This window comes from Centruroides vittatus, unplaced genomic scaffold, assembly GCF_030686945.1.
Source record: "Centruroides vittatus isolate TY-2023 unplaced genomic scaffold, ASM3068694v2 contig_1863, whole genome shotgun sequence".
Lineage (NCBI taxonomy): Eukaryota > Metazoa > Arthropoda > Arachnida > Scorpiones > Buthidae > Centruroides > Centruroides vittatus.
In genome coordinates this window covers 141,723-385,515 of record NW_027121147.1, presented here as the reverse complement: position 1 = coordinate 385,515, position 243,793 = coordinate 141,723, and the positions used below count along the sequence as shown (strand labels likewise).

At 26.4% G+C, this 243,793-nt stretch overlaps 3 protein-coding genes and 4 long non-coding RNA genes across 20 annotated transcripts; 4 read left to right on the top strand and 3 right to left on the bottom strand.

Moving 5' to 3' along the window:
* Positions 1–6,217: 6,217 nt before the first annotated feature.
* LOC136969995 (uncharacterized) lies at positions 6,218–8,874 on the bottom strand. The gene is made up of 3 exons (XR_010879904.1): positions 7,598–8,874; positions 6,833–6,885; positions 6,218–6,714 (listed from the first exon to the last, which is right to left on the bottom strand). It is a non-coding gene; the product is annotated as an uncharacterized lncRNA (long non-coding RNA).
* Positions 8,875–9,179: 305 nt separating this feature from the next.
* On the bottom strand, positions 9,180–31,279 carry LOC136969994 (uncharacterized). Of its 3 annotated transcripts, none has more exons than XR_010879902.1 (4): positions 30,944–31,279; positions 13,012–13,183; positions 11,324–11,384; positions 9,180–11,176 (listed from the first exon to the last, which is right to left on the bottom strand). It is a non-coding gene; the product is annotated as an uncharacterized lncRNA (long non-coding RNA). The 3 variants fall into 3 exon arrangements; XR_010879901.1 differs by lacking the exon at positions 30,944–31,279 and adding an exon at positions 14,513–14,721; XR_010879903.1 differs by lacking the exon at positions 30,944–31,279 and adding an exon at positions 13,256–13,348.
* On the top strand, positions 12,959–70,901 carry LOC136969992 (homeotic protein antennapedia-like). Of its 7 annotated transcripts, XM_067264351.1 has the most exons (5): positions 12,959–13,194; positions 13,335–13,517; positions 21,071–21,139; positions 58,257–59,118; positions 68,692–70,901. In XM_067264351.1, the coding sequence occupies exons 4-5, from the start codon at positions 58,392–58,394 to the stop codon at positions 68,955–68,957; spliced, it is 993 nt and encodes a 330-aa protein (XP_067120452.1). In that variant the 5' UTR covers positions 12,959–13,194; positions 13,335–13,517; positions 21,071–21,139; positions 58,257–58,391; the 3' UTR covers positions 68,958–70,901. The 7 variants fall into 7 exon arrangements, with proteins under 7 accessions (XP_067120452.1, XP_067120451.1, XP_067120450.1 ...); XM_067264350.1 differs by lacking the exon at positions 21,071–21,139; XM_067264349.1 differs by lacking the exons at positions 12,959–13,194; positions 13,335–13,517; positions 21,071–21,139 and adding an exon at positions 14,348–15,083.
* Positions 70,902–71,014: 113 nt separating this feature from the next.
* Positions 71,015–175,444, top strand: LOC136969998 (uncharacterized). Of its 6 annotated transcripts, none has more exons than XR_010879906.1 (6): positions 137,630–137,667; positions 152,931–153,076; positions 153,164–153,227; positions 160,744–160,941; positions 163,090–163,283; positions 174,997–175,444. It is a non-coding gene; the product is annotated as an uncharacterized lncRNA (long non-coding RNA). The 6 variants fall into 6 exon arrangements; XR_010879907.1 differs by lacking the exon at positions 174,997–175,444 and adding an exon at positions 170,628–170,699; XR_010879909.1 differs by lacking the exons at positions 137,630–137,667; positions 152,931–153,076 and adding an exon at positions 71,015–71,797.
* On the bottom strand, positions 97,190–105,486 carry LOC136970016 (uncharacterized). The gene is made up of 3 exons (XR_010879927.1): positions 105,360–105,486; positions 102,677–103,829; positions 97,190–97,586 (listed from the first exon to the last, which is right to left on the bottom strand). It is a non-coding gene; the product is annotated as an uncharacterized lncRNA (long non-coding RNA).
* A 25,812-nt stretch (positions 175,445–201,256) lies between the features above and the next one.
* Positions 201,257–204,026, top strand: LOC136970015 (homeobox protein Hox-B7-B-like). Its single transcript, XM_067264382.1, has 2 exons — positions 201,257–201,776; positions 202,706–204,026. The coding sequence occupies exons 1-2, from the start codon at positions 201,257–201,259 to the stop codon at positions 202,975–202,977; spliced, it is 792 nt and encodes a 263-aa protein (XP_067120483.1). The 3' UTR covers positions 202,978–204,026.
* Positions 204,027–213,360: 9,334 nt separating this feature from the next.
* Positions 213,361–236,570, top strand: LOC136969997 (homeobox protein Hox-B4-like). The gene is given in 3 exon segments (XM_067264358.1): positions 213,361–213,473; positions 213,476–214,013; positions 233,004–236,570. Coding segments are annotated over 3 exon segments (888 nt in total). The 5' UTR covers positions 213,361–213,410; the 3' UTR covers positions 233,291–236,570.
* The last annotated feature ends 7,223 nt before the right edge of the window (positions 236,571–243,793 follow it).

Here is a 243,793-nt window from a genome sequence, read left to right as displayed (position 1 = left end):
TAAAGATATTTATTAGAGTATGCTACGATTCTTTTCTCTATATAATTATAAACTAATGGTCTGTTGTAGATGTTAAAAATAATTGTTTAAGTTGTAAACAGTAAATAAAATTAATTTTTTTCGAAGATCATAATAAAAAATATGCATAAGCCGTGAAGATATTCGTGCATACACACCACACGTGTATAACGTTATGTATTATTATGTAATGAATTTATGTGTAAGCATTAGTGATATACGATCTTTTACTATTTATTGTTAAACATTAGTAAAGTCTATAAAGTAATTTCCATAAGCATCATTAATTCAGTTTCATTTGATGAAAATATCTGTTTTAAATCTATACTAAATATACGAATCACGTTTAACTTTGTTAAATTAAAATTTACATCTATTCAGTTAATTTTATTTCCTTTTAAATATGATTATAACAGTATATTTGTAAATAACAATTAGGCCTATATAATAATATGAGTATAAATTATAAAATTTTTTACTTCATCTAATCAAAACATACTTTAAATAATTTTTCCCTAGTTTTAATTTTATTCAAGAATAAGTTTTAATTGCTTTATTAAAACAGAATTTAATTAAGAGAATTAATACCTATATAAACAATAATAATTTTGAATTTAGTTGACTTTCTTAAAATAGTTATTACAATAAAATCTTTTTTTTCATAAAATGAATATTTTTATTTATTATTTAGAATAAAAATAAACTGTTATCATTTTTTTCCGCGGATAGAAAAATCTGAACTATATCCATCAATAATGGAAATGTAACAAAGTAAGCTGATAAGCTCTAATAATGCATAATTTATTATTTTATGAATCGTAAATCATATATAATAAACGTGATATAAATACCAATATTAAGGAAATTTTAAAGAAATGAAACCGAATTAGTAATTTAAAAAATGTGAAATTGAAAAGAAACAAACAAAATAAATAGTGTAAAAATGGGTAAAGTGAATAAAAATAAGGTAGAGCTAGGAATGAAACACTATATGAAATTGAAAGTGAAGTCTTCAATAACTTTACACTAATGCATAATATTAAGGAAACCACATTTGCTGATGGCTTGTGCATTCATCTCATCTTCCTGAACAGCACTTCTCCAAGATGAAAAAAGTAAACCAGTAAGAGTAGAGGTTCCAGAGTAGCAAGAGAGGATAGCGTTTGCAAGCAAGCTAAGGCGTGCGAGAGAGGAAGGTAATTTGACCGTACAAAGCCAGCCATCCGTCACAACTGACGTCCCTCCAGTAACATGTTGCCATCCAAACATGTCCGAATCCTGATAAATTGCCGGTCCCTCTGGAATCCAACACCGTCCACCTCATGAATTAATACGCTAGCGCGATACGTGTAAGCTGGTCGAGACACTTCTATGCACTACTTTGCTCTCTCTAGGTCTCTCGGCAAACACGAAATTGAAGAGCAAGTTTCGGTAACATTTGTTGAATGAGATTCGGCGTTAGGATGTGCATGATGATGTTTGCCTTAGAAAACTTCCAGACATTAATGTATATATAAGAAGAAAATTTTCCGACTACAAATAACCTTAGCCTCATATTGATCAAACCACTACAAACAATGTTATCGATTTACTCGCTCATATTTTGAAATTATTAAATTCTGATGTGAATCTATAAATGTAATCTGACTTTATTAATTTTAATCGGTGTTTTGAATATATTTAAATAATTATTTTATTCAAACCCAGGTTTAAAGGAAAATTTATGCTCATTATTGTCATTAATTACTCCTTACTAAAAAATTCACTTCATATTAACGTTGAATTTTTTTTAACATTACATCATTATTCTAGGATTAAAGTTTGGTACTTTATTTAATTTAAATGGATATATTGAAAGTAGTAATTACTTTATATAAAATTTATAAAAAAAGAATTTTTTTTAATTCTCTCTTGTATATATTTTTAATTTTGTATTTTTAATAAGAAGTTTGTACAATTTAAATAGCATTAATTTATTATACCGACTTTATATTTATTTAAATATTCAATATTGATAATATTAGATATTTATAATAACAAGTGAATATTATATAAATGTTTGCAAAATATTTTAATCTAAAGACGTCAAAATTTAGCAAAAATAATTATTTAGAATCTCATACTTTAACATAATTTACCGTTTTTAAAAATATATTAAAGAATTTCATTAATGATGATCTTTAAAGTCCATTTGAATTTTGCAATGACATAAATTTTAATACTGTTATAAAAAAGAAAATAAACACGTCTATACGCACGATTTAACCCATACTCTCCTACAGATAAACAAACAATTTGCATGTAAGTTTATACTATAAGGGATAAGATTTTATCGTTTACTGTATGTCTTTATTTATAATCTGATATTTTTAGATGTTGACTTGATATAGCTTAATAGTTTTTTCTTGAATATTATATCCCTAAAAGGTAGTTGGTATACAATAGATAGACGTTTGATTGTCGTGATTGTTAAATTCAAATTTTAATAAATTTTATCTTCAATAATACGTCATAATGAATAAAGCTTCTATTCTCTACTCGTTTTCTTTTTTTAACTGCTTTCTAACACGCTCATCTTTTATAAGGAGGAAAGAAAATAAAAGAAAAAACCTTCACATCCGTTACTAAGGCAACAACTTGAATGAACGTGCTATCTGTCACCATAGCAACACTATAGTCAAGTGAAAGTGAAGAAGAGATGAGGTGAACAGAGAAAACGGTCGAACGTGAGCTCAAACGTGTCCATTCAAGTGGTTTGCTATTTGACCACCTCAAGCGAGTTCTTTTCAATTCACTCTCAATGGCGAAGTCCTCTTATTGGCGAAAGGAGCAAAGAATACTTTTAGAGAACCCAAGCTACGTCGACAACAGCTGTGGATCTGACTGACTAAACGCTTATCCAAACATGTTTAAAAAGTCTAAAATACAAAGTCCAAATGGCGACAGAATGTTCTTAAAGACGCAACAAGAAAATCATACACGAATCACTAAATTTAGTTAGTACGCGTATGATCTAAGTTGACCCGATGCATCTCCAAAGACCTTTTATTCTTGCGGGTCATCACGTGACGAGTTGTACTTAATGGGATTGAATTGTCAAGTACTAATACTTACTGTCCTCCCTCGCACAGGAAATGATAGCCAGAGGGTACACCCCTATAATTCTCTTTTGTTTTCTCTTACGTAATGGCAAAAACAGAGAGAAAAATGGCTTTATTTTACTACAGAATTGCATACTGTAACCATTTAAAGATTTTAAGAACTAATCTCAAATTTTTTCTTAGTGTAACATATTCCTTCACCTGATTTATAATTGTAGTTTGCGGTAGGCTTGGTTAATTTGATGTATTTTAAATATAGACCTGAAAGTTTTATTTCGAAATAGAATTTACGTTTTTAAGTTGTAATATTATCTAGAATTAAACTGTGCTAGAAAATCCAATTATAGTATATTTTAATTATTAAAATATCCAATTGTAACACCCAATAACTTTATCTGAATTATAGATTTCCTTAATAGTAATTAGTAAAGTAGAAAAATCTTGTCATAAAATATTCAGACTCCGAATAAACGCAATGGAGACAAATACAACAACTTGAAAAGATAATGCTTCAAAAACTGATATCCAACTGTATTTTTATCATCCATTCCTTACTATTTACCGTATGGCTTATTGTAATAGAACATTATAATTGTTTCAGAATAGGCCTATTACTATAAGAGATAATTATTACATTGTGAATAAGGCCTAATATATTTCTCAGTTTATTCTCTTCTCAGAGATTTAAGCACAAACAATACATTTGCAGACAAAGTAAATATAATCATACTTAAACTTTTAATAAAATTGTTTATATTAAATTAATAATTAAAGAGATGTTTTATTAAAAATAAAAATTTATTAGCTAATATTGATTTCTATGAACAAGGCCTAATGTTAATTTTGGAGCAAGTTTTATGTCTAAACAGGAATAATTTTTTTGTTTGTTTGTTTGTTTTCAAAAACCAAATCCTTCCTTTTAATTGCTGAAAAGTTTTCCACTTAATATATAGGCCTATATGTTATCAAGTATATGATTTAAATTTAAAAAAAATCTTTCTACGCAATTTTAATTATTTATTTACAGTAAACTTTAATTAAATTCTTCCTTAAAAATAATTGTATTATTAATAAATGTATATAAATAATTATAATACTAAAGGCCTAAGCATTTTCTTTAAAATACAATAATTATTTTTCGTATATAAATATAATTAGAATCTTTTTTCGATTAAACGAAAACTATACAACTAACCTATAACATATTTCAAATGATAAACGTATTAAAATACAGTGTAATATAGAAAACTTGTTTTGTTTTAAAGTTATTACTTTATTTATTAACTTACTTACTTAAATTAAATAAATGAAAAGTTCTTTATATTAGAACTATGCTAAATATATGGACAGCGCAAATTATTATGGATTCATTTAAATATCTGTCTGTTTTTATAAAGTAATTTCAGAATCAAAAATTATTTAATGAAATTTCTTGAATTTATTTTATCACTATTTATATCGATTTATCAAAGGACATTGAAGGTGTATTCAAGAAATGCTAAATTTTTCTGGGCTTTACCTAAGCTATCTAACACTTGAATGAAAAAAGAAAAAGAAAAAAAAAGAAGTTCTCGTATCATAAATGGAACGATCGATACTTTATTAATTGTATTTACTTTTACATGTTGTGGAGCGGTAAAATCGCATTTAGTCTTCAGTTAAAATTCAGTTTGGGGAGAAGAATAAATATGGTTGATCTGAAGTCAAAATGTTTATTATTCAAAATGAATGCTAGCGACAGAGTAGAAGAAAACAGCAAGCGAGATGGGTTCGGTCCAATATATTCTCCGTTCTCTAGAAGAGTGAACGAGAGACTGAGAGGCCGAGAGATGGAGAGAAAGAGAGAGAGAGAGAGAGAGAGTTGGGCATTGCCATACTTCACTCTCCGGGAGAAAACTGTGGCGATATTTCACCGGTAGACATAAATCTTATTAGGATGACTGGACTCGGCCGTGTTCTATGGGGAGGGGCAGAAGCTGGGTTGGACTCTAATCCACTTTCCGTCCCCCATTCCTTCCAGCCGAGGGGATTACGGTCCTAGCGGACAAGGGTGGGACGAAACAGATCGATTTTATATCCCCTTCTGGTGCGCCAACGTTATTAGACAGCATGTGAGCGATTCTCTTCGAAGGCAACGTCTCGCTCATAGGCCGGGCACAGGTGTCGGTGAGTGCCGGGCTCTTTGATGGACGTTCCTTCGTCCATCTATTCATCAGGAGAAAGCGAAAAGAGATTGGTTACGGTACCTGATAGTCTAGGTGCTTGCTATCATTTCCTGCCTCTATCTCTAAAATCCCTCCCCGCCCGTGTTTCATTTATGATGAATCCAACACTTCTTGTCATTACGCCAATGTTTCTTGTACGGAACAGCAACGTTGCTTTCAACAACACTAAATGTGACGACTTAAAGTACTTGTCAATCAGGTGAAGGGTCCTTCCCTTCCTACAGCTAATATTGCCCCAATAACTTCATCTCCTTTAGTCAAACTCCTCCCACTAGTCTCTTTTAAACAGTTTTGTTGCCAAGAAAAAAAGTTGTTTTTTTTTTTTAATTATCGATCATTTTAAATAGCCTGAGAACAGAATTTGCAATTAGCATTATTAGTGGAATTCCTTTAAATTTTCACGTAATTTAATAATGAAAGCTTTCCGGATAAACTATTCTAGACGTACGAAAATCAATAGTGACGCCAGTTATTCATATCTGTTTGGAAACTACAAATCTTAAATATTCTGCTTCATGAAATAAATCAGTCTTTCACTTTCACTAGGAAAGATTATTTATTTCGAGCCTTAAAAGTATCTTTTTGGCCTTGTATTAAGAAGATTGCGTTTATAACTTTGAGCTTCAGTTTCGGTGTATTTTTAGAGAATAAAATATGTTAAAATTTTTTGTTGTCTTAAAAGTATTTTTAATATAAATCTGGTAATAAGGCTATAAATTATTCCGAGAAGAAAATGTAATGGTAGACCTTTAGCCTTAAGCTAAAACTTAATAATTATACAAGTTACCAATTCAGTTTGCCTGAATAATTTTGATATATTATGGAATTTTAACAAATTTGGCAATTGCACTATTGTAAGGGATAATTGGATAATAAAATGCTAAGGGAAAGCAAACAATAAATCTAAATTAGAAAAATTTCTAGATGTAATTCTCTTTAATTAGACTTATTAATATTTTATTAAATCAATTAATTAAATTATTTTTCTGATTTCAAACGAAACGGAAAATATCCTGAGATAGCAATCTGTTATTGCTTTTAATAAAGCTTTTACTAAGAGATAAAACACTGTTAATGTATTTTCTTAATTAGCAGTTTGTATAGGCCTAGCTCTATCAATAGACTAAAATTTTCTTAAATTTCATGTATAGTTTGTTACTTATTCCATGGCTTGTAAACATTATAATCATCTCTAACCTAAAAAAAATGAATTTATTGCATTTATAATCAGATCATATTTAATATAAATGTTCATAATTAATACGGAAAGTAAATGTCCTCGAAAGAAAATTCTAAATTACGAAAAAGTTTCGTTGTTAGTCTATGGAAATTCTCTTCTTTTCGGCGCAGAATCTTGTTAAATTCATAATCTGAAATTAGAAATAATTTATGAATTAAAATTATTTTCTTATCCTTATTTCATAAATAAATTTAAATCAAGATTATGTATTATAATTTAAATATCATGCTGATATATAGAAATTGTACTTCACGATGTTAAGATTCTTTGCTTTATCTTTATTTCTGTTTCTTGATGATACCTAAAAAAAAAATTTAGACAAGTTATTTTTATAGGTAGAATATTTATTATATATATTGAATTCCTGAATTAGCTATAAAGAAAAAATTGTTAAATTATTCTTTATTTTATGCATTATATGAACTAAATAGTTATAGAAGTATAGGCCTATTAGTCTAAAATTTAATAGAAATTATTTAGGTTTTCGGCTTTTATCTTTAGTTTGAAAATTTAGTAATTTATTTTACACCATATTGAAAATATATATCTACAAATTTTGTATAACAGATCATTTAAAAATAATGTCAAATCAAGCTTAATTTATTAATAAACCTATATTCAAACTTTTATTAAATTATTGATCAATATAAAGATCTGCTATGACCTTAAGAACAAACTTAAAATGCTGTATTTATTTGGTGGGTTACTATGAAAAATTTTTTAAATCTAAAACCTTTAGACTTGGATGTAGATTTGAACTAAAAATAATTAGTTTCGAGTAATTTTTTTAAAATTATTGTTTACTGTTTTAAATGATAAATACATTTTCTTATTTATCTAAAGCATTAATTTAACTTTAAGCCATAATTTTTCATAGTTTAAATTTCTAACACGATAAAGAAAATAAATTGATATTTTAAAAACTAATTTATATTTAAAAAAAAAATAAATAAATAAATGTCGGAAACATATACAAATTGCCGTTATAAGAGAATTTTAAAAGAAATAAATACTTGTTTTTTTTCTTCCGTTTTTGGCCGGTAACCTATAATTTAGCAATAAAAATCTTTACACAGATAAAAATCACGGCAAAAATAGTTTATAGTAGCTTAAACTAATTGTAATAACGGCGATGTGAGTGTCTTTGGCAAAAATGAAAGAACACACTGTCGGAGAGAAACAGCCACTTTATAGCGGTTGTAACAAGACAGTTACTGCTTCTAACCGTCACTCGATGTATTCATTCACGCTTGTCCCCAAACGTACTGTATGTCTACTGCCGCCATAAACGTCTCCAGCTACTCTGAGACGCTGTAAACTTGTCGTCATCGTTTCTGTCTTATTTTTTTCTATTTTCTTATTCATAACTTACATCTGGCTTCGTCTCCGCGTTTTAGTAAGTTATTTCAACTCTTATTGAAGAAAATAATCTAATTAGGAAGAAATTATTCATTAAAATAAAATTATTTTTAATATTCGATAAATTATATGATTATGTTTGAAAAGTTTCTCTTTGGAAAAGCCTAGTGCAATTCGTGTATCTTTATGGAGATTTTTAAATTAAATTAAATCCCATGACCAAAGAAACTGTCATATTTTATCCTTATTAAGGTTTATTAATCTATTAGCAGTTGATTAAACTACTAATATTTATTTGCAGAAACCTGATTAAAATGTTTATTTCTTCTTTTTATGAAAATTGATAGCTTCTTAGTGTAATTTTCCACAAAGCTATCAATTTTCACTTAATTTGTATTAATACGTTCACTTCCATGTTTCATTTTTTTCCCCTGGATAATTTTTTCTTAAAAATTTAATTGAAATTATTTTACATTTACATTTAATAAGCTTACTATTTTATATTTGTAAATTTATGTTTATAAAATTTAAAGATTTAAACATTATATGTATCTAAATATAGGCCTACGCTAGGCCTATATGAAGAAGGCCCAAAGTTTAACTTACAATATAAAAATATACAAACTATTGTAAACAGTTTCTTTGTATGATATTCTATTTATATATTTAATAACATTATTTATACAAACAAGAGATATATTTACATCACCTTTTGCAGTTTATCATTAATTTGTATAAATAATGTATCTACCTTAGAATAAATACTAGGCATAGTAAAGCTTGATGCACCTAGAAAGTAACATATTTTGTAACATTTTTTATTATAAATCTATACTGTTACACAACTAAATACCTATTTAATACATTTTTGACAGGATATGTTATGGTTTTTATAATTCAGAGTTTAATTTGTTGTATGAATTTACTATGCTAGGATTTTTGTAGGATGTAACTGTTTTTAATTGAATTACTTATATTTACCAATAATGTAAAAGCAAATTTATAAATATATTTAAGGTTTTACAGAATAAAACTAATCTCAGGCCTTAAAAAATTAAAGAAAAATGTGTATTATAGATTAGCTTATGGCTTTTGAAACTATACGATTTAAAAAATTAAATTAAATGTCATCTAAAATATATTTATAATTTAACTTTTGGAGATTTTAATGAATAAGCTTATAACGTGAATTATATTATTAGGCTTTTAAATATTTACATTCTAAATACTTCGCTTAGTGTTTTTAAATGATATTTAAAATTTACAATACGTCAAACAAATTATTATTATAAGAGCAAAGTGATATAATTTATATTTATTAAGAAATATCAAAATGAAGTATTCTGTTGAAAGAGAAAATTAAAAATAAATAAACAAAGCTGTTTAAAAATAAACAATTTCACAGGTTTGTTATGTCTAACTACACATTAAAACTCTCAAAAAATAAATTCAGTATTAATTCATTTCATCCTGTAGAAAATATATAGATCTAGCTTACAATGCGTTTAAAATTACATAGCATTGAATTTATATTACATAAACAATACGTAGTTATCTTAAAAATTCTGAATGGAATAGGGAAAAAAATGTTCCGTGTTCGCTCCAAGATTTAACAGTTTAAGCAGTGAGAGCGTTAATAAATAAAACACCTCATCAGCACTTTCAACGACGTATCTAAAACGATTGAAAGCGGCATCGAATTGTACTTATAAGCCCATTGCATTGCATTTCAACGCATTCAAAACTGGAAAAGACGCACGTGGGTATATCACGTGACCCGGGGCCTGTAAAACTGACCCGTAAATCGTCCACGAGACATTTACGACCATTTTGGTGCTGATCTCCCGGCGTTTTATGACGTATATCACGTGATACGTTACGTCACAAGTTGTGTGCCTTTCAAAATCTAAATTTTCTCAAATAATTCAATCACTACCGATCTAAATAAAACATAATAAATTTGTGATATGAAATTATTTCATCGTTATATATTAAATAAACGAGGTTAGGGTCATTAGATGAATTTAATTGTATGAAAAATATATGAATGCGTGTTACATTTAATGTTCTTAATTTATATGTAACAAATCTATAAATTTATTAAATTACAGATGATTAAATCGCAAAAATTTAGTTCCATTTTATTCTAAATAAAAATTTTTCAACTAAGAATAAATACTTTTTCTGAAAAGTTCTGTGTAGATTTATATATAACTGATTAATTGTAATTATTTTTATTAATAAATTATAACTTTTTAGTTGTAAAACCGGCTAAAATTGGAATTAGCAATACATTCTCTTTCTAGAAAAATAATTAGTTGTCGCCAAGTTGCAGATTATTTTAATTAGTTTTCACAAATTCGTTTTGTGAAAATTAATTAAATTAGTACGAAACTTTACATTGAATTGTTTTAATTATAAATATGTTTTATAATTGTCTTTTTCTATTGTAATGTCACTTTCAAGTACTTCTCTTATATTATCAAAAAACGAAAAAATTTAATTGCCAATTGTTTGTTTTTAGCGTTAACAAGTTGTTTAATTAGGATCTATTTGAATTTATTATGAACATTTAACCAATATTTACTCATTGGTTTATAATGACATTAATGATATGTCTAATTTTAATTAAAGTATGCTCCAACCAAAAAAACAACAGTTAAAGTTACCTATTTAAAGATGTTAACAATTTACGCGCTCTTATTCGTTTTAACATATCCATACTGTAATTTATTTCTTTTTTTTCAACACTATTAATATGATTATTCAATCTGACAATATATTAAAATCATAAATCAGTTTACAACTTATTCAGTTAACATATAACAAATGTATAGGAGGAAATAAATTTAATCATAAAGAAGATAATGGAGAGCTTAAACAAGGACAAAACTCCCGCTTGTTTTTGACATTACCATAAATCCCTCCTTTTACAAAACGGTAATCCGATCATGGTTCAATTGCCTTGACTGAAAGTCAACCTTTGAAGTTCCCTGATTTCTCACATTCTGGATGAAAATTGTATAGTCAAGCAACACGGGGTCACCCGCATCAAATTTCTGTTCTTTATGGAAATGAAATATAAGGATTAGCGATTTCTGACACGATTATCATACCATATCTTACATCTTAACTTTAAACTTTACAATTAAACAATTTATCTATAGTAGCCTACCATAAGCTCCGTGTTGAGTAAACTTAGTATACAGGCGCCATACAATAGAAACTGTTCGCTGGTACAAATTACAACACAAACACACAAGGAAATTATTAAAATTATTTTTATTTTATAGATTTTTTAAAGCAATTTATATAACTTACATAATCTAAATTACAATACTGTTTTACCTCATTATATATTTGATAATTTACAATCTTACCTGGATTAATAAAGAATCATACTAGAACTTTTCTATATTATTTTCTCCGTAATTATATACTCTGTAACGAAAATAAAAAGTTTAATCGAAGATATGATATCACATTTATAAATAAAATTACTTATTTAAAAAAAAATACATTAATATTTTTACAAAAATCAATAAGAAACACAAAACAAAAAAATACAAAACTTTTAACTAAAAAATGCAATACTTTTCAATTTATTAATAATTTTTTTAATGCTCTTACTCTCAACAAATTATCTCTAAAAATATATTTCAGGTCATACGTGTCAATCGATAAAATCTATAAAGTTCAAAAATGAAGAAAATATACATCACTCATATAACAATAACATAAATTATCTTGTATAAAAGTATAAAAATTATCATTAAAACTGGCCTAATTTATAAAATAAACTTATTCGGTTATCCTCAATTTGTATTGTCTAATTTAGCGTAATTTAAATGCCGTACTTTGCATGATGAACTCTACTTTACAACGTAAATAATATACTTTGTATTATGGAAGCACTGGCCATTATGTACATTAATTTAAATTTAGGTAAAGTTAAACAAAATTTTTATGGAGTAAATTAATTCTGAAATTTCGACACCCTATGTTTAAATTTTAATTAGTTTTAAATTCAACTTTGAAAATTTATAACACTATAGACACTATACGAATTTTAATATAATTTATTAAATGTTTGTTGTTATGTAAAAGGAAAGCATCGGCATACAGAAGATTGTTTTTAAAATTAATTTACATTTTTTTTAGTTTTTGTTTTTATTTCAGCTTTCAAATCTAATCTAATACAAATTTAGGCCTATATAATTGATTTTATTTACTATACAAAATCTATTTAAAAATCTATATTAAACACATGAAATATTTTTTAAAAAGTCACTTTTCCCACGCCAAACACTAATATTGTTTTAAAGATAACAACAATAATAAAATTCATTACAAATTTTAATAATTAATTCGAATTTATACCAGAAATTCTTATTTTATTCTTCAATAAAATTGTATTACTAATTCACTTCCACATTGATGCACTTATAGAAAATGTTTTATATATAAATTATGCTTTAAATTATCACATTATTTAGGGGCAATAAACATTTAAATTATTAATAACTCATGCAAGATACAAATATTAGTATAAATAATTACCAAATAAAATTAAAATTATATATAATAATTTACATTTTTTTAAAAAAATTATAAAAAAAATTATGCATTATTACAAAAGTTCAAAATTCATATTTAAAGAATAATAATGTATTGTTATATATTTCTTTACAAAGTTTTTGAGACGACTTTCTATAAATAAATACAAATTTATTTCTGAATTATAAATATTGAGTTTAATTAATTTATTATTTTAAAAGCATAATTAAGTTTTTTTCATATTTAATAAAAAAATATTTACAGCATAATATAAAATTTTTCCTAAAAATTTATTCGTAAAGTTTGTTATATTTATATCAAACGTAAACAAAAAAAAAAAAAGTTAGTAAATATTAAAAGACAAAATATTTGAGTTTGAAATGGCGTTTAAATGAAAAATAAATATATAAATTGAATATTTAATGATCAAAAGTTGAAACATAATAATTGTATTTGATTCATAATATATACATTAATTTAAATATACTATAAATACTATGAAATTACTAACCTTCAAGGACAACATCAAGACACCCGGTTACATCTTTAAACGACTGAGAATTTTGTTTGAGCAGTATAATTTTGGATTTGTTTATAGGCTCATTCGTGGAAGAAGTCAGAGAATGGGTTAAAGACTTGTTTGGGTAAAGGATATCCAACCGCATAACTCGAATAATGAAAGACTGCAATAAAGGTAAATCATTAAAAAATAAATAAATAAAAAGATTTATCTTATTATAAGTATAGATTTCTACAGTTCTATAAATAATAATCACAATTATAAATTAGTAGCCTATATTGTTATAATACTCAAAATATTTTTATTATTAACAGGGTTATACTTGAAGATGTATGGAAATGTGACTTGACTTTGATGATATCAAATATAACTTTACAATTCTTGACGTCATCTAGCCTGTGCGCATGCTCAAGACATTTAGGAATGTGTTTATCTAATAGACTACAATATGGCTTACTACAAACTTATGCGAATTTTTGGCCTACTCACTGCACTAGGTGAGTTATCAAATTTCTTTATATTTGAATTGTATATGCTAATTATACATATAAATAGACATGTATTTCGATCGTTAATCACTTTAATTACTTTCACATGATTATAACACAAACACTGAAAAACAAAAGGTAACAACTAGGCCTAGTTACAGAGATGTTTATCGTTTGGTTACACAATGGACACTTTACAAATTATTGTTTTTAACATTTACAAGGCATTCTTTTATGCTTAGTAAATAATTAATAATATAAAAGTTCATACGATAGATAAATACAGGAATTTATTTTTTCTATTATTTATAAAAATTTAACAAAAATAATAATGTAGAAAAATGTAGGTATTGTGTTATCGTGCTAAAACTAAATTTAAAATTATAGCATAAAATAGCCTAATTACTTAAATAGTTTAATAATTTGGATATACTTTAAACCTTATAATTTATAAAATTCATACAGAATGTATTTATCCTATTTGATTATTATTAGTTAAACAGAGAATAAAATGTACTTGACATAATTTTTTTTTAACTTTATTTAAATAAAAGTAAATATACAATAGACCTCGACATGACTCAGAAATCTGCTTAGAATTTATAAGCTGTGTACTATCCTGAACAAAATTTTAATTTCATTCAATTCTGTATTTTCCTGTAAATTCAGAAAATTTACACATAGATAGTTTAATAAAGAATAGATTTAAGAAATATATACATCTATGTTTGTTTAAATATCATATTTTGTGACATATTATATTAATTCTTATCCACTATCTTGTTTAGATTTTAGTGTTATCGATAATTTTCTTTAGTTTAACTAAAGTTCTTTTATCAACAGTATGCATCTTATAATTAAGATAATACAAACTCGTTTTTAAGCGTTTCGCGATCGAAAACTTTCCTTCACTATCGTTATCTACCAATTAACATTTTTTGCTTACTTTATAACTCATGTTTCTTAATACTATCGAGCCAACATTGACATAGCCGAACCCTTACCCATCGTCTGAACGTGTAAAGAAGCTTTCAGTCTCACTTCTGTTCCCCTCCTACAGATCTCGAAGTCACACCACGTGATGCATTGGGGGACAACCAGACACGAGCCACTCAGAAAGGAGGTAGAGAAGGGGGAGTATACTGGGGGTGACACGTTATGTAGCCGCAAGTCTGTGTGTGTGTGTGTGTGTGTGTGTGTGAAGAGACAAGCACGCGCACCTTCCACATCACTCCACCACGCACCAGTTCTACCAACATGGTTGCCAGAGAACTACAAATACGTGCACGACACACCAGTGTATAGACATACGACCTGATAAAGCAGAGAGTAAACGAGTCTCTACCCTCCCCTCTATACAATCCCATAGATACACAGTGACAAACGGAGCAAAAAAAACTTTAGACACAGGGACCAACACCTAGTCCCATCTTAGTCTAACATTGGAAATCCCGCCCCAAACTGAAGAGGCAACGCCTTCCCAACATCCGAAGCCAAGTTCAGATTGGCAGACTCCTCTTCACACATCGACAGAGAAGCTCTCCAAGAAGAAACTACTTCTGCATCGTTTCCAGGGTGGGTAAAATTTCTAGTTATTTTCATTTTATGAATTATTACTATTCTGAACGAAGTTTTCTATGTTCTCGATACGAAAAATATAAATTTAAATACGCCAACGAGAAAATTTTAATTAAAACATATCGGCTCGTTTACGTTTTTTTAAAGATAATCGAGAATAAAAGTACAGAACAATTGATAACTCTAGGGACAAATTCAGATTTAGTTATATCCCGCCTCTTCGCAACGAATTGCTGCGTTTCTCGACCCCATAAGTGAGATATTGCTGGCAGTGCTATTTTGTAAAGTCGCAGTGAGTTTATGGGTGCGGAGAATACTGATTCACGATTCTTTGCCCCTTGTGGGTCAAGATCCATCTTCCACACACATAAACATCAACTAGAACTGGAAACGCTCAAGAAATTATTTTCACTCCTTCTGTAATAAGAAGTTATTATTTAAATAGGTTCCTATTTATTTATTATACATTAATTCGAATTAATAATTTTATGGCAGCTGATATAACCTATTGCTTTGGGAATAGATTATATTTCTTTGTAGTAAGTGAGTAATTGATTTATTGTATTATTATTTTTTTTTTACTCGAATTTAATTGCTCATATAACAAGTTTGATCAGGTTAATGAATACTTTACAACTTACGGTTTAACGCCTGGAAAAATATTGAATGATTCGTGTTATTTATGTGAAAGAGTTTGCATCAAACTTCGTCTCGGTTCATAACTGTCATACTAATTTTCAATCGAATATTATGCCTAATATTAAAAGAGGAAAGATTCTAACATCGAGATAAATTACAGATCGATCCGATAATATTTTGTACATTATTTTAATTAAAGCTAGCGTAATTAGTTAAGTATTAATTAAATAAAATGGTTAAGAGAACAATAAACCTTGTTCGCTTAACCTTATGCAGCAGAATTATTCTTGAAATGCGATAGTTTCATCCTTTCACCAGCAGTTTTCTATTTCACGTGACCTTAAATTTAACCTTACTAACCAAGAATCTTTAATTAATTTTGGCAGTCAAATTAAAAACGCATACATTTGCGAATTAAATTTGCTCTTCGTAATTCAAATTTCAATAGTCTCATGGGTTTTAAAACACGACCATTAAAAGTTTATTAAGCTTTTTAAATATTTTAAATTTATTTAGTATTAAAATTAATATATTAAATTATAATTATTAAGCGTAAATTTATGTAAATTAATGTTTAAAGTATATCTTGGTCTTCTAAAGAAGAAATTTCAATAATGTAAATTATTATAAAAAAATTTTTTTTTCAAGATTTTAAATACCCTTATTTCTTCTTATCGGGATACTGTTGATAAGAGAACGTTATAGGTGTCATAGTTGTATGAGTAGGAATTATATATACATTTCGACAAGATATAAGAATTTTAAAGGAAATTGTTTAAAATTTTAAGATTTATTCTAGATCGTTTTCTAGTTGGTAATTTACATCATTTTCAAGAAGTATTGGAAAAATCGCGAGTCCTAATTTGACTTTAGCTTTCAATGTTTCTTTTTACTCTTCATGTCACATATAGGGCCTAGACTATATTTGAAAGGTTGAGTATTCCACCAATGATTTTAGAGGGGCGTTTCTTTCAGACTGTCTGTCGTATAATTCATTGCTATGCGACAGCCGGCACTCTGTCTCCAATGATGTCTGTACTGTCAGCTGTGATTTCACGAACACATGATTTAACTTTCTTAAAACTTTTGTTTTTGTTTATTTACGAAAATTCATTTTTTAACATGAAGCCAATACATTCTTATTTGTTCAATAAAAAAAAAACTTTATATAGCCGCATTAAAATGAATATAGGCCTTTATATAATATTACTCTGAGTCGATTGTTGCCTTTTTAGGTTTATCTTGACGATCACAATAGCCGTAGGCACCTTTAAACAATGGTGGTAAGTCACCTTGAATGATGCTTCTGTTCGTGAAATAATTTCTTAATTATGTATTATTGTATAAAAATCAGTATTAACTTTTAATTAATATGCCTTTGTGTCCTTAACTTAATTTAAACTTGTGGATGCAGCAATTAGGTCTTACAGATCAGAAATAACAGGTGATTTAAATAAACAATATTATTTCTGATCTGTAAGAGACGAGATAAGTTTAAATCAGTATTAACCTTATTTAGGAAACAGTTATGTTATAATATTTTACTCAACTTTCCATGAGTTGATAAATGGTTTCGCTATTGTTTTAACTGTAAAATACTCTTTTGGACTTTTTGGGGAAGACAAAACCGATAAAAATAAACACTTACGAGACCCGTGATCCGTCGCTTCTTTTAAATTTTTGTATCTGATCGTTGGAGAATTGAGTTTTCGCTACAAACAATCATTTCCGTTATGTAAAGGAAGTAAGATAAAAATCTGTAGAGAGAATTAAACCAATACATTTTACAGTGCTCCGAATAGATCTGGCAGCGTAACAGATTCAAAATTGACTATCTTTTAAAGACAAGAGGCTAGAAAAGGGTGAAGATAGTCTTGTGCACACGTGACGTTTCAAAAAGTCGTTACAGTTCCATAAACACTTCCGTAACATGCCATAAAACGACCATAAACCGGCCACTTGTTCTGGAGTGGCTGGATACTATTCTCCACGTTAGAATGTTTGATGTCATGAAAGTGGCAGCTCAATCGCTTCTATTTTTACCAAAATTGTTATATAACTCTATCAAATCCTTTAAATATTTATAACGATCCTAATCAAATCATTGTACTTGAAAATAAATTTCGTATTAGTGATATATTGCAAGATTTTTATTATTATTATTATTATTGATAATGAACTAGACATAGAAGGATACTTTATAGAGAATTTTTTAATATCAGAAAGTTGCAGAATAAAAAAAAGCAAGTTATTTACAAAAAAATCCGACATTGCAAACGAAAACAGTCTAGGTAAAGTGACTGATTGGCGTGCAGATAGGAGTTGAGATATCCAGGCAACTCTGTTAGCAGAGCCTTAATGTTATCGCTGCCAGATGAAGCGATAGTGAAGACGGATGGTCGATAACTGCTTACACCTTTCTGAATAACATAATTTTTCACATAATTTTATAAATAATAGAAATTATGCGAATTATTATCGCCACACGACAAACCAATTCATAACATCGAGCGAATTTCCTCTTTATGCAAACGAGTAATTATTTTAAAATGTATTATTTTTAAAATGACCTTTCTTTAATTAACAAAAGCAGACACAAGAATATAAGACTACTGAAAATTTTTGCAGATTCGAATTTTTCTGAGAAACTCCTAGTAAATATAGCATTCTCGATGCAATAGAAGTCTATATAAATTTGATGCAGATAAGTAAACTGTGCTATAGCATAAATTCTTTATAGTATAACAGCCTATACATGGGAAAAAAGAAACAGGCGGTTACTTAAGGGAGATTTACGTATCTAACTTATTCATTGTTCCAAAGAGAGATAGAGACGAGTAGCCTATATTCTTCTTCATACAATCATCAAAAGTGTGTCTGAAGATATATAGGCCAAAACAACATAGCTGATCATAAAACGGGGGAGTCCGATAGTCTTTGCAGTCATGAAGTGTTTGAGTGTGAATTTACTCACTGTCTACAAAGACGTCTGCGGTTTGTTTAGCTGGGTGCTTGGCTGGCAGTGGATCGTCCCAAGACGCGGGGTACATACATCCGTTGTGACATTTTATTGCCGTTTTATGGCGTGTTGGCTTTCTGTCGGTTCTTAAGCCTAATATGTCGTATCTTACACTTCAAAACAGGCAAGGGAGCAAACTGTTAAGATAAGTTGTATTTCGTTCTGTTTTTGGTCATTGTAAACAGTATGCGGAACGCTTCAACATATTTAGCTTCTGAGATCGCTAAGTAAGTAAATCAGAAAAATGAATCTATTCGCTATTCACTAGTTTATGGGGCTACCTAATATTCTAACTGATGTATGAGTACATTTATGTATCCATTTAGATAAAACATTTGACGTTTTTCAAATGGTGGAGAGACCTTTTGAGAACGTTTCTGTAGACCTATTCGTTATGAAATTGCATACGTTCTATTATCAAATTATACTTATAGGCTTTGTTGGTAATTGTAGGTTGTTGTTAAGTTACTTATCTGCAATTAATTTTCTGTCGACATGATTGTTAAATATTGGAAATATTTGATAATAAATACAGTACTATATAATTTAAGTCTAATTTGTAATTTTAACTTTTTAAAATTCACAATAGAGATAAAACTAGATTAAGTATGAATTTTATTTCACTAACTTTTGCTTTTTGTTTTTGTTTCGAGAAAAAACTTTAGCTTATAGGACGTTTCTTCATACGAAATATAGTATTAACGTTAGGCCTATAATCTACAAAGTGTTCTAATGGAAGACTAAAATTATTATATTCATTACACTTAAACAATTATTATATTAATAGCTATTAATAGCTCATAATTATTTTATCAAAAGTATACATCATAGTAAAATTAGAATGACGTAAATCGCAATTCGTTTGTCATAAATGATAGGCGCGTTGCTTGAAAGCATTTGAATATTTTAGTAATTCAACTGAAAAATTGTATATTTTTGTAATCGATTTATGAATCGTTTTAGCTTTTATGCCTTAAATCATAAAATATCTGTAAACAGGCGATGACCCAGAGCAATCAATAAACACATTGAAGTTTTGACAAATATCAATGGCAGCATAATGTCGTTGGAAATTCATCAACAATTTTCTGCTACTTATTATAAAAGTTAACTTACAAAAGCAAAGTTTTCTAGAAAAATCAAATATTTTATATAAAGCCCGATCATTTATGTATTTCCACGATAAAATTATACACCTCGGAGATTAGATTAGATTAAAAATAACAATCGATAAAAGTAGGTTATAAAACTGTTTTGAGACATTTGTTATGAAACGATTATGATCGAAATAACACGATTTGTATGAAATAATTTACAAGGACTTATTTTTCTGTAAGGTTTGTTAATAATAATTGAGTTAAAAAGCCATTTTCAAACCAATAAACAAATATACAGAGTACAAATTACAATTTTCGTACTGTACGTGCCGCTTTTCAAGCGCACAATTTATATTTTAATATAATTTATTTACAGTAAAGATATAAACAATAAATCTATTTTGTATTCGCTTCGCGTGCGTCTAAATGTTTGTATAATAACTTGTCAACTCGATGTAACATTCAATCAAAATTTAAGCGCTTTGATAAAAGCTTTACATCGCGTGGCTAAAGACAATTCTTTTTCTTTACAAGTTGCTCGTCATCGCATGAACATGCATCGAACAATTCAGAAATATCATCGCTTATGTTCCAATTCAGAAGCTCGTCTGAAGTATTGAGCAATGCATTTTGTGTCTAACAACCATACAGGTAAACGAGAACCGGATAGTAGCTTAATTCCAACCCCTAAATTATAGGTCAGCCGTGGTTGATGTCTCAATTCACTGTTTGGATAACAAGATGGCTACGGGCGTAACGAATTTACATTGAGATTATCGGTATGCTTAAACTCGATTTTTTTTTCTTTATAAATTAAATAAATGGGCGTAAACTATATCAACCAATAGCATTACAGCTATTTTTAATTATAAAAATTATATTTTCTTGTCTACAAATGTAAAATATTCCTCTAAATGTACATTAATTAAGGCTATCACGCTGATATTATCCCGTATAACTGACATACTTTCTATTTAATTTTAAATTATTAAACAATAAGAAATAAAATATATAAGAATGCATTAACTGTAAAATAAATTTATAAGATATTTTCGTTTGATTACAATCGTGTAGGCTATATATCTTCCTAGACTGTTGCCAATTTTTAGTTATAATGTCGCTTGAAATTGAACTTAACTGGACTTATAACAATATTCTACATTCAATTGCAGCTTATTTTTAAATTTATATTAAAATATCCAATGCACTTAAGCTCACATTTTTAATAGATACTTAATGCACAGCGTATAGATGCGTGAATAGAATTAAACACTTCTTATGTCTGCATTTAACGAAAGGTAAGTTTATAATATTACGACTAAACAATAATTTCAATATAAATCTATAAAAATGTTTGCTTTTATAATTTTTCTATTCTATTTTATTAGACGTAAACTAGTTTAGGTATTTACAATACGTAAAGGAATAAAAAGCATTTTTCAAGCATAATAAACGATGTTATCTGTCATACTCCCAATTGGAAAATAGGCCTAAGTTGTATTTAAGTCTAGTTTTTAAAGGTAAACGAGTAGAGTTTAGGCCTAAATGCGATAGTTTTTCTTTCGTTAATTTAATACTAAAAAAAATCTTTATTAGTGAATTATCGGTACGAGATAATCAAAAGGTAAAGTTTCTCAGATGAAAGTTTGTTTATAGAAATGAATATGGAAGTGAAATTAAAAATAAAAGTTATTCTTAATTATTTTTGTTAATAGAGAATTTTAAAATAAGAAATCGAACAAGCGCATTGTTATAGATTGGGAGATAAAACTGGATTATGTATTATAGACCTAGCTTAAGCATTTTCAGCAAAATAAACAAAAGCCTATTAATACACTTAACATCCGCAGTTTTTAAAGCTCAGAATACCTTTAGTTAAAATTAAATTTAATAATTTATTTCAGTTAAACGTTATTACTAACATAACCTACAGATGCCTAAATAATAAACGAGATAGAAAACATGACCTAAAAATCTATTTAACCGACGTAAGTATTTTATGCCTAAATTTTGAAAGTGAATAAGTTTGCTATAAAATAAATCTTCCTTCAAAACATCAAAGAAATAATCAAAATATTGTTTAAAGTTTCCTTTTTGTTTGAGAAATTCTCTTCGACTTACACATAAATAATGTTCGTAATCCGCTTAAGTTCCAAATATCGGATGGAAAGAAAATTATTAAGTTTCGTCTCTACGTTTCTCTTATATACGTTAACAATAATGAAAGATTAATCAAGTTTCTTAACAAATTTAAACAAAATATAATATAGATTAGTTTTTAATAAATACATAATTTTTACCTTAATCTTATTATCTATTTTTGTAAACACTGTTTTCTAATTTATATATTCTATACTTTCAAAACGAATATATGGTGTAATTGGAGTTATTGACTGGGTTTTTAACTCAAATAGTCAAAGCTGTAGGCCTTAAATCTCCAATGTTTTAGAAGCCCGTGGTTTTTATTTATAGAACAACAATAATTTATTCTTTAAAATGAACTTAATTTAAAATATTTCAGCATACTAGATAGAAAAGATGCAAATGGTTTAATTAACTAATGGTTAGAAATTTATTTCTAGTAGGCTAGCGGTATGCAGCTCTATTTTTAGGTATTTTATTTTAAATATCAAACGAATATTTAATAAAAGTAACAATATTTTTTCAAAATTTGTAATTTAGTTTAGTTTTATATTTGAATTTATATGTTTTTATTTGCTTTAAAAGATTCAAATAAGCAAACATTAATTTTTATAAATACATTACCCAAAGGAGATACATAAAAAAAAAAAATTCAGAAATTCTCGATTTAGTCTAATCAAATGCTGAAAGTTTTTATAACAATTGAATAAATGGCAAAATGTTACGCCTGAAAATTTACAATTCCCCCCTATTTTTGATAAATAAGAAGAAAAAAAAGAGCAATAATTATTTAGTGAACTTTGGAAATTGAAATGTGTTATCATTTCTGAGGAATATTTTGTAGCTTTTCATCGTAGTTATTCATTAGCAGTACAGAACGGAGTTAATATTGATGACATGGAGTCTGTATAATTAATACATCTCCCGGCCTCTGCGAAATTAATATGCCGAAGACGTACTAAAGGGTACACATCTTCAGTATACGTGTCTTTCTGCAGCTGAAAATTTATAAGCGAAGTTCCTGCCTGTGACTCAAAATTGCGTTTGATGTACAAAAAATTAAATTTGGTTGTTTACTTTATACTTTGTTCTTTTATATTATTGTAAACGTTTCGTTTTCGAAACGCATATTAAATTCTGAGATTGCAGACCTAAACATAATTTCGTCGTGTGTAAAATGAAAATAGAAAGGCGTAAACTATATTTTACTAATGCAGATTAATTATATTAACGTTTCTACGTGACACATAAAAATTAGAAAATAAATTCAATGCGTAATTATCAATGATAATGTTAAAATCCGAGTTTGAAAAGGTGTAGGCTAACCTAAATCGAGCCAACCTACGCTATTGCTATAAATCTTAAGCTTATATATTTAAAACAATTTAAAAATTTCATGCGATCTTTATTATTAACTTGATATTATTTGTTTGGAATTCGTCACAGGGAATTTGCCAATCTTAAAATAATTCTCTTTACGCAACCGATGCTTTTCACCCGCATCTTGAAATACCTAATACTATTTTCATTCGGCAGCGTTTATTTTTGTATAGGGGAGATGAAAACATAAGGTTCTACAATAGTTCGAAGTTATTTATCGTAAAAAATAGTTACAACAAATTCAGTGACGTAACGCAATCTGTATAAATCTAATAAATTCAGGCATAGAACGGACAAGTGCCCTGTTTGATGTACTGATCAAAAATGACCCGCTTGGCTTGTTGGACCAATGATAGCTGGACTATAACCGATCGCATTACTAGAACAAAACTCCTGATTTAGTTGAAACAACGACTCATACTCTCACCTCACGTACAAATGTAACATCATCCATGACCATGTAGCAAAGAATACCTTGAATAGCACGTACCGCTTTACAACATACGCTACACTTTGTAGTTATACCTCCATACTTCGGACTCCGTGTGTCGTCATGGACGATGACGCATAGATTTAAGAATGAGGTAGACAGAATGTTGTAGATAATGTGATTTATACTGTTAGGTGATTAGGAGGGTAAAGGCAAATGTGGAACTTGGATACAATGTAACGTAGAAAGACTTGGCAACCAGAGAGGTCTTTTGTATCAATATGCCTGACAGCACCTTGTTAATTCTACAACATGCCGAAAACTATCGTGCTAATGAATTTATTTAAAATGTTTATTTAGAAAATGGAATAAATATAAGAAATTTTGAGAAATATATTTAAATTTTTTAAAGTAATTTGTTAAATAAACAACAAAGCACTCGATTATAGGCTCTGATTACAAAAGATTCGATAGAGAAATCATTTTCCTCAATGATCAAATTTAAATTGTCTTTCGAGCCCACTTGATCACTATTTATCTCTAGCATATCATTTTATATTTACAAATGGTCATTTTCATCCTGTCTTAGGATATCTTCTAACTTTATAACAAGAAGTACGAGAACTGTAACATTTAAAAAAAAAAAAAAAAAAAAAAAAAATCTTTAAACTCCAATATTTTGACTAAAATGAATGTTTGCCAAACACTGAACGAAAACATGCCTTACGTAGATATAATGGCCGTCAGTGTCAGTTCGGGCGAGTTGCAAAATGAACGACCAACTTCACTATTTTTATCGATGACACTGATGACAAATGAACCCGATTCTTTTTATTCTTTTTGCGAGGAGCGTGCATCCGATAGGATTAAATTTTTGCGATTTTTCGTTCGAAATTTTTAGTAGAATAATATAGCCGCTGTTAAAAGAAAAGAAAGAGCACTCCATCTAAGTTACTGAGTATTAGTTTAGTACTTTCTATTAATAATATATAGGCTACGGTAAAGTTATTAAGTTTTAAAAATAAAACCGTTGCAATGGCGCTTATTTTAATTATGCTTGCTTGAATTAAAAATAGGTTTTTAAATCACTTCATAGCTTTGCATTCAATAAAATTAATTTTTAGAAATTTTTCTTATAAACTGAATTCTAATGTTTCAGATTCAGGCTTAATCACTGTTTACGTCGGGCATTTGAAATCTGATTTTTGATGATCTTACGCCGTTTTTAACATGCAAATATTAGGCCTAATATTAGGATTCGTTATCAGACCGGGAATAATCTAAAATTTATCACTGCCGAAGACATAAAATTTATTGAGATCAAATATCAGACACGAGTTCGCTTCATCTGTTTTATTTAAATTAATGTTAATCATCTCTTGAACGGTATTGGTTCATAGTAGGTTATTGTATCGATAAATGATATGCGTAAACAAATAATGCATGTTAATTTTTTATATAAACCTATAACATAATTTCAGGAGGATATTGCCTACACTACACAGTGTACACCTATTATAAGGTAAAGTAGTTAATAAAATAAAATGCCTATATATACAATAATTATTGCATTGGATATGAATGAATCGTCGGTGATTCTACAGTTTATCAGATGTAAAATATCACATTAAAGAAATTGGGAGAATAGTTTTTAAAATTAGAATCTCTAAGATACTAACATATTCTTCCTTTTGAATAGTTATGTTTTATTACCTATAATTACATTATCGTTGCGATATTAGTTAAACTAACAAGCTAAGTCGTCAGTAGCGCTGATAAGCTACTATGGTCACTATCATCACCTTAGATTTACATAATCTCACCCTTCTCGATTGTCAGGGTTCCCCTATTTTGTATCTACCAATCACAAATATTCCCTTTGCTTTGGGAAAGCCAATGACTCATCAAAGTGTAGAGGGGTGGGAAAAGTTCAGAAAAACGGGCAACCCATAACTTATAACCTCTGACACGTCCAGGCATTTCACCCGCCGGGTAAGAGGGATAGTTTTTATCGTACAGGACCCGTAAAGCTGGGTATTCTTATCATATCCCAGCAGACTCATGGATTCCTGGAGGTCATAGCAGTGGTATCATTTTGAGTACTATTCGCATTCTTTGTTAGCATCCTTAATGATTCGCATAGATGATTAGAAGAATGTTGGAAACAAAACAATTTGTGATACTCACAAAAGTAAGTTGTATGCAACTAATTCATAATGTGTGTGAGTATAATAATAATGTGCTATTAACAATCTGAGAAAATGAACAATTTCGCAATTATAACAAATGAAAATTGGATTTAAATAGAAAAATCTCCATCATTTTTTAACATTGGAATTAAGAATAGTTTATTCTTTACGGTTTCGATACATCACATTTGAAAAGGTTTGCAAATTTGAAACGATGACAAATTAAATTATTTATCACAATAGTCAAATGTAATACTTCCTAAAACTAAATCGACAATTTATATAGTTTGTTAATTAAGTATTAGCAACATGAAAACTCCAATAAACTTATATTGACACAAGTTTAAATGCGTAAAATTTATTTTCACAAATAAAGTGTTCTATTTACACAGCCTATACTAACTTATTTTATACTTGTTATGCCTATTATTTTTTATTATTGATTTAAATTTCAAAAAAACTTTACGTGCTATCTTCAGGTTACTTATTTAAAGATTCAGTTTATACCAACAGTATGTATCAAACTAATGAAAAATTGGTATTAATGCAATATCTACTTTTAGTACTGATTAGGCCTAAATACAAGTTTCTAAAGTAGACATAAAAAGTTATTTATTAAAATAATTCTGAACAAAATTGCTTATTTCTTTAGCTTATAAACAGAGCAAATGTAATGATAAAGCGCTAGTAAATTACTTCACAAACTTTGTAACTTCTGTTTTGACTTTTTTTTTTTTGTTAAAAATCTATCTGAAATTAGCTCGAAGGAAATTTTGTTCACATTCATCATCGAACTGTTGTTTCACTATTTTTCGATTTTTTTTTTTTTTTGTTCCTGCGGGTCTATTATCCAGGAGACTTAATCAGATAGCAGTCAGGCAGAGCGTATCCTAGATAAGAGGAAAATAAAAAAATGAGGTGGCACGTTTTCAGGTATCGCTTTCAGCCTATGGGGAAGCGAAATGTAATGCATCTCACTCGCACAATCGAGTTAGTTGGTTTGAAGATACCTTAATGGCATTTAGAGATGGATGCCATGGTATGTTCTTAATTGCTACTCTATAATTACTTGTCTTGTTTAATCAAAATATATATTTCACAAGATCGAAAATCTTTAAACACCTATCGACATTTGTTTGGTTTAAAAGAACAAAAATAAAATATCCTATCAATAATTATCATCTTGGCATTTTATATATACAAATGATTCTGTAGACTTGTTTACATTATACAATGTGCAGTATCATAGAGTACGTGTTTGAATTTGTATATAGACGTTCTACTTATGTTTACAATCCTTTCCTGTGAATTAAAATAAACAAATTTAATTTTATTGTGGAAAATATTAAGAACGCATATTATTTAATGTATTATATTAAATTATTAAGTTGGCTCTAAATCTTTCTTCAATATAAATCTTAGTTTACAGTAAACTTAACAGTATTAGTGAATATAGTAAAGAGATTTAGTTTCTCTATTTCTGCTGTAAGTCTACTTACAAATTATTTCTCACTATACAATTAAAATATTGCTAGATTTAGAATTGAATAAAAGAAACTATAGGTTTATGGGTCGTAAAATTCTATTTTTTTTTTTCCTTACACAATATCAAATAATTAACACTTAAGCTATTTAAATTTATATTACAAAATGTAAAATTATTTTGTCACAGATAAGTAAATACGGTAGTAATAACAGTAAGTTAGTCTTATTTACGTACTTTAATTCAATATCTTATTATATGACTAAAAATAAATAGAAGAAATTTAGCTTTTTAAAATGATTTATATTTATTTATTTTTTAGTATATGTACTCAAATAATTTATACATTTATGAACGAACTAGATTTGAATTATGATTGTAAATATTGAAAGAATTACAGAAATGAAATATTTCTTTCATTTCTTACAGAAATTCATTTATTAAAAGAGAATTATAATTTTGTTATATTTTCAGAATTAAATTGTAGGCATCTCTAATATGACACTTTAAATAATAGGCATATATTTTTTTAATGAAAAAATTGTACTTTTAATAAACAGTACGTTGAGAATTATTTGTATGAAGAGGCAAACTTTACATCGCATTAGACAATGGAATAGACTATGATGAAACAATATGTCTAGGTATATAAGTTATTATCTAAGTTTGTTTCTTTTTAGTTTGAGACAAAATTTCTGAAATTTTTTGATATTTTTTAACATCCAAAATTGAATATGTTTCGCTTATTATTGCCTTACAAAAACAATAATTCCATATGCCATAGAAGAGAATATTCTGTGGAAGGAACAACAACTATACATATTTCAAAATAATTTGCTAATTCTTAGTAAACTAAAATTAAAATTATTATATCTATTTATGAAAAAGAAACTTTTATTTCAAATAAAATTTAATTTCTATTATTATATTAAGCAGTAATTTGTTGGTGAAATTTGATATAGGCAATGCATGTTGCAGAATTCTGTCATATTAAGAAAAAAGCAAGAGGAAGAGAAAAAGAAATAACTTTTAACGAGAGAAAGCATTAATTATTCAGAAAATATTTGTATAGTTTATAAACAAATCTAACATTGCTAGGAATTAATTTAATTCAACTAAGTACGAATCTAAGATTAGGCGCAACTCCATTCTAATGTAGGCTAAAGCCGATAAAATCCTAAGATTAATAATACCAAAGTCAATATAAATCTAATATTGTGATTTATTTTGATCTAGTTACTAAATTTACAATTTGTTTAATCTAGTATATATGTAGTCTGTCTGTATAGTCTATATTCTTATAGTGTGTGTTCAGGTTTACAGTCGATCTAAATTATAGATTATTCATATATCCTAAAATACGAAACTAGGCATTTTATTCCTTCGTTTTTTTCCTCTATATTCCTTGCAAAATACTTAACAATTGATATTTTACTATTCTTAACGTAAAATATTTAAATTTATCTTTCATCCTTATGAATTTACCGTATGTTTTAGTGTGGTGAATTATTACAATTCAGAACATAGTGAAAGAACGTGTTTATCGTTTCGCTGAACTAAAAGTGTAAGATAGTGCCATAAGGATAGCATTTACACGTTTAAACTTCAGTAATAATCAGATATTATCTATCGCTTTTATTACAGTAAAAGTTAGAAAATAAGTTCGAATTTTACGAACGGTAGAATTATTGCATTAATAAAATGAGTTAAAGTTTAAAACAGATCTTTGCATACCATACAGGAAATAAGCTGATTATTAAGTTCAGTCCAAAGAAAAATTTAAATATTTTATTTTTTTAAATGAACATAAAAAAATTATATGGAATTATAAATAGCAACATCGTATTAGGCTTATTAAAAAATTACATAGATCTACACACAGTTTATCTTTATAGTAATTTAACTGATTTATGGCGTAGGTTAATAATTGTTTCAAGTTATTGAATTGTCTTGAACAATTTAATTTAATATAAAATTATTTAACGTAGTTTATGGGATTACAGTATTTATAAATATCGAACATTTAAAGTTGTTGTAGGCCTATTCGCTTCAACATATAGGTTAGATTAGATTACAAAATAGGCCTAAATTGTTGCCTGCCTACATTTACACCTAAAAAATTTTGAACATTTAATTTAATTTTGAACATTTAAAATTTCGAATGAAGCGTTAATTTAATAACTGTTTATAAGTTTATTATGAGTTTAATTTTAATTCTATTATTTAAAGTTTAAAAAATCAAGTTACTAAGAATCTTATGACTGGCATTAATATGACTGAAATGTTGAAGGTCGATCTATAACTTACAGTGTGAAATAATTAGACTATATTACTGTAGGCTAATATAATTATTTACAGTATGCAGTATGCTTTCATATAAATTACTGTATGTTATCAGTTTTAATATCGCTAGCGTTTATTTCAATTTAATAATTTATTCTCTGGTTCAAAAGTATACTTAGAGCCAATAAGTAAAGAATTAACAAAAGTATTTAATTTAAAACATAAAATTTTTAAATTATTTCTTCTTTACAGATCTATACCATCCCGAAGCTAGGCCTAATTATTTTTTCTATAAACTCATCGTCAACTGGCTAAATCTACAGTTTACAGATTTCAATATTACTACCTCTCTAAATTATAGGCCTATAGACTATATTTCAGTAGATTCTGATTTCTAATATTTATAATCTAAGCTAAAGCCTACATTTAGATCTTTGATTTAAAAAGAAAATTAACAAATTAACTATTCGTTTATATATTTATTATATTTTCAAAAATTGATCTATTTATTATGAAATCGTGAAGTTAAAATGTCTTTTTCCTGACTGTTAGGCTAAATCGCATTTTCATGTAATTTACTTGAATCTACATTAAAGAATTTTATATTTATTCTATTCAACATTAAGGTTTAAGTTATACGATTAAAATTAAAGCCAGGAAGAGTCGAAATAAAGAATCTATTGTGTTCGAGCAAAATTTAATTCTATATTTTATTTTACTATATATTTTCATGGGCATTCCTATATAAAATGTTAAGTTTGTGTTAATTATAAGTTTGAAAGTTTATTCTCTGCACGTCTAAATTCCATACCTGTTTGGAGTTTGTGTTTCCAACTTATACGAATCAGAAAGAAGAATTATATCAACATCATTCTTGTCTGCATGTGGTCTCTTATTTTCAGATAATTTTGAAAAAGCTGGTATTGTACAAATAACAAGTTTGCGTAAGTCCATTTTAGTAGATAGAATAAGTAGTCAAGTCTGTGATTGCATGGAAAAGTAGGCCTCAAGACTCTTATAATTTCAAAACTATTTTCATGACCTAAATGTAAATTTTATGTCACTTAATTCGGATTTTAAACTGTGTAAGATGCTCTTCGCATTAATATAAACGAAGAAATTTTTTTTTTAAATTTATGATACATTAAATTTGAATAAATTTATAAAATATATATATATATATATACATACTTACATTATGTAATTAGATGAAAACAGATTTTGTTTAGAGATAATATAGATAGATCTTTCTTCGTGGAATCAGTAAAGTAGAAATGAGAAAGCTATAGGTAGCTTAGACCTATATGAATGCGACATACAATCTATTGGTAGTTTGAAAGAAGATGACATATATCAAAACTGGGAAAGTGAGGTAAGTTCCGCATTGGTATAATGCGTGGGTTATTCAACAAACTCGATTTTTCGGATATAAAGAAGGCAGAGGATAGGGAGCAAAACTATTAATCAGACAATTGAAAGTGGCATGTATAAACCTACAGTGACCGTACTACAATGCGATCAGTTGCATTCTATGGGATGAGATCTATCATAGATGACTAGGGCTATTGATAAAAGCAAAAGTAAATACTGCTGCATTACAAAATGGCCATTGGAAGGCGTTCCATATCCGATTTTGTTTACTGGGCTATGTCCGTTTTTGTTAGGGTAATTAAACCATTTTTATGCAAGAAATTGTTTTTTCTTTCATTAACTATAATTTTTGCTACTTATATCAGCTGAATAAACTGTATTGGATAATCTATAATTATAATACAGTTTATAATTATATTTGCTTTACATTACATTTTTGAAATTAACTTTAGTTCTTTAAATTTGCTTATTTTTCTTAAATTGCCATTTTTGTTTATCGTATTACTTTAAAAATTTAAAATTCTACGTTCAAATAAGTTGTTATTAACCTACGAAGGGTTATTGTTCCTGCTAAGCTTTTCATTAGTTTGATTTCTTTTTTAAGTCAATTTATTGTTGGAAATATTTTACTGTAAATCAATTTAGAATTTTTATATTGGTCTAATAATAATATTTTGCCTTGTTGTTATATTTAGATTAAAGCCGTTGAAGCCATTAAACGCTATTAGGCTAAAAGTATCTTAAAATAGTGGATGTAGGTATAAAGTTATTCATTTGTTTATAATTGATAAAGTACTTTCAACTAAATTTTAAACTAATATATAGAGTTATATTTTTTCATATGACTAACCTAAGAATTTACAAATAGATATATTTGATACTCCCTCAATATCAATTAAATGTTATATTTTCTAAATGGAAGCAATAATGGATTATGCGTTATTTGATGTGTACACATGCCTAAAAGTTTAATGATTTAATGTATAATCTGTAATAAATCTGATGCAAATATATACCTTAGACTGTATTAGGTGTTTTAACTGTACTTTATGATATTTTTATACTCTTTTACACTCTTAATTCTTGTATTATAATAATTTATAATAAAACTAATTGTTAATTGTATTAAAAATATATTGCTTTTATTCTAGTAAACTATTACTGTTAGCTGATAAGTTAACAGCAATACTAAAATATCTATTCTACCTAGTGCTTAAAATAAATAAGCCTGAGAACGAATCATTACGTTGAAAATTAATTACAAAATGGCTTAGTAAATTAAGAAATTATTTGCTTATAATTTATTTGGCATTTCATGTAGGCCTAAGCAAATTTTGAATATAAACTAAGTATTAATTATTAACTCATTAGGCCAATATTATAACTAGACATTACTAAAATGTCTAAATATGTTTAAAGTAATATGATATATAAAAGTATTTCTCGAATTTTTATTTAATAAACATCTCTAACTAATTTATCCAATTTGTTTAATTATTAGTAAGTTATTTGATCCAATTTATCAAAATCTGAACACAAAATAGCCTAAATTCTTAGTTTTTAATAGGCTTACGTGACAGTTTGTGCGCCGATCTAACAACGATAGTTTGTAAGTCAGCTGTACTAAATCTATTATAAATGCTTCATTATAGCAGTTAAGATTATCCTAATGCTTATTTTGCATAAAGAATACTTAAAAATATAACATGTTCTGTAGATAGGCTAAAAATTTGCAGATAAATATAAACACGTTCGGTTTAAATATAAATATACTGAACATATTTGCCGTATAATTTAGGCTGAAATTTGTTATAGGTTAAATAAATTTACGACGCTTTAAAATTATGAAATATTAAAGATGATCGTACTTTTAAACATTGTCATAAAATTTTAAAAGCTTATAACTTATTATAACAGTAATTTCTAAATAAATGCTTGAATTTTTAAAGCGCTGTATATGCATACAAATGGATTAATTAGGCTATAAGTACTTTTTATACTAGACTTATAAAATATAGATCTCCTAATATAAAATATTTACTATAATGCTTGAATTTTTGTTACAAAATATTTGTTTAAATTCTGTTTGAAAGTTTCTTTCTATTTAGGCTTAGTTTATGTAAACTCAAATTTATTTGCCCTATAGAATATATAAAAGTCTAAAGTCTAAATTTAATAATTTATTTTTATTTACAGATATAGGCCTAATATTTTTTACTATAAAATATTTGCTAAGATATTTACATAAAGCTTTTTTTCACTATACTGTAATTACATTTTTACTTGTAACAGCCTACACTTAATAGCATAAATGTAGTCTATATAGAATTTCAACTAGTTTAACGCCTTACTAAAAGCATAAATTAAATTAAAATGAATGAATTCTACATTTGTATTGAAGTATACATATTCATAGTCTTCAAGTCTATGTATAATTTCATGGAACTTTTAATGATTTACAAGATGTAAATTTATAGTAGCCTAATAGTAGTTGCGGCATAATTTTGGTAATTTTATCTTAGAGTTTAAATTAATTCTTACTGTAATAAGATGCTTTCTTTAGTTAGAATTTCGAATGATTTAAAGAACATAATTAATTAAAACCATATCCTCTGCAACTTAACCTAATTTTATTTCAAGCCGTGAATTCTTATAAACTTCGATGTATATAGATGAAATACAGCCGAACGTACTTTAATTATATTTGTCGTTATAATAATTAATTTTACGACACTTTAATTTCTCATAGACAAATAAACACATGACTTTATTACTTTCGCAACTTGTTAACTTTTATTCGTATTTTAATAAAGATTAGGAATATCTCCTTTTTTGGACAGAAAAAAATTAAAATAAATTGATTAAGTTTGAAAACAGTGCCATATGCTTCAAATTAATCTATAGACTTCAATTAAACTTAGTTCTATAATTTAATTCTTTGTTGTTAAAGAAATTCAATCTAAATTGAAATTTTTAATTCATATTTTAATAGAGTTAATTAAATTTTAACTTTACTTAAAAATCTTTATACATAAGCACATTCTAATAACTGAATGAATTTAATTTTTCTCGAAATGTAAGAATATTTTCCCTTATTTTAAAGTTTACAATAAAGTATTTTGAAAACTCTCGATAAATCTTCATATTTAGCTTTTTATACTCCTTTTAATACAAGCTTTTTAAATTTCTCCAATAATAAATCTATATAAAATGTTTGAAATAAATCGTTTTAAATAGACTTTTTACTCGAAGAAAATCTTCTATTATTATAAATAAGTTAATACATTGTCGTTGACGTCGGCCTATATCCCGAATACAAAACTATTTAGCATAGTTATCATCACGACTGGACTAATCAACTTCAAAGATGATTCGCAATTCGAAGTTAACCAATCACCGCTCGCATTAGATTCAGTATCTTCCTTCGTATACTGCACCAACTATCAGTAATTTATGTCGTGAGGACCTACATACATCATGGAGCGTTTGACAGATCAACAGATAGGACTATATCAATATTTCACAGGTCTCGTAATTTGATTTATAGTAAAATAGTACCCGCTTTGCTGATTCAACATTGAAAGCGGTTCCTGAATTTTGCTTCGTCACAGTTCAAAAAAACATTTGATTCGTTAAAACAGTGCACTTATTAAATATTTAAAATGGCTTATATTAACGATAGTTTCTATGTTCGTTTTTATAACATGCTGTCACATATTTTCTGAATTCTGAAAATTTTCAAGTCAATATTTTTTATACCTAATTCCCAGAGCATGCTATATTTAGGGCTGTTAGGCCTAAAATATTTTATAAATTTAGTTTAAAAACGACACGTTTAATGTTTTATATTTAAAAGATAACTATAAGTTAAAAAGAATAATATAGAGCCTGACACGTTATTACTCATTAACCGATTTAATCGATTAATTATTAAGTCTATATAAATTTATATTTCTACCATTATTGGTTTTTCTTTCAAAAGTAAAATATTTACAATGATATGAGTCATTACTTCTACAACAAAGAAATCGATAGACAGATCTATCTAATCTTGGGTGAAAATTAATCAGATCTTTTGAGATATTTTTAAATAAATATCTACAGAAGCATGTATTTAAATATACAGACATGCAAAATATCTGTTTGTATACAAATTATATAGTTTCATTAAGCTATTCTATCTCAAAACCACATAAATCAATCTATGAGCTACACAACTAACATTCGCTTATAAGCTTAAACTTATAATGATAATGATCTAGATAAAACTGTGTCCAATATAATGCTTTCTAATTCCAAGGCCTATAAATAGATAACGGTGTGTTTATACTGAATCGTGTACAGTTATTTAGTCTTGTAGTTTTACAAATGTACAAACATGTTTATCACATGAAAACTTTTTAAATTACAAGTGGTACAGGGTCAATATATCTTAGTATTACATGATGATCTAGTAAAGCGTTTGTTTAATTTTTAAAAGTATTCTTTAAAATTTTTAAATGTTAAACAGATATACCTTACACGCAGACTATAATATAAACTTAATTATTAATAAATATTGTATGTTATTATGCAACTTAAGAAAACTATTTAGTTTAGTTTAGTTAGGCCTATATTAAAATTTATTAGGATTATAATTATAGCATAAATATGAATTAATATGACTTATAAAATAAGGAAATATTGTCAGTTAATATGCTGTTTATGCTTAAAGTGATTATCTACAATAAAATATAGATAGCTACGGTAATTATTCATTATAATCTAATTAAATATATATAACATTTCAGATAACAAGAGCAAATGGTAAACTGAATAATTCTAAAATTATTTTATTTTTGATCTAATAGAAACTGTTATCAACAGAACGCTTATAGAAGTCAGTAAACTTAATAATAATTTAAATTATCTTTATACTTCAAATTATAGTTTATAAATATAACTTCAAAGTTAGCAATGTTATCCTATAGTAAATAATTTTAGACCGAGTGAAATATTAAATAGAAATAAACTTTCATTTTTGAAGACCTAAGTTTATCTAAGTAACAAACATATCAACACCTAGAAATATCTAAGTTCAAACAGTCTGTCTCAATTTCTTCTGCCGTGTTTATTTTGATATAGCGAATTTGGAATGAAAAGAGATCTCAGAATGCCTCCGGGTTATCTCGACTATTGCTAGATGTTCTCTTAAAAATAACAAACAATAAGAAAAGTCTGTTACAAACTTTTCGGCTAAAGGTCTAAAGTCGAGCATTCACATTCCGACTTGACTATAGCATTGATCTTGAAATGCAAACAAAATATTGAGAAAAAAATTATTATAAACATACAGTAAGCCATCTCACAATTAGTTTTTTTACATTGAAACTTTTTACATTCAAACCGAAGTTTGGTATTCTCTTGTTTATGCAATATTATCACTACAAACTGTAGTTTCGTTTCGTATATCATAAATTTATATTATTATATTTTGCAACTTGCCTTTAGGCTTCTATATTTCTGTTCTCTTAAGCAATATCGCAAGCTTATTTTGGTAGTGTACTGTGTATAAATACGAATTTTTGTCTGGGGATTACATCAGTTAATAGAACCTAGCGCTTCACTTAAAAAAACTAGGCTAAATAATGTATTTCACTGTAGGCCTTATTGTATTTACATCAAGAATTATAAATTTTACATAAGTTTTATAAAAATGATAGATATAATTATTTTCAAAACAATTTTTAAGAATCTTAAGCATATTGTGTTAAGCCTACTAATAAAATTAGAAACATGATGATTAATTTTTCCAAAAATACAGTATATACTTAATATAGGCCTACAGTTTTACGAGAATATTATCACCTAAACAAGATATTTGTGTATGCTGTATGCTTGTGTAACTGTATGATATAGTACATATTAAATAAAAGAAAAATGAAAATCTTGATATGGTATATTTTGTTAATTTAACTGAAATTTAATTTTACTTCAAAATATTTTCTAAATTAATTTCCTAAATTGAAATATAGACAGGAATATAGAATCAAACACATCTAATACAATATTAGATATAGCCACATAAATATGTAAGAAATAGCCTAACAGTTTATTCAGTTCAATTTATTATCATAATAGTAGCCTATATTTAAAGAATAGAAAAAAAGGAATGATGCAACAGATAGAGACTTTTATATATCTTATGACGAGTTAAAAAATAAAGTACTATTCTTTTTCGAAACAGAAGCTAGTCTATGGATAAAAACAATAAAATAATGGCTACAAACCGAAAAAATATACAGTTGGTTTTCACCAGGGAATTGTTCAGTTCATGATCGCCAAAGAGAAACTTGATCAATAGGATACTATTTTACGATCTTCACAAAGTGTCCGTTAACGAATTTTTAGTGCTGTTACGAAAGAATTTATCGTAGACGGTATACAGTTATGGCCTATCTGTGGCTGAACTGAATCTCTCAGGGCTATTCACATTGTCTTGAGCATGTTTGTCGGAAAAATGAAAAATGAATTGCCGATAGTTCACACCTTCCAGAAATTTTGCAGTTGCAATTCTGAAAAATACAAACTCTTAAAATATACTTAAAGATTATTTTATGATACCATAATTATTATAATTCATAATAATTTTTCTATATAATTCTAAGTGAATATTATGAATAGGAAAACAAAATTTATAGTTTATAATAATGTTATTGAAAATTAAGTAGATTATATTTATTAATTTACATTTTAATTTAGTTTCAACTAATACTTCTCGTCAAATTGTAAAGTTTATATAATTCTATGCATAATAAAATATTAAATATATTAATGAAAATTTCTATAATAATTTGCATTTTTATACTACACTGTTTAAAACTACTTACAAATTTTTTCTGTATGATGATTGGATTTAGATCTAAGTAAGAAAAAGAATGACATAAACGAAATTTTCTATTAGCTATTAATATTTATAAAATATATATTTATTTAAATGATCAATCAATATTTATATAAGCTATGATTAACGACATTTTTACAACGATTTTTACACGTTATCTAATACATTTTTTTTTTTTAAATTTTGAATGCAAATATTACACAGCAATTTGTAAGTTATATAATATAATATAAAAATGAATTTTAAAATTTGCAATAAATTTAAATCAAATGCATAGTTTGCCAATATTGACCTTAAACTTTTTATAGTTATAAAAAATATTAAAAAATTAAATTTATTTTGATAAAATGGCTTATGAAAAATCTTCATTGTCTATACTGTCTAATAGCTTTTAAATTATTTTCTATAAACCAACAGTTAAGATCATTTAATTTCATATCATGTAATATATAATACATAAAGAAATACAGTATAATTCAATAAAAATAAATAGTAGCTTATACATACAAATCTTTAATATGAAATATTCTTTATTGAAAAAATTTTTAAAAATATTTTGCATTTTATTATATTTTATATTTTTAATATATTATTAAAATATTTAAATAAATAAATACAAAAAAAAACAAAATATTAATTTTACTTATGACCGACAGATGGCATCCTATATCAGCCAAAGCTGATTATATGTAGAGAACAATGAATTTTGTCCAATTGCCAAGCATTTAAGTTGTTGGCCTCTTTTTTGACTCCGCCTTCAAGGACTTTCTTCTGTTTAGTTATCCAATCCTGTGATATAGTACAAAAATAGCGGGAATAATTAAAATATACATTTCAAATAGTCACATTTTGCTGATTTATAATTTTTTTTAGTTATTTTTAAACTGTAGTTAAAATATAATAAAAAAAAAAAGAAAGAAAGAAAGAAACATTTCTAATTTAGAGAGGTAATACATATAAAATTAGAATTCAAAGATATATTTTTTTAAAAAATTCGTTTGTAATTTTGAAGTAAAAAAAATAAAAAAATAAAAAAATTCTAGTTGAATATAGACGATTATCTTCGAATCGGTTAGAAGCTGGAGAAGTAAGTAATGCCTCGACTAAAGCAACAGAGCACGTACGTTTTGGTAATCTTAATTTCCTTCTGTAGCCAAGGGAGACGACTTGGTTTATTACCGACTTTTAATTTTATGCCTCATTTGCGACGATTTAAGTGGCCCTATTACTCCCGTGCACCCGACACGTTTTAATGCATCAATTCATCGTCTAGAGATCTCCAGAGTGCTGTAAAACTACCGTCACGGAAGTTCGTGACGAGTGCGTCACGTAGTCTATACGGGATGCTGATGCGTGAGGGACACACGCATTCACACACACACATACACATACACACACACATAAACACATACAAGCTCTGAGCAAGTTTTTCGTATCATTTAAAGAAATAGACCTACAAGGTTGAAGTAAATACTATAGTCTAATAGCCTATGAGGCCTAAAAGATCCTACTTTATCCAAACACGTTTTCCAAATCTCTTTAAGAATTTTGAGAAATATTCTTAAAACGTGATCAGTAGCAAGAAAAGAAAAAAAAATTGAATTTTCTTTTTACTAAATAGGATTGAAGAGAGATCATATTTTAAATAAAAATTCAAAAGTAGGTCTATTTAAGCTTCCTATTAAATAAAATATTCATTAATAAAATTGAATATTAATTTAACTTAATTATTATGTAAATTGCTTGAAAAATTATTTTTAAATTGGAATTATTAAGTGAGAAATTATTCTTTCTTATCAACAGGTGTATTTTGAATTGTTTTTTCTCAAGGAAAGGGAAATACAGGATAATTTTAAATTATTCTTATTAAAATTTATGTCCGTAACTTCTCTCTTCGTTTAAATTATAGGCTGAGAGTCAATAACAAGCTAATGATTGTAGCCTATAGGATATTTTAAAATAGATGATCTAATGCTAAACTTGATAATTGATTGCAACCGGTATTCTATTTGATACATAAATAAATTAATTTATTTTTTGAATTACAGAGGCTGGGGGATGAAATGATATGGGGCGGAGATTATTTCTATAATAGATCAATTTAGTCAATTCTTTGTCGCATAAAGACTTTAGGGTGAAAGAGTTTATGTCTTCATTTCCAAAATTGGCTACACCCTTATAATGGGATAACATGGATCCATCAACATTTCATTATTTAGAGCTAGACTAGAGCGAAAATCTTAGTTGTATTTTTTTTTTTTTTTTTTTTGAACTTATAAAATAATGTTGAATTTAATAGGGTATTTTGTACGGTAGAAAGCATAGAAATCAAGGTTTTTTTGGTAATTTTTATATTACAGTATTAAGTTTCTATTTATAGAAAGATAATTTTATTAATCCCATGATTTATTCGTTCCAGGTGGCATACAAAGGCGTTATAATCCTAGTTTTGTTACTACGTATTTTTAACGTTATAAATTTTAAAAGTTTTCATATTTTTAGATTACTTACTTCTTTAATAAATTGTGAATATTTAATTAATTATACGTAGGCAATTTAATTAATTTAAATTAAATTTATAATTTTTATTTAGTAAAATTAATGTTTTCCAGGAAATGTTCGATTATACAATTGATTTTAAGCAAGTTTATTCTTATTTTCACGATACTAGAAAATACTTTAAACGAGTGGGATGAAATATTATTTCGGTTTCGCTGTTTTACCGACAGAGGGCAGCACTATAATCACCGGCAGGGCGAAGATCGATTATTGATGTTCATACAGCCTAAACTTAAATGAGGGAAAGTGGACACGTGGTGCAGGCCGGGGTCCAGGGAAGATAATGGCTGACATCGGAGATATTCTTGGCATAGGCTACTCTGTTGATCGAGTATGTCAATGGCAATTGCAAAAGATAAATGAAAGTGGCATTTAATATATCAAAGAAAAGAGTATGGGCAGCTCATCATTGCTTAATCGAGCTGTAAGTAATTGAAACGAAGTAGTTCCTGCTTCTCACCACACAACCATCTATCACGACGTTATTTTTTTTGCATTGCCTTGATTTCTATATGAAATAAAAACCTTACTTATGTTTTAATGGCATAAACGCTCATTGCATTTACCTTAGTTTATTCTGCAATTAAAAATATAGGCTAATTTTAACTACAAAAAGTAACCCGATAGACTTGTTTTTTATGGAATTAATAATATATTAATTTTCGTTGATAATTTAAGATTCTATAGATTTGTTTTATCTACAGTTTTGTCGTTTTTTTTTTTTTTTTTTTTTTTTTTTTAGTGATTGTAAGGGGAAAGCGTTTAAATAGCCTATGAAAATTTACCATTAGTTAGCAAAAAATTAATTTTATAGTCATTAAGGTTTGAGGAAATATTTGAGAGATAATAATCAGGTTATAAAAACCTACAGATTGTGTGTCAGCAAAAAAATGTCTTTTATCGTAGGCTTAGATGATTTTGAAGTTTTTAAAATGAGATAATGCTTGTTTTACATTTACAAACCTCTGTTAAATTATGTAATTTTATGGCAGAAAGAAAGCATCAATCTCTTAGTGAGACTAAAAGAAATAAGATACATATTGTTGTTAAATTTAAAATAATATGAAATATAGATAGAAAAACTTGTTTAATATCAGTAATTATTTTTTTTTTTTCTAGAAGAAAGATTTTAATATCTTTCTGTATGTATATGTTTAACTGCTGATCAAGGTCATATAGTTGAATAAGATTAAACTCAAGAAGTTGCAAATTGGCCTAATTTTAAAGTAAATAAAGCTAATTCACATTGTTTTTTTTTCTGTTATGATATTTAACACGACAAGTAGAAAACCTACCACTTCTACGGAAAATAGTAGGACCATTTCTTATTCTAAAATATATTTATAATTTCTGCTTCTTCAATTAGAACTGAATATATACTGCAAAACATAAAAGTTTGACTAGCTTGATATAGTATACAAATTAGAATTTGCTTTATTCTTTAATTGTGGATATTTTTATTAGGAAAACATCATTTTCTTAAACATATATTAATGAAGAATGATTTTATCATCTGATTATGTTGTTATAAAAATTATAATCTACAATAATAAGCTTTTATACTGTCATTTGCTCTATCACATTTAATTAGATTGGCTATTACTTTACTTAATTATAAGCGTATGCGTTGAATATAAGAAAATAGTGGAATGGATCTGTAAAACTTTGAACTGAATGTTAAGAAAAAAACCAAGATAGGCCTATCAATAAAAGTCTAAATTATTTGGTACCATTAAAAAGTTTTTCTTAGGTCTAACTATTAATTATTTAGTTATAAAAATTCTTAAAGTTTGTAAATTTAAAATAATATTTTTCATTTATATTTCATGAATAACTTCTATGGTTTAATTATCCAATTATACTTCTATCAAGGAAAGAAAAAAAAAATTCTACGTCCAGTTATAACGTTTTATTCATATGCTGTTTGAATGACAGTAGATAATAAATTGAACTATTGTTCGCGACAACAAATGATAGTAATTATTATAAATGGTATTTTTAAGCCAAATCAGATATGAAGCTACTGGAAACTATTTGATTTTCAAATATTTTAAATTTCTTCAATTTTATATCCGATGCCAACTAAGGTATTCATTTTAAAACTGTTAATTGGAACTTTTTACAGATATAGAGGGAATTGGAAAATATTGAAGGCCTAATATTCTTTGAGATATTTAGTTATTGAAGCGAAAATTTAAAATGTGTCCTAAAAATATATTTACTTCACAAATATACAATTGTATGAGATAGCGAGTAAACATTTAGATAGGTAAGTCTGTTTTAAAGTTCAGATAAACCACTAAAAAAATGTAAACCCTCGTGACACCAGAAACTTTCCTTCGGGCTGTGACATTTTTGAAGGTCGTACATAGCTTCAGCCGCTTCTATGCTCCTCCCAAAAGTTGGAAAGTAGTCGAGCGACAGTTAATAAATGCAAAACTTGGTGTAGTCAAAAAGAAACCGTTTAGAATGCAATTTCTACAGCAGAAATAAGAAACATCGAAAGAAGTTAATGAAAAAAAATAAAAAAAATAAATGAGCTACACGAAGGGGTGGATGGAGAAAGTAAATTAAACTGGAGAATTGTATGCCTCAGTCGTTAGAGATTAACTGAAGAGATTTATAAGCTAATAGAAGTTTTGTTCATTACCGGACTTCAGATATGAACTGAGAAGTGAAAGGATGGTCTTCGTTTATTTGACGCTTGGTGATTGGATGGAAAAGATTCTGACGGTGAGATTATCTTCAAACCAATGAATCCTTGCAAACGTTTTAGGATATACACGGATGTGTTTAGTGTTAGATTCTATTAATATGCAAATTCTTGTATGCTTCTTCAATATTTAAAATTCTGCTCGTATTTTGATAATGAACATCAGTAGATGAATTGAACCCTGCAATATAAACTAGTTTAGTTAATGTAATTTACTTTAAACGAATATTTAGCCAATTTAATTAAGAAAATTGCTATTTCATTAAGAAAATAAGAATTTATGGTCTATATTTATAATAGAGTGGTGAACTAAGAATAGCGCATCTTCAAATCAGATGTTTAAAGTTTATTTTTAACAATTTAGTTTACTCTCCAATACGTTTATTTTCACAAAGAAATGTAAATAGATGTAATTGTTAGCAATTAATTTTGATATAAATATGCTCAATATATTTTGATTTTATTTATATTCTAATCTATATTAAATAAGCGTAGTTCAGATAAGTTTTATTTAGGTCATAAACGTGCCTTTTAATGAAAAAATTTAAGGTCTTTATTCGAATATTTATAATTTATATGTAAATTTTTTGTCCAGCTATTTATAGGCCTGCAGAATCTATTGATTTATTTAACATTTCTTAATTTAACCAAATAAATGTAGTTAATTATGAGTCTTATATATATAATAACTGTCATTATTTCACAAAGAAAAATTTAAAGAAAATCTGAAAGTGCAAAAAAAAATATTTTCAGATAAAAATTACTATATTTGGGTACTGAATTACTATAAAAAATGCATGGCTTCACATTTGCCAATAAGATGATTGAGTATAGAAAAAATATTAAGATTATTCTCTATTTATATGTAAAAGAAATTTTGTTTCCTATGCTCTTAGAATAGATTCAGTACTTTTTTTTTCCTCAAATGAATTACAAATCAAGCATGGAATAAACTTTTTCAATTATGCATTAATTTTAAGTTTTTTTTTTCTTTTTTCTTAGAAAGTAGCAAATTTATCTTAAACCGTTGTAATTAACTTTTAAGATAAACAAATGTGAAACTTTCCTCTTAATTTTCATGTTGTCTAAGGTCATATACAATCCTGTAAACTGAGAGGCCTACTTGAAGGCCTTGTAACTAACCCGTCACCTAGACCTTTCAGCCTAAATTTCTGATAATTAATACTAGGTGTAGAGAAATGAAGGGACATTCAATTTAACATGGGCGTTGTACACAGAAACTAATCTACAGATGCTTTCTTATTGGTTGACAAGTCTGGGTGACGCCTTCTTCTGATCTTTTTTTCTGTCTTTAACCTGACAAGAATGACGGTTAGTAAATTGGAAAAGAAATCGAACGTGTCCTTCTAAACCACAGTTTGATACAACGTGTTTACGTCATTAAACTATTGCCAAGTCAAGATTTCATCTGGTCACCAATGCCCTATTTGCAACACGTTGAACAAAAACTTGGAAAACGAATTCCAATTAGTAAAATTATAAAATTAAATATCTCAGATTACTGTTTTATCTAAATAATTTCTTATGATAACATAAATTTTCTCATGGTTTTAAAATTAATACAATAAACATAAATAATTTAAAGTAATAAAGAAATATAAATCCAAGTTTGAGAAATAGTTTGAAATTTTGAATAATTTAGCAAAAGAAAAAAAAAATTAAATTTTCAGTGTTTATATAAATTATTTTTAATAATTACAAAACTATAACTTAAATATTTAACATAATTAATCTTTAAATCTTTAAATAATTGAAATTTAAGACTGAATAGAATATAGAAATCACATTAAAATAATCATCTCTCATTCATTTTCAATGCTTTTTCTACTTTAATTTAAAGTTTAGATACGAATTTCATTATTCTAGAATATATTTCCTGTCGCAAAACTTTTCATATATTTTAATCCTCTTATTGTAATTAAGTGAAATCTTTAAAAGATTTAAATACAATAACATATAAAAAAATAGATTGTATGATAAGGTATAGCTTAAATAATAAATGTATTGTTCGAAGCTTAATATTAAATTGTTCGAAAGAAATGTAAATAAACAAGCTGCTACCAACCTTAAACATTATTTTTCTGCCATAATTTTGAACTATATTATTTTATTTCCACATCTTGACTAGTTAACCTTCGTTAAACTCAGGTCAGTCAGGTTCTTCCACTTTCAAGGACAAAATTTTTAGTTCATGACAGATCATATTCTTTTTTCTTTATTTTATTTTGAACTTGCATTCATTCTTCTAAAAAACCAAAATTACAGTCAGTTAAACAAATTTAAATTTGCATAATTATGGCTTTTGTAATTTAATGTAAAATGTTTCGTTTTTTATTTAACTTAAATGCATACTTTAATTTTCTTCAAAACGATTCAAGCAATTTGGGAGTATAAAAAGTTGCATATATGTTTTTTTGCAAACGTTTAAAAAAAGTGTTCTAGATTCCACAGGTACTTAAACCTATATTTAGTATAACCTAGTAGCAATGTTGACACATTTTTACTGGTAATATGATAATTAAAAAAAGAAAAAAGAAAAGCTGAAAATTTGGATATGAATAGACTAATGGCTACATTAGTCTATTCATATCCAAATCTTTTCATAACCGCTAGTTTCAACAGAAATATTTAATATTTCCTTATAAATAATAATCGCAACTCATTGCTTGTGATTGCAAGAAAAGATATATTAAGCAAGATTTTAAAAAGATTTAAAATTTGATAAGGTGGCCTTTTCATATGAAATACCGTGGGATTTCATAGGTGAGTGGAAAGGTCAGGTTCATTATGTTTTCAAATATTCTCTTGTGGACTAGAGTTCCGGATGTTATACTTCACTTAACAAATCCTTAGACACAAATAATAAGTTATATGGACTTTTACTTATATAAGTGCAAGCGACGCACTTCTCCATTAAAAATCCAGTGCAGCTATCTATTTTCTATATGCGTCATGAATTTAAATTCAAAATGCGGTTTGTTCCGAATTTTTTTTATTGAAAGAGGCTAAGCAGCCATTTAACCCTTAGGCTTAGTTTTGTTTACAGTCTAGTCTGGGCCCTGTTTTTGAAAAAAATAACAAAAAGAAAAAAAAAGAAAAGCGATAAGATCTATTATCCCGTAAACATCACTAATTCCAATATACTTTAATGAAACTCGTTTATATATATTATAGCTCATCAAGTTTTAAAGTATTTTAATAGGTCGAGCAGATGATATTTAGGAAGTTTCTTATAGATTATAGAAAAAAACATTAATTTCAATTTAGACTAAAATTATTTTCGAGTTTAATTGCAATTTTTGGTCCTTTTTTAAAAGCTTAAACGATGGTTAATATAAAAACTCTTGCATAATTTAATCGTTTAAGTAATTAAAGCATTTCAGAAACTTAAACTTGTAGTATAAGGCATATCTCATATAACAGTATTAATTTAACACATAAAAACACGAGTAAGCCTGCGTATAAATAACTCTTTCTTTCATCAAGTCTTCAAGCTTTAAATTTTATTTTTATCTGTCCCGATAATTCGATTATGATAATTGATGCCTACCTACTTGTGTATTTTATTGAAGTATATATAAGTAGAGCTTCGCGATTATATCTCGAGTCAATCTTTTGTGTGAAAATCTAGATAAATAGCTTATTGTCTAACCTATGTTAAGTCAATAGAAAATAGAGTAGAGTAGAAAAAGTCTGTAGAATCAACAGGTGCAAAGTAATTGGCATTAGGTTTGCATTTTCGAAAAGATTGAAAACGTTATTTTGTATGACGGATTACTCATGCCATTTCATGTGTGGTTCGTGTCTTCAACGTGATGTTCATCATAAACGAATGGGAAATTTTTAACCGTGTACAAAGTGCGACCTTTCAACACTTCATGTATGAAAAGCAGGCATGCGTCATTTTCTTATCAATAGAATTTTTGTCACATCGTAAAACATACATGATGAATACATATCGAATGAATCTCCAGCACGTTTACTTGCACAAGCAATCTGTTATCGGAGTGTGTAATATTTTACTTCTCCCTTGTAGGCTAAATAGATTTCTTTTGATGTATGGTGATGTTCGTCTAACACGTTTAATATTTGATTCGAAGTTAAGAAATAACTCATTGATCTTATACGATTATTCTCGAATATCGTAGGTGTTGTTTCTTGATTCCATCATCTAGATACACGCATGTTTTACACTCTGTTTAGACAAATAAGAATATCGTTTTATCATGTACCTAAAGATTTTAGAATTTCTAAGTTTTCACTGTTCAAGTTTAAGTAGGATAGATTATATCTGAAATGAAATTATATAACTCAACTAAAGAAAGTGTAATTTTTGATTTAGTTTATTGGTAAACTGTACGAAAATTGTTTGAAATTTTAATACATAATTTATTTAAAAATGTTTTGTTCAGAATTTTGAAAACTTTATCATATTATATTTATGCATAGATTAAACGTAGAAGTTGTAACTAAATTCTTGATTTTAGCAGCATACTATATTGACTATTTTAATCTTTTTTAAATTAATAATATACAATATTATAAAAATGTTATTAAATTTGTCATAATTATTTAGGAAATTAAGTTTATATAGCGTCACGTAATATAATAAATGTAGACCATAAAATTGAAAAAAATCTTTAAGTTATTAGAGATTTAACAAGTTAGATTTAGAGATTATGGAAAGATATTTTAAAAATTACAATATAAGAGCCAGTTCCTTCATGACACGATTTTTCTCATTACTTATGAATTTTGAAGTAAAGTTGTCTTCGATTTCATAACTAATTTTAACTTGGAGAATAATAAGGTTATTCAACTTAAGATAATCATAAATGTGATCTAAATATCCAGATATTGGTTCTAAAAATTTGGTTTAAGCAAGTTCATGATTTATTATTGGTTGGGATTTCTTATTTCTTTGGATAACTTTTGTGCAGTCTCTTAGGAAAAGACATTTTCGACCGAGTTTACTTGGACTAACACAGGCAATTTAATCAGTCGATTTAATGTGGCTTATCCTTTTTCCTTTTCGAGTCTTCCCCCACATTTTGACAAACGACCTGATGTCCAAATGACAGTCCTAACGGCAGGCGGTATATCTGCACTTGACAAAAGTGTTAGGTCATGAAGAAGTCTACTTCTTTCGGACCAACCATGCACTTCTACATGGAGACGGACGTGATTTATCTGACTTCAGGTAATTGATGTTGTTGTCATGACATTACTCAGGAGCGAAGTTCGACCACGCGATGCGAAGAAAGTGGTCCGATAAATTCCGATGTGGACCGGTGCATGCCAAAATTAGAGCAGGGATTGTATCCAACGCAATGCATTCCAATCCTTTTGTTCAAAGACATTGTTTCTTTTCCGACTTAAAATAGAGCCTATTAATTTTATTGAATCCCATAGGCCTCTACATTTTTTTCGTGTCCTTCAAAAACTGATCTAGAAGATTAGTGAATGACACTACCGTGGACTTGAAATCAAAACAACAAAAGGAGTTCAAAGAAAAGTAACCTAAATAAATATTCAGTTTTTTAATTCAAAGACAGAATCGTGTTTGTTTACTTTATGTAAAACAGAATTTCAAATCAATTATAAACAATAAAACTTAAATTACTCAGATGGATATTCAGGTCTCACTAACATATCAGTGCATACTTAATGCATAAAACCTGTCCTTTGAATTTAATGAGGTATTAAAATTGTAAATAACATTATTTAATTTATTAAAGCTTAAAACTTAATTAACTTTGTGTAAAGCAAAAAAAAATAAGTTTTTATGAAAGTTTTTAAATTTTTTTAATCATCTTTAGCAAACTTTTCGATTCTCAATTACTTCTAGAATCAAGTTCTAAATAAATGGTCTAAATAAATGGGATTTTGTTTAATTTCCCATTTGAAGAGCGAAATTTCTAATTGGTTAACTTTCTAATCAAAAGTCTATTCAATGAGCGGGCACTAATTGCATTTCCCATCGAATAGGATAAATGTGTTTCATGCACGGAAAGACAAATTATCATATTTTTTTGCCTAGAGATAAGAGGCCTATCTTAAGATTACGGCATCATTTGTTATTTGTTATTCGAAATATTTCGCTCAAAAAGTTTTAACTAAAAACATCAAGTTATAAAGGAAAAAAAAAAGGTCTACTATAATCGAACAAAATTAAGTGTCATCTATCGAAATTGCCTACGTAAATTTAAAATAAATTAAGAATAAATATAATATCTACTAAAAGATCGGCATCTAAAATATAAAATATCATCGTATCATCCATATATGGCCTAGGATAAGTGATGAAGTCTGAGCATAAAAAATGCAATTAGGTCTTTTTGGCGAATCAATTTTTTGCCTGTCAAGATTTCTAAAACTTATTAAGTTTAATCGGAACGGGCTAATCTAGCTTGGAACCACTTATATGTGTGCTAAATGATGTCACATAGTTAATTAATTTATGAGTGTAATCTATTTGAAGATGCGACGTTGTATTCGACGACAAGAAAGACAACGCCCACATATGAGCTCGGATGTGGAATTAATCTATGTAGAACAAGCAGGTGGAACATTTTCAACATACAGATGGTCTCTATGCATGCACTATATGCAATTAAAAACAAATTTTTACTTTAAATACTACAGATTCACAGAATGTTAAACCGCTTCACTTAAACGGAACAGATTCGCTACGTTAATTATTTGCACAATTTACTCATTTATTTTAAAATTTTGAATTGTTCTTAGAAAATACACTAGAGTAATCATTACGAAAGTATAAACTACCGCTAACAGTTTCTTGAGTAAATCCAGGAGGACATGTTGAAAAGCCAACAGATTCCAAAGAGGAATTATCTATCGGTACCTTGTGCGAAACCATGTTCCCCGAAATTCCCCCGAAGAGGCCTAAACAAAATCTCAAGAGATATTTACTACAACCTGTTGATAAGGGACCACCCCGTCCCATCCAGGAGTGGGGCAAGGTGTCAGGCATTGTCGGACGCATGGAACATTTGTATCTGCCAACTCTACTATACTCCATTGGTTGACTAAGTATCACGTGGACCAGAGTCCAGCGTCTACAATCGAAGGAGGAATTTATCAATAAGGTGGAAAAAGAAAAAGCAGTGACCCACGTAATAAAAAAATGAAGATTTTTACAATCTATCGCCAAGTGTCAAAGACAACGTTTGGAGTCTCGAGACAAACAGGTAAGATTCGGTTCCGACACGTGTGACTCGCACCCTTCTACATTGTCTCCGTAGTGTCAACTTCCGACCGTTTGAGTGGCAAGAGAGGGCTGATGGCACAGGTAATTGAACAAATTTATGGGCAATCATAAACGTCCATTTACGATGACCTAACATCACTTAGCTAGACTCTCGACTCCGTGTTGATGTCGGTGTTAAACGGTGGCGATACTAGACGGTCAAAACATGTCGAGACATCGTAAATAAGATTTAAATACCCGATAAGGTTTTATAGCCGGACGACCAGAGAACATGACTGTAAAATCAAGCCGGCTACTACTCGCTTGAATGCCACGTTTACGGACCACTTGAATGCGATTGTTTAGTTTGCTCGAACACGTGGTTGATTCCACGTGATACATACACGTGTTCATTCATAATATGAATTAAAAGAAACATTTATAATAGGTTTCGAGTCAGATTATTATGCCGAAACACATCCATTATTTTACTTGTTCCACTCTGACAATATTTATTTGATAATTAGTTCTTTGTGATAAGGAAATAACATGGATTTAGCGGTCTCGTAAAAATTAATCTATGGTAGTGAAGAAGTGAAGAAAAAATAACCACGAGTATTGATTTGTAAAATGTTTTCATTTTTATTCTTTAATTTCTTTTTAGTAAATGTAACTTTAAAAATTTTTTAACAGTTTATAAATTTTGTTGAATTAGTATAGTTTTTACTAACTTAGAACGTTATATTCTAGTATTTTCAAAGCTTTTTAACTCAAATTTATACTTTATTTGAAGGAATTTTTAAGTTTTTAGTTTTAGTTTAATTATTTATTATCTACTTTCTAAACTAGTTTATTAAGAAATTAGACTTAATTTAGGATCAGTTCTAAATACAAAAGTAGAAAAGTTTTTATAATTATTTATAAAATAAGATATTTATTTATTTATTTATTCTTTTCTATTAATAGAAAAGTAAAGTTACCATATATTTTAGTTAAGAGAGAGAATAAATCGTTTAAATTTTTTATTAAATAGATGTAAAGCTTAGTCGTGTAATCGTGTTAAACCGAGCGTTTAAAACTTTTTTAAAAGATTTAAAGTTGTTCTGATATAATTATGATGTCACCGACAACGTACAAACAATGGTGAAAGCTGGAGGCGGGTTGTAAACTCTCTTTTTGTCCTTTTATGACTGACGCAACTACTTGGAAGCTCCTGCCGTTTTTATGGCCTTTAAGGACAAAATTGGTCCTAAATTGTCTTCAATAATTGAGCTGAGTTGGCTAAGTTCAATTGTCGCCGAAGACAGACGTAAACAACGTTTCAATGAAGATACGAATACTTTTGTTAAACTTTAAAATGACCTAACTTTAAAGTTAGGATTCCGTTTCTTATTCCCAAGGAAAAAAAAATCTTTTCGTCAATACATTTTATTGAATGGTTTTTATTTTTTATAGCCTTTGAACTTATCCTTTCAAATTTTGATAATCTTCTCTGGATGAATAGTCTAAATCGCCTATTTAAAGCTTACTGGAATGGTTATTTATATTTTAAGTTTTTTAAAGTCGTAGCTAAAGTATATTATTTTAAAATATTGCCATATTTAACATTGCCATAATTCGGTGAAGATATAGTATATATTTTACTAAAATTTTTAGCAAAATTTGAGTTATATTTTAAATTATAAACAGCCGAAATTATTCATTCCTATGAATAAATTATCAAGAATAAGTCACAATATTAATATATAATATATTTTACAAGCTAATACCATCTCATAAACAAAAATGAAAGTCTATCATCTATATACGAAGAAAGTTGATGATTAAGTTTAACAACTTAAGTAATTGATGAGGTTTAATTATTGTATAAAAATCTATTTAGATTTATCTGTATTAAGTTTAAAAATAGGCCTAGATGTTATGAAACTCAATTATTTTTAAATTAAAATAAGATAGAAATAAGTTCTATAGTACGGACTTAAACTACTTAATATATCTTAAGTTCAAATAATAATTGGTAGGTAGTTTTATAACAAAATCTATCATTATAAGAAATTGTTTAAGATATATTGGATTATTCTGATAATAGTAAAGAATAAAGCAACTTAAACTCTGTAACAATAACTTGTAGATTAGGGATTATATTTCCTATATGAAGCCGAACTTTATCATTTGTTAAGATAAGATTTTAGATTTAAGTCAACCTATACCTCTAATAGTCTATTCTATCACATCAATATTAAAAACGTTCACGATTTCTCAGATCTAAACAATACGTTATTACGTTTTTGGTTGGAAATTATTAAATAAACGACTTACCTTAAAAATTGTACAGCCTTAAAGAGAATTAGTTTCTCGAGAAAAACCTCTACAAAACACAACTTGTGTAAGAAAAGGCAATACAAGTTTTACAAGGGAAGTTATTTACAGCCGATGTTAGTGGCCTAACTACTAAACAGGCCTCTCATTGCCCTGCAACTTTTGCAACTTTGTGTCGTAAAAAGAGATGATTGCTCTTGCTCTAGCTTTAGCATTTAAATAAAATTCTTCATTTATCATTCTAGATTTGTTAAAACAAATATTTTTAACGTTCAAATTTGTTTAGAATTAAGATGATCTATTTTATACTTACATTTAATAAGAGATTTTTAGACGAATCTCCATATTAACCTTAATTATTTTAACATTTTATTGGTTCTACAGGCAAAAATGTAGTAGTTGTAAAAGTTTTTCTACTTCATTTCGTGAAATTTCTCTCTTTTTTTTTTAAATTCTATAATGCACACAAATGGTAAAGGATACGACTCATTTACTGCTTTAACTCTCTACACGGGGCATTTGTCTTGCTTTATATCTATTATTCTAAAGAAAATATAATCATATATCTCATCATTAACTTATTAAAAAATCATCTAAAATAAAATATTTAATATCCAGAGTAGATTATGTTATTTAGTCAAGTTAAACAAACTCAGTTATACTGATAAAATATATTAAAAATTTACATGTTTAAGCATGCTTTAAAAGACTATAATTTATTTGCTTGTATTTCACATTATCCTAACATAATCTAGTTTTAAATTATTCTGAGAAGTTTGCTGAATTTATTATCTATATAATGAATATTCATTTTATTACCTAGCTAATGATAATTATGTGCACATTAAAAAAGCAATCTATTGCATGTTATATAGGAAACTGTTTAATAAACAAGGGAATATTGAATATTTTGAGATAACTATCCCCTTTTTTTTCTTTTCGGATACATACTCTGCTATTAAGCTTATCTTAAATTAGTTATGTGATTGACAAACAATTAAGTCAGTTATGTTGAATATTCATAATATTCTTTAAGTAGATTGGTTTGGCTTTAGTTGAGAAAGGTATACGGCCTTAACCTTGAGTTCAGGGTTAAAAAAAAAAAAAAAGATTGTAACAATCTGTGTATATTGTAACTCATTACTGAATGCTTCAATGTGATTCATGAGTATTGAGCCACCCAACCATCTTGATAAACTGATGAAGTGAACATTCCTTCACTCTACGAGGACAGATCCTATTAGATAGTCCAACATTTATCATTTTTTTCTACTAAATAGTTTTATGAAACTAAGCTAATCATCTTTACTTATTTTTTTCATAGGCACGTTATGCGCCTGTAATAATCCCAACAAAAAATTGCGTTATTCTTTTAATTTTTTAATGATTTAATAAGTTCTAAACTATCAAATTTTCAAAAGATGAAAGAATTTCTGGAATTCATTGTAAATTTGAAACTATGTTTTATAAATTATTTTATATCTGCGATGTGCTAGAAGCCTAGATAAGTCTACGTATGATTCCTAAATACAGGTTTACATGCATTTTTTGAAATTATTATTTATAATTACATTCTATTTTACTCTTCCTTTTTAAACAATAAAATTTTCATTTTTTTTCTATCGAAGAACAATTCATATTCTATTAAATAACTGTGATATAGATACCAAAACCTTCTTCATCGATAAATAAGCAGTAAGAAATCGTAAAATATATATTTTTTCGTTTAAAGTATGACATATAAAGATTTTGAAGACTAGTTTCATATTATTATAGTATACATTATAATACACCCACTCGGATTTTAAAGGATGTATGTTCAGGACCTCAATCTTTCTAGAATCTTTGTATCTTTTAGGCTGACACCATCATCTTTAGATGATTTGAAGTCAGTAATGATTAAACGAGTTATAAGATTATACATGTTCCCACCCGTATCTGTATGCCATTAGTCTTTGGAATAACGATAACTCTGCCTGATGTTAAAAAACCATTAATGGCTTAAACCTAAGAAAAAACGAGAGGATATAATATTTAACTATTGAAAATTTTTCTACGTAGTATATATAAATATATATATAAAAAAGGCATATCTGAGATTTTTCATAATATAATTTACCTACTTCCTTTAAGCTGATATTCAATTCCGCACATTCTAGTAATTGGAAGAAATTATTGGAATATGTTGAGCCATTTATGAAGTGTAATACCATACATCTCGGCCATCACTGCAAATGACTAGAAGGTATGTCAATTAAACTACTGAATTCCTTTTGAGACCATTTAGGCAAGCCCTGTAGGCCAACCATCATTAGTGATTCCATTTATTAAAATGAGATTACTATAAACTATTATTATGAAAATATTTTAGCATTAGTATCAGCATAAGCCGCGCTTGTACCGAGAATAACAAAATTTGAATAAATCGTTAACATAATTTAAAGATATTTATTCGTAGAATAATCAAAGTTTAAATATAGAATTAAGTTTACAATGAACCATAACATTCTATTCTACATATTTTTAACTTTAAACAATAATCACAAAACACAATAATTTCGTAATTTTAAAGCTTCAGCACCAAAATACGTTGGCATAATAGTTAGAGTAGATTATAATTTGTAAATTTTTTATGTAATTGTTCATTAAATAAGTTAAGTTTACACGCTTAACTTATAACTTTTTATAAGTTACGTATATAATTAGTTAATAGGTTAAGTACAGTACAGTACATATAAATTATTACAAAAAAATGATGTAATTATGACCGAAATTTATCAAATAATCTATCTTGGATTATGAATATGTTTATTTTTTCTTCTAGTAAAACATTTTGGGTTAAATTTTCGGATAATTTTGATAGAAATCTCTAACTTCAAATAGTCTATTTAGTTGACAACTAATTAAATAACACCATTTTACTTGCTTTAGAGTTATTTTAGTTTAAAATATCTTGCTTATTTTTAAAAGTTAAGTCTACATAAAAACAACTTTAATTTGATCAATACATCTATATTAATTACATTGATATAGATCTATTAACAGATTAAGATGGAGTAAAAATATTTTAATGTATTAATATCCAAAAAAAGTAATAGTACAAAACATTTAATGTGCTCCTTAATTTAAATTTTATTCAAATAGTTCTATAGATATAGCCGACACTTTTAAATATAATTAAAAGTTTAGCTTTATATTTTATTGTATGTAGCTACAAAATTTAGTTATGTATAATCATTTTATAAATAATTAAAGTAAAGTTAATTTAATATTTGTTTATTCAGAGTAAACTTTTTCAAATTTTGATATAAATTAGTTAAAAGAATGACACACTAAATGAGTTGATTTCAGTGTAAATTTTAATTGGTAAATAAATGCAAATGAATGCCCTTATCTTTATTCTATCCATGCACATTGGTTGATTTTATTTGTAACTTTTTTCAAAGGGATTCTTAATGTTCTCTCCACCTAATAAATGAAGCAAAACGAAATCCACGTGCCTTCACGTTTTCCATGACGACCTATCCCGACAAAGTTCAAACTTCTAACTAAAGAAAAGCGAGTTGCGGTATAGATGAGGATAACACTTTTTTTTTCTTTCATTTCTTTACTCCGCCCTACTTCATTTCACTAGTGTTACAAAGTTTAATTACTTTTGAAACCAACCGTTAACCGACTTCTCTTGTTCGCTATGTTGTATTTCAACAAGCATAACTAACGTCTAAATTTAACAGAGACTTTGTTACATTTAAGTAATACATTATCCTTAATGACATTCGAAAAGTTTGTAAGCTTAACCATTAAATCTTGTAAAATCAGCGTTAGAATTAATATAAAGCCTAAATTATCTGCAAAATTTAACTGTATATATGAAATTTTATGAAGATTTTCCAAAATAAATTATTTATATTTTTATTAATTTAAAAATTTTAGATTGAATTTATTTACTTTTTAATTTAATTTTGATTCATTTTCTAGAAATTTTACTCCCATTTAAGGTTAGGGAAGTTCACATAAAAGTTAATTGTAGCCCCATTCCAAGACAATAAGTCTGTGATAGAAAAGATGGCAGCAGTTCACTCCTAGGCCTCCTGTTTTTTGGTTGTCCAATAAAGGTGTGGCCCAACTTTTACCTTTGCCACTCCCCACTACCCATGAAAAATATTTACAAGACGAAAATTACAAAATAAAGACAGTTTAATTAATATAAAACTAACTGTTGGAATGAGTACCACAATACACACTTAAACGTAATCATAAATGTAGAAACTTAAGCATTTAACAAAGATATTCATTAAAAAAATAAAAGTAATTAAGAAAGATGTAAATACTGTATATATCTCTCTTTCTTTAATTATTCAATTGCTTTTATTTTAAAAAAACATTTTTAAAAATAGCCTAATTTTTAAATCTATATTCTTATTGTTAGATTATTTTGTAGATTTATTAAATTTCTGAATTAAAAGGTTGTATTATATTATTTTGCTGGTTTTAATATTATTATTTTAGTTTTTAAATTAATAAATAAAATAACTAATATAGAATTAATGCATTAAACAAGAAAAAATACCATTTACTATTCTCAACACAACTAAAATAGTGAATAAGAAATTTAAACTGATCGCATAAAATCGTTTTATAATTCTGTTTACTTAATATATAATTTAAAATTTTTTAAATTATTCAATGCGAATTATAAATCTGGTTCTTATAATTTCAAATCAATTTAATATTCAAAACTGAATAGTCTACATTAATTTAAAATATAATGTTTGCTTATTATCAAAATAAGCATTTTATGTATTAAACTTGCTTAAAATCATAAGGGAATAAGTTATTTTAAGCAAGTTTAATACATTAATACGTCTTAAAATATTCCTATGAATATGCATAGTAGATAATCTTTTATTAGCAACGAATGTTCTCTTTCAATTTTTTTTTTTTTTTTTTTTTTTTAATGGTTGTCATATAGATTGCTTATTAAATGTTTAAAAATATTTAAAAAGTGTCACGTAAAGCGTTTTAAAATTAAACATTATCACACAAATAACGATTTCAGATTTTAAGGAATAGACCAAAATTAATGTTTACACGACGGACTAGTTTCCATTAGATAAATAGGTCTAATTAAAGTCATTAATTCGGTCGCATAGGTAGTTTATATTTCTAATTCTAAGATTTTATAAATAATTCAAGAGATTAACTTAATATGAAGTTGTAAATGCATTCACTATAAATATATAATATAAAGTTTTTGCGGGTTTTTAGATAATACATTTGTATAATAATTATTGACAATACTATATAAAAACTGTTGAAATAATATCTATAATTGTAGTTGTCTCAGACGCTTCAAACACTATAAAGCAATTTACGTATTCCTTACATTTGTCTTAAAACTATTCTTCTTTTCCTTTCTGTTTTCCCTGCAGGCGTGGATGTACAGAGCACTGCCATTGGTTCTCATCGCATATCCTACAAGCCAACACGCCTGCGCAGTCCACTCCTTCAACAACTTCTGATCAACTTTCCCCATATTTAAATAAGATCACAAATCATCGGGGACCATGAGTTCATATTTCCCAAACACATATCTGACGGACCTGAGAAATGCTGGCGGTGGAGATCACTATACACCCCAGAGTGTTCACGCTCAGTCCGGACGGGACACCTGTGACCAGGGACAGAGACAGTATCTTCAACCTCAATATGCAGCATCATCACCAGCCCAAGGTGCCACTTATCCACGCTTTCCACCATATGACCGATTGGAAATTCGTCCCATAACATCTGCACCAAGTTCTCCAAGTCCCCCCGGGCATTATTATGGAAATCACTGCACTCAACAGCCACCAGGTCCCATGCCACCACAACCTCAGCATGCACCACTCACTCACCCGAACGCTTACGTACCTCAGGATGGACAAAATTGTCGTGGTTCTCCTAACGATCCTCAAGGACCTCAACAACACCCTAACATGTCACCACCACAATATCCACCGAGTTGCAAGATGCAACAACAACCTCCACAACAGCCTCAACCAATGCCACAACAACAGATGACCCACGATCCCAACGTCATCGTCCAGCGACCTTTGACCTCTGACTGCCCACCTAACAACATGCACCAGGCCCCTTGCCAGAGTCCTGTACATTCTCCACCCCAACAAATATACACACCCAACCACGTGACTCCCTCCAATCCCAACGGGAACCACGTGCAACAGCAGGTCCAGCCTCCGAGCTCGGGCAACTTGCCAAGTCCACTGTATCCATGGATGAGGAGTCAGTTTGGTAAGTCTTTGTTTCGCTATCGTTTTTTCAGTTTCTTTACTAATTCGTAATATAATTTTTAACGCTATTTTGGACAAACATTTATAAATAAATATTTTAATTTTTTATCGATATAACTAGGCTCAAAATTTAATCATTTCTAATTCAAATCAAAATTCATTTTATAATAATAATCCTTTTGAAAAATTCTATAATAGTCGTCAAAAATGGATATAATTTTATAATTACTTCGATGATATACTTTATGTTTAAGTTTTTGTCGTTTAATTTTCCCGCCAGCATTTGTCCGCCATTTTGTAAATATTTCCCTCTAGTGGAGAATACTTACAACTAAACGGGCTACTTCATTTCTTGATTGTCGCACCCTCTGGAGGTACGGAAACTAAGCATTTTCGAAGTTTTCACCTTATGAAAAAAAAAAAAAAAAAAATCGTAAAATAACAGAAAAATTGATCGATATTAATTCTTAAAAAAACTAATATTTTAAGAAATTATTATAAATTAATAATTTGACTTCTGAATTTACAATTAATACTATAAATAGAAAAGCAGTAAAAAAGAATTAGCAAAAAATTAGTCAATTTTTACATTTGGCTTTATTTCATATAAAGTAAATTATTGTTATAGTATCAAGAAATTGTATAAAATTTTAGAATTAAAAATGTTTTAGAACTAGTTTTAAGACCTATAAGTTAACTAATGAATTAATAATCGCCTAAAAGCGAAAAATGATATTTGTAAAATTCATATTTTAATTCTAATCATTGATTAACATTTTTCATGATCTATTAGTTCTATTAGTTTTAATGATCTATTCGTCCATTTTATCGACATATTAGCTCATATTTCGCGAATTATTCATTGATAAATATTAAAATCGAAGATCATATAAAGTTCAATATTTTGACCAGTTTATTATGTTTTGTTTTTGTTTGTTAGTTATCAGATTCAATCACAAAACAGTATAAATAAAATAAAATTTTGCTGTTTAAATTCAAACATTACTAAAGAAAAATAGTTAATCAATTACAATACTTGGCTCCCTTATCTAATGAATATATACAGACATTAAACATATATAGACTCAGTTTTTATTACCAAAGGGTTTTAATTTATATTGTTTGATTAAACTTATTGATTTTACATTTAAAATTATTCTAATATTCAGTATTATATATTGGAAAAAGTATGTATAATACTGTGCAGTACTGTACTGTATAGTACAACAGGTATATGAGATCTCTTATCGCATATAGATTTATACATTATTTTAAAATTAACAGATATTTTATTTTGTGCATTTTAAAAAATTTAATGGAATTTGTCTATTTCATATATGATTAATTTCTAAAGATATAAATAAGATGATCACTTATTGTGTTAATTTAGCCTATAATCGTTTAAAATAAGTAAATTGAAGGCTTAGATCTGAATTAATATCAATATTTTTGGCTTGTTTATATCTTTTTTCTTAATATTGAAACTTAAATTGCCACAAATAACTTAATTTGAATTATTTATTATAATTTATTGGTTTGTTCATTCGTAAATAGAAAATAAACTTTATAACTTATTTTTAAACCTCGACGTTCTATAATAGACTTTACAATATATAAATATATTTAATAAGTTATTTTATTGGTTTTTATTCACTAAAATTCTCTACAGTGACAAAATATATTGCCTACAGAATTTTAAATATGTTTTAAATTTCTAAAATTCGACAAAAAAATTCGATTTTAAACTAGATACCATAAATGTCGTATTATGTAATCAGAAAAATAATCGTCCAAATACTCGGTTGTCACATAAACAAGAATTATTACTACCGTGTTACATATATTTTCTATGACGTCACACAGCCAAGGAAGACAGCATGGCTCCCGACATAAACATTCGAAATGTGTACTATTATTCATTCTCCATGCAGCTCACGTTCCTCCCACTTACTACGCCCCATCGCTCTCATTGGTTAACTCTCTGCATGCCAATTCTGTACGTTCCGCCTCCGTTGTCATGGCGACTTACCGATCGAGTTATGGCGCTGCCGATATAGTTTATTTTCGATCGAAATTCTTATTTTTATGCTTATAAAACAACTAAAATAGATTTTTGAAGATTATCGATGAAGATTAATAATACATAATTTTTAATTAATTCGATAATTTTTAATATGCTGTCAATGAGAAGTCTTTAACCGGATTAAATAAGAAAAAAAACTTTAAGCTAGATAAAATAAAGATACTACATGAAGATTAGTTTTTATTAATATGTTTATTATTTATCATTATAAAGCTCATTTTAGATTATAATTCTTTTTTGAGCTTGAAACTTAATTATTGGCTTGCATGAAACTAAGTATTTTGTGCCATTAATCGTTAATTAAAATTTTATATTTGCTGGAAACATATACTTAGTTTGTCTTTCTTTATAAAATAAGTATACGGTAATTTTAGTAGAATAGATATTTAAAAACTTAAACAGTTAATATATATATTTTTAAATTTTTGTAATGAAACACACAAAATGGATCTCGACATAGTTCATAGGACAAATCAAATTATACACTCCCTTGTATGTAGCGACAGCTGGTGTCAATTTTCTGAAAGACGTCACCATTGTATTGTATTCATAATTATCTTTAAATTCAGCTACTTTTGATTATTAATTTTTATTTCTTTCCTTTCTTTTTTGGCGTATCTAGAAAATATGATAATGTCTGAATGATTTTTCTTTTCTTTTCTTTTTAATATCTTGTAAAATAGATAACCTTATCTACTTCGATTACCTCTAATTGGCAAGCTTCTGTAGTAACATAATATCAAAACTTACACGATTGTACAGGAGTACTTTCCTTCTTATACTGATAAGCTAATATCACTCGTTCGCCTATTATTTTTGCAATTTTTCAGGTGCATGCATCTCTACGGATTCTGGTTTCTCAAACAGTAATTTGTTACGCTGAGTATGGCCTAAAAACATAATAGGAAAAGCGTGAATATTTATAAAACTGTATAGTCTGAGCTAGAGAAATTGTAACTCCAATTTTAAACTTATTAACTTATATAGTTATATGAAATTTCCATATCTAAGAACATTAAACGAATTAAAGGTGTAAAATTTTAAATAAAAATGATTAGAAGGCATAAACATTTTTATTTAAAAATTTCATGATTAAATTCTATCTAAGGAAATATTTTTGAAAATTTTAAATTTTTCATAAAGAATTATGTTTTCTGCATTTTATTTAAGGCCTATTAAATTTAAACTTTAAAACGTTAAAGAGAATTTTGCCGATAATAATAACTTTTATGAAAATTAAAGGGAAAAATTTTATCATATTTTTTGAACATATTAATTATAGATTTTTTCCTTTAAATATTGGCTAATTTTAAATTAAATGAAACCTAATATTTAAATTCTTATTATATTAAAACGCAATTGAAATTAAATTGCATAATCAATTAAATTCTAGTTTTAATTTTTTTAAGTCTAAGTATATTTTCTTACATACATAATTTTACACTAACATAAATTGTTATTTATTGTATATTTTTGTAGGCCTGTAATAAGTTATATAATTTCCAATATATTACTCTCTATATATATATTTTTAATGCATTGAAAACTATAAAATCACGTCTTATTAATTAAAAATAAACTATTCATTTAAATAGTGTACTATTTTTGTAATTTTTAAAATCTGTTTTATTTAGAAATTTATTGTACTTTATATGATAGATATAGTCATATATTATTCAATTTTAATATTTTAAAATTCTCCAGTAAGTATTTTGTTTGAAAAAGCATTTTTATTCTTAAATTATGTTCGGAACAATAGAAATGATATCCACTATAGAAAATATAAACCCAGGTAAAAGTTTTCTATCAATGTTTAATGCATTTGCAGCAGTACTTTAGAATGCAAGTCCCGATTCTTTTAAGAGAAAAAGTTTTTGTGCTCTTGCGTGACGAAAAAAGATAGCGTTGGTTGGTTCGTGACTTCGTTTTTTTCCCGTTCCCATCTTCTGATCTAATTGGTCCGCTTTCTTCCATTCTCTAGAGAAACTTCTACGGTCTTCTCACCTATCTTCCTTATGAAGGGACTCAGGTGGAAATGGATTCCATTAGTTGGATTGTTCGACTGAGTCTCGATCCGTCCCAAGCCAATAAGGTAATGGATGCAAGTGATAGATGTGGCCAAAGGAAGATTGGTTTACCTGTAGAAGCTCTTGGCCTCCGCTACTAAAATTATTTAGAATGTTGAGAGTTTTTTTATTCACTGGAGGGAAATTTTCGAATGTAATAAAGCGTTAAAGTTTTACTTTTTAAGAAGTTTTCTAAATTTCTTTCATAGGCATATGTTACATCACTCTTCGGTATTGATCGTTTACGAGAAGACATAAATCTATTAATGAAAAAAGTTGCATGTTGTACTTAATATTTTCATATGAGTATTTTAAAATCATAACTTGATCATAAATTAACACACAATTTTTCCTAGACACACTTTACTTTATCATTTATTAAATGAGGAGATACGTTAGTTTTATGAATGAAAGAATAGAATCTAGCTAGAATTTTAAAAACATTTTGCTCAATTATTTTTGATTAATTTTCTTATATGAAATACAAATTTTGTTAAATAAATAATTTTTAATTTAGCTTTATTATAAATTTAAATCGCTTGAATAAATAATATTTTAATTTTACTATTTACTAAAGAATGTAAATAATAATAAATGTACTGTATTTTTTATTTATTCTGATACAACATTTTTTATTTGCACCATGTTATTTTTGATTAGGAAAACAAATATTAAACTATTTTAGCATTGGTTTATTAGATGCTAGATATAAAACGTAGATAAGACAGAAGACTGTATTATTCAGTTCAATGAGATATAGTATACATTACCAGTGACTTTGTATGAGATTCTATTTGGATCTCACACACAACCATTCTCTATCCAATAGTTTTTGAAGCCTTTACTGGTAACAAATAACACTATAGCTATGCATTGCAAATTTTTCTCTATTCCTACCTTTAGAATTATTTAAAATTTTCAAACCATTGAAAAGTTTAAAGGTAAAACGATGCTTATTCGTTTCTTCCTATTCAATCTATTCCACGATTAAGATTGTTAATAATATCAATCATATAATTTATGATTTATTTTATAAAAAAATATTGAACAAGTCAAAGCTTAGATTATTTCAAAAGATATTTAATCCTGTTGTAGAACTAATGAGTGTTTAAAAATAAAACTTTAAAGAGAAGATTTTATGGCACCGAGTTTCTCAAAAACGCTAATTTAAATCCACTTCTATTTTAGAAGTAGTGGAAGGAAAGTTTATATGGGATTTCACTTAAAAACATCGTAAAAATCGAATTTAAAATTATAGGATATAAATTTTATCATTAACTGGACTAAATTATAGAATCAAAACTCAATTTATTCTATTACATTTATAACAGCAAAAATTCATTGTTTTATAGCATTTCTTTCTCTAATCGTGCTAAAAATATATGTACTGTACAGTATATTTAAATAAAGATTAAAGCATCATTGATTAAAAATTTAATTTTGCTGAAATAAGCTACCTTTGTGCATTTTTCTGGGAATAGATTATCATACACGTTTGTTTGAATAGCAAAGCGTGGATACGAAAAAGGAAAGAAAATAATCTTTATTTATTTTTTGTTGATAGTATGTTCACTTTTCAGTATATTTTCAAACTATTCGCGTTTTTTTACAGCAGTAATAATTTCTCTGCTCGACTTATTTCCTTATCAAATTTCGTAAAGTGGAGTGGAGCATGCAGCAACCAAACGCGGATGACTGGATGCTAAGAATGTAACGAATTACAACGGAATCGAGTCATAATGAATTCACGGCACATTGTCTTAATTAGTTCTGAGTTCGGGTAAGTCGTTTAATTGGTATGAGGGTTTCATTAACGCAAAACTTCGAATCTTCGCTTGATGGGTGTTAGTCGTTGTTTTCAGACTTAGAAAGGATCGCCAGCACTACCGAAATCCCCCAGGCTCCTAGTGAAAGATTTGTGAACTAATTAGCTACTGAGCTAATCATTTGGGTCTTGTGATTCACTCGAGAACTATTATGTCTGTCACTTTGCTTCGCTATACTTGGAAAACATTTTTCTCTTAAACGAAAATAAATCTATATACAATAATCGAATTCTTAATTGAAACGATACGAACTATTCGGTATCCTTTGTTATTCAAATTCTGTTTGTATACATAAGAATACTTTAAAAATTTGTCTGCCTAAATTGAAAATACGATCGATTCAACTCGAATTAATTTATAAAATATTGAGAAAAAATTTATTAAATTTCAAATGACATTATCTGTTTTTCTCTTCATCATTGATACTTCTGTAAATTCAAATAATTAAATCTAATACTGATTATTCATAAAATATTATCTTAAACATATTTATAGAGCAATATTTCTAACATAATTCTGATGGAATAACTGGAGCAACGGAAGAAGGAAGAACGGGGAATGCTAATTTAATAGCGATCGATAGGAGCTAGACTATAATAAATGTAAAAAAAGAAAGGCGAGGTTATGCATCGTAATTAATAGCTTATATTTGCGAAGGACAAAACGTAAAATGATAATTTTTCTTTATGATTTCTTTGAATCTATTGTCAATTAATACTTTATAGCAATTTTAATTAAGAATATTCAAGGTAATATATGTAAGAAATGATGATGAAATGTTGTTACTTTGTTCTTTTTGGAATAAATAGGCCTGTATGTTTTTTCCTCATGGCAATTAAAGCAATTTAATTTTGCATAGATTTGTTGCAAAAGGTAGCAAAGTTTTATTTAAAAACTTTCAAAATTATCATCGAAATAGGATACATAAAATGCCTGAAATAATTAAATATCTTTTATAATTAATAAATTACATTTTTAATAAATAAATATAAATATTTCCATTGTAATTTATCAATTAATGTTCTTATAAAATACGAAAAGAGAAAACATTTTAAATATGCAGAATTTTTCGTGTGTTTTGAACATAATTTATTTTTATTTTCGATTAGAGGAAGTGAAAAAAATTTTATTTGCGTCGGATCGATATTTAAAATTGCATATTTACATTTATTTGTAATGTTTCTATATCTAAGAACAGCATTTGATCCGCTTGAAATTCAAAACGTTTCGCATTTATTAATATGAATGGTCCTATCTGGAAAAAAACACGCAATGTTTACTTTAAAAAGAAAATAGCGCCAGTGGTCGAATTTCCCACGCACTAACCCATAATCCTTCAGAACCTTCATCCCATCAGCCATCAGTCAAGGATAAACTATGTTCGGTACTGGAATGTGATGGGAAAGAAAATCAATTACCTGCCCAGCTTTTCTATTTCCCGTTCGCTCCCCACTTTCCTTCTAGCAGAAGGCAATGAAGAGTACGAGCGCAGCTGGCACTCGAATCCCCTCGTTCATCAACCCGGTCTGCCAACGAAAAAGAAACTAGAAAGATGGTAACCACTGCTGGATTTCTACGGAAATTTCCCCGGAGAAGAAATAAAGCGATGCGCGGAAATTAATCGCGCCCGCAGCTATTTCTTATTTCTGTTCCGTGCAGAATTTCTAGTTGGTACGAAGCAAGCGCTAAGATGTGTTACCTCATCTCCCACACGTCCATTCCTTAATCCGGCCCACTGACAGTATAAGGGTAAGCAGTGAGTGAAGCATGGATGGCAACGAATTGCTGCCATCTTTCACTAGAAGGGAAAAGAAGTAGCTAAATTCGTAAAACTTCTCTGCAGACTCGAATGCTGTTTGTTTCAGTGACAGCGGGATTAAGGTTAGGATGAAAAAAGCCACACAAGAAAACTTCCATCTGACAAATGATTTTCAAACTTTAATTTCGGTTTCTTTTCTTCCTTTTTTATTTTCTATTATTAACGTCAACCATAAATGATGTTTCGTTTCTACTCGTTAGTCGAATCAATCTAGAAATTCTCTACGGTATATGAATCCCATTAATAATATTCGTGAACGATTTTTGTTATCTTTAGCAAATATTTAATTAGCATTATTCGCTATGGAAACGGGTTTAGCTTGTGTTATATCGAACAGCAATCTACTCGAATTTGCTTTAAGTGCGTTCGTCAATACCGAGCACACATCAGTTTAATGTCTTTCTAAATCATTTTGCAAATTAGAATTGTCTAACTCTGCTGCTGCATCTAAACAGAATTTAAGAAAATTTCTTTTGAATAAAAAAAATTCATAAAAATCACAAAATAACTTAGGTTATTAAATTATTTAGCAATTTCCATCCACTTCACATTTAATAACATGAACGAAACAAAATTATCAAAATAGTTATCAAAGCTTAAGAAATGAATTCTGTGCTACTTAAATGAATATTTAAAGCTAATTCATTTATTGTAATTTTTAATCTAATTAATTCTTTTCAATTACAGAACAGTTCAAACACGAAAAAGCCATATAATTATAGGGTAATTTCCAGATGGTAGAAAATAAAAACACAAAACTAATTTGATAAGAATAGAAGCATTTCAAACTGGAGAGAAAAATGGGTCATTTTTCAGATTTGTTTCGTTATCATTTGAGATGTAGCAGTCCATCCGACAACTTCCAAAGAACCTTTTGTAATCTCATTTCTTCTGTCGACGCCTAATTGAGGTTGTATGGCCTGGTATATGTCATGTAATTGCTGTGTAATTGCTGTGTAAAACCTGCCCCCCTTGTCACTGGAGTCGCCTTGTTTTCGTGAATACAACAAGTTGTAAAACGATTGTGACAGCCGTGAGTTAGGCGGGCGACCTCTGAAGCTGGCAGTGTTTTTTCATCTCCTTTCCTTCTTTTATGGCACGTGGGCCACTTGGGCGGTCTTCCTGGAATACGTGTTTTGGCTTCGAAATGTGTCAACATGTACCCGTAATTTGCTATTCAGCTATCGAAAATTTAGAACATAAACAAAAGAATTATTTATATTCGATCATACGTAATAGCATAAGCGTGCTGTGCGAAAGTCCATAAATTTATTCCCTCACACCTTAAAAAGTAACTATTTTAGCACGTATTTTTGTTTATTTAATACTTAAAATTTTAAAAATAAATCCAATTTTGAGAAAATTGTACTGTACTGTATAATTCAAAAACGACAAACTGTGAAAATATTTTACTTTCCTATTTTCAATAATCTATAAACCTATTTGTTTATAATAATCTATAAACCTATTTATATATTGATGGGGAAAAGATTGTTACATACTCAATATCACCTTTTGTCCCATTTATAATTGAAACTAAACCATATAACCTAAACTCAGCGCTAAAATTTAAAAAAAAATTGAATAACCATACACATATTATAACTCAATTTAAAAAAATCTTGATATACTTTATTGGCATCTGACAACAATTATTAATGATAGTGTGTAAAGTATTAAATTGAAAATGTGTGTGTATTGTGTATAAACTGGTTGTTTATCAATGATTATAAACAGATAAATGTTATCTAATTTGTTGTGTTTCTTTTATCTTTCCTAGAACGAAAGCGCGGACGCCAGACCTATACACGCTACCAGACATTGGAATTGGAGAAAGAGTTCCACTTCAACCGCTATCTGACGCGGAGAAGAAGGATAGAAATAGCTCATGCTCTATGTCTAACGGAACGTCAGATCAAGATATGGTTTCAGAATCGGAGGATGAAATGGAAAAAAGAAAATAAAGCTAAACTGGAAGCTGGCCTGGCATTAGGGCCAGCTCCACCGGAACTAACACACGTATTAGATCATCGCCCAACCCAATGAAAATGTTAAGTATAACGAGAACTGTACAAAAAACAGTACAAGTTTAAAAAAAAATAACGAAAAATCACTGGAGCTGTGTTGTACAGGATAGAATATTGACGACGACAAAATGTGTCGTATATGTGTCGTGCGAATGGTGCTTCCACATGGAGGGGACTCCAAGTAAAGCTACCATAACATGTTTATTATACTAATTATGATAATCATAACCGTGTCTCACGCGGTAGGTGTTGATTAGGACATGTAAATATACCTTAGTTGTATTGGAAATTTGTCGTCGTCATTGTTCGCGATAACGTCAGGCAGAAAAAGGGATCTTTCTTCTCTGATGTCAATGCATTCTACTAAATTGCTCCGTTTTGTTTCGTGATGTAAAGTGTCTATCTCTGATCTTTTACGTGCGTAGGTTGATCGTTCTGGGAAGTGGGTTATGTGCGTTATATGTCCGAATTTGATCCTCTCTTAAGATATGTCGTTATTTGGTAGGAAACAATCGCGCGCGATTCATGTCAATAGGCCTGTAGGAGATTTTCTTGCTCTTTGTCTCACTCTGACAGCTTTTTCTAAACACGACTAATGAATGTGCTACAAGTAAATTAAACATTTTTATAAGTAATAAAAACAGTATTATTAATTAAATTTATTGCAAGAAAGGTAATAAACTCTAGAAGGGAAAATATAGGCCTCAAAGTAGTTTCGATCAATTAAATCAGAAATTGCTCATACAAATTTCCTAAAACACTTTATTTGATTAAACTACTTTACTAAATTATTTACATAATTTAAATTCACTGTTCATACTGGCCTCAGCCTCTATTCAACTAAGGAATTCTCCATTTATTTACAAGATTTAATATATTCAATTTCTATTTTTATCTCAATATACTGGATAATTCTATTATATAATGAATTGTTTTCCTTTTCGAATTGCTAAAAACCTATCAAATATTTTTCATTTTGAATGAAAAATTTTTAAAACAAGCATAAACAAAAGAGATTTTCATGGAAAACATTAACATATTTGGCAATGTAGATCAATAGGTTATGTTTTATTTCAATAACCTATAAGTTATTAAACTTACTAAACATAGTTATAAGGATATTTAATTTTATTTTTTATTTTGTAAATGAGATTTACATCAGTTTGGTTTGATAACTCGTAGCAAATCTAAATGAATTTTTCGATTAAAAAATTAAAATAAATGGAAAAATTAATATAGGATACTTTATTAGAATTTTCGTATTTGGAAATTAATTATTGGAAAGTTTAGAATATGGTCCAAGTTATCCTTTTAATAAACGAGGTTTTAAAAACATATTACAGCTAATAGGTATATAGACTTTCAGAGAGTCATTCATCTCAAAAGGCAAATCATTTCTTTTCGATATTACTCTAGATATCATCATAGAACAGCTGTTACCAGTTTACTTTTCCCAGTTTCTATTCCTATGAGAACACGTAAAGTAATAAAAGTCTTCGATGGTACTTAATCATTCTGTCTTGCTTTTCTGCGTTATACTTCTTTGGTTTGCGGAAAAAGAATGAGTACAATGTATATGCTTCATTGAGAGTTGACTGGACTCACTCAACCTGATTGAATTTCTTTCTGGAATATGAATTCGCAAAACTGCACTTTTCTATTGCATCGGGTTTTAAATGTCCCGACGCTTTGAACCTGTTACATATTAAATAACTGTGAGATTAATAGGTTTAATTTAAAAAATAAAATTCAAACTAAGAGTCACAAGCCTACTTATACATTAGTTACTTAAAAATTGTAAAGAAGTACAAAATAATTTACTGTTTAACACGATAATTATGCGTGTTCTTAACGTGTATTAGTATTAATTGATGAAAATTTTCAACTCGAGAAAGGTTATTTATATAGGTTATATTTTATATATTTATTATATTAATTTTTATAGGTATAAAAACAATAAAATATGCTAGATATGCTACTTCTTAACGTTTTCTCCTAACTGAAATTGGTAGTAAGTTCTGCTCTATTCGTCACTTATATAAGTTTTATATATATATATATAGTTTTTTCAATTTATATTTTAATACGATCTGCAGTTTTCATAAATTATAATATTTATGACAATAATGGATAAATTTATGATGGAAAAAAAAATAGCCTGTAGACTTATTCTTTTTAATTTTGGCTGATATAGCTAACGTGTAATAAAACTAAACAAGAGAAGCACGTGAAAAATTAATTACAAATACGTACTAAATTATAATTGGCCTATAAATTTCACAACTGATGTTGCTAATAAGGAGTTTTAATAGATATTTTGTTCCTTTGAGCGATTCTATTTAATTCTATTGTAATAAGAAGCTACAAATTACAAGCTTTACGATCTCATTAGTTCGCATTATGACAAGTTAACATCGGATTTTACTTAACAAAGTGCATCGCATCAAAAATTTGTATTAATGTGGTTTCTTCAGAGGAAGGTTGTATCATTTCTATTGTATGTTCTTTGCAATCTTTGTTGTTTGTTACCGAAGAATATCCTTTGATACAAAAGTGGTGCCGTTGGACCCCTGCTAAATCTTTTTCTTCGTCACGGGGGCATCATAAATCAGTCTCAGAAAGTTCTAAACGTCTAAACGAACTCCTCCCCCCCTTGTCTGTTCGGCAATACTTAGGCTACTCTAGACAGAGGGTTTAGTAGCGAGCATAATATTGTCTTGGCAGCTAGGTGATGGTCATGATTTTACTGTTGCTTAACACTATCAAAATGGATTAAACCTCATATACTTTCGACAAGTGGATCGTAAAATTTATTCGGAAAATTAAATGCATGTCTTAGTTCAACTTGGCGAAATAAAGGTTAGTCTTTTTGTTTTATTTTATTAACCAATTTAAATATTTTTTGATTAAAATTATTTTAACAATTCTGTATTTTCTAAACTACAATTGATACGAATTTTATCTAAAATTTATTCTTTTAAATGCCTACTTGAGTACAAGACAAGTATAGATTTCAAATTTCTGATTATTTTCTCTCAAATTCTACAAATTTAAAATTTGTAAACACACAAAACTTTTACTCTTATAAGGCCATTTCTATTATATTCTATTTTGCTTCGAATCTCTCTATTTAAAATTTAGAATAAATTATCATTTCAAATTATAAAAAAAGATAATGTGTTTGTAGTCGAATGTACTATTTTAATCTCCAAAAAAATACTTCACGGTAATGAGAAGGATAAGTTGGATATTTAGACAGCTCGGATTACTGACAAGATTAGTTAGTTGTCAGCAGAAAAGAAAACCAGTAGCTATCGCTATAACCACTTATCTTTATGGAACCTCGGGCATTTGTATCATCTCTTCTTTCCGCAACTCTAGTGGGATAAAGGTACTATCTATTTTCACCAACCTACTGACGTCAAATCCAACTAAATCATGCTATTAGTCTAATGTTATTGTTTAAGTATAGGCCTAAAGCCTATCCCTTCGCTGTTTGTTATTCTACATAAAGCTTATAGCATAAATAAATCTATTTATTTTTTTTTATGTCTCAAATCATATTACTTATGTCAGAAATACAGATATTAACACAAATATTTATATTTTACATCTATGGATATATTATTTGTTAACAGTAAATATTTCCTGTTCAAAAATCAATTCGATTCTTCGAATTTTTTTTCTTTCTGGGTTACGTATGTGATTTAAAACTTTTTAAAAAATAATAAAGGCGAGGTCTATTGTGTATCTTAAATAAAACTATTTTATTATTTTACGTTTATAAGTGCCATAGGCTTAAAAACTTATAGATGTGATAGTGTCTAACACTCTAATTTTTAATATTTTAATACGAATATTTCATTATAATTCATAAAATGATTTAAAATTTGTATATAATAATTAATATTGATATTCTGCTCAGTTAATTTCAATAAATATACGTTGAAAATTATTTATTTTGAAACTTTGATTCGGAGGCAGAGGCCAGTATTGCTCATTAATTTGTGAAAACCGTATTGTTTACAATGTACAGTACATTACCCTTGATACTATGTGAAAATATTAAGAATTATATCCGTGAAGTTAATTTTAATATTTGGAAGAGAAAAATAAAATAGCATCATTAAAATTTATTATGGGAAATATATTATGTAATAGATTTTTGTTGTTAGTTAAATGACTGCAGTTTCGCATGATATTGTTAAGTAGTTCAGGAAAAAAGGAAAATGATTGTATTTGTTTTCTACTGAATATAAAGAAAAGCTTACGAATAGGCCTGTGTGTAGATCTACACTTATGCGCTTCTTATTGGTCGACTATAGGCCTATAGCGTGTTGAAGAGTAACGTTACCTTCTAACTATGTATACGACAACATATACGTATTAAAGTAAAAGAATTGTCTATGATCGATTGTTACAACTTTATTCCCAATAATATACGTATCAAAGAAAAAACCATTCCCAGTATACGAGGCGTGACAAGTATGGAGTTGGGAGGTCTTCCTGGCCGTTCTTCGAACGATCATTTTGCAGCGAATTTACTATGCGACCTTACTATTATGGTCATTTACTCGTTATATTTAAATGATTTTCTGTAGAAATATTAAAATTGTTTAACCTAAAAACAACTGAAATTTCATGAAAATTAGTTTATTTCATTAGCACGTTTTAATATAGAAATGAGTATACGTAACATTAGAGGAGAAAAATAAAATAAATAAACGACTGTAGTTCCTTTTATGATTGATAAATGATTGTATTGAAGTATGGTAACCTTTGAACTCAAATATACGTAAAACTGTTCGCGCCGAAAAAAAACCCTAATTATCTCCCTATTTTCTGACAATGTATACTCAATTCCAAGATCTCTATGTGTATACGTAAATTAGGGATTTTTCTCCTTGTGTCCTGTAGAAAACAATCGAATTTTCTCTCAACTTCGCTAGAAATGTGCGAATTTATTGTTGACTCAAAACTGTTGTTATTGTAAGCTTTTGAAAACTATTTTTTGTTATATTTTTGTTTGTTTTTCTTTTTTTGAAGAAAAGAAAACAATGTTTGTATTTTCTCTCAAATATCTTTGTCTACCATGACTCTCTATTACCTTCATTTACTTTCTGTTGTTAAATAAACTCGTGATTGGAAAAACGAAATGATTTTTGTCTTATATTAATGATATTAAACCACATTAATTATTGCCATTTTTAAAGACTTAATTACTAATTAATATTTCTACAAAGTAATAAAATTAGATTAATTAAACATTATTAATAATATTTCCTTTTTAAAAATCAACATTTTATAATATACGATTGATTTTATTTTATTATTAGTCTGTCATATTTTCAGACAACTAAACACAGTGCTGAATCAATCAATATTTCATAGCATTACTTTTATAATCGTAGAATCAATACGAGACACCTCACTTACCTAGATATATTGTCTGTACTTTCTCAATACAATATTTAAATATCATTTCCAACTTCTCAAGACCTCGATATAAATTCCCTCATTCAACTTTTAAAAGGAGTAAGTTAACATTTTCAAATGGTTTACAATTCTTTCCATTAGTGTAGATCTATAGATTTTAATCTGTATAACACTTACATAGGCCTAGTACAAGCTTAAGTATTTAAAAATTTCTAACAAGTTATTGATGACTTTAAAAACAAACAGCTTTAGTTTATTTTTTTAAAAATAATATTTAATTAAATACATATTTTTAAAAAAATCTTTTAGTTACAACAATGCTAATTATAAAATATTTTTCCAATATGATTTTTATATCATAAATCTATCAAACTTTAATAAATAAAATCTAAGATCTAGTTAGAGATATATAATAGAATTAATTATTATTTTATTTTATCAAAATTTTTATATTAATCACTAAAATCCCAAACAATTTACTTTTAATCGAGGTCGTTTTCTCAATTAATTTTTTTTAATGAAAAACAAACTAGTGTAATGTATAGATATAGGCATGTGTATATTCAGTTATGAATTACATTAATTACAGGATTAGTAATGTAGGATTATTATTATTATCTTTAGGCTAATAATTGTCCTTATAATACCTTGATATGTAGCCGAATTCAAATAAATTATTTGACATAACACAGGATCTAAAAAACTTTAATGTAACAACCACAAAGAGATTTTTATCTGCATAATTGATTTAAAAATTAATTCTGAAAACTGGTATGACACAAATATAAGATATATTGAAATGCTAATCTTAATATTTTGAGAAAAATAATACATTGATAAATATTAATCTACTCAGTATTTTAATATGTAAAATTTTCGTGATTACTAAAGATGACTACACTAAAAATGAGAATTTTAATGAATGTTCACAAAAATAATAGCTATGTTATAATAGTCTATATTTAGGCTAAATTTAGCAATAAAATCAGTCATGATGAATCAACAATTATATATTGTTTTTTAAAAACGTTAAAACATGTCTACTGTACAGTAAAAATACAAATAGGAAAAAAAATTGATAAAACTATTTTACTGGATTTTTCTGCAAAATAAAATAAAACAGAATAAAATATGAATATTTTACAGAATTGACTCAACAATTTATTAAATATGGCGGTGCAGGATAACTTTCAATTCATCAAGTTGAATAGCCTACTTCTAATTAATCTAACGTTATAAGTCAATATAAAATTACTATAATTTCACTTATACTGTATAAATGTTGATATTTGAATGAGTAGATACAAACAATAAAAGCTGACAAAGCCGTGCTTTAAAATACCGTAGCCAATATTCTAAATTTTCTACATGAATTTTTAAACATAAAGTCCAGGCCTAGGCTTATGTTTTTCCATTTTTAACGTAGAGATTTCAATTTAAAAAATATTCTAAAAATGTAGCATTTCATACCTAAATATCAATCTAATATAAGAATATTTTTTCAATAAAGAAAACGACAAATTTTTGCAACATTTAATAAAAACAATTGTAACAGAATGTTACCTATAGAAATATATGGAATTCTTTATACATATTGTCACTAAATTGTCAATAGAAAGATATCAAAATTGAAATTTTGATTTTCTCTATGTTATATAGCTGGCATATCTATCACTGTTATTCAAAATGGCCGAGATGTAGTATGAAAGTAAACAAACAATCAAGCAGATTGCTACATCCAGTGTTACTGCTGACCATCTGTCACAGAGGCAAGTCACAGTAGACTTGGCACTTCTAAACCCGCCCACTGGCACTCTAGTTTTAGACCTGATGTCTTCATGTTACCTCTCTGGCTCACTGAATTTCCCAGATAATTAGTCGTGGGTGTGGAAGTTTGGGGATTGATTCTCGGACATTAAAGATGGACGGAAGTTGCAATTCCATGTAATTAGAAGGACTTAAGAGTAATAGGTGCCTTGGGACACATATAGTTTGGCTACTTCATGGTTACGGGATAGTTAACTTGATATATGTTAGAATTCTATTTTGAAATGTCTTCTTGACAAGATTTCGTGAATTTTTATTTTAAAATATATAATTTAAAGTAAAAATATAGCTATTGTTTAATAAGATTGCTTATATCCAGTTTAAAATTAAGTTTAAAACGGACTTTTATTTTGTATGACATATTCAAAGTTAACAAATTGAATTTAAGGTTACATTTAATTACTTTTTGATTTATTCTCGAAATTTTCAATAAACAAACAATTAAAAATATAATTAATTACAATTTGCTAAACTTATTTTTAACGCAAATTTTGCAATATGACTTGTTTATGATTATAAATCTCGCAGTTATGTATTAAAAATAAGTTTTTAAAATAATTATAAATAACAGAATTATTTATCATTTGCTGCCAAAAATAAATAATTTAATTTTAAATATATATGACGAAAATTAATAATAAAATTATAAGTTATTGCCTTATAAATAGGTTACGTAATGTAAACGAAAAGAGAAACATAATTAACATTAAAAACAACTAACGATAAATCATATATAAAAGGTAAACCATAAAATAAAAAGTTCTTGAATATTTTCTACTTTCTAAATTTAAAATAAAATAAAAAGTCAAATGTTCTGCAATCTGAAGCTTATCGAAGGAGCAGCTACAATTTGCACTCTGTGTGATGTCGAAATGGTGTAAATATGCTTTTAAGTTTTTCGTGACCAGAGATAAATTGTGACTCAATTTATTTCTAGTTATGGAAAGTTATACAAGCCAGGTCAAGAGAAAAAAAATGCTTGCTTTCAGGCTGTTAAGTGCTACCAGGGAGGAAAAAAAACCCTTTGATTAATAGGTTTTTGGAAGGGTGATGTAAATTCGATACTTTAAATATTGTATTGGTTCTTTTTATTTACCAGTTTTGTCTTAATATATGTTGTCTACTAGAAAATTAAAATTATCAGATTACGTTTAGTTTTTTTTTCTTTATTTTTTGTCTTTAATTTTGCAAAAATTTTATTTTTACATTGAGTAAATAATAATAAAAATAAAAATAATTGCACAAAGTTAAATATTTATCAATTTTATGACATTTCTAAGATGTTGAATGTTATACCGCATGTAATTATGAACCTCATAATTAATTCATTATGTCTAATTCATTTTAATGTTAATGTTTTTTTTTATTTTATCGGTTGTAATCTTATAGACAATACAAACGTATAATTAAGCATAAATTTTACAATATATTTTTTTCTTTTTATAAAAAAAGGATTAAATTTTATATTCAATATATTTTTTTCCCCGCTAAAATTTACTTTAAGCTCATTATCGAAGTAATTACAATAAATTAATTACGTTTGAAAATGATTTAACGTAATAAATTACTTAAATATAATAAAGATATTTCAGTAAGATAACGATGATGATGAAGATAAAACATAATGAAGATAAAACATAATGAAGATAAAACATAATGAAGATAATATATTTAATGAGCAAGTGAAGATATTCCAATCTGTATGTTGTTTGAGTAATAACATAAAATTGGATTAAGTCCGTTGAAAATTGAAATTTCGATTGTTTACAAAACCAATTTGGAAACCTTAGCCTTTGGCATAAATCTGCATATCCTAAAGAAAAACCTATAAATATTTTTATAAACAAACTTCGAAAAATTTTAAGTTAATTACAATTTTAAATAACATTTTTGAGAAAATATAAATTAAGTCAAGAGCCATGAATTTATAATAAGCTATGAATAAAATTACCATTCATTATTTTTCGAACAAAATATTCACGTTCTTAATGTCTTGAATAAAAACGGGTATTAACCTTACTTATGAATATTTTTCTATTTTTTCTCCTTTCTAAACAGTCATCTGTTTGAAAGTAACAATAATAAAAATTTCAAAAAATTTACTACATTAATTTTAATTTTCTAATGAAAATAATGCTTTTAAATGTATTAATTATATTTAAAGATACTTATTATAACATATTTATTTTATTTTAATCTAGAAATAGAACTTTAATGTTGACCTGTAGGCCTAGATTTTAAACAGCAAATTTTATGTTTATAAAATGTGAATTTTTTTTTTTTTAGTGATTTCTAAATGCATTTCTCGAGTACAATTTACATTTTTTATTAAGCAATAATTATATAAAATTAATTTTTAATGTTTTTTTTTACTTTATTGCGTTTTTATTATTAATATCTAATCGATGAATGTAATAGAAATCAAAAGATTTAATATTATTTTATTAAAAATATTCTAAAAGATTAATGTGCTGATGTTATAAAAAGTATAATAACTTAAATTATAACAGGTTTCAGCGTGACTTAATAATAGAGAATTATTCTTAATAATTATTTTTTAAAACGATATAAAACCTTGTTCAATAATAATAATACTAGTAATAAAATTTGATAAACATTAAGATAGCATATAATTTTCGATTCAGAGAGTTTAACATACATAAAATCGGGATGATTAATGGTTCTTTATTAGTTTCGGCCAATGGGCATGTTTCTACTGCCCAGGGAGGTAGGGAAAGGTTCCCTGCATAGTCCACCCACTTTGGTATAGCCCTTAGAAAATGGTGCTTTTGGAGAAGAACAAGCTCACGGTGAGTGTTCCAAACTGTCTTTCATCTTTCATCACAATCAAAAGTAACACTGTTAATAACAGAATTGACACATGAAAGTTTAAGTGTTAAGAACAAAAATAACTTTTAATGGTTGGATTTTAGTTGGTCAGAAGTTAGAGAAATAGATCCTGTTCGAATCTAGATAAATCCCAAACACAATGCTGCCAGAACTTCTGATAGCTAAATTATACGGTTCAAGAAGATAAAAGAAATTTGGAGAGATTCCAATCATTCCTTTGTGATCTGGGTTTCTCCTATTTATCACCAGTTTTAGAATTTTATTGGATGGAATTGCAAGAATGATATAAGATCACTAGAGTAGAGATTTCTCTAATTTTTCTTCCATAGAGATCTAAATTTCAAAGATGCTTAAAATTCTTTCCGAAATCGAAACGGAGATAACGCAAAGAGAAAATATTTTCATAATTTTCTTTATAAAAAAAATAACTGAAATGATCTTTCATATATTATAACTCTTGGCTTACAATTCGAAATATGTGAATAATACATCGCATTGTAAAATGAATATTTTTTTCCCCCTTTCAAATTTGCAGAGTAAATAATTTGGTTTCTAGTGCTTGTGTGTTTATTGATCTTTCGTGTTTATCTATTAACATAAAATTCTAATATATCATCAACAAATAAAATTTGAGAAATCTAAATGCTTTTTTTTTATATATATAGAAGATTTATGACTGCATTTTTTCATAATAATGATCAATAATATTTGATTAATTTATAATTATTATATAGATTATTGCTATTAAAAATTATAAATTCATTAAAGATAATTACAATTATAACGATTATCTTTTTTATTTTAAGATATAAATTCAAAACTATTAAATTTGATCAAAAGCAAGATAGTTCTTGAATCTTTTTATTTAATTTTTTTGAAAATATAGTCTTTAACAGAATTAAAAATGTGTACAGTACTATACTTCACTTTAAAGCGAGATATAAATCTCTTGTTAAGTTTAATACATCAAATTCAATGTTAGATGTATCAACATTTTTATATTTTATGCCACGAAATGAAAACGTTCGAAATAAACTGTATATCCAGAGTCGTTAGATGTCTAAATAGGTCAAATTTTCCTTAAAATCGATGAAAGTTTTGGTAATAAGTTAATAAAAAAAAAAAAACAAAAGAAAGGAAGAAACTAAACGAACTTCTAGCAAACGAAATACCAAATCAGAGAGAAAGTGAAATAAAAAAATAAATAAATTGGGTAAGTTTCTGTTCGATATCGCCTTTGCCCCGACAGCTCTTCAATTCCTATTTCTCTTTTTTCTCTCTCTCAAATCATCATTTCTCTTTCGAATTGTCAATGGCCTAAGAGAAAAACGAATTCGATGTGATTTATTTTCTTTCCTTTCATGGAAAATATCCTTTCTCACTTCTTTCTCTCTTTCCTTCCCCTGGGATCAACCGAAAGGACAGTAGGGGAGGTGGCACGATCCCTTAAGCGCTGCCCTTTTCCCATTGGATAGTCAACGAAACAACCATCTACCCGACATCCCTTCAAATATGCTTATATTTTGTTACTTTATATCATACCTTGTACAAATTTATATACATCTTGCTTATAAATTGACCGTTTGTTGATCGATAGTTGAAGTTCAAAAACATTAATTTTCTTTATTGCCATTTAACTTAAAATATTACATTCTCATATGCAACTTGTTACTTAAAAAATATATAATATTTATTAACAAAAACTAATTTAAATCGGATATAAACAATCAACTATAGATTGCATTTTTCAAAGAATTGCTAAGCTTAAGATCAACAATTTTAAGTCAAAGAGAGCAACAGCCGGCGGTATGTTATGTAAAACCTCAGATTATTCTTTTACATAAAACCAAAGTCTTTTTAGAATAAATCAAGATTATAAAACAGAAATAAATAACAAAATAAACGCATCAGAGACATATTTTATTAACTTTAATCCAATTTTATCAGCATTTCTATCGAGGTAAAAATAGTGAATTATTCATAGACGGTTTGGAATGGAAGCGTACAGAATTTACAAATAAGTTAATAAAATAAATTAATACTTCATTATTCCTGTTTACGTATCTTATAATTCCCGGTTTCAGCTGCAGAATAATAACAGTTCTCAGCAACGTTGACCAACATCATTATTCAATCTTACATCACCCTGACAACACAACGTTGAATCCATGGCACATGATGGACTTTATTTAATGGTGAATGAATTTTAACCGTCAGATTAAAGTTAGTGGTTGGATTCATTCCAATCAGATAACGATGTCTAATGACATTCATCGATTACATTCTTAAAAACGTTCAGTTTTTGAGGATATCGTTGTCGTTTTGGGTAAGATCCATTGTTCGATTTTCCTGCTTCTGTGACAGCCAAATGTCTATCGTGTGAGTCATCGAGTTGCATTTTCGTTCTATCGCTTCTCAATCCTCCGTAATGAGTATTATAAATCATAGAAATGCATTACTATAGTTATGGAACTGTTTATATTTTTATTGAAATAAAATACATCTAACTCACTGCGATACATTTAACTCGGCTCATTTTTAAGTGAACATATTTTAATCGAATTTAAATCAATTTTAGAGCTTAATAATTTAATTAATTTATATATAATTACGCCAATTCAGTTATATTGTTATAAAATGATTTTAATAATAAATACTTTAAAGGTAAACTTAATTGGAGCAGGTTTAAATTTTTATTACACTTCTATAAGTTAACTTCAAGAATTTAATTAAAATAAGAATTACGTATAGACGTAGTAAAATATTAACAAAACCAACAAATTGAAATAAAACCATCAATTATTCTTAAGCTTTAATCATATATAAACCTAGTAATCAATAGATTTTAAATAATGTAGGATTCTTTGTTTATTAATCTACAAAATAGTTGCCAAGATATTTTCAAATCAATTTCAAATTCAAAAATAAGCATTATTTGTTTAACTAGATTTGTTTCTAAAAACATGCTGTCCATGCAAATGCAATCAGTGATTATAACAGAAAGAAATTGCTTTATATATTTGTAAAACAAGAGGAGAAAAAACTAATCCAAATTATCCTTAGAGTATGCATGGAGTACTATTTTTGTCAATGCCACGTGTCTGGTATGGTTCAATTTCTTGGAGAGCCTAGTGCACTTGCATGCAACTATCACGAAACTAAAACTGTCTTTTTTTATTACTTGCTATAACCGTTCATCTTCTTCCACTTTTACAAATGAGAACGAAGTGCAAGAAGATTCTAATCCTCTATTATTCTATTCGTTTTGTTTATCATTTACTATATACACTCTATAGTAATGATAAAATTATATATTAATAAATGAATAAATACGTTCGAATAATTTAAAATTAAAATAATATTGACCAGGATTTTAATAGTATATTAATGAAGAGGTTTTCATCATTTTTAAAAAGTACAGTACATATATAAATTGAGAAAGGAAATGCATTTTACAAATACAGTTTTACCTTAACCTATCATTATATTTTTTAAATCAACAATTAAAATTTTAAGCTTTAAAAGTACGTTATAAGATTAAGAGATAATAAAAATAAATGCGTTATAGATATATTAAATATGTTGTTATTAAAGTCAAGATATCTTTCGGCATGATAGAATTCATAAACCATTATTTTCTACGTTTATTTAAATTATAATTATAAAAATATTCCCAAGAAGCGCATTACTAGACAAGAAGAAGTTGATAAATTTGTTAAATTTTTAATATAAAATTTAAATAATACAAATGTTAATTTTATAAAACGCTTGATGCTATTGTATTAAAAATATTAAGCACTATATAATAGCTTATAAAATATATAGCTATCTTAATATCAATTGATAAAATATTTATTTAAAAATTTTATTTTTATATCTATAAATGCATTTATTAATTATACATAATTTTAAGCCTGATATTTATGTCAATTTGTTTTATTCTAGGAAAAAAAATACGGAAAAAATTAGATGCAATAAAAATTATCGATAAAATTAATAAAGATCAAAATTTAATAATAAATAAATAATAATTTAAAAAATTCTTCAAAATAATGCAAATATAATTTATTAAAATTACAGTAGTAATACATAAATATAATGGCTTAGCAATGAATTATAAAATATTTTTTATAAGCTGAAAATAAATCTTTATTTTTTCATTTATATCAATTATAAAACTAACCGAATTCTCGAATATTAACGTTATGTACTTAACGAAAAAATGTTTTTTCCTTTTTTTCCTGGGAAAATATCATTATCTTTGAAGCATCTGCATTAAGCATGAAAAATGAAATCAAGTCATCTAAAAATGACAAGGAAATAACGATTAAAATTAATGGCTTATTTCGATTAAAATGACTTTATCAAACATTGCTACACTAACTTTCACGGTGACAAGTATAACAAATGACTCTGACATTGTGCTATACGTCAACTGACTTGGGATACGGACCATGTAATCTCGGTGTCCTGGTCTTCGTGTTAATTATTCACACACACACAGTTACGCGAGAAGATGCGAACGGTCTTGAATGTAGTTGACGGTTGTTTATCATCATCAGCACTGTGTGGACCGGGGAATCTATGCGCATGTAGTCTTCTATTTCTCCCGTACTGTCATCATTATTTACACTGTCTCTATTACGAGTTGGTTATAGAGGATTTGGTCAGACCGTCAACCGAAACGAGATGTCATCAAAATGACTGATATCCACGACAGAAATGTCTCCCTGGTTCTTTCTGTAAGATTTACAAAGTACGAAAAAGTTCTCCCTATTTTTTATTACTATTATTATTATTATTCTAATTTTTAATAACTAAATCTACAAACTTAGTTTTAAACTTTAACCTTATTTAATATGTTTTATTTTGAATAAAACTTTACATATCAATGTTTAATTAAATTTCCTGGATTTTATTAATTTTGTTTCTTAATTGATCGTTAATCTGCAAGAAATTTTTGATTCCTACAATTGTATTAAAATTTTCAATTTAACTGTTATAAACTTGATTCAAAGTAATATCTTTCTGGAATTAATTAACATACTAATATGATCTCTTAACCAGAACATATCGCTTCTAATTCCCTTTAGGATACTTGATATTTATAGATGATCATGATTAACGTAAAGCCCATTCATACAGATTACAAAATTTCAACAAATTTTCAAACATTATAAGCTTAGATAATTTTAGATCTATAGAATATTTATTATGTATTACAAAATAATCTTTTATATACAAAAAATAATAGAATTTTTATGTTCACCACTTATATTTATTAACTAATAATTTCGGGAAACGTTATCTATTTAAGTCTATTCAGGAATCGACTGTGATGTCATAAGTAACCTGATATAAATTATCAGTAACGCTAGAATCGGCAGAATCATTTATAAAAAAGAAAAAAATTAAGATCGAAATGATGTTATTACTCTCCTCGACAACAGTAATTAATCAAATTAATTTATTTTGGTCGAGATAGAATAAAAAGCTTCGATGAACTAACTACATTTCATCCTTCTTCATAAGCATTGCTAAGTCATGATAATATTTTCGCTTAAGGCAATAGAATTTATAAGCGTAAAAAATAATAATAAAATTTTTTTATGTGATTTTAAGTGCCACATAATAATTTATTATTGAATTCTTAAAAAAATTCTTATAGTTATAGATAATTTCACTACATACTAATGTTTAAAACCGCATTTTACAACTTTGACCGGATTTTTAACGGAACTGCAATTATTTATTAATAAAATAAAAATTAAAAAATTATAAATTTTATTAAATAATAAATCAAAACTTACTTGAATTTTAAAAATTGGAATTATATTAAATAATATTAAAATTTAAATAATTTTATAGTAATTTAACTACGTGTTACATAATTTAAATGTAAACGATTATTAAAACTGTAAACGTTTATGAATATTAAAGATATTATTAATATATTAAGTATTACATATGAAAGTATAATAAACTTAATTTTTTGAGTAATTTATTTAATAAAATGTATTATAAAATGAAGAATAATATAAGCAGTAGTAGATTAATAATTTAAAATAATAGTCATTTAATAATAATCTTTGTTCAGAATTAATTAATAAATTTAAAATTTATTTCATTTCTTTAATAATTTACATTCTTAAAATTTATATATCGGTACTTGTTATTTCTGTCTTTATAAGGTAAATTATACTGTAGTTTAATGTTTTGATTATGTTAAGTTCTTATAGCCTAGATGTAATATTTGGATTTGCAAAAAAAATGAATAGTAAAAGTAATAATAATACACAAACACCTAATTACTTGCTGAGCTTGCTGATTCCTTTATTATTAATTGAGAACGAGCAATTAGCGGTAACAAAAGAATATATTGGAGTAACTAGACGTAATTTGGCAACACGTATAAAAGAACACAAATATGATGTAAAAAAAGGGCACAATAACACCATTTTGGCGATCATGGGACAAGAGGAAGGAGCGAACGTAAAATGGGATGAAGCGAGAATAGTAAAGGCAGTCCATTCACCTACGATTGCGTTAGGGATGGAAAAAGTAGAAATATATAAGAGTAAGGTGGAAAACAAATGTTTAAATGCAAAAGACGCAAATAATCTTCCAACGGCATGGAAATACATAATAGAAAAAGAAATGGGATTAAAAAACCCGTAGAAAGGACATGGCAGCTTTAACTAGTTTAATCTACTTTTGATACAATATTTATTTATTTATTTATTTTATGTTTGTTGATTAGTAATGATTTTAATGTGTTTGTAGTTGGTTTAATGTTTAATCCGTTATTATTTAAACCGTTAAAATTTGTAAAGATTCGAAAAGTTTTAAGTGTCGCGAGCATTCGAAAGCTTTATATTCGAATTTGGAAATGTAATAAATTTTTTCCTGAAGATGACCTATAAAAATTAGGTTGAAAACGTTAGAAAATAAAGGAATCAGCAAGCTCAGCAAGTAATTAGGTGTTTGTGTATTATTATTGGTAAATCTGCTGAGGAAGTAAGGATTGAATAGTAAAAGTTTATATATTTTTGTTGATTGTTAAAAAATCTCAATATAAAAAAAGTAGTTACTGCATCAAATTTGCTATGTAAAGTAAGTTATTGATTTTAAAATAATGTTTTTGTTTTTTATTTTTATTTTTTGTTTAAGTTGTTTGTTTTCTTTACAACTGAAAATAGAGTTTCGACTCGTTTATTGTACAGAAAATTCACATAAATTTAATGTATTTTTTAATGACGGTTTATTGTATATATATTATTCTATATATACAAATATTTTTATTTTATAGTCTGCATTTTATAACTGAACAAAATCGTATTTTTATAAGAAAACATTTAAATTAAACACAAAAAATATTTTCCATAAAATTTTCTAAACTTAATTAGGTTTTTACAAATGTAAAAAAATAGTGATCAAATCGATTGTTCATTTTTTTCCCCTTTTGAATTTAATTTGCATTTTACAGAATTGTGTAAAAGACAAACAAATCTGATTGATAATGTTCTATGAACGATAATATAATGGGCTTTAACAGCTGGGTCATAAACTTGAACTATGCGAAATTGGTTTAATAACAAAGGACCTAAACTCATTATAAAAGTTTGCGTGTTTTGATTATAGTTTAATTTTTGAATTTCCAGTTTAGATTGTGGTGTTTTTAAAAGCTATTTTGACAAATTGTCACAAATGCTATTTTCTCAGCCATTAGAACTCAAATGGAAATTACAAAGGAATGCAGTACTTAGCGAGAGACATTTTAAACGAAGATTCGAAAATTTTTGTCATTAGCTTAAATTATTTCGACTTAAAAAAAAAGAAAAGAAAAATTGAATCTACAACTCATAGACTCGAGAATAATAAACTGTAAAATATGAATATTAAAAATAAACAAAAATTAACATTTTATATCACACGTAGCCATCACAATAAATTCCAACCTAAGGTAATACATAACCCTGTCTGGTATTCAATTCTTGTTTAGTTCTGGTATTAAATTATCATTGTATTCTTGGTTTAATTCTCCTAACTAAGTAATTTCTACACAAAAAGATTTGGAATGTTTTACAGAAACCATCCAAGAAGAAAAGTAATACTGTCGAAAACAAACAGTTGATTGGTCTTATCTATTTAAAAACAAAAAACATCTGTTTATCCATTCTCCCTTGTGTGAAATTTGCAGCCCAACAAATCACCAGAGATTCATTTCGTTTATTTAATTATTTTCTTTTCCTTTGACAGTACAAACGATAAATATTTCACAGCTATACTCATTTATTCTATTTTTTTCTATCCACATCGTTAAGAGCAAATGTCTTCTATTTAAATTAAACTAAAAAAATAAATTACTTTTCTCTTATTGGAGAACTACATCACCATTGACCAATCAGCAAATACTAGGAGGAGTTATTGAAATGGAGACACCTGGTGGTAGAAGTTCTGTTCTGTCTTACAAATAAAAGCTTTCCAGGAAATTTATAAGACGATAAGAGAAAATTTTTCGATATAAAGTAACAAATAAAATATTAAAAATTGATTTTTTTAAACTTAAAATATTTTTCACGTATATTTACTTTTATATATTTTAAGATCAAACTAGAATTTATTCTAGAATTGAATGTAAAGAAAAACAGATAGTTAAAGTTGAATTGTAGTAGATTTTATTTAAAAATATATAGTAAACTTTTCAGATAAAACGTCTTATTAAAGATATATACTTTCAGTCTTAAACTCTTTCATTGGAGATGGCATTAGATGAGACCTCAATTTGATTGTAGAAAGTATTGTCACGAAAAGAGAGAATGAACGAATGATTAATTCAATCCGATGAGGTGAGGTACTGCCTGGGTAAATGACCCCTGAAAGCTTGCACCCACAATTCTTCCACCCCCACAAGTGAGCCTAGGGGAAACACATAGGCTTTCCGAAGACATTAGGAGAGACGAAAACATGGTCTTCATGCCGTTAGAGTTTCGATTTACCATTATTCTTGTCGACGAGAAAATCCCACCCACACTCCGTCGATCCAAACCCTAGAGAGACGGGAAGGCAAAGACGGTCTTGAAGCTTAGAGTGGATTCCTCTGTACGGACTGGTCATATATCACGGCATTAGTTTTACGTCAGACTATAACTGTTGACTAGAAATCATCGTCTGTCACCTCCTCCTTCCTCTGTTGAAGGAAAATCGTTCTATCTTTGGCCTTAACCTCCAGAAAAAATCCTTTGTTTCTGCTATAACTGTGTTTCCAATTCCGATCAAATATACCGAATGATTGCTCTAGTTTTTGAACAGGATTTCTTTCAACTGAATAGAATTTTTGTTTGTTTGCTTTCCGTAAATAAAATTTGCTCTTTTTTAAAATAAATAACCAGATTTTTTTAAAACATAAATAAAACAAAAGATACTGGATAAAAAGAATTTCTATAAATAATTTACAATGCAAATACACATTATGGATTGTATAGTTGATAAATTTAAGCGAAGTTATTGAATTTAAAATGCCTTTCGCATAGAATTTATTTTGAAAATTTTATTTATTTTTTTTATTTTTATTTCTTCGTAAAAGTTATATGAAAAATTTGAATTCAAATAAATTATGAAACAATTATTGAATATTAAACAAAATAATTCTATTTAGTAACTAATGAGTGTTTGTTACAACATTGCAATAATATATACGTATCATTGCTATTATTATTATATTATATAGATTTATAATTATATACAGAAACTGCAGCTTTTATAATTAAGTTTACTGCAATACGTGTCTTTACTGCTTGATGAATAAGTGTTGCAGGGAAGAAAACATTTAAGGCGTTTTCCAACAAGCGCAATGTTTTTCAATCTTCTTTGATTTCATTTTAATCCAATTTCTTCTGATATTATATTTTAAAGTAAATAAAATTTCAGCAATTTTTGTTTGGTGAATTTAGTTAAAATTTCAAGATTAGTTTATTTTACAATGAATCTTATAAAGTAGAATTTCTATTATAAACTGATGAAAGTTAAAACTTTTTTTTCATTAAAGTTATAACAATAAACTCATATAAAAATATTCTACAATTTAATAAAGTTTTTTTACTAACTTAATAATTGAATTTCTAAAAATAAACATTATTTTGCTCAAGTAATGAGGTTTCTGCTCTTCAAATAAGAAATAATGAAAAAAAATTATATTAAAACAATAATTAAAGAATGTATTATTGTTTTTAATGCAAAAATCTATAATTATTGAATTAAAATTAAAATTTCTTTAATAAGTTTTCTGGTACAACATTAAAATTTTCATTAATGCAATTCTATTTTAACTATTAGTCCAAACGACTTTACTAAATGTGTTATAAAAATTTAGATGTTTTAAAATTTTTGATTTGTAATCCAATTCAGAGAGTATTTTTTAATTAACTTTCCAAGTCTAGACACAACATTTCATAAATAATTCAGTTAAATATAATTAAGTCAGTTAGAAAAAAATAATTATATCTGTTTTGTTTTTCCAGAAAGTTTATTTTTAAATGCATTTTTATTTTTAGTGAATTAATAAGTAGTTAAACTCAGATTTAAACCAATATAATGTTAAACTTTGTAAAAGTTTATAACTGTATATATACGAGTTTTTATGTAAAGGTCTCTCTAAAAATAAATATACATTGTAACATTTTCCTGTTTTAAATTCAGTGCCATTTTCTTTGTAATTTTCTTACATTATCGAAAACAGATTTTTTCATGTATGAAAATACATGATAATGATAACTTTAGACTATCGAAATACAATGGAGACGATCAAGTAATTTTTCCAAATTACAGCTTGTTATCTTGATATTCATCGAAATCATGCAATAGTTCACTTATGTGTGTAGTTATGAACTCAAAATCGAATGCCATTTTTATGATTATATTGATTATGATTTCTGTTTCATCAACCTCGTTTTCTAAATAAATATCATTAATAATTGTTTAGTTCATTACAATAATGGAAACTCGCCAATGCGGTTATTATTTTGTGAATTAATCCTTTGCTCTCTGCTTTTTCGATGTACAGTACAGTACAGTACAGTACCCAATTCTAGTTTGAAATAATCACTTAAGCTGTTAGATATAAATTTAAAAATTGATGAATTATATTTTCTTTATAAGCAAAATAGGCGGTAATAAATTTAATCTCATGAAAGTATACATTCTTTTAAACATTTACTTCTGTTAAGCTAATATTTACTGTTTATCGTTTCATAGAATATATTTTTAAGCATAATATTGATAATAATAATGTTATAATTAGATTGAAGATCATTTAATAATATAATTTTAAGCTATATTTTAATGAAATGTTCAACACTTCAATCACTTTAAGTAGAATATAACAACACATCACGATCTTTTTGAAAAGACTTACTCAATAAAATTAATGGAATGATTACATTTTTATAACGAATATATTATCTATCTTAATATTCGCTGATAAATTGACTAAGTTTCAAGACTGCTGAAGACTTATATCTATATTATTTCGATATAATCTAGTAATTACAGCAACGATAACGATTGTAGGGAACTATTGATGATTATAGTAGTAATATATCAACTTACGGATTAGAAAACTTTCCTATATTTCTCTAAATTTAAGCAATTAAATTAAAATCCTAATTATTATCGGATAAATTTAATACTTATAATTGGCAAACTATAAGAACTTTCAAGATAACCTATGATTTATCACGAAATTTCTCTAAACATATTAATATAACTATTATACTACGTGGGATTCTTTCCTTAAAAAATTATATTTGGTTTCGTTAAAAATACGTTTTCATTTAAATTATAAAATTTTAAACCACATTTTTATATAATACTATATATATAAGCCTATTGTATATGTTATTTTAATGTTTTTGATATTACAAACTGTATTTCGAATATTAAAACTTCTGAAACATATAATATAGAAAATTGATTTCAGTAAATTTATATTTTAAGCTTGAGTTCTACATCAAAATAAATACAGGCAAATTGTTTAGTTTAAGATAATTATAATTTTAAAATGTGTTGTTACGTAACAATATGCTGTTATGCTGCAATTATGTTGTTGCATTGTTAGATAGATATGAGATTGTATTCATACAATTATTTTTTAACATTATTTTCAAATATAAATGTAACAGAATTAAATGGTATATTTAAAAATTTAGTATAAGGATTTATTAAATTAAGCTACAGAATTTAATAAGTAATAATTGAGTTAGTGTATTCTAGTTTCTTTCTCACTTATCTTTCCCAATGTTAGTAATAATTTTACGTTATTTAAGAATTCTATTTTATAATTTAGAACGTTTAGATTTGAAATTTTCTGAGGGCTTTTAAATTAAAACCAATATATTTAGTTTAGTAATTTTTATATTTCACACTAATTTTCTTCTTGATAGATCAAAGTTATTTATTTGCAAAATAAAATAATAATAATTTTAGAACGTTTTTAAATTTTATTTGCTACAATTATTTATTGTTTTTAACACCAAATTCTTTATATTATTTGTGCTAGATTCCAACATGACTTACAAAAAATGCTTGTAATTATTATTATTTTCAATTAAAGATAGAGAGATAATTCTTTAAAATATCTTTCTGTTTTTAATTTCTTAACGTTAATTTATTGTTCATAAATGCGGCTTTTAATTAATTATCTTAATTATCGTATTTTTTTTACTGTTTTAGACTATTAATATAAACGTTTTATAGGAGAATTAATCTCAAGATTTAAATTATTAAAATATAAAAAAAAATATATTAATTTCATAATTCTTTGAAATTTAATTAAATTAAAACTCTTTAAAATGATTAATATGCAAATATGATACATTAAAAATTATATTTTGATATATTTTACATTTAGGTCTAGGTCAATTATATTAAAAAGTAACGATAAAAAATACATAAAAGTTGTTTTAATGAGTTGAAAAAGTCAGAAGGATTAATTTTAAAATTAAATCGTCTTATCCTAAAATATACAATTCAAGGTAAAAATTAATTATATTCAAGGATTTATCATCATATAATAAGTTTTATCAGTTTAATATTTTATTATTATTATTATTAAAGAAAACAAAAACTATATTAAATGTTATTAACTAAATATTAATAATTTGTAGTTTTTGTTTTGTTTTATGTATTTAACTCATAAAATCTATTATAGGATGATAAATCCCTGATTATAATTAAGAATATAAAATAATATTATTGTTATATTTTTCATTAATTCTATCAAAGCTGATTATTATTTAATCTCTATTTATTAAGAATTTGTAAAATATTATTATTATTATTATTATTATTATTTTACAAATTTTTAATAAATAGATATTAAATAGAAAATCAGCTTTGAAAAACTTAATGAAAAATAATATATTAAAAATCAAATTAAACAATATAATTTAGGTTAGTCTAATATTATTGTATATGATACTTAACTAGCTGTATGAATGAATGCTTGTAATAGTTTATTTAGGATAAACATATATTAAACTTGTTTTATGCAATAAAGAGTTTAAACTCGAACATAAATTTTAAGTGGTTTGTGCCCATTTATATCACTGAATGAATATTTCTTTACAGTTAAAATCAACTTTCAGTACAGCATAAATGACAACACACTCATTATGAGCTGACTAGAGACGAGAGAGTTAGAGGCGACAGCATACAATGCAGACGGTGTGATTTAGGGTGCGACGAAAATCCATTAAAAACTCATCAGGACACATTATAACGGCCGTACAGTATTGAGCGCCTTCTCATTACCATACCATTCCTTTCCTACAGTAACACACAAGAAAACGATCTTTTAGCATGTTGAAGAAAGCAAAGGATTCATTTCTTTTCGGGTTATTCTCGTTCAATAGGAGGAACATATTGAACAAAGTAGATTCTTCCATATATTCTATTTTCTTTAATAATTCAAACTAACAATGTTAAATAGTTAAACAGTAGGAAAAATTCATCTGTTTAAATTTCACTCTTGTTTTCGTATACTGTTTATAGGATAAAAATTTTCCTAGCACTTTTTCGAGTGATTTTAAATATTTATTTGAGTTTAATTTTTTATTTTGTAAGTCAATTTTTTATTAATTAAATAAAATGTATTTATTTAATATTTAATGTAACAGTCTTAATTAAATTTCAGGTAAGTTTTCATACCAATTTCATAAACAAAATATTATTAAAATAAATTATTAAATCTAATATTAGTTTACAGATAGTAATTAATCTTAATTTTCTATTCGTACACATTCTAACTAAATATTCAAATATAAAAAATTATTTTTGATTGCATTGTTTAGTTATTACTTGTGTTACAAATTAATTTACTATTTAAAATTATCTTTAAGTAACTTATCGTGTAAGCAAACACTAATTTATACGTATATTATATGTAATTTTGTGTGTAAATAGACTAATTTTACTGGTATAGATATACCGATAACGGGAATTTTTCTACTAATTAATTAATTGTATAAGAAAGAATTGAAAATACGAAAATAGTTAGCCGTTTTCTGATATAACTTACAAAAATTTGCTAAGATAAACAATTTGATTAATTGATTATTATGACAATGCATTAAATTTATAACGTTTTATGATCTTGGTACTATTATATATCTTCATAAACTCATGCTTATACTATAGTTAATAATTAATTTAAACGTGGATAAATCTTCAAACTTTTGATAAACTTTCTTCGATCTGTCTTCAGTACAACTTAATATCTCTCGTATAAATTTTAATGTTCGAAAAACATTTTGATTGTAGACAAATATTAAGACTACTAATAATAGAGTATTTTGAATGAAATTTCTAATTTAAAGTGAAGGCAGAAAGCGATAGAACATTACAAATAGGCTGTCATCTAGAATATAGAGACAAGTGAGAGATCAATTTTTAAAAAACTCCTATTAGCCGCGTCATTAAAGTTGTTTGAAAGTTTTCTTAGTTGTCCATCAGTCATATTCTCCGCCCTCTTCAGCGACAGAAAATTGTAGGTGTGATAGGAAAATAGAATCAATTATTCTTTCTCTTGCTATCAAAAATACTCACTCATGGTATAAGTAAAGCTATAATAAGATAGAGGAGCGGTCTATAGTTACTGTTCCTCCACCCCCACGTTATTATCTCTACTAGGACCAATTAACTCACGAGGTTTTAAATTAGCATTTCCAGATGGATACACAGGAAACATTTTTTCATGAATTAAAAATTATTTACATATTATAATAATAAGTTTTATAATCTTTAGCGTGTGTTTATTATTTATATTTTACACACGTTGATCTTAGTCCCGAGAAAATATTATGCGTAAATAAATTAACATTATTATTATTATTAAAGTTAGTTTTGTTTATATTAAATTAACGTTTAAAAATTAATTTATATTGTGTACAAAACATAGAAAATATGTAATTTACGTAAGAAATATATTATTGTAATAAAAAAAATTTAATTTGCGGTCGTGAAAAGTTTACAACAGATGGCGCTGCCAGTCAGGTGTGATGCTTAAAGTTGAAGATGATTACTCCGTACATTTATTATTTCAGTTAATTACTTTTTCAAGAGGAAATTTTATTTTTAAATTAGCGCAAAACTTTTAAAGTAACTTTTACGCCAAGTGATTAATGCAATTTTTTCTTTATGCTCATAGTTAACAGGTTAACGATTTATCAAAATTTTAATGAAGCTTACAACTATAAATACTATTGAAAACTTTCTAATTAAATAAGCTTTCGTAATTATTTTCAGAATTAAAGTAAGCTTTTTGTAGCACGTTCTTTAAAACATTTAATTATTGATGAAAATTTTCTTGATCCTTTTTTTTCCTAAGTTTAATAATATAGGCCTATACATTATATATATATTATCAATTTTTAAATTTATGACTTATTTATTAATAAAACAAGATTTATTTATTAATTTCAAACGAATTTTTGTAATAAAAATTCAAGTTATTTAGGCTTTGTAAGTAAATATTAATTAAATTCCCGTTTCGTATTAAAATTTCCTTTACAACTGTGACGAAAAGTAGGATTAATTTTAAATTTATGATTGAAATAATTGCATAATTTGTAATAATTTATTAATTAAAGAAATCAATCACATTTTAAGTTTTCTGGAATGGATGTTTAACACCTTGTAAACGATATTTTAATAGCTTCGGTCAAATTATAGTTACAAAGTTTATGAACTCGACTTTTAGGACTCGCTACTGAAATGCTGTTATTAAGTGCCTATTTAGGACCACTTAAGAATTTAATGTCGTCGTAAAATCAATTGAAGTGAGATAACCCACAATCAAATTCGCCATCATAACATAATAGGGGCTAATTGATCTAACCCAAAGGAAGAAGCACGCCTATTTACGACTTCCTAATTGAAAATAAACTCGAAACTTTAACTTGTATTTGTAAAAATGCAATAAGGCAAGTTTTTATTGGTTGTTTAATATCATTAAAAAGTAATTGAAAACCCTTAATGCTATTCTCATTATGTAAATTATATCTGAAGAAATTTTCAAATCTTTCAGAAATTATCAATATATAAAGATACAAAAGTTAATTATAATTTAATTTAACATCGAAATAAACTTTATTAAATTGAAGTAAATTTTATAATAATTAAAAATTAATTAATTTTGCTACTAAATATAGTTTGGCATTTGGCAATATCGTAATCATTTTGATGTTTATTATTCAATTAATAGATTAAATTTATAATTCGTGATATATCCATTTATAGAAATATTTAATAATTTAACCAGTAATTACTTGATTTTAATTTTTCTAAATATAATTTTTTTCTAAATAAAAACAAATTTTATTTATTTTTTTCTGTATAAATTTAAAAAAATAATAATTATTTAAATATTCGTAATCGTTTAAAGTCGTTTATTTAAGTAAAGTTTTAGAAGAATTTAATAGTAGAAGCCTTTTATCTGATCGGATTTTTAGAGAAAAAGCGAAAGGCGACAGTAGATGACAATGTTCAGTTCTAGAACTACTGATCGCCCGTTGTAGATAATGCATTTGTCAATCGTCAGTTATCTTAACCCTGCAAGACAGAAGTACTCTATTCCGGCCATTTCTGCTGACAGCTTGTCTTGTAACGATCCTCTCGATCGCCGAGTAAAATCGCCGATTGTTGTATCTCCACTCATCCCTTGTGTTTACACATACTTTATCATTCTTCTGCTCCTGTAATTCCATGTGTCGACCGATACACTGCTGGTTTATGAATCCAGAAGGTAGAACTAACTTCCTACCGGGTGTTTAACATGTTTTCTGTTTCAAATTGAGGGGAGAAACTCCTCTAATTAATCTCCTGTAAGATGCAAACTTAAAATATAACAATTATAGAGCTATTACTCCTAAATCCTCTTTAATTAAGGATGTTTTTCCTTAGAATAAGTCTCTAATTATTCATTCTTATCTTTTAATTTAGCATCACCATTAATTCTTAGAGTGTTTAAAAGAATTCTAACCTTATTTAAAATCTACGTAGGCCTTCCGTTATACATAATTACAAATTGTAAACTTCAATAGGAAAGCAAAAACACAAGTGAAGTAAATGCGATAGTCTGGAAAGTTTCTAGCCACAATAATCGAAACATATCTTTTCTATTTATGACTATTTTCGATTTATTGGTAGGTCTATCTGAAAAGTTATTAGTGCAGATCGAATATGAGTCAGAAACTTCTTAATCAGTCATAAATCTTTATTTTATATTCAATTCAATTTCTTTTTATATATTGTTAGATTTTCAAAAATTTCTTTAAATTAAAAGTTCTTTAGACATTGCAAAAATTTCGATTTTTGAATGCCAGTTAAATTAATGATTAATGTCAAATTTTTCTATTTTTCTGTAATTTATGGTCTATTTTCTTTAATGAATGAATTTAAACGCATTTAAAAAAAAATATTCTTTGATTTTTAATCGAAATTAATCAGTCTTCCTTAGCTTCTTGATTGCATAATTATCGAAATGAATTTCATATTCGAAAAACCTTTTAAAAATTAAAAATTTTAATATATTTTAGAAATTATTTAAAGGAACTCTATTAATATAAATATGTGCGTTTTTTTTTATTAAGTTTGCAAAGTACAGAACTAAATAACTTATTATTGATCAATAGTTATAGGCCTACTTAATCTTAAATTTTTAATGAACTTTCTTTATGTTTCATCATTAAATTTGAAGGGTTTCGTTAAGAAAAGATAAAAACTTGGAAATCTCATAGAAAGAAGAGGGTCGTCGACCTCTTCTTTTAACCTGAAGTTGATCGATAGAAGATCTGCCATTGGCCCACCATTTGCCGCAGTATTGAACGAAACTTTCGTTCCTTCTCTATTTCTTCATCCTTTTCCCAAGTTTGTTTTCCTTTTGAGATTTCCATTTACCAGAAGCCGACTTGATTTACAAGCATCTCATTGCTCTCTAATCCAATCATTTGGTGTGGATGAATGTAATTCTCCAAAGAAACTAAATAAATAAACAAACAATTCTCTGATTCATAATTAATTTTAGCAAACTAATACTTAGTTTCAATTGATTAGTCTTATTTAGAAAATTCTCTTTCATAAAATATGTAACTACTTTAAAACTTAAAATTTAATCAACACTGTTAAAGTTTTAATAATTTAAGTAGAATATTTATTAAATTATATTTTAAAATTGTTAATAAATTTAAGTAATAATAAAAATTATAATGTTAATTATAAAGTTTAAGTTAAGAACTATTAAAAAGCTTTAAGTTTTGGTCTATTATGCCTATTACAAAAAATATATATAGGGCCTATATTAAATATTCGTAATAAATGTTAAATATAAATTGCGCTTCACTGTAATAAAATGGATAATTAGACAGGTTTATCAGTTAAATAACTATAAATTAAATGAATATCAATTATAAATAAATGTAGAACTATAAAAGAAATATTAAAGAGCAAAATTGCGCTATTATTTTTAATGTACTGTATTGTACAGTACAGTACTTGTTGATATAAATAAAAACTACGTTATTTTATTAAAATCTCTTATATATAAGATAATTTTACTTTTCCGTACAGCCTCCATTCAATCATATTTTAATAAAAATTTTAAATTTAAAATGCAAATCAATCATTAGACCTATTTGTTTACGAAATTTCTTCTTTAAAGTGATTTTTTAATGTAAAATATTATGAAAATTCACATAATTTAAAAAGATTAATAGTTTACATACAGTTTCTTATTTAAGACTGCTATTATTTTTGACGTGTAATTAAATAAAAATTTAAAATATAAATAATATTTTTCGCTTTAAATTTATTACTTGCAACTGTTTTTCTCAAAATATTTTTAAATTTTAAATGACCAGTTATGAATTTAAATTGTCACTTTAAGATACCTTAAATTAATCTAAAAGTATTTTGTATAATGTGTTATATTAATCAGTGCAAATTGGCTAGATTTAAACTATAAATGTTTTATTTTTATTTACAAAATTGAATGATAATCAGTTATAAAAACTTTCTAAGTTAATAGAATTGGAGTTATTGACTTATTGCATAAAAAATAAATATATTTCAATTATAGTTTACTAGCTAATTTAGTCGCTTATACCGAGTTTTAGTATATGGTTTAACCGTTATTGAATATGTATTTAAATTAAATATATATTCAACTGTAATATTTTTCATAAATCATTCAGTTTACTCTTTATATAACTATTTATATATTTTCATATCAGAATTTATTATTAAAAGTGATAAAACTGGAAAAAATAATATGGGAGTTTTAGTTATGTGAACTGATTCTATGATACGTTTATAATTAGAATTATTTTAATTGATACTAAGTTAATTTTTTTTATATGAAATAAATTGCTTGTTTAAAATGAAAGAAAAATGAATGTCTCATCCATTTTTACAAATGGAAAGACCTATAGTGGTTTCTATCGATCATCGAAACATGAAAAACAAAAAAAAGGAAAAAAAAAAATACATTGAGACAAATATGAATCGAGACAACTTTTTTCTCCGGAACCTTTAGTCGGCAACCTTAATGGAAAAGAGCAGTTTGTTACATGAGTTGCGAATCAATCATTTTGCAACCACAATAGCTTTCGTAGTGTCATCTAGACAAGCCATTCTCTTTCAAACTGCATACGTGTATTAGTTGTATGTAGCCTTATATTCTGTATGTAGAACTGGAGCGGCAAAATCTTTGTGACCATCGAGATACTATGTTATGAAAGGATCTGTCTTCATATAATAAATTAATTTTTCTTTTTTTTATTACTTTTAACTTCATACAGCGAGCGTAGCCTATATAAGAAAAAGAAAGAAACTAGCTCTTCTCTCTGAATTATTTATTGCAAGCAACGCCTGGAAAAGCGGAATTTGACATTGACTAATAGTGCCCTCCAGTCAGTGGTATGATGCAAACGAATCAAATTTCTCTTGTGTCTCTGTTTTTTCTTCTACAAGAGTATTCATGTAAGAGTAAAGGCGATAGAAGGCACACGTGCGTAGAAAGTGGTGAATGAAACATGCGCCAATCTCTAGCTTGAGATATGAGGCCGGGGTTAGGGAGGAGTGAGAATAATGGAGATAGAGAAGATTAAGCCCGCCCTCCTGGGTAACTAGCCCCGGAGTAGAGAGCGAAAGAGAATCTCTGATCGGTCCCTTATTCTGTTGACACCTTTGCAATGTAATAATGACTTTTGTTTCATTGCTATACGTTCTTATGCAAAGTTCATTATCGTGATCAACCATACAATATTAAAGCTTTCTTTATAATTAGAATTCTTTACAACGTCATTATATAACTAATATCTATTAATTTCTATTAGCTTATTGCTTTCAAATGTTCAAAGTACAAAACTGCATATCAGTATATTTCAACAGATAATCATTTTTATTAATTTTAACTAAAATTTCAAGCATGTTTATCAATAAATTCATAACATATATCTATAATTTTGAATAGAACATTTTAAAATATTAAATAATATTTTAAACTAGATAGAATTATTATTAAATGCTCTTCATGTCCTATTGAATATAGACAATGTACAGCCCTTCAACTTTAATTATTTCACTTTTAAACGTTTCTAAAGCTCAAATTCTAGATTAAGAGTTGGAAAGACTTAAAGAGAAATTCGGTTTGGAAAATATTCAAAATTCTATGCTATGTTTAAATGAAGATAATGTGAAATAAAATATATTAGACTCAATTACGAAAATATTTGATCACTTTTCTATCTATTGTATTGTATGTTCATCATAGATGAATTACGCAATACAATAGATAATGATAAATCATTAAAAACACAATAATTCATAGATTACATCCTTAAAATAAATTTTAAATTATAGGATTAAAGAATCATGCATCACTTCCTCTTCCATTAATATTGTTTCATCCTGTTGTTAGACATATCTGTACCAACTGGCAGTTGTCTCAACTAATTACTAAATGACAAATTTTCAGTAATTATAATATCCATGTATACATATATATATATATATTATGGAAAAGTTTAAAATTTAAATTGGGTTGTGTTCTTCATTTTAATTAAGTTTCAGCTAAGTTAAAAAAAATTATTCTTTTATCTTTTCTTAATTAATATTTGGAAAAAATCATAATAAAAAGAATATAAAGTTTGATTCATAAGCTCGAACATTCATTTATGAAAAGTGAAAAAAAATCATTAATTAAAAAAGTTACATGACAACAGTTTGCTTGGTTGACATAAATGAGACGGACATTAAAAGAAAAAACGGGGGCTGTAAATCATTATGTATTTGTTATAGAAGGGAAAATAATTCAGTTGATGTTTTTTTATTAAATATGCTGATCATATAAATCTTATTAAACTCAAAAAGTCATCCTAAATTGTGACGAACGGCTGCTATAGAACGAAAGAAATCTATTCAGTGCAATCAGCATCCCACGTCCGCTCGGAAGCTAATATTTACGTCTTTGAGAATTTCAAACGAGCACTCTTCCTAACACGTAATTAAACTTTGGTCGTTTAGAACTCCCGGATAACGCCATTTCAGAATGAAAATCGATAGTGCTTCTCTCCATTTCACCGATTCTAATTCATTCCTTGAGTTGCGTAGAGAATACATTAACATTCGGTCTGGAAAATAGAACTTTGTCGAATTAAAACCGAAAATAGAAAATAAAATTTGTTATGTAAACAAGAAATTTCTAATGAACTAATTAAAAATAAAATAAAACTTTGTATGCAGCTGTCTCTGTTCCGATATTGGAATTGCTTCATTTTTATATTAAATATTTATTAACTGTTATAATATCTTTAATTTTTACGTGACTAAACTTTCTTCTTGATAGCAAATAACTAAGTTAGACTGTTAATGTAATAACAATTTTTAATTTAAAATGCAAGTAAAATAAAATTGAAATCATAGAACACATTCTATACCAAGCAATTTAAGAAAAATAATGAAAGTTAAAATAGTTATCCAGCTATCTGATACTGTTTTGTATACGATCAAAAGTAGAGGACGATAATTTCTATTTTATTTTATTTATTTTTTTGAAAAAAGTCAAATAATAATAAACATTAAAAACTTTTCTAATTGTTTTTTATTTTCGTTTCAAGCTTGTTGTATCACACATTAGTCAATTTGATTTTCTGTAAAAAGACAGTTATGATTTCGAAATGGAAAAAAATTAACATTTAAGACTCCTCTCCCTGAATTAGACCAATGGAATCTTCCGTAGCTAGTCTGCAGGGTAGTACACTCTCCCCATTTCCCACCCGCAGATAATTGAGAAGAGACACACGGCGAGGTTCCAGCTGGATGAGCGCCCCGAAGGACAAACCAAAGAATAGACTGGAAAAGAAGCCAGAACAGATACTGTGACCCTCCCTGTTCATAAAGAAAGCCGACAGAGACTACATATTTAAAAGCATTTTTTAATGTGCGACTGGGGTGCACGGTTGGAACTATTAACGAAATTGGAGTTAGCAAGCAAAAAAAAATGTGAAAACATCAATGAAAATCTTAAATGGTTTAGCGCAATTATCGATTTTGAAATTTAAGAGATGAACTGGATGAACTTTAATGTTAATATGATTTATATATGAATATAAATCAAACAATATTGATTATTAAACTTTATAATTACAAAAAGATAAGAGAAAAATATCTAGTTTAGTGTTTCTATCTGATATTAATTGAAAGAGAAAGAAAATATGTTTATTTTTTAATGATAAATATATGCAAAGTTCTATTTCTTGCTAAATTCGTTTTTATGAAGAATCTTTGTGGACACCACTTTCAATTAAGATCTGTAACTTGAAAAGTAGCTTACATTTATTTATTAACATTGTATTCTACATAAATTATTTTATAATATTCTTAAAATATATATAATAATAAAGTTATAAGTTAGATCGTTAAAAAAAATTCGTTAACAAACATTTAAATAATGTTAACATGTATTTAAACATGTATTTAAATTTCTTATTAAAGAAAGATATATTTAGTAACATTTTGTATAAAATATTTTGAAATGAATAAATATTATATATAATATAATGTATAACATACTTATGACAACCAATCATCTTCATTCATCATCTAGCCAATCGGGAACAAGTAGTATTCTAGTAAGCATTCTTCCTTATTGGATAAGTTAGTCTTGAGGGAAAGTTAGGAGTGCAAAATATCATTTTGACAGTTGACATCCTCAACTTTACTATTCGTAGTTAGGTTTTCCTATAATTAAAGTATTTTTCCTATACGGATGTTACTGTTACATAATGTAAATCATAAAACATTGATACTTTTTTAAACAAAGTGAATTATTTGAAATTTATGGCCTATCTTTAGTAATTAACAAGGGAGTATAATGCTCAGATGACTGAATCTCGTCTTCTCTTTAATTAAATGCAATTGAAGATTGCAGAAACTCTTAATGTGAAATGCAGCAATATAAGCTAGTGCATGTCACAGTCGTAGCCTAAATCAGACACGTTGGAGTAAATGAATACATAAATCTAGATATCTGTTGTTTTTGCCTCCAGAAGACTAATTAAAACCAATCTTCTAATCACATTAATTACCAATTTCGTCAAACAAAGCAAACACTCTTCTTTTCTCACGAGAATAACTGCCCCCACTTGAAACTAATAGAAATTCCTTTTAAATTAATTATCTTTTCTAATTTCGTTTATCGATAATTAAAAGAAATTAAAATAATTTAATCAAGAATAATGTATTTGCATACATAAACATAACTTTTATATATATATATATATATATATATATATAGTTTTAAACTTGAAAAACTTTGTTTGAATCACTAACACAAATATGCGTTTTTCAAGATAGTTTCTAAGGAATTCGTCTTTTTGGTTTATAGCAGCCGGTTATGACTTATAATGAGAAAATAAGTAGTTCGTGATGACTATGATTGATAACATCGCAGCAGATAAAAAAAGGAAGAGAACAGAAACTAATCTCACGACATTCGAAATGACAAGAAATTACGTATCAGGATCAACAGTCTTCTGCTGCGAGGCAGATGTACTGTACACATTATAATTTTTATGAAGAAGATAAAAATGAAATAATGTTCTTCAGATCATTATTGGAATGCATGCATTTTCTTATTGAAGTCTTTCATTTCATTAATGATGTTTTGAATGATCCTGATTGGTTATTATAGATGTACTGCGTGCTGTCGACAAACCAACTGAAACTAATCAGATATTTATTAGAATACTTCATTTTTGTTTTTGTTTTGTAAGAAAAAATACTAAAACAAAGCTATAATTTAACTTTATGTATTTCGAAATAAATATTTTAAAATTTATTCGTTTCATTTTGTATAACAATTAACGACTTTTAATTATATTAACTTTTGTTAATTTTAAAAAACGTACAGTACAGTACATTAACATACGAATTATTTTATTTGCTTTTTAAAATGTTCTTATTATAAAATTATATTTATGAAAAATACATAACCCAAGATGGTTTTTTTACAGATTTCAGCCTAGAATGTAGTTATTAAGATAGGAATATATTATTTTTAATTGCATAATATACAAAATAAATTATGATAGCTATACATTTTAAATAAATGTATTAGATTTTCAATAGAATAATCTTTTTTAGGTCGAATATAAACATATACTATACATTGTATTTTCTATATATTTACTATATATTGCATTTATGAACATTTTATAGTATTCTATATCATGAAACGGTTGTCAGTTATAGGTCTACTCGATATGTAGAAATGGTTCATTGCCTCCATAAGGCCGACACCATCAATTTTTCAGACATGACGAATTGTTTCTATATTCACTAACCTCCCGTGTCTCGCAAAGCCTACACTTAACTTTCACCTTGACGTGGGTAGACAGGGGTCAGGGACGAATAGAAAGATGATTACTTGGAGGCCCTGATGGGATTTTTCACCCATCTTGCCCTAATGTTAAGTTTAAAAAAAAATTTTTTAAATTTAAATAGGTCATTTTTATCCGTTTAAAGTAGAAATGTTTCGTATACATATATCAGCAATTTTTATTGTAAAAAAATTGAAATTGTGTCAAGATACACCTACTATAAATACTATTAGGTATACTAAAAGGTAATCAAATGCCGTAGACCTACTTTTGATGTTACTAACAGGTCTTGCAACGTACTGCACTGTAGACTACAGTGCTGTACAGTACTGTACATTACATTGAATATCTTTAGAATTTTTTATATGCTGAGATATTTTGATCTATCTACTTATTTAATGTTTAAAATTCATTCAGATTTCTATTTTAAAATTTCAAATAGCTAAATAAATAAATATTAATTTGACAAACATCAGATAATACTTATTAACTTGAATGCAGTACCGAACCGGAGCATAAGAAAATACAGATTCTAATCGTATGAAGCTTGCTAATTAGGAGTACTTTAAATAACTTTGTAAAAAACGATTAAAAGTTATCTAATGGACTGTATTAAATACTTTAAAAAATAATCTTTAAAGTTATAATTTAACTATTAAAATTTTTGATTGTGTTCATAAATAAAGTTTTTAAACCGTGTGAATAAGCTAACATGAGTGATAAGAAGTGATTTAAAATTTTTTTTTCTTATTTTAATTTATGTTTATTAAGCCTATAAGCCTACAGTAGTCTGTAGTTCTTTTTCCTTTTAATTGATTATAAGATATAATAGAGCAAAGTCAACGTCAACGTATGCATCAACAACTATAACCTACCTTAAGATGGAAAAAATTTTCCACTTCCTTGAACTTGTGTAAAGGTTATTATCTTTATTCGATACCCATTTACTCGTAAATCTGTCAGTCTATATTTCCTTACTGATATAATCTTTCCTTTTACAATAACAAAAGAATTATCTCTAATCTTTATGAGAACTATACAAAACAATATTCATTTTTTCTTCGTTTTGAATTCTTTTTGCGCTGTTCTTTATGGAGTTTAAATAGAGTTTTCACCATACAATACTTTTTTGCGTTTTTAAAGATTTTTTTAAAGTATAAAATAGTTCTATTAACAAAGTAATTGCGGTTTATTAACAAAAACATGTACTGTACTAATAGGCCTATATACTAATTTGAATGACTTAATTATATCAAATTAGTCTTCCCGTTTCTAAATTCTTCTACTCATCCTAGATTTCTATGTTATAAAGGCTAAAATGAATATTTCGAACAATAAATTAACTAAATTTCGTGTAAATATATTCTAGAAAAGAAAACTCATCTTTATTTTTATACGAAACGAAGTTAAAGATAATATTAAAAAATTATAAAACTTTTTCTTATCTTTTATACAATTAATATTTAATGAAATCATTTCTTCTAACTACTATGATTTATATAAATAAATAATTTGGTAAATGTGGAAAAAAAATGTAGCATCTTCCTCCGCGACCTTTTGCCATCTGGTGGTGATTTTATGCGTAACTGAACAGAAGCGCGCTATGAACGTAAATCTCTTTGGTACAATGTGGTGGCAAATTATATAAAACGCCTTTCCTCTTTAAAGAAAGTTAAACAGATGTTCTAAACGCATCGTAAACTTAACTTTATCTCCTTTTCTTCTAACAAATTGCCTTCAAAATACTATACTTTAGTCGTAGATATCTGACTAATTATGACATTGTATAAAAGTGATTAAACTAAGAATTTTATTAATTACTTTGATAAATAATACAAGTAACTTAATATTATAATCAAAATATTTCGTTGAAAATTTTGGTAATAGGCCTACATATTTCAAGGTTATTAAATTGTTTATTGCAACAAATTATTTCTGATCTAATTGCTTGAAGAATTTTTTTTTTTTTAAGAAGTTCTACATGAGTTAGACTAGACTTTGCAGAGAAACAAGTTTTAAGCTATTATTCTTGACAAAAAAAAAGTCTGCCAAAGTTTTTTCCATTCATATCCATTATAATGCAAGGTGGTCTTTCTAATACACTTGCTGCTAATCGATAAAGATAGTCATTGTTACTTGGTTGCGATCGTTCGTCTCTATAGATTATCTTGCAGATGTTTTTGTCATTGAAGTCTTGTCACCTTTTATTCAAGTTTCTTTAATTTTCCTGAATATTGAATCCAAAAAATTTATAGACCGAAACACAAAAAAATTTCGAAAGGAAGTACGATTAATTAATCAATAAAGAAAGAAGTAATTTTATTTTATTGAATAGTAATTGGTCGAAACAAGATCAACTGATGGATAACCATTTTAATTATCTACACTTCATCTTATGCTTTTTTTTTCTAAACGTCTTCATAATTTCAATCTAAAAGCAATTCTAATATTATTCTGTTATATTTTTCTCTAACAAAATAATAAATTTTTATTGTTTACTTTAATTATAAATAATTAAGATTATCGGATATCTGATTTATTATCATACAAATAGTTTTAACAGCATTTTATACAGTTTATGTAGCAAAAATATTGGTTTTATTTGAAAACTAGTTTACTAAACAATATCATTTTCGAGTAAGCCATCATTGAAGGTTTCATGTCTTCAAAGTATAAATGGTCTGTCAAGATGATGATATCCCATCATTTTACCAAGAGAAGTGTGATATTTGAACAGTATGTAACCCAGTAACGCTTTTATCATTAGAATAACTTGTCTAGAAAATGTCTCTCTGTATTTCGAAGCCTTAAACTATATTAAAAGTTTTAATGTTGAAAAAATTAACTTGTTAATTAAACCTAACTTTAAATACAAAAATTAAAAAACGATAATATTAGACGTATATTTATATCATGAAAGCTATCAGTTAAATAATATTTTATTTGTAAAAATAATACCATATTTATTATACATAAACATTGATATGTTATACAGATAACATAAGTGAAATTTAATTCGTGTCGTAGGTTACAACATTTGAATATAAATTTAAAGTCTGTAATAGTACAAGAAATTTGACAAAAATACCTTTAATACTTGAATGCGTATCTAAATAGTCCAGAAAGATGCCGAAATAAGTTAGTGCTCTACTTTTATTTTTACTTTTTTAAAGAAAGAAAAATTATTGACTGGAACGACTCATCACGTGAAACCAATAACCGAGAATTTTTAAATATAAATAGGTACTGTACCTAATATGGTGTTTAAAATCATTTAATAATATAAAATAGAATTGTTACACAATCTTTTTACATCTTAAATGTGCGCTTCACTTGCATAGATATGTAGTTCACTCTTGAGATCTCATGCATTTAACATGAGATATCCCATTTGATATTTTTGGGTTATAACAATTTCTTAAAAGAGTGAAATTGTTTTGATTTATAGAGAATTAAATTGTGCTAATCCTCTTAAGTTTTTCCAAAAACGGTTAAATCGACAGAAGTAATATATCAGATTATTCTTCCTACTATTTTTACAGTTGATTTTAACACTAAAATAAACTCTTAACACAATACAAAAAGTATATAAATAGAATAAAAAAAATTACTTATATTTGTTTAAATCATACTGTAGAGCAAAAATATTGAATAGAAAATTACTGTATCAATTTATTTTTATTTTTTCTATATTTATTAATAAATATTCAATATTATATTAACTACAAAAATTTTTTAATCATGAAATATTATTATCAAAAAAATTCCATTTAAGTCAATGTATCTCATCTCTAAAGCTATTTATTAAGTATGAATTATATCCATCCAACAAAGATCCTTTCGAAAAATCTATAAATAACGTTTCTAATCAGCGGGTCGTAACCTCATTTAGTTTGGAAAAGAAAAAGAAGGTCAATGAATTTGAAGAAATTCTAAAGATGTACTGTACAGCAGAATGGTTGAAATAATTTTCGATTTTAACTTTAAGATTTCTTTTAGATGAAAATAATGCTTTATACAAATGGAATAATAGGGAAGATTTATCTCAAAAATAGAATAGGTTGCAAGATAATTGAAAACAATTATCCTAAGAAAGCATAAATTTGTTTATCAACCAACTCGTTTACTAAAACAAAATAAATTATTGTAATAACACAATATTTACAGTTAAAAAGGGGGGGTCATAATACAATTAACGCATTTTAAAGAAAATATTTTCATTTACAGAATGATTTAATAAGTCATTTCGATGTTATATTTAATTCATTTATCAAAAAATCTACTTAAAATGTTTGGTCTGACGAACATTTTCTACAGTAATGAATCATATGTTCTACATACTATGCGTTCATTTTGATGGGAAATAAAATCAAGCGAAATACAATCCTATTTATAATTTCTGCTATTAAGGTAAATCTCCGTTTTCTTTATCTCTTCTAACATACATAAGAAAACATTTCTTCGCAAATTCATTTTTTTTTTATCCAAGCAATGGACCATTTAATGTTTTCAAGTGTAAAATATAAGCGTACTTTCAAGCCAAATGCATTTCCCACGTTTGATTAATTACCTATTATGGTAGGAGAGTTATTTATTGCAGCACCGTAAGGCTTATTGCGAAGAAAGTCAATTATCCAAATTCCCTGACTAATCGATCATCTGTTTAGAATAACTTATGCAAGATCAATAAGATTATTTGTGGAAAATGTTCTGTTTTATTTCTTTCTAATGACAAAAATGTAAAATTTTTAATTGCTATTATCCCTTTTAATCCGTAAGTATACAATGAGAATAATTAATTTAAACTTTTAATTAACAAGTAGCCTAACTTAATTATAATAGATAGCTATAAGTAAAGTTTTACTATTGAAGTATTACTCATAAAGAATAATATCTACTAAATTATAAAAATAGACTTAGACGTGTTTTAATGATGATAAATTTTACGTTGCTTATTATTGTTAACTAATTTACCATAAAATTGTCATTTTACTATTTACAACAATTCGTAAAGAAATTAAATATTTTATTATTATGAAAACATTTAAAATATATATTTTTTTTCTAATGAAATTTCATATCTTAAATGTGAAGTAAAATGCAATTTTGTAACAAGATTTCTAAATGCGTTATTAATATTTTATTGATTTGATTTTAGAAAACAATAAAACACTATAAATATATATTATTTAAAATATTTTTAATTTTATATAGCCTAAATCTATAAACTTGGCAAAATTTCTTAAGCCATCTGTTCTTTTGTTTCTTCTTAGCAAATCGTAAGCAATGTACTATACTTTTTTTATGTAATAATTTCATATTGTGTATCATAGTCTATGTCTACATATGTATGATGAAATTTATATCTATAAATCTAAATAATTCTTTTTAATTTATATAAAACTTAGATTTTTATCAGAATGCGTGTTTAGAACGTTTCACCTTTCTGTTTTTGTTAAGATATAACAAAACATTTCACAACGATTGTAAAATGTTTATAGGTTAAACTTCAATTACCTGATATAAAAACTAAAATTTCATAGTTATTATAAACTTTAAAATTAATTTAATAGTATAAAAAATTAGAACAGCTATCATAATAAAGACAAAATTATAGTCAAACAAAGTTCATGGTGTATTGCTTAAAGAACTTCAATGACGTCAATACTAAGCAATAGTTTAGATTTTTTAAATTAAGAATTAAATATTACAGAAAAATACATTTTAACTTTATATCTGTGAAATAATTTTTTTATAATTCATAAATGAATTTCATACAAGGAAATGACGCGAGATCAAAACAGAAGAAAAAATAATGAGAATAATAAATCAATTTTAAAAAACTTCAATGTAAATCAAATACTTAATTATATAACATTTTAAAATTTAAATAAATAAAATTTTTCTTTTAAATTTATTTAAAAACATTTTATTATTTCTTTTTACTGAGAATTTCGGATCCACTTACATATATTTTAATTCTATAGTTCAAAAACTGTATAGAAATTTCAAAATTATAGTGTGTTTAAGTATATAAATTTACCAAAATGTTTCCAGTCATAAAAATTATATTTTCATTTTTGAAATTATTTATATTTTTACGTAAATCAAATAAATATTTTTATAATTTTATACTAATAAGGTAACAACTCATGAAAAATTTGTCAAAAAATAATAGAAATAGTGAATATATAAATTTTAATAAATTTTGCTTATAAAATATACTATTTATCAATAATATATGCAAAATAATAAGTTATTAGCTATAAGAAGCTATATTAATATAAAGTATGTAATTAATAAATACATCTTTAAATATTGTATTTAATGGTAAAAAGAAAAATAATCGAAAATAAAAATATAAAAAAAATTAATAAAAGTAAATAACATTAAGATTAAATCTATAAAATTGTACAATGTCTTGGATAAAACGTGTAAAAATTTAAAAAAGTACAATAAAATTTTATTTAATATACTATTTGTAAATGAAATTAGTAATAATGAACTAACCTTAGTTACCAATGCAAAGTTAAACTGAAATTTATATGTATATAATTATTTGAAATGTATTACGGAAAACTTTTTATATATGTATATAAACTATTTTAAAATATGTAAAAATTTATTATTCTTTTTCTTATCGAATTGTTGTGATTTTATTGTTTAATTGTTGTTTTATTATAATTTTAAGATTACGTTTTTATATTGTGTTAATATGAATAATAGTGATCTTTTGCATGTGGATAGTAGCGTAAGTGTAGATTAAAATAATAATAAAAAAGTAAATTCAATATTCTGATATATTCTATTAAAAACTAAAATACATAAATTTACTTTCGTAAGTAGAAAATGAATTAATTTTTTGAAATTTTAATTATAAATTTAAATAATAAATTTTCTTATCATAAAAAATTTAAGTTTACAACTTTCATTTAGTAATCTTTTAAAATAAGTTTGTGTTAAATATTTTAAAATATGAAATAATTTTACTATAAAATTTAAAATACATATTTTATTAATATTTAATAAAAAGATAAATAATTTTTAAAGCAAAAAATTAAATTAATAATAATAATAATAATTTTATTTCATTATTATCTTTCTTTATAAAATATTAGAAAAGAAAAAAGTAAAGCTTTAGTTATTACCTATAAATCCTAGCAATGTAATTTTCAATTTCTGAAAAATCTCTTGTATGATTGAAAGATGATATTTGAAATAAATCTATTTGAATTTGGAAAGAAAGAATTTATCATATAGAATATTATGCATTACACAATTGGACATGCAATACCATATGTATAAATGGAATCGATCAAGTGGACTACTGAGCTTTTATGTTATTTTCAGAAAATGGCTTTGGCTTTACTCTACATCCAATAAATTCGATTGTATCATTTCAATAATTTTATAAAGTTTTCAAAACTATTTCTGACTTAATTTTTTATTTTATTTATTTAATGTGTTAATCTAATAAACAAAACTTATTTTCATCTCTTTTTGAATTTTCAACACTAAACTTCTATATATTGATTCGCTTTGTCAACTTATAAACAAGTACATTATTTATTTACGTTTTCTCGCAGTAAACAGTTATTGATTTTATAATCTCAGTTCAATCAATTTCTGGATAATCGATTTTCTCTTTCTCAGAACATGAATAATGGCAAAAAAAAGAAAGATAAATTGTCCTGCGTATTTTTCAAAATTCTTCAGAATAGAAGCCTGCAATTATCGTTTAATTTTAAAGAAAGGCAGCATTTATTATTATTGATATTAAAAATCTATACAATATAAAAAAAATATATAAAATGATCACCTATATTGTTTCGTATCTAACTTTTTTTTTCCTTGAAAAATTACAATATTGCGTGACAATTTTATTAGGTCTTACTTAAATATTGAAATTCAATAATAAATCATCTTTTTTAAGACATAGTTTATGAAATATAACGTCTCTAGGTCTAATATTAATTTATTTACTGTTATTAATAGTTTCTATGTTTAAAGAATAACTTTCAGCTACTGAATAAACATTAAATAAACAGTATAATTATTCAATATAGCACTAAATTAATGAATAACGTTTAATTTAAGACAACAATTTACGTAAAAGTAATTTTAAATTATAAAATTTATTGTATTATACTTGGTTATCATTCACGCCATGATGATATTAATGACCTTTTTGTTTCTTTAGTATTAATCTTATAAATGTGTTAATTGGTTTAAAACTTATTATTTAATTATATAGTTAAAAAAATTATGATTTTAAATAGTTCTAATTTTTAGAGTACGTTGTTATAATTTAATGTGTAAAATTTGTAATAAATCAATTGCGTACGCATGAATATGGAAATCATCTTATAAATTTATTTGGCTAAATTTTGTTAAACATGACTAAAAAATTAAAATAATTTTTAATAAAGAAATGAAATGTTGATATTACACTCTTAACGCCTACAGAACAAAAAGAGATAAAGTAAATTTGAGTTTGAAATTATAAATTGACATATGACAATTTTATTTCAAAATAAAAAAGTTGTTAATTCTAAACCAATTATATTTCAATTTTTTAATTATTATTTTCAGTGTTATTTTTCATTATATTGGCGATGCGGTTAATGTTACCTATGGTAGCGAAATATGGCGGCGCTTCCGGTCGCCATTTTGTTTGCGCAAGCATATGTGCAAACAAGATGGCCACTGGAATAAAGATTTACAAATTATTAATTTTAAAAAGTTAATTTTAGGAAATTTGAGATAATAATTAACTAAATTTTAGAAATTAAGCAAAATCAAATTACTTACTTTATTGATGAGCTTTTTCTTTTTTCCGACGTTTTCTGTCTACCGTAGATGACGATTTTTTTTTTTCATTCCTTTTAACAATATTATCTATTTTATTGCCTTTTTTTCTATTTTCTTTTTTTCCTTCTTCTTTAGATTAGATGCTGGAGCAGCAGGAACAGTCTCAGGTTCTTTCCAAATAGGTGTTTTTCCGGAACAGTGATATATCATGCTTAAATGCTTAGTAAAAATATGAAATCTCTCTCCTGGAGTTTTTGATGGCCATTTTTGAAGTTTTTTATACATAAAGGCGTGCATATAAGTGTCCGATAGATCTTCTGTATAATGCTTTGGCAAATTCTTTTTGTTTTTTAAATATCCCCACAGTTTTTCTATGTTTTGTGTATGAACTTCTGTATTTGGGTTTATGAAATTTTCTGAATTTACTGTTTTGTGAGTGATTTCAATTCCATCTAGGTTATCTATGTGGTTATATCCTTTTCATTCGTCTGTCAATACTACACTTCCGGAATTTACATATTTAGATATAATCCAATTAAGAGTTATTTCGGATCTATTATTTACCTGGCATATAAAACAACTTTTGTCTTCCCTGCAAATACCGCCAACTATCCATTTTGTACTTTTCATTTTACGCCCTTTTTTCGTATCTACGTTTACAGATTATGGTTTCGTCTATTTCCACTGTTTTGTTAGGTCCACCAATTTTAAAGAATGATAGATTATGTAAGAATACAAGCATTATGAAACGTATGTGATTTGACCAATCGATACCTGCGTTTTTTGAAATTCCTGCTGCTATTGCTGAATTTGTAGTTGTACACTCTAAACCAAGATAGTGCCATATAAATGTCAATAGACACGCCCAATAGTGCCACATTTGCCTTTAAACGTTTCTTCGAAAGCTGAACTATTACGCCAGCATTTTTGGCAACGAATCACACAGGAATTTCTATCGGTCCTAAAATACAATTTGCATGTTTAGGCACATTTACTACAAACTTCCTCAGTATGTTGAAGGTCTAACTTCACTGCAAATTTAAAACCACTGTCTATTCTAGGGTCTATTCCTAATCCCGAATAGTCAGACTCAAACAATTGATAAAATTGTCGACCGGTGCACTTTTTCCAGAAATCGTCGGATTCAATATCAAAATTAGTCATTATTAGTTATCTTTTTTGCAACGAAATACTAATATTGATTATTTAGTTATTCTCTAAATTATTTTCTATAAATTAAACTCAATAAGCAAATGTTACTTAACTTGTAATACAAAATCTTCGGTATTTTCGAAGTTTCAGTGTCTTAGAATAGTACGACATGAAAAAAACCACAATAGAAAAAAAATTTACATAATTCAAGAATATTCGCTTCATAGCGCCCTCTACGAACTTCATCACTTGATAACCTTGTTCGAGATTACCGGAAGTGCCGCCATATTTCGCTACCATAGGTAACATTAACCGGCGATGCTAATAAGCTGTAAAATTTATACTAAAACCAAAATTTAACGTTAAGAAAATCGAATTCAGACCTTTTTATATACAAGTATCTCGCTTTCTGCTATCATTCAAATGACTAATATCTTTATTTTGAAAATAAATTTTTATAATCTCCAAAAAAACTTTTTGTTAGATTTTGAAATGAGTTTCGAATTTTTAGACTAAATAATAAAAAGAAATTTAAGTGAACATTTTCTTATCTTTATTTTATAATGTAAACGTTAATTAGAATTAGTTTGTTTCAATAAAGCGAAAAAATATCTTAACTGTGAATTTTTTAACGTTCTTTTAATATTTATTTAATTTTTTATCCTATCATAAATTTCAATTTTTATAGAAATTTTATGTATTTTTATATCAGATTGAATGTTTAACAGCTTTAAATAAAAATAAACACTTTTGTATTCGTTTATTACATTAACAAATACTAAATTGCTGTTGAATTTCTACTAAAAATTAATTTTAAGAAATAATTCTAACTATATAATTTTATTTATTTAATTTTTAAATATAAACGCTTTATTTACGTATTAATACTATTTCCAATTACAATTAAATACATTTAAGTAGTTAAATCTCCTGTTATAAATATTAAATTTTTCCTGTTATAGTTTTTTTCGTGATTTCATTAGGTGTTACAAAATTAATAATTCTTTTAAAGTAATCAATTTAAAATATAGAAATTTATGTTTCGTATTTGTTGTATTTCTAAAAATTTTACATTTCGTAATATTTTATTTTTTAATTGAATTGTTCGAATAGACTGTAAATTGATAATGCCACTAAAAGGCCATGGAAAACGTTCATTCTCTCAATAAACATACTTCTGGTAAATAAGTTAATTATTCTTGAATATTTATGATAACCTGTTAAGAATTTATTATACTGAAATATTTGAATAATTTATATGAACATAAAGCAGTCTCCATTTATTATTATTAAGAAATTATTATTTATTTTCTGATTTTTTAAACTTATTTTTTAATTAATGATTGTTAGATTTATTTTAATCCATTTCTAAATTTGTTAGTCAGGAAATTGACTAAGAAAGAAACAAAAATTCCTCGATTTCTTCTTTAGATATTTCTTCAACAAAATTAAGTCATTCAAAAACATTCTGAATAAAATCTTTGTTTCTATGATTTTTTTTATTAATTCATATAAAAATAGTATTGAACTAATTAAATCTTATCCGATTCAATTCGAAATTTCAATAGAACGTTAAATTCAAACAGAATAGCTAGAAAATTTACAGAAAAATTAGTTTTATTAACTCTAAATATTAAACAAAATTTCAAATAGTTTATTACATTTTAAATTTATTCATTTATGAGTGAATTTAAAATACTGTGAAGAAAGTTATTTAGAATAGGATAAATGAATTCAAAGTTTCTCATTATTCAAAGAAATTTATTATTTTTATGTTTATAAATTAACTGTTATTTATTATACGCAGAAATATTTATAAAGATGTAAATAAATTTTAATAAAATACTATAACAATCCTGTAATATATATAATGACAATATATATCCAATATTAATTTACTTATATATAAAATTTAGAATAGAAGTTTCTAATGCAATTTATTTAATATAAAATGAAAAACATTTCCACGAATACGATATATAAAAAATAAATAAATAAATAAATAAATTTTATTAGTATATTTAACATTACTTTTGCAATCAGGAAGAATCCTTGAAATCGTTCCAAGGTAGTAGTTCTCTTATAGATTTCTTTCGACAAACCAATAATTGCTAATGACCAGTTCTTCAAATTACCCTATCATTTCATTTTTTCCCCTTTCTTTTGTTTCAATGTTCGTGCTAGGCCTACTTTATTATTTAAGGGGCTATGAAATAGAAAAATGTCTTACATGTCATCTGTTTATTTGTTAAAATAAACGTTTTTAAATTATTATTTCTTCAAAATATTAATTTCCTCATCTTCTTTCTTCATTGAAAATATAAAAATTGTCATTAAATAAAAACAGACATATCATGATTTATTTAATGTTCTCCAAATTGTCCTTCTAACCAAATAAATTCAATTAAATTAGATCAAATTACGTGCGATATATCTAAATTATAGCTTTAACTGATTTCTTTTTGCTTGTCTTTACTAATTTTATTTTATTTGATAAATTTATCTTTTATACAATTTTATAAGCCTTCTTACGTATAAAATACTCGTAACTTTAAATTATTTTAATATTATATATATAGAATATATGTAATATATTGGCTTAAATATCGTAAATTATCATATATATGGTTATATTTCATATGAATTCAACGCCCAATTTCGTGTTTTCGATAATCATATTAAAATAGTTATAAGGTTGCCTAATTTTATGAAATGTACAAAAATTTTATTATATTGGACCACCACATTAATGTAATAGATTTTTAAAAAATTGAAAGATTGGTTTCAATAACTTCAATGAAGTCATCAAATCGACATATAGTAAAATATATAAAGATTTTTTAAGTAAAAATAGTGTAAAATTAAATTATTTATTATGACATCGTCACAATGCTGGGCAGCAATTTTTTATAATTTTTTAATTTAAAATATATGCTCGCCACTTCAAATTAGTAGTGTCTTGCCCACTGTACAGTACTGTACTGTACTGTACATTATACTTCTCCACTGGCGATAAAGTCGTGCCACTCATCTGTCTAACTCCTTTCAGGAGAAAATATTTCAATTAAAATAATGTAATTTTCAGTTGGTACTAGGAGTTTTTATACAGTTAATCGGGGCCTTCTACCATATATCTTTCCATATCTTGTCTCAGCTTTTGTCTATCTATCTCTATTCTCTAGATTAAGGAAAGACAGACAGATAGATGGACAGTGAAAATTTATAAATCTACAATTTTTCAAATTGCAGTCCAAAAATATTTTCTAGAAAATAACACAATAATCTACAAATAATTTATAGCAACCGGTTTTGGGAAATCTTATCATTATTTCAATGAAATAAATGTCTTTTCTTATAATTAGGCTACATTCATTTTTTAAAAAATTATGTTTTGCAAATTCAAAGAAAATAATTAAATTAAATAATAAGAAAGACTTTTATTCTTATTTTTTAAATTTTACTTTAAAGATATAAATATAATAAATTAAAAAGTTTTATTAAAGAACAAAAATTTACGGTAATATAAATCTTTATAATTTCAAGAAAGAACAAATATTAAAATAATAAACTTTTTAACATATCAATAATTAAGATATTTAATATTAATTTATTACATTATTTTTTATATTAATCTTATTCAAAATTACATTTTTAGTTTTATTTTGCTGTCGTCTGAATCTTTGACATATCATTTAACGTTCAATTTCTTTACGAATTCACATTTACTGCTTTGTAATTGTCATTTTTCTTATAATTTAATTATAATTATCATTTTTACTGCTTCTTCTATAGAACATTTACAGATTCATTAATATAAATCGCTTCCTTTTTTTTAAATAATTAATTTTCCATTCATCTTATTTTCTTGTTTTATTACAAATAGCAATAGTTTAAAATTTAAATTAAATCTAAATATCAAGTTTAAAAGTAAATGTCTTTAAATAAAATTCAAAATGTTTTTTAAAAGTAGATTGTTTTAAGTTTATATGTATAAGAAATTATTTTTATATTTATAGGAAATAACAATAAAATTAAATTATTGATAAATAAGCTTAGATTTAATATCTAGCAGAGATATATGGTATTTAAGTATTATTTTGAAATTTATAAATTTAAAAAAAGATATTATCATACTTTAATGTCACAGACGATTTTTCGTAGAGTACGATAATATTTTTAACTTGACACAATTTATTTTTCTCACATGTTTATTACTTGAGATAAGTTTTAAAGATAATCATTGACCATCACTGTCATCTTTTTAAAATATGGCTCTATTATTTAAAATATTAAATATTCGTAGTAAAATATATAGAATTATTATAAAAATCTATTAAATTATAAAAGAACAGTATGTTATTAATTTCAAAATAAAAATTGTAAATTTTATTTTATATCTGCCAATATAATAGCAACATATACAGTACAACATGGATTATAATTACTTAGATGTAGTCTACTGTATTTTATCACTAAAAATAAAGATAATTTTAATTTTACAATTTTTATTTAAAGTTACCGTTTTTTTTTTTTTTTTGTAAAACTAATTATAATATTAATTTTTATAGAATAGAAAAATAATGGTAAATTAAAAATAGATTTCTGGACGTAGTTTTGGTAATAATTACAATATTTTAAGAACAAAATTCAAAGCATGACACCATAATGGTTTTGATATTTATAAAACTGTACTAGATGTTATAACAGTTCTAAAGCTGTTTGCATTTTACAATGTTAATAATGTGTTTTGTTCTGAAATAAATGCAAGTACACAGTCAAAGTTCATATTATTAGGAACAAGATATATTATATCTATGATAATGCATGCAGTGCCATTAATTTAGAATGATCTTAACAACTACAACAAAATGGATCATTATTTTTCTAGCCCTTAGGACAGTATTGTACAGTACAGTACAACCAGATATCATATACAAATAATTTCTTTTATAATGTAAGCTAATGATGAGAGTTTGATGTTCGAGATTAAATTTTTTTGTTTATTTAATCTTCTATGTTACATGGAATTGTTTCTATATTCTATGTTTTATGTTACAATGAAATAAAATAAATTGTAATAAAAATTTTATAATTTAAATTATTAATAAATAAAAATAATGTAAATAAATTCATTAGGTCACTGTATATAGCCTTATAATTGCAAAATGTTAACAAATCATTAATTTTTATAAGTAAAATACCGGTAGGCCTATATATAAAAATACATTAATGTGAGTTTAATCAACAAATTTTAATTTTAAAGATTTATAATCTAATTAAAAGCATAAAGACGAAACATTTAATAATAAACTTATTTTTAGTTTTTACAATTTGGATATATAAATTTGAGTGTAAATTTATTAATTTGCTTTAATCTCTAACCAACAGTTTCTGTGGGTTGGTAAACTGAATGGATACTTAGCCTACAGGAAAACTGAAAATGATGGAAGAATTTTAATCTTGGTAGTCTACGTGACGATACGATTATTTTAAAATTGATAAGTTCTATAATTTTCTACCACATTAATTGACGAGTTAAGTAGTTACTGTTGAGTAGAGAACAACTTTGGCATAAATCACAATTTAAAGGTCAAAGCGTGAGTTCCTGTTATTATTTGTGGTCATCATAATTAGATTTAAGTAGCGCTGATTATTGTAGTTCGTGTCTCAAAAGGTGAGAAATTTAAAAATTAGATCTCTTTATCTACTAGTCCTTAACTGAGTATAGTAACTATGTCTGTATTCCACGTTGGAATCAGATAGATCTCCAAAGCTTAGTTTATTACTATTGCAATACATCATGTCTATTTTATTAAGCCCTATCATCAATTGAATTACGGTTTTGTAAATATAAGTCTGCAAGCTATTATTAACTAAATTTATTCGTATTTTCATGATAATGTGGTTTCAAGTTATGATTAATTTTAAAATAATATTTTAAGTACAATAATAAACTATAATAAAAATAAAATTTTCAAGTTTATATTTTGAACTAATCAATAGACTAAATTTTGAATGTTAAATTTATGCCACATGGTATAAATATTTTCTTAACTATTGATTAAAACAATAAAAAATTTTAAATTAAAATGATGTAACTGCATGATTATTAAACCTTCCCTTAAGGAATTAAGGTCTATGGTGCAATTTTATATTTAAATTCGGTTATTTCATATGAATTCTGATAAAAGTTTAGGTGCCGAAAATGATATTTCATTAATTCTAAGGTTTCATTAACTCTTCACTAAACATGTAGGACAGCAATTATAAAATTATTAATAATGAGTAGCTTTCAAAAATACTCCATTAATGTAAAAAATTATTATTTTTAAATGTTATGTATAATAAATTGGCTTCTATTATAGTTGAAAAATCTTAAATGATTATTTTATGTTTATGTTATTGGTTTTTTACAGTTCTGGTTGAGATAGACGAGTCTACATAATATTAGATGTTAGCGGGGCATCATGATTACACCTGTCAGTTGGTTGCCTTTCTATAAGCCAACTGTTCATCAATTATGGCGGCGTCGGAACGGCGTTTTTAAAGTATTTGGCGTCAATCCAAATCTTCAAGAAAACAGATTAAAAAAAGAAAAGAAAGAAATAGAAACGCATAACCACTTCTTCACCAAACAGTATTGTAAAATCAAAACTAAAGTGTGATGTTTTCTATCTTGTTTCTGTGTTTTCGTCTTGGAGGGAGGTAAATTGCCTTGAGAGCTATTCAAGCTTTTAGAAGTTTCACAAAACTTTTTTATTTCACGAGGGAACTATTTTAACAAAAAGTCTAACACAATTTCACTCTAAAAGTAGCTTTGGTGAATAAAAAAGAAATTGTTTCGTTTGTTATTCAAAGTAAATAAATTGTTTTCATCTTTATTTCATAAGTAAAGAAAATATAGGACAGCAGAATTCATTAAATCATATACAGATTAATGAAAATTTAAAATGTTTTAATCTTGATATCTTGAAAAGTGAAACTTAATATTATATATATTAAACTGAAAGTTAAAAAGAAACTTAAGATTATATATTTATTTTTATAGGCTACTCGTATTACAGGATAGTATTTTTTATAGGATATCTGTAACTTATAATCTAATATTACGTTTAACATAATATATTGCCCTTGCTAGCATTTTATTGAAACTTTTTTAGTTTTTATCTTACAATTTATTTTACTGTATTTTATTAATATTTAACGGGCAGTCTTTTAAAACTTTCAATTATAAAAACGAAAAATATATACATATAAGTTATACTACATGTTCTTAAAGTCTTTAAATTAACATATAATTTAATATTTATTTAAAATAAAAACTTAGTTTAATATGAATAAGGAGATCAGTAAATATAGTATATGGTTTATAGTATAAATCAATTAAATTTCTTAATTTTATTTAAACAAATTAGATTAGTCTAGCTTTAGAAAGATCATTCATTTTTTTATTTTATTATAATTTTTGAAATAGACGAGTTTGTATTTCGAGTTTAATTATTTATAATTATATATGAATATATAAGTTTAATTAGACTTATTAAGCCAAATGACATCAAATTAGTAAATTATCATTCTATATAGACTTCCTCTAATTATAGGTTTCTACTCCTATTAAATTAAGTATATTTAGTCTTTTATTTAAAAATTTCCATTTGACCGCACACAGTTTGTCCTAAAGGTAATCAGAAATTTTGAAATCCGTTAGGTCATTTATTTCATGCTTCAACTTAATTGTAAGTCTTATCTTTTTTTTCATCTCGGTTGCTTACCGACAGTAAGACAGACAGCTAGACTGACGTAACCGGAATATAACCTAAGGCAAACTCATGTTTCTTGGTAAAGAGACAAAGCCTACTTTTGGGCCTCATCGACGAAGTACAAGTTGGATAGAATAGATGCTTTCCTTATTGTTCTAGTCAAAAATAACTAATTAAGTTTAGTAGTAGCATTTAAGCATTTTAAACATTTTTTAGGTTATTTTTTAGATAAGATGAAAACTATCGAGAATTCGATGTTATTTTTCTTATAAAACAACAAAAACTTTTGAATTTAATGATTTTATTTGTAGATTGTATCTTATCCAAGATGCAGTTTTAAAAATATATCGTATTGAAAAATATAAGACGTATATAATGATACTAGATATAAGATACTAGAATTATATTGTTATCAGGAATGTCTTTGATTAATTTAAGTATTTATTTTTGTTATTTGCATGTTTTACAAATGTGATTAAAATGCTTTAAAATGTTCGAATTTGACAAATTTGAAAAATTTTCTTAACATTTTCAAATATGAAAATAACGAAATTAAGTAAACTGTGTATTTTAAAGACTTATTAATTTGTTTATTTGAATGAACGTATATAATTATCCAGAATAATTTACAATTTTTTTTAAAATTTTAGTGGAATTGAAGAGTTTATATAATTTTTATACTATAGGCGGTATTTTAAATACATGTTTTTATTTTATTTTATTTTTTTTAATATTTAAGATAAATTTCATAAACGAAATATGTACAGTACATGTGTTTTTTTTAAATTAAAATAAGCGTTTTCAATTTTGAAACTTTCCTATCGCCCACCACGATAAACTCTTCCACCAATCGCTCACCGAGAAATTGTGGAGAGGCTTGAAGGGCGTATCCTAACAACATCCAATAATATAACTTTTATGGTAGCGAGGCTAACTCCTCCTTTGCTTCCAAGGTCGTCCAATAGTGAAGAAAGAGACGTGACGCGGGAATATTGAAAAATTTTCACTTTGGACCATAAGTTCGTTGGGTTAACTCTGTAATGATAAAAGCCAAGTCATTTTACATTTATTAGTTTTAATCAAAATACTTTCAGTTTATTTAAATAATTTTTGTTTAAAGTTTTCATTTATGTTTTACGGTAGTTCAATGTTTAGCATGCAATTTCTTAAGTTATGATAAAATCATTCTATTAATAAATAGATCTTAGTTGAATTTATTAATTTGTGTTTTAAACTTATTAAATTTAATTGTCGTTTATTTCATTTCGATTCAGTTTTTATTAGACCCAATTAGCAAACCTTTTTTTTTATGTTTAATTTTATAATTATTCACTTGTTGTGTCAAATTTAGAATTGATGCATTTAAGAGATAAGCCTGAAATATTACAGACATACTTCAAAAGATTTTATAAAATAAATATTTTTAAAAAATGTTTGTTTTGTTTGCTTCTAGTAGTATGTAGGCCTATATAACCAATTATGTAAAATGCCAATTTTAATGAAAACAGTTTTCATATTGATTTATTGTTGATATATAAACTTTTCATTTGTTTATTGTTATATATTAAATATTTTAGAATATTTGATTAAAAAAATAATAATGTATAATTAGGCCTATTTTTTAAAAATAAAATGAAGCTTATAAGATAATAAATAAGTCCATGATGCGATTTAATTTAAAAATAGTATTAAAATTAACTGAATTTGCTTTATTATAATATTGTTTTAGCATAATAAACATTTATTTCAAAATTACAAATTTATATTTTTTTATAAACATCATTTAACTAGTAACTCCGGTCAAGTAAAGTTTATGTAACTTTCAAACTAATTATAACAAACAATTAATAAGAATCAGTAAAGAAACAGGCTTATGTAAAAATAGAGAAAATATTAACATTGAAATTAAGATGCGTTACAAGTGTGTGTGCGCCATAGCTTTAATTTTTTATACTTTGTTATCATGTAAACTCTACATTTTTCCTAGCAGTCACGCTAGGCTATAAGTTAGTCTCATAAGTTTTTAAACAAAATTTGTATAAATATACTTGAATTTATTTTTAGGTTCTTTTATAATGAATAGTTTGTAATATTAATTTAGTGTTCTTTATCAATTTACAGTGAGCAAATTAAACAAAACAGAATTTTAAAATTTATTCATTAATTCATTAAATAATTTTTTTTTAAATATAAAAATTAGTATATCGACCCATATAATATATACATTTTATTAAATTTTAAACTTTGAAATATAAAATTTACTCAGTTTCAATACAATCGAAATGTCCTTTCATTTACACCTAACACTTGGAATATAATACAATAAGTTACAGTGAAAATTTTATTTATTTATTTATTTTGAAATACAGGCGATGTCTCGAAAACAATCTTTTCCGTAATTTATTTACTTTACTTATTATTAATGACGTTAACTACATTTTATATATGAATTTCTGTATTCAATTTAAAAAAAAAAAAATAACATTGGAACTCATTTAGCGCTAATAAAAGTTATCTTTTAATTATTAAAATTATGTACTGTAGAATATGTCTAAATTTCTCATTCCTTTTCAGTTTTTGCCTTAGAAAATATGCAATTACATAATTTTCTTTACAGTATACGATTTAATTTTTAAGTATGATATTGGTTATTAAGTAAATATAAATTTTTGAAAACTCGTTTAAAGTAACCCATTTTAGATTATGATAATTATGTTAGAAATTGTTTCAGTTGAATAGATAACATGTAGACCTGTAGGCCTTCGGAAATATGGAAAAGGTGAAAGAAGATCGCATTGGAAAATAAATGGCTTTGTAAAATTCCATTTAAAAAAATAAATTTGAACTGCAAAAGCATTTTTGCAGCGACTTGGCCAGAAAAATATGTGATAAACATGAAAGCTGAAAGAAGTAAATGAGAAAAATGTAAAAAAAAAAAAAGAGTTGACAGGACGATTTACGCCAAACACCAAACATTACAATTCCAAAAATGTTTTCCGAAGATTTCTCTCTTTTCTTTCAATTCCGTCCACTAGAAATGGAATGGAATCCACCAATTCCACGCCGAATCGCTTTTGGTCGCATATTTTCCGCTCGTCCGATCCAGAATTGTTGTCCCGTAAAAAGCGTTGGAATTTTTCCGTCAACCAAAGACCATACAACCGGAATGGAATTTCTGTGATGCCAAACGTTCTTCCCCCTCTCTTTCATTTAAACAGGAGGCTTTCTTTTTTTTAAAAAAGTTCAAAAAGGATCACATTGCGTTCTCTGCGGTGACATACATCGTTTGCAAGAGTCTAGTCTGAATGCTATTCACAGCCATCTTCATTCTGGTCAGTCTCTAAAGATGATCGGTAGATGGCGCACGTGCGTGATGTCGCGCTAGTCGTATTGGTGCACTCTATTGTGTATTCCGGAGACGTTTGCCGAAGGGAAAACAAGAAAGACTTTCTTGTGATGGAAACTATAGCGTATGATCATAATGACACTTTCAACCCAGGAGAACAGAGAGAAAAGAAAAATCAAACTGTTTTGCATACCTCGTAAGTCACGTGGGCGATGTGTCATGTTTTCTAAATCATGAATAAGGAATGAATTTTGATGCCGATGAAATCACCTTTGCTGGGTTGTATAGCTTAGATGGCTGTTTCTGGTGTTTGAGAGCCATTCCACGTTTGGGGAATTTGACGAGTAATTTAAGTCTATTGTATACTTTTATAGAGAAGGTGCCTTCGATAACGCTTTTCTGTCTTCTTTATAAGATAGTTTTCTGACTAGAATATAAATAAATGTATCTATCATATAATCTTTTTTTATTCGAGAATTTTTAATGACTAGAATAAAATACCTACGAAACACATCTCTTTATAATTCCGGTTTTTTCTGCTATTAATTTCAAAATCCCATTATCGGATGTAAACGCTTTACAAACCTCTTAGCTTAGAATTTATTAAAAACGTCATTACTTTACTGAAGCAATAAAAATTCTATATCTCTACATAAAATATGATCTAAAACGATCAAACTTTTCATAAAGAGTATTATTTAACTGATAATTTTTATATTTAAATGAATTTTAATGTAGTTCTATTAGAACAACCTGTTATTTTTAAAGAAAATTTATATAAAAATTATAATTTAAACATCGAAATTTATTACGAATAATCTTAAGAATTCATTTAAATAGCGTAAGATGTTACAGTATTACAGAAAGAAATGAAATTTAGAATAAGAGTAGGGTTTTAAAGGGTGGATAAAAGGCGTCAATTATGTTATATTTTTGTCGATAGATGGCGTATATTTCAACCACACCCACTAGATGATAGGCGAATCCTCAGCTGCAGGCTGTTAAGGCAATCAATTTTTATTTAAATTTCATGACACTATTCTTTGGGGTACAATACCATTTACATTCGATACACACTATTTACACTGTTTATAATAATTTTTAACACTAACACCATTTTATTCCACTTCTTTCAATTTAAAGCAACGTTAAAACATGTAATAAATTATGTATGACATCGATAATATTCAATATTTGACTGTAGCCTATAAATTAAAAACATATAGGGCTATTAAGTAACTCGCATTAAACTTAGTCTACGATAACTCGTTTAGGCTTGTAGCTTATAGATCCTAATTGAATTTTATTTTAATTTAACGACTTCATTTCCAAGACATTAAACTCAAACTTTCAATATAGATTTACATTCCAGAAAACGAATTTTGAATTTACTCGGTTTCTTGAATTTTAAACTTGAGGTATAACTTATAATTTTAAGATATTCAAAAATTTATTTCGATATATTTTAACTTATATGATAAATGAAACTATTTTTCATAATTTTCGTTGACTTTTGGAGTAGATATTACACAAATTTCTTCCATTTCATAAATGAGATCAACGATATTTATATACAGAAAATATAAATTTGAAATTTTTGTGTTGTAAAACATTTTAATTGGTTTTTATTTTTAGTTAAAACAATTTAATAGCAGAAGAATTTATTCATTATAGGAATTTTCCATAATTAAGCTCAATGCTAGAACGCAAAATGATCTAGATTTCGTATACAGATATCCCTATAATTATAGTGTAGTTTGTCACCGTTGTCTGAACTTGTCGCACATCACAGAAGTCTTGTATAAGATGGTCTCTCCCGTGAGAGAAACAAGCAACGCGAACTTCTGAGTTTATCTAATCAGAACACGCCTTTAAAAGTACGCTTCGGGCAGCGGGGGTCAGTTGGGACATCATTAGTCTACGTCACCTTACGTATAATTACGTCAAACGTGACATTCGAGGTGGGAATGATTGAACTAGAAAACTTGTCACGTGTAATCGTCTTTACAACCTGCGCCTATCCAAGGAATGTTTCAGAAAGTGAATAAATGTTAAAAATATTTTTTAAACGATTCAAAAATTAACTTTTTAACTTTATGCAGGTATAATTTATTATGATGCAATTTTATATCTTGGAATTAAAATATTTTAATAGTTAGAAGTTAAACTTTCAAATTAATCTTATTATTAAATTAATTTCATTGAAAGAGATAATTTATGTTAATTGTTTTAATTATAAACTTAGTAGAATTTAAACTTTACAATTAAATCTACTTGAAATTATTACTTTTAGAAAAAGCTAACATTAAAACAAAATTTAAGAGGAAATTATACTGACAGATTTATTTTACAGAAGTTTTGTCCTCTTTCACGATTTAAGAAAACAAAACTTTCAGAGACATTGTTTAAGACGTAACAAAAAACTCAAGAAAAGAAGCAATCAATAAGTCTTCCAAAGTTGCCAAACTTTGCAATCAGTTAAAAGGGTGTAATGGCAACTATACCTCTGAAGACTAAGAGAGTATTTAATTGCCGCGACTGTTAGCAAGACCAGTAAATTTAATTGTACGATTCCTGCAGGCTGTCTTCTCCACTTCGGTTCTTCTGATGAAGAACATTAAAGTACATTAGACAGTCAGCAAGAGCATGCGTTGTTGTCAACTAAACAGTTTGGGCAACTTTTGCTTGGAATAAGTCCAAAAACTATCCCAAACTCTGTCAGCTTCTGGAAAAGAAATATTGAAAAACTTATAATCAGTATAGAAAAAACTGAAATTGATTTATATTAAATATTTTAATATTACATACATAAATAATTCATAGTATTTATATTGTATTTTTGCTTTCTAAATGAATCATCACATTATTTAATATATACTTACTTTAATTCTTTCACAATTGAATTTTTAACAATATATTTTCAGTAGAGATCAAAATATACAATTTTATATTTATTCAGTTAACTTAGAAGTTCAGTTTGAAGAAACTAGTTTAGTTTAGTAAGCATTCAACTACTATCTGTTAAAACATTCATGTGTTGCCACTGACACATCAGGGAGATATTTGAATCGATAACACACAAGAGAATAAAGGGAGAAATTTCATTCGTCGTTTATGCACAATATACTGATTTGTAATTCAGATGGAAATCAGAATTATAGAGGGTAAACTGTTGGATACTTGATTCAACTAAGCTATGACGAACATCTGCTTCTGGAATACTGACGTGAATATTGACTTATAAGCGTAAAGTGTATACAGACCAATGACCAACTGGATTATAGTTGGGCCTTTCAGAATAATCATTATTCATTTAGGGATCAAAATGAGTTGAATTAATTAACCATCAGCTAATGCAGTCCGTATAATCTCTCAAGCTGTATACCTAATTTCTATTATGAACTTTCATATTCAATTTCCGATTTAAATTGCGTTTCTAAGATTCTATGACGGAGATTATGCAGAAATAGAAATTCTTCTAGGCTATATGTAAACTTTAGAAAGCAATTAATCGCGTAGCATGATAATATAAATATCTTTGATTCTAAGCCTTACATATTCCAAATTTCCGCTTGCTCGATTGTTACTATTATGGATATTAATACATTTATCTAATTAAAACAAATCTAGGAATTGCTTACACGTTTAGGCCTACTAATTCGATACAATTTCCAATTAATTTCACTTAAGTAAACCTCGAAGTAACTCGTCTATAATCTTATTTAAAATACTGTTATATTACTATTTTAAAATAATTTAATTTACAAACGAAATAATTACTTAGAATATTATCTTTTAATTTAAATTTAATAAGTTTTTATAAATATTATTGAAATATTTTATTTATTTAAATAAGTTGTCGTAGAGAGCAATTTAAATTAACTGTTGCTAAAATAACCTACCACCGTAAATTTTATGAATCAATTAAATTTCAGGTAACAATTAGATATTATGGTAAACCATTTTAATTATCTCGATACGAATGTAATTTTCTCGGTAATAAAATTATGTATATTAAATTGTCTATAATGAAACATCATTGAAACCAAATAGTTCAGAACTTACATGAATTTGGATTTAGGATTATAACAGTTATTATTATGGCATTTTTCTCAATTTTCCGATCATTAAAAAGGTAATAATTAAGGCAGCTAAAGTAAAACTGCTTACACTTAAATTGATAGTTTAAAAAATTCGATATGTTGGAGGAGTGCAGGCTCTTTTTCTTTTACATAAACTTACACAAGGAACAGGTTCATTTGCATGCAGACCTCTGGTACTCTCTGCTCCATTAGCGCGATCATCTAACAGAAACTCTAATCAATTATTTATCTCGCACCCGCCCGGTCCAGTCTTTCTTAATTCAGATCTGCCATGTCAGGTTCGACCATCCATCATCTTATATTATCTACACTGTTTGTACTTGCTGCGTGGGTGGTGATTTTTGTTCCATTATGATCTTTAAAGAATGACTTTCCGTTACTCTTTTCTCTGGCATTAAAATGTTATTTATACCCTATTAAATGTTTCTAAAATTTCTTAAATGAAAGCTAATATCGGTTTCAATAAATTAATTGAATTTTTCTTTACAAATTTAATCAAATTTTGATTTTATTATTAATTTTAAACCATTAACTAATGAATCTTTAATTATGTTGAATTTAATTTATTTTCATCATTTCTAACCCATTTAAAATAATTAACGTTAATTGAGAAATTTAATCTTTACAATTCTTTATTATGTTTGTTTTCAACTCATCAAAATGTTAAAATTTATTCCTATTCGTTTAATTTTATTAAAAGAATTTTTAGACGAAGTTCAAATTGAAAAACTAACTTTTAAAATATTTTGATAATTATTAAATAAATTTATATCATATTTAGTTTTAAAATATAGTATTATATAATTATTGAACAGTAGATCTATTAAAATATTGTAAAAGAGAAATTTAATCTTCATTGTATAAAAATTATAGATGAATCCTTTGATTGTAGACCTATTTAAAGATGATTTATAGGCCTAGACGATTAAACTCAGATATAGGCCTAGTTAGGCCTGTAATCATGAACTTTGCCTATTATAAATCTAGGTCTATACAGTTCCTTTGTACAATAAACTTAATTAAATCATATAAAGTTGTCTTTATACAGTGATTTAGAACTGTATAGTGATAAGTCTGCGATATGTTCAATAACTATTTTAAAAATTATAGGTTATTATATAGTTCAAGTACTATAATTAAAATCTTACACAAAGAATCCATAATTAGTTTTAATTCTACTATTAAAATATTTTCTTGAGTTTAAGCTAATTGTTAGTTTCTATTGAAGAAGAATTATGACCTAAACTATTGATTTTCAATATAAAGTCTTCTAATTTATACATTTTCTCGCAACATTAGCTTATAATAATATGAACTTAAACGATTAGTTAATATGTCTAATTAAAAATTATTAAAAAAACTTAAAATGTAAGAAGAGATAGCCTTTAAAATAAGCTTTTAAGGTTCAAATCTTTAACAGTGTCTTCTTTAATCGTGAGTTAAAACATCTTTCTTTTAATTTATTCTGTCTAAAATTTCAAATTATTAACAAAAATCGGATATATAATTTTACTTTAACATAGACTTAAACATATTTATTAACAAGATTCGTATCTATAACATCAATCTTTTAATTGAACATGAATTTATTTAAGTATCAATTGATTTAATATGATGTATATGATAAATTCGTGACCATCTCCTTTTACGTAAATAAAAATAAAGAAAACGTTATCATATTGTATCATTGATAAAATATATTGTTATATATAAATGATTCATCGCCAATTCGTGCATTCTTTTATTCATGTTTCTATAGATTTATAAATCATTCATTATTGACATTTTGAGGTTAAACAAATTTAAATTGCATCATGTTTCTTCAACAGAATTAAAATATATTTCATTGTATACGCACAAAACCATTTTAAAGCTGGACAATCAGGCATATTACGATTGAAAGAGATTGGACGATCAGATATTAGGTTCTGGTCTGATATTATCATAATACTAGATTATATTTTATACTAAAAGAAAAACGTGGAATTTGATTGGATCCGTTTTAAAATTTAGGAAAAGTTAAAATGAAAAGGCGTTTCAAGACAATAAAGATGTATGAACAATTTGCGTGTCTTTGGTTATGAGGTAAAAGACAAGCTGTCACGTGGAAGACACGAAGGAACCACGCCTGTTTTTTGAGCGACCTCCTCCTAGATCCCATCTCAGACGTTGGGTTTAGAGATCGCGTGTATGCAATCGGTATGATCTTACTAGTGATCTTTTCTTACACATTATAGACAGTTGTCCCTTTAATGATTTGCTAATGGTTCTTATAATCACAGCTTTGAACAGAATGGCGCCTATTTCCTTTAGCATAGTCTTTTCACGTACACTTTTGAGATTTCGTTTACATTTTGAAACTAATTTAAAATAAATTTTAAGCGTTAAACAAATTTAAAAATTATCCACATCTTAACCTTATAAATTTATAAATCTACAGAAATGATCATTATCAATTCAGCTTGAATACTAGTTTCTTAAATATTCCAAGTATATAATTATAATTAAAAAAGAAAAAAGTTAGTATTAAACTCTTTTACTATTAAGTTCCATTACGTAAGCTAGTTTTAAAATAAAATAATAAAATTAAAAATAAAGTTGATTTAATTAACCTTGATCTTATATACCCTGTGTATGAAGACATTGAAACTGTAATGATGTAACTATATATATTAAATAAACCTTTGTATAATTATTCTTTCGTAATTTAGTTTTCAAAAAGTGGATTTAAAGTGAAACAAGTTGGTAAGAAAACTTAAATGATAACACTCGAAGAGGTTTTAGAATTTACCAAAGTTAGATGGCATCACTCAAGTGTAGAATCTTGTCACGCAAAAATACCATCAAAATTGCCAACTTCTTCCAATAATGTCTTCATAACTTTATTCTTAAAAAAATATATTTTTTTGTAAAATTTAGTTATCAATTATAATAATAATTTTAAAATAAAAATTAATTTTCTTGCATAAATCCCATTGGAATTTATACAGAAATTTTAAGTAAATTTATAATAGAAAAATTTAATGTTATATTTTATTCCCATCAACATCTATAACTCATTTTAATATTCAATAAAAATGCTTATATTGAAACAAACTATTCACTTTTAATATAATAGCATTAAAATATAATAATATAATAGCATTTTAATGTTTTACAAAAATAAAATTTTAAATTAAAATTATATAATGCCAAACATGTATTAATATTTTAATTAGTTATAAGTTCATTACTTAACATGTCATGCTTATCATATTTTTTAACCATTTAATTTAAAGTAGAGAAAACTGAACGGTATAGTTTAAATCGCTTTTTTTATTTTTTAAATGAATAATTATTATTACCTTATCTAATTAAAATGAATGTTATAAATATTTAAATCTTAAATGTTTATTAAATTATAGGTTACAGCATTTGGAATGTTAAAGTTTATAAGGAAACATAAAAAGATATGGAACTACTGGAATTTTGATTAGAGATAATTAATTATTTTTTCATATAAGATGTATTTTTATGTTAACACATACAATTTTTTTATTTTAAAATATAAAATTTAATTAACCATGTAAAGGTCAACATTTTGTAAATAAATAAAGAATTTAAGCGGATTATTTTATAAAATGTTATTTCAATTTAACAGTTTAAACAATTTGACGCGATTTATAGTTAAATAGAATAATCAATAATATATTTAATAATAGTTAAAAAGAGAATAATATATTCTATTTGCTAAAGATAGTGTCATAAATAAAGTTGGCATGAATTATACTTCATAAATGTTTGATCTGGTCTCACAAATTTTATTTATAAATGTTATTATGTATGACAAACATTATATGTTGTTGATAATGATGTAAAAATAGCAGCGTTACAATTTTAAATAAAATATTTAATTATATGTCAATTAAATGTAACAAATTCTTATAAACAGAAGCATAAACATATAAAAAGTCATTAATAAATAATTAGAAATAACAAAATTAACATAAATGAAAATTAAATAAAAAAAGTTATAGAGCTTATTATAATTTTTAAAATAAACCTTTTATGAATTATGACAACGAAGCATCATTCCGATAGCCCATAAAAATAAATTGACTGTTCCTAAAAATAGAACAGATCAAAAACTTAATGGATATCTTGGACCTTACCTCTATTATACAAATGAAATTTATCAATATTATCTCCATGGTAACACAAGTGGATTTTCTAACCACCGTTCAAAATAAAAATCAAATATTATCGTGGATGGTGATCACTATAGTTTACGGAGCTTAGAAAGATTTTGAATAATTTTAAAAATGTTTTAAGACGTACTAAATATATACGGATTTCGAAACTAAGTGTTGGTTACAATTTGTACCGTATTCGAAGAATGAAAACTCGTTTAGTTGTCCTAAATTCTTGGTAGACCCAAAGCGTTTCTAACATCATAACAAACAGGAGTAGTTTCTCCTGTTTTGTGCGGAAGACAAAAAAGGATTCTTGTTATCTCTTTCACTATACACTTTTCTAAGTTTTCGTCACTGAGGTGGCCGTGGACCCTCCCATTGTTACATCTTTGTTTCGGATGGTCGTAAATTATCCGGAGATCTCTAGCAAACCTGTTACCTCCACAATGTCTTAATGTTGATGTTTACAACGTTTCTTTAAAAACTCACCCTCACTCTTGTAGACTCCCCAAGGGCTACCTACATTTCTTATCACGGTTTTTAGTACCATTAGAGGGCGCTGGAGGACAAAAGTGTTTTCTTCGAAAGTAGCACCCAAAACTTCCTGAATTCTAATTGAACCAACAAAGGTTTAAATCTCTAATGTCGCTGTACTTTTTATGGTTAATGTTCTCTTAAGTTTAAATAAGTTGAAAATGATATTTTCTAATTTTTTAACCTTCAAGTCAGTGATTAAGAAATAATGCTTGGACCTCTAGGCATGCAGAGAAGCTGAATAGGTCAGTATATTCAATATATTGTTTTCCATATCAATTTACAATCTATTCTTTTAATTTATCATTCGAGAATCTGTTTAAATAAATGATAATAAATTGAATTCTATTGGCATCATTTATTGACTTAGTACGTAGATATATATTAAATGAAAAAACAGAAAGGAAAGAAATGGAAATGACAGTGAAAATATTAAAAATAAAAATTGTAAAATATTTAGTATTTTATTATCCTAATAAAAATGCATGACATGGCAGTGACAAGCATGTTACAGTAAATTTAATATGCAAATGATAGGTGCACTTTGATTTGCATATTATAAAAATATATAATGATTTGTACTTTTTTAAAAATTATGCTATTATACTGCTGTGTAATGCTTTGTTTTTTTTAATTATGAAATAAAAATTTTTTAATCTAAATCTCCTGAGGAAGAACATGCTCATAAACAGTTGAAAGCACTAATAAATTCGTTTATTTTATAGCTTTAAAAGTAAAATAACATAATTGGATTTGATGCTTTTTAAACTGAGAAGTAAAAATTCCAATTTATTATTTTAATTTTTATCTTAAATACATAAATTTACAAACATATTATGTTTGTAAATTTATATATTTTTGACGATATGAGATTTATACATTTATTATTCGATATGAGCTTTCTAATATAGTAAGCTCATATCGGATAATAGTCAATATTAAATAGGATTAATCTTATAAAAAAAAAACAATCTTCGTAAAAATTATTTAAATTAAAAATAAATTTGTAAATTAATTTTCTACACTAACTGACTATAAAAGTCCAAATATGTTTTATTTTTCACTTTAAAATCAGTTCTATTTTTATGCTGTCTACGCCCTATAATAATTTTTAAAATATAAGTTAATTAAGGTATTAGTTTTATATTATATTTTTAATATTTTTACGAATTTAATAGTATGTATAAATTTTGCTATAAATGTCTTCTATCATTTGAATTTTTGTATAATAATATGAAAAGGACTAGCATTAAAACTATTATAAATAAAAAAAAAATAATATAATTAATATATTATTAGTCGATATTTTATTGTTATATCGTCTGTTTTATAATATAACAATATACTACTTTAGTTTATTTACTGTTATTGTTTTAATTTAATAAGAAATTTACAGTCATATTCATTCATCTGTAGAAATTTTCACATAAAACATTATTCTAAAATTATAAATTTCATTTATAATTATAATATTTAATCATAAAAAGTTTATTTTATTCAAAATATAATTTATCTGAACATTTTTTATACCTTGTACTGAATATGATAACTTAATATGATTTACCATAATCTGTTAGCTGAAATATATATTTGACCTATGAATAATAAATTAGACAATCATGAATTGGTGTATAAAAATTAACTGATTGATTGATTTTTCATGACTGAACAAGCTGAGAAGTCATGCAGCAATGAATACAAGATTAAGGATATTATATGAAATAAGTCAAGCCGATACAGAAATGTGAAAATATAGATTTCGAAGTCTTATAAAAATCTATAGCAAAATTTATAAAGAATAAAATATTTAATTAATAAAATTAATTGAAAAAACAGTAATTTTTTCCTAGAGTTTTATAGGCCTAATATTAGAATATAAATTGTTAAATATTGTATAATATACCTCACGTGATATCTAAAAGCATCAAATGTTATCCAATTAAGTTTGCATTAATTTAAATGAATAAATGTTCTGTTTGATTGATGTAAATGAAGAAATATGATAGGTTCAGAAAAATTCATTAAATGTAATATGTATCAAAAGCCATTATTTTATGCGTCAGAGAATGTGATAATAAATGACATATTATAGGTCTATGCATTACAAACTTCTATTAGCAAAATTCAATTCAAATATTACATCATTAGATAGGCCTATTATGCACATACATAAATTCGAAGGTCGATATTATTATGTAATTAATTAGCACAATGCATGGGTATTTTAAATGCTCTACACACATAATTCAAATGTTAATGTTAAACAATTGAAATATGTACAGTACTTATATATAATTACGAGTAATTTTATATTATTAAAATTTTCAATCTATTTCAGATAAATTTATCAAACGATTAGGAATTTATATATATATAAAACATGATTTAATAACTGCATGTGCTATTTATAATCTATTGGTGTTAAATTTATATCCATTAAATTTTGATTAATAATAATATTTTTTTCGTGTTTCATGACATTCCTTTGTGACTTTGTACAATTAATAATTATATTTTTTAGTTATCTTTTATTATATATAATTTCAAATCATACATTATTTTTCATGTGATTATCTACATTTATGAACTTACAATTTATGTTTTCAGTGTAGAAATTTAGCCTAAATAGACTAATTATTTAAATAATCAAAAATAAAAATTTTTCTTTAATTCTTTAATTTATACCATAATTTTACAATTTTAATCGTTAGGTGGAGCATAGCATTATTTTATTTATTTATTTATTTTTAATCAAATTCATTGTACAAATTATCTAAATCTATCTTTTTCTTTTTATCATTTGTAAAACATTTAATGAATTTTAACCATAAAAGAAAGTTTTAAATGTTAGGCCTATTTGTAATAATACATTTTAAATAAATTAAATTAGTATAATTATAAAAATTAAATTTATATTTAATTTTAAAACATAAATGAACCTTATTTTTTAATTTTGATCTATTTTTGTCCTGGACATGTGAAAAAATTTCATTGTAGTTGCTATTAAGGCTAATGTCAATCAATACAGTAATAAAGGCCTACATTCGAAATTTATGACTTGACTCTCGTTAGAATTTTCTACTGTTTTTTTTTTTTTTTTTAATACCGAAAGAGTTATGTATATATTCTCTATGTAAATATATAATACAAAATACAATTTTAATCGAAATAGTTTTATTTAATTTTCATTGAGACAAAATCTATGGACGAATTACCGCCGCATCTGGACGCGGCGCTTGTATAACAAAAAAAATCAAGATGGCGTCATTTCTGCAGAAGCCATGATGGGCATAGAAGAATAAAAGGTAAACGAAAAAATACAATCAATTATACAAAAGTCGCTGTAATGTGTTTAGAACTAGAGACTATATTTAAATGAAAATATTATTAATAACGGTAAATAGAAAAATTAATAATAACAAACTATAGAACAATTTTATAGTTTGTTTGTTTTGTATGTTTTTGGGCATCTTTCAAAATAGTATATAAAAGACTGTTTATATATGTAATGTTCTCGATTGCATTATTATATTTTATATAGTTAAATATGCTTTGACTTATAGATTGTTCTTTTAAAAATTGAAAGTATTTAACATAATACAAAATCTTAAATTTAAGAATATTAATAGACAATTTAAATTCTGTTGTCTCATTTCTTAAAATATAAGAAAAAATTATATTTTTTAGCATTATATTATTATATAATGTTTTAATTTAAAATATTTAACGTTTTTTAATGCAAAAACTATCATTGTTATATATTATAGTTAACACAATAAACGACTTCTAATAACACTGTCGTATACAACACTATGAAAGGTTTTAGTCTGTGTCTCTGTGTTGTTATAGTTAATTTAATACAAATACAGTATTGACAATTGATTACTGGCTTTAACTATTATATCGGATACTAGTAATATTTTTTTATTTATTTAGAAACATTTGTTTAGCTACCTTTTTTCAATAACTGAATTCAAAGATTTTTTCAACGGAATTAATAATAAAATAATGATTACTGCTGTACTGTACTTGTAGTTTTTTTATGCTAAGAAAAAGTTAATAATATACTACACTTAAGTGATATTGCATTGATTATATTAACCTTTTTTAAATAAACTTTTATTTAACATTATCTTCTTACAGAAATCATTTTTATATAGATTTATTTAATATTCTATTTAAAATTAAATTTTTAATATTACATTCATTTCTGTAACATTGCAATAATGAAGTCTCTGTTGTATTCTAATACTTGTATTTTAGATAAATAAATATATCCCTTCGGAAAATTTATTTGATAAGCTACACATTTGAAGTTCGTTTATTGTTATATAAATTTTCATTACCTATGACTATTTAGATAAGCCGTAGTTATTTTATTTATCATTTTGATAATAGGCCTACAGTAAACACAATAGGTCTTTATTTATTAAAATTATTTTTCAAACTGTTATTTCCATTTATGTTTACTTGTTTAGAATATGGGCCAATGTTGAAAATATTGGCTTTCAATGCATTAAAATTTAATAAACAATGGGTATATATGTATCGGTGAAGTAAGCTTTTATGTGTCTTAAATATTTATTTTAAAATATTTAAAATTACATAATAAACTTATATCTAATAAGTCTTTGTCTTATTTTTATGAAATACTTTTCATATATTTAAATATATGAATATCCAGACGACTCTAATGCAATGTTTAGTGTATTATACAGTATGTACTGTACAGTACAATACATTATATTCTGTTCATAACTTAGGCCTATATTGTTTCCGATATTTTTATAGTGATAGTATAAAAAATTGCGACTATATTTAAGAATTAAGAACTAAGAAATAATCCAAATATTTCACTTCTTTTGCTAATGAATATTTACATTAAAATTAATGTAATTAAGAACATAATTTAGAATTTAAATACATTAAAATAACTAAATTCCTATTTTGGGAAACAGACTAATTCATATTAATTAATTATAAAAATTATTAAACTATTAGTTAAAAAGAAACTAAATAAAATGTAGACTATATGAAAATTTAATATTTAAAAATAAACTATTGATAAATGACGGAAAGAATCGAAGATTGTTAAACAAAGAAATTACATGATTTATAAGTTAAATTTAAAAAATTCTATCTTCCATAATTTTCCGGTGTCTAGACCAAATCGATGACAAACGATTAAGTCTTAGCTTAAAATAATAAGAAAATTAATGATAAATTGGCCTAGAACTTAGGAACAGAAATTTGGCATACATCATCAGATAAATTTATAATTAACAAAGTTTAGATTTTTCAAAATTAATTACAAAATGAACGGAACTGGTTGACTATTAAATTATTATTCTATTAGTATTAACAAAATTTAATTTAAATTTATTCTGATTATTTTATGCATTATACTACAGAACTATGCAAAGATTGCAATTTTAAAAAAGTTAAAATTTAATAAATACTAAACGTGTATCACATCTAGATCACTTATGTTTATAATTTTATAGACCTAACAGATAAACATATAACCTGTATCATATTATTTATTTGAAACATTTTTATTACTTCAGATCTTTTCAAATAACTAGATCTATAAAATTTAATATATCATAAGATTGTGATTCGATATTATTTGATTTGCGTGATAGATCAAACATAAAACATTTAGTAGCAATCTGATGATAACTATTAAATTTAGAGAGGTCAGATCTGCAGGTAGTGTGCATGGTGTTTTTCTGTACAGAATTTTATAACTTAACTAGGAAAGTGAACAACCTTTCAGTAATAAAATTTAATTTTTTTCTCTTAAATTTTATAATCTTATTTGGCCTATGAATGCTGTTCAAAACAACTTGTCATAATCAACAAATATAATTTGTACAGTACAAATATAGAACTATCATCTATTTTTTCAAGAGTATTAAATATTTGTTTTATTTACAATTTTTTTTTATAATTTTGTTTAGACTATTTTTCTGTTTATATTTTTATACATTAGAAAATATAAATCACAATTAATGTAGGCCTCAAATTACAAGTAATATATTTTATGTACTATACTGTACGGTACAGTACACAAAATTATAATAATTGTAATCATGTTTAATTTCCAATTTTGCTGTTTATTTATAATCAAAAATTATAAATTAACGGTTATTAATAAATCTAATAAATTTTATAGATTCGTTTAAACGTATAATTGAAGTTTAGATGCTATTGATTAAAAGCCTAATATTCATTAAAGTTTAAAACGGGAAAAAGCGAAGCTAACAACAGTGGTCTACTGTAATGTTAAGCCACTAAATTAAGTTTAATAAAAAAGAATTATTTTATTTAATGTATTTAAAATGTTTTTGATTAAAAGAAATGTAATTATTTTGATAAAATATTAATATAAAAATGAAATTTTGTTTTAAAATGAATTAGTTAGGAACCATTAAAAAATGAGGAAATACTTGAGCACTTTTCAATTAATTTAATTTTTTGGGTATGCTATATGTAAAAACAATAGATACATAAAGAACAAGAAATCCCAGATTGATTTCTTCTGTGGAAATTTAAATATTTTTTACTGAGTTGTTTATTGTGTTTAATCTCTTAAATGTAATATGTTAATCTGTTAGCAAATGTAATATGTTAATCTGTGTACAATTAACTTATTTGAAATGTTTTATTTAACAAATTTAATAAGTCTATAATCAAATGCAATAAGAAATAGCTAAAATATATTATTATAATCTATGAACAAATTATAGCATTTTTCCTCACTTTTTATTTATTTAAATATTTCGAAATAGTAACTTTGAGATTTAACATTTTTCTTGCACATCATAAAAACCACAAAAACTACAAAAATGAAAATAGATTTTAACAAATGAAAACTGCATTTTAATTTAGATTCGTTAATTTTGCCGTTTTTAGTGCATTGCTGATGTAATAATTTGTATGTATTACTTAGTTTCATTTAATTAAATGCGTTTAGATGCATTAAATTAGAATCTAATCTATTGATAGCTTATAATGGTTTGAAAGATCAAAAAAGAATATTAAAATAGAGGAACGAAGTTTGATGTAATTGATAATTACAATTAATCTACTTGACAATTTAATTAACATATATGATGTTGTTATCATGTCATTTCAATGATATATATATATATACTGTATATATATTTTATAGTTGCAGTAAAATAGTATTTTTGGAGAAATTTATAGCCTGTACTGTAGGCTACATTAAATCATATTGGGTATCTTATTAAAAAATTGAAGACCTCAGTACACACAGTATTGCACCTTGTAAATGTATTATACAGTACAGTACAAAATTTACTTAAAAGCAGAGCTGCAATTTTTTTTAAATTCAAATTTCTATCCTTTTTTATCTGATCAGAAAGAAAAGAAACAGAAACCAATATAAATCACGCATGTCTAAATATTTTTGAGACTGGTAGTAACAATATTATTCTATTACTGTTTTTGCTTTCTTTGGCTTCTATCTTACGACAAATTTTATGTAACAAAATAAAATAATTATATTAAAAAAGTTTAAAAACATCTTTATGATTTGAATACTTTATAACATTTTTCATCTTAGTAAAGCGTAATAATTTTTAGACGAATTTATAATTTAGTATAAAAAAAGATTATTCAACGATTTTATTTATATTACAATTATTCTAATAAAATATTTCAGTTTATAAGGTTGACTTATAGAAACAGGGAAAAAAGTTTTATCTATCTGTTTCTTTACTTTTTATTTGTAATAATTTGAAATTTTTCGATTAAAATTAATTACATTTATAAATGTTTGTTTTTTTATTGCTTAATATTATGACTATTTAATTTTATGTTGTAAATAAAAATATATTGTCTAGCTGTAAAAAAAATTTCAGAAATTTTTCATAGATCTACATAAAAAAGAAAATGATAATAAAAATCTACTTTTTTTACAATTGGATCTATATTTTAAATTATATTAATCATAGTAATCTTAATGTTTAATGTTAATATCGTTATATGAGAAAAATAAGTAATTCTATAAGTTGTGATCATATTACGCTGTATACTTTATATGATTATTTTTATAGGTTAAGGATGCTGTAATTTTAATAATAATCTTATGTGACTTAATATCAATAACTTTGAAATGCAGATGTATCACATAATTTAAGAACGCATTTCTTAATTTTAATTTTAGAGTGGGCAAATGTGTATCAAAACTAAATACAAATCTGTTAATAGTATTAGCTGGCATTTAGCTCATAAAGTTAAGTAACAAAAATATTTAATCGAATGCATCAAAAACTTATTAACTTGCCACAAAAAACATAAAATATGCTAACTCTGTATATGATAAAAGTGATTTCATTAAAACTAGTATTAAGTCCACGATTTTGATCTTAACAATGAAAACTATTTTCCAATGTTAATTATAAATTTAAAAAAATAAAAAGTCTTAGAAAAGATTCGTTAGAAATTTTCTTCTCTCTGTCTATAAATCGGCCAGTTTATTCGCTCAGAGATGAAAATCTTAAAATGATCAGATTAACCTCCTTAATACGAGTTTAATATATGAAACTGTAATACAACAGCCTTTAAACATTAAGCACATACTAAATCTAAAAGGATTGATATTTTAAACGCTAAACTTGAATGGATTTATATAATATGAATATATAATATCAATAAATTAAAATGTGTATTAAACTTATTTTAAATTTATATGAGTATGAATGCATTAATACGCAACTTAAGTATAACATTTTCATCACATATAATTATATCCAGATTTTATTATCCAAAATCTCTTCGTTATTTCATCTCATTTCAAATGATTACAAAAAATTTCTACTTCTAGGATTATTTATTTAAACTTAGATTACATCGAATAAAAAGAACTTATATTTTATAAACATTTTAAAAAATCCATGCTTTTGCTATTTGATAAGATACTTAGATTTAAGTTTATTGAATTCTCATATATTTACAGTTTTCTATATCTCTGACGATATTGACTGTGATTTCCTCAGTTTTAATAGAATCGTTTATTTTAATTGGAAAAAAACACGTGTTTAATTATACAAATAATCTATTTTATTTAATTTTAAATATAAAATTTTAAATAGGCCTACATGAATTGGCCAAGCATTCTATATATAGTTACAATTTAAATTTCAATGTACGATTTTTTATTTAATAATTGCACTACGGGCGTTTATTCTATGATATAAACTGATATAAATTAAGAAATTCAAATAATTAATTATTTTATTACTTTTATTATTCAAAAATGTTTTGATTAATAGAAAATTTTGAAAAATTCTAATTGTTTAACTTAATATGTAAATTTTAAAAAAAAATTTTTAATGACAACTTTAAATTTAGCCTACGGATTTACTACTGTTTTAAAACAATAAATATGTATGTTGCTGGAATAATTCAATTTTATGTTATTATTCGACCATTAAAACTCCATTTCATACAATTTATGCGTTAGAAAGATGTAGATTAATTCATACTTCAACATTTAAAATGCTTCAAAAATTAACATAAATTAATATTTTAAACGGCTTTCATAAGTGATATACTGCGATAAAATAGCGATAAAATTATGGATAAGAAAATCTGTTAAAATCTAATTTTTTCGGTCACTGAAATATAATATAATATTTTTTATTCGTTAAAAAAATAAAAAAAGAATGATATATGTTAAAGTTTGCCCACCTGAAGGCTCTCTTTCGTTCCCATTCAAAAGAAGCTCCGCCTGCAAAGGTCAAACTTGCCAATAATGAAGAATCACAACAGGGGTTGTGCAAAATACACGATTTTTTCGGTAATAGTTAATGTTTACTTTTATTCTTACAATCATTGAACAAAATGCAACTTTTATGATCTTTTTATAGAGTTCTTCAGACTTAATACAGAAATTAAATAACTTTTATATATAAATTATGAAAATTTTAAATTAATCAATGAACTGGAATTGATGTTTTATTATTTGCTAATATTATTAAACTGTATGCACAATAGAATATATTAATAAACTTTGCTGCAAACGAGTGTTTTAATGCAGATTCTGTGATGTATATAATCAGATAATGAAGATGTTGAATTCCCCAAACTGAAATTCCGCGCAATCCTAATTTATATAGAGAACTGCGGAGAGACATGATTGATAAAATCCCTGTTTCTCAACGATTTCACGCTTGTCTTGCAGTAGGTTATGTTATCTCTCTCATAAAAGCGGTTTGAAGATAGAAGAGATGTCTTAAATCTGGTTACCACTTTAATCATTTTCGAGAAACGAATTAATTATAAATAGAGTCAAATCTGTTTTTAAAAAAATATGGAAACAATTTTATATGCTGAATTTTATTCTTACTACATTTGATGAAAGTCAATTCATACTCTTAATTTTCTGTTTAGGTTATATAAATTTATCTAAATTTCGGGACAAGTTTTATAAAATCATTACGAAAACTAATTTTAAAAGAAGTAAAACATGGTTTTATGCATATATTTCGGAAGCTTTATAAAATAAATATCATCAACTTTAAATTTGTTTCTGTCATAACGAAATGAAGAAAAGTCCTCTAGTTTTAACAATTTTATTAATTTGCATAGACGAGAAATAGATTTACTTGCATAACTTGTTCATTTAGAATATTCCTTTGAGAAAATTCTATGTTTAAAACAATGGTTTTCGAATGGCCAATTGCGATCAAGCAGTTTGCGAGCAGCAGGATCATCCAGTCGGAATATATGGGCTAACGTGATGTTACCGTAGTCTGCTACTGGGCGTCTAGCTATAAATTTATTTACTCGTGTGTCGGCTTGGTGTAAATGTCACATTATTACAACACCGACGAGGTGGGGGTAGTTACCTAAGAGGAGGTTGGGCATATGCTTTGGCCCGCCAGGCAATTGTTAGATGTTCTTTTGTTTGCCTAACATAAATTTTAATCAGTTCCCCCTCTGCTGAATGGTTTAAATCATAACTCGTTTTTATCTTGATTTATGTTCAATGAATAAGTATTCGCCAATTAAACCGTGATCATGGTTTTTCTGGCGATAAATGCTTTATTTGCTAATAGATGAAAATTATGGACCTGACCGTATACGGAAACTTTAAGTGGTTATTAGTGGCCTAGTAGCGTTAAATCTTTATTTGATAGACCATATTTTGCATAAAACAAAAAATTGATTAAGATATTATCTTTAGTTTCTGTTTTATTTTCGTTGGTTATGAAAATGTGAAGTTAACTAATTTCTGCAATAAACAAATTTAATTAAAAAGTATAAAGAGAAAAATTTCTAATTAATTTCGTTATTTTATAAAGATATTAATAATTTAGGCCTAGTAAAAGTGTATAAAACATTTTCTACGTGTAGGCTATATTTATAAAGAAAATATTAATGCTTTCTGATTTAGGTTTAATTAAAATGTTAACAAAATGATTCCAGGCTGTATTTATAATTTTCATAAATACAGCTTAGAGTAGTAATTTGTAAAATATTTTCAATGACAATTACTATATTTATATATTATGCCTGGAATATACAAACTATCATTTAATGTAGATTATATTCAATGAAGATTAAATTATATTACTATAATAATTTTTATATTTAGAAGCTTACTCTACATTGTTTTAGTTATTTAAATTTCATTACAAACTTGTTTAAAATGAAATAATTATTGATATTAAAATAGATATTACGAATTATAGGCCTAAATACCCTATATCAAAAGTAAACTTGCATGCTAAATCCCAGAATTATATTTACTAAAATAAAATAATTTATTCAATAAATCTAACAGAAAAATAAGGAAATATGTTTATTTATCGAATATTGAAAATTATTCGATAAATAAACATATTTTCTTATTTTTCTGATGATATTCATTGTAATTTCCAATTTGTAAGAATATGCACATACCAAAGCATGATTTTATTTATCACGTGAATGTCACGTCGTATCATGTTTCGCCGCTCAACCGGCTTTCGTTAATGAGTTGCTTTCCGGACATTTATCAACGTAAGAATTTAGCGGGAGGGCAACTTTAATTAACGATCTTCAATCTTCTATACAATAGTTATAAGGCTGTATAATTTTTACTAGTTACGCCTAATGAATAATTCTACGTATAAATAAATCAAAACACATTATTCATTCTGTCATATTTATTAAAAATATTTCTAAGATATTTTAATACTGCCGCGTTAATAGATAATATAGCAAATTCTAGCCTGGTTTAAATTTCTAAGTTATACGAAGTAAGGCGTCGTCTAAGTTAATTGGTTGCAAGTTCAAATGGCGTATCTTAAGAAGATACATTGTATATTCTGGAGATAGGATATTCTTATACAATGTTACACATTATACAAAGTAACAATACTTTAAAAAAATCTATGATATGATTTTCTTTAATTTTAAAACTTAAACGAAAATCTAAAACTTAACAGTTCATACTGTAGATTTAACTTATAAACTCCCTTAAAGTCTCATTAATTGATTAGGTAAAGAGATAAATTTAAGTCTAATTCATTCATTATCTCCTTAGACAAATATTTAGATGTAAACCGTAATATTTATATGTTGAAACTTACAGATATAAATATTATTTAATGTACAGTACAGTGCAGTACTGTACAGTACTTATTTGATATATAAAATAAAAATGCAAAACACCACTATTGGTTTAGTCATTAAGATTATTTTCTTATTACATAAAAATTACAACAAAAATGCATTGTAATTCAATTTAAATTGCTAATTAATATAAAGAATGTCTAAATTATATAAATATATAACACAATGAGTATGAAGAAGATGATTAGAGGATCAAGATTGAATATTTATATTTTCTTTAGCAATGCCTAAATCCTAAAGCTTTTAAGTTAAGTATTAATTTAGTTAGCCTACATTTATGAATTATTTTAGTGTAAATAATATGATGTGTTTTTAATCACAGAAAAACCCATCGTAATTTATCAAAATTGAATGGATATAGTTGAGATATACTCGTAATTGTTGTCTTGACAGGAAAAAATCATTATACCTGTAAAGTTCTATGAATGAAACAGTTACACCCAGTCACATTTAAAAATGCATCTCTAGACTTAATCTTTGAGTAACATATAATAAGATATACCATTAGAAAATTATGGTGTGTTCCCATGATATAGACCAACCTCCAAAAATTGCTTAGATCCGGGTCAAATGTCAATAAAACAGATCAGATCAACCAAAAATTATTATAATATTTTTCATCAATAATATTAATATGAAAATTACAAAGATGATGAAGGAGAATTTGGGTTTATTGAAGGGTGTATACCTAAATCATTAACATTCTTCGTTCGTTCTGCAGAAAATTAGCTTTTCTATTAAAGTTCAATATAGAAGATTATATTAAAAAATCACTTTTATTTTTAGAGACAGTGTAAAACTATATATAAGTCATTAAATATATTATAAATGAAAATAAAATATTTTAAAAGTAGAGCTTAAAAATTAAAATTTTCAGCTTTTAAATTATTCCTAATAAATATACTAAAAGTAGATTTAAAAATTTATAATAGATCTAAATATTTTTAAGTAAATTGGTATTTTAATTCAAAATTTATATTACTTTATTAATGTACTGTACAGTACAGTACTGTATAGTACACTACCGTACGTTTAATTAATAAAGCATTAATAGGAACTAAACTACTTCAAAAAAGATGAATATATTTCTGTAATTCTTTTTAAAGAAATTAGCATGTAAGAGATAAACTGATCACAAAAATTTCTTAAACTTAGATTGAAACAAATTCAAAAGTTAAAAAAACTAAAGTAAATGGAAATTTTCTTAAACAGCCTTCGTTGAAAATGTTAAATTAAAATCTGTTTAGATGCGAAAGAAAGGAAAAATCGATTACGTCATTTCCATCAGCCACCTAAAGCAACATATCATTTCCAAATGGATTTCTGTACGTTTGGTAAATTGACTGATGGATGCTATTTCCCGAGTTCATTTATACAAATGTCGACATGGAAATGAAAACGAAGCTTCTTGTTGTTTTTGGCCTAACAAATTAAGGCAAGACAAACCTAAAAATATATCAAATATGTAATAAAATTCACTAAGAATATTAAGCTACTACACACAAAAAAAAATACTTTTATCAAATGAATTCATATTGAAAATCTATAGACTACTGTATGTTTTTTTGTTTTTAAGTGTGAATCATATTTTTTTAAAATAAACTTTTGTATAGATTTATACATAGTCTATATATTGTAACACATCTTAAAGTTATTGAGAGTATTCAAATAAAGAAAATATATGTTCAATAAAATATTATCCAAGCAATAAATATCTGTTTAAGATAGACAAATCTGAACCTATCATAGTTCATGATTTTATTCTCGTCCATAAATAACTTTTGAATAAAAAAGTTGTTTTTTAAAGAGATATTTATTATAAAACTCAGTAATTTTAATTGATTTAAAGTCCAAATTAAATTAAAAATGGATAGGTTACAATCATTAATCAGTTAATAGAATTATTCACCAATCATAAAAATCAAAAACAGAATTGATTTATGTAAAATTTTACTTATAAAATTTTTATGCTAAATATAAAAATAACTAAACTGATTTTAAATTAATTAATTAAAAAACAAAATTAATATAAATGTCAACTCTTACATTCAAAATAACTTAAAATCAAGCTTGAAATGAACTTCAGAATATTTTTTCAAATACAGTGAAAAATCTTAAATTACATCTAAAAAATAATAACAGAGTTAACTTATTGTCAAATTTGCTTTAATGTTAAGATTTATTCATGCAAAATTAAACATTACATTTTCAATAATAATTAATGTCACTAAAATTTTCATTTATATCAAATCTATTAAGTCTTAGCTTAAAATTTTTAATGTTGCAGTGTAAATGGTATTCATTTAATTAATAATACTTATATTAACTGTTTATCAATGCAATGTTATTGATGCGGGCATACCTCATGTATTATACTACCGTTTATCATCTTTTAAATAAAATAACAGAATTATTATCGGCCTGAACTGTACTGTACACTACGTACAGTATTGTAAATTACGTGAACAATTTTGACTAGCTGTGATTTTCCTGAATAAAAGTAATAATAATTATAAAAATTTTTTAGCTAACTTAACAAAATTGAATATGTATAAAATACACAATTTCTTTGTATTGTACAGGTACATTTAACCAAATTTATTAATACTAATGCACTTTACGGTGTGTGTAGAGCACTAAAAATTTGTAGATTTACTTATTATCCTTATTTATCTACTGTAAATATTTATTTATCCTCCTGTACCAAGATTAAAAACACACTATATCATAACAGGTTTGAAATAAAATAGAAAAAAAGTAAATAAATATAAAGTTACCTATATTTCTTTTGAGGTAGAGTTATACTTTGCTTGGATATCATACAAGTATTGTCTCAAAAGTACTTAAATGATTTAATTAATAACATTATCTTTAAATATATACAGATTAATTTATTAAATTTTTTCATTGATGATTTAAATAGTGATATAATTGGATATTAAAATTTATACTTTAAAATTTGTTAAATAAATATTTATATAGGCCTATAAAGAGCATTAATTGAAAAAGTATTTAGCATTTATTTTATAAAAATTCTTAACAGTTTTTGATTAATTGCTTAATTTATATTCCTGTAGTTAAAATACATTTAACTGTAAATAAAAATAAGTATAAATTAAACCTCACCCAATTAAATATTTAATTAACTAAAAAACATATTTTCTTTCCTCTTCTAAAATCTATTTGATTTTCCTTTCTTATTTTGGATTATATTATTTTTCGTAAGTTTACACAATGTATTTTGTTATTAAATAAAAAATAATTTAATATAAAGGAGAAAAATTTCAAGTTACTTTGCCTACAGCGTTTATCTTTAAATTCAGTTGTACTGTACGGTACAGTACAGTGCGTTTACTTTTATGTGTTTTTATATATCATGAGTTATCAGGTATTCTTTAAAACTATTTTTCGATGTAAATATGGACTAGTATTTTTGGAACATCAGAAAATGCTTTGCAAAAAACGATAAAGATTTTTTAAATTCAAATATAGTTTTTGCATGTAAACTCAAGCTACGTGGCTAGACAATAACCTCATACACTATAGTAGTTCTTATAGCATTTTATATGTAAACTATTCGTTATTCAAGTAGCATGTTTTTCTGTGCTGAATGTTAGAAGTTTTTAAAAACATTCGCTGAGTATTTGACATCACCATGGCAACGAACTGTTTCTATTCCCGCGTTGAAGCTTAATGTTTGAGATCCGGCAAAATGACCCAGCCTCTTGCAACATTAACGACTTTCTTAGAAGGACAGTACCAGTTTTTCTGAAAATAGCATTTAGAAAACAAGAGAAAAATAAGCAACCATTGATCATCACACGAAAAAAGTCCTAAAGCTATAATATTATATTTAGATTATTTTGGTCTATGCAAAAATTGTCGAAAGATTTATGTTTAAAATTATTATCAAATAATTTTTTAATATAATTTATAAATGTAAATCTTACATTACGAACGCTAAATTTATTTGTATGTTCTCCATTTTAAATGCTAATACTGTAATATAATGTATAAAATATGTTTTTATCGAATTTTATGCAATTCTAAAATAATATAATTAAAATTAACGTAATACATTAAAATTTATAAGTTTTAAGCACGTAACATATAAATAAATTTTATTATTTACATTTTATAATTATTATGACCTTCAAAAGCATATATTTATATAATTTTCGTATTGAAAAAATCTCTGTACACATGCCAATATTTAATTACAACCGAGACCACTTTAGACAAATAAAATCATTAATAAATAACTATATATGTAAATTTTCAATTTCCCTTTTTCTAAAGAAATAAGAATTATATAAATTATTTTAATTATTCGTGAAATTTCGTTTCACTCAATTCTACTGTTGTTACATGGTAGGAACTACAGCGCGGAACATTTATGGATTTTTCAAACGCCATTATAATATTTTATAAAATATAATGTAATATGAAAATACGTATGAATAAGTAGCTTTTAAAAATTTTTAAAATAATCACTTTCTTCCATATATTTTCAAAATTTCGTTTCTTATTTTATTTTGACAAACAATAGAATCACGCGATAAATGCTTGTCTTAGTAATTTCTACTGATTAAAGTTAAATCTTGAAGATGTTATTGCATGTTGAAATATCATTAATACTATTTATGCATTTACAGTCTATATTTTCTAATTTTTTCGGAATTTTTCGTTTGTTTTCAAGCTGAAAAATTGTAATTTAATCATTAGTTTAATAGCATAAGCCGAAAGCGGAAATGTTATTAATGACATTGGCAGGATTTAATTGTTGTTTCTTCATATCACGGACACGCGAACGAATCGTCAAAATTGGCGAATTTAATGATATTCTACATGTTCGACAACAATATATAATTGGACAGAGTCATAATATACATTGACCAATAGTACTATCACATTGGTAGAGATAGAGAACATGGTTTCCAATAGAATTAACTCATACAAATATTTTTGTTTTTGTGTCTTAACGCAATAGAAGTTTATATTGTTGTAACTTATACATTCGATTTTAATTTTTATTTATTATAAGACATTTAAATATATCAAAAGGATTTTAAATCGAAAGATATCGTTTACTACTTTTATCGGATTCAGTAACACGGTAGATCCATGCATTTTAAATACATTTAACATATCGAAAAATTTAGCATGTACAGTACTCTACAGTAATTTATACTTATAGATAGAAAATGTGCTGTATAAACTTTATAAAATAAATCATGAATATGATTATAACCAGGCCCACACAAATATTTATTTCTTTTAATAAATGATTAGTTCCTAAAGTAACGTAATTAATATACATGTCTGAATTTATAAAAAATAAACTTAATTAATAAGTTTATTAGTAAACTATTGTATAATTTGTAAAATACTGATAAATATTAATTTTATACGAACATTATACAATTATTTTTATAATTGAAATATGATTATATTAATTATTTTAAGTTCTGTTTCAAAATTGGAAATTTATAAGCTTATAGACCTAATAAAGTTCTTTAAAAATGGAAAATGTTCAGAAATTTTCAATTTGTAAATAATCTAATAGATTTTAAACTTAGATTTATTTTAAATGACTAATTTAATTAGTTGTATTAGACATTCTAATTATGGTCATAAATTTATACTCTTATCGACGTTTTTCGGTATTATAATGTCTTAAACTTATTATTTACTTCTTAATATAGTAGTGTTGCTGGTTACCAAGAAAAGTTAGAAGCTGTGTTATTTAGGATTTCTAGACCTCTGTTATTTGAGGCTTCTAGTTAATTAATCTGAATATAATTTATTTAAATTAATTCATACTTAAAATTAAAAATAATTACAAGTTTAAAAATAAATATGTGCGCTTAAATACATAAAATTTAGACTTCTGAGTGTTTCTCTTTCTCTTTTCAAGCTTAGTTATCTTTCTAAGATCAGTTGGGAAGAGTTGGGGAGGAAGAAAGAAAAAGTAAAAGTATTGACTTTTGAAGCTGTAAATTTGATAATTCTGAAGCTTCATTGAGGAAATATAGACTACGAAGTATTCAAATTCTTATCAATGTAATAACTTACAAATGACGAATATTAATAGACTGTAAATGACGAAACTACTGATATTTTCTAATTTAGACAAAATTTCTCTTCTAGATAGTAACTTCAGGGTATTGAACAACCAGGAAAATGTTTCTCTTGAAGAACAGAGCAAAATGGAGTAAGTTAATCATTTTAAGTTATTTATTCTTTAAATTAGGCTACATATCAAATTTACAAAATAATTTTGTTTTTTATTTTTAATTAAAATAAGAATTTAAAAATAATTAAATAAAAAAGATAATATTTGTTATCTGAATTTCTATTACCTTTTCATTTTTATTATTTAGAGAACAAGGAATGTTTATTTTTTTCAAATTGTTTCAATATTTATTTTTTCTAATATGAAATCATATATTTTAAGTTAGAATTTTATATTCTTTGTATAAAAAGAATAATATAAAAATATTTTCACTTCATTTGTATTAAAATGAATTTTTTAAGTAATAAACTAATTTTATACAAGTTATTTTTAATAAAATTGATATCACTTTAAGAAATATTGTATGAGCTTAATTCTTTATTAGTTTCATATCTAATCATTTAAAAGTGGTTTTATCTTGCTTTAACGACATTACACAACTTTAAAAGCACATTTTCAAAAAACAATTTAAACATTTAAAAGCATATTTTTTCAACAAAAAAATATGCTTTTAAAGTTGTCTAATCTCGTTAAATTTAAAATAAAGTTACCTGATATGTTTAAAAATATTTTTTAGTGAATTTTAATTTGAATTATTTAATTTAATTTAATGAGAAGTAAAAATTAATGTGCTTAAGAAATTTTCGATTTTTAGTAATAAATTTCTGAATTAAAAAGAGTAAATATATTTGATTTAAATGACTTTTTAAATATATAAATATAAAAACTAATAATTACGAAAATAAAATTATGATAAATAAGGCATACAAGATTGTTTAAGGATTATGTGCAGATTAAACACATACAGTGTATTTTCCTATTATGTATATGTTATTGAATACTTTTATTTTATTAATTTTAATTAATATTATTAATAAAAAGATCCGATAGAAACATTAGGCTATAACATATAAACATTTTTAAAAAAAGAAACTTTTAAATAAAAATTCTAAATATTGCAATAAAAATTAAACCTTAGTAAAATAAAAATTAATAATAAAAATTTAACAATATAAAGCAAAATTTTTATTGTAAATATCTTAAATTAAATATAATTTAATGTTTTAAATGTATTAGTAAAATACAAATTTAATTTTAATAAAATAAAATATTTAATAGTATCAAATCATTGTTTAATGTATTTTATATAAAAACATATTGTTTAGATTGATTTACGTTTAATTTATAAGAAACAAAACTAGGTTCCCGACTTTGTCACAAGGTGTCGCTACTTTCGTACATGTAGATCAATCTGACTTTTGTAGAGCACAATAATGATTTTAAGGAATAAAAATTATTGCTTTATAACTTATTATTTGTTATAATAATAATAACTAATTTAATTTTTTATTTCGTAAAATATTAAATTTAATATATATATAAAAAAATTATTGTTATATAAATTGATAAAACTTATTATTATCAAGTAATTTATGATTAAGACAATTATTAAACTAATTCATTTTTATTATTTTTTATTATAAATTTCTAAAAAGATTCTAAACAGAAAAAAAATATTTTATATAAATTTCTTTAATTATAAAAATGTAGAACTAATATAAAATGGGTAATTCTATTTAAAATATTTATAATTTTTCAACTGAAAATTCTTAAAGTAACAAGCGATTTTAAAATTATTAAGTAATAATTTTAAGAAATATACAGAATAAATGTAATTATTCTTATTTTAAAATGTTTTAAAAATCTATTCTTTGTATTTATTTTATTCATTAAAATATTCATTTTATTCATATTATTCTTTATACATCATTCATACGAAGATATACATTTATCAAACCGTTTTCTCTATCTAAACAATTTATAAGTTATAAATAGGATAGGTTTATATTAAATAACAGGATACTAAAGGATTATCTAAACGCATTAAATTAACACCTGATTGAATCGGTAAACGAAAGGAAGTGACGTAACTTGCTAAGAAGGATGTCGTTGATGATTTGTCAGTAGATATATCGATAAGACTCCACCTAAACCATAGAGCATATATAAGCCGACTATTGTTTAATAAACCATTAGGATTGTTTTTACATGTCTGAGTAGTCTGAAGTTTCAGTACTGACGTGATAAAACCGGATATGGTTTTGCGTGACGACGAATCAGTTGAAAGATTTATGTATCAAATATTATCTTGGGAGAAGTAAAATAGAATTTTCAAACAAAATTATTTCGTTTCTTTTGGATATTCAATAAATTATTACTGTTTATAATTTATTTATTTTTTAATCTAATCAAACAAAATGACATTTGTTGGATATCTTTGTTTGTTTTTACACATTATAAATTGTAGGTAACCTCAATATAAAAAAAAAATGTAATTTTCTAAATTATTTTTTTGAAGATAATTAGATTCGCAAAAAAAATTTAATGTGTTTAAATAAATTTCGCGAACTAAATGTATTTTATGTATTAAAATGGTATGTCAAGTTTATAATTTTGTAATAGTCAATTTAAAAAATGTATTATTTCAATTAATTTTAAGATTAGATATGCCTATATAGTATAATAATTCGGTTAATTGGTCTCCATTTATATACATTTTAAAAATAAGTTTGAATTACTTTTTTTTTTGTATTAAAAATGATTTATTTATTTATTCTGTATAAAAAATAAAATTTTGTTTGTCATATAAGCTTGAATCAAATATTTAGTTTTACGCTGACTAGAAAATACATTTTATTTAATTAATGGAGGCAAGATACAACTTTTTAGTAGACCAATTAATTCTTACATGTATTTATTTTTTTAAATCAACCGTTTAATTACATAAAATATGTAAATTTTGTAAATTTGAATGAAGAATACTTCGGTTATGTTTGTTTTATCTTTAATTCCTATGTATATATCTCTATAATGTTAAGATTATGCTTTAACATCAAAGAAACTGTTGAATGTGAAGTTAAGTTTCTCTTTTAAAATAGTAGTTGTTATCAATATGATATAAAGATATTTTCTTCCGAAGTTATAGGGCTCTACAATGTCTATATAAAGCTAAAAACTTTGATACAGTTAAACATTTGTGTGAAAAAAGAAATATTTTTGTGGTAGTTGTTTTAAAAGTATTAAAATCTTCTGAAGATGTAGAATTTTACAGGAAATAAGTTTATATAAGATTCAAACTAACGCTTTAAAATTAAATTTTACATATTATTATTTATGCGTTTATCTAAATCTTATAGCATTGTTTAAATTTTAGTAAAAATTTAAATCTTTATAATGAAAAATTAATTCATTAAATACTATGCAATATTTAATTATTGCGAATCTAACCATGTTTATTTTATTTATTAAATATCAAAATTATTTATAAATTGTCAATTTGTTATAGAAATTAACGAAAAAAATTTTTTTTTGGTTACAAAAATCGAAAATTAAGTTATATTCCTGTAAATAGATAAGCTATAAGCCAAATAATTCTTTCCGTATTCATTAATAATAAACATAATTTTATTGTTTATATGAATAGAAATAAGTTTGGTTACTTAACATGCTTAATTTCAAAAAAAAAATAAAAATAAAATATTTTTAAATGTTAAATATTTTAAAAATATAAACTTTGTAATACGAGAAAGCCTTTTCTGGAGGGTCTACCCCTGATATAGTAAATAATTTCTATTATTAGGCCTATTACTCGTTATTTTTATTTATATTTTTACTTTTTATGCGTTAAAAATCAAATGTTTAAAATTATGGATTAAATTATATAGTTATGTCTAACCTAAATAAATTCATATTAATTAGTTTTCCTTTACGAGAATAATTTGTTTGATTTTTTAAGATGATTATAAGTAGGTTCTAGAGATCGTTCGCATTACGCAATGGCAACTTTTTAAATTCAGGAAGTAGATCATAACAGAGACAAGGTATTATCGTATAATGTTGTCCAGACAAGCGAAGACCCACTAACCAACTACCTCTTTTTACTGCAGCCTCGGGGAAAGTTATGATGTCACATCCGTCATCAGTAAAAGTTACGACCGTCGGTATTACCATACAATTGATTTCACCCTGTTGAAGATTCGTGATAGTTATCACGCACTTTCCTGTGAGAGTTTAAGATACATGCACTCGTTCATAAACTATAAATTACTTTGCTTTATAACCGTAATAAGATTTAATGACATAACTAAGTTCTTGTAGATAACTTTCGATCATCTGATTTCTCGCAGATTAAATACAGATGTGCATATATACATATTTTCTATTATTCTAACTATGATTTAAAAGTCCGTTAAGTCGATAAAATTCAGAATAAAATTATCATAAGTTAATATATTTTTCTTTTATTGTAACTTGTTTCAAGGTTTTTTCCGCTACGAAAGACGTCAGATTTAAAATTTTTTAACGTTAAAAAATTGAGAAAAATTAATAATTTGTTTTTTCTTTCTGTTATTTTCTTATTATTTTAAATATATTCTTAGGATATTGTAATGGATTGATGATGGGTATAGTAGACCTACTAAAAAAAGACGTTTCGTAAATATTGTAAACAGAAAGATAACTTATTAAAAATAACAAATATGTTCATAAATCATTTTTAATCTATAATGAAATCATTAACTTTATTAATTAGATTAAAATAAATGCCAATTTACATCTTAATCTCAATAGATCTTTTTTGTATTATTTAAAAATGTATTGAAGAAAATTAATGAGCGCTTTACATAGGCTTACGTGTCATATTGATTGACTTTCTATGTATAAATATGTGACTTTTTATAATTAATTTGTAAAAACATTTTACTGTTAAATTTATTTTAAAATTTTATAATAAAAATAAAAGAAATGTTATTTTCTAAACATTACTCAATTAAAAAGTTGTAATTTTTATATAATTTCAATACCATTTTGATATTTAACAATAAATATCCTGTTTAGCAATCATTACTTGCATAACTAAATCAAGACTTGTTTACGAGAAATTTCTATACCAATAATTAATTATAAGCATGTTCTTGAATTTATAAAGCTAAATTTGTTCCGCAATGTCAATGGTAAATTGCAAAAGACTTATTTTAAAATTAAAATATACCTTTTAGCAAATTAATGTACGCAGTTATAATGAAAATGAGTTATTTATATTTGTTTACGTTTATAAATGTATACTTTTTTGCGGCTTAATAATTTTATGATTATTTATTTTTGTATGTGTCTAGACTAGCATTGTATACCGTAAGTAAATAACATTTTATTATTTCATCTACAAAATTTCCGATCGACTTATAGCATTAGTTAAAAATTAATCAAATATCACTGATGTTACTGATCTTGTCTGTCGTTTACAAGAGTTTAATGTTATTAAACTGGTTAGAAATTTGTCAATTTTGATTTCTGATCAGAAGCGAAGTATGTGTAGTAAGTAACTAACACTTTATTCGTGCTAACAAACGAAAAAATATCATTTAGAAACCTACTTGTCTTTATTGATTGACGTTTAGATTCCGCCCCTTTTGTACACGCAACACAAAACTTTTCGAACTCTTGAGTTCAAAATTTTGTCCGTTACGTTAACCTGTCTTGTAATGACCAAACAAAAAGATATTGCTTATAGAAAATAAGGTTTGAAAGAAACCAACCGAAGCATTAATTTAAGAAAACAGTAGAAAAATGTCTTCATCAGCAACAAGTGTTTCCAGATTGTTTCGAATTTAACTGAATATAATTGTTCTAAATTACATTTTAAATAGATTATTAACGAATTCTAACTTGAGTTATTACTTTTAAGCAAATAAGCCCTATTACAGTTCCTTCAAACAGTTATTTAATCTCGGAAAAGTATCAGATCCGACTAATTCGGTTTCAAAAATTGTTGCAAGATAGATGAGTAAACTGAGTATTATTGTGTGTACTAAGTAAATATAAAAATCTTTTTAATCGTAATCGATTAACGAAATTAATAGAATTAAAAGCTAAATAGGATAGAATAAATTGGAACAAATTTACAAAATAGTTTAAAATTACTTCGGTACTCAATTTACCCTCCTATTTTCAATGATGCAGCCTTATGCCTTACACTAAAGGACAAGGTCATTAACTTAGTCATTTCTCTTCGAAGGGAAAATTTCCACCTTTTACTACCCAAGTTCTAAACATCGTTCATCATCTTCACTTATCATGACAGTAGCAATTTGAGGATGAAGGAATATAGAATAAACACTCAAAATCATCTAATACAGCAAATCCCCCTTTTAATAGACGGTGATCGATAATAAAATGTTTGATTAACATAAAAATTCTTTAAAATAATAATTTTTTTTTAGCTCTAGCATTCGATTTTACTACGTATAATGTTAAATATTCTTCATCACCTAATGGCACAATTAAAATAATAAATCTTACTAAGAGTATAAATATACACTGGACATCTTACAGCGATAATTTTAAAACATTTGCTGTAAAAATTTTTAGTTTCTTATCTTGCAAAACTATTTATTAAGCATCTTTACAGTGTCAAAAAAGCATATTAATGAATAAAAATATTTAGAGGTATGAAAAAATGCAAAAATATGCACCATAAGTATACAGTTTATAAAATAGATTGTAAATATATATTATATATATATATTTAGCCTAATAAAGAACAAACCAATGAGATAAAATGTTTATAGCCTATAAATTATAACAACATGAAACTTAATTCTTTTTAATTGCTAATAAATTATTGAAGAAAAGTAATATTTTCAGATATTTTTTTTCTAACATTAAGATTTTAGGTTCGAAAAATTAATTTACTTCATGTAATATGTGTGAAATCTCTTCAATTATCTTTGTGGTTTCGATGCTATTTTTTCTATTGGTTTATTTCGTAAAAAAAGGAGCTTCATTCATATATCCATTTTACAGTTAATTTGCTGAAACTTCCTACAATTTGAGGTAGAAAAAAAGTAAATGAAAAGAGGCACCGTAACCTGTTCTTATTAATCGTTTCATTAAAGACTCTAGGAAACAACTGACTTATTGTAAGAAGTATGAAACAATCAAGTGTTTAATAGAAAAGGACACAGGAGGAGATTGTGGGAGGGACAAATCTCGTTTTTAAAGGACAAATGAAAGGGATGTAGGTTGCTTCTAACATGTTCATACATATTAATGAAGAATAGTTTAAAAAAGTTGATATCTCATTGGCTTTAATAACGTTTAAGAATTAATCGCCATTTTTACATTTATTTCATGCTAAAGTGACTTTACAACTGAATAACATGCACGAATGTATAGATTGTAGGTCTATATAAAATAACGTACCGCTAGAAAGATTTAAAAAGTCATGATATATCCTTAATATAACGTTAATGGCTAAACTTTGCATTTTTTTAAATGAAAGAAATGCGAGCGATTAATAATTAAATTAATAAAATGATTATTAGTTGTTTCTCGAAACAAAAATCACATATCAGAGTAATTATTATTTTGCTGTCAACTAAGTTCAGTTTACTAAATGACATAGCATACTTTAAAATAACAACTGGTATTTCCCCAGGCTTTCGAAGACAAGAAGGATCAACGGTCCAAGGGATACATGATAAAAAACAGTGTATTATAATTAAGCAGAAAGCGACGTCTTGACGGATCATTTATCAATGTCGTCTGTCCAGTCTGTTCTATAATTACACAGACTATAGCGAAACGAACGAAATCGTCTGAGAAGAGACTGCCAGGTATCCCACCTTTAGTAATGGTAAGCAGATTGGACTGTTATTAAATATGCAATAGTCAATGACTATAGGCTACTATTGGTTTACTCATTGAGAAGATTGTCACGAAATGTCTTCATTTTCTTATTGTTTGGAATACAATTACAGTACATAGGCCTACTGTGATAATATAACATTTTGAAATTAGGGCAGTTACGTTGTAGTAAGAATTCTAAACTTACTTGTTAGATGAATAAAATAATAAAACTTTCGTTTTTTTAAATATTAACTTAATACAGACCTATTATAGTTATTACATTACATTGAACAAATTTATTTAAAAAATATTTTAACCTACATATTTTATAAATAATAATCTTTCTTCACATTGTCAAATATTAGGATATGACTTATTTTGCAGTTAAAAGTTATTAAATGATATTATTAAATCGAATTCCGTTACGTAAGTCGTGACAGTGGTTGCAAATTTTTCTGTTTTACTTCATCAGGTCGTTGGACTTGGTTTTGATAAAGTCAATTGGTCTTTTTCATATTTAACTTTAAAGCTTGTTGCTTTTGAAACATCACATATCACAAAATCATTTTTAGACGTTGATATCTATGGATAGGATAAGTTTTTCTTCTTTTCTTATCTTCATCTTGTTCGGTTTGTTAGAAAAAGGATGCGATGTCACAAGAATGTGATTAATGAAAACAAGTCCAGAAGACGCCTTTTGCCTAAGGCTAATAACCAAAACTGATAGGAATACTTGTACTGTTAATTTCACAAAATATTTTTAAATAAAATTTTTTAGATTAAAATTTCTAAAGATCTAATTTTTGACTAGAAAGTTGTTTCGAGAAATATTTAGAATACGTTGTTGCATTTTCTTTCTTAGCACGCTTTTATTCTTTAACAACTTTTCGAATTTATAAAAATCATATTTGGGTTAAGTTTAAACGTAAAAAAAAAATCAAACAATTTTCAAAAAGAATGCTATTAGCATGATGAAAACACAGATAAAAGTATTTATATACACCTATATTGTCAACGTTTTATTATTAAATTACAATGTTATAAGCTCTTTACATTCCGATTAAAAAGAACAGTTCTCTGATTACATATTATGGTGCAATGTTGATTACAAATTGCTTATATTGATTTTGACCACATTAGTTTTCTTATCTCAATAACATTAAGTAATAATTTACAACAGAGATCGAAATTAGATTTAATAGAATAATATAAATATATTAGTAAATAGTCAATGGAGTAATTTTATTATGAACTAAAGTAAAATATATTACAATAATAATTTATACTTAAATTTGATAAAATTGATTAGAAAAAAATTCCAACCAGCTTTAGATTATTACATCTAGACCTAGATCCGTTTGAAATACAATTTATAACTGCAATACATTCTGTTTGCAAACTTAAAAACGGTACGGTTCAAAAAAGATAATTAATTTTTGTACCATCCCTTTTAAAAAATGAGATTTTGGTTCTTTCTTTTTTGCTCACTATCATTTTAAAAAGTTAGCAATATCATCCAATCGATGCGTTAAGACAAACATAAATTATTCATTGCCTTCACTAACATATGTTAGTCTCGCTGAGGAAAAAGTGGATTGGTTATTTTCACGTTGAACAATAAATTCCAAAAGTTGCTAAGCTTGGTTTGCATAACGACCACAAATAATAAACATAGGGTAGGAGCATCGCCAGATGTTCAAGTTCTCACTTCTATCATTCTATACCCACTTTGCAATAGAATGAGACAAACCACATCTCTGCCGTGGATTTAAGAAACTTTATTTAACGGATTTTACTAAAACTTGATGATAATTTGAACGCTAAACAATTTAATCTCTTACGAAAATAATTAACTCACAAGCTTTATCCGATTTTTAAAATTAATTCAAGTATTTTTGCCGAAAAAAATCCAATTTAAATGTAACTTATATTTAATTAACTTAATATTCTATCAAAATATCGTTTGTTAAATCTAACTTTTAAGAAATGTTTTACTTAACATAAATTGATACTTTTAAATATATTTTATTTTAAGAGCAGTTAATATTATAAAAAGAAATATATTTTTTTTAAAACTTGTTAGTAGTTACAATATATATTTTATTATTTATTATCAATATTTTTAGGTATTTTAATTAGAATCTTTTATGTACAGGAATCAACTTTGGGTAGTTGCTTGGGGCAAACTTTTTCCACCAATCTTGTGTTCGATACTTAGCTTCAGGGGGTGTCTTCACGGACGAATGGCGTCGAGTGGGCGGTTGAAAATACTTCAGGTATTCAACAATTTCTGGTTAGGTATGACAAGATAACGAAAGAATAGTCTACTTGTATATTTCTGTATTTTAGGTATGTATAAGTAACTTGTAATCGTTTTCCTTTACTTTGTAAGGAAAACAGCATTAAAAAATCATTTAGTAAATCGTAAGATATCCATTAAACTAAAGTAACTATCTTGTTTTTTTTTTTAAGTATAACTTTTTAAAATTTACTGAAAATAATACATTTAATTAAGTAAAACTTTTAAGCAACTTTTATTAATCTAATTAAATCTAATTTATTCCAAACAAGTTTAATTTTACATATTCTGACAGTAATCTAAGATGGTAATCAAAAATCGTAGTTATATCATTAAGCTTGTTTGATAAGAATGACGTGTTGTGACTATACAAAGTTAAATAGGGGGATAATAATTAGCTATTGTAAGCATCGTTATCAGTCATCTGAAAATTTATACATATTGTGTCAAGGTTATAGGCCTATTAGTGAATTCTAATAGACTTATTTCCTAAACAAATGGAAACTTTATTATATTTATATTTTCAATATTTACCAAATGGCACTATAAATAAAGGGGAAATAATTAGGAACTATTAGTAAATTTTAAAATATAATAAAAGTTATATTAAACTATACATTTCTTTATCTGATTGTGTGGAGTCTAATAACTTTAAATATTTCCAATTTATGTTGTAAATGGTAACAAATTTTGGTTAGTTTTTAAATTTATATAATCATTTGTTTGTTATAAGTACAGTGTAAGATTGTTCAAGTCCAGTCAACGTATAGTTATCTAGAAAAAAATCAAAAATTATTCAGAAAAATGTACTGTACTTAACTTATAAAGAAATAAATTAAAAATTTTTAAAACATTTTTGTTTAAATAAATAAGATAAATATTAAAAACAATAAATTAGAAAAGTCTATCTCGACTAATTCGAAAAAGTTACAATAGGATTAAACTAATTTTCAGTATTTTATTAATTGTGTCCTGCTTGAAAAGTTTAACTTAGAAATGAAATTTATTTACTAATTCAAACTCACATTAGTTGTTTTAAATTTTATTAAAAAATTTGAATATTTAAAAAGTTTCGTAAACTTGTAGCTTATATTGTGTTGAATAAGTGAACTCTTAAAACAGTTCTAACTTAGGATGAATCGAATTAAAGATTATTAAGTTTGATAACATCAGTGAATTTGTTGCAAATTATAAATCGTATATACAGTATTTTAATAGTTCTATTATATAAGATTAATCTTTTAAAATTTTGTTACATTCATTTCAAGAATGGACCGTGCAGGTTTTTCCTGTTTTTTCTTTATTTGGCTAGCATCCAAGGATCGAAAATGCTTCCAAAAATATAATAGCTTTTATGAGAATAATGTGTTTAAAAAAGACTATTCGATAGTAAAAATAAAAGCCAATTGTTTCTATTGTAACTATTAACATTCAAGAAAGACCTGATGACACGAACTTAAAGATTTGCTTGAGAACTCACCAATCGGGACTAAGATGGGTGGAGTCTATATCTTACACTTGAACACTAACCGTAAAACTAACCACGATTATTTTGTTCTTGTTAAGACACAATATTCTACAACAAAACATTATCTAATTCCAAGTCAGGAAATAAACAAATACTTATCACAGTTGCATGTTGAATCAATTGCACCCCGAAGGCAATACTAATTTGTAATACATTTCAACTCTTATACTTATCATTTCAGCAATGTTATTTTAACTGTACAATAAGTTGTATTTTATAATTTTTAATTCTTTTAATTTAAGTAATTATTCAGTTTCTTTCTAAATTTAATAAAAATTAACGTGGAAAATTTTGTTATATTTTGTTATTTAAAAAATATGTAATATAGTCATAGATTTGGAAGTTATAGTCTAAATATTAAAATAAATAACAGTTTCAATTAAAGATAATTAAGAAATGAAATTTTGAATGAAAGTTTATGTTCTTATACTTAATTATCAAAAATTCAATTAATTTAATATACCAATATAATTTTATACAAAAATTTTAATTATTATTATTTCTAACATTAGATTATCCTTTAAATTTAAAGCTATTTTTATATTTTAATTATTAAATAGACAAAAGAACCATTAAAAGTATTTTTTCATTATATAGGCTATATATATAATGTAATTATTCATGCATTGTATGCAATATAAAAAATAATTTTTAATTGCGAATTTGTAATTAATATAAATAATTAAAAATATACAATTGTATGAATAATTTAAAATATTTTTCATGTGAAATTTTCTTTATGGGTTTAACAGAAAACCTCATATTTCAGTCAAATCGAGATGACACACAATGCACAATTGTTGTAGTTGTCACCTGCCATAAATTTTAGAACCATGATGGTTTCGACCTTTCATATGTCACTAAGTTTAAAATGCTTTTAGCTAGATTAAAAATTTTATTCTTTAAACAGGACACATTATAATTAAAAAAAATTATTTTATGACTATAATATAGGACCTTATGATTTGTAGTCTTTACATTTATTGAAAAGTATGATATTAAACAGTATTAAAAAAAGACAAAGTACAAAATTACGTAAATTATTGTCCCTAAATATCTATAGAATAACTAATATTAAATTTACAAATAATTTTTTCACAACTTTATTTATTTATGCTATAATTTTCAGGCTAAAATTTATCCTATTTATAATATTATTGCTTATAATATATAATTTATATACTTAAGTAATATTCGTTTAATTTGATTAGATTATTACACAAATTTAAAAAAAATTTTAATATTAGTTTTAATAAAAATCAAGTTAATTTTATAAACTGCAAATGTATTGATATTATATTACTGTTGGTATCATAAAATTTTCCATTCATCTTGTTATATAATCATAAATAATAAGCTATTATTTTCACTAGAAAAAATGCAATTCTTTTAGAATAATTGGTTCATAAATTATGTATATCTTAATGAATGTTTTGTTACCAATTTAAATTAGAAAAAAAGAAGATATTGTAAATCTCAATTAGATAGTAATCTACAAATTAGTGGGTAATAAAGCAATTGAATAAGCATTTACTAAATGGTTATTTATTATATGTTGAACATAAATTTAGCATTTATTTAATTAGTTGAAATGTAATTATTAATTTTGGATTGTTATAGGACTATTAGCTACAATGCTGAAGACGGCTTTATATGTACTGTACAGTAAAATGAATGTGTGTTTTTTAAATATTATTTTAGCTATTGGTTGAAGCTTTTATACAAATACGATATTCTAAATAATACTTTTATAGCTTATTTCATAATGCAGTGCCAAGAGAATTAACTTAATATACCTAATTTATTATTAAGTGAATTTTTCAGTCATAGTAAATTTTAACAATTTCGATGCTAAATAAATGTCACTTAAAATATTTAATTTAATTAATTCAAATCTTTTAATGTCGTTAATTTCGAATATAAAATGATTTAAATTGAATTTCGTTTCACTTTCTGATAGATTCCACTTTCAAGTTCATTCAAGTTAGATAAAAGCTTGTGATTTATTTAAAACAAGTGTCAAATTCTTTAAAATTTTTGAATTTAAATTAAATATGGAGTTTTGTTAATTATCTTTAAAACTTAGCTTCCGAGCACATGCACGAATTTGTTAACTACTTAAGTAAAATTAAGGTGACAAATTACAGAGGCAAACCATTCAAATTCCTTCCTCGAGGAGAAACGAATAATTCAGAAAATGTAGCCGCTTAAAATTAAATGGAGAAACATAATTTCTTCGTCATACACGCGAGGCCTTTGCAGATCACGGAATGGAACTAGTTTCTACAAGACGAACATTTTCAAAAATTATTGGATGAGCTTCTTTTCATCCCACCCTAATTGTCCCACCGGTTGTTTTAATGGTGCAAAAAGAACATTTGAAAAAGGGAGAGAGTCTTGCATGTGAACTCACTCTATCTTTAATTAGTCTTGCTTTTGTAATCTTTTGCAGCAGGGTCACATCCCCAAAGGCAATGTTCTTTGTTACCTTACTATCTAACCTTCGACGAATCAATCGGACGACGGAAATAGTTTCATCCCCACACGTTTTGTTCAGATGTTCCCATTAGGATAATGACGCCTTGAAGATGGCAAATACACTTTTCTCTTCAACTTTACAAAATTTTTCTGTCAATGACATTGTCAATTTTCTCTTTCTACTAAAGATATAATTATTTTAAAATCGTTTTACCGACATTCTCTTCGTTTAATATCTTCCTATAACAATGGGTTACTAGGTCTATAAGCGTTGCTCCATTTCTCCATATATTATAATAGAAAATTAATAGAAAAAAAAGTGCGAAAGTCTTCTAAGAGATGTGCAAGATTTCTATGCAGATTAAAATTTTATTAAAATTAATATATTATTATTCTGTTTTCTTAATTGAAAACAAAAAGCTTTGAATCCAGCAGAAGTTTTTTCTGTTGGATTTCAAGTCTTTTGTTTTAAATTGTTTTTATCTAACTGTAGTAGCCATTGTTGTATTTTATAATTAAATATCTTAAAATATTATTTTAATATACTTAAAATAAAAATATTTTATAAGATTTTTTATTAAAATACAAAGTATAGAATATATTTTACAGTACTACATATTCAATTCAATTTATTGACAGCATTTTACAAATATCTCGCATCAAAGGGTTGATCAATAGTAAAGAAAACACTTTTTCATGACCTCCTAAAACAAAAAATAAGAACAAAAACAAGTTAGAAAGATTGAAATAACGTTACAGAAACGTTATTTTAAACCATTCTTGTTCTTATAGATTTAATCTTATCATTAATATCGATTTAAACTATTGTAAATTTTAGCAAAAATGTAATGATATTCTCTAAGTTATTTTTAATTTATAAATTATATTTCCAAACAAAAATTGTTTATCTAAGATCAATTGATGTAACTAATTTTTTCTAGTAAATTAAGTTTTATTAAATTTTTAAGAAATAAGTCTGTACAGGCCTGCATGCATTTTTAGTTAAGTAGAAAATTCCAGCAACTTGGGATTTTGGATTATTAAGAGTTTAATAAGAAGAAAAATTAATTAGCTAGAATTTTCAACGTCATTTTATAATAAAAATTTAACATTGATTATCCGGAACGAATTGTATTTAAATTACTAAAGATCTATTCGTAAGATAATCAGTAATTGACTAGAACTATCTGATTTTTATTGTAAGCAATTTGGCATTTAAACCACGAATGATATGAAATAGATAAATGTCAATGAGTTAATGATATTCAATTAAGGATATCTAAAATGCCAAGAATTAATTTGATGAACGATTGAAGTTATGAGCATTTTGACAGTGAAGGGATGGATCCACACCGAAATCCTATTTTACATGTAGGTCTGTCACCGGTTCCGCCCAAAGACTCGAAGCTGCTCCGTCATTTGAATTGCAAAAACAAACAGTACCAACTAAAGTTTAACCTTTTAGGTCGCAGAGTTGATCACTCAACCTTGTCGTGTCTACTAGTTTCTCGATCGAGTTTCAGTATGCACAATTATTTAAAAATAATTTTAAAATATTGAATGTCAATGTTTTAAACAAGTTTTGAATTTATTATATAATAAATGCAACTTAGATTATAAAAATTTCAAATATATGCTTTGTAAATTCTAAATTTTAAACTTAATAAAAGTAAAGTGTTTACGTTTATTCTGTGTAATTTAATTTTGTTTACCTCAGAGCGCGTGGAAAAATTACTTCGATAAGTTTATTGGTGCTGTAAAGTTAAAATTAAGATGTCTGACAATATATATATATATATATATATATATATAGGCTAGGTCTGAACTAAGTTATTATGGTAACTGCTAGGATTGCCTTTCACAAAGACCTAGTGAGTATAGCGTGCCTATCCCACGTAATAAAGCAATTTCCTCTAACGTTTCCAACTGTGTTCGAGTCATAAAACGTTTTAGAGATGAAAGAGTTTGTAAAAGCGGGGCTTGTCCTCTTTGCATCAAGCTCTATATTCTTAAAATTACAGTAATCTTTGCTTACTCTACATTTTAAAGTCTATTTTGAAACGGTTGTCATTCAGACATAATTTTAACATTTTGGAATTGGTTTGTAGGTTAATTCTAATAAATTCATTTTAATTAATCTAATAATTTTGTTACAAACAATTATTATTTTTATTTATTGAGATAAGTATATTTTAAATGTTTAACATTAACTATTTTCTCTGATTTTACACAATTTCATATGATTAAAATGGAAAAACTTCATTTATAATTTAATCGGGAAGTTTGCATATTTTAAAATTAAAAATTGAAAGCAATAAAATTAAAATGTATTCTAGTTAAAAGCATAAGTTACATGATGACGAAATTGATCTTTTTACAATAAAATTTAGAGTTAAATAACAAAGATACTAAAAATTCAAGCTTGTAGGTTGACTTACAATATTAACTCTAGCGCATAACAAGATATAAACGTAAATTCAGTAATTAATATGCTGATAAATTAACTTTCAAAGTATTATAATTAATAACCGATCTTTTAGGAGAAAATTATATATTAAGAATCTGTATTTGATATAAAAATTTTATAAATTGCTTAATTACAAACTGTGAATATCTATTTATAAAAGTTAATCGTCAATATTATAAAAAAATTACTTTATTTTATGGTGATGATTAAAAAAAATATATATTTTTATAAATTACGAAGTTCATAATCCACAATAGACCTTCCGCTCTTTATCTGGAATGACTTTCCGTCTGGGTTGAACACAATAAAACATTACTTCCTATATTTCTCATGTAGTACTTTATGACAACATTCATTAGCACCTTTCTTTATTCATTTAAACAATCCATGCATCAGAAAAACCTGTAACTTGCCTGAGGAAACATGAGTCGTAATTTGGATTAATATGTAATGAAATGAGTGTGCATATTACATGCAAGAGAAAGGAGAAAAAATTACAAGAAAAATACATTGATAAATTTATTTTAATATTTAAAAATTTTTAATTTAAATATTAACTTTTAAAATGTAGATTTATTTCTAATTCATTATAATATAATGAGTTCTTGTTTAAATAAATTGTAGCCTATAGGCGTAAGAGCTACTTATATTTTTATTTATTCAAAAATTCATATTTTCGTGAAAGTGTTCTTAACGTAAAGCAACAGTTGCATAAAGCTTTGCGTGATCAATTCGTATATTAACCAAAGCTCGTTCATTGAATTTAGCAGCTGCTCGTGTTATTAGTCTGTATTTTATAGTCTATTTAAACATTTTAACAAACATTGTTTAAATAATTAAATTAACTTATTTACGTTTTATTTTACAGCTCGGATAACGTTTAATTTATAAAAACTAACATAGAACTAATTTTTCTTACAGATTACACTTAATTTTGCTACAGATACACTTATTACTGAGCAAGTTAGTGACAAAATTCATAAATAAAATGACGGTAATAAATATATTAATCAAATTTGAAGCCCTATGCTGTATTTTAAATTAAATTTCATCTATTGAAGATTGCTGCAGATGATAAGAAATGTATTTTATTTTAAATAAAATAATACAAAGTACTCTTTTGTTTCTTGTCTTGTTTAGACATTGAAATGAAATTGATACAGGAAGAGCCGAACTTTACGTCTAGAATATTAACAGGCTATTAAGCAAATAATGAGTCGGGCAGGTGGTAATGATACAACTTATTATTCGCTTGGCAAGTCAGAATGTTTAGATCTATTGCATTAGCCAGGTATATTAAACAGATCTGATAATCATTGGAACATGTGAAACTCATTGTTTATAGACTTTCATAGATTAAAATAAATTTTTAATAAAAGAATGGTTATTGAAAATAGCTATTTATTAATATAATTACAAACCTTAAGGATTATCCTATACCTCTACATCACGACAGATAATACAGTTTGATATCTTCTAAGTTATAACAAGTTGGGAACATGGGATTGTTTTCATTTTTTTATCCATATAATCGTCTTACCGATGCTTAATCATCTATTAGTTGAAGTTCATTGAGTCTAGACAATCATTTCAGAGCTTTTGTAATCCCATTGACCTTTCCAGAAACTCGTTATGAGCTTAACTAGAAAGAATAACATATATAATAACGCTTATTCTCGAATGATTGACCTTGCACAGGATAAGTCTCAATCTACTCTATACTATTAGATTTGTTGTTATAGTTTTGTTTTAGATGATATCAAATAATAAATTTAATTAAAATTAAATTTCGACGTAAGGAACCTATTCTTATATAATAGAACAATCTTAATAATTTTCATGCAAACGGGTTTGATTTATAGCCTAACAATTTTTTGTTTATTCTTCTAGAATATGTTAATTGAACGTATTAATAATATTCTTTGTATGAATATTAAGGATATTTTAAGAAAAATTTTTTTTACTGTAAATAGGATCCATTATGTAGACTCTCGTATAGATTTGTTTCGTATTATAAGTGGATTATGTTTAAAATAAAAATAATTTCCTGGCTCTAAATTTTTGAATGTATTAAAATCGATTCATTGTCCCTCATTTTATTCCCAAAAGTTATAACTTCACAATCCTTTGTGGGCTATTCGGAAGAAAGAATGGTAGAAACGTTTATAATAATAAAAAAAAAAAAAAAAAAAAAAAAAAAAAAAAAACAGAGAGAGAGAGAGAGAGAAAGAGAGAAGCGCAACGATCTTGTATAATCAGTGTGCCTGACGGTAGGTGTTCGCTTTTTATTCTTATTCTCTTTCCTCCCTTAGGTTCCCCTTCATCCCATGAGGATCGCATGTGAAGTCATTAAATCCTCGTTAAACGCACGCGTTCCGGGCACTCGTACTTTAATCGATGTGAGAGCGAGCGAGAGAAAACTGCGGAAAAAGTTCGGGAGGTTGAAGAGGTGGGGGAAGACACGCGTAATTGGTCGAGACTCTGCACCATCTGGTACAGCGTTTCCACCCCGAGACTCTTTGGCTCGGAAATTCCGAGGGTTCTTTCCCCTTTCCGTCTGCTCCCCGTTTGCAACATCGCCCGCCCTTTCAAGAGGTTCATTGGAGAAACGAAATGTGTAGAAATAATGCGCCATGTTAGCATCTCTGAAAGAGTATGGATGTAATTGTTTGGAAATTTGGTGATATCTTTTAACATGATATTTTTTCTATTTTATTGCTCTTTTATTGTTAATAAGAAAATATTCTCTTCGCCACATATACATCTTCGTACGTACTGTACAATTGCTAAAGAATGACTTACTAAACAAAATTATCTTAAAAATATATTTAATACATTGGTTTTTCTTATGTAAAATCATAATTATAATCCGTAATTATAAAGTAATTTATATTAAACGCAATAATTTTAATATTTAATACATATCTATAAATCTTTTAATTATAACCTTCGTATGAATTTGATACAATATAATATTTAAGGCGAAATATTATATTTCGCCTTAAATATTATATTGTATCAAATTGTATTCATCTTAAACGATGATAAAATAATAGTTAATTTCAAAATAATATTTATAAACATTTTAGTTAATATTCTTTATTTGATTATTGTAAAAAGAAGATTTTTTAACGAGATATTTAATTATAAAATACAACGTTAATAAAATTTCTAAGAAAATTTTATTTTCAGAGTCTAGATATAAATTTGATTTAAAACAGATTACATGACGCAGCACATCGCTGCCAACTTAAAACTACAAGTTATTAAACATTGTAAAAAAACAACTGAATTACTTTAGGCTGGTATAAAAAATGTAGAAGCTTGGCAATTGGCAATCTATCTTCCGAGCAATATTGAAAATTGCTTCAGTAATCTATCAACGGAGAGATCTTTGACAACACTTGGGCCTGTGAATGATACAAGGAGATATAAGGATAATTTATAAATCCCAATGTTTATATTCGCTTGTTACTGGCCGCATAAGACGGGTAGTAAACACCTCTATTGAACATAAATTTTATTGGAACATTTTTATTGTAAGATGATAACTTACAAAAGAGAGATCCAAAGAGAGGATTCATTGAGGCGTAGACCTTCTCTGAAGCTTACCGCAACTTTTATCACTTTACTATGTGGGATTACAGATAGGTAAAGAATGGAACCTTGCTGTGCCTCGCAAAAACATCTTACAGTATTGATCCTTAGCTGCCTGCACACGTTGTAGCGAGTTGTCAGCGATGGAAGAGAAGAACGATATATCAAAACCACCCCCTCAACGTGGACTTCCATATATATATACTTCACTTCACGGGGCAGAGCACGGTAACTGCACAGGTGGCCTAGAACTTCGGGTCCGGCACCTCTCAAGAGCCTCCATTACTCTTCGGCAGCCAAGGTAACTGAAAGAAAAGAAGAAGGGGGAGAAAAAAACACAGACGTCAGGACTGTTGCTATAGCAGCGTGTGTCAACGTCCTGCATTTTGGAGAATCAGGCATTTCAACCACGCGGTGGACGCCATGTGCAAAATATTTTAAATTCTTCTAAATTACAGATAGAAATTATGAAAATTAAGATAATAAGTTACAGAATAATGGTTAAATATAACTAAATAGTTATCAATCTTACGTATTATAGATCACTTATAACAACGGACGTGTATGAAAGTTTAAAAATATACTCATAATAATTAGTTTACGTTCTGATAAGCTATAACCAAAGCGCAATATTGTGCATACAAACTTATGATAAAATATTATAAAATAATTCATTTTCACGTTTGTAATCTCTAAATATTTGAAAAATCTGCTTGTAATCGTATAATTTTTATTAATTTGTATATGATATGTTGTGCAGACTGTCTAATAATTATATTAACATTATTTTTTAAATAAAAAAAGCAATTTTTGTATTAAAAATAAAAGATTAATGTTAAAAAATGTATTAACTAGAATTTGATATAAATATTTTTAAATATGAAAATAATCGTAATTACTATACTTTGATATAATAAATGAAAGAAAAACTTTTGTAAATGTCTTTTATTTCAAGGTAGACTTGTAAATCGTGTCTGAAAAGCAAATAATAGTAATTTTGAAGATGCTTCTGTAATTTTCTAGTTATAATATTACAAATGGAAAAAGAAAAAACAAAGAAGGAAATTGATGAAAATGACGAAAAATTCCGATTTCAATGACTAAAAAATCCTTATTTATTACTATAATGTTGTATGTATCAAGCCTGTAATTCGCTATTATTTTGTTATTTTAAGAATGAATTATGAATTATTCTTAAGTTTATTATTCATATCCACATAGTGATGATGATGAAAATTTTTCTTAAACTAAATTTAAGAAGAATAAAGATAAAGTAGCATCATAAAAATATAATGCTTAATTAATATTAAGAGAAGTATGTTTGAAGTCCATTTCTTGTAAGGAAAAATTTGTTTTTTTTTAAATTTCACAGGAAAGAAAACATAATTTAATTTATTTAATATTCAATTTTAAAATAATATTTAAAGTTTATAAAGCTTTAAAAATAATAATAATAAAAAACACACGTAAATATAGATCCATATAATATTCTACTCAATAAAAACCAAAGGGAAAAGTTCATAATGGAAAATTTTGATAGTCGCTTTGTACTGTACACATTAATTAATTATATATTATAAATGTAAAACAAAATAGCTTATTTTTAAAGGTTAAGTATATAGGAATGATTATTAAGAACATTGAAATTCTTTTATTTCAAAATTGCAGTAATAAAGTTATAGTAATATTTCAGAAACGACAATAAAGCATCCAACATATTAAAGGATGAGTTTTACAAACTAACGCAATTTAGTGGGTGTCATAAAAATTCCACCTTTTGCCAGCAACGGGTCTTTGGTAATTGACAGCGTCGATGTGACAACCACGTTGTTCTGGCGACAACAAGAGGACCGACAGTAATGGAGTGTCCAGAGCCAGATAATTAAAGTGTGGCGTCGGAACCGAAGATTCCATTGTGATGGTCGACTGACACAACAATAGAAACCGTCAGAGTAGGGGATAACCACCCGCAGGAATTCAATGTCTGAGGTGAGAGGAATGAAGTGAGATACTGGAGATCGTCCACCTGTGCCGGAATTAAACCCTACGAAATTTCTAAAAGCTTTCTATATACAACATTTAATTTGTAACTTTACCAGTTTTCACTACCTTTTTTTTTTAAAAAACTTGGCCTATTCTGAAATGTTAGATGTATTTTCTTTTTTAAAGTTATTTTTACAATAAATTTCTTCTGATTGAGTTTGTTAAAAACTTGTTTTTAATTAAATGAAGTAAGGAATTTTATATTATTACATTGTATCTTCGTCACTTTATTTTAAAAATACTGTACATATATGCATTAGGCATGATGTTAATAAACGCAAAAATTTATCTGTAAAAACTCAAAATTCTAATTAATTTTACAATGAAAATTAATGTTTAACACGCCCCAACCATTAATTTAATTTCAACTTGATATATGAATAGTCTACAGTATTAAAACTGAGATCTGTAGTTTATCTAAATTAAGATATGTAACATAATAAATTTACTTATTCCATATAATTTTCTATTATAAATACGAATATTTCGTATCATTTTCGAAGTTTACTTTTCTAACAATACAAAAGTCAAATATGTTCGAACGTTTTTATTTTTATATCTCAAATTTCTCCACTTCGATATTAATATTAGCCTACATATTAATTAATAAAATCACGCGAACATATTAAAATTATCTATTTATTATAATTATAATAAAAATTAAACGATATTGATTTTATTTGAAAGGCTTCATCCTTTATCTAAGCCGTATTAAATGATATTCGGCAAATTTTTACAGCACATTTTTTATTTTAAATTACTCAATAGAAAGAAAGTTTTCCTCCAATTCAAAACTTGGCTTTCTCTGTCATTCTTCCGGTAGAAACCATTCATTCGATCGAAGGACCCGTTTTCCGAACTGCTCGAGTGACGGATCATGCTCTGGTGCCACGTCATCTGTCATATTTCATACTACAGTCACATGATCTTCTTGTAAACCGAGATGGCGTTTGAGAAAGGAGAGAAAAACGAAAGAAAAGAACACACGTGCTCGCTTGAGAACTTCATGGTTACGTTTTTGATTTCGACAACATTCACCTTTTTTTTATTTTTACTAAGAAACGCATAGACTCTAATTCTCGTAAGTTGTATGAATGACAACAATGAAGCGATTATTTACACAATAAATGCATAAATAAGCATTTCTACGTAATGTCTAGCCCCAATTCTTGTAAAATAAATTAACAAAATTAAATTTATTAAGTAAATTTATATTTAAATATAAACATTTTACAGATACAAGTGTCTTTATATACACAGATTAGATTCTAAAAGTCATAAAAATTTATTATTATTATTTTTTAAGTTAAAGAAAAGTTTTTGCTTCATAAATTCTAATTTCAATTTAAGAATATTATTTGAAACGATTCCATTTATTATTTGAACAGTAAGCTTTAACATTAATGAAAAATACACGTACTGTACAGTACGAGCCATTGACAAAGAGAAAAGTAAGCTTTAAGCACATCTGCATATCATGACTCAATTTAGAAAATAATTTAACTCAGAAGCGACTTAAAAGCCATAAAAATTTAATGATGGCGCCATTAATAATATAAACACGGTGGTGATTGATTAGACGAAAGGTTTCCTTATCAATATTTTTCTCTCGAATTTCGATTTGGATTGTAATTAATAGAACATTCCTTTTATATAAGTTTAAACGTAGAAAAATTTGATGGAAAACTCAACGGTCTGTATGAAAGGGAGGTGTTAATGCAGGGAGACCCGACCGCTAGATTTCGGTGGGTGCGACAGACTCACTTACCATGCAGTAACCCGAAGAGGCTATACTTCACTTTTCTCCCGCCCTTCAGAAAGGAACTATCTTGAGACTAACGTAGAGGGGAGTTGAACGAACGTTGGGTTATGCCGCCCCCACAACCCACTCTCCTTCGTAATCAGAAACTGGGTGATAATCGCTTTCATCGATCAGGCAATTAAGCGATCAGTTTAAATATTCGTCCCCCTCCTTCATCTCCCTCTCTCAGCAGTTTCCAAATAACGTCGTCAAAAACGCATTAATGTTTGCTTTTCCCCATCGCTCGAGGTTAGTCCTGTAATTCGAGTGTTTTTGATTACTCGCTTTCTTTGCAGAAAACTGGGTTGGATGTGGTAATAGTCCCCACCGGACGGAAGTGAAAGAACTGAGAAAAAGTATTTAGGAAATGCTCAAACTTGATACTAAAAATCGTTTCTGCCATGCTTATATGTTTTAAATGCTTATGAAAGAATACCCAAATTGTTGCTTAATTGTTAGACTTATATTACCGTCCTTCTTAATTGGTGAGGGGAAGATTCGAAAATTTCCAACTGAATAAATAATAATATAATTAAAAAAATTCATTTATGGCCAGAATTTTTACAGAATAGATTAGTTTTTTTTTTTTTTTTTTTTTGGTAATATTTAAAGAAAACATTCTTGGTAAATCCGGTCTTAGAAATTTATCTACAGATTTATTATTAGATCATGTTTATAATGATCATTATCGCGGCGATCGAGATCTAGCCATTCAGAAGTTAGTGGCAAACTGTAATGGAAAGGAAGATTGCTAGTTCTTTTCCTATATTAGTCTAATTATCTAATCAATAGAGCCAATATAGGATTGTGCGAAAATTGGAGATTATTCAAAATTTAAGTTTAATAACCGTGAAGAGATTCTATAAAGATAATTTTAAAATATTAAAGTGAATTATTTATTAGATCTAATAATAAAAAAAAAACCACTTAATGAATTTATGTTTAGATTTCTACTGCTATATGTTATATAGTCTACTCGAAATTAATCATACGTATTAAGGTAGTATTTATGTCCTAATAAATACTGTATATTTTTTAAATTATTTTTGGGTTAAAGGAAATAAATTTTTATTTTTTAATCGAAAAAAAAAATGTGCAATTTTAAATGTGAATATAAATACTAAATATTTTAAAATTATATTTATAATTATTTGTATTATTTCGAATTTGACTAGTATTAGAGTTTACTACTAGAGCTTAATAAAAATTCGAATAAAAAGAAATTTATTGATAGAAGAGAGATTTTTGTAGGAAAATTGATAAATATTATTTTACAATTGTAAATATTCTACATTATTCAATTTTAAACTGCAGGAAAAGCTGAAAATGATCACTAAGTTGATATGATCATTTCTGTGAAGAGATGAACATTTGAAGAATGTTAGCAATATTATAAAAATTTTTGTTAGATACCACGAATATAAATTACTGTTTACTTTTTCTAAAAATTTTCTAAAATATTAAAACACTGTATTGCTTTAAAAACATGTAAATATCATTTATTCGGTTTACTTTTTTTTAAAATAATTTAAATTAATATTTTTGTTGTTGTTTTTTTATTATTAAAACGTTCCGAGGAAAATGAAAAATTGATAAAAATAAAAAATAGATTAATATTGGTATTCTCAAAGCAGAAATAAAACGAATAGTTCTCACAACTATCGTATTTTAAAGAAAATGTTTTATGCTCAAAATGCAATAAAAACTTTTATAATGTGTTTTTGGTATAGAAATAGAAATCATTCAAGCCGATGTGACTAGAAAACGAGACTGTAGTTTTTTATTGTGGCGCAAAATTTTTATTTTTAAAGTCTATACACGAAATAGTGGCTGGCTTAATAATAGTTTCTAGGAACTGCACTTACTACAAGGTCAGTAGATAACCTAAACATTTTGATAGGTATGGTGATAAAATGAACAGGTATAAATACACACACCTATTATATACAGAAATCATTTCATTTTCGTTCCAATGAAAGCAACTGTTAGAAAAGATTTAGTCAAATTGATGGATATAAAAATTATACGTTTCCATGCAAATTATGATGGTATATTATGCATTTGTATGTAGAATTCGTGTTTTATCGGAAATTTCGATAGATAAACCCGCAACAAAAGCTAAAATTAAGATATTTTGAAATTTTCAACGCGATATGAGACGTTATAAAGTTATTCTCTTGTTAAAATGTCAAGAAATTTTCATAAAATAAATAATTTCGATTGATTAAAGCAAAAGAGTTCAATACTGAAAAATTTTGATCAAAATATAGTTCCTTTTTTAACTAAGTCTACACCCTATCGAAAATCAATAGAGATGCTTTTCAATGCATCGACTGTCGTGGCCTTTCGAGAAGTATTGGGAAATGATTCCTTCCTAGTCTCTTTGGACTGTCCGTTCATCTAAGAAGGGGAGAGAAATTCTTCGGGGGACGAAGAAAATTGGACCTGTATTGAAGACTGTAATGAATGGTGCAGGATATACAGAATCATTAGTCGTACACGCTTAAAATGACACCTACCATCATTCTCCACTCCCTAACGTACCACTCGACCGAGTATTACAAGTTGGACATTCCACTTTGGTCTAATGGCACTATCATGCTTGGAATCCAGCCTCATAGCAAACCAACCTCAGAAATATGCGAAATAACAATATAAACGGAAATACGCGTTGTTTCACAATTTGTACAATACGTCATTATTGATGTCAGAAAAATTGTAAGCAGCTTAGAAGAAAAGCAATCTTCTAGAAAATTATGTAATATTATGTTATTAAAGCAATTCGTACGATTTGTGTATTGTTTGAATTATATATTATCCTTCAAACCAAAACAAATTTAATGGGATTCTAGATACTAATCTAGCCCTAGCCCAAAATTTGAATTTATTCTTTAATGGAAAGACTGACCCAAAATAGACCTATATATATAAATCATAAACGTTTTGAATTATAATTATGGTCCAAATATGAAGAAAATTATGAATAAATAACAAGCATAAACTTTATTATAAACGGGAATACAGGATATAAAACCAGAACTTGGAACATGATGGCAAATTTGTTGACAAATTACATTTGATAATTTAACTTTTATGTTCAAAAAAAAAAAAAAAAACATTTAATAGATGATAAGAAACTTGCTTCGCTACCTTTTAAATGGCACAATGTCATTTTTTTTTCTTTACAATTATAAATTTTTAGAATTTATTAATAGACATTCTTAACTAAATGCATAAATACAGAGGCCTTACATAAATATGCATAATTATAGATTTTTTAAAGTTTTTACGTAATTGAAACAAAAAAACTGCTGGAATATTGTAATTTTAATTATCTTAAAATTTATTCTGTAAACAGGTTTAAATATTCCGAATTTCTTATAAAACTTTTCAGAACATTATCTAAGTTTATGATCAGAAAGTATTATTAAATTTTATACACTTTTATTATTATTATTATTATTTTTATTTTTAATACAAACTTCTACATAAGTACTTTTATTATAATTTGAACTTGTAGATTTAATAAACAGACGAATAAGTTCGAATAGCCAATGAACAGATATAGAGAAAAACTAAAAACAAAATTCAAATTTATTCCTTGAAAATATTGAAATCAGATCACTTTTCTTTTAAATATTAAAATTGATTATAATTAAAATTAAATCGTAGACAAGTTATTATCGTGGAAAGTTTTTAATTCTCTATTTTAAAAAGCAGAATCAATTGCTCATAGTCAAAGTAATTCAAAAGTTGTTGAATAATGGAAATTATGTAGAAGAAAGTTTGAAAACGATTCAGTAACAGAATGGTGCATCTGTTACACTTACACCTTTCATAATTGCATAACGGCAGATTGAAAGCTTTAGAATGTAATATCGCCTATAGAAATTGGATAAGAAATAGTGGAGGACTTCACTGAAGACAGGTAAAACGATTGAAGCAAGAGAAGATCGTTTGTGAGGAAAGAATATTGCCTAAACTACAACCAAGCTGCGAATCTAAGCTCTTACTTTAGGAGTATACTTGCGATTACATGAATAAAATATGTGGCAAATGCAATGCTCTCTATTCGATTGGATAGGATTAAGAGAACATAAATTTACCGTTATCATAATAGTAAGATGATTTAAAATCTCTTTGTCTTAAAAACTGGATAGTGTTTTAAAAGAATTTCATTATTGCAATTAGGAAAGTTACAAATTTACTGTTTAATCATAAAAGTTCTATACAAATCAACATAATATTCTAATTATTATCAAGTTCATCTGTGAGGCTTATAGTGTTGGATAGCGTAATATAAATTTATATTAAAGAGAAACAGCTGACGAGAAGAATTATTCTTAGTTTATAGATCGTTTTCAATCTTAAATAAAATCTGACTTACGAGTTAGATGAGAAGAAAGTTTATCAAAAAATTTTGAATTAAGATATTTAAGTTATAGAGTTAATATAAATTTATATCTTGTTTATGACTTATTTTCTATCCTTTACTGAACTATATTTAAATTAAAAAATATAAAAATAATTCGAGATCAAAGCTAGAAAATTACTTTTTTCTTGCATCAAATTTTTATTATAAATTTAATAAACTAAATTCAATTAAATTTTGAGCTTATAGATTTACATTAGAAAATAATTTCAACGCATATTTAATATTTTATATTTTTAAAGTAAAATATATATATATATATATATATATAATATTGTATAATAAATAATCTTTAGTTTTAAAAATTTTAATAAGTTTCAGTTAGTCATTAATAAGAATTGACAAAATTGACATTTTAAAGAATTAATTGTATCATCAATCTTCCTATAAGATAAATACTTTAATAGAATTTTAAATTATTACTAAAAAATCAGATTTATAACATTTAAATAGTTTTAAAAAAATATACGTAAAATAATTAATTATTATTTTTTAAATATATTCTAAACGAATTTACAAGCGCGAACATTTTTATGAATTTTTTTTCATGTTAATGTATCAAGATAATATAAAAAATTATTTTTTTCGGAGATACTGAATCATCATATTTCATTTTTTGGGTAGATAGATATTAAATTTGCCTAAGGGCAAGCTGCATATTCTATTAATGAGAAAAACCTTTACTAAAATTTCGATTAATGTACTGGATAAGCAATATCTTATTGATGTTACTTATAAGCTTATAATTCTATCGTATAAATGTATAAAAAGTAAAAAGATAAAATAAATAATAAAGATCTTTTAGGTAATGAAAGGTATAATCGAGAAAAATGTGGTCTAGCTGCGATACATCATTAGTGCTTCATAATTTTTAGAGCTGTTTTTCTAGAAAGAAGATCGGACATTCAAAACAATTTTCTTTTATTCTCGATTGAGATATTCAAACATTAATTATTATTTGTTTTATCAAAAGTAAAAAGATTATTTTAATTATTGAAGCAGTTAATTATGTACTGTACTGTACATTAGTAATTTATTCAAAAAGTTGCGAGTTAAATGTGTTGTGCATGTGTAAATTTAATGAAAACACGAGAAACTTTTACGAGATAATTCTTTTAAATAATTTAAAACATTTTACAAAGTTTATAAATAGTTTACTTGATAAGTTTAGATTGTTTTCTATAATGGTAAACCAATTTGAAAATGGTTCAAATTTAAGAAATATTAAAATAATAATAATTAAATGGCGCTTTAGGTGATTTCTAAACATTTTAAAAGAGCAGAGTGAAATCAGTTCCCTAGAGATATACTGTATCGAATTTCAAACTTAAATATACGAAAAGAACCATCACTTTGGCTAATGGGATGAAGTTTCTGAGAGAAAGTGCAGTTGTCTCAACTACCTGCAACGAAGTGTATCTACCACTTTCTCCCTTCTAGTTTTCAGCCAAGACCGACATAATCTGCCAAATGGAAATTCCATGAAAATTCGTTGCGACCAAAATGAAGAATGGCTTTCACGTCAGCCAGCTCTCTCTCACACACACCGCTACAGTTGAGTTTGTAAAGGGCAAGCACTGGTACCGCTTCAAGAAATTATTTCTGACGTTCACATTCTAGAGTGTAAGGGGGAAGAACTGTTCGCATGGGGACGATGAGGGCCAAATCGATCACATCTTGTGCATTCTCATCACCATAGCAACGCCACTCTCTCTCGTTCTCTCTCTCTCTCTCACTCTCTCGAGATAACGTATGCGTTCAAAATTTTGCCTTCCTTTTCTTTTCCTAAGACTTCGGGGGAACTCTAAGATCCCCACTGATAGGGCAATAAAAGGGAAACCATTTTACAATAGAAAGTGTCAGTTGAGGGGATACGTCTATTTCTATCTATTCGCAAATAAGCAGATAGACAGATAGAGAAGCGAATGAAAGAAAGAGGGTATGGCTTTTCGGTTAGGTCATAATTTTAAAAGTGTCAAGTTTGAGCGGGTCGGTCCCGAGCTGATCCCACCCCAACTGACGGCACTAGATCTGGTAGTTAGCACTGGAAAGTCGAATGGACAACTGTGAAGTTCTGTCCACAACGGACTGTTGACATTGCCTGTATTTGTCTCCGGATTTCTGGACAGGTGAGATTTTCAATCCAGCATCTGCTTCACGCTCAATTGCTTTCGCTCTGTCTTTTGGCGCCAAATGTTAAATTGCACACAAGTATTGTATAGAACTTTTAGACCTTTGTTAAATCTGACAATGAGCAGTTGTGTTCACAAACTATCATTTTAATTCCTATATTGCGCCACGCGTTATCGAGCAAATAGATTAAAGTTTTATTTTCATTTATAGTATTTAGGCCACGTGGCGATTTTTTTATGTACTAAAATTCAACAATAGAACATCCTAAGGGCCTATCTAAAGCTTAATTATTTTTTTATTAATTGAAGGGATTACTGGCTCAATAAAAATGAAATTTATATTCCAAAGTAATTAAGATTTTCATACGTATATATTTAATTCTACAATTTATATATTGCGGTTTAGAAATTATTAAATAAAATTTAAAGTTAAAAATAAAACATGATAAATGTATATAAGAGAAATATGTTATGCGTAGTTTGGTTTTTTTTCTTTGTGCTATAAAAACCGAATGAAGCCATAACAGTTGGAGTGGTTCATCGATGGATGTTTCGCGAAACTATACGAGGTCATAAAAGTAAAAGAGTAAATTGAAAGGTGTTGAAAACAAATACCGAGTCTATTCCTATTGAAGTCGTTAAGGTTTTATTGTAAAGCTTCTGATAATCGTTTGCGCGCTTTAGGCATCTTGCTTAAACCCAACGGAAAGATCGATTGAGATGAGCTCTTAAAGTTATTTCTTTCAAATTCTGAACGTTCAATTTTTAACCGTGTTTTTTAGCTTTTTATTTTTCTACAAGCTACTCTTTATTTAATCCGATGGAATTTTTTGCAACTTTTTTAAAATTGTAAAAAATTTTAATTAAAGAAAAAACTAGCAAACCGGCATTAAAAAATATATGAAACTTAAATACAATAGAAACTTTATCTTGTAAAAGATCATCAGATTTAAAGATAATAATCATCTGAATATATTTACAGTTTTTTTTTTTATATAAAAGTAAAAGTTTAAATATCATTTTATACATTTATGTAGAATCTAGCATTGCGAGTTAATCATTTATATGTAACCCACCTTTTATTTATATAGTATTTTATTTATTATTATTATGGTACTTTGAAAATTAGTATTTTATATAACCAGAAAAATAGGCCTGAATGATATAGTAATCATATGTTATATTATTCAAAAAATAATAGTAAATAGCATTAAAATTATAAATTTTAGACAAGATGAAAGTTAACATAATATATTTTTTTAAATATTTTCTAAAATTTTAACACGGAAACAAGTTATTATGTGCTAAATTTCTTGTTTTTTTTTTTTTGCATATTTTTCCTTGCATTTCATGTGATAATATTAAAATTTATAAGGTAATAGATTTTTCGAATTTATAAAATGATTTATTTTCACATTTCATTTAAAAATATTAGGGCCTATATTAAATTATTCTAACAAATTTCAAAATGAATTTTGAATATAATTTTACTTACAATATTCAGAATAATAAATGTACTTTAAAGTTATTTCCATTAATTTTCTTAAAGATTGATTAATTTGTCAAGTAATACTAAGTGAGAAATGTTTGATTTTAAAATATAAGCATAGACTTACATATTAGTCAAAATTGGATTTTTAATTGATTCATTTGGTAATTAGTGCTTAAGTTAACTTTTTGCACAGCCAATATATTTAAATTAAACGAACTAATTAAAGTAAAATTGATAAAAATGGATGTGATTGATTTCTAAGAATTACTTTTATAAACTAATCAAAAATAGAATCTCACGACTATTTTTATTCGGATCAATATGTATTTTCTTATGTGTTTGGTAGCAAGTTTTTATGAGAAAGATATACTTTATCGTAAATGTTAGCAAGTCAGTGGCAAGAATGTTATTTTTTTCTTTAAGCAGACTGAACTAAGATCACTAAAGAAACCGGTTTAAAGATTCCAAGAATTATGTAAGAGGCCATTAATGATGGCTATTCTATCCTGTTTTATACAGCAACACACAGTGTTGGTGAATGATAATGTGTAGAAATAGTCTTTATCCTATATCTCTTTTGTCATTAAGAATAGGCTTTCTTAACGGAGATATTTCTTGTTATGAAACTTTTTAACCAAGTCTTTTTTCTTTTATTTAATGGAAATTTCATTCGGATATTCAATCCTATTAGGCCTAAGCGGCATTATTACTATACATATGAGGCCTACGGTATTTTTTAAATTTTCTATCTGGACTTACTTAATTATAAATGCATTCAATTATCACTTCTGCTTTGATTAGATTTAAACTATGTCAGGCTAGAATTAATTATAGTGTAAAAGGTTGGACAATGTTAATGATTGATATAAGCTTTATTATCCTTCCAAAAAATATAATAAATATCTTATACGAGAATATAGATAAACTCAACGTTACATTTTAGTAAAGTTTGTAAGTGTAGAATAATACTGTAGTACAAAGAATTATAACACAAATCTGTGTTTTTATGTATTTAATATAAATTTAATTTTTAAGTGCACAAAATATAGAAATTTGTACTAATTTACAGTTAATTTTTCTATATATTAACGATTTTTGATCACAAATAATTAAATGTGAAATCTTAACAGACACAAATTTAAAAAGTATACAAATATCTTAACAGCAAATAAACAATTTTTTACGTTGCCTAAATTTAGATTTCACTATTTTTAGCTTTAACGTTTTATTTTTTATTTTTAAAAATAAATATATTACAATTTTTACTTATTACCTTAACTACAATATCCTTTCCTACATTTTAATTTATAACATTTATAAAAATATAAAGTAAAATGTCTATTTTCGATTAAATATTGACTGAAAATCTTTGTGAATTCGATCAATCGTTCACAATCGCCAGGTTAAACCTATCTAATATCGATTTTTAGTTTAAAAAAAAAATTAAACCATAGACTTTTGACCCATAAAACATTTTTTATTCAAAATTTTTTCCTTAACTTTGTCATCTATTCAAGAAACCATATTTATCCAATAACAACATTTAACCTATAGACTTCAAGTAATATTTCTTAACCTTTAAATGGTTTTACGGATGTGATAATTATAAATTTTATTATGATACTTTAATAAATTGTATATACATTTATTGTAATTAATTTCTTTAAGAGATGTTTTTCATAAACATTCTCCAGTTCGCCCGTTGGAGGCCATCATGTGTGTTCTCTTTTACTCCTCCCTGTCCAATCCCGTCAAAGCACGCACCTGCTTGCCTGGGGGATACCCACGCCTATTGATCGTGGGCCTACCTGAAAACTTCAGATGCCTATCTAATGTTAAAAAAAAAAAAGAAGAAGAAAAATAGTTACTTTCATTCGGAAATAATTTTAATAATTAATATTTTATTTAAATAATTTACATTAAATTAATAGAAGTCAAGTAGAAAATGATAACAATTTAACATTGAACTTGACATATTTAATATTCGTTTCAGAAACGTTAACACGTATATATACATAATTTAATTGCATCTAATTATAAAATAAGTATTAAATTTTATAGATATTATATATTTTTCTAAATAAACACACATTTAAATGTTATTATCAAGCAAATATCGTTCTTATTTCTCATAATAAGTTTTCGTGAATAAAGCTGAGATTGAATTCTGAAAGCCTAGTAGCTAGTAGATTATGATAATATTTAATAACAGCATCAAAATTTAATTAGGTTAAAATGTTTCCATCAATACGGGAAATTAAAATAACATTATATAAATGGAAAGTTGTTAGCCCTATTTAAAATATATGTTTGAATCAGTGAATTATAGTTTGAAACTAGTTTAAATGAATATAAATTATACATAATAAGTTTTCTGATTAAATGGTAACACCGCTATCATTCTAATCTAGATTTTTGTCATTTAAATTTAAATTAATAAATATAGGATTTATAGGCCTACAGGTCACCAGACTATTGTTTTAATTTATAATGTTAGCGATATCTTGCAAAAATAGAGGAAAAAGTATAAAATTAGAAATAAATACAAATAAATATTTTATATTTGCTTCCATTTTTTTAAACATTAAAAAAATAGCCAAGTATTTTCATAACAGAAAAGCTTAATAATTTCAGCTTAATAAATTGAAATAATAAATCTATAGGTCAAGAAAACAAATTATCCTATAATTTATAAGATGAATGTAAGAAGAATAGGCTCTGTTGTTTACAAGACGGAAAAATTCAACTAGGCCATAAACAATAGAACTAAATTATACGATGAAAATGTTGATAAATTGTTTATAAAATATATAATTATTGAGCAATTTGTATATAATTTAAATACCTAAATTTTCTATTTACAACTACTATCATCATTTTTCATTTAGCCTATCTCTCGCATAAGCGGATTATAAAGAATATATTTTACAAAAGAACTAGAATACCAAATACGGCTTAATTTCTCTGATGAATGAAAATTTGTGATCCTAAAATTCTAATATGCAGGCCTAATCACAAAACTTGTACTTAAATCCAATAAACTGAAACCGTTATGATTAATTAATCAATTATGGCATACTGGATCTCCCCAAAGAGAAGGTGGACTAATTGCAAACACGCATATGTTAGCATCTGTATTGATTATGCTTAAATCATTAAATGTTATATTCTTAATTGATTGTCATTTTTTATTTTCGTGTGAATCGAAATTATAAATAGAATATTTAATTTGCGAAAACGATAATTAAACATTTAAAATATTTTACTTTAGAAAATCCTTTTGCGTTAAGCCTATGTAAGATTATAGATTCTATGCTCCTTTCTCCTTTTTTTTTTTAGATTTAAATATTGAATATATTTTGAAAATTTATATATGATTATAGACTTAAAAACTGACGTTAAGTTTTGTCATATGAGACATTTATAAATCAATCTTTGAATATTCTATGGATAAATTATGACGTTGGGGTATGTCCCGCTGTGCATTTGTCATGTTATAGAAATTTCATATATTTTATGTTTTATTGGTGAATTTATTATTACGATATTGAAATGCATAACATTTTCAATTCTTAAATACCTGTTTTTGGAAAATAAACATAAAATAGATTCGGAATAATAAGTTCTGTAATTTTTCTTACATTACTAACATCCTTGATATTATAGTTTGAAATTCTGCATATCAAATGGAAACAAATGACTGTCCAAACTCAAGTATAACTTATATCGATTAATCACGAATATACAGGCATCATTAATCGACATGACTTTTCTTTAATATTTGAAAAGATTGACCTTTGCTTCAAATTTCTAAGAAATCAGCATCACATGTTTTAGTTTGCTCGAACCACGACTATTTTCCTTGGTTCCCACTCTTCATCCATTAGGACAGACTTCACCAGCTGGTCCTTTGCACTAATGACATGTTTGTCATGTGACTTGCACTGTAATGGGCGTCGCTTTTTTCCTTTTGTCTTGACTGTCGTTTTCTTTTGTTTCTATCGCAGAAATTTCTTGGCATTCTGCGACCTGCTGTATTTAGAAATAGTTTTTAAGTATTTCGCTTCTACTTCAATGAATTATGCCTATAAATATAACCTAAAGATACGTTTGATATTCTAGCTAATTATAATATTACGATTTTTTAAAAATGTTCTAATGATCGAAAAGTTTTGCATAATCCAATAATTAAATTAATTTATTGAAATCAATATTAAACTAGAATCAATGAGAATTAATTTTAATTCGGAACTTATGTAAAATTTTAATTAAAGTTATTAAATTTCTTCATTTTTGATTGTTAGAATATTCGAGTTTATGAGTTATTTATCACATAATTTTATAACTTATCTATATACCAGCCAATAATTCAACTTCTTACAAATTTGATAGCTTATTTTAATTAGTTTATCATTTCCATTGTATAAAACTGTAAAACTAGGATGACATTTAATTAAAATATTCAAATGTTAAATTTTAATATTATTTTAGATTTTAAGTTATATTATAAATTATTATATAGTTAAATAGAACAAATATATAATTATTACATAAATTAATGAATATTAAACATAAGAAATTTGGCATAAGTGATAGTTTTCGGCCCATTAATGTTATACATCTTAAAGTTATTGGATTAAACTGAATAATCACTAAACAATAATAAACAAAAAAGTTTAATTAATAAAAAAAATAATAGACTATAATATGAATATTAGGATCTATATATGCTATAAGACAGAGTTTGTTTACAGTTCACTTTCTCAAGATTTTTTCCTCCATGCTCTTGTAAGTTCACCAAGATTTAAGAGAATAACATTTGACAAGCGAACCATAATTTAACAGACAGTTTTAGCCTGAAAGCATAAACAAATCGCATTGACCTGTTTATCCTTTTGAGCTATGTCAATGTAAACTAAAGAAATGTATAAGATGAATGATAATCCAATCCAGATCTATAATAACCTATATAATCCTTTTATTGACAATGCTCATTAGTACTACTACCACGTGAATTTTGGGAAATTTGGCCACGCCTCCCGAAGCAATAACCATTAACTATCTTGTCTCGAACGGAATGATTAACATGCATCAGTGGGTATTTCTTTAATCACATTTTTCATTAATCATGTTCTCTCACATATAGCCGACGTCTTATGCGGTTAGGAAGGTGATGGTATCAAAGTTGCGTGTTTGTTCATAAAAGAATCGTTAGTCAAGAAATTACAAAAGAAAACTTCAGAAGAGAATTCGATTAAATTTGGTTGATCATAAAATTTTCATCTCTTAAATTTAGAAATGAAAAAAAATATCCTGCTCCTGATTCTTCTCGGAAGCTTGAAAACTTTTCTGTTATTTCTATTAGCAATAATTCTTGAAACATTTTAAACTATTTTAAATTTAACAAGATGTTATAGCCTCATCTTAATTTAGTTACTGTAATTCTAAATATATATACTTATACTATCAATATTTGTCTTCCAGACAACAAATAAGTGTTTAAAACAGTATAGAATGAATTAAATATTCAATACATAATTAGCTTGTAAAATAGTGAATAATGTATAGTTATAACTAGTCTACAACCTTGCTAAAAGCATTTATATTTATAATTCAAGAGGTTAATATTAGAGAAATTTCAAAGCTTGGGAATTCTACTGGAATTTTAACGCAGATTAACATTGTGAGAAGTTAATTAACTTATATCTAAACTAACTAAAACAAAATTTATTATTAATATATGTGTTATTTTTTTCATTTTTCAATAAAATAATTTATAAATTACTTCAATTCATTTTTTAAATTTAATACTTCTAATGTTAATTTCTAAAAACTACAGTTTTTTTCTTTCTTATATCTCGTATTCATGTGATTTTTGGAGTCAAATTTAAATTTAAAAATCGGATTAAATAAAAATTAAACTATTTAAATAAATTTGGATTGAATAATTTAAAATCTTTCAATATAAAATTAAGCTAATGCTTTTAAGAATCTTAATAATTCAAAATAAGTTATAAATGTAGTGCTTAAATTTATTTAGACAAATTGATATCCTTTCTGTACATATCTATAGTAGAATCTTAATTCCAACTTTTAAATTAGCTCATAACAATCGACAAAATTTATTCGAAAATTACATTTATGTTATAATTTATATACAGTTTAATGTATCTGATCTATTTATACAGTTTTATATTACTTGATACTATAAGCTATATAACTTAAGCAGCCATATTGTTAATGTAAATAGTATATTGTATTTTATTGGTTTAATTGCTTGTAAATTAAATAATAAATAGTTGACTTTACATTTTCTTCTTTATATACTTATTTAAACTATATATATGTGCAATTCCTTACGTATACTTTCCCTTATGAAAAATAAATAAAGCAACTAGTTTTGTAGGTTTACTTTACTTCATTTGCATAGATGAAACAAAAGATATATAAAGGAAAGAAACTAGTTTAAACAGGTTATTCACAGTAGGGGATTAAACGAGTTTATTGTATTAAATAGATACTACAATGAATCTTATTTCGAGTGAGTTATGTTCTTTTGATTCAAACAGTTACCAGGTACTTTTTATAACTATTTTCTTATTAGCTTTTTAAGTATAAGTACTACAAGGTTATTCGGTAAGATATATGCGTGTTTATCATTTAATAAGTATAAATTTCCATACATCAATGTGCTAATATTATGTTAAATACATCATTATAGAATATCATATTAAACAAACATGTCTAAATTTTGAAGAACGTAATAAATTATTTGGATAGCAATAATTTATTTAAATACTTTGAAATATATTACCGTTAAAGTAAGTATTTAAAATAAAATAAATCTTGCATTTTTATAACATTGCTGTATTACAAACTTCAAGACATGGAAATAATTTGTATCGTTCTTGAAAGCGATGGTAGTGATTCTACTCTGACTCAATTGCAGTGTAAGAACTTCTGTTATATTGTGGCAAGCACCGTGTGTGTCCTGTTGATAAAAGGTGTCGTTCTGCACCAATTCATTCATTCGTGTTGATGACGTCACTGAAATACGTAACTTCATACTTCATTCAGATGACATTTTTTATCGAATGGTGACACCGGCTGCGGAGAGAAAAGTGAACAGATCCATCATCGAAACACAAATATCTCATATAAATAGCATGAAAAGTGAAGCTTAAATGCTTCTTTCCTTCAGTTTTTGTTAGCAAAATATAAATTATAATCACGCTCATAAAGCTTAAATCCCTAATTTCATTTTCGCAATAATACTTATAAGCAGTTTTATTACTAATTTTTTAATCTGTGTTTATTTTATCGCCCCTAAATTGCCTGATAAAATATAAGATTAGATTTTTAACATAATTGTATAGAATAGGCTCAAAATGTATAGGCTTAATAATTAATTATATTGTTTCTATGTAAAATTTTAAATTTACTCAAGACTAATTTCAAACTCAATTGTGAAATTAGTCTTGAGTTGATTGATCGAGTTTTTAATTACAATAAATATGACAAAAATTAAATCCCTTACATTAATCAAGCATTAAAAAAGTCATTTAAGAATATTGAAATTAGGAATCAATCGATTCAAAATGATAGATGTAAATTCATAACTTTACAAACTGTTGCATCAGGCCAAAATAATCATAATGGTATTTAAAAAACTTTTCAATTTATAGCCTATAATGCTTAGATAAAGAACTGAAAATATTCTTAAAAATATCATTTTAATAATAAAATATAAAATTATGTATATATACATCTTAATTAATATTAAGCAATATTATTATTTAAGTATTAATATGTTTTTATGTAATAAAATAATAATAAAAAAAACTTGCTTGAACAATTGAAGCGATTTTTATGGAGCAGAAAATATAAAAAATATAAATAAATAAATATATAAAAATTGTTTTTGAATTTCCGCAGTTTTGTACGAAAAAATACGAAAACTATGAAAAAAAAAATATTTGGAAATTGTAGTTTTATTTTTAAATTTTTAAATAAAATTCAGTATGACTTAAATATAACTACTGAAGAATATAGATCTTCACTTATTGATAAATTATTAAGCAATTATTAATTTAAATGTAGTAGGACTTTTACTAAGACCTACTATATTTAAATTTAGATCACTTCTTGTACATAAAAATCAAATTTAAAGTATACTAAAGATTATTCTAAAAATGACTATGATTCGATTAAAGTTTATATCTAAATATCCAAACTTTGCAGAAATTAACTATAGTGATATTAAAAATTGTTTTTACTTCATTAAATATAACTATTATAATATATTTTTGAGAAATTCTATGAGAAGAGAAACAAATTTGTGATAATGTGTCATCACGAAAATATTAATCTACATTAAAAAGTAAATTTTAATGTTAATGATAATCATTATCAAAAATTTCCTTTTACTCTAGCAAGTCCAGTAGTTGATTAATATAGATAGCTATTCTAGTAAATAATTGTATAATTAAAATAGACAAGTGCTCTTAATTAAATATGCATTTGTCTAAATAGAGGGATTTTTATCTGTTCCCATTTATAATTTCTGCACACGTCGACAAATGCTTAGATTCTATTTATTTTTATAAAAGAATGATCTACGATAACGATATCGATATATAAGATAAATTTTATATGGTTAATTATTCGTTTGTACTTGGTTTAAATTTAATTATATGCTAAAATTTCTGAAGCAAATAAAGAAGAAAGGCAAATCAATATACAGTACTTAATCTGCAATAGTATTCATTGTATAAAGGAAATAGAAGCTTAAAGTCTATCTCTTGATACCTAACCTGATGATCCTAGTCCTTAACTAAGATTTAGAACAAATTACACATAAAATTGTATTTAGAATTATAATAAAATAGATTCAAATTTAATAGAAGTCTGTATTTATTAATTTTTTTTCATAAATATTATCAAATGCTTCTTATCTAAAATAATTTTGTTATTTTTCTGTGTAGACAGACATTTAAAAATGTTAGAAGTAAGAAGCGTTCAAAAAGAAAATGTTTTCTCAAACTCTAAAGATTATTTATTTCTTTTCAATCGAATATTTTTTTAAATTAAAGGAAATATTTCATGTTGTCGTTTTATCGATAACAAAAAACGATATTTTTTGAGAGGGATGGTAGACAAATAATGGTCAGTCGGACGAATCAGACATAGGTCTATTCCTGCTTGCTTTGACGTAAACATGTCGTCATTGACAAGAAAATGACCTTTCCTGTCAGAGAAAATGACGATGACCGAGCATTCACTGACCAACAATTTTGTGTTGATGTTACAGGAAACTTGAACCTGAAAATGGCGTTATGTCATAACACGAGTTTTCTGAACTATGACAAGAAAAATCATGAAAAATTGCAATTCGAAAGTTAATACTACTGTAACAGTAATTTTTCCACTTCTTAATTACAAAACACAGTTTTAAACCTAAAAATAATAATTTTGAAACACATAGTTTAGAAAATACCAAACTCTAATAATGAGTCCAATAGTTTCTGAAGAGATTTTCAACTCAATATTTAAAAATTATATATGAATTTATATGGTAATTGAATGGTTAGATTTCTCTTTAATTACATAGATCTAATGGAAACATTTTTAAAATACTTTAGTAAGTGGATTATATTGACAATTAGGCGTACTTACAGAGCTTATGTAAGTTTTTTCATTAGACTTCGGAATGTAAAAATTAATAAGTACAATTAGAATATTGAAATTTTTATTATTTTATTTTTACCTGTAAAATATAAATAATAATACAATTCAATTTATTTAACGGTGAAGTATATTTTACGGAAAAAATAATAAAAACAGTTAAATCCATTTCATCCATTCAGGATTTTCGTAGAATAATACCTTCAGAATTATGTAAGTAATGTATATTGAGGTTATCCCTATTTATAACGAAGGGAAAACAGGGGAAGAAGGAGAAGAAAAAAAAGCATAGCAGAGAAAATATCGATCAAAACGGCGCCATACCGATAATCCGTCTTCAGCTCCGACCCTATTAGTTTTCTACAGTAGCACTTGCAACCATTTTCTAATTCACGCAAAGAAAAAATTTCCTCCTCTTTTTTTTTTAAGGACACTCTGATCCACAAAATCACCTTTGGAGAGCTCAGAGGATCACTGTGGGTCAGGTATACAAGTCCAATCCATCTAACGATTGTAGAAGAGGAGTGCAAGGCCTCTAAGATTGGAAAAGAAAAGAAAAAAAATCACATTCCTGTTACCAAAAAGGGAGCGAACTGAGGAGAGATAGGATAATGCATTAACGATTAGCTTCCCTTAAATCAATAAAAGGAACAAAGACTATTTTTTCGCAACTGATCGATGACTTTATCCAACCGGAAATATTTGGCAAAGAATAATATAAATAGGAGAAACCAAAATATAATTAAAGTTACTTGTTGCCTTAATATAATAGTGGTCTATCGCTAGAGTAAGAAGATTTAACGGACCGAAGTGTAGGGTGGAGATCCGCAAACTGTACCCAAAGAAGGCACAATACTGGCGCCAGTAAGTCTGGTAGCCATAATACTTTTGGCCAATCGGAGGTAAGCAATGGACACCAAGAGGCCGGCTACTCATTCAAGTGATTGGTTGTAAAAATGAAAGGCCGCTATTTGCTCTCCACCATAAATCATATTCACTGGAAGGAAATACGTTATAATTCTCAATTCAATATAGACAAAAGAGCTTTTAATAATTATGAATCCATTTCATTTATAATCGTCTTTTATAATCGATATTAAACTCTTTAAGAGTGTCAACGATATATCGCGATTGAGGGCTTTTTTAAAGAGACATTTACATTTAAGATATAAATTAATTGCATTACGTAAACGAATATTAACAGAGTAAATTTGGTAATAAATTGATATGAAGGATTTATTATATTATATTATATATTTATTATCGACATAAAATAAGTTTTAATCTGAAAAATATTTAAATTTTACAATTATTATTTATAAAAATAATACAATATTTTTGCATATAATGGTCTATTAAATAGAAAAGGCTCGTTTTATTGTTATTTTTACCTGCGTTACTATTTTATATAATTGCTGTTTTGTTATTTATCGTTTTCTTCGGTGGGGCTACCATTAATCGTTCTGGCATTGGCAATTTAATTATGCGATAAAGAATAAAGAATAAAATTCCTCAGATTAGTAACAGGAAAATGAATCAACTCCATCAGCATTAACGAAAACTGAGTAACAAGTACACAGTAAAATGTATTTTTATATTCTATGAGAAGTTAATATTAATTATTTTTATTATTTAAATATATTTTTCTTATATTTTATTCAAAAAAATTAAAGGATACTTTATACTTTAAAATCTTTCACCCTTTTTGAATTTTTTTCCATACTTTAATAGAGCAATTTAAAATTAGATAAAGTCTTGATCAGTAAAAAGAAAAAAAAACTAAATTATCGTCAGGAAAATTCATATAGATCTAAGTTTTAGACAATATTAATCAATTTTTTAAGCTGTAAATCAATATCATGTAAGGAAGTTCAATTTATCTTACGTTGAAGTAAATTTAATGTTTATTTTTTTATTAAAAAAGAAATTTAAAGAAAAATTTAATTATTAAATTACTTAACAATTCAATGACTTATAGGCTTATCAATAATTTAGTTAATGTAAATTTATTATATAATTTTTAAATAATTTATTTAAAAGAAAATTAAGAATCGATGAAAAGTTAGATTTTTTTTTTAATTTAAAAAAAATTTTATTTAAATTTTCGACAACCAATTTAATCTGATACATTTTATTAATTATTATATTTGGTGAAGCTTAACCAAGAGGAAGATTGTTGCAAATTTATTTGATTAGGTCCTATAATCTTAAATCAAAATTTCAGGGGATGCGATGCAATTTTTTAAATATTATAATCTTACAACGCAGATGACTTAAGAGATAAGATGGAAATGTCGATAATATGGAAGTAATAAATTGTATATTAAATGTCTTTAAATCTCCAGTCGACAATTAATTTGCAAAAAAAAAACTCAAAAAGAAGATCCTAATCCCGTAAAGATATAGAAATTTAAAGGGAGGAAAAAAAAAAGTAGGAAAAAGTTTGAAAGAACGTTTAAGTAGAAATCGACTAAAACCTCATTTATAACACTAATTTGTGACAAAAATTCACTAAATAAACACTCTGTCGTAAGAATAAAGTTGAAAATTAATATTTTAAATATATAATTTCTGGATAAAGTAAGGTTGGCAAAAATCATTTTCTTGCGAACTCTCTATGGCAAAGAGCGGTTCCATTATTTATAGCTGACGTCGCACTACGCACGTGACACAAGCGACTGGCTGCAGAGTGAGTAAGTGCTGAGGATTTCATTCACTTAGTCCAATGTAATTTGTCTTATTGCTAACTCGCCTTTAAGCTAACTGGAAACTAGTAGCCAAATATGCATCTCCCGTTTTTTCCCTTTATTATCACCTTTCATAAGGAAAATTGAAACTCTGACATATAATTATTAAATGATTTTTATTTACTGAAATTTATCATCTCTCAAGGCGGAAAAGATAAACAGGTAGGTTGCTAAAAGATGAATTAGCGTATTAAGAATTTAATTTCTGTTACACTACATAAAATGAATCTGTTTCATTTATATGGCATAAGATAAAATATGCGAATTGAATTATACTTTCAGACAGCAATATCACGTGTTAATCAATATATTTTTCCATTAAACTTTTCTTATTTATTTATTTTTTTAAGTGTAACTTTCTTGTAAGCTGCATTTTCGTAATCAATTTTCGATAGATTGATCGAAAGCAAAACTTTTTTTTAAAGTTTGAGATGTCAATTATAAGTTTCGGCTTCTAATTACAATTAATTAATTAATTAATATTGATTATTAATTTGTAATCTAGGCGATGTTAAGGTAATAAATATTCTTTACAACGATTAAGTTATAAAGTTGTCTGATGCCTATACTATATAAATTAACGGAGGAAAAACTTGGTTACTCGTAGAAAAATATTATAAATAATGCAACAAGTTAAAGAAAACTGAAATTTTAACTTATCAGCACCTATTATATCAACAGGCAAAGATCGAAAATTAATTCCTTCGTGTTAACAAATCGTTCATATCCGGTTTCCAGCCCAGAACAAGAACTGTCTACACGTAATAAAGCTAGCAGCGAAACTTAAAACTTAATTTACGTAGAAAATGCAAATTACAGGTAAGAGTGGGCAATCCCAACAGCTTCACATAAAGCATAACAAACTGTTTACCTGGTACGTTGTTTATCAAGCAACCAGCTGTTTACAACACATTGATTAACGAGGCGCCCAAAATGAGGAACAACGTCATTTATCAAAGTTAGCTGTACAAAGCCGCATTGCTAACGATATACACCATTCCCCGGGCTATGGCATACCATTTGTATAACGTCACATATGACGTCATTGTTTTCAATGATGTCCATCCGAAAGTTTTATATTAAATATTCCTTAAGAAGGAAAAACGTCCTAAAGTATTTAAGTAGTAATACCAAGTTGTAAATAGACTTATGTCTTGTTTAAACTTACGTTAAATTTATCGTTTTCTTACGTAAGAATAAAAATCGTTTTTCTTTTTTGATAGATTTGATGGTTAAGAAGATTTTGCGACTTTCTAGGAGATGCTACACCGGTCAACTGTCCGAATTTCGTTGCGTGCAAAACGTTTTTAAAATGTAAACATTCAACTATGCTGTGTACCAATAGATTGCTAGCAACATGATCATTGGTTGCTCTATTACTAACAGACTTACCAAATAGGCCACTCCCGCAACATTAGAACCAGGAACACATGTTAAGATGTCAATTCTATAACGAAGAAAATGTTTAACCAAACCAATAATCATTATTTCTTTCTAAATTTTGCTGTAAAAATATATTATTTTATATGTAAATTTTGTGAAAATACATATGCAAAATAAGTAGAAAAATAACTTATTTGTTTTGTAACTCTAATCTCATAAATCAAATTTAAAATAAAGTTTTATTTAAAATGCAAAAAACGAGTTTTTAAAATGTGTGTTTATTTTAAAAAATAGAAATAAATTTATTTAAAACATAACACGTCCAACTTAAGACATTTAAATTTAAAATTTTATTCATTTTTTTCTAACCTGGATATGACTAAATTTACATAGATTCAAACTTACGACTATTAAAAGTTTGGAATATGACACAGAAGAATTTTTGTATTTTTTTTTATTGTTTCTTTTTTAAAGATTTCTTACGAATATGGCCTATACATCTTAAGGTGTAGTCGGAATTTTATATCCTTTCCTATTGCGCTTGTGGATTATAATTTTGTTATCGGATAAATCAAGGAAAAACTAAACTTTTAAATTTTATTATAACATAATTTGTATAATTATATAACACTCTTACCATGTATAAGTAAGGAAGAGTGATAAACGTATGCAGAGGGTCGTGATGTGATAGATTATTGAAGGCGAACCGCGTCTTGCACCTGAAAACTTTAATGGAAACACCAAAAATCAATCGCGACAAAGGAATAAAAGAACTATAAAAAAATAAATGGTTCTTTCTATGCACTCCCAGCTGTCGAGAACACGAGGTTAAGATAGAATTCACTTGAAGAAAATAAAACGTGATCAGTTCCGTAGACAAACAGCGAACTGATCCGACAGCCAGCAACCGTCGAGTGTTGGTGCTACAATATTGATTATCTCCTCAACGTTCTAACGTTATTTATCTTGGCCCCGGAGTGTGCAATGTCACTCTTTCCAGTGCTTTCTACCCGATGTGACGTCATACTGCGACCGAATTGATGGTCCCCATAGTATATTCCCTACGCGAGTGACTGAACTTGGTCGTTCTGTTACCCTCAACGCACTGGGTCGAGATTTGTTTGTCAAATCGTTTTGACGTGATATGCAAATTTCTTTAGTATCATTCTTCGGAAAAGAATAATAACAATGTTGAAAAACTTTCATATTTTGAAACATCGTGCTCCGAAACCTTCCGTAGGAAATGACGACTCGCTTCATTTCTCTTAAAGTTATTGAGATTTATCAGCTCTATAACAGATGCTAAAGTTTCCTACGCATATTAATATGACAAAAATCATCGTTAAATATTTCTGTTTTAATTAAATACATTGGTAAATGCATTATTAACTACTGCAGAAAGATATTTTTTTATTTAATTTTGATGAATTGAAAGTAGTTGATAGAATATCTCTTCAAATTAGGGTGCCAAAAGTTTTCATAACACAATATACAATAATGATGAGACCTTTGATATATCTTTGAGTTAACCGACTATCAAATGACAAAGAGTTGCCGATTTAACTGACAAAATCGGAAGTCAATTTGTTAGTCAAATTTTTGGTATCAATTTCAAAACTTAGCGATTGGTCTGTAGTAAGAGAGAAACCATTCTTCCCAGTCAAACCTAAGCCAAAATGTAAATATAAATTCTATACCAATCGGGTGCTTAAATTTAGTTTAAAAAGGCTATCAGCTTTCAAGCTTTTTCTTTATTTGCTTATATCCGGTAGATATCAAGGCTACTAAATCCGTTTTAACTTACCAGCGTGTTAAATACGATACCAAGTGTTTAGTCGAGCAACGAGAATTATGTTTACAGATGTCCGGGAAGTCAAGCGTCACCTGGCTGTTGTAAACAGCTCGTCAACAACTCCTACTGGGGGTGGGTTGTCGCTACAAAAGCAAACAGGTGCCAGATCTTTTTGAAGGACCAGCCACCAAGAAGAAGTAGGAGGAGATACGGTGACCCGTAGGGGGGAAATGTAGGGGTAATACGTTTGCATAGACTCCGTCAACCAGTGAGATGAGAAGGTCGACCTACGATGCAAACGTTGGTCATTCAAGATCTACTATTGGATGAAGTTGTATCACGTGATCGCTATTTTCGCTGAATATCATTAGGGGGCCGGACGATAGGTTAAGTCCCGTACAAAGTAGTGATCACAAATCATTTTGCTTTCGCACCATACCCTTCATTATGAGCACACATTTCAGTCATTTTTCGACAACTAATTGGTCGGGATATAGCGGACCTCGTGATCACCATCATCACCACTACTATGGGGGAAGTTGCATTAACTATGCCGAGTCCAACCATTATACGTCTCCATCACCACAATCTCACGTTCCCGTTCATCCTTATCCCAGTAGGTGTCCCAACTACATCCGACTCGATTCGGTCGGAGGACATCAAAAGGAATATCGGACTACCTACGATAACAACGCGATCGAAACATACGATCACAACATTCAAGCAAACTATGAAGTATCAAGTCCCGGAATACCGTCCACCACAGAGTGTCCACCCGATAGCGATAAACAATATCCGTGTCGAATTCAACAACAATACGACGCTCATTCATGTGTAGTGCCTCAAAACCAACAACAACATCAAGGTTCAGTAACTGCTTATGATACCCACCCACATCAACCGAGTCCATCCGAAACGACTACAACCGAAAAACCGATATTCTATTCATGGATGAAATCTTATGCAGGTGAGATAGTTCTGCTTTATACTTACAGCTGTTTAAATTGGCGGGTCAATGTTCAGTTCGCAAAAAACGCGTCACGTGAAACCAATACTCGCTCCTGATTGGAGAGTTTCGTTGCTTTTTTTCCCTTCCACGTCTTTTCAATTCGATGCCTTTACTGCGCAACACAATTCAGATCACGTGTTAAAAACATCGCTAAACACATCTTTAATCTTTAATGTTGAGAATAATTAACATCTGCTCGCGTTTTATTCCGAAATTTATTATTTAAATACTATAAATATCCTGAAACGTTCGAAACGAAACCAAACATTTCCTGGTTTCACGCTAACACTTCGATCAACCTTGAATATGGTCGTGTTACATCATTTTAAAATTTATCATTAAACTTTCATTTTATCAGGAAATTTTGATTAAAGAACTACCAATTTTCATCATTTTCTTCATTTAACAAAGCAGATGTAACTTTCATAAACTTTTATTAATTAAAGTATAAAATAATTGGTATAATTTATGGAAAAATTAATTTTTTGGTATCTTAAATAGTAAATTTAAAAATTTTAAATAATAAAGTATTGCTAGTTAAATTAAGATAAAATAAATTGATAAGTAAGTGATCATTGTCGCTTCGTTTCTCCTATCAACCTAAGCATTTTAAAGCATAAAAATATCTTGAAACTTATTATATAATTTTAAAAATAAATGAAAAATTTTGCAAATTAATCATTCGTAATATGTGAGTGTAAACATAGAAGCGAAAATAATCGATATAAAATATACCCTTACAAATTAAATGAAGATCGATGTAAAATAAAATATAGAAATTTATACGGATTTATTTTTATATAAAGTTTTTTAATAGAAGATAAAATTTAAACATTTATAAAATTTTTAAATGAATCTACGTATTTTTAACATATTTTATTCCGTAGATTCGGGTCAAGCCCAGAAAAGAACACGTCAAACGTATACTCGCTATCAAACGTTGGAATTGGAGAAAGAATTTCATTTTAATCATTACTTGACTCGAAGGAGAAGAATAGAAATTGCTCATTCATTAGGGCTAACCGAACGACAGATAAAAATTTGGTTTCAGAATCGGAGAATGAAAGCTAAAAAAGAAAACAAATTCCAACCGAACCAATCTCTACAAGAGAAAAGAGTAATAAGCGAAATCGAAGAAATACCTGGAGTTGGTAGTTGAGAATAAAAACGGAATAATTCACAAGACAAGAAACAGGGATTTAGACAATGAGCTTTGATTACATTTTTCACGATAACATCTTATGAAAGCTGCACCAGTAGTCCACTAAATCATACACGGGAAGTTCTGGAATCCTTTTTAAAGTTGGCAATCGAAACCATTCAAACAGAGAAAAAGAAGAATAAAAGGTACCGTTTTACAGCATTGTGGAAATGGAATGACCAAGAAACTTCCTGTGCACCCTTCAGTGTGAGTAATCTATACCACCCCTTTGCTTTCTGTGCCTTTAACTAGATTTATGACCGATCGTGTGAGACTGTTTACGGAATGACAGTTTTACGATCCCCCGTTCTTAGAAGAACTGAGAGTACTTTTAACTAGTAAGGTTGACAGTTGTAGGACAGCTGACCCTACGGTTACCAAAACACGACAAGAGAGAATGGGACATTTATTAATTTTAATGCCGCGTGTTGGTAAGAAACGTCACTCCACGGAACGATGGTCTGCCTAAGACACCTTAAAATTAAATGTCAGACTCGTTTCCAGTGGGATGTCGGCCTGAATTATCAGTAGGCCGAAGTTTACGTGACTCGAGTAAGGATATTCTCTTCTTTCTTGTTATCCATAGAAAAGAAGAGTTTCTCTTATAAATCTGCAATAATTATCACCTCGCGAATAAAAGCAATGAGTGCAAAATCAAGATGTTTACGTATAAATTGGTGTGATAAAGAATCTTCCAACTAAATATATGATCTCAGTTCAGAACAGCTTGCGAGAACTGACAAAGGCATAAATCATCCAACGGTTATTTGGATTTAATATGTTGCATGTGCAAATATAAGATGAATCAAAACATGACGTTCTTTTTTAAAAATTACATTTACATATATTGTATACGATATTTTTATTGTTTAATTTTATTTTCGCATTACACATGATGCATTATAAGAATTTTTACAGACTGTAAAACATGTTAAAAGTATTGTTAATGTATGTTAAAGGAAAAAAATCCACGTAAAAATACGTTAAATATTCTCCTAACTAAACAAAACTATAATCGCATTCTCAGGTACTTATTTTGTAACTGTGTAGCCTATTTATTTCTGTAAATTAAGCAATTCATTAAATGAAACCTAACATATTTTTAAAATTATTCCTTTCTGATTTTCTTTCATTAATATTGAAACAGTATTAAAGTTCTCGAAAGAATTTGCTGACATTTTTTAAAAAAGAAAGTAAATAACAATGCCTGGAAATATAATTATGTATAGAGAGAGGACGTAGTCACGAAAAACTAACTTTTTACAATCGAATTTTACTACTTAAAATGCTTAACTAATTAAAAATATTTTTATTCTACGATTGTAATCACTTATTTGACATATTATTCCGTGTTTATAAAACAATGTAATTTATTTATCGTTAACAGAAAATGATAAACAACATTTGCGACAGAGACAATCTGTACATGTAAATGAGAATTTCTACGTATCACGCAATGAAACATATGCAGGTAATGTTTCGTATGCATGTAAACTGTTATATTCAACATATGTTTTAGATAAATTTTTGCCACTAACACCTCTCTCCTAATAATCAGACTACTAATAAATATCGTTCGTCGGTTCCTTTCAATTTTCTATAAACCAGAGAGCGTTTTCTATATCAACTTCTGTAATATCGTTCTCATAAGTGAAACATAAGACGTTAAATTATATAAAGAGCACTAGGATATCGATCGATGTATAGTGTGTTGTGTTCTCCTGGGAGATTCTCAGGAACTGTCGCTCCTTTTGACAAATTCATTACTGCTAAATTCCTTCTTAAACCTTGGTCTTTTAAGGTCTTGGTCGAGGATCGTTGACATGGCAACAGGCTCTCGACCTATAGGTAACATTATCCGAACAGATCAATTAAATTTCTTTTTTCTTTCTGCATTGCTACTGATAACAACTGAAATATTAATACCTCTTTTAAAAATATTAAATCAAAATTACTAATTAATTTAACCGATCCCATATTTGAAATTGTCGTAAGTAATTTTAAGGTGAACAAGTTAAAAATCTGTCATCATATAGAAAATTGATATTTTCAGGATAATTGAAATATATACAAAATTTATAACATTGTTTATAATAATAATCAACAATTATTTCACTTTTAGCAAAATTTTCGACTGAAAATTATTCATTCGTATCTATACGATAATTTTTATTTTTGTAATAAATCTTGTAACTATTATTTGACCTGCGGAGTATATAGTGTCAAGGTCAAGTATCTTATCACCAGACTTAAGTTTCCGGCAGGCGATCGTGACAAGATTGCACGTGTACTTAGAAAGACAAGCTCGACCATTGCATCACCACATTTCGAAGGTTTTATGGTAGTTTGCATTGGAGAGATCAGGAAGCTGGTTTTGTCACCAGAAAGTAGGCGTGATATTTCGACTCAGGCAGTCATATATTTTATCTGAAGGGACTGTCATTAATGCAGTCTGTGAGAAGCGATAAGACTACTCCAGTAGCATCATCCAATTCCAACAGGAATATAGACCTACTTATTTTTTATGCTGGATTTTATAGATATCTTCACCCCCTTTGCTTCGACAAATGTTTTAAAAAAATCAATTCAATTCAAATAAAACAAATCCATATTATAACTTAATTTTATTCGTTTATTTTATAATAATTTTGTCATTATATAAACTCATAAAATTTCTTTTTGTTAAATGACAGCTTACAAAATCTATATAGTAAATCTATTTCTATATAATTTTGAAATATTTATACGGTTTCTTCAATAAAATATGAAAAATAAAATGTTAATATTCATAAGAATCGAACGTTCAATATCATAAACAAATAGATTATAGTATACAAAATATGATTTTCTTTGATTTGTGTGGAAATATACATTTATGTTTTGAGTAAACTTTCAACTCTTAAAATGATTGTCAGGAAAGGAACAGAGAAAGATCATCTGGAAAAGTACAGTATGCCCGATATAAATAGTTTCCAATAACACAAAAGCATTTCATCTTCGAAAGTGCATCAGTTGATATTGTTATCCAAAGCAGCCTGTTGCAAACAATAGATGAAGAGAACGAAGAAAAGACACGAATACCGGAAGCAAAAGGAACCAGCTCCCGGTGGGTGCACCAAAACAACACTTCATCCTCTTCAATGTTGGCGGTCGCTTGTGACAGGTCGGGTCTCGTGGGCTATCCAATGCCAAGTGATTTATAGACGAGAAAAGGGTGCAGGAACTACAGTTAAAGCCTCCTATAACACGTTCCCCATCTTTGCCTTTAGGAACCAGGTGGTCTCTTGTTTAAAAATCTGCATTTTGACAATTTAACGGAAAATTAGTAGATCTAAACTTCCTTCTAAACTGACTAATTGTGTTTTTGTAACCGGATGTTTTATTAATTGACTTACAAGTGTTATATTACACTAAAACAGTTAACAAGCTTACTATTTCCAAACAATGTTAATTAAAATTCAATCTATACGTTTCATTTCGAATTATTAGAAATTATTATTTATATATTCAACGATTTAATATCTTAATTTTTAAAGAGAACTGAACATAAATGTTTACGAAATGGCGATAGATGATGAATAAAATCGAATAACTATAATAAAATCTAAAACAAGTATTTAATAATATATATGCTCTGTTTTTAAGATAAAAATCATAATATAATATATTAAATTATTTTAAAATTCTACTTTAATTGAACACTTTAAGATGGAGAAAACCAATCTTGCAATAACGATCGCTCTCTGGCTGGGTCATCAGCTTTTCAATGGTAAATTTCAATCAAGAAATGTATCGTCATTAGATTTATCAGATGAATTAAGCGTTTTATCAATGTTTAATTATCAGTTCTCGCTTAACGTTCCCAAAACAAATTGTCTAACAACCTATCACTTCACCAGGTGAATCTATCATTGCTTTGTGGTTAAGTTGTAATTGCATTTCGACAATCAAGAGCTTATCTATTAATCCAAACATTTAAATAATATAGGAAACTTTTCTTTACGACACGGAATTAATTAAAAAATATACTTTTTGTTGAAGCGATTTATTAACAAGGAAATTATTGGCTGTAATATTAAAATAATCAGTCAAAATTTATTATTATTTTATGAAAATATTCATTAATAACTAATTAATCATTATTTCAATCATTTATAAGTAAAATATTTAAAAATTAAGCATTTTACATCGCTTTATTTGTATAAATACTTGAAAATTCGATTATTTCATATATTACTATACAAGTAGATTTAGCCTGCACTACGATTGGCTAAATATTCTTACAATGGATAACAGCAAACCAAACCCACTTTGGGTAGGAACCACAATGAAACTTACAAAGGTGTTCAAACCTATTAACTGTAATGTATCACATAACTTAGCGTGAATCAACTGATTGAACTCTGATAATTGCTATAATCTGATAGTAAGTAATTTATGCATTAATTTTTTAATAAATTATATAATGTATCGAAGATTATTTTAAAAGAAATTGTGTTAACGAAAATCAAAATAATTTTCAATATTTCATACAAATTAATAAAACAATAGTTTTTAAAAGTTTACCTGAATTAAAACAATTCATATGTATAAAGAAAACAAATCAATAATATTTAAATAGAAATTAATCTAAACCATTTTTAAATTAATAATTTAAATTGTATTTAATCAATTATTGATACTTTAATTAATTAAAATCGTTTTTATCGATCCAAAATTCTTAATAAAACATATTTTTACGACACTTTTCGTACAATAAATTCTGTCTAAATTTATAATATTTCATTGAATGCTTCTGAATACATCTATATTATCATAGAAATTATCAATAATTTCATTTTGTAAAACGAATAAATGTTTAATTAAATTAAATTATTTTTATTATAGTATATTTTTCATAACAATAACAATTACATTGACTATATATTACAAAAATATTTTTTAAATCAAATTTTAATTAAATTGGATTTGTCATAAATTCTCTATGATAAATATTAAAATTCGTGTGAAAATTAGTTTAAATAATGTTTTCAAGCATCTTTTTTAAGCATTCTTCTATATTCTTAATAGAATTATTGGACAAATCGATTCTGTAGTCAGTGTTTCTCAATTTATTTTAACACGTGGAACTCTAAAACCTATAGAACCTAATGAGCAATCCCCTATTTATTTCTATTCCACCGTACTAAGCTGAGCTGCGATTTCTGGTAGATTAACCTATAAAATATACGTTTTATTTAGTAGATAAAATAAATAAATAAAAAATATAACGTGTCAGCAATTATTTGTCTTTTAAAAAGCTTATGGAGTGAATCAACGATGAATTGTTCACGCTCTATCAATGGCCGAATGATTAATACTGAATGTCATACATACAAATTTAGGACTTTCAATGAAATGTTTCCTTGCCGTTACGCATTTTCGTCTTTGAGGAACCTCTTACATCTCTTCACGGAACTTCAAGATTCCGTGTTTGAGAAACACTGTTATAGGATATAGGCTATATCAGTAAAAGAAGACATTATTTCCTTCAACCCTGTACTATTTTTGTTAATTATTTAAATTAAATAGATAATTACCTTGTCTTAAAGTATTTTTCAAGGGATATTCTTACTAATTACAATAAAAATCATTATAAAATTTTAATTTTGCAGGTATATAAATGTAATAAATATTGTTTATTAGCCTTTGCTATAGATTTATATACTTAAAATCTATATTTATAAAATTTAATTCGGCAGTTACAGATTTAAACATTGTTTAAAATTCTTCCTAAATTAATTTAAAAAAAAAACAAAATTTAAGCAATAAATAAATAAATAACAATATTTTTTATTCAGTAGACAAGATTATGCTATGGAAAAATTTGTTTATAATATATTTTATACAAATAAAAATGAAATTTTTACTTAAGAATTTATATCTAATTTTATAAAATTAATATTTAGCGTATTATAAATCAAAATTACGCATTTAATTTATTAAAAATTGAAATTTTAACTTTTAAAACTATAAATAAGAAAATTAAATAATTTTATAAACTATTAAAAAATATCTAGAAACTAATATAAAATTTTTGGGACTTGATTTATTTCTAGTGCTTTGAACTATGGAAATTTATGTACAGTATTTTATAGAGCATTTGTAAAGGTTAACAAATAAAATTATAAGACTTGATGTAAACTGCATTTCTTAATAAAGATCCAAAGCTAAAAAAAAAACTTCAATGGAAATTTAAAAAAAAAATTTTACTTTTATAAGATTTTTCAAAATAAATTGCCAAAATAGAAAATCAGTTCAATTTATTTAATGGTAAAAATATCGAGTTTATTTGATGTTGTAGTAAATAATGCATTTCAACAAACTTTGATTAAAATTTTTGTTCATTTTTGAACGAAATAAACGTATTACGATAAACTTGCTTAAATTTTTAAAAAATTTAACATTTTTCTATTCATATCTGCTAAGTAAATTGGGCTATTTCTATCGATTCTTTATGTTGACTTTATTTTATTTTCATATAACAAAAATTCTACTTAATTGAATTCCATATGTAGTAATTATCCATGTAATATGTCGAAGCAATTCGCATGAACGGTTTTCTAATATATTGCGCTATATTTAAATGTATAAAAGAATTTTAAAGCTCATTGTAAGGAAGAACATCAGGATAACTTCCATTTAAAGAAAAAAAAAATCTTTATTTTAACCTCCTATTTGGAGTTAAGATAAAAATTTTTCTGTAGATGATTGGCCGATGTTTCCTCTTGTATGAAGAGCCAAGAATTATTTTGTATATTTAAATGTAGTACATTTTAGAATATTATAAAATCAATAATAGAATTAGGATCATATTTATTCTTTGAAAAAGGGTAAATGTGTTCGGTATTGGTTATTTCTATGCATTTAAAGGGTATAGAAAATAATCAATGTGTTCGCTTTAGTATAGTGTTTGCTATTACTTTTAATGTAATGTAAAAATTTTCATGACAACTTTCAATGCAAAATATAGGATAAAATATAACGATACTTTTATGAAAGTTATTTAAAATCTTTTAAAATTTATAAAATAGCTTACATTTATTATGTTAAAAATAAAAATTTTAGTATTTATTTCTTATTAATCACAATAAAATTTTCAACCTTTTAATTATATAAATGTATAACAAAGATATAATTAATAATAATTATATTTTTGTTATACGTTTGTATACTTATTGGGACCATTTTATAATACCTACATTTTGAAAATTTCTTAGTGATTTTTATTGTGATTAGTAAGAATAAGTTCCTAACAAAATCATATTTTATTTTGATGCATTTAATTGTCTATCTAATTTAAATAATTAACAAAAAAATCAGACAGAATTGAAGAGAAGCAATGTCTTCGTTTACTGATAGAAAACATTATCATAATTACATGTGCTCTTCTAAATAAGGAAAAAAATGTAATGTAGAAGGGGTCAACATATCTAATAACCAACACATGTGTTCCACGAAAGCAAAGTTCATCACGTTCTTGAAATTTCATCCCCCCTCGTATTTAAGAAGATAGACTGCCCCCATCCGATCTAGTCGGGGGCCTCTGGGGATTTTGTCCAGTAAATCACGCACGCATCACAACCAACGAACAGTGGATCTATATAAACGCCAGTGGATAGCGTGTCAAAGAATACAGGACTGCAGTTAGAACAGCAACCCGGAGGCCCAGCCAGCGGACTATGAGGCTTAAGATACGGCAAAGACCGGAAATTCTGCTTATCTTTTACTCAGAGATGTGACAACGGTTGTGATAATGTCTACGTTCTCACGCAGTCAGAAACGAATTGGTGAGAATGCATGTATTTAATGGATTATTTTATGTATAAATTATAGATAATTTAACGTTTTGTAGCTTAAGAGTTAAGGACAATCATTCTATTGGATAAGAGGATTTCTCTTGACAAGAGATGCCGTTACAGCAACAATACGGTTAACTAAGCATTATTTTGTTTTTTTTTTTTTAAATATCTTATTTTACTAATCCGTAATTAATTTCCAGTTGACAACTAAACTGTATTGTAGATCAACAAGAATTCCAAGAACGCCTATTTAGGTCAAACAGATATGCCAACCATCAGACGAAAATCCAATATAAAACATTAAAAATGCGCTTATTTTAATAATAGATAAGTCTATTATTGTATGTTGAATAATCTATACTTTAAAATTAATTATTTAATTTTTATTTTAATAAATTTAAGCACAAAAATCTATATCTAAAGCATGGCTTGTAAGTCAAAATTTAGTGATTTTAGGATTGTAGGCGATCATTAGGAAGAAAATATGTTGTTGTAGAGCTCGAATAATAATTGTAATTAATATAATTTGTAATATAGCATTCAATATCATTGATTTAGAGCTATTAGAAATTAAGCCTAACCGTCAAAATTGGCGATAGTGCAACCGATAACGTTAGAAATAGTATTGTAACCAAAGAAACGAAAACAAAACAGAAAAGTGAGACGTTTATATATCCCTAGTAACGTTTTCCGGATTGACAATTTATATCTGCAAAGCAGGTGGCGACAATACTTATAATTCTGTAGAATTCGTTATGTTGCTGCTGAAGAGAGACGCCATCTTTGTTTACTTTCCGGTCTTGTATGATGGCCCCTATTTTCTCTCAATGAATTCGTCTATTCTATAAAACAGATTAACATCTACAAATCTACGATAACTACTTTATCTTTAATGAATTTAGGTTCGTTAGAAAGTTGACATTTAAAGCTGCGTGGAGCTTTCGTTTTAGAGGCAAGGCCTAATCTCTAGCCTAATATCTCTTTGTTGTGGTTTTGGAAGATACTAACGCGCAATTATTATTTATTATTGACTAATTTATCTCGAAGAACCTTATAAGATTTGCCCAATAATGAAAAAGCGGCATCGAATCTCAATTTTAGAAATGTTCTGCACCTGATTACACGAGAGGCCTGGTCACTAGGGACTGCTCCCGCTTCGTATAATGCTAAGGGACTTAGAGACAGTAAGTAAGTACTTTCTGGAAAATGACTGGTGTTCTCTTGTGGGGTACGGCTTTGGGACTATAATAAATCAAACAAACACATTCTATTTGGTTTAGAACGGGCGAATCGAACCATTTTTAGTTTTGCCTCGAATGGCTGGGGTTTACTTAACACTATAATGAGTTCCTAATCGTTACAGGTAGGCAGTAAAACGCTCGTACCTCCTCCTATGTGGACGGACAAGCTTTCAATGCTTACGGCACATAATGAATAATTCACAGTTTCGACTCTCCCGGAGGTTAGGCCGGTCTTTGCTTCCCGTTGTTTTTCACTTTTTAGGAGAAAAAAAATACATCTGCTGAAGATTATATTCTAGTCCCGATCAAGGACAAACGGAAACGACAAAGGGACTCACCGCGACTCTCGACCCGCTGGCTATCAGACCTGCGTGTTACAGCACCTATAGTCTCGCTCCGAGGGGTTACGATTCGGTCGAGATCCGTACGCGGGTTGGTCGGCAACTCGGAGCAAGGCAAAAGGAGGCAAAAGAAGGGGAAAAAACTCGAGTCCGAGAAACGTTGGCAGATATTAATTGAAGGGGAAGAAATTATAATGTGATTGCTGGTTCGGCGTATGTACGGAGCGTCTCATTCGTCCAGAGACCGTATCGATCAGCTGAGAAGGGGGCGCGGTGTGTGCGTGGCTCGGGGGGTTGCTACTCTCTTTCTGTCCCTGTTTCTGCCCTCCCTAGCGTCCGACCTCTCTCACTTATTCTCCGTCTATATCGAACCCGGGGTTTGGAAACTTGAGGCAGACGTTATCAGTGTTCCACCACGCGGCCTGAGAGGCAGACGGAACTGCACGCGGGAGCTGTCGCCACCGCTGACTCTCGTTGACGATAACACTTCAAAGAGTTTCCAACGGTAGGCATCCAATCCCGGTAGAGTTAGCAGAAGCTTAAATTAACTTGACTTTTATTGCAAGAGGCCAGATAGTATTTCGTTCCAAGCAAGCAAGTACTTAGAATTGTTTGTCTGCCGAAAGCCGAGCAACTATACGGTGCGAGATAGGAGATTGTATCTTTCGGTCGAGGAGCTCGGGGCGACATATCAGTCGGGGATTGTCGTCGACGATTAGCAAATCCGCCGTCCCTACGACGCCTCGTAGCTCTGTGGTAAACTATACACCGTGATTATGTACTGAAACTTATGGTGGGACATGATTGGTCGCCGTTCGTCACGTGGTTGCATGGGCTGTGCCATATATGGAATAATGCGCTATTAAAAGTGTGCCAGAGGTTTCCCGGAGTGCAGTGTGGCCATAATTCATCAAAATTGCAAAGGATATTGGCACCATTATTGCTGTGCCACAAATCAAACGGAACAGATGAGTTCCTACCAATTCGTCAATACACTTACGTCGTGTTACGGTCGTGGCAGTCAGGATTCGCTGACTATTATACGCCACAAGTACAACAAGCTTACGGGAACTGTTATAGCGGACCCTCGTCACCTGTCCAACAATACGGTCCGCCATATAGCGCACCAAATGTACCCCACCTTCAGAACGGCGACCATCATCCTTACAGTAGTTGCGCTCAGCGTTTGAATCATCCGAGTCAAACCCAAAGTCCGAGAACTCCTACACCGTCGGCTACACCAGTGCCGAGTTGCAAGTATGCCGAGGCCTCGACGGGTGGATCGCCGCAAGACCTCACGACAACAGGACCACATCAACAGCACCAACCTTCGAGTCCCGATCCCCAGTCTTCGCCTCCCACACCACGTCCCGTCGGTGTCCAACAAAAATCCCACCAACAACAGCAACAGTCGGCTCAGCAGCCTTCTCCGCAACCACCACAGCAACCCCATCAACAGACATCGCCGACACCTCAACCGCAGTCACCGGGAGGACAGTCGGCGTCGCAGAAACAGAACTACACAACACCACAGATTTATCCATGGATGAGAAAAGTCCACGTCGGTCAAAGTAAGTCCAAATTTCTTGGCTTCTACGTTCCGATGTAGCAGTTAAGTCTCGAGCAATGGTTCGGTCCTTCTCCTAGCCGAGCTAGGTGCGATAGACAGCGGCGTACTGGGTCGCTCGCCGTTTTCAACGGTCCAGAACGCAGTAAATATTCTCTCAACGGTTCTCCTGTCAGGGACGTACTCTCCTCCCTTCGCCCATAAACCGGGCTAGCAGTAGGACTATAAACCTTTCCTCAGAGCCATAATTTTACTAGAAGACTCGCTCACTAGCTCACTAGCGGTGCCATAAAAGTGCGAGAGACCGGCCGTTTAAGAGGCACCGACCCAATTGGAATTCTTCGTTCGGCAGTTTTATGACCGCTATAAACTAAGAGGGGGAATGTCCTAACCAGACCACGAGCTGTAAGGGAGACAAGCTCTTGTTTGTCGCCAAAGAGCTTGTCTTCTCATTCTTCCAACCATTCTGTTTATGTACGAGGCGGGAATACCAACCGAATCGGCTTTTAAATTATTTTTATGACTCAAATGCGTCATAACGGATCGAGTATCCACATGCTCCCTACGTTATACGCTATTTGCAGCCTGTAATGTAATTATACGATCGTATTAATATTTACGGATAAACACGTTTTCATTAAAATAAACTAAAAAAAAAAAAAATTGATAATAATATGGAATAAAATGCGCGCCGTCAGAATCTTAATGAATTATTTTGCAAGTTTTCGTCTATATATAAACATTCCACGTATATATTTTTTAAAGTTGAAATTTACTACAAAAATTCTTTTTAACGTTTTTTATAGTAAATTTAACGTGAATAAAATCTTTTAGATTTGTAGGCCTATTGAAATCTGATTTAATATGAACGTTTTAAAAATTTTACGCTTATCAAATTTCAAATGGTGTAGTAAAACTTTCACTTTTGAATAGATATATAAAACTGTCTACGTCTTTGTTTATTCTGTTTGGCTGTTTTAAGCGAAATTCTGAATCTCACTTATAAAAAATCGATATTTTTCGAGCACTTTCTCTTTAGATGAAACTAGCAATAACGTTTCGAAAAAATGCAAAGGAGCAATAGAACGTTGGAAATAATAACTGAGATTTATAAATAAAATTTTCGTATTTAGGTCAAAATTATTTTCATGTAAATGAGTAATATTGACTACTTTTGTATAAAGGCATTAATTAAATTCAACAATACTTTTCTTATTTCTATTTAAAATAATAATATTTCATACACGAGTAATTTTAATTTAAATCTCAACAACTATAAATTGGAAGCATTAAAAACACCGGTAGATCCCGGATAATATATCCAATCCTTTTCACTATGTTATTAACAAGTATTTCACAATGGGATGATGACACGTCAGTTATGCTAGATAAATAATATTTCGTGAATTTTGCATTTATTATTTTTATTTGATAATGCTCTAAAACGGAAGGATTATAAAGGTTTAAAGCTAAATTCTTTAAGATAGCAATGTGTGTGTATTAAGATATTTTCACAATCAAATTCGAAATACTAAAAAATAAATAAATAAAAATTAACGTAAAATTCGCTTTCTTATTAAAGTTTCTTTCTTGTTTTGGTTTGTAAATATTCAAAATTCAATTTTTACAAATCGCTTAGAACAGGATTAAGGCCTACTTAAAATCTATACTATTTTTAAGTCTGTAGATCCGTTGTCAGTTGAAGTTATAAGGATGGGAACATTTATTGATTCTTTAAAATCAATAGGGACGATTCTTTGTTGTTTAATGAAGTAAAGTAAGCTACATTTTACTCACTCGTAGTCAGAGTGCAAAAAATAGGGCCGTTAGAATTTAAATCAAGATTCATTCTGTGATATATGTTATACAGCATCAAACAGAAGTTAAATTTTCTGAAGGTGAACAGTACTAAACAGTCTTCAATTCTCTACGGATGAGCTATTCATAACATATTCTCAGATCTGACACAGACACAGACCAATAGGGAGAGGGGTACTGCTGACAGGTTTCTGCTCGGCGAAAATAATGCTCCGTCCCCAAGGCTACTCACGCAATGGAGTCGGGACTGCGGTAATGACCTCCTTCTGTTTGCAATTTGTCGCCCGAGTCTAGTCCAATCTGCGAGGGGAAGTGTCCATCCTCCCTGCTGGCAGGAGGGCGGGACGGAATACACCAGCTCCAAAATACTATACGCTATAAGCAGCAGTGGGCAGTTAATGAAAATAAACTGCACTAACCTCGATGATTTCTTCATAGTTTAAAATGAATTTAATAGCCATTCGTATTCAAAATAATTCAAGCCACAGTTAAACTTCCGTAAGAGGAAATAAATTTAAATTTCGATTTTTAAACAACCACTAAATGATGAGCGTAAGTTACAATGTTTTAGAAAACGGAAATGGTATATATTTTAGAAGGTTAATATATTTTTTTAAAATTAATATACATTTACAATATTTCATATGAATTTTTAACCCACAAGATAAAATTTTTACAAGAAAAATTGAATAAATACGCTGCGAGTTTTAGTTTAAACGAAATCGTAGAAACGAATACACCTTTATAAAAGCGAGTTTAAGTTTCAGTGAAACAAATTAGACATATACTTGATAATGACAATAAAATATAAAGAAAACGTTTTATAAAGAGGTATCAGTTGCTTCTTAATTCGAAAGATATCGATGTACTCAAAGGCTTATCTCCACCCCATCGTAATAGAAACTACAATTTTATAACACTTAATATACTTCCCTTGCATTAGGAAAGAGTAGAATATTAATTTGGTTGTCGATTGTTAAATCTGTTGTACATATCGAGTCGTGGGCGGCACATGAACTTGCCACAAATTATTTTCTCCGTTCTATGTTGAATATAAATGACGGCGTTTTGATGTTGTTGGCACTCTCTCTTGTTGCTTTTATGATGTTTTGTATGTGGACTTGGTACATTAAACAAAGAGTCCGAGAAGATAAATTCATTCCTCTTATAGAGGAATTGTGTAAGTCAAAATAGTTTTTAGGCAATTTGTGAATTTCAATTTTGAGAAAAATGAGTTAAAAACTGACTAAATTTTTCTTTGTGTACATTATACAGAAACATTTTTGTTCATAAGCTTCAATAGCTTCAATATAAATTCTTTGCAAAATCATTTTTAAATGGTTATAGAACTATGCAGATTTATCAAAACTATTCCTGTTTTTTCTTTCTTAAAAAATTTAGGCCTTCGAGAATTTTTTAAATAATATTGTTATTGCTGTAATTTACTTAAATACGAATTTAAGGCATCCTTTATATACATTTACGCTCATAAAAACGGAAAAATTTTAAACCAAAAGACGAAACTTTTATATTTTAATTTATTAAGACCCATATTATAAGACTTATAAACTGTTCATTTAATTTTTTAGTACTATATTAATATAAAAATTTAAATTAATGTATAAATCCAATAAACAATTTTAAATTATTAGGCTACAGACTTTTTCATAAACTTTTAAATTCGATTAATAAAACAGATTTAGCCTATAAGAATTTATTTTATAGGAAAAATATTTTTAATTATCATTTATTTTTCGTAAGAATGGAAATTATGTTATATTTGAAAATTTAATTAATTTATATCGTTTAATCCTAAACTATCAGATTATTAACAAAAAAACTTGATAATAATTTTGAAAAATTTAAAACAATTTTATATAATTCTGAAATTAATTAGTGATAACGGAATTTTCGATAAGTTACTCGATTAGAGTTTATTTTAATGGATAAGAGAGTGATGCTGTTTCGAAAATTTAAAATTTGTATGAACCTTATTTTTTTAAAGGTTTATATTTATATTTTTAATTTAATGTCCGTATTATTTCAATAAATTTTGTCTTTAAAGCTTTTCTAATTTTAAATATTTCAGTACGTAACGTTGCGTGTTAATTAAGAAGCATCTGTCGTGATGCTGCCTTTACACAAAAGCACTTTGTTTCATAAATGCTTAACTAAAGAACTTTTATAAATAAACTCACTAAAATTAATTTTCCTTTTATATTAAATTCAAATTTACTTTATTAGACTATTTACCCTAGAGAATTATGCCTATTAAGTTTAATTTTTAAAAGATATAATCTCAGAAGTTTTCATTTCCTTTGCATATATTATAAGTCAATTTTATATTTAATTAGATTTCATTTACCCAGTTTATTTAATTTAATAGCAGTTATGATATTCAAGACACTTAAAATTGAATCTACACTTGATTTAGATTTTACTTTTAAAGAAGTTAAGCTAGATATAAGCTTAATTTAAAGTAAGTTAGTAAACAAAGGAAATCTTCACAGCTAAACTTATTTAGTAGTGTATTTTCAAGACAAGTTTAGCAATAATTAATAACATGTTTACAGCGAGAAAAATATATAAATAATATTTTTAATAAGAAGAAAATTATTTTATTAAAATTAAATATACATAAACATCAATTTATTAATCTGTGTGTAATTGTAGCTTATATATTGTACCGTACTGTACTTCCATGTGAGTTTCTATGCTATACTTCTATGTGTAATTCTGTTAAATATATATATATATATGTTTGCAATATATAACTAGACCTCTATTTTTACCATTTGGAAAAGCATTCATTCACTTGTTCAGTCAGTGATTTGACTCCAATACTCAAGCGGCATTTTATACTCAAGTGGTTTGACTGTAGTAGATTAACCTTGTCGATACGGGAGGAAGAAGCTGTTTTTGTCTCGTGACGTCTATAAAGAGTGTTTTTTTATAATCTTTTTTAGTAGATTAATCCTAATTTACTACAGAGATTTTTTTCCTTCTAGATTTTTCAAGATTACTTAATTGGCCCGCTTTCGTCAGAAAATCGTTTATCTAAGTCATTCTACAAGATATATTAGTTTTATAAATCTACTTTAGATACATTTGAAAAGGAGTTAATTGATATTAAAACACGGTTTCAGTATTTTCAATAGTTTTAATTATCAGATATTCAATGAGGTTTAGTCTAAAAAAATTTATCGTAAATCCTTCACGATATAGGATTTCGATAAGTAGGCCTTTACAATGATTTATCTTTTATTTTATTTTTTCCAATATTATACAAATAGATAGCCTATATTTAAAACTTATAAAAAAAATTGTAAGGAAAAATAAAACAATTTCTTTTTATTTTCCTTTATATTTATTGTAAGGAAGTTTTATTTTATTTATCATGCATAATTTCCTATAATTTCTTTCATTTATTCTATATAATTTTCTGTTAAATTCTACTTTAAAGCAAATATTTTAAAGACTTGTATCCTAGTTTTTCGTATCAATTATCGAAATTATATACAATTATGAGTATACAATTTTGACAGCTTACACGTAAAGTAACTTCAAATTTGCACAGTCAATTTATTTTAAAATTCTCTTTTTTTTATTCTTTATCATTAAAAAGTGAAGTCAACTAGAGCTTCAGATAATTAAGAAAATTTCCATAATTACAAATATAAGCAAAGAAAAAAAAATTAAAATAATATTTTTAAATATTTATTTTAAAAACAAAATTGGTATGTTTGTTTATGAGTATTTATGGATGACTTGCCTTGTTAAAGAATTATAAAATATAATATATTTTCCTTTACAGCGATTAAATCTATAATCTTTTATGTATATAAATTAAGGTATAAGTAACAGTTGATTTGTTTCTTTAAGGAAATGTAAGAAGATCAAAATGATAATATTTTACATACGCTATAGCCTAAACCAATATTTAGCATACAATGAACAGTAGAAGAACAGAGTTTAAGTGAACCAAATCACATTTAAAACCTTATTAAAGTAACTTATATACATGATAAAAGATTTTACTATAATTTTCCTTTCTGGCCTTCCAGATGGCTAACTAGATTTCAACAATAATATTTTGTACGAGGTTCTATCAACCATGGGACGATGAGCACACTTCGATGCTTCTTCCTGTCTTTCACTTTATTCAAGTATTATATTATTAAAAGTACAGAATTTTTTTTACTTAAATTGTTGACATCAAATATATTAATCATTTCTGGGCTTGGTTAAATATTCCAGTAGATTGCATTTAATTTAGTATAAAATATTAGAAAAAAAATTACATTACTTCGTTTTTAGATCATTTTTTTATAAAAAAAAATATATTTAATAGACTTATTTTATACTTGAATAGTCAAATTATTATTAAAATAATATTTTTAAATAATTAATATCTAGATTATAGCGACGAATATTAATGCATTAGAATTAAGAATATAAAAATTTATTAAATTGAATTTTAGTAAAAGAAATTCTAAAAAAATATTAATTATATGACAGTTTTTATTGTATTTTCTTTATAAATTTTAAATTTTTTTTAAAGAAATATAATATAAATCGATTTATCAGTAGTGTTTATGTCATTCTAAAGAATAATGATTATAAGTACGCTAACGTTCAATATACTTCTAATAGATCTATATATATAAGTTTTTAAATAATAAAATATACTTTAATTCTAGTTTTAATAGTCATACAATTAAGGAAATATAAGCTTACATACAGGCCTACATATGTTTTATTCATAAAGAAATATAATTAGACGTATGTAAAATTAATGTTATTCTCTGTAATACGCTGATCAAGACTATAATATTGTTTTATATTATAAATTTAAAATTCTTTTTTCAGTAATTTATTAAAATGACACATAAAGTATCATATATTCCACTTAAAAATAATTACATTTTAAATAGTTTTTCAAATCTTGTATAATAATTAAATCAATTTAAAACTCATGTAAAGATAATATTTAATTTTTTGTTTGCTAAATAATAAATTTACATTCACTTTTACAATAAAAATAAATAGGTTATAATTAAAATAATCACAGGAAAATCTGTGAGCTCTTTAACGCTCACAGTTTTTCTGTGTGTTTTTTGTTCCTTGTTCTTCACTATTCCTTATTCCGTTATATAGTCTATTGTCCATTCGTTCTTAAATAGACATGTTAACTAGTGTTATTATTGATTTAGTGCCAATAAAAGTTTTGTGTCAAATTAGACATCACGATATTTTCATGGTTAGGAATGATTAACACAAGAACACTCCTACCTTTTTGACCTTGACCAACTCTGATAGGTGTATCGTGTACGCCATCATTGATTTTTTTTTTTTAAATGAATAATTGCAAATTTTTCCCAAGTTTTCAAAGCATATTCAATCATTTTAATCATCAATAATAATAAACATATAAAAACATGTTTCTTCGTAAGCGGATAGTCTATTATTAAATTAATTAATTTGGAATATTTAAAGCTTTTTATATGTAATTAAAGCTTAATTTTGCATTGTAATTACTAAAGTATTCCATTTTTTGTTTAAAAATATAACCTTGAAGTAGAATGGCAATTGAAATGTTCTAGGTCATAAATAGCGTAGAATATAGATCAATTTATAATGCCAATAACTTGTAATGTGTAATAATTAGAAAATTTAAAATTTTAAAGGATTCTTTTAATAAAATTTTAATAATTTTTTTAATTATTTAAGAAATGTGTGTTTACTAAGCTAAATATTCAATAAACAAATTATAATTTGGAATTGAAAAATTCGAGCTTTGATGTAAATTTGAAAAGTTCATTAAAATAAATTAAAAAATTGCAAGTGAAGTTTAATCGAATATCTAATTTATCTCTAATTAACTTTCTTTTAAAGTACATTCTACAGAATGTTACACTTAATGTTAACTTAAGACGTACAGTACAGTACGATAAACACGTTCTGTTTTTATGTTCTTAATATTTGAAAATTTCAAAACCTCGTCAGTAATTAATTTCAAATTCACATCGAAAATATTTGAATAACTGTTGAAACTGGACCAGTTAATATCACTTTTTTTCAATTAATTTATTGTATGATATAACGTTAAGTTGTTCGAGATAAAAATTTTAGATAATTTTTAATGAATTAATCTAAATAATTTTGAAATTACTAAAAATTTCAATTGATGTAATGTCCATTAATTTATCATTTTTTATATAAGTTACATTTATTCTAAATTTTCCTATTAAAATTTCCGAACATTTTTTAAAAAAATCTTCTCGATTTTAAAAAAATAATTAATGAAATGACGTAAGTCTGTAATTGATTTAACGTTATTAAATGTATAATGATTTTAATCTGTAAGTTTTTATTTTAAAAATTTGCTAATTAGTCTACGGATTCTATTTAAGTCGACTCGATAATGTAAATTCACTAATTTTAATGAATGATTAATGTGTAAAGTGATCAGAAACTTATCACTCTTAATATTCAAAATAAAATTTAAAAAATTCTGTAAGGAAATAAATGAAAAATTTCATTTAAAAAAATTCTGATTTTGGATCATTTTCAAGAAAAATCTGCTTAGTGTTTTCATGTCATATTTTGAAACATGAAAGATTGCAGCGCAGAATCAATGTTTCTAAGTATTTTATAATATATTGTTACTGCAATATATTCAATATTACTAAAATAATTTTAAAAAATAAAATAAATTAATTTATTATTACGTTTTTATTGATGATATAGAAGAAAGTATAAGCTGTTTCTTAACAGGAAACTGCACAATTGATTTTTGATCGTTGTATCTCGTGTATAGCGGCTCTCATAATTAACAAATATGTCTGTTAAGATATCTTACTACTATCAGAATCACGCATTTGATTTCGTAGAATAGTTAGAAAACAATTATTCTTATTCTTAAGCATACTTCAGTTTGATATTATCATGCTTACTTGCGACGACCTCATTGAAATTTATAATTTTCCAAATGATCTTTCAGAGATAATTTAAAAAGCTTCTATTTTTTTTGTTTTTTCGTTTAAATTTTGCATGTCGTCGTCGAGAGAGATAGCGAGTATAAAAATGTATTAATAAGTTACATAAAGTATTGGATATTAAATGTAAATATGTGAAGATTTAGAACCTGATTGATAGATAGATACTTGACTGATTGTGAAAGGTCATCGTTGACTCTTCATCATTTATCATCAGTTACCATATCGCACTTTTGAAATAACTTATTCTGCATCGGTCAAGCAAAATGAACAGGTGCATTGTCATTTACGAATCGTATCTTTCGATAAGAATATATAGCAAATTTTTTTTTTCTTCGGAAAGCTGTAGTACAGTACATTACATACCTGTAGAAAAATTAAGATACGTACCACTGTAGTACGAAAGTAAAAAATATTTTTAAAAAAATACGGTCGAATGATGCGCTAACTTAAATTCATTGAACCAAATCGAAAAATCTATTATGTTGTTGGATTGAATAATAAATTGTTCATTTGTTTACATTCAACCGCAGTATTATCAAGATAATCGGAAATATGCTGCACCGCTGCCTATTCCTGTAATCATAAAATCTTAAATGCGTTCTCTTAGAAAACGAGATTTAAAATCGAGATTAGGCTATTTTATTGACCTTTTAATTTGGTTCTTGATAACGCTTCATCTACTTCTGAATCTTCGAACTTAAATTCATTAAAAATTAATGATTTCGGATATTTTAATTGTATAAAAATCTCATTTTCTTGATTTTATATTTTAAAAAGTGATAAAAATTCTTTAATATTATAGTATATTTTAAATAAATATTGTATAAATTAGAACTTTTAAGAGCATTCTGATGTTTATAATCCTCTAGGGTAAAGAAGACAGTCTGTACAAAAATTATATAGAATCATTGCTAGTTACGTAGTGTTTTAATTAATACATTTAATTAAAATTTTATAGTATATATTATAAAATATATAAAGAATTTTTATATTTTAATAACAGAATCAGTTTGATTGTTTTTCTTTCTGTAAATCCAAGTTTATTCATTATATCAGACAAAAGATAAGCAGAAATATAGTACTTTCGTAGTCTTTGGCAATAAAACAAAATTAAAATAATTAGTTTACACTAATATTATATCATCTGTTAGTGATTAAATACTTTTTAATCAGCAAAATTATGATTTTTATTTTAAAAACATTAATAGGGAATGAAAGTTAGGAATAAACATTTATTTTATATTAATAGGCCTACAATATATATTAGATATATACATATACAAAATGTAATTTTAAAATAATATTCTAATATCTAAAATTTTCTGTACATTAAAATTATATTTTTTAAGTCCTTAAAAACAGAGGGGGGAATGTAAAATAATGATTACGAATATTTATTTATGGAAAAAAATTACAGAAATTATTTTCAATTAAAATCTATAAATTTATTTACATAAAAAAGAATTTTATAAATAGTTAAAAATATTTAAGCATCGTTATAAAATTATCTATCATTTTGTATATATAAAAATGTAAGCTTTTATCCTATAAATATCTTATACAATAGAAGAAAAATAAATATAAGTGTAAAACTATTTTCGTATGGTAAACATTATTTTAAAATTGTACAAATAATTTGATTTATTTTTCAGTTAACTTAGCAGAAGGCCTGTGCTGTACATAACTTGATTACAAGTAATCAAATGGTGTTATTTACATAATGCATAGTAAAAGATTAATTGATACACTCAAATGTTTAATAGATAAAAGCTTGTAGAACATGATTCTTAAATAAATGAATATAAATCAATCTGATAAATTTTTTTATTTATTTTTTAAAGGTTTCTATATTTGTTTTTTTAAATGTGTAGATTTATATTAATTCATATCACATTTTTAAATTATACAGTATATTTTTAAAGTGTTCTCTCGCAATTAAGATGGTTTCTAGTTAAATTATTGAATTTATTTAAATTAAATATTCGAAAAATAAATGTAATGTTATAAAATAAAATATCTTTTCTCTTGTAACAGTGTTAATTATTATAGTAACGTAAAATATGTCGACATTGCAAAAATTTCTATATAAAATATATTTTAAAACTTTTATAATAATAATGCTGATGATCAAAAACACATTAACGTGACCTAAATTGATACAAACTAATTGAAAATAAATTCATTCACTCCAATTTTGTTATATATAATATAATAAACATTTAAAAAAAGTAATTGCTGAATTATACAGCCGAAACCATTAAAATTTTAAATCTTAATTTAAAAATTGATTATTTTATAATTATTCATCGAAAATAAAAAAATGAGATATAATATGATCATTCAATCATTCATAATTAGAGTGAATAACCAAGCTTCTCCTACAATTTGTTAACTTTAATTATTTATTAATTTTTCCTTGCTGATAAATATCATTGTTCCTGCCCATAAAAGAAGGTTAATTCATTTTCTAAAGTCACAGAATAAATTATAACATTGTGTATCGTTGTTTTTCTTCCTATCCTTACAGAACTTATCAACCTTGATTCATTTTTTTAAATTCAATAAAACATATTATCCTTGACGCTATTTAATCTTTGATAACTTCATTAATTTTTTTGTTGTTTTAACTGTCAAAGGTTAAAAATCTCAGATTTTCATATATTAAAAAAAAATTCCTTCATAGTTATTATTGCATTCCAAAACAATTAGTTTCAGTGAAATAATCAACTTTCATCCAATATTTATTTATAAAGTTTGTAATTTATGTTTTAAAAATGAAATTTTCTATAACAAAAATTCATTTTTGTTATAGAAAATTAATTTATAGAACTTTATTTTATTATAAAAGCATCAAATATAAAGTTAATTTTATTATGTAAAATAGAGTATTTCATATATAATTATAAATATTATTAATAATAATTCTTCCTAAAATTTTTAAATTATATGATTAAACATAAAACTTAAGTCAATTCTTTGTGAATTTTAATTGTAATTCGTCGTTAAACATTATATATAATTTAGATAAATAATGACTCCTTTGTGGAAAGTAAAGACAATATTTAAATTAAGATAAAATTTATTAGTCTAGAAATTTATTTCGGTAGATATTTCTCTTGTTGATAAATTAATATTTGAAACTTTAAAAGGAAATTAAAGAGAAAGTGAATGCTGGTTGCTTATATTTTCCTTGCTGATTATCATCTTTACGTCTATATAACACGAACAAACTTAACCTTTCTGGTAAAAGATTAGAAAAGTCCGTGAAATTTCTCATTGTCATTTTTATTGACAGAAATTAGTGGATTCTAGTCGAAATTAATCGATCATGTCTGCTCTCTGCTTTTATTTCATATTCCTTCTTGAGTGTTCAAGTTGTGGACGCGCCAACTTAGGACCTCTCTGTCGGCATCTCTTTGCAAACTGGATGGCTATCTATTCACCTGTCGACAATTAATTGTCCTTGCCTTACTGGTATGTCCAGTGGAATCCTAATGTTCATATCTCCTCGTCTTTCTCCAATAATAATCTCTACTGGAATCTTAATGGAAGGAAATATTTCCCTAAACAAGTGGCCAAGAATCAAATGCTATATTTGACTATCAACGTTAAAATATTGATAATTACACTTATAATAATAATAATAATATAACACAGTTATCTTAAATAGCATTAACATACGAAAGATAATTAAGATATAAAAGCATTACATCATAGCGGGAAGTCTTACTTAAAGAAGTATATTCCAAACTTTATAATTCGATTATTTAATAATATTATCGATGTATTATTAAAGTAATTTAAGATAAAATGTTAATATATTATTAATAATCATTAATTTCCAGCTAATTTCAATTTATAAATTAAACAATATTAAATTAAACTCAAATATTAATTAGCTAAATGGCTGACTTAAATGAACTTAGTATACACGATAGTAATGTCATTTAGTCCACCATTAAGCAAACCATTTGGACACTCTACTATAATAGTTTTGAACTTTGAATAGAAATTTGATTTTATAATATTTTAGCGATTAGAAAGCTTATTATTGACCTTGAAACAGCCATTTAATATAAGCTTACATGACTAATATGAACTACAACTTTCTCCAAATTTGTATAATTATTAAATTATAATAATCTAATTATTTACGTACTGCACTGTACATTCGATTATAAAATATACTTTAGATTCAAATTTATATAATTTGCTTTATTCCTTCATTAATAAAATATTTTTAAATTAATATTTTAACGCATTTTTAAAGTTTCGTAATGGATATTTTAGTTGCTGTTTCATTCAAGTCACTGAAATAGTAGCGATCAGCATTTAAAAGTAATCAATCTTATCATTGGTTTTCTTTGTTTTCGTTAGTCACAAACTAAATTAGATAAAACCATTATCGCATTACGAGAAACTCTCGATATCGTTAAATTGTTCAATCACCTTGAAACATTTTTGGGTAATTTATATCAATTTATAAGAATCCGAACAATATTTTTCCACAATTTTCTATAAAAATGACAATTTATAATTAATTTGGTTCAATTTAAAGTAAGAAATAAAAGATTTTTCTTATTTTATCTGTAATATTTAACATTGTAAGTATAAATGTAACAATATTTTCCGAAATTGTTTATATATAAATATCAGTTAACAATTCGTTCCAGTTTAACATACGAAATGAAAATTTACCTTATATATATATAAATCATTATAAGATATAGGCTATAAAACAGTAAATGAGGTAAGATAGCTTTCCTGCGATTCTATTTGATATCTGATAGGAAGAGGAACCGAGCTCATCCTGGATTGAATGTGTAGCATACGGATATGACAAGTGTCTAGCCAAGCACATCTTGTTCCTCATTATTATTTAATTATGACTTGATAATATTCTAGCGAATAAACTAAATTAAAATAGAGATAAAAATGCTAAAATTGAGATAAAATGCGGGAGTTAAACGTAATAAATATTAGAAATATACCAAATGTGAATGTAATTAAAATTCTGTTAGTTCACCTCAATACGGCATTAATATTAAAAAGGGACATTAAAAATCAATTATTATTAGCATTTACAATAAACAAACTAGTTTAGAAAGAGAAATTAGAACTAATAAATTGTTATGCAGGTAGAAAAATTCTCACGTTCTACAAATAAAATTAAATTTATTGCATATATAAAAATACATTCAAAACTACTTTATAAAATTTAATAATGTAGTTAGTCTACATTTTAGTATAAACTTTAAATAATTATATACAAAGTTGTATTTTTATTGACTTTTAAATATTTAAAGAATGATCCTATACGTTGTAGAGTATAGTTCTTTTTGTGTATTTGCGCTATAAATTTGAATAAATTTTATATATTCAAGCATTAATGAGATGACATTATGAAGTTTTTAATCAATAAAAAGTGGCCTAATTCTAGTAATATCGAACTGAATACTGTACAGTACACTGACGTAGAAAATACCTTACTGAATACCTCTCATCATTCTACTTGCAATCTATAGATTAAAATTTTACAGGATTTATACGTGAACATTTGATTAATGTCATTTTCTAAAGTATAGAAAAGTTGTGGATGATGAAAAATCAATATTATATTCGAATTGATGCATGGTTTCTTTTACGATCAGTCTGCTCTCTTCTTGTACTCTTTTACAATGATCCGAGGCATAGAATACTTTCCAAAAATATTTTATTTACTCAAAATTTTTCATGTGCCATAAAGGAATAACAAACATCAATCATTTTTATTGAAACTATGGCAAAGAAATTTTCATAACACTAATGCTCTCTTTCATCGTACTCAATTTTAAAAATAATTATTTAATTTCTGATTATAAATTAATTAAAATCGTGGAGAAAAAAAAATTATTATTATTTTTAAAGATGCTTGCTATATAAATAACGAGATTGAGAGATTAAGAAAATTAAGATTTAAGAATCAAGTACAGTAATTTGTCTATCTCTAAAAATAACCAAATTAATTTTCTGGTGAATGATTCATAAACAAATTAAATTTTCATTAAAAATCTCTTTATTTACTGTTATTATTAACGATAAAATTTTAATTTTTAACGAATTAATTATAAAAATATCTTAATTTAAATCGTCTAGTGTAGATTATTATATTAAGTTTATTTATTGCGCTTATATTAATTTTAAGTTTATTAATTAAATTTTTATTATAAAAAAAAGAAATAAACGGAAATTATATTATATCGATAATTATATCGAATGAATGAATATGATAGTAAGCGAAAAGATAGACATTTTGATACGCTCTTACTTGAATTGATGATTTATTACAATAGATGAGCGTCATTAAAATAATTGTAGCCAGGAAACAAGTTTTATTTTTATTTAATATTTAATAGATTTAAGCACGTTAATATTACGTAAAATAATTTAAATAGTATAATTTTTAATTATTAAAAAAAAAAGGGAAGAAAATTAATTGTTAAAAATTTTCGTTAAAATATCATTTAAATGTTAATCAATCTACATTAAAATCTATATTTAAATACATATTATTTATTGGAATAAATTGAATGTTACAATGTTAAGTTATTTAAATAATTTACTAAATCCTTTTTAGAAAGGGAAAATTATATTTTTCTAATATAAAACTTTAAATTAGAATGTTTAGAAAAGTTTTTAATGTATTTAAGGCATTTTTAGAGTTTAAAAAATAGAAAATCTTAAAATAGTTTTTTAATTAATATATAGAAAATAACTAGAATTTTAATTATTTTGCTTGTTAGATTGAAGTAAACGTGAAAATTAATGAAGAAGATTGTATGAAATTAAAATATAGTTCCTAAATATTTTTTTAAATGTTAATAATCATCGGTACATTCTGGAGAATAGAGAGAATTGAACCAAGAAAGGATTATAGGATAACCTTGGAAAAAGGTAATTCCACGTTCTTAGCCAAGCACAACCGAAGTATATTCAGGATCTTTACTATCAGACTTTTTATCAGTTTTATCCTCAGGCATTTTGGTCCAAATTGTTCGGTTTTGTTTCGAGTCATGAAACATTTTTTCCTAAAAGTGATGCTAATCTCCTATAATTTTAAAGAATTTTATTTTATTTTTTTTTTAATCGCGTGTATGGAAAAACAATGGCTATATTTATTTAATCCTCATTTTTCATAAAATAAGGGATTCTCCAGTTTTCGAAAGATTGTTATTTAAATTTTGCACCAATTTTTCAATTTATATTAAAAGGTTTTAACACGCTGACATTTCAAAAATCCAGAATAACAGTTAATTATTTTTATATAATTTTTTTCCTCTTGATTATTTTAATCATTTAATTAAACATAATTAAAAAATGTTTTAACTTGGAGAATTTCTATTTATTATTAAAACGAATTTTAAGATATAAAATATTTAATTAGTAGCATTATAAATATGTTTAATTTTTTAAGGAAATATTAAAATAAATTTTTTTTAAAATTATTATTACGTTTAAATTAAAAAGTGATATGAAATTTAGTTAAACGTTAATTAAATGTTTAGAAAATTAAATTTCGTTTTAATTTCTTAATTATAATACATTTGTTGTTAGTTAGTAATAATATTATTGGTTAATGTAACCCTTGGTGCCAAGATGGCGGCTCGTCTCTGATTCCAGCAAGGAAACAGTGGGACACACGTTCTAACCTAACCTATCCTAACATATTCTAATAAATTACCATAATTATTAGCAACCAAATTATTAGAATAGGTTAGGTTAGGTTAGGTTAGAACATGCATCCTTAGTGTTTCCTTGCTGGAATCAGAGACGAGCCGCCATCTTGGCACCAAGGGTTACATTAACCATATTATTAAATAATTTAAACTCAATCGGATGTACTTTTAATTTGGATAAACGATAACTGATGTAAACATGTTGTATCTGACCTAAATCTTTAGTAAACATGATATCTTATAGTTAATGTAATGATATCTGAAATCTGATTTGTATGTTATACGAATATTGATTTGTTTTCTATTAATTTATGTTATTCAAGTTCTATTTTAACAGACTTTTTTCCTTTATAACTCGCTTATTTTTCATTACTTAAACAAAGTACATTGACAGACGAAGTGTTCTGGTATGAGCTAATTATATAGTAATACCATGTAATACAGAAAAGATTGCTTTAAAGTAATAAATACCATAATTTCTACTAGATAATATAGCTTTTGAAGTATATTTTAAGCTTTATTTTACTGTAGAGAGAATTTTTACTGAGAAATTTAGACTTATAAATGCGTAAGTTTATATAGAATAACCATATGTAAGGATAGTTTATACACTAAAATTACAGCTTTATATCTATATAATAAATTAAATTTCTGATTGTCTACATTCAAAATTCTTTAATTAATTCGTCTAGTTAAATTTTTTAAAAGTTTTCCGGAAAAATAATTTTAAACTTTACATTATCCTATTCCTTCCGGATGATATCTGTAGTATCTTGAGATTATATCTTTTAAAATTAATTTAAGATATGAATACTTATTAACTATTAACACAATTATCTTGTATGCGAGTCGTATATTAATGCGTTAAAGTAATTTATTTAAAATTTAATTATTAGACTCATTAGAGAACATTGAATAAAACAATTTACAAAATTTACAGAAAGAAGATTGATTAAATTGTAATTTTATTACTGCATCACTCATCCCGAGTCTCTTAAAAGCATTGAGAATTTTTGAGTAAACGAAAAGTGGGTCTGGACTTAATCACAAGAAAATTTTCTGAGATATCTTTCTACAATCTCTTATGGAAACCAAAGAAAACAATATACTGCAATTTGTTATAAGAAGAAACAGATTATGTTATGATGTAAAATAAGTCTAGTTTGTGAATGATTTCTTAGATTTGCATCCAGTACGTAATTTACAGGCATCGTGACCCATCCTGTCTTAATCTTCTTGCATCTATCGCGTGATGAGTTTTCGCAATTTTACCTGTTCTTCCAGGAAAAAAATGTCAAATTTCGTGTAGTTATATATATATATATAAAATCTAGTTTCCTTCTATAATATGACATATTGATGACAAGATTAGAGGAATTATTAGGAAAAATAAGCACGTTTATATTTTGATATATGAAATTATTATTGTATAATTTTAATGAGATTGAAGAGGTTTTTTTTAAAAAAAAAACATTTTCATACTTAATAAATATATAAATTATATACGTAATGATCGGTATCTGATTTTTTTATTTATTTGTTCTTAAATACTAATTATGAATAGATTTTTAATTGAGATTTTAGACTAATTAATGTTGAAATGATAAGGATTAAATTATGAAAATTCTGATTTATTATTTAATTTTATTCTTACAAAAGTAAAAACTTTAAAAACAAAGGAATTTATTTTTGTATGCCAGTTTGTAACAGGTGCAGAACTTAAACGGATTCTAAAATATAAATAGTTGTATTCTATTTTGTAATTTCGTATAACAAAAATATATACTTTAAAACTTAAATTTAAACATGTTTTAATGTTTTATATCTTCATACTTAACACTTATAATATCAATAAACTTAATTAATTTTAGAATATTACATTTAATCTTTAAAATTTATTTTTTATTAAAAATTAAAACTATATTTTAATTAAGTTAAGACTTTCAAACATTATTTTAAATTGTTTCTACATAAAAAATTTTAATAATTATTTCAAATTGTATACATATTTTTTAATTATGTTTACTTTAATTACAAATAAAAATCTTTTCGTGGAATTATTTAAAGAAAATTTGGTTTAATGATGCTTTTTTATATTGAAATATCTTATCATTATCTTTCAATGTAAAATAATTCTAGTTATTAATGATGCGACTATAAAAAAATATAAGCGCGAAGTATTTCTGCTCAGACCATCTCAGAACGGTTAATTTATTTTTATCTTAGAAACGATTCTTCACAAACGAAGACCACCTCTGAGATCCTCAAAATTACATAAACAACCAAGAGACATTTAACCTATTAAAGAAATGCTGCGTTTTTCTTTCCATAGGTTTAATTGTCTGTAAGACGCGAATGAAAACCATGCGGTCTGAGGCAGAATGAAAAATGACCGAGGGCGTTGTTGGAATTTGTCTACGTCGTATGTGCTGACGTTTAGTCTTCTCTTTGTGTTTTCAGACGGTGTCAACGCCATGGGTGAGACCAAGAGGCAGCGAACATCCTACACACGCTACCAGACTTTAGAATTGGAGAAAGAGTTTCATTTCAACCGTTATCTGACGCGGAGAAGAAGGATAGAAATAGCTCACGCTCTATGTCTATCTGAACGACAGATCAAGATATGGTTTCAGAATCGACGGATGAAATGGAAGAAAGAGCATAAGATGGCCAACGCTGTGCCACCACAGATACCTCAGATGATGCCAGATCATCACCACCATCTTCACAATGAAACCAAAGCCTAAATTTAGATATGGACACGGTGTTTACGTGCACAATATATAAAAAAGAATATTATATAATATACGTTACAACAAGTATACGGAAAAAAAATATACATTCAAACTGTTCATCATTTTTGTCAATAGTCTTCGGTTTTTCGAAAACCACGAAGATTGATACTGAGAGGAGGTGTAAGTTATATTCACGTTCTCGTGAAAGAATTGAAGGCCATATAGATTACATTAACAAATTACTATATTTACTTCTCTTCTTTTATCTGGAAATGATTGCCGTGATGTATATCTGTCTTCAAAAATGATGTGAAGTTAAGACGGATTCTTTGCCGAAACGAACTATTGAAAAGGGTTGGGGCAATACTTTTCACCTAATCAAAAGAGAAGCTCACATATCTATCTTAAGTTTATCTATAATTAAATTTCGATTTAAATATTAAGTGCAATATATTGATCAGAAAAAGATCAAAATCGAACGGTAACCTGTCTGATGGTATCCATATAGAATGTTATTACAAAACAAGACGAAGAATCTAATCCTTCGACAGTATTAAAAGACACTTTTATGCTCGCACATAATTAAATTTGTACAATTTTCAAAAAAATAAGTCGAGACGTAGGCCTATACGAGAATGAAGGCTTAATGTAGTCTATATTTGATAACATCTATTCATAGTCTAAATTTTCTTCAGTTTAATCTATAGAACTACAATGTAGTCGGCATAGATTATTTAGGTTTTCAAATACGTACGAAAATATAGGCTACGATTAAGTTACGTCGCATAGAAGACAACGTGATAGAATAGTGATATTTATTGAGAAAAAAAATACGTAATAAATCTATCGTATAGTGAATTTAGGTTGCCAAATATCCAAGAAATTCCATTACGAAAAGAATCCTACAAGATTTATAGAAAGTATCAAGTGTAAAGAGGGGGAAATTGTTTTAGTGTTAGAATTCTTTGTTCGAATGAGATTTGTTGCATAACTTAGGTATAATGTTCAATAATATTATCTGCAAGATCAAGTTTTCAATCTAAGTAAGACTATTATTTGCATACAGGAATAGATCTTCTTTTGTCAAATGCTCTTTTTAAAGATTCTTTTTCACAAAGTCATCACCACAATTCTGTTTAAAAGAGTTTCAGATTTTCGTTATTTTCTTACTTCTAACAGTCTAGAGAACATCGAGAAAGTCCTACTTTAAAGCTTCCTGTCTCTCTACCCAGATTGATTTCCGATACGAGAAGGCTTGCTTGGTGGAGGTTAAACACACGAGCGGAGCAGAAACGGGAGAAGGGAAGTCCCCTAGAACAAAAGAATGAGGGAATAAAAAAGCTGCAGGAATGTAGAACCCATTTGTCGTTTCTCATTTTGGTTACTTCAATCCTTTCATGGCTATAGCTGAAGAGAGCGTTAGGAACTCAGTTCAGCGGTTCAATTGGTAATCTTGCTAAGCTTTCGGGGTCGCCGGAGGGCTCTTCAATTCGATTTTTTTCTTGACTTTCTAGGCTGTAGTTTAAATTGTCCAGTTAAAGAAAGAGGAAAAAGAAATAGAAAGGTTATACAGTACTTTCAAATCTTGTTTCGCTTCGGTGTAAGGCATTTTTGTTAAAGAAACAAAAAGTTCCTTTCTAAAAATCTTTCTATTTACCTTTATAGCTTTGAAAAATTTTAATGTTTTTGTTTAAGATTTTCTATATTTTAAATGTTTAAAATCAAATGTTGAAATTTAAGTTTGATAATCAAAATGGTGTAAATTCGGAAGATTTATTTTAAAGTAATTTATCGAAAGAAGAAATTCAATCGTTCTAAATTATTTTACGGGTCAAACAATTAAGAAACTATTAAAAAAAATGAAAATGATTTGTCTAATTTAAAGAGGGAAAATACTTAAGCATTTGTAATAGTTCCTTGAAAGCTGCAATTACCTCTAATTTACTATTAATAAATTATATTAATTCACACAATTATTTTTAAATAAATAAAAATTAATTGCCATCAATACCAATGCATTACCCAAGAGTTTCGAAAAGCCTAACTCGCTATTGTTTTTTTTTTTCTAGTAGTTTTTGTACATATTCAAAATTTAAGCTGAAATATTTTATATTTCTGCACAACATTATTATACAGTGAAACGTAAAGTACAACGTTGAATCATCAACATTCAGCAGAAACGTATTTTCAAAAGAACAGTCTCCGTTTTGCTTATTCCTGAAGGAAAAAGAAAACATAAAAAACAGTTCTTCCAATGACAGTAAACTCGTGAAGAATTTTCGAGAAGCCTTGAACAGGATCTTAAAGAAATAACAGCAATCAATTCCTAACATAAGCTTATAAAGGAACATTTGTATACAGCATGTCCCTTATTAATGCACAAATGCTTCGGGACTTATTGTACTTCGGCGACAATGGTACCTCACACAATAGCGTGTAGACGGGAAATCGTCTTCAGATGGCAATTTCTCACAAAACTTACTATATGTATCCATGAAACACCGACAACGTACAACTTTCTAGATAAGTATACGATTGATACAAGCACGACGCGTTGTTATAATAATTATTGTATGTAATTATTATTATTATTATTATTAATGAGTTAATTATTATAGCTGTTGTTGCATACGTCATCTTTCATGGAAACAGGATATGACATCGCTTCCGTTTAAGCCGCCAACTGCTAATTTAAATAATCAAACGATGCGGTGGAAACAAGACAGTCGGAAATGTATGGCGCCCTACTGGAAGTAGGCAGCTTGAGTGATGACGTCGGTGTTTGGTAGAAATTCTACCAAAACTTCCAAGTGATGATGACTTATTTTCATTCTGTTTGATTCGATTAATTTTTCGCGGTGTGTACATAATGTAAATGTTGTCGTTGCTCGATGTATTATTGTTGTTATTGTTGAGAATTGTTTTTAATTTTTTCCTTATATATTTTTTGCCCAGTTGTGTAAGTGAATGTGATGTTATATCCATGTCATATTGTTGGTGGTGGTGTTATCACTCAAAAAAAAAAAAGCCTGTAGTTCTGGTGATAAATAAGTATACAATATATATGTATGTATATATACATACAGTACGTGTATACGTGTTAAGTTACTATAATAGCGTGTAGGAAAGTGTAATTGCTGCACTGCCGCTAACCTTTGACCTTCTTTCCTCTTCCGATACCATTTCCTATCCCCATCAGATTCCTTTAAAAGTTTCCCCATCCTTGGAATAAAAGTGACCAAAAAGAAAAAAAGAAACTAAGATTCTGAGAAATAAAGTAGATTATGAAAAACTGGCTATGTCATTTTTTCGTGCATGAAATACAACTTCGCTTATCATAGAAATAATACCTTTGATTAATAACTGGAAAAAATATTACAAATTTAAATCAATAATAGAAATTTATTTAAATTCTACAAAATATAATCCTCAAGCCGCTACCTTAAATAACCAACATTTAAAAATGTTAAGAATTGTTTAAGTAAGCTTCTTTACAATGAGAAATGTTGAATTATACGAAAGGCTACTCTAAGATAATGCTCAAGCCAAATTTACGGTTTGCTGTTGTAACATTAAAATAGATTACTCAGCTGAGATGTTCAGTAAAGCGTTATGCATCAAGTTAGGAAGATTTTCTTAAAGAAACTGGAATTTAATGGATTATAATACAAACAAGAAGATTTAAAAAAGTAAATTTTATTTAAATTATGATCAAATACATTTTTTATTCTAATAAAACAATTTAGAAATAGTTTTTATTTACAGATTTAATACACTGTTTTTTAGAAATCGGTATTAAAATTAATTAATATACAAACCTCCGTTCAAAATGTTTATCTTCTTTTGTTGATTTACTACGAAAAGAATTTTGCAATTTGTAGTTTATATGTTCATTAAGATTTTGCTTCATCATTTATTATTATTCCTTAATTGTGCAAGAAACTGGCATATTTTAATACACGAGTAATGCTTTACACACTACAAAACATTGAGTCTTAATTATAATTTTGGATTTTTAATCATTAACATGAGTCTATAGTATATAAGTATAAAGTACCTATTATCACGAAAGAAATGAAAGTTAATGTATTTGTTTAATGTAATTGTAGTTTCTATAAAATAACATTACAAGTAGTGTTTCACGATCAAAATTTAAAAGAAGGAAAAATAATTTTAAAAAAGGTAGATGATATGTTTAAGGAAAACATAGCAAATTTGTAAGTCCTTTTAGTGTTATATGATAAAAATGTTAGGAAATATTTTTATAGGACATTTCTTTGTTCCATTGTAGAGAATATAATACATTATTACTCCTTTCTAACAAAAAGGAAACTTACAAAATAAATTTTTGCTAGAAATAGTTGAGAAAAAAATCAAAAATAGATTAAAATAATTTTTAAGATTATTATTCAAACATCTCTAATGTTTATAAAACTTAAAATATATAATTTCAACCTACTTAATAATCGATACCAAACAGTCTTGGCAATAAATTTAATATACAGCTAACATTTACTGCATTGTCTTTTAGAAGAAAAAGTAAACTGTATAGATTGCTAAATTGTTACTGGAACTGAAATGCAAAAGAAATCGTTTGATAAATCGAGATTTCCAAGATAAGAAAAAAATTTTCTAAAGAAGAAGAAGAAGAAAAACAAAAAAATAGAGGCGCAAAACAGTAAATTTACTCAATCCTAAAAGAGTTCATTACATTCGCCGACTTCAATAAAGAGAAAGTAAAATGTAAAAGGAAGCTTTTTACTACGACTTTGTACAATTGCGGTAATTGCTGGGGACGAAACTGCCAAAGGTTTAATTCCCATGTGACGATGCACGGCGGGAACTAGGAAGCAAAGGAGTAGATGCCAGGAGCCTCTGATAAAAGTAAATGATTATACGACTAATGAAAACTTATTACTTTGCCGACTAGAAAGATAAATTACTTTGCTCCGTTGTTTACACTCCGTTTATGTGGTTTCAGTTAAAAGCGGGAAAGAAATTTGTGTGACCCTCTTGTGACGACTCTCCAAAAATAAACTTTCACCAGAAAAAAAAATATATATATATATATATAATGATAACAATTATACAAAATGGATCTCTAAATATCGAAAATTGAAAAAAGAAAATAAAAATATAAAGGTAAGTAATCGAGAGTAAAGATATTGACACATGAAGCATAAAGAATTATAATTTAAGAAAAAATAAATTGAGCAGAAAAGTAAAAATTAACAGTATTGCGGATTATATTTCAATCTAAATCGAGTTAAAGTCATTAAGTTAAATACGCAAAAAAAAATTTAATTGGAATAAGAACTATTTTATAAATTTTTATTATTTAATTTACAATTACATATTGCATGTGTTTCTCACAAAGCAATTGATAAAAATATCAGGTCAGCATAGCGCCATCTAGTGTTACAATAAGTGAAATAACTTGAATAAATTATCCAAATTCGCAAATATTTACAATTGTTCTTGCTATTTACAAAAAAAAATTAAAAAATTTAATTTAAATATATCGAAATTAATTAAATAATCAATAAATTAATCAAATAAACGCATCTTTTAAATAATAATATTCCGTATTTTAAATACAAGAAAAATATACAAACCCGAACGAAATGTTTGTTTAAATTTATAGAAATAAATCTAAATATTGCGGAATTAGATAAATTTTAAAGAATTTATCCCATTATATCGCACGAAACGTAGGAAAACTCGCGCAAATACTCGCGATTCAAAATATCTTGCACTTAATAAATCTTTTCAACTGTAAATGTTTACATAAGAAAACTAGCTGACAACAGACGTATGAGATAAGAAACCAAACAGATTTATCTTCCAAGTATTGACATCAAACTAACATTCGGTAACAAATTCAACAAACAATTCACGAATCATCGATTCGAGACATCTAAAAATTATATATATATATTGGCCTATATATGTGTGTGTGTATTTTTTTTTTCTACAGAAATTTTTCAGAGATGTCGTTTAAAATACATTAAGTAAACAAAATCAGCTTTTTGTGTGTTTCGTTATGACTTTCGATAATTGATGATAAAACATTTAAAATTTAAAACGAGTTTAAAACGATCCAATAAATGTATATTGAATATTAATAGAAGTGGTAGTGATACTTTTTGGAAATATTCAAATGGCGAAAAATGAAAAATTAGTTTTTGACGCGATAAATCTTCTTCGTCTGAATATTAAACCAATAATTTTGTATTTTACGTATTAAAAACTTTGTTTTAAATACGTAAAATTACACAAATTCATTTTAACTTTTTTTCTTTGAAGAGAATAAATGATTTTATACAAATTAAATCAAAAAATATCGAAATATTTATGCGTAATTTACTTATATATATATATATATATATATATATATATATAACACTTTCTATACATGGTTATTTAAATATCAGAATATACAAAATATTCAATATTTTTTTATTTTTTTTACTGTTTTATACATAGATTTTCAAAATCATCGTTTGAAACGATGACGTTGGCAAGTGATTATTGAAGAAGATATTCGTATGATAGATATTGAACCATTTTTATGATGTTATAAATTATTTCAAGAATGGAACCATTAAGGATGTCAAGAACCATCTACTGGTTACACGTCGCTTTTGTTGTTACACTTTTCCCTGGTGTAATTATCGTATTTTTAAACTTATACTTATTTATAACCTATCGTAGATTGCCTAAATTTTCTTGTGTAGAGACTATATGAGTAAGTAAACCGCCATTCCATTTATTTATCGATTTACAAGTAAATAAAATATATTAATACGTAATTCATAAAATATTTTAAAGTCAGAACATTCAAAACTTTGCATAAATTTAATAGGTCTTAAGCACAGTTTTAAGTAATATTACATAACTGTAATTAGAAGTTTATATATCAAGAAAGCTGTTTTCTTTCAATATATATATATACTGCAAAACTTATATAATATTTTGAAAAATTATTTAAATTTATATTTTCTTTAATACAGGGTGACAATAATTAACCCGTACAAAGTTTGTAGCAATGCTGCACCTGAACTTTTTTACTGTCACCAATTTACATACTATTGTTTAATTCTCCATGATTTCCTGCCCGTGTAGATGTACTTTCGATGTAATAAGGGTTAGTTCTTTATTTTTTTTAATGGTGTCAAACAAATGTTGTGCAATTTTGGAGCTATTGCGGCAAGGAAAGCATCAATGTGAAATTGTTCGTCTGCTCGGTGTTCCAAAAATGACAGTCTCAGATGCAGTTCGGCGATTCAAGGAGCTTGGCCACAATGGTGACCGTCCCGGACGTGGAAGAAAGCGCACTGTCAACACGTCTAGGAACCGCAAGATCATCACAAAGCGAGTTGACTGACATGCGAAGGTCTCCATGAGAAAAATTGCTCGTGAGATCAGAATCAATCGCGAATCGGTGCGGTTAATGGCGAAAAAGGAACTCGTACTCAAGCCCTACAAGTTCCAAAAGGTTCAGCTCCTCACCAATGAAAACAAGTGCGTGAGACTCCAAACATCCCGTTAACTCAAGCGTCGGGCCGCAGGTCGACAATGGGAGTGCATTCTCTTCACAGACGAGAACCTTTTCTCCGTACAACCATCAAAACGACAGGAACTGGTCCGCAGGGGCTCCTGGACGCTCAGCCGTCATCGAACATCACAAAATCCAATGTCAGTCATGGTTTGGGGTGGAATTTGTGCGAGCGGCAAGACACTCCTTGTTTTCGTCGATCAAGGGGCCAAAATTAATCAAGATGTGTAACACCGTGACATTCTCGAGGCTGTGGTACTTCTGTGGGCTCAGCAGCATTTTGGCAGTGCGAAATGGACGTTTCAGCAGGACTCGGCGCCGACACACAGGGCGAAGAAGACTCAGGAGTGTGCAAGGCTCATTTTCCCGATTTCATCTCGTCTGCGGAATGGCCACCGTACTCGCCGAATCTGAACCCAATGGACTACAGTGTGTGGTCCATTTTGGATACCAGGGCCTGTTCTAAGCTCCATGAAAGTTTGGAGACGCTGAAGCAATCCTTGCGCTGGGAGTGAGACAAACTGTCTCCAGAAGAGCACGGCCCATCGCTGAGAATTTTAAAACACGTTTGGGGCTCTGCATCAAATCAAAAGGAGGCCACTTTGAAACTGGCTGAATATCTGATTAATACGTAAAGTATTGTCACTGTTATATGCTGCTGTTTTGCTAATTTTCATTTTTTTAATAAATTTACAATACAAAAAACTTGTACGGGTTAATTATTGTCACCCTGTATAATTTATGATATAATTTTCAATTATCCAAATATAAATATTATTGAAAATATCCATACAATCTAATTAAATACCAGACTTAATAAAAATAAAAATGTATCGGAGGAAAGAAATACCAACATTAATTTTCCCATCAAAAAGTAAATTGCACACTTAAATATTCGTTGAATCTAAGAAGAAAAACTCAACACATACATATGTACAATATAGAATAACAGGAAAAAAAATAAATAAGACCTATAAATACAGAAGTAATGATTTAATTATTATATATAAATATAAATTATTTTTGCGGCGATAAATATTTATTAATTTAATAAATCAAAAAGTTATTTAATTATTTTCTCGGATATATTATTAAGTTATTTTCTAAAATATAATCGAACGTTTTCGTATTATTTAAAGAAAATATCTTAAATTTTTTTTTATCGTGTCGTCTTTTATGCGATGAATCTTCTTCATTCTTTGTTAGTTTGTTAGTGTAACGATAAAAATTATTATATTATGATTTTATTATCATTTATCTAATGGAATTATCTCGGAAACAGAAGCATTTCTTTTATATTAAAGAAAATTCACTTGGCTTCACTTCGAAATATTGAGCTCACGGAAGATTTAATGAGCAAAATGTGAATTAACCGTGTGAATCGCTCGAACATACTATTAAATGTTCTTTTAATTCATAATTTAATTTGTTAAAACATTCTAATTTGTATGTTGAACAAGAACGATCTCATTTTGGACAACTTTATGAAGTTTTTAAATAATAAAGTATATAAATAAGATAGCAATTTAGTCTTTTCAGTAGGTAACTGAATTATCTCCTAAAGTCTTTTTTGTTTTTTTTTTTTTTACTTTAAAGTTTAAAAATAACTTTATATTAAAAAATTAGCCTAAAATAAAATATTTTATCCTATTTTAAAACTATTTATAATAATTACAGATGACGAATAAAAATTAGTGTTGAATAATTAAATTTTTTAATAATTATAATAATAATTAATACATTAAAATATATTTAAAAAAAATTAATTTTAGACTTTAATAAAATTAAATTTTTTAAAAGAATTCTTCCGAAATTTCTGATTTATTTTGCCATTCGAAATATTTCAATTTATATTTAAACATTATAAAAACAGCGAATTTTTTTTATTATAAATAATTTATTTTTATAGCAAAAAAACTCACTTTTTTAAACTTTTATTTTAAACATTATTCAAACTACTTTTTTAAATAAAAATTTCGAAATTTATCTAAGGTTTTTATTTTAAAAAAAGAATTTTTTTAAAAATAAACTTTTTAAAATAATTATTTTAGAGCTAATTCAGTAAGAAAAATATAATTTCGGTTTTAATTTACTATATAAGTTTTGACAGGAAATTCAACACAACAATTTTAATTAATTTGTTTATATTCACAACAAATTAATATAATTAATTAGTAAAATGTATGAAGGAAACACGTTTGATCTATGATTTTAATAAAGTTTTATTTGCCAAAATGATTGCAAAATTATTATTATTATTATTATTATTATTATTAATTTATAGTTTAAATTTAAAATTAATTAAATAATTATTTTTAAAGATTAATATAAGTCGAAAATTGATGGTAGAGACGTATTGACCTTTACGGTTTGAAAGTTGGGAATCGTTATGGTAGTCACTAAGCAAAAGTTTTGTGAAAGAAATCAAATTTAAAAGATTAGAGTAGTTCTATTTCCTGTGAACAGTTTTATCGTTTGTACGATAAATATCAATAAAAGTTTTTGAGATATTGCAATCAGAAGAAAGTTGATATTGGATTTCCGAAATTATTGATCTTATAAACTTGTAGCTAATGAAGATGATTTCACATTTCTTTTTTGTTTCCTAACGTACAATTTTTCATTCCTTTCGACAATTCTGTATGGAAAATGGTTATAATAAAAATATATAAGATTAAATGATCATCTTTAAGAAACAAAATATAAAAATTAATTAAAATATCTTAATATTTTTATAACGATTTTGAAAATTATTTACTGGTAAGAAGAACAATAATTTAATTTGTTTTTTGGGGTCCTAAAATTGGCATTTTATAGAAAATGAAATTACGTAAAAATTAATAATAAATAATAACATATATTTTACAAAATTTCAAGATTAATAAGCATAAAAGAATGGTTCTATAGAACTAATTTAGTATCTTGATTCGAATAATACATTATAAATTAAAGTTTAA

What these genes read in the sequence shown, in the direction of transcription:
- LOC136969992 (XM_067264350.1), top strand. Translation starts at nt 58,392, where the DNA reads ATGAGTTCATATTTCCCAAACACATATCTGACGGACCTGAGAAATGCT. An exon ending in ATGGATGAGGAGTCAGTTTG is followed by an intron (nt 59,119 to 68,691) that starts GTAAGTCTTTGT and finishes TATCTTTCCTAG; the next exon opens with AACGAAAGCGCGGACGCCAG.
- LOC136970015 (XM_067264382.1), top strand. Translation starts at nt 201,257, where the DNA reads ATGAGCACACATTTCAGTCATTTTTCGACAACTAATTGGTCGGGATAT. An exon ending in ATGGATGAAATCTTATGCAG is followed by an intron (nt 201,777 to 202,705) that starts GTGAGATAGTTC and finishes TTTATTCCGTAG; the next exon opens with ATTCGGGTCAAGCCCAGAAA.